At 36.1% G+C, this 288,358-nt stretch overlaps 8 protein-coding genes and 1 long non-coding RNA gene across 29 annotated transcripts; 2 read left to right on the top strand and 7 right to left on the bottom strand.

The window, feature by feature from the left end:
- Positions 1 to 7,031: 7,031 nt before the first annotated feature.
- LOC138318620 (cell division control protein 42 homolog) lies at positions 7,032 to 8,968 on the bottom strand. Its single transcript, XM_069261150.1, has 3 exons — positions 8,672 to 8,968; positions 7,884 to 8,520; positions 7,032 to 7,596 (listed from the first exon to the last, which is right to left on the bottom strand). Exons 1-2 carry the CDS (start codon positions 8,870 to 8,872, stop codon positions 8,152 to 8,154), a joined length of 570 nt encoding a protein of 189 aa, XP_069117251.1. The 5' UTR covers positions 8,873 to 8,968; the 3' UTR covers positions 7,032 to 7,596; positions 7,884 to 8,151.
- A 26,817-nt stretch (positions 8,969 to 35,785) lies between these two features.
- On the bottom strand, positions 35,786 to 38,065 carry LOC138318619 (ras-like GTP-binding protein RhoL). The gene is made up of 3 exons (XM_069261149.1): positions 37,830 to 38,065; positions 37,501 to 37,705; positions 35,786 to 36,763 (listed from the first exon to the last, which is right to left on the bottom strand). The coding sequence occupies exons 2-3, from the start codon at positions 37,699 to 37,701 to the stop codon at positions 36,401 to 36,403; spliced, it is 564 nt and encodes a 187-aa protein (XP_069117250.1). The 5' UTR covers positions 37,702 to 37,705; positions 37,830 to 38,065; the 3' UTR covers positions 35,786 to 36,400.
- A 9,109-nt stretch (positions 38,066 to 47,174) lies between these two features.
- On the top strand, positions 47,175 to 169,688 carry LOC138318617 (alpha-mannosidase 2x-like). 11 transcript variants are annotated; one of them, XM_069261138.1, is made up of 5 exons: positions 47,199 to 47,239; positions 89,940 to 89,999; positions 115,281 to 115,365; positions 140,820 to 140,867; positions 163,493 to 169,688. In XM_069261138.1, exon 5 carries the CDS (start codon positions 163,549 to 163,551, stop codon positions 166,783 to 166,785), a length of 3,237 nt encoding a protein of 1,078 aa, XP_069117239.1. In that variant the 5' UTR covers positions 47,199 to 47,239; positions 89,940 to 89,999; positions 115,281 to 115,365; positions 140,820 to 140,867; positions 163,493 to 163,548; the 3' UTR covers positions 166,786 to 169,688. The 11 variants fall into 11 exon arrangements, with proteins under 11 accessions (XP_069117240.1, XP_069117239.1, XP_069117242.1 ...); XM_069261139.1 differs by lacking the exon at positions 89,940 to 89,999 and having other exon boundaries at positions 47,175 to 47,239; XM_069261141.1 differs by lacking the exon at positions 140,820 to 140,867.
- On the bottom strand, positions 99,314 to 100,099 carry LOC138319672 (uncharacterized). The gene has a single exon (XM_069262819.1). The coding sequence runs from the start codon at positions 100,097 to 100,099 to the stop codon at positions 99,314 to 99,316; it is 786 nt and encodes a 261-aa protein (XP_069118920.1).
- LOC138318618 (uncharacterized) lies at positions 169,689 to 171,285 on the bottom strand. Its single transcript, XR_011207892.1, has 2 exons — positions 171,186 to 171,285; positions 169,689 to 171,081 (listed from the first exon to the last, which is right to left on the bottom strand). It is a non-coding gene; the product is annotated as an uncharacterized lncRNA (long non-coding RNA).
- Positions 171,286 to 173,101: 1,816 nt separating this feature from the next.
- Positions 173,102 to 202,572, bottom strand: LOC138318616 (serine/threonine-protein kinase ULK4-like). The gene is given in 32 exon segments (XM_069261135.1): positions 173,102 to 174,423; positions 175,226 to 175,314; positions 175,711 to 175,785; positions 176,084 to 176,191; positions 176,968 to 177,075; positions 177,483 to 177,652; positions 178,095 to 178,200; positions 179,766 to 179,907; positions 180,138 to 180,273; positions 180,658 to 180,804; positions 183,056 to 183,164; positions 187,342 to 187,426; positions 188,488 to 188,618; positions 191,417 to 191,501; positions 191,697 to 191,818; positions 192,113 to 192,295; positions 192,640 to 192,726; positions 192,972 to 193,046; positions 193,493 to 193,576; positions 193,864 to 193,971; positions 194,244 to 194,322; positions 195,612 to 195,837; positions 196,226 to 196,286; positions 196,584 to 196,785; positions 197,009 to 197,084; positions 197,697 to 197,932; positions 198,293 to 198,371; positions 198,648 to 198,833; positions 199,146 to 199,311; positions 199,842 to 200,081; positions 200,474 to 200,646; positions 202,418 to 202,572. Coding segments are annotated over 31 exon segments (3,909 nt in total). The 5' UTR covers positions 200,612 to 200,646; positions 202,418 to 202,572; the 3' UTR covers positions 173,102 to 174,353.
- Positions 202,573 to 206,874: 4,302 nt separating this feature from the next.
- LOC138318615 (galactose mutarotase-like) lies at positions 206,875 to 216,175 on the top strand. Of its 2 annotated transcripts, none has more exons than XM_069261133.1 (9): positions 206,875 to 207,063; positions 209,010 to 209,082; positions 209,494 to 209,624; positions 210,110 to 210,264; positions 211,455 to 211,664; positions 211,978 to 212,059; positions 212,593 to 212,737; positions 214,541 to 214,709; positions 215,010 to 216,175. In XM_069261133.1, exons 1-9 carry the CDS (start codon positions 206,922 to 206,924, stop codon positions 215,088 to 215,090), a joined length of 1,188 nt encoding a protein of 395 aa, XP_069117234.1. In that variant the 5' UTR covers positions 206,875 to 206,921; the 3' UTR covers positions 215,091 to 216,175. The 2 variants fall into 2 exon arrangements, with proteins under 2 accessions (XP_069117234.1, XP_069117235.1); XM_069261134.1 differs by lacking the exon at positions 206,875 to 207,063 and adding an exon at positions 208,510 to 208,618.
- Positions 216,176 to 216,617: 442 nt separating this feature from the next.
- LOC138318614 (uncharacterized) lies at positions 216,618 to 230,167 on the bottom strand. 10 transcript variants are annotated; one of them, XM_069261127.1, is made up of 9 exons: positions 229,954 to 230,164; positions 226,691 to 226,803; positions 224,655 to 224,701; positions 223,999 to 224,064; positions 222,850 to 222,903; positions 220,942 to 221,022; positions 219,505 to 219,554; positions 218,652 to 218,757; positions 216,619 to 217,506 (listed from the first exon to the last, which is right to left on the bottom strand). In XM_069261127.1, exons 7-9 carry the CDS (start codon positions 219,511 to 219,513, stop codon positions 217,214 to 217,216), a joined length of 408 nt encoding a protein of 135 aa, XP_069117228.1. In that variant the 5' UTR covers positions 219,514 to 219,554; positions 220,942 to 221,022; positions 222,850 to 222,903; positions 223,999 to 224,064; positions 224,655 to 224,701; positions 226,691 to 226,803; positions 229,954 to 230,164; the 3' UTR covers positions 216,619 to 217,213. The 10 variants fall into 10 exon arrangements, with proteins under 10 accessions (XP_069117223.1, XP_069117226.1, XP_069117225.1 ...); XM_069261122.1 differs by lacking the exon at positions 219,505 to 219,554 and having other exon boundaries at positions 216,618 to 217,506; positions 229,954 to 230,167; XM_069261129.1 differs by lacking the exon at positions 220,942 to 221,022.
- A 38,133-nt stretch (positions 230,168 to 268,300) lies between these two features.
- On the bottom strand, positions 268,301 to 286,528 carry LOC138318613 (rho-related GTP-binding protein RhoU-like). Its single transcript, XM_069261121.1, has 3 exons — positions 285,985 to 286,528; positions 283,307 to 283,365; positions 268,301 to 273,005 (listed from the first exon to the last, which is right to left on the bottom strand). The coding sequence occupies exons 1-3, from the start codon at positions 286,169 to 286,171 to the stop codon at positions 272,514 to 272,516; spliced, it is 738 nt and encodes a 245-aa protein (XP_069117222.1). The 5' UTR covers positions 286,172 to 286,528; the 3' UTR covers positions 268,301 to 272,513.
- Between the last annotated feature and the right edge of the window lie 1,830 nt (positions 286,529 to 288,358).

Here is a 288,358-nt window from a genome sequence, read left to right as displayed (position 1 = left end):
AAAAAAATCAATTGATAATTTTTTACTAATCAAGAAGCTATCGTGGCTAAAATGCCAAGAAAAAATGCGTTTATAAGTACAAGGTAAAGCAGTACAGTGCTATGATATATTAAGTTTCCTCCCTGCCAGATTTTGGCAGTATGAATATCATTTCGTGTCAGTCAAACCCATTTAAATATACTGAATCTCTTGTTATACCACAAAAAACTTCTATCTATTTATTGGAGTGAACTTTTATAACACCATGAAGCATCCGCATTAAAATCATTAATAAAATAAATGCAGTTTTTACCTGTTGATTGACAGCATAAAACGCTGCCTGTCAGAGTACACGGATGTCAGATTTATATCAGGAATATAAGATAGTCCTTAACAATAGCGTGAGACAATCAGATATCATCAATAAAGACAAGAACCAGTGTCAATATACCCATTGTACTGTATAGAATATAATGTTATTTAGTGTAGAATCATTTGTCTTTATAATGTACAGTTGTACGCGATTGAACTAACAGTTTTAATGCAATATAAATTACTGCTCAAATTATGTATCATTTAACATACCTGTAAGGCTATATTACTACCGTAAAACATCATTCAAATGTTTCTTTCATGCCATAGGCACCCAATTCCTTACTTGTCAGTATTACACTGCACTGGTGATAAAGGGTTGGCTATGTACTTTAATTAATGCATGGGTAACTGTTCGTTACTATCTGATATCATTAACGATTATATCAGGTTGTTTTATTGTTGTTTGTTTGACTCTACACTATTCAACATTCCATTATAAGATCGGTTTCATGTTGACGAGATCCACCCAAGATTACGATTTGACTGTTTAAAGTACAGGTGTTACCCAGAACAGGTAGTGTATACTTTACAATTCATAAAAAAATAATTACAAAACAGGACTTGTTCTGAATTAAATTCATGATTGATTCACTATGATTCATCGATATTTACTAGCAAGTCAGCAAAGTCAAAGTCTATATATTTTGTCTGATAAACTTTCTTTTATTCCGTTCTTACACCTGCATGCGATTACTGAATGTTAAAATTGACTTGAACAATTAATAAAAAGATATTTAATATTAAAATTTGCATTTTATGTTCCAATTTATGAAATCAATTACATGTTTAATTAAAAATAGTAATTAATTAGATATAGATTCAAAATTTAACGACTATTTAAAACCTGGACCGTTACTTATGAATGAAAATGTCACGATGCCTTGGCATTTTCCATATGCAAACTGAATAAACACATATTAATATGCCACTTTACTTTTTATTACTTCCGCACTTTGATAATAATGAATGTGAAATGAAATACATAGATGTGTTAAATTGAAATTAATAAAAGAATAAACATTTCGTGAATAAACAAAACCTATACACTTAAAATGTGCACGTAATGGGCGTGCACCGTTATGGTTGATATGTACACGTCAATGGTGGTAATATGACCATTGTTTAATTTATGTTCGTGTTTGTACGAAATCTGACGAAAATGTCCGTAACACATAATCTATTTACATTGCACACCCTTTGTAAACCATGATGATTTAAGTGTTGTACCACACAAATATATACCACAACCGAAGATGAGATATGACCATTTAGGTGAATATAACTGTCGGGAGTTGTCATATAAAATTGATAAATGTACAACTGTAAACAAGCCGGACCTTCTCCATGTTAATTAGCAGAGATCGCTTATACTGAATCATACGTTTGATGTTGTTCTACAAAAATTTATGCAAGACGATAATTATGCAATAAGTTGAAGGTGTTTCCCATGAATAATTCTGACGTAATTTTACCATGTATTATACAAGTGGAGGCAAGTTAACGTTGATGGCATCGTAAACGACATGCCATGTTTGTAATATATTGGTTGAGTCTTCATCGTCATCATGTGCTGGTTTTATAATTCATTGTGTGTTTTAGAAATAATAAGTTGTTGGTGAGTTTATGGCGTGAACGATAACATTTAGATAATTTGTAATGAAACCGCAAAGACCAAACAGTTAAGGTATTCAAAACTAGATACGTGGGAAAAGCATGATTTTCACGTTTGTTTACGAAGAACAAAGCTTAATTTTCATCTGACTATTGCAATATGCATACGCATTGACTAACATGTCGTACATTGTAACTTAATAAAAACAACTCTATAAAAACCAATCTTGTCATAAAGTTACAAGACTCCATTGGCAAAGATTATTATATGCTTAGAGGACAGAACTCCTTGACTACAATAATATCTGGGATGATACTAGTAATTAAATATCAATGACAACATGTACATGTACGTTTGCTTTTTTCTTCCATTTTGTTTTCAAATCTCAAATTTCAAATATTAAGAAATGTCAAATTTCAGCATAAGTCGCTTCTAGCTTTTTATTCTTTATTACCGTGACAGGTCGAAGCGAGAAGTATCACCTATGTGGCATTATTAAATTTTTAAATATGATTTATGTAATGATTTATTGATTATTAACCTACAAATCTTCTATTTAAAACAATTTAAAGTAAACTTTAAAAGGTACATATATCTAAAAGTCATTAATGTAGGATTTCATAAATTGCTTCTTTGGCTCATGCGGTATGATACATTATGGCTATGACTAAAGTGATCTGTATATCTTACATTTTGGATAATTAGACCATTGTATATAAAAATGTTTGTTAAGTCATGACACATTATTGCCACAAATTCCATTGTTCTTGCAGGTAGGATGGAACAACACAATTAACGAAGTGCTAAAATCTATCATTAAGATTAAACTTAGTGGCAGGAAGCCCTATATGGAATTTGGTACTGACTGTACTGACAATAAAAGCAAAACAAACTAATTTATTGGCATGTATGTGTTAATTTAGATACAAAATTAAACATAAATACTTGTCCCAATGATAATTATTGTTTATGCTCTATTTGCAGTGGAGCATCTCTAAGTACATGACCAAGGCACTCAGTCAAACATCATTTAGTATAGATACATATAATCAAGTTATTGGTGTCCCTAAAATGCTTGTGAACGACAGCCAGAAGACTGAACTTTGACTTGTTTACAACCGATTGCCCATGTAACAGTGTGATGACAATTAAATCAAATGGCCGTATATTTGATAACTTCATCCAAACGAAATTTCTGCTCGAAAAACCCAACATAAAGTGTTTTAATCCTATGATTTATAGTAAATATACACATAGTTTAATTCATATTTTAACGCAATTAGGATTGCGTCCAGAAATGAATATTAAGAATATCGATTTGAGAATAACTGAACATTCTTCAGTGTTCATGGTAAGTTAACTATTTCGATCAATCAGTCTTTAGATTCCGGACAAAGCAACAAGAAACAGGTCGGTGATTTGCCGGCCTGATAACTATGTTTTAAGTTGGTGTTTAGATTGATATCACTTTTTGAATGTCATTTTAACACCCGATCAATTGATATCTGTCACGTGTTAATCCGAAAACAAACCTCACCACAAAGTCCGTCAACTGTTTCACACTGAACTGGACTAAAGTACACGGCTACGCCTTTTGATAAACACTTTTGTATTGGAAACAGTTTAAAAGAGCATTTTACCAATGTGTATAATGTAGCGTTATTTATCAGTACTGTTACAATGTGTGGGGTATTGACAGTATGTAACATTTATCTTTTGATAGAAATTTGTCGGCTATGGTAGGCCAGTTAATGATGAATTTCAAATTAAAAAGGATATCTTTCAAGTTATCAGCTATCTTTTTTAGAAATATATTTTAAAATGATTAATTCACAAAACAGGATAAATTTAATACTTTTTCTATTACGAAATGTATTTCATTTCAAAGTTTCTACCTAGTCCGAGCTATACTGTAGTTTTTTCGCCTTTTTATAGACCTTCAGCCAATCAGATCAAGAACTATACAAAAAGAAGACATAAGGTCGGAATAGTTCGGACCAATTGCCTGTAAAATATACAAAAGTGTCTTAGCTGAATTACCGTCTCTTTAAAAATGTTATATTGAATATGTTGCTAAAACTTAGAAACCTGCTTCGACATTGAGTGGAATCATGTCCGTTTGCGAACACGAGGCATGGTACATACTGCCAGCTGATGATCGGTTAATTGTATAGAACTACCGAAACATTGACACCGGATTCAACCAATAAGTTAATTGGGTTTTTTACTAAAATATGCCAGTATTAACTATGTTTTTTGTTAATTCTTTATCGTAAAAAACAATTTCGATATCTTGATCAACCATATGGTGACAATAGAGCTTTTTGAACCTGCTATTAATTAAGTAAACACACACGTCGATATAGATAATTGGTTGCTATGATCACAGACAGGTATCTGTGTGTTCTCTCACACCTGTAATTCAGCTGATACACGAGATTTTATCTCTCTCTAAAATCACCTAAACATGTCAGGTTTACCATGTGGTCGGACAGGACATGGAGTTCACGAAACTTAACAAACATGTTATTGTGTTTGTCTAAATCTTACCTCTTTTGATCCCTGTCTACAATTTCATATTAATGAGGCCAGAGTAAGATTAGAGGCTTATTTTATCTTCTATTTACGTTTTCATCCTTTGCAAAAGTTTTTTTTTCTACGCGGATGGTGTCACTGAATCCAAATTTGATGTTATATTCACTGGAATTAATTGATTGGAAATCATTTATTCAATGGAACTAATTTATACTTAAATTGTTTTTTAGTCTTATCCATAAATTAATATTATAATGAACATGTCGCGGTTGAAAATCTTTCCGACAATCATACTACCAGTATATTCAGCATAGGATCACAAGGTACTCGTGTTTGTCGGTGTTTTTCCGGTGAACTTCAGCTTTTCATCACTACTAAATAATCCATGCTTGTCCTGAAATGAGCTTTATTGGAAAATATGACGTGAAGTAAATCAAAACTAACTGAATATTATAAAACACATACACTGTATTTAGCAATAACTATTGATCATATTAACCTATATAGTTACATGGGGACAGGTAAAGATAATGAATATTTAAGAATTCATGTTTTTCTTATAAAAAAATAATTTACAAAGCTGTCACATAACTCTTTCAAGTGTCGACCATCATTGTGATTAATACTACCATAAATTGTATCAGAGCTAACTAAAAAAGTAATAATGTTTTCTGAGGTAACGCTAACCTGCAGACAGTCTCCAGTCTCCATGCTGATGATTCCCTAAATCATCCTAACTATCTACCTGTCCCGTGGGTGATGTAGCGTACCTACCAGGAATGATGGATCCTCAATGATGATTGAATGGTGACACCTTTTATAAGTCGAGATTCCACATAATGGGTCAAATGCTAAGTAGGCTGTACTCATAACCTATCTTTGTAGGTCATATAGGTCGATAGCTATACTAAAATTCTATACATTCTTTGCTGTGTTCCCCCAATCATTGAAAATTGAATCTAGATTGTAATTTTTATAAAAGGCACCTGCATCTTTTTTTTTAAAGTTTGGATCACTTTCTTTCAGCAGTTTTGATTCTTGTGAATTTGTAGCAAATTGTAAATTACTTATAATAATTCATACTGTGATAAGTTCATAATTCATAACTTATAAATACATGAAAAATACGCAGGAGCTCATCACAAAGGGTTGTATCGATATATATATCGCGAAGGAATACTGATTTGTGAAGTATCATTTACTTAGCCTTATGGTAATCGGAATTTTAATTATTAATTAATGAGTTTCATATGAAAATATTTCTTTTCGATATTCTTTCTATTACAATTACAGCGTTTGCTGTTATAAAATCAGGATTAGTTCATCGAGATGTGTTTAGATTGGGATCAGTTAAATGCGTGACCCTAAGATTTATATAACCGTAACCTGTCACATGTCATTACGGTGTAACATGTCTGACAAAAACATGCAAGAAAAACAGAAGGTTCCAATTACTCAATAGATATCTGTGTCTTAGTGTGACATGCTCGGCCTTGGAACTGGATTCGACAGGTACCGTCACATTGCAGTCTCGTCAAAACAAATCTAAACTATCACGCTCATTGTTTAAATAGTCCAAAAGAATTAGTTGTGTAATTGTCACATTTAAATGTCCATGTTTATGACCTCAGAATTGGAATATTGTATATAGGAACAAATAACATAATCAATGTTTAAATATAATCAACTGAGCTATCTAATATCTATTTGATAAACTAACAAGGTTGTACACTTCTGGTAATGAGACATGTCAGATCAATTGTGTGGACTGCAGTTAAAGTGCCAGCAAACCCTTCACTTGGACTTTTGAAACAAGATTTTTTCGTCGTGCCTTGTAGACTTGTACTATGACGGAAGGGCGCTCATCCTCTTTCTTAACGAGCACTACATAGACTGCGTCCTATTATTTCCTGTTACTGCTTCTGCTGGTTTTCTCTTTTCTTTCTTTTTTAACTTCCTCTATAACCATATCTTCACATATTCTCAAATGACCACACGGGTGGAGAAGATATAAAACGCCATAAAAACTAACTAAATATCGTCACATTAGCTATGAGGTAGCTTGTACTTTTAGCCCCTATACTCAGATACCACTTGATATTATATTATACTACTGAGAGTGGTGAACCTCCTGAAGTCACGACATCCACAAAAACAGCTTTAACCCTTATAATGGAGTACCTACGTCCCAGTCTTTAGGTTTTCTAGTGTATTGTATACTACACTTAATAGTTATTGTTGATTTCTAAACTAGTTGTAATATGATGACTGTTTTGCATTTACGGTGTTTACGTAACATAAACATGTAATGGAACCTCTCCAGGTAAACATTCTCACAAAGGGTGAACTATCTGTATTGTTGTGTGCTAACCTTACAACACAAACGACACCTACCATGTAACATGAAAAGTTACATTAGTGTCGCAATGGTGTTTACATACATCATAGTGAAGATGCTTGACAGTGTAAATAAAAACTGATTCAGCAAAACAGCAACCTTACAACGTAACGCCAAGAACAAACAAAAATGTACAATGTATATGGTTTGATATTTATTTAATATATCATACTTGTCAAGTAACGCGATAAGAAATCGCTGAGATGAAATGAAATTGTTTGTAATAATGTACAGACATATCGCGATTATGATTGTCATTAAATGAACATCCACAGAATACTATAGTAGCTGCTCACTGATAGCAGTGTCCATCATATTGTTCATAAATAAAAGTATATTATATGTAATATACTTTTATGTATACACACGGTATTGTTGTGTTCTTCACAGATTGAACAAATGTTTGTATTGATGTTGTCATCGAAGTGGACGCTATGGACAATGTTACCAATGTATGTTGGTGGTGACACTGGGGAGGCTACTGCTGTTGTAATAACCACAAAAGCAAGGTTATCAGTTTCAATAGACAGGGTCTCTGGTGTAAAACAAAGATATAGTGTTCATTTCCTCACTAGCTTCTCAATCGTCACTATCTGTCTCCATGGAATGTCAAATTAGTAGATAGAAGCCGTGTATATTCGAAAGTCACCGTTGGTATCCGTCCTGCCGGGTAATAGATGTACTTGAGGGATATCATCTGGAAAATACAAGAGAAGTATGGTAAGTTTCGAGTTTAAGGAGAAAAGACGAGCTGGAAACCCATTACTGTTATATATCATATATGTTAAAGTATACCATATCTATTAATGTATAATCCTAATTATACTGTAATAAATCAGAAATGAAAACGAAAGAAATTTTGTGACTTGATATTGAAATATGTGTATAATAAGAATTGAAATCTTTTAAATGAATTTTTTTTTTTACTTTTTATAGGGCTTATAATGATATATAATTATATATATGATAAAAATGAGTATTTACCTGTAGGCACTCGGGCAGCTGTTCACCAACATATATCTCTTAGAGATGAATCTCAGTCTTCTGGAAAGTTGTGTGACATTCTCTCCTGACAAGACAAGTGTCTTCTCATGTAGGCTTTCATATGGAGTGTCTCTATGTCCATGAGGTCGGACCCAGACATGTCTAACACTGTGTGTGTTAAGACACAATTACTACTAAGTGTAACAGCCCATTGTATCTTTGACCACAGGGGATCAGTAATAATGGCTCAACGAATTGTAATGTCAGTTCAGATACTACTTAGAACACGCTTAATGATGTTAGACTTCTTCTTGCTGTGTTTTAAAGAGGTTTGCACCACGCTTTTGAAGATAGGTACCACACCCTCCTTGGCGAAGGCAGAACTCTCCAGAAAATGGTCTGAAGACATACGTTTAGCCAGAGATTCCCCCTCCGTCGTTGTCACATGTTGCTTGTTCCATTCCTGTCGCAGATCAGTCTGTGTCGCTACAAGGAGGACTGGACGTTTCCTGGCGATTTTGCGGATCTCAGGCGCCCAGAAGTCCCGGACACTTTCAAATGATTCTCTATCGACAACGCTGTAGCAGATGATGAAGACATCTGTAGAGGTGTAATCACTGTTTGTAATGACATCGTGCTGAAAATACAAAAAATATAGGCATTAGTTAATTGTGATATACGGTAACTGGCAATTATGTCTGACTTTTGTCATTTGATATTTATGATTGTTGAAATGGTCTTATTAATGAAAATATGAATAAGAGTACTAAATATAATATTGAACTTACCTCTCCGGCCATATCGGTCAGTGTAATCCCATATTTATTTCCGTCCACATACGTGGTACCACTGTATTTGTCCATCACGGTAGCCACATAATTGACCGGAAATGTCCGGTCAGCAAATGAGCGTGCAAGGCACGTTTTCCCGACCATCCCGTCCCCAACTAGGGTACATTGGACTCCGGATTTGTAGACAGACATCACCATCTTTGCGTTTTGTGTGTAATATTATGTTATACAGGTATTCCGATACAGGTGTGTAGTGTAAGACACGAGTATTTTATAGCAAAGCTAGTTCCGTGTCGGACTTTTATACACCTGGGGCGCGTCACAAGCAGCCAATCAGAAGCAGACGTCCCGTCATGGGAATGTACCGGTTTTCTCACATGTGTATTGGAACAGTAGCACGTGGACCAAACCATCAGACCGATAAGTTTAATCTGATGCAAGTATATTTGACAAGCGATTAGTTGATTAGGACTTTGAACCTTATCGATAAGTCTGGATTCTTAGTATTAGTAGGGAGCGAACATACCTGGGGATAACCGAGCGTTCTGGATTTCATTTTCGCTACTCAATGCATAGGGGTGAAGGGGTTCCTAGTGAGATAAGTGTATCGGAAGTAGATTTATAGATAAGCTGATAATCACAAATTGTAGGGAGATCAATTACTGGATAACGCAGTTAATTTTATATTCACATATATACGGGGATTAATATGATTAAAACCGTATAAGGAATGTATGGTATGTACTAGCATGTGTTGTATTTACCGTTACTAAAAAGTATTAGAACATTTCATTCATGATTATGGATAAAATATGCGTTGTCACTTTGCTAAAAACCGAATTATTTTTCCCTTAATAAATTGCGACACTATCGATAATATTTTAAAACTATGAATCAATACATTATTATATTTATAATATCATTTCGTATCTTCAACAATTGATTTTTCCTCATTAGCTGAGTCGTGTTGATAAGTAAATGGTACAGTGTATAAAAGTGTATACAAATTAAATGTTTAATTGATAATGTAACAGATCATAAACCTCATCGTGGTTAGACATGTTTGCCCTGCTGTCAGTCAAATAAAAGGTCACAACACCTCACATTGATGGGATATTCTACTTATTAAATAATTACTTCCGCCATAGGGCTATCTGAACATGCTGGTATGTACATTTACACGTTGATGAATGTATCATGTATGCAAAAATATTTTTCAGATAAAGGTTACATTTTCTAAACATTTGAAATTCTTTGAAATAATTTCAAATGGGTTATTCCAATGCAAGTTACGAGGACCTTTTCATTTTCAATCCATATTTTGACCTTTCTTCTGCTTTCATTTCAAGGGGACCACAGTCTTAAGCTACCTTCCCTCTTCATACTCTTATCCCCCTTTACCTCCTTCCCCCCTTTCTCTTTCCTTTCTTACCCCCGCCTCCTTTTCATTATCAATAATGAAAAACAAAGTAATTTCTAGTGTATGAGAGGAAAATGCCAGAATGGAAGATAAGTGGAGTAATGTACAAATATATGTGGCAAATGTAGTTTTTTTTTGATACATTGTTTAGAAAATAAAATATTAAAAAATGTTTACACTGATGATGTCTAGACGACCATATTAGCGTTCATAGATTCACTGATTCGCTGTTGATATGAAAACAACGAAATTCATTCATATGCACCCATGCTATTATTACTACAAAAAATATCTACCGGTGGATTTAAAGTTCTTACCACAAAAAACACTCTCAAATGTTTGATATTATTTCATGTATATCATTATCAACACAGTTTGTCATAAGCATCTCTGACGATCCAATAGGAATGTCAAACATATTAAAGGTGAAGATATGTGTTTCTTTAGGGTGTGCAACCCTTTAAATGTGCTCTATCTCAGTCTGAGGCCCAGGTAAAACCCACTATATGATCCAGATTTTGACCTTTTCCATTTAATGTCTTCATCATCGTGGCCCATAGTACCATTAAGCAAGTCCGACATTAATGAAAGCGCTGTATGTTAAAGGTAGAGTGACTAGATAGTATTAAGTGATATTGTTTTATACCTTTAATATTCCATTAGATTGCGATATCATTATGGTTGAGAAGGCAGATTTCACTAAAGCTGACATGATGTTTTTCAGCTTCTGGGGTAAGGTATCCGAGTACAAACTGGAGAGACAGTGTCTTCTACATCCCTAACACTGTATGGCCAAGCATAGGAGTGAGGAAATGGTCAACATGTCAAAATAATATAAATATTGTGTTAACAAACATCTTAACATATTGTTTACAGTAGAGATAGGGGTATCTCAGTACAAAATGAACAGACAGATACACTGTGCCAACGCTACTTCACATTTAAGCATAAAAATGTTAGTGTATTTAATTTAACATATATTATTGCTACACATGCCATAACTTAGTATGTTTGTATTTAAATAAAAGAGAACGGCGATTTACTACAGTATGACCATCTTACTTGGTACAATTTCATTATACAGTTTTCCCCTATATCAACATCACACACTGACATAGCGAGTGGGATGAGTTTATAGTCTACACGTATCTCGTCTAAATAACATAAATGTTGTTTTAATACATACCGTAAAGAAATGTTTATACTACGAACAACCATAAGTTGCGGTTTTGACGTCAAGGTAAAAAAGTGATTGGACTAATGATTTAAAGTTGTATCTTTTTTTAAATAACATAAACAACATCCAAACATATCGTACCATATTGTCTACAACTGAGTCTATACGCCATTCTGTGGTTGGGCGCCTAAGTACAAAGTGATTAGGCAATTTTAAACTACCACATCATTTTTCTGACCAATAAAGCCATGCCTGATCATTTATCAGAGAATTTCATCTCAGTGACACAAAATTGTGTTTTAGCATTAACTAAGTAGTCTATTCAACAAACAGATAAAGGCGATTAACTGCTATTAAGGCCTCTCGGTACAACAGTGGTCGGTCAGTTGTATTATGACAAGGGCACCAACTGACCACAAGCATTAGAAGGTCAACAATCAACAGATGCCATCTTAATACCCTTAACCACCCTATTGTTGTGGTCATTATCTGGCTATATAATGTATATATTTTAGAGTCAGATATGTTTTATAGCTGCCCGGGTGGCTTAGTACACAGTGACCAGGCAATTCTGATATATCCAAGGCACTCACTGACCACAAATGGTCAGTATCATGGTAAAGGTATTAAAAGGTCAAATATCTTTGCGGATCATATCTCAATGACCCTTAATATTGCCGTCAGTTAAATACCTATTTTACTTGTGACGATTAAGAGATTTGGAATTACCCGGTGTAAACATGAAATGACCAGCTGTAAGTTACCTAGGTCCATAGGTACAAAATAAATCGTACGCCTGCTTAGCAGGACAATGTCATGTATAGTGTCCCTAGTATTAAAGGTGAAGCGCCTGCAGAAATGTTATGCTTATCCTCATAACAATGCTAATGATGCCGATAAAGTGTCGGCAAAAAAACTACAATGTACTTCTCTATGATTAACGGTCATTTAGTACTTACTTCCTCTGCCAATGCGTTACGACATATATTTTTTCTCTCTCTGTCATATCACTGAATTCCAGATAGACATGCAGCTGTCGGCTTATAAAAAGAATTACCATAAAAATATGATTGTATACATAAAATAAGGTATTATGAGGTGGGTCAAGCAAGTGAAAAGCGACGTTTGTGTTAACATAGGTATGGTAATAAATGTAGATTATCACTTATTTATGTAAATGTTTAAAGGTAATAATTTGTCTGTTTTTCCAAATCTTAACTCTAACGATAAAAATATTTCCTTGACATCAAGAAATTCTCCAAAATGATTTTAAAGACATAATTGTGATCAGCAAAGATATCATAATATTATTCCTTTTCTTAAAAGGTGTAAGTGGCGAAATAGGAATAGCTAGGGACACTGGCGTGAATATAAACTGAACTGCATCATATGACCTTGTTGATCAACGGATCAAGTGATGTTAATGAGAAAATCTGAATTTGGAGATGGGGAAGGCACAACGATGTCAGGTCTCCTAATGGCAAACGTTAATATAAATTAATAAAACATAAAGTTTCAGATATTTGATATGGTGTCTGAGACCTCCTCTGGTTATATCAGTTACGGAATAGTATCCAAGACAATGCAAAAAGGAAAGATTGTGCCATTTTTATATAATATAACGTGACAGACATTTACTATATCCTATATAGCCTACATAAGTATTAAAGGGGCAATTCAGTGAGGCTAACTCTGTTACATAACCACGAAGCAAAATATGTTAGGATTGTATTGTTATACATTCCTTATGAAACATTTGATAAGAAATATTGACAAATTTCACAACATTGTTAAGTATTTTGATTTATGCTGTTGAAATTACAAATCGTTGATCAATACGATTAAGCAGTTACAACATGTACGCTGTACCCATACCCGAACCAAAGTCATGCGTGTTAAACAAATGCAATACATAACCACTGAGGAGTTGAAGGAATTATTTTAGACAAGAGAATGCGTTTAATAAGGTAAACACACTACCGTAAGAGCGATATGAGTAGTTCTAGACAAAAAATTCTTTACTATACTGGCAAGGGCCAGAGTTCGGCATACAAGACGTCCGACCACGATGTGTAATGGCGGACAGTGAGCGAATTTGAACATTTCACATACATTTTACTACAGTCAGCTTTTCTGGCACATCACAGTAAAGCAAACAAATCTAATTTCTATTAGAACTGGCTTGTTTCCGATATATGTGCAAATTTTAATGTACTCTTAGACTGATTTGTCCCTTTGATTATTAAGGTCATAGAGTGTGATTGAAGGTAATCAAATCATCTGCCATATCTATTTTCCCAGTTTTTCATGGCAAAATACAGTTAGTCCAATGGTGTTTTTGCGTATTGTTATTGATAGCAATGTAGAATGCGCGAAATATAAATTTACATGGAAACGATTTGGCTTAAAGTAAAAATTTACAAACGAAACTTGTGGCATTTTTTTAATGTTTAGCCTTATGGTTCCCCAATTCAGCATGCAAAAAGCATAAATAAGAATGTTTGAAGACGACCAAATTAGAATTATAATCAAACAATGTTAATGACATAGCCGTACTGTCGGGCATGATGATAATAGAATTAGAAACCAGAAGAAAATATAGGATTAAAAAGTGTTTTATGTTTATTTCATACATTTTATTCATTACATATTCTTACCCCAGCTACGATAGCTATTTAAGATTTCATACAGGAAAAATGTCTAACTTATACCTTACATAAATCCTTTAATATTTTTTTTTCCAATAGATAGTTGGTCTGCAATGAACTAAACAAATTAAAGGGTATTTTTACCTTTACGATGATAAATCGCGTGGAATCTTTGATAAAACAAAGTCTCCAGATCAATTCAAAAGTTTTGTGTAATCAAATTATATGATTAGATTTGGAACGCTTAAACCCGACAGCATATAAGCTTATCATTTGGAATATGCTATTACACTTATTCAATTATGTATATTATTAAAAGTATTCCTCAATTGCACTAGTTAGATTTGACAGGTGTATTAACACGTCGAGATATTTACATCATCAAACTTCTTTAAAAGATTTTCATGTCATTTTTTATTTTATTTTTACCTATAAATGTTTGCACTCTATGAAATATAGATGATCGGGCAATCAAATATCAATAAGCAATTTAATTCAAGAAATCGTATAATACATATACTTTATCAATTTTCTGTTTTTGTGGCTGCCTTTTTACACATTTGTTCTGTTACAAGAAATGGCATGTTGTATTAATTGGCTTCCCAGCAGGGAGCCACTGACCGCGTGTGGTAAACTTGTGGATAATGTCGCTCAAGTAAGAGAAGTCTTTATATAAAGTCAATGCCTTCACCGCTGGGGAGTTTTACTGACGGACTGACCTGTTGACATTCAAGATAAGAAATATTGGGCGCTGGTGATATAAGTATACAATCGCAATAATTACCTTTATAAACTAAACATGAAAAATAACGTATTATCGCTAATCTTCGAGATTGTCACACTCCGGGAGTAATACAAATTTAAAGATAAATTGCATATTTATGACGATAACTATTAAGTTTGGTAAATAAAGCTTTTTATTATTTAGAAATACTTGGAAAATCGCAACTTAAAAGTCCACGATTTTTTTATTCTATGCTAGAAACACTGGGAAAAGTCCCTGCCATGTTCTGCTAACTTCAAATTGACGTATAGCTCAGTCTTACGAACCCCTGTTTTTAGTATCACTTAATCCTATTTTGATAGATTTGAATGGATATGAATTAATGACACAGGCATTAAGTGTAGACTCTGAGTTTAATTGACAGCTTCTAATTAAACGTTGCATTTACTAAATTTGTCCCAACATTAGTATTAGGTTACTGTACCTGCTTACTTTTCCTTGCCACAACTTTCATCAAAATTGTTACTTTTTCGATTGATTTGAAAAATCGAGACTTAAATGTACGTTATTGGCCGGCTTTACGTAAGCAGACGCTTAACTTATTAACATAAATGTATAATCACAAATGCTATTGAATAATTAGCCTCCTTTTACATCAAAAAAGCATTCACGGATTTCCCAAGGATTAGACTTCTTATAACGTCATAACGTTCGAGGAAGAAGTGTTTCTTGTAACATCAGGAACCTATTACAATGAATTTTATACCAGCAGGTAATTACGCGCACAGGTGTAGCAAAAATGAAAAAAAAACCCGTGGAATGTCTTTTGCTTCTTGAACCACTTTTGCACCACTTCTATTTTGAGGGGGATATCTGGTGTTATCGTAATTAGCATTGTAGCTTTCCTCCTACCAATCAATCCTGGACATGGAGTGTTTGTACCTGGCAGCCCCGGACTAGTACAGTGATTAGAGTTTATGATGTACTTAGTATCCTACCAAGTCTAATATACCGAGTGTGACCCTAGCTACACCTACTTAAATCCTTTATGTTAATCGGCAGGACAGGAAACCTCTCCGCTGTGAATAAATTGGGGTGAAAGTTTAGAGCGTACCTGTTCACCGATACTAGATCAGGATTTACAGCCTGTGTAAAACACCCACTTCAAAACATTATATAACAAAAGAAAGTGACATGAGTGTTGCAAAGAGGGATTTAAAGTTGTTCTCAACAGTGTGAAATGGTGTTTCTTAAGTGAGTAATGACGCAGGCTTTTATGTAGGGTATTGATAAGTCTAAGATCTTAGGATAATAAATAGTGTGTGGTGGGAGAGAGGGAGCTAAAACAAATGTAATGATGACGGAAATAAAGTAGCGAAAAAATTACAGCTGTTAGGTGGAAGTAAGGGGGGTTTCGGAAATAAAGATTTCACTGAATGGTATTTTTTTCTGCTTAGATTGCCTTATCGACCAGAAGACTTTTGAAATGCCTTCATCAATCTCTCGTACCAACGTTTGATATGTTAATATTTCATACTTAAATTTCATTCAATCATTGACTAAAAAAAATAAAAATATGTTTTTGTCTTTTTTGTTTGACCTCCATGTTCTAAGTTTATTAATGATTTTTGAAGTAAGAAAAACGTACTATAACAAATTCAAAATAAGATAGGGATTATTAGTGCACATAAATCATGCTTCGTGTTCATTTTTATTTTGATACCTAAACAATGGTTAATATTTGATTTAAACATATGTATAATATTAAACATGAAGTCAACTTACAGATAGAGCGGATAAAAAGGAGCATTTACATAAACGTCAATTGTTCAACTATCAATTAAGTCATATGGACACCTTTGCACCGGACGCATGACGTTAAACGTATCTTTATTTATAGTGATGCACTCAGCCCGTTTTAAACCCGTCGTGACAGGTAGACATAAATACAATGGATATATATGCTTCCTTAATAATGTTAAGAAGTTGTCAGTTACGGCTCCTTGATGCACCATGCGCGTGTATTAGACAATGATAGTGAATATCACAGACACGGAGGAAGTGGCGCCGGGTTTGATTTAAATGTATATTAAATTCAATGGTTCATTCAAAATTACTGTTGAGGTCATTATGAGGGTCAGAATTGTACAGTCCTACTTCCGTGTGTGAAACAAAACAGGTCAGATTAAGGTCGGCGATTTGAAAAGTCATTCATTCAAACATGTGCCTGATTACGGATACAAATATTTCTTTCTGTCTTTGGTTGCTTTGTTCTTTAATTCTTTTTCTCTCTTAATGAAGAGATGAAAGGAAAAAGATTTCATCAAAGCGAAGAAATTATATTTTTATCATGTTATTAAATTGTTCGATATCAGCGAGAGAATTGTTAAATTGGTTTACTAGAGGCTGAATGGCATGTCATTTATATACTTGATTAATTAATATATGACATATAACCTGTACCCATTTAATATGTCACGTAATGAAATAAAATACCATTATACTCTATTATCAACATTTATTTCTTATTAAATATAGAGATTACTCAGTTAAATATCCGGTGATATCAAGTGAATTGCTGAGGCTTAAGTTTATCTCCCACAATGGGAGTGCATTTGTACCGAGATTAAAGATTGGTCAGTCTTGTGACGTCATGAAAGAATGCGAAACGCTCCTTGCTGTTGATATACGTGATAATGAGAAACTGACCACTGATATCAGAGGTCATTTTGTAGGTACATTGTTGCAACAGCGCAGACATCACATCATGACTGATGACGTAGACTGTGCTTTTTAGTAAACCAAGATATATATATATATATAAAGGGTTTTCGTGCTTCTATTTGCCATTCCGTATAGGCGGTAATTTCCGCGGGGATGATATTTTCGTGATTTATCAAGACATTGCTATAATTGTGAAAATTTGATCAAAGAAATTATGATAAATGGTTGAAATTTACTCTCAAAGTCAGATCGCGAAAATGTAAAACTGCTAAAACTTTATTTTCTCGTTTTAAATCAAATTGCTAAAATTTTGACTTGCGAAAATAACCGGCTTTATGGTAATCTATTAAATATTGAATCGTCAATTTATTGAAAACCCCAAATAGAACAGTAAATGTTGAGTAAAGGAGATTTTTTCTTCTCTATAATACTAATGATAAAACTTCATTAGGTAACATATGTTTAAGTATCAAATCTAAAAAGGAATGGTGGCCAAAATGAAAATAAGATCGAAACAAGTAAAATTTCAATTTTCGCATTGTGAAATCAAGGAGAAGGGACGATTCTACGCAGCACAACATTATTTGTTCTTTGGATAGTAACCTTGTGCCATTGGAACTGCGACTACACTTATTTAAATTGAATCGTCAATCGTTATCAATCGTTGACTTTCCAGAACTGATGAGTAATACTTCTATCTAAACGCGTCGTTGATGAGGTACAACCAAATCGGACACTTTTGGTGTCAATTTTTCTTGTATGCTTTATACGAGTTTTTTTCAGTTTGACTAGAAACAATAAAAACTGACTATGGGGTGTAAAATCTTTTCGCATTGGTGTTAACACGGAAAGGTATGTGGCCGAGGCTGTCCGTGTGGTCTGTGTGACATTGTAAATCAGGTATGAGACAATGTAAATATTTGACCACACTTAATCTATATCATTGTATTATCCAGATTTCGTGTTATCCCAACCCTAAGTTATGCTGGCCTGTGGCCGTTAACATGGACTGACGGTCTCGCTCTGCGGACAAGTTCAAGGTCATAACGGTTAGTGAAAGGACAAAACAAGATATCATGTAATCTAAATTGAATTGAGAGCTAGAATATGAGTTATCACTACATATCGTTTTACTAGTATTTGCCTATGCTCCGTCATTTATCATCATTTATTACCGTTGCGAAATTTTAGGTTCGCGATTCTCTTGTCATATTCTATCAAGCTAGGATGGCTTTATTTTTAGTGTGTATAAATTTGGCGTTTTCGTGTGCTCTTTGTCAAAATTTGGTTTAGTCTTATCCAAGTCCTTATCGTACAGATCAACAGTTCACTTGTCCGTTTCGTTTGGTACGTAATCAATTCTGAAATCATGCCACATTGTATTTTGATATATTTATGTATAGCTTTTCATCTATCATTACAGCAGTTGTAGTAGAATAAAACTTTTTGTCTCGGCATAAGTCTCGTCAGTGATAAGGTCGAAAAAATTACGATATTTGAAGATACAAAAAATTAAAACTAGAAAACACCAGAAAGCACAACATCAATTTGTTATGTAATAAATCCAAGGCAAAAGCTGTCAAGGCTAAATAAGATCACAAATATATCGATTGGTCAGACTGGTCAAGGTTCGGGTCATTTTGGAGGCTACTGATGGTTTATTGACGTCACCCTGATAGCATTCACATAGAAGGTATTGGGGAATCAGCAAGCCTGGAACAAACAAGGGGGTCAATACACATGTCCAAGGCTATCAAAGGTCATGACCTGTAAATGTTTTACACGTGATCTATTAGTGGAATCAAATGTTTGTAATAAATTGTTTCATCAAAGTTCGGATTTCTGAAATATTGGACTATATGTAACATATAATAATAGATAAGCAGATCAGGGGAAATTAATTTGTAATATTCTTTCTTTTTATCTTACCGATTCTTACTAAATTCTCGGGTTGATTATTCGAGGTAAACACAAATGTTTGACCTCAGACTGAAGTTGACAATCAATAATTCAGGTCCCTAGCTATGTAAGCCTTCCTCGCTTACCTCTTTGCTTTATTATAATGAGCCCGATAGGGGCTATTTACACCTTATTTGAAATGCCAGTTAATAATTTCCACTTTCAATAGTTAACTTTCCATTTTTTGTTAGGAATAGTCCGGTTCCCTGCATCTATAAGGTTTGTTACTATTGACACAATGATTAGTGATCATGCCGACAGCTGAAAAATTATCTGACAGTTTAATAGAATCAATGTAATGAGGATCATTAGACTTCGGACACCATGTTAGAAACGTTATTTTAATCGATGTTAAGTAAGAGATATTCGATGATCTTGTGGGTCAGAAGACATGATTTGCTATTTCGGTAACAACGTTTGCATTAAGAGCATCATCCTCGATATTGCAGGTGTTATTATCACTTTCATTATATCCACCCCTGTACTAGGCAATGACAAAAACTAAAAGCTCATTATATGCGGCAACCTGTATATAATGAGACAGAGTAGACTGGTCCTTTGATGTGCATCAAAAGAAATTGATTGATTGAATAACAGTCCACTATATTGACTTTTTAAAAGTTAGGCGTCATTCATCTGTAATCATCAAAAGTATTTCTTCGCTGTGATAGGCTAACTTTCCCTTTTAATTATGACGTAGTCCAGGAACCTGCATCACACAGCTATATCAGTACTGGTCAGTGACGTTAGTGTCTCAGCTTTGTGGATAGTGGTTTGCTGTATGTTTCTGTTAATTACAATTTATCTCGGAGTTTGGCGGACATAGCTAGGAAGGAACTAGTGTGAAGTTAAATGTAGCATTTAACCCCTACCCACTTGGTGGTCCAGACGACATTATCAATACCTATGTATGAGACACTTTAAATATCTGACCATATAATCTACAGTATATCATGGCTACATTCCGAGGTCATGTTTTACCGAAGTTATGAAAACCTCTGTCCGTTAACAAGGTCTGATGCATGAATGTGACAAAGGTACGACCTTTGAACCTGTAACTATCTTCAAGTATCATTCCAATAACGATAAGATTTCAGAAATATCAAAATTAATTTCAGTATCAGCTGCGGAAAGAAAAAATAATCCTTATTTCTTAATTGAAAAAGAGTTCTCGACCATGTTATCGAAAGTTCATTCTTTTGAGATGCTTTCTGCTTTATCCATAACCCTGACATTAGTTACTATGTAACAAGTTAAAGACAGCAACTGTCAAGGCTAAACAATTCCAAAATACTTTCGAGTGATCATACAGGCTAAGGTCCATGTGATTTGGAGACTATTGATGATTTATTGACGTCAAACTGATAACATTCACATAGATGGTATTGGGGAATCAGCAAGCCTGGAACAAACAAGGGGGTCAATACACATGTCCAAGGCTATCAAAGGTCAAGACCTATAAATGTTTTACACGTGATTCATAAATGGAAACTACCTTTTGTTTTTTTTCACGTTTCATAGCACTTAGATGCTGCTTGCATCACTGGATACAATATATCACATATATATTGAATGTTTTAAGTAGTCACAGCCTCATTGGAGAACCATTTTATGCATACCGGTATCATATCAATACTCGGATAGTTTAATGTAAATATGTTGTAATACTATTTGTTATCTTACCTGTTATTGCCAACTCCCTAGGTCAGTTTGCAAACAAACATGGATGCGTGACCTCGGTCAAAAGTTAACTATCAAGATCCATATCGCATGTCTGCTGACAGCATGCTTCTTAGTATCATGCTCTCATAGAAAAACAACATCGACCTTTTTATCATTGAAAATGCCAATGAATGATACACAAAGTTATACAACGTGTAAAGCAGAATTGATATCTTAGTACGACATATAACAGTTTACTTCTATAGGAAACGTCAGAGATGTAAATGGTCAAATCTTTCACCATCATAAGATTCAAATGAATGAAATAATTACATGTCTATTTATCTTGATGTTCGATTCTGGTAGCTTAAAATTTCTGTTTAATTGGGAGAAAACAAATGATCAAGTTCTATTATGATACTTTAGTCCATTAAGTTATGAAGTAAAATAGTAACAATAATTCTTTTTACGTGAATAGTATGTGGACAAAGCGAATGACAAGGGATTTCTACAGAAAAAAAATCGAACAAACTCAGTGAGGAAGCACAATGTCATTGTGTGAGGATTTCTGCTTCCTTTTCATGAAAGACATCAAGACCTGACGACCTAACTAAACGTTGGAGAAAGTGATACATGAAAGGTTCGTCGATGAAGTTGCAGTTCCATGGGGAATATTATGATAAATTCAATTCATGCTCACTGTTTCAGTATTGGTAGCTAGGAGAAATTCCTAGAAAAACAATCGAATAATAAACCACATGTTAATGACGATAGAAAGGAAAATATTCCACGTTAAAATGAGAGACGAGTGTTTTATGTTCGTCATTGGAGGACAAGCGGGTAGTGGTCATGATTTAAGGACCTTTACAAGCCCTGTCTATTTCAATGAGTTTTTTTTTTTATTTAAAGTACACTTGATATTGACTAAAAAGTATTCCTTGACACAGTTTCTATTTTGAGATTGAATTATTTTTGGAAAGTATTCTGGGGATTCAATACGTCCTACTACAACACAAGGTTGATATATATATCTATCTGTAATTTTGCTGAGTTTGAACAGTATTGGAAAACAAGTTACATAAATGTGATTTTCACATGTAAATTGAGAACGATGAACATTTTAAAATTAGCCTACTTGTCCACGGTTGCCTGTAGAAGGACCTTGATGAACATTTGGAAATTAGCCCACCTGTCCGCAGTTACCTGTAAATCGACCTTGAGATTGTATTTAAAAAAAGTCGAAGGGCTATTTACTCAAAGTCTCGTGGAGAGTCAGGTGCACGTGGACAATGGTCAGTTTGGCTGGTCAAAACAGTTTGACCTTGAATGCCATTCGACCATTGCTAAACCCCCAGCTGAGAATCCATATGTCACCGATCTTATGTTCACCTGATCAACATCATTTTACTTCCATTATACATGTACAATATATACATGTACCAATTGGTCCATGTTAAACTCAAATACCTACCCTTAGTATATTAAAATAATTTTGTATTTCAATAGTAACTCATACACAGTATGCGTATATTCAATTTTACAACTATAGTAATGCACGAATCATTTAATATTTAATGGTCAAAGCGTTGACGAAAGAATAAAAGAATAACTTACTTATTATATTGTAATGGTGGCATCATTAGAAAACAATCTAGACATTATATTTAAAATATCATATCAATTTTTCACCTCTCTTCTGCTGTAATCGAATCACATGGATACCAAGCTATATTAGTACATATATTACTTATACAATATTGACTGTTACCTTTATTGATATAGCAATGTGTAGTGTATCTAAATCACCTTTTAAAGGAACATTGCTTTGTTTCTACAACAGGATAGTATTAAAAGTCTCTAAGATATAAGAAGAAAACTAGACATATGTTTATGTGCTAAAATGGTATCAATGATATTACCGAATGGTATGGGAAATTATTATATATATAGCATCAACAGTTTAAAAGTTTATCTCTTTTACTGTACAAAAACATGCATGTTTCTCATTTCTATTCGGTACACAAATATCGCTTCGAAGCGAATGAATGACCCTTTACACAAATATCTACTTACAAATCAAACTAAAAGCAGAAATAGATGACCTTCTGCAACAAAATCTGGCCTACGTCACTTTGAAGTATATAAAGGGTTGTGTTATCAATAGTAGACTAGTATATAAATATGAAGTTTGTTACAATGAACCATTTTAGTTACGTTTTGTCGTTAACTCTATTTCTGGATTACGTTACAATATATAATAGACAGTAAACCATTGTATCACCATGTGTTGGCCATTGGTACACTGAAAATAGAAAGGAAACGCCTAAAACGAAGGGAAATACATCAATTACTAGACGCATTCAAGAAATGCAACAGTAAGAATGGGATAATGTGTTTACCATTCCACCACCTAACCCTCTATCTCTGGGTCACAGTGGATGGTAACTGAATCTGACGGTCTATTGTTTGCCCATTCCACCACCTAACCCTCTATGTCTGGGTCACAGTGGATGGTAACTGAATCTGACACTCTGTTGTAAGCCCACCACCTCAAAAGGATCACAAACACAATAAATATGCATCGCAGTCGCACAGTACTTCCTGTAGTTGATTTTTACTCTTATGAAACTCTTTCTTGCCTAAATCTTAAAAGAAGGAGACTCGAAGAAATGCATTGATAAAATGTACATACTAGTATAGTATTAGAAAACAAATATGATTTTATATTGATTCGTGATATCCAATTTAATACAGGGTTACGGTATAATTAGAAGATAATTACATATATGAAGGAAAAAATAGATAAATAAATAAATATGTTTCAAAGTTTTAATACCAAAATCCATGACTTTCTTCCTAGAATAAATAACATGTCATTAATATTTTTCTGTATTTTTATTAGGTACTTATTTTAGCTTAGTCCAATATCATATCATACTGTGCATGTCATATATCTAGTAACTATGACGACCACACAAGCAGCGAGTTAAGCTTGAATAAAGAAACAATCTAACTTGTGTCCTCAAATAATAAAAAATACCATCGAAGATTAAAAAAGGGAGAGAATTATTTGGCTAGTGATCACTGTGAATAGCCATTGTCATAAGACTGATAGCATTTTACCCCTGACTGGACACCGAGCTGTACGTACTTCCCTTTCCCTGTCTAATCCGTCGTAACAATAATTATAAAAAAACGCACTCACTTCACACCAAGGTAATTCATTACTAATTTATGTAAACACGAGTTGTACTGACCACAAACCCTAGCTTACTTGTCGGAGGTGACAACATATTGACAAACATAAGGAAAAACTCCCCCTGTGGGATTTCCCCTGTAATAAATGATAATTTATTTGTATAATAGTGCATTGAGTATACTTAGTAGTCGAACCAGGTAAACATTTGTACACTAACAGGTTCCATATATTTCCAGTGTAAATAGATAAATCATTACGTGCTCTATTCAGTTTTGTATTTGCGTATTTGTATAGCGAGTCCATGGACTCTTTTATCCAATACCACCCTCTTTATCAGGCAATAACATCGCAGAAGATGTAATTGATATTAGACGGATTTTTTATTTATAATTTCCTTTTTATAATTGCTTTTGAATTTCCCCCTTTGTGCACAATATCCCAACTTGTCAAAACAACCTTTGAACTACTGACGAAAACATGTTTATATTTTCGATATTTACTTTTCTCTCCTTGCTGAATAGGAAAGATGTTTTATAAGAGATATCTTTATAAAGCATTAATGTTTATCTTTGTGTAAACAAATTTAATTGTAATTGCTGAAAAATCATAATAACAAAGCCACAGAGAAACTTCTATGACATTAAAATTATCACATGAATAATAATTTAGAATATCAATTACATAAATAAGTACTTTAATTTAAAAATAGTTATTTATAATGAAAAGTAATTACTCAATAAATCAATTAAAAATGACGACCTCATGGTACTGATGTGTTTACGTTGTTCATTTACCTATCAACACGAGGCCGTTTCCTTGGCTCAACAACATCGGGTCATAGAGGTCATGCTTCTATAAATACAGGGAAAAGAATTATACAAATTATCCATAAGCTGGTAAGTTGTGCCAAAAGCGTTAATCTTTGGGTCACTTTGATATTGTAACAAAAATAGTTTATCTGGGTTTTAGTCTTCTCCATGGTTACCATGGAGGCCATCTTGAATTTTTCACCGGTAGATGGATGAAGTGACGATAGGTCAATATCTGAAATGTTTTACACTATCATTATTTACTTTCCGGCCACGTTTCATGTTTTTATCATAAAGTGCAGGATTTTTCTATTTGATCCTCTTCTAATGTGTGTTTATTGTAATTAAGTAAAAAAAAAAAAAAAAAAAAAAAAAAAAAAGCTCAGAACAAATATCAACAAAACGCAGACTAGATGGAAAATAAAACTTTACACAGAAAGACCCACTCAGAAAATATGTTCCAAACAACAAACAAACATATGAAAAAATGGTAAATTCACAGTGTATAAATATTGAGGTTCCTTAAAAGGAATAAATATAACCAGCTATTCTTGAAGAATATAATGTAAGCGACAGTTTCATCGACAACATCCACTAAACAGATTATATGAGATCTGGGATCTATGTCATAGTGGCTTACCACAGTCGGTTAACGCAGCCACGAGTTATGTTTATTAGTAACGAAAACGTAAATCTACCGAAGTCTTAATCAACCTGCTTATCTCTACCAGCCAACATTTCCATAACATTGCAATAGAAGGATATAGAAGACATAACAATCAAAGACAGCTTAACAAAGTATTATTCCTAATTTGGCGCTTCAACATCCACTCGAGATATTTCGAGCTTACTTTCTATTTCAAGTCTCTCATTGTTTGAAAAGTCAAACAAGTCATTTATTCTATGACAAATTTCAGTTTCCCTCTCGTCTGTTCCGCCTCCAAAGTAATCTACCCGGTTATAAAATATTTGTTTGGTATGATCGGAGTCAAAGAGCACGTCCAATAACATCACGTGACCATCGTATCGGGGCTACAAACACTTTTATAGGCATTCTGTAAATTTGCCTTCATCTTCAAATTTATGTTTTTTGTTTTTTAATGACATGTCATGATGTTCTGAAGAGGGCTGTTTACATCTTAAGGAGGATCCTCTATATTATATCCTGATAAAAATATATTATACTTGCACTTTAAAATTGTTGATTCGTGCCAGCAAAGTACCAATGCTAAATCATGAGTCAGCGCTATGTAAACATTATATATAGGGGTCCCTGGGTGTAAGGTCGACCGTTTTTCTACACTTTATAAAAAAGTAACCTTTTAATTTACATAGCGTAGTACCGAGAAAATATCTTTATAATCTGTGTTGACAAAGCTGTTAAATAGAGGTTTCTTAAAAGACTCGTGAAGACCACAACACAAGATCGTTTGTTTGAAATACAAATTAAAATATCTTCGTTTATATAAACCTGGTGTCAAATTATTCAATAGTGAAATTGCTTTCCGAAGTGTTATTGTCATCGCCACTCTTGCAAACTCCATAAACACCATTGTATATGGGGTTTTTTTCTCGAGAGATTTCGTAAAATAATTCCTTTACAATCATTTAGATTAGTAAAATAGTTTCCTTGTTACATAGAGCCGGTATAAGCAAATAAGATAAAAATGTCAAAGACTCACAACCTTGAACTTTGTGTAAAATAAATATTTATTTGTATGACGCGATGGCTAGATGAAGAAAAATGCTGAACTATCACATTTTATGTGTATTGTAACTTCTTTTGCGCAAATAAATTTATAATTCGCTCTTAAATTTAGGTTCAAGCAGTCCTGAAAAGGTGACCTCGTGACATTCAATATCCTATCTGCCAAATAAAAACTAGTATAGCATACGTAATAGTTTTTTGAATTAGCCATTAGTCCTGGATACCTGTGTAGATCATAGTGACATTCCATAGAGGCTGCTGACTCTTACTCTCAATATTACTACCCCCTTACCCAAGCTGCATATGTACATGTATTATTGTTTCAACAGATTCAGTATTTGTAATTTTTACTTTATTCCTATAATAATAGCATAAAAATTCCTTCGTTACATATATGTTGATAATTACCGCCTATATTTTTTAGGCAATTAAAGGATATTTTGAATAATTTGATAACGCATTTGCTGCGTAGTTTGAGATATTTCCCTTTGATAAGAAATTTTTTAATCAGGCTTATCACCTTTGTCGACTTACGCAATAGATTAATGCATGATACGTATGTGTGGATTTTAACCTCATAAGATCCTCTTGATCAATCATATGTTTTATGATCTTAACTGTAATTATTAAAACATTGTCATGAGTCTAGAAATTTTTGCTTCCTAAGTCTTAGAAATCTGACAACTTTGCCATCACATACGATATTGGTATCATTTTAAACAAGTTATAATTCTATACAGTGGACTTATGAAAAATATCAAACCGTTGCTTCCTCTTTCAAGAACTCGTCACTGACCACCGACATGGAGGCCTGATGCTGACCGATCAACCACCAACTGATCACAGATAATGGAAGGTGTAACAAGCATAATTGTTCAATATCTAATAATTATATTCTTATCATGGAAAATATTAATAGGCATTTATCGAATACTGCAAAAGATTCGCTTTTATAATTCACCATTGGATAAATGACAATGAAATGATTTTGTGGGGTCTTTAAGTATCATTACTTATTTATATTTACTTTTTTTATTTTTTTATTTTTTTTTAATTTTGTCTCGTCAAGATTTTGTGAATCCAGTATTCTAGTAGTTAAATATCTCTTAACTACAATGTGATGCCTATGGATTGTTAAACCTCTCCGTGGATAGGAAAGAGTGCTTTGAATTTGAGTTAACAGCATATCTTCTATCTTTAAAACGTTCGGTTTTCTTGCATATTGGTTGCTTTTTTGCAATATATGCTCTGAATTTCTTAATTTAACATTAGTTTATCTTTGTATCATCGGCCAAAGCCACCGAGGACACTACAAAGGGTGTGACATGGTACAAGAGTGCAGGCTCCATTGTGATCACCTCTTTGATCAGTGGCTAATCGGAAGCATTGTACCAGTATACGTATCGAATCAGGTGTGCACTGTTGCCCTTGGCCAGGTAAAGGTTAGAAGCACTGTTTACCTGTAACCATACCTGTCGATGTTTACAAGGTAAACTCTTTGATGTGGCTCATTTAGAATCATAGCCCTTGTCACCCGTGACACCGCGGAAACTTCTTAATATAAATCAACTTGTTTTTGTCGTAATACTCTGTGAAGATAATTATACAGTTTAAATGATCAAATTTTTAACTCAAAGGTGTTTTTTTCTAAGTTTGAATGGAATGATTACTGGTAAATATTCATTAACACGAGGTACAAAAGAAGAAAGAAATGAAAACTGTTATGTTTATGTATTTTAAATGATTAAAATGACCTTAAACTTTCAACAACTTACAGAGTAAGTTTTATAATCTCAACGTTGAATTCGTTTATTTGATAGAACATCGATTAAGTCGTGACTCGTGAGTGTTTCGTTCCTAGCAGTTAACCCAAGGACGGTAATAAAAAGTCCACACAAATAAGAAATAAAGAAACAATTCATATCTTTTCTTTTTCCTAAAGTTCCTGATTTTTATTTAACATACCAGCACATATTCAGAATATATCAACACGTTTTTGAAGACATTTCTAAATGTTAAATTAAAAGTATTGTGGAATTAAGTTTGAAATATCGAATTCGCATTCGTTATCCATACCACTGATACTCATGAAAATAGTATAGTAAAGACGCTGCACATAAACACATTTTGCGGGAAATACTCCCAGCACATTGGGACTCAAGTGCATCTTTATCAAGAAGAGCATGCAGGACAAAACCATTCTAGTGTGTTCACAGGAGAAGAAGGATCACAACACACGGATCAAACACAGAGCATCGCACGACAAACATCATCCTCTCACTCTCAAGCGTTATATCGCAAATTCTGCGTCTGTTGGTACCACGCATACAGCTTCTATATCACTGACACAGGCGTTCATCCCAGATAACACAAGATTAGGGAAAAAACAAGCGTCAAAGTTAATCAAAATTTATCTTTCTATGGTTTTTATTCGTCAAGAGAAATGCCTCTTGTAGCTATATGTAATGTACACATCTATATGGTCACAAGTTTAAGCTATTCCGTGCATACCACAGAAGGCAATGGTGCTGATTAAAGAGATCATTTCGCTCATGGTTTTGTTTCAAGGCCAACATCTGTTCTGTTCTTTGTTTGAACATAATGGAGAATATAAGACCGCCAACAATTTGTATGCTGCAATACTCCCTTTGGTACCGTTGTTTGCATTTAGTTGTTTGCTTAACGTAATGATATTGCAGCAAGCGTAATATGGAGGAAGCATTATTCTGCCACGGATTTCATAGGAGCTATAAAAGTGCAAAATTGTCAACATAGCGAAGGTTTCTTTCTTTTCGTTTTTCTTTTTGAGATATAGTCATCACTTTATCAATATGTTCATCTATCTGATCACCCATGTACATTTCCAATACGTGTGCACGTGTGTTTAGAGTTGTTGAAACATCTAGGGACAAGTTCATTATCTGTATAAAAGTCTTTTGAGCTACAAATATGCAGCTACCGATAGATACATAATTGTAATCACGGCTCCGAGCAGAGCGTAGATGGTTTGCAGCGGGCTGCAGACACGGGTACTGCTGCCTACCAAAGTGAACAAAATAGCAACTCGGTCAGTTCATACAACAAAGAAAAGGAGGATAACACACTAGTACTCAAAGGTGATTAAGGTAAAATGTAAAGCGAAAATCCATTAATCAATTTCGTTTATGTTAATGACATGAGTGTATGTTAAAAGTGTAGGCTGAGCTGTCGATAAGGCTGTCATCTACCTAAGTGTGCATAAACTTATCAAGGTGTCAGGAGATTTATATAGTAATATCAGACTCGTAAACTTCAACTGATGATCTGTAATAGACCGATATAATTTGAGAATTCATAAATATCGCAATCACGAAATCAGATACAGATTATAAACATATATATAGCAACTTAGCAAGTGTGACGCCGGTCGGGGTTAAATTTGAATGAATGACTAGTTTTATGTCGATGTCATTTAAGAATCAAATACAGACGCATATAGCTTTATGCCCTGTCGTCGCAATCCTAACATGATTTAGCTCTGAAATGTGCAAGGAAATGTTAGCTTGTAATGTATACAACTGTCTTGTCTTCTCGCCTTGTAAAACGCTGACCTAAGACAAGACAGTCCTGTCTCTATTTCCTGTCTACATTTTCTTCCTTCATCAGAAGCTTTGTTCCCCGTCAGTGAAGGTGTCCTGTCTTGTCTCCCATCCTGTCCGGTATTCTGTTCGGATAGTCAGCTATCATCCCCTGATTTGACACGCTACATGTTTAGTAATCAATTACAAATAATGTTTCGTGGCCAATTTCAGTGTCAATTGCAATTTTTGTATCGTTCTCACGGCTAAAGAATGCTTACTATTTCAGGATATGATCAAGAAATCTACATCTAGGTTGTCACCGTTAGGAACAGAGTGTTTTATTTCGTTTGCTTGGGCTACGATTTATTTTCCTTTTGCTTTGCGTTCCAGTAACAGATGAAATAGCCAGTCAGTGGAGAGAATCCAATCAAGTTTCGTTATTAAATAAAAAATAATATTCAAATTTTTGAGATTTCGTTATTCTGACTGTGTATATGATTATAACTCATTAATGACGATCAATTGGCCAATGTTTTGAAAATAAGCTTTTGAATTATATATTTTCGAATCGTCAAATATTATCGACAAGTTCACTATGCGTGTATCTACAATGTAAAACTAGAACATTTTCCATAACATTTATCTTGAAAGGTTAAGGTCGAAAACATCACAATTTTTCGTTATATTGCGAATGCAAGAGAATACAGTGGATAACGGTATGTCGATCGGGGCACTTGTTAAAGTTAGAAATTAACACAATAAAATACAATTATAAAAAAAATATAATTCGCTCTATGGATAGCAAAACCACTTGGCGTGGGACGAGTTATCAATTTTGTTGAATTTTTTCATATTGTGTTTTGTCAAAATGATGGATGTTTGTGTCTGAAGTGACACATCTTACCACTGTATACATTGATGTATAAACAATCTTGTATTGTCAACAGCAGAGACGGCGGAATATTCTATCTATACTAAACTATTTATACTGTCGTTAGCGCGGGGGAGGGGGCGGGGTACTCTTCTTGTCCCCATACTGTCAAATTTGAACAATCAACAAAGGTCATTATGTCAAAAATATATAATCGCTCATTGCTTTTTACTCCAAAACAAATCAAATATAAAAAATGAATCAGAACTTTTAACAAGTCGCCCACTCCTTGACATTTCCACTCATTAAATATTGCATTATCTTGTGGCACATAAAGTCCATTTAACGGAATATTTGAATTAATGCAATTAAAAGAATAACGATTGACATTTCAACATAAATGCAAATCACATGTATACTTGAAAAGGACAGTTTCTATATAAAAATGTTTTCTACAATTGTCTTACTTAGCTACATTGTAAATACCGTGATGTTTCTGTATTTGGATATCTTTCAAAATTGGGTTAGACAGGAGTTACTGTGTAATGTTCAAATGGCAAAGTGACTTCAGTATCCCGTAACATTACAAGTCATTTTTTAACAAATATGCTGCAAGTACATGGTATTTAAGAAAAATACAAATAAACTACAAATAAAAAAACATTTACAAAATGACCTGTTATGTACGCTAATGGCCAATGATGGACTTTTCATTGAAAGCCGGCGATCATCCGTACTGTTATACAGTTAATAACTAATGATGAGGTGGATATGATGATTGATCAACCTGCAGATGATTAGTATTAATATCGCATGAATATAACGGTCATTACTTGATGGTTTAATGATTGCATCTAATTGTTTTATCGGCGTAAAACTTTGCCGAGACTGTCTTCGGCCCCGATTGTTCTGTGAAGTGGCAGATTTTGTCTGACGGATTATGATCCACTCTCATATATATCTACATTACCATGTAACAGTACAGACGTCCGAATACAATACACACAAAATCTGCATAACAGTACAGTGGTCATCTACATTAGTATATATAGACAAGTATATTACCTGAGCGTTAAGTAGATATATATGTAGGTAATTACTTATGAGCACTCTTATATATAATCTACATACGCTTTACATGTAACAATTGCTTGTTTACATGCTTGTTAGTTTTGGCCTTTATTTTTTACGATATCTATATCATCATTATACGACTCTTTAGGTGATCGTTTGTTTGTTTACAGAAAATAAAGTAAATAATGGATGTAACTGGATTATATAATTGAACGAGCATGCTATGTTGGAAATAACAAACAGGCCCCTCTAGGGACGAAGTCTAATAGGTTGTAAATAGAAAATACACATTTTAAACAACAATAAGAAAAACTGTGTGTACACTAACTCTGGAATTACAGAATTTTCAAGTGATAGATTTTTTTTCATCTTCGGATTTTCACTTTGCATTTGGCTTACAAAAATAAGTTTAGCTGGTTCTATACACAATGTATCCACTTACGTGTATGTTCTAGTTTTATATTGTTCGTTATCAAACTGCATTTTTATTTTCTATATATATATATTGTATGGAATTGAAAACTCTTCCGGTAAGTTATTTTATTGTAAGCTTATCAATCCAACTATTTTTAAATAAGATTTCAATAACAATAGTGCAATATGACATTTAATTTTCTTTAAAAATTAATAAAATGTACCGAATTGCGTTGCGATACTAATGTTGTGCTCTTTCCTTGATCACCAGGAACTATTATACACTGTTCTGCGTATAAAAAATAGATGTTTTCCGGATACGTGTAATACGTAACACACGTTTTAGTTCCGCATGTACGTAAATATCTGTGATCGATGATCAAAAGACAAAGTGGATCAATTCGTGAACGAAATTAAATGATGTAGGAAAATACATGTGTAATACACATACAAGATATACCATTATTGTGATGGTTTCAGTAACGTATAGTCAAAGTATTCCCTAGACTGTAATGTTATTCATGTAATCCTGGTGTTAAATAATCATTTATGTTCATAATGAATGAATTAATTATAATCGAATCTATGCATCATAAAACAGCAAGAGCTCTCGACAATGTATTAAACATGTGTCATTACAGTGGCAATAATCGTCATTTTTACATGGAGACAAGTGGTATTTTATTTGAAATTAAGAATCTTATAATTAATTAGATTAGTAATTAAATTTACATAACACATACTATATATCTTTAATTTCAACGTTAGATATACATGTCAAGTTATGACTGCTAACATTAACTTCCTGATGATCAGAGATAAGTTAATTTCAACGATATACATGTCAAGACCGAGCGGGTTTACATGGGTACATTTGACAGTATGTTTCAGCGAGATAACACTTAAAAGTAGGCGAAAGTTTCGTTATCAGAAAAAAACGCATGAATCTATCGCACTCATCTAAGTTAAATAATATCAATGACCACGTGTGTGCTTGCCAATGAATGTTAAAATGTAATCAAAATCAGTCCAATGTATGATAAAAATTTCAACTTTTTCAATTAGTCCATAGTTGGATTAATATTTAAGTGAAATAAACTTTTTTTCGTGTAATGTTATCCCATTTAACCGCCGAGCATATACACGAAAACAGGAGCGTTTACATAGAAATAGCCGGATCATCATGACGTTGCTGATTTGTCTTTGATTTCAGACTTCGATTATCTTGTCTTAAACCTGCACACTTGGCTTTAACGATCCTAAGTATCCATGCTATCAGATTAGTGTTCCATTACCTTTAATTAAGAGATCATGATAATCCGACCCATCCTGTCACGACGAGCCATCAATAACCACTCGATCAGGGCTTCTAGGATTACCATGACTCAGGAGGAGGGGCGTTAAAGCCAGTCGTCTGGAACCTGTCGGGTATATACGCTACATTTAATGTGGGTGGTGTACTTTTAAATGTTTAATTAAATGAAATATTAATGTAAGTGTAAAAAAGTTAACTTTTAAAGTGCACCGCTACATTAATTTGTATAGGTATTACGATTATATTCTCACCGTATATAACTTGATAGATTTTATTAAATGATGTCTATCGTATCGTGGGAACCAGATGTAACACCGCAATCCTCATGATTTAAATCATATGATTTTTTTCTTCAGAATTACTTCAGTGCAAATCGAAACGATGTAAAGAGTGGTGCATATTTTATTGAACCAATCGTTATAGCGTAATAGATGTTTACGGAACTTCATGCCGCTTTTGTTAACTGGTTCATATTGTGGGGCAGTTATCATCTACAGACCGCTGTTCGGCGGGTTTTTTTTCGGGTACTCCGGCTTTCCTCCACCTGCTAAAGCTGACACGTCTTTTAATATTACTAGCTGTTGATATAAGTTGATCTAATCAAATAAAATCAAATTAATTGTAATTTCCAAACCTATCCCATGCTCGATATCCTAAAAGTTATTATCCCTGTCATAGTATTTCCTACAGTTAGATCCCGTAAAGGCAAAGTACAGGCAGTATTTGGCATAACTCGGTGACAACGTATAGCGCATATTTCAATTTTTCCATTTTTTCCGTATGGCTTACATTTTTGTTATTATATCGGTCAGTATTTGTTGTTTTATCAACCGACATCATTTAGGTAACTCCCAGGCGTTATTTTCATCTGTTGAGCTATGATAGCAAAACAGTAGCACACAGATAAAAACCAGGAAGTCGTACAGGATATAACAGACATCACAGTCTGGCTGTGTTTAGTTAGGATTACCCTGACGCCATCTCTGTATACATCTTAAAATATAATAATCCCTTTGTTTTGTTTGCAATCGTTACGATAAGTAATAAGCACAGAAATACAGTATACATTTCTTGTTTGCTTAAAGTCTGGTGTTCAGGACTTAATCACAGGGACCCGAGAATTGGTTATACAATGTGACATATACCGGTGTAACAAAAACCTATCAGCGACATAAGTATGTCTCAATTCAATGAAAATAACCCTTTCTTCAGTTTACATGCTTAAGACTGCTGAAATTATCAACAATCTATTTTTAACGTTAGATGTACATGTATATCTTCGAAGACATTAAAGAACGGATATCCTTTAATTCCAATCCCATACGCCAAAACTCTTCTATTAAACAAGTGTAGATGTTTATACCCAAATTGACACATGTATTTCCAACTCCCAGATTCCTCTATGGCCTTAGAAATTACCTAGCATCAACTTTGTAAAATCCTGTTACATTGAAATTGATAGGTCTATCAGTATCCGTGTAAATTTCCCCGAAGTAGGTACCTTTAAAGGATATCAGAGAGTACCAGAAATCTGATTTTCATGAAATCATCATGAAAATTATTTTTATATCTATGAAAATCTGTCAGTAAGATGTGATTTTAGAATACGTTTTTGTGAAGCATAGTGTAGATTTGAACAAAGGTTGACCTAGTCCGCTAAACCCGCCAATATTATTAGTTTTATTTATTTATTTTTTGCCTAATATACAGGCCTTTTTTTTTTTTTTGTGTTGTTGTTGAAAACCTGATAAGATAAGCAAGTTTAGCGGACGAAGGCTGACTTTGCAAGATTCTCTGTGATTCTGATACATATCAATATCAAAGGAAAATATAAATAAAGCATGATATCTTTATGTGATATTTTTAATTCGGGAACAGGTTAGCCACAAATGCACATAAACAGTGTAACCACAGCATGTTAAATGAGGCTTCTGATTTAAGTCCTCAGGCCATCACAGCATAAACTGAAGCCTGTAATTAAATCACCCAAAGTTCTTATCCATTTCACGCTTACTGATGCCCGCCATCTATATCGGAGGCAAGAATGGCATAATTAAGGCATATCACGAGTACTTTGTCACGTTCCCGACCCCCCGGGACATCTTGGTAAAGAATATTGGATTCTTTTGAGATTTCATACATCACAGCGCACTTTTTGTTCGAATGGTCCCCTGGAAAGCGACCGGAAATTAAGAGCAAAACTTTGAAAATTTCATTTATGAACTCGGGGGAAAAAGTCAGTGAACTCGGTAACTGAAAATTCTGTGTTCATAAGTGTTTGTCCCCAACTGGCAGTTGGTAAGTCCATGCGATGTCATGATGCTGAACCTGAGAATTCTCTTACGCGACCTTGCGCGACCCTGAAATCCAGAGTATAGACTTCGACTTTCCCTGACATATGTCATAAGTCGAATTAGGACATTGAGAGTAAAATCCTGGGATTGGATAATACAGATATGTCCTCAGCGACCGAGTACCCTTTTCAACAAGTTCGCTTTCCGTTTTCTGTTCCTGAGGCACATGCGCACGACATTCTCGAAAACATCCTTGACGTCATTTACGTTTTTCGATGAGCACTCAATGAATCCATTTGCCTTGATTAATTTTGACATGCCCCTTCCCTCCTCCTTGGTAACGTGTTTGGACGCTCGCTTATCTGTTTGTAACGCCACGACCAGGACTGGACATCGTTTGGCCAGACTCCCGACTTCTTTGGACCAGTGTGTCCGTAAGCTTGCGTACGACTCTCGGTCAAGGACACTGTAGCACAGCAATATGACGTCAGATTTACCATAGCTAACGCGCCTTACGTCGCTTCCTTCATGCTGAAATAGTCAAAAGACAACAAAATTAAATTAGATCGCACCATTATGTTTCAGTTATGCAGTAGAAAAGCAATTGCAACGGTATCCAAGACCTGGTGGTTTCTTGAAAATCAATTTCTTGACACCGTTGGGTGCAACTCCAACTAATTAAGGGACATAACAATTAAAAAACGCAGTTGTCACTTTTCAATGACATTGTAATAATATAAAACTGTTTCCATTGATCTTATTTCAAAAACATCTGTTTCAATTTGTACAAAATCGTACAGTGGCAAGCAATAAGATCTATAATTTTCTATAAGATATTTCCTTTTACGGCTTCCAGTGGAATTATCGTCTTACGATGCGAAATGAAAATGAAGACAGGTTATGAATATGATTCCAATATGATGCTGTTCTAGGATTTACTTTTAGGTGTGCGCTTTAATTAGTTCTATAGAACACCCCAAGGACATAAATGTAGAACGTATTCATATAATACACTTGATTAAAAGGATCGTTTATGAAAAGTTACAGTGAACTGATAATTTGGATTTGTTTAATTAGTGATTCCTATGGTCGTCGTTGAGATTTTGCTATTAGTCTCTGTTAATGAAGAGTCATTTCTATAAATATGGAAGGATACGAATAAATAAAAATGGACCATATTCTCAGATTAATATAGTTCAATTAATTGAGAGTCCAATTAAGATCAATACAAGAATATAGACATGCAAAATATAGCATGTGGTACTAACCTCTCCAGCGGAATCTGTGATAGAAATGTTGTACTGGTCACCACCAAACCATGCTTGACCACTGTAACTGTCCTGGACAGTAGCCACATATTGATCAGGAAATGTTTTATCCGAGAACACTTTGGCCAGACAAGTTTTCCCGACCATTCCATCTCCTATTAGAGTACAGCGGACGGTCCTTGCAGACATTGTCACAACCATGCTACTGAAATCAGGTAATAGATTAACTCCAAATCAAGATAAACAACAGATTGTAGTTAAATCAAATGAATATCCGACAATCCTGGTTCACCACTGTATGTCGATTTGAGCAGAAGATGAGAACCTACAGAGTTTTACTACTTTCGGTTTCGATGACATCCAATCAGAATGGGGCTTCGACAGAACCTCTTTACACCTGTCAAATGACCCGATATGTTTCCGCGTGTGCGTAATCATACCGCGAGCCCTAAATAGATTAGTGCGCTCCCGACAAAGAACAAACACCGCCCACCGCACGTAGGTAAGTGTGACAGAATCATCGGAGCGGAACGATCATAACATAACGGTTTTACCTGGCAAGCAAGGATCAAAGAGCGCAAATTGTAGATTACCTGTTTTACAGCTTCTAAGAGCTGTCCGATTATCGGATATGGGCTAAGGGTCATAGACCTTATGTATTTTGTAGGATGTATTATGTCTCCTCCGGTTATAAACCTAACGTTTCACCGTATTACGGTTTTCTACCTTTGATCATACGACGTATGTAGAACAGGTAATTGTGTGGGACAGATTTTCCTTTTTATCAAACAAATATATCTAAATTTTATCTATTATTTGATAACGCAAAACCGGATTAACAACTTATTTTGGAGGAAAGATAAGACGTTTCTGCTCAAGATTGAAGAAATGATAAAAAAATAAATATGAAACAATGAATTAATTACTAGTATGAACAGTATTGAACACGGTATTGTTTTCTCATTAAAAGATCTCGGAGGAATTGTTATCGAAGTTTTATTTCCAGCGAACCCTGTAACCTCCACGTGATGTTTGTATATTATATTGTTTTGTAGTATTAAGGAAAGGACTGAATGAGTTTATATAACAATGAAATATGTTTCAATTCAACCTCTCCTTTCTCTACTTCTGTTCCCGCAAATGGTATGACTTAAATAGGATGCTTTGAGTAAAACTGTATTAAACTTCCAAAATTATTACACTGTAGTTATTACCAGAGACACGGTTGAGAAAATTAACCCATCTGAATGTTGCTGTATCATCTTACTAAATTACGTATCATTATGATACAGTGTATCTCGGTATCCTCACTATTCTGTTTAGTGACCGTGATCCGGAACTAAAATATAACTACATAGGATATAATGAACGCGTGTATACGGGATGTATATGTAATTAAGTACAGAGAATATTTGGTGCAAGCTAGGTACACACAATTTTCTTCAAAATATTTTGATTAAAGGCATTCTTTATTATAAATAGGGATGTATTAAATATGTTTTTGCTATCTTACGCCAAGTATAGCGTTTTATCAGCTGGTGTATCTATTTTAAGCTAACATATTGCGATGGGAACAATGCTGGTGAACTATAGGATTTAGGATGTGACATTAAACAGGGGTTAGGGCGTGATTTACATAGAAGCCCTATTGATGTGATAATAATATGTGTTTGGCCTAAAAAGAAGGGTTATATTTGGCGAAAGTGAAACCGATAATATCTAAGGTATATTATGAATTTACAACTTATCAAAAAGATTATAAATAACCGGTCCAAATTACTGGCCAGATTCCTAGATGATGTAGCTGATTTTACTATGGGTATCTTTGACTTATTATCACCATCATGGTGAATTATTTTACACAAAATTACCACCTTCGTCCCATGCCTTTGAACAGAAGTATCTGAAATATTTTCATACCCTTTAATTTTACATCAACGTTTTTCAATTTAACGTTAAACAATTTCTTTCGTGGTTTAATGTTAAAAAACGTTGCCATGGCAACGAAATGGACAAGATACATGGTGTCAACCAAACTTTCTCTTTTTGAAAATGGTTTGAGATTTCTTATATCCTCGGATTTTCTCTTGGTATGACTTGGTCTACATTTGGCGCCCATGTAGAGATATTTAGTATCATAACCAAACGGAAATCAGGCCACTAGTCCTCCAACTCTTGGCAGCGAGCTCAAGACCCACATGTTGCAGTGTTGCTAGATACTTGTCGAAGGTTAGTTTTTCTCCAGAAACTCCGGTTTTCGTTCCCGAAGAAAGAGACCGTAAATAAAAGAACTACATAGAGATGACTGTCAAAAGAGAAACATGGAATCGCAAATATTTCATTATTTAATTCGGTGTACTGAGATACGATAATTATGTCTAAAACCGATTCCTTGTTATTGCCACCGCACTCTTCCTTTTAAAGAAGAAAGTATCACGCCAAACGTATATATATGCATCATGGATACGTTAATTGTAACTTGTTAGAAAATTCATATTTAATATGTCTTTGAATTAAAGGCGTTTTTTTGACAAAGGTGAAAATATCTTTATAGTGCCCTATACAATAGATAGTGCTTAATATGAGTAATTAGATTATTACTTTACAGCGCGCGTTAACTAATGTTGTACTTTAATGTGTTCTGACAAATTAATACCACTATTACTCAGACGTATTCGGGCTTTCTGTGGTCAGAAATATCCCAGATGGTCAGTTTAGCGTTGTTTACCTGTGATTTCACACCATAATGGTCAGCGCGGACGGCTACTGTCACGAAACAGTTGAAGATAGTGACATCATTTAATTAATGGTCTTGACCATTGGTCAATGTAACCCGGGGTCAATCTCATCATGGCAACTCTTTATCTCGCCGTAAACAAATTAATCTAGGTGTCGCTCCGATACTCTGGTTATGACACGTTATAGGAAAAGTGATTTGGGTCCTTGGCTACCGGATTCCGCTGACGTCATAACTTGGATGGACAAACGAAAAGGCGTTACGTACCGATATGCCTGAGTATATTTACACGGACATCTTATGTCATCTTCATACATTATTAAAAGCACATGTGTTATGAAAAATATCCGAAAGTATTATGCAAATAAAGCATTCACGTATACGGCTCCGGTTTATCATATAAGGGCAAAACACATATGGCGCAAGATGGACTCTGCATCCAAACAAACAGGTGTGCATTGATTGAAATCGATCTTGCTACAAATAACTGTAAGAAGTCGTAAACATGTTCACACCTTCTTCAAAGATGCAGAATGGCTAAATTGAGTTTTATTGCATTGCAATATAGGTGTTTAGTACAGCGTAGCTGTTTATTGTGTGTGTGGTTTTTTTTCTTTTTTTTTTCTTTTTTTTTTCAATTTACTTGACACACGAGAGATGTGAAAAACGAGGGTCTCGAAAATGAAATAATCCAAACAGCAATTTCCTACAAAACAGAGTCATTTTTTTTTAAATTTGAATTTTGATCACATCTGTATTTGTTAAAATTAGTCATTCAATCGTCAAAACATACTCTCAAATTAACGTTACGTAACCAAAAATACTGCTGTAGAATGAAAATGTCGGCTAATGTATGATGATTTGATAAGTTCATTGGTTTACGACCAAATGCGGTTGTGATATATCTGCGGTCGTGATAGGAATACTTTTCAAGTTGATTGAGAGTATCTAAATTTGGTATGTTTTGTACATAATCGCAATTTATCCATATATGTTTGACATGACTTACATTTTATTTTGCATATATTAATGCGTGTTTTTCAGTTTTAACTTTTATTATATAGATATGTTATAAACTTATCCCCGTTTTCATTTCGACCCTTCAGTGTCGACATACTGAAATACTGTGTCAAGGTTACAGATCACAATCTGGCAATGACATTTTTATTAATTATTTTCAAAATCTACCCGGAAATTATGTTTTATAATGCGTGTCAACACTAGAACATCGTTAATCATTTCACTGTCTTATCCCTCTGACCCGAACCACCCCCGGGTCTGGACAGTAGGGTGTAAACATTATTGTCGAACACAATTGATTCGTGACACTATCCAGTAAGCTCGAGATACAGAGAGATAAAGAGAACCCTAGAAGGTGTTTTGCTGGTACATTATTCGTTATAAGTGTGACTTAGGGACCCGGGGCAGTCGCGTGTTGCAATATGTATCAGAATTTACTTTATTTTTCATTATCAACTTTAATACTGTATATATGCTGTATTCATACTGTACTTTCCGTTCAAAGATAGTTTTGATCGAAAAAAAAAATCGTCCGTTCCTTGATAGTACATGTATGGCCTCCAGTTTTTAGGAAATCATGGGCTGAAAGGACAGCCGCCTTACGAACGTTTCAAGGGAAATAATTCCTACCACATCAGCTAGAGCACCGGTGAATGTTAACTACTGATCCAGTGGAAGGATTTTTTTATATTTTGTTTTAAAACTCGTCTGTTGAATTTCACAAAAACAAGTAAAAATGCGAATTTATTGTCAATTTGCTATATAAAAGGCGGCTAATGTTGAATGTTTTCCGAAATGGCAAGTTAGTGTACAGCGCAGGGGCGTTGGAAGCGGGAGGCAGCAAACATGTCTTTAATTAATTCATTATTATTTTGAGTTACACAACAATGTGCCGAAGGTGTGAATCCGGTATGTTCAGATCGAGCTTGGTTTCATAATGGTAAGACGACACTCACAATTATCATTTCTAAATGCAGGTAACTTTAAATTGAAAAATTACCGTGTTAAGAACGCTTAAAAATCATCAAAATACAAAATCGTAATATTTTTTTCTCGGGAGGGAGACCCTCGGACCCCCGGAACACCAAAATTTCGCGCCTGCGTCGCTCGCAAATTTAACAAAATGCATCGTAAAACTCATCTCAGCCATTTTAAATCGTCAAACTGATAAAAACTTTGAGTCTTACTCTCGATATCATGTATGATCTTAATAGGGATTATAGTTTTTCCTTTGAGACATAAGTTTATAATCATCATCATCATCATCATCATCATCATCATCATCATCATCATCATCATTTCTTTTATTCTTCAAAACTGAGATACAAAGATTAAATACAAGGTAAATATATGCATTTGAAACTATAGTAATTAATACATGTTCAAATGTATATCCATATTATGATGATTCTAGTATTAAATATCAGGTTTTATCAAGATAATATTATTAATTACTAGTAATTTATATATATACTTTCTTGATGTATGGTATCAAGCTGACTACAATAGCATAGAGACTCAATCATGTTGTTGATTCATAACACAAGAATAAATTTTACATAATCATCAATAGAAAGACAGTATAGTTAATATATAACTCGAATCCTTCAAGATATTGAATATGACATTAGTTAAAGTACAGTATTGTATAGGCCATAAAAAGATCGAATATTCAAGAGTCAGGAAAATGTCTATGAAATCAAACTGAATAGGTTCTATATAATTATATAGTAATATAAACTTCTAAATATTAATTATTAAACTCCCTAGTCATGAGTAACACTATTTAGATAGGCATATTGCGGTGATATAAAATATCAAAGTCAGTTTTCAGTGGGATATAATGGCACAGAAAGCGCATTCCCAGCACCCGGAGTTCATGTACTCGTTCCTCCGGAATACCCAGGCGCCCATAAAATCCGAGGCGTCCCACCCAGCAATATATGCAACATCTGTTCCTCATTCAAGCCTGAGAGGCATGAAGCGAGTTCGTGACAAGTGTCCTGCAAAACACCAAAGTAGGCATCTCTGAATAGCTGAGTGGCCGAACATAGTGTCAATAGATGAAGCACATCATCCCAATATAATTCGCCACACGATACACATACTCTTATCACATCTGTATTCGCCACACGATTGGAACACACACCAGTATTTTCATAACATGTCTCACGAAATTCAAGTGTTCGGCTGTTCTGATTGTATTTAGCAGAACATAATGTTTTTTGTATGTGTTGTGTACACATTTAAACCTTACAAAGTCTTTATCCCTGCTTAATCGAAGTTGAAGCTCTGTGTTCTCGTAGGTTGAGACAATGTCTTTAACAATGGAGTTCCACTTTGTTTTGTTCGGGAAATATCCATAGTTTATGTTGCATAATGGTAAGACGACACTCACAATTATCATTTCTAAATGCAGGTAAATTTAAATTGAAAAATTACCGTGTTAAGAACGCTTAAAAATCATCAAAATACAAAATCGTAATATTTATTTCTCGGGAGGGAGACCCTCGGACCCCCGAAACACCAAAATTTCGCGCCTTCGTCGCTCGCAAATTTAACAAAATGCATCGTAAAACTCATCTCAGCCATTTTAAATCGTCAATTTTTTTCCCGGGGGGGGGGGGCCCCCGGACTCCCGCACAGACTGATAAAAACTTTGAGTCTTACTCTCGATATCAGTATGATTATCATTATCATGTATGAAATTATAGTTTTTGAGATCTTTATAATCAACCCGACTTGAACGCTTCATTAACTCCCGCAATATAAGGTGGAAGGCTATGAAATACACATTTGATTTCAGAAAAAAGGGTCCTCCTGCACATTTTCGTGAACTAGACTTAAAATGTCAATCAGGGGATTCTACGTACTATTTTAAAAAAATGTCTCTTAAAAGATTCATCTGTTTATATGACTTAGCAAAACAATTAATTCATAATTATTTTGTGTTAAACAACAATGTACCGATGGTGTGAAGCCGGTATGTTCAGATCGAGTTGCATAGATATGACGGCATTCACAATTACCAATTCTTAAAGGGCCACTACCTTTCCGAAACAGCTTTTAATTTTTAAAATAAGAATGTAAAACGAGATCAATAATTTTGTAGAGTCGCAGAAGTTATTAACTATACGTTTACTAGCAAACTTATCATCGCCTTCAGAACTATTTAATTAGAATAAATAAAATGTTAATTTTCATAACGCGGGTCTTTTTATGTTTCCCGTCGTCGTCCTAAATGCCGCGCGGTAGTTGAATATCACTGCGCCAGACGACAAAACAGCGAAATGAATCTTCACTGTTATCGTACATTAGACAGGAAATCTTGCATATTTTTGGTGTTGTAACCTCATCTTAAGCCATCGATATATATTTTCTTTTGTTATTAATGTTTTTAAGAAACCTTTAAATTTTGCTCTGGAAAGGTAGTGGGCCTTTAAAGCAGGTAACTTTAAATAAAAAAAAAGTGTTATGTTAAGAACGCTTTAAAATCATTAGAATATATCGTAAAACTCATCACAGCCATTCTAAATCTAATATTTTTACCCGGGGGAGACCCTCGGACCTCCTCAAACACCCAAATCTCGCGCCTTCCGACGCTCCCACATTCATCAAAATGCATCGTAAAATTCTAAATCGTAATGTATTTCCCGGGGAGACCCCCGGACCCCTCAAACACCAAATTCTCGCGTCTTCGGCGCTCGTAAATTCATCAAAATGCATCATTAAACTCATCTTAGCCATTCTAAATCGTAATATTTTTTTCTCGTAGGAGATTGTCGCCCCCCCCCCCCCCCAACACCAAAATATCGCACCTTTGGCGCTAGCATGGCAATTTGGCCCCCCCCCCCCCCTATTACGTTTCTTTCTACGCCACTGAGATACGCTGTAAATGTATCGGCTATTACGCTTAATCAGGCCAATGTAACCGATAAAATATAAGTTGCCTCTTAGTGGTGTTATTACATCTATATCCATTAGCCGGATGAGATTTTCAGCGACCTCGATTCCGAACTCGAAGATGCACTCGGTTCTTTCCGTTGTAAACATTCAATGCCGACAGATACAATTTCTTGTTGTGTTTGGCGATATTTTAACGTTGATAAACATTGCCAATAGTTCAAATTAAATGTTGTAATTTTGAAAACTTTCTAATTTCAGGTATAAGAACGTTTGTAGGAAGTCAAAAACCCTAAGAAATCTATGTAAATCTAATGATTTAGTAACTTTAATAGGGATTATAGTTTTTCCTTTGAGATATTAAGTTTATAATCAATCCGACTTGAACGCTTCAGGGGAAGTAACTCCCGCAATATAAGGTGGAAGGCTATTACTAATTTCCACAGGATTTCCGTAAATTAATTAATCCCGATTAATCATAAGTTTTCCTATCAAAACTCGCATTGCATTTTAAAACCTTGTCTAGAAACAATTTCGACACAAATTATGAAGTTTAGATGAGTGTACAACAATTGTTTGTTACAGACAGGGAATAACATTCCTTCGCACCAAAACGCCGCCCCTCCAAAAATAGAAATAAATAGAAATCCGCATCTACATTTATTCACGTGACATTGATCTTTCTTCCAACTTTGATATTTTATTGCCATGGGAAGTTATCGATATTTGTTTATTCCATGGCGGCTGAAAGATCACATCTAATTGGTCGTACGTAGGCGTAGAAGTATTTTAGCGCATTCAAATTTTCCTTATTCATTCTAAAGACACTGTCGTCACAAATTAAGTGTATTTTTTTAAAATAAACGTGGTTATTGGGCGACACTAAAATCCCTGCAAGTACAGACAATTTTTGTAATTATCCAGATAGGTAAATAGAGGCTGAAAGGACTAACACATAATATAGATAGATATATATCATCTTTTAGTAATTTGTCAAAAAATGACACATATCAGGAAAAATGCATATTTGTTTTTAGTATAAAGGCTTTAAGCTGTTTGTTTTCAGAGTTATTGACCTGTTAAATACAACATACAACTTTATATAGCTTAATTATTAGGTAAGTACAATGAGACAAACAATAGCTGATAGAAGAATTGTATAATCAAGTTTTTAAACGATGTTATTTTTTCGAGCTGTATCTCGTGATTTGTTGTACATGTATATTGTGTAGATGTTTGCTAGGACAATAGTCGAAATGACGTTAGGTGGTTAGCGATGTTATGCGGAATCAAAAATTGTCTGCTTTCTTCTTTTTTCTTTTTGTTTTGTTTTACTGGTATGGGTCCTGTTTCATGAACATTTCTTAACTTTAAGAAATTCCTTATCTTAAATTCTCCTTATGAAGATATTACATATAACCAATGGAATGATTATGACGGCCTATAAAACAGATAGTAAATATCCCGATTTTTAAAATAATTATTCAAACCTCATATTTTCTGAAAAAATCACATGACTGTCATATATACTCATCAGTCCATCAACCAAATACATGACATGACAACATCCATTTTCATTGAGTTGGCCCCCTGTGTCGTACAACCTGATAACATATCAATAACACCACTGATCAGAAAAATATTTAGAGATAAAATCAGAAAAGACAGATGTGTTTTATTTGTGCTGTCGACCATACATTGGTATTTTCATTCTGAGAGACTGTGGTTTCTACACAGAATACAATACAGTATATGGGAGTATATGTATCGGGATAGAGAAAATACTCTGCTGGACTATAGCAAGTCTACAGGAAAAATAACCGCGACATTGTAATTTTTTCACCGGTTACAGGTAAGCAAATAAAACTAGTTTGGACTTTATTCAAGCAGTTTATAGAATTATTGTATCAGACGAAGCGATACACTTGTATGATAGGCCTATAGGCTAACACATACAGATGCAACAGTGTTCAACCCATCACGTGACAGCGATAACCCTGGTCGGGTCCGGTCAAATTATTCCTGATTTTACGCTACACCGGAAATAAAGCAGAAGACCTGCAGGTGAAAAACACACAGGTAAGATGTCTGAGATATTTACTGTTTGCGAAGTATATTGACGCATCAGTTTATAAAATCTTCTTTTAACATGACATTTGTTTATGCTATTATTAATATTTTATGGGATGTTATGAATGGAATAACTAGTTCGGGCGCAATGATGTGATGCACTTCCGAGTAGTCCTAGCTCATAACTGCATAATTGATAAACAATGCACTGATTGAAAGACACTTTGTTTTGAAGAAATTTCGATGTTCGTTGATTCAAACTATGAATACGTAACTTAATTGAAGTTACACATTCGTTAACAGTTATTCAGTTTAATAGAACAGTCTTGAAAACAGTCCGATTTCGTTTTTAAAATATCACATCAGTGGTGTAAGGGAGATAACTCGCTTATTGATATCATTGAAATCATGGGAGGTTACTCTTATGACCATAAGGATCAAACTTGAAATTGTACCAGTTGTACATATCATTATAAACTTTTGAGATTCGCTGCATATTTGTTTTAAAGGGACAATTCAGTGAGGCTAATTCTGTTACCTAACCATGAAGCAAACTTTGAAATAAATGTATTGTTCTGCATTGCTTATGAAACATATAACAAGAAATATTGACAAATTCCACGACATTGTTAAGTATTTTGATTGATCAATAGGATTAAGCAGATATAATATGTATGCTGTACCCATACCCAAGCCAAAGTCATGTACGTTAAAGATGCTCCACCGCCGACAGAGCATAAAGGACATTCATCATTTGAACAATAACTGGTGTTCAATCGTATATATATATGTTTAATGAACACAAAATCTATAATAAGATAACTTATTTTGCCTTTGATGCATGAGCAATCAGTATTTCATTCTATATAGAGTATAGTGACACAGAATTTTTTCGGGATGCAATTAATTATTGCTTTATATTTTTAACTTAAAGTAAAATTAGAAGCTCAAACTTTTCAATGGTGGTAATGGTGTAAAGTAGGTAACTTTTGTAACCGAAGAAAAATACTAAATTGTTTGCTCATGTTTTTGATAGTGAAAAAATACCATTTGTCAGCGGTGGAGCATCTTTAAGCATTGAAGTCACTATTTTTTAATTTCATCTTTTGTTTGCAAACTTTAGTGAGAATCTGCTACACGGATTCACACTAAAGTTTGCAAACAAAAATTTATTTCATAATGCAATGAAATTAAAAAATAGTGACTTCAATGCTTATAATTAACAAATGCAATTCATAACCACTGAGGAGTTGATGAAATGATATTTAGACGAAAACATTCACCTAATAATGTTAACACACTACTGTAAGAGCGATTTGAGTAGTTCTAGACAAAAAATTCTTTACAACACTGGTAAGGGCCAGGGTTCGGGGTACAAGACATCTGACCACAATGTGTAATGGCGGACAGCAAGCGAGTTTGAACATTTCACATACATTTCTCTAGAATGGGCTTTTTTGGCATATCACAGTAAAATCAACTGATCTAATTTCCATTAGAACTGGTTTGTTTCCGATATATATGCAAAATTTAATGTACTCTGCGACTGAAGTGTCCCTAAATCTAAACCATTGCAAGTGTGTACACTGCAGTAATGGTTGATTTCTTAAAGATGCTCCATTGTCGACAGAGCATAAACAATTCATCATTTGAACAATACATTGTAATTGGTGTTTACTCATATAAATTTGTGTCTAATTAACACAAAAATGATATAAAATAACTTGTTTTACTTTTGGTGAATGTGCAAATAGTACTTCATCCCATAGAGGGCATAGTGCCATGGAATTTTTTCATGACACAATTAATATTAATATTTTCATCTTTAAGTGAAATAAGAAGCTCAAATTTACCAGTGGTGGTAATGGTGTAAATCAAATAGATTTTGTAACTTAAGAAAAGTATTAATTAGTCTGCTACTGTTTTTTTTTATAGAAAACAGAATACCATTCATCAGTGGTGTAGCATCTTTAAGAAGACCATAAAACTCTGATAGACAGATTTCTAATCGTAGATAAGAGATGGCTAATCTGATATCTGTTTTTTAATTCAGTAAGCTGCGATAGCATGGGTCTTAATTTCCACAAAAAACAGACCACCCAGACCAAATAAATTTAATGTTTACAATTGAAGTCTTAAAAGTATAAATTGTAATTAGTTGTTTTTGTACTAGGGAAAATAAAAAAAAATATAATGAAATTCATGCCATTAGTTTCTTTGAAAGTAAGTTAAAGAAACAATTCATACATATATGTATACATATTATTTATCTCCAATCAGTATTTTGAAAGCAGGTTTCAGGTCAATTTCCTCCTTGTACATGTACATAAACATTAAAACACATTTATAAGGAACACGCTTATAACAAATTCATAATTATAAAGAACACACTTATAACAAATTCATGATTATAATGTAGAGTACTTTTCGTTCCCCACCAATGATCCACCATCCCTCAGTAGTAAGGGTTACAATACAAATGGGATGCCCTTGATATATTAACTATTGTAGGGGACTAATGTGTTAGATTCTTAATACAAATACCACAAATGTTGTCATACACGAATTTATATCACAGAACATGGATGACCTTGACCACCCATTGGCCTACATGAATACATGTACATATAATATATAAAAGTTAAACTAGAAACCATATCTAGTTTAAATTTTATCTTCATGGAAAATCAATTTTTGTTCTTTTTCTACGAAAGCACAATGATGTAGTTTGAATAACATTTTGTCAGTCATTGCTAAACTGCATGGTCTCCAATACTCCTAGGGTTTGTTGAAATTCTAGTGAAGGTCATGAAATGCATTGTTAACCTTTTCATATACATGTATGTAACACCAACGTAAATACGTAAACCATTTTTTATCACATCAAAACTTAGTTAGAGCTGTTTTAATTTGGTTACACTTTGTGATAATACAAACATTTTATTTACAGCTTAGGGAGCACACAAAGATAACAAATTCTGTTCTTATTCAACTGGGGAATGTTTTACTACAAAGAGAACCAAAATAACACAGTTTGACCTGGTGTTAATGTTAATAGGCCTTGACCTAAACATACAGTCCTGTAGTAAAACTTGTATTCTTGCTTCCTGATAATCTTATGCTTATTATGCTGTCTCATCTGAACCATTAAAAGAGTGGTTAAGGTGTCTTACATTCTAACACTTACCCTTCAATCTCTAAGTCTCAGTGGCTGTGTGGTTAAGGTGTCTGACATTCTAACACTGATCCTTCAATCTCTAGGTCTCACTGGCAGAGTGGTTAAGGTGTCTTACATTCTAACACTGACCCTTCAATCTCTGTGTTTCAGTGGCAGAGTGGTTAGGGTGTCTTACATTCTAACACTGCCCCTTCAATCTCTAGATCTCAGTGGCTGTGTGTTTAAGGTGTCTGGCATTCTAACACTGACCCTTCAATCACTTTGTCTCAGTGGCAGAATGGTTAAGGTGTCTGACATTCTAACACTGTCCCTACTATCTTTGTCACAGTGGCAGAGTGGTTAAGGTGTCTGGCATTCTAACACTGACCCTTCAATTCCTTTGTCTCAGTGGCAGAGTGGTTAAGGTGTCTGACATTCTAACACTGACCCTTCAATTACTATGTCTCAGTGGCAGTGTGGTTAGGGTGTCTGACATTCTAACACTGACATTTCAATCTCTAGGTCTCAGTGGCAGTGGTTAAGGTGTCTTACATTCTAACAGTGACCCTTCAATCACTGTGTCTCAGTGGCAGAGTGGTTAAGGTGTCTGACATTCCAACACTGACCCTACTATCTTTGTCACAGTGGCAGAGTGGTTAAGGTGTCTGGCATTCTAACACTGACCCTTCAATTCCTTTGTCTCAGTGGCAGAGTGGTTAAGGTGTCTGACATTCTAACACTGACCCTTCAATTACTATGTCTCAGTGGCAGTGTGGTTAGGGTGTCTGACATTCTAACACTGACATTTCAATCTCTAGGTCTCAGTGGCAGTGGTTAAGGTGTCTTACATTCTAACAGTGACCCTTCAATCACTGTGTCTTAGTGGCAGAGTGGTTAAGGTGTCTGACATTCCAACACTGACCCTTCAATCTCAATGTCTCAGTGGCTGTGTGGTTAAGGTGTCTGACATTCTAACACTGACACTTCAATCACTATGTCTTAGTTCAATTCACTATGTCTTAGTGGCAGTGTGGTTAGTGTGTCTGACATTATAACACTGACCCTTCAATTCCTTTGTCTCAGTGGCAGAGTGGTTAAGATGTCTGACATTCTAACACTGGTCCTTTAATCACTATGTCTTAGTGGCAGGGTGGTTAAGATGTCTGGCATTCTAACACTGACCCTTCAATCTCTATATCTCAGTAGCAGAGTGGTTAAGGTGTCTGACATTCTAATACTGATCCTTCAATCTCTTTATCTCAGGGGCTGTGTGGTTAAGGTGTCAGACATTCTAACACTGGTCCTTCAATCTCTATGTCTTAGTGGCAGGGTGGTTAAGGTGTCTGACATTCTAACACTGGTCCTTCAATCACTATGTCTTAGTGGCAGGGTGGTTAGGTGTCTGGCATTCTAACACTGACCCTTCAATCTTTGTCTCAGTGGCAGAGTGGTTAAGGTGTCTGACATTCTAACACTGACCCTTCAATATTTGTCTCAGTGGCAGAGTGGTTAAGGTGTCTGACATTCTAACACTGACCCTTCAATCTCTAGGTCTCAGTTGCAGAGTGGTTAAGGTGTCTGACATTCTAACACTGACCCTTCAATCTCTAGATCTCAGTGGCAGAGTGGTCTCTAGATCTCAGTGGCAGAGTGGTTAAGGTGTCTGGCATTCTAACACTGGTCCTTCAATCTCTAGGTCTCAGTGGCAGAGTGGTTACGGTGTCCTTCATAACGACAGAGTTGTTAGGGTGTTTGAAACAATATCATATGTGTGGAAATAATGTTAAAGAACCTGACCAGCACTTGATCTTGAAGTCTTAAACTTGATCCAGATAAAAGTTCCACAATAGTCACCCTGGTTATTTCAGTTCTTCTTCCTTTCTTATCTGAGTTTGTATCAACCAAGTTCCACTGTACATATGGTTTTGTATAATTATGTTTTGAATATGATATTGTTAGCTGTGGTTATTTATCAGAAAACACTGATTTCAGAGATTTTGATTGTTAAGAAAATTCAGGAGTTCTTGAAGGAAAACCATCAATGCACCCATACACAAGTCCTATACTGTCATACTGCATGTAGATTTTACCTGGCAACTTCCTTGTATGCAAAAGTAAAAATGTATGAAAAATTTGGAAAAGTCACAAACTTTGAAAAGTTTGTGTGGCTATTTTCAATTGGGAATGCATAAAATGCTCTACATTGGCCCAAAAAATGCACTATATAATAGGCATTGGTTGATAAATCAACTTCATCTTGTCAAACTGCCTCTTTTGTAGTGTTATGTAAAGGCATTTGAAAAATTTATTTCCTATTTTGAAAACATGTTTTGTTCCTGCCATGGGAATTGATTACTTTGAATGTTTAAAGAGGCTTCTTTGATAAGCTTGATCAATGAATCTGAACTAATCAACCTTTGTTTATTTTCCTCATGTGAAAAATTCATAAAACAATCAATGTAAAGAACTCTGTTAATTGTAATGAAAACAGGTTTTTTGTTTTCCTAAGTACTGTTTGGGGATCAGAATTCCTATATTTGGCATTTCACGGAATTGTTCTTCTTACTAATCTTGCTTGCATGCATTAAAGATAATCAGTTGAACCCATATTCGTAACATTCACAGCTATTTCGGAAATGTTTGTCATTTTCCTACAATAATCTCGGTTAACATGAAAGTTTTTATTGAAAGAAGTTTTTAGCCTTACAGTTGAAGAAAATTCAAATTTACATCAAAATTATGTTCATCTTTATTAAAAGATAAAATCATAGGGCATGGGAATGATTTAGAAACCTGCATTGTTATTTATTAAAAAAAAATCTTGATATTGCAGCTGTCAAAGAATGAGAAACAGAACATGCCTTACCTGAATAGTACTCAATGGTACTGTTTCTAAGTGAAAAAGTCTAGTTCACAGATGTCGTCATGAAAACATGTTTATAGATAAACCCGAACGTTGTGAATCACAAACCTGATTTAATTGTTGCTTCAGACAAACCGACCCCTATGTGGAAATTTCTTCGCCAAAGACGCTGGTTGCGATTGTCATCAGAGGTCCCTTTTGATCTTCTCAGCTAAGAAATTCTCTGACATTTAGATTTTATTACATTTCTTTTATTGTTGCATCGTGTTCTGAAGTTGTGGCCTTATTTAGATCTTAGATGCTCAGTTTTATGTAAACTAGGCATGTATACAGCTTTAACAAGTGATAACATCATTTTCCTGTGTGGCCCTGTTGTCGTGTAACCATGGAAACAAGGGAGCCTCACTTCCTGTTCTCATGCATGTCAGGTTTGGATGTACTGCTACACATTACATGATTGATTGGGCAATAAATTTTCAAAGAGCTCTCAATCAATGTGATTGGATGAAAATATGTTTACTTGTTCTTTCTGTCTGTCAAGGAATGTGATTGGTCAGTTATGTATTCACATATGGTATCTGTCTGGGACTTTGATTGGACTGTAAATTACAGTTTTCAAGAAATTTTGATTAAATTATAATAAGCTCTATTTGCAAATCTGTCAGTGATTATGAATGAAGATTTGGTGCCTCCAACTTATTGTGTGAAAACATCATATACACAAATTGATGATGTCATCAAATGCATAAATGATTAGAATCAAACCTTATATACTTACAGTGTTATATCTATGAACCAGAATACAGACGATCATACATAAGGATGATCAATTATATGTAAAATTTGTATGATAAAAACTACAAAGCTTTCTCTCAGATCTTAATAAGTTAGCCTGCATCATGTTATTTAAATGTATTCTCTTTGGAGTACATGCTGATATGAAAACCATGGCTTTTGTCTTTTAGAGATAAAAAAAAAGAATACAAATCTTTCCACGTGTATGTTTTATTTAGTATCTACAGCATATAGATTATCATATACAGCATATGTACTCCAGTACAAAAGGTCAACAGATATGTTTGTTGGATTTTGTGATTCTGGTGAGGTCGTTCTGGGGTCACTGTGACCTACTTTTTTCAAGCCTTTGAGATTGATTATATAGTAAACAGCGCTCTATAGGATTGTCTGTAAAACCTAATTTGATTTGTCTGATACAAAAGGAACAGCTCCATTGATTTCTTGATGTTAGCTGTGAAAACTTCAATTTTAAATCATGTTTAAGTATGTAATATTGGATGAGAATTCTTGTCAATTTGAATTTTATTATCTGAGAGCGGGGTCAGAAAGCATCGTTTATCCAAGGTCGTGTTGGCCGCAAGCAGCGGAAATGGTAATAGAGGGTTGATGTGTCTTCGGGACGGTGAGGGATGGTGAAGAGTCGGTAGAGGTGATTTGATTTGTAATGGCGGCCATTACTATACTGGCTGATTGCATTCACTAATGTGTAGACCAATAGAGCTGTATGTATTATTATATAACTCACCAAGTTGATTTCCGTGTACAGCACCAACATTACAACAGAATTTGATGGGCATTCAAGTATCATCCTTTGGCTTGAGATAATAACAAAGAAATTTGTAGACGATAAAAGATTTGAGTCATATTGATAAAGGAAACCTTTAGGTTTCCTTCAATGTAATTAACCTATACATGAATCTGTCTATAAAGACCTGTGTAACAATTACCTGTATAAATATAGCAAAATGTGTCTAAAAATAATACCTACCTATACATGTCTCTTGATAAAGATCATCCATACATATAACAAAAACCTGTCTATAAAGATCAATGATATATATTGTCTTTTAAGAACACCTCCATATAAGTCACCTGTTTATATAAAAAAATGTCTTACCAAAACCTGTCAAAGACTCCTTCTGTATAAAATAGTTGCCTGTCTATAAAGAACATCTATATATAACAAAAACAATGTTAGCAAACACCTGTCTATACAGACAATCATATGCATGTTTATCCAAATTATGTCTATAAAGAACCTGTATGCAACTAAAACCTATATATATATATATAAAGTCAACCTGTTTAAATGAGAAAGCATGCGTTTAAAGATATGTTTGATGGTGACCGGGTGTAGCTAAAACCTGTCTATAAAGGTCATTTTACAAACCATATTCTGTCTACTATGAGTCACCATAAAACAGCGAAGTTTGCTAACAAAAGTCACCTATATATCAAACCACTATGTACAATAACCACATAATAAAATAAAATATATACCTGGTAATTATATAGCAAAAAACTCTCTTTAAAAGTCATACACAAGTACTAATGTATGAATTATTTTGTTATAATGCAAAATTTTGTTTAGTTAGGACACCTGTATACAAAATTTAGGTTCTAAGATAAAAAAAAAAATGACGAATTAAGATTTTTCAGAGTAGATAAAAAAAAGTCCTTACTTGTAAAAATGACATTATAGTATTATGATGTAATTTTAAAAACAGTTTTTGGTTTGTCTTTTGAACTAAACGGGTGTAGTAAGTAGTGAAACATTTCCTTCTGTTTTCTAGGTTTAAATGTTAAACACTGGATCCAGAACTTTGAAGTGTAAAATCATGTGGATTTCGAACATTAATACAGTCTCGTGAGAGATTCCGATATAAATTCGCTTTTACTGTTCAAACATCACAAATTTTTTAGGTCAACAAAGCAACATTAATTACTCTAAGCGGGAATATGTAAATACTAACTGTTTCTTTTATGTTTGGTTTCATTTTTTTTCTGGGATAATTAAATGAAATTAGCAAAGTAGTATTCTATACAGCTGGACTGCAGAATAATGTGTGTTACGTCCGGGGAAATGCTTTAACGGAGTCGGAGCTGGATTATTATGACAAGGGAATGGCATGTATATTGATCAATTAAAGGATTACATTTGCTGGATGTGTAGAGACAGGCTGCAACTCCTTTATAGGAGCTAATGTTAATTACGTTTGTTTGTCGCTTCAAATGCATCATTGTAGCATCAATTCCCGCATTAAGCCATGTGTGAAGTATGTTTGCTGATTACGCGGGACTCAGGTTCCGTGTGAACTACTGCCTCCTGATTCAGCTTGGACATGCCCGTTTTCTGTCGATATATTTCTTGACATCGTAAAACTCAGAATCTAGATTTTATTTTAACATTGTGGTATTGTCACGTGAGGACAAAATCATGTGACCTCTATTTGTCAGTGCATTGCTTTATTAAGTACTGCAGCAATAACTTTTGTACTCCAATCTGTGGATGTATTCATTAGTTATCTTAACAACTTCCAGTTTATGTATCGTACAGTTGTCTCATCTACATCAAAGTGATGTCATTGTCATGACAACCCATTTCATAAAATGTACCGGTATATTTCAGTTTATAAAAATCCATGTCAGGTACAATGCCTTGTTGTAATATTTTAATACTTTTATCAGTATACCTAACCTGAAACTCATCAAGATAAATTGATCCAGATGCACCAGCAAGTTGCTTTGTATGTTGTCATTTAATTAAACAATTTTGAAAAAAAAAAAGTAAATTGAAATGAATTAAGATGGGAGTTGATTTAAATCTCAGACAAAGATAATCGAATATTACAATGAATACCTGATGGAACAGTGTCTGCTTTGGAAATACGCATGACACCATAGTAATGGCTATTGAGTCATGACTTTGAAATCTGCACGTAGGGCAGTTGAATATTACAAGATACTAATTGCCATATTTAGGTTAGTTCTTTTCCTCTGGATACTCTGGCTTTCCTTCAGTTGAATTGCTGGGTACTGTTTGCCATATTTAGGTTAGTTCTTTTCCTCCGGATACGCTGGCTTTCCTTCAGTTGCATTGCCAGGTACTATTTGCCATATTTAGGTTAGTTCTTTTCCTCTGGATACTCTGGCTTTCCTTCAGTTGAATTGCTGTTTACTTATTGCCATGTCTAGGTTATTTCTTTTCCTTCAATAACTCTTTCTTTCTTCCTTCAGATTATGACACATATCTTAAACTGATTCTGGTTGTTGATTGTAGTATAATTCCTACAGAACTGGGTACTGTAATGATGATGTTATTTTAGTATTTCTCACACTAACTACAACACTCAGTTATGATAATGTAATCATGGTTGGTTAGACTATGTCATATTAACAGCCAGGGGCATATAACGACAGCCTCCCCTATATGCAGTGTGTTGTGTGTGTGAATGCCTGTATGTTTTGGGAGGCTGCGTAAGAGTCACTATAAATAGGAAGCTCTTGTGTAGTTTATAGTGCTATCTCACTGAAGCATACTGCCAGAGACGTTGGGCAGCACACCTCAGTGTTGGTCACAGGACATATCACTATTGAATTGATAAGTGAAATGGAAAGTTGAATATGGTTTGTACTCCTTTAGGCACACCAAAATGAGACCTGAATTTATAAAAGTTAGGTAATATATGATGAATGTAAATTTGTGTACTGGATTTAGAATGTTTATAGTATGAACTATGACCTTTGAGGAGAGATTAATGATTTCAAATTGATCACATATCAATTACAAATAAAAAAAGAATAAAAATGTTACATTTTTGATAACTGGGGTGACATCAATGTCTTTTAAAGCATTCTGCATATAGACCATCTGCTTTAATAAGACCACTTTTCTATGGTCCCAGATGACCAATTTCAGCAGAGTTCAACCAGTGTATAAGACTATGGCTATAAAGACCATTTCTTTCTGTCCTCTGGGTGGTCTTTATAGACAGACTTGTTCATGTCATGTCATCAAATCAGCAAACTAGAAATCAATCTTTATCAAACATTTTTTTAAATAATGATCAGCATCAGAGGTGCAACCGTGTATTCAATTTCGCCCAATCCTGCAAGACATCATTTCAAAACCTATATCTTCTACCTGAAATATACCTTGATGCAATAAATGTATTGGAAATTTAATTAATTTCATTTAATCTTATAAAACTTTCTTTTTTTAGTTCATTTACCTGTGTTTTTTACTAATGACTTTACCTTAACTTCAACAACTATTAAACCATACCTTGTAAGTAAATAGTCATTTTGTACTTGATAAAAAACTCTGTTACAATTTCAATGATAGGCAAAAAATTTTATGTACTGTTTAAAGTACAACTCTAAGCATAGACTATTACATAGCTCATCAACACACAGTTTGATGGGACGTGATGAGAAAGAAGCAAAGATGGTGAGCTGTGTGAGAGAGAGAATACTTGGAGTGACAACTTATTTTCGATGCAGCAAATCGTAATTGAAATGAGTAGAGAAAACCTGTTTGGTTTGTGTTTTTAATGCCGTAATGAGATTTCGAGCTTGCTTTGGGTGATAGTTACATGTTCACGGAGCGTGATTGTCTTTACCCACTAATGGTGCATTTTACCCCGATGTTGACGTGTGACTGTCTGCTCCTACTAATGGGTCCGCCCATTCTACCTTCTTACATGTATAGCTCAGGCCATAGTTTTTTTTAGGAAAGCTGGACACGTCTAGTCATTAGAGACCAATTAACATGCCAAACACCTCGTTGTTCTTAGTGTAATCATGCAGCGCCTAGCTCCAGCTCTGTGATGGCCCTCTGTGATGGCGCTCTGTGATGGGACTCTGTGATGGCGACTAAGGTAGTAGGAATCACCAAACATAATCAAGACAAACATTTCAACACAAAAATAAACAATCTCTCTGATGCTGATGGAAGAAAAACATTTGGGGAGTCTGACAGCTGTACGGTCTCAAGTGCTTTTCTGGTCCTGTTCTGTCTCCCAAAACACATGTACCCCAGCCGACAGCAATGATAGAAAACAATTTGGAGGGAACTTACAAGGGCTCTTCAGCAATGACCAGACGATGTCATTTCACTGTATTCTTCTCCAATCTTCTGTTTGATTCCCAGACCATTGATTGTACAGGTACAATAAACATTCTCACACAGCATTATTAACCTTGTCTGATTTATCAACATTTTTCCAAGTCCTTGTGAACCTCTATTAAAGCTAGCCTTTTACCCATCTAACAACCTTGCTAATAGTAATTTTGCAGTCATTGTAATTTTCTTAATCCTTCTTTACTCAAATTGGTACCAAACCTCTACACAGTACTTGCCAACAAAACTTAATTTCTAATTACCACTGTCCCCCTTCCCCTATTAAAATTAGTGTCCTTATCTATACCCTTCTAAGTTCTTGCCAACATTTTCAAATCCTAAACAGCAATCATAGATCATTATTCCTTTCCAAGTCCTAAAAGTGCAAGTCAATCTTTGCATAAGTGTACCTTAACACAAGAGCATGTCAACCTTCTCAAGCTAAGTCAACACTCTCAAGCTAAGTCAACACTCTCAAGCTAAGTCAACACTCTCAAGCTAAGTCAACACTCTCAAGCTAAGTCAACACTCTCAAGCTAAGTCAACAACTCTCAAGCTAAGTCAACACTCTCAAGCTAAGTCAACCCTCTCAAGCTAAGCACCTCAGCTAAGTCAACCTCTAACTAAGTCACACTCTCAAGCTAAGTCAACACTCTCAAGCTAAGTCAACCCTCTCAAGCTAAGTCAACACTCTCAAGCTAAGTCAACCCTCTCAAGCTAAGTCAACACTCTCAAGCTAAGTCAACCCTCTCAAGCTAAGTCAACCTTCTCAAGCTAAGTCAACACTCTCAAGCTAAGTCAACACTCTCAAGCTAAGTCAACCCTCTCAAGCTAAGTCAACCCTCTCAAGCTAAGTCAACACTCTCAAGCTAAGTCAACCCTCTCAAGCTAAGTCAACACTCTCAAGCTAAGTCAACCCTCTCAAGCTAAGTCAACACTCTCAAGCTAAGTCAACCCTCTCAGAAGTACAAGTCCTTGTCAACCCTTCAAAGTCGACATCATCCCTACAAAGTCCACATCATCCTTCAAATTCATTGCTAATCTTTCAAAGTTGAAGTAAACACTCTCAGTCCTCTCAGTCCTTGCCTACCCTCCAAAGTCTTTTCCCACACTTCAAAGTCCTTTAAAACCCTCCAAAGTCCTTTCTCATCCTTCAAAGTCCTTTCAACCCCCAAATTCATTTTCCACCCTCCAAAGTCATTTTCATGCCTCCAAAGTCCTTTCCCACCTTTCAAAGTCCTTGCCTACCACCCAAAGTTTTCACTACATTTTAAACTCCTCAGCAATCCTGCCTAGTCCTTGAACACTCTTACATACCATTTGCAGTCATTTTCAAACCCCTTTAAAATATTTTCCGTTTGAAATGAATTTACTTAACCCTTCATGATCTGATCTTTGTTATTTCCAGCTCTCCTTATACGGTAGTCCTTCCTGAAATTAAAACAGTCGGCTAGTTTTTACCAGTTCTCAATAATGCTGGCTTCTGTACAGCTGATCATTTGGTCTGCGAATGTAATAAACATTCAGAAGTTATAATGAAATAAACTTGTTTTTGAAGTAGTCTTCAATAAAATCATTGTGCGTGGTAATTGACTGAGAAGAAGCTTTCTGATTCCGGACGACATGCAATGTTTGCCTATTACACTCAATAGCTCACATCAAGCCATCCCTGTCAGGATCAAATCGTGTTGTATACAACATTACGCTTTTGTTCTGTATTACTGAAAATATCAAATATTATTTCAAAGGAAAGGACTGGTTATTAGGACCCCCAGGGGTCTCCTGGATGTATATATAGTATTTAGCCCCGGGGGTACCCTGAATCTTTGTACAATGTATCACTATGTATCACTATATATAACACTGAGGCCTAGCAGTACCTATAAATGTGAAATGGTGAGCTCTACCGCTCCCAGGGGCAGCGTACTCCCTGCCTCTCCCAGGGGATGTCAGTCCCTGGGTCAACATCTGGAAAAAAACAGCACACATAACATCCAATCTTACTAATGGAAATAGGGCTGGCTTTGTCCATCAAAGGTATCAGGCCTGCAGTGATAAAATGGCTGCTGTATAAGGTGATTTAATGGCAAGTTGATTAGAGGGGATGTGATGACACTGTTTTATCACTGCACTGACAAAGTAATTACACACTGACGCTGATCTATATACTCCATGTGTTGTTATACTGTACAGAATACCGACTTATCCTCATAATTAGTCACCAAAACACTGTAATCTACCTTATAGAAATAGTCCTGTCACCAAAACACTGTAATCTACCTTATAGAAATAGTTATGTCATCAGAATACTGTAATCTACCTTATAGAAATAGTCCTGTCACCAAACATTGTAATCTACCTTATAGAAATAGTCATGTCACCAAAATACTGTAATCTACCTTATAGAAATAGTCCTGTCACAAAAAAACCCACTGTAATCTACCTTATAGAAATAGTCATGTCATCAAAACACTGTAATCTAGCTACCTTATAGAAATAGTCATGTCACCAAAATACTGTAATCTACCTTATAGAAATAGTCCTGTCACCAAAACACTGTAATCTACCTTATAGAAATAGTCCTGTCACCAAAACACTGTAATCTACCTTATAGAAATAGTCCTGTCACCAAAACACTGTAATCTACCTTATAGAAATAGTCCTGTCACCAAAACACTGTAATCTACCTTATAGAAATAGTCCTGTCACCAAAACACTGTAATCTACCTTATAGAAATAGTCCTGTCACCAAAACACTGTAATCTACCTTATAGAAATAGTCCTGTCACCAAAACACTGTAATCTACCTTATAGAAATAGTCATGTCATCAGAATACTGTAATCTACCTTATAGAAATAGTCCTGTCACCAAAATACTGTAATCTACCTTATAGAAATAGTCCCGTCACCAAACATCTGTAATCTACCTTATAGAAATAGTCCTGTCACCAAAACACTGTAATCTACCTTATAGAAATAGTCCTGTCACCAAAACACTGTAATCTACCTTATAGAAATAGTCATGTCACCAAAATACTGTAATCTACCTTATAGAAATAGTCCTGTCACCAAAACACTGTAATCTACCTTTAAATAGAAATAGTAACTACATTATAGAAATCCTGTCACCAAAACACTGTAAATCTACCTTATAGAAATAGTCCTGTCACCAAAACACTGTAATCTACCTTATAGAAATAGTCCTGTCAAAACACTGTAATCTACCTTATAGAAATAGTCCTGTCACCAAACATTGTAATCTACCTTATAGAAATAGTCCTGTCACCAAACACTGTAATCTACCTTATAGAAATAGTCCTGTCACCAAAAAACTGTAATCTACCTTATAGAAATAGTCCTGTCACAAAAACACTGTAATCTACCTTATAGAAATAGTCATGTCACCAAAACACTGTAATCTAGCTACCTTATAGAAATAGTCCTGTCACCAAAACACTGTGTAATCTACCTTATAGAAATAGTCCTGTCACCAAACACTGTAATCTACCTTATAGAAATAGTCCTGTCACCAAAACACTGTAATCTACCTTATAGAAATAGTCATGTCACCAAAATACTGTAATCTACCTTATAGAAATAGTCCTGTCACCAAAACACTGTAATCTACCTTATAGAAATAGTCCTGTCACCAAAACACTGTAATCTACCTTATAGAAATAGTCCTGTCACCAAAACACTGTAATCTACCTTATAGAAATAGTCCTGTCACCAAAACACTGTAATCTACCTTATAGAAATAGTCCTGTCACCAAAACACTGTAATCTACCTTATAGAAATAGTCCTGTCACCAAAACACTGTAATCTACCTTATAGAAATAGTCCTGTCACCAAAACACTGTAATCAACCTTATAGAAATAGTCCTGTCACCAAAACACTGTAATCAACCTTATAGAAATAGTCCTGTCACCAAAACACTGTAATCTACCTTATAGAAATAGTCCTGTCACCAAAACACTGTAATCTACCTTATAGAAATAGTCATGTCACCAAAACACTGTAATCTACCTTATAGAAATAGTCCTGTCACCAAAACACTGTAATCTACCTTATAGAAATAGTCCTGTCATCAAAATCTGTAATCTACCTTATAGAAATAGTCCTGTCACCAAAAACTGTAATCTACCTGTAAAATCTCTCACCTGTAATCTACCTTAAAATAGTCCTGTCACCAAAACACTGTAATCTACCTTATAGAAATAGTCATGTCACCAAAATACTGTAATCTACCTTATAGAAATAGTCCTGTCACCAAAACACTGTAATCTACCTTATAGAAATAGTCCTGTCACCAAAACACTGTAATCTACCTTATAGAAATAGTCATGTCACCAAAATACTGTAATCTACCTTATAGAAATAGTCCTGTCACCAAAACACTGTAATCTACCTTATAGAAATAGTCCTGTCACCAAAACACTGTAATCTACCTTATAGAAATAGTCCTGTCACCAAAACACTGTAATCTACCTTATAGAAATAGTCCTGTCACCAAAACACTGTAATCTACCTTATAGAAATAGTCCTGTCACCAAAACACTGTAATCTACCTTATAGAAATAGTCCTGTCACCAAAACTACCTTACTGTAATCTACCTTATAGAAATAGTCCTGTCACCAAAACACTGTAATCTACCTTATAGAAATAGTCCTGTCACAAAACACTGTAATCTACCTTATAGAAATAGTCCTGTCACCAAAACACTGTAATCTACCTTATAGAAATAGTCCTGTCACCAAAACACTGTAATCTAACCTTATAGAAATAGTCATGTCACCAAAACACTGTAATCTACCCCTGTCACCAAAATTGTAATCACCTAGAGAAATAGTCCTGTCACCAAAACACTGTAATCTACCTTATAGAAATAGTCCTGTCACCAAAACACTGTAATCTACCTTATAGAAATAGTCCCGTCACCAAAACACTGTAATCTACCTTATAGAAATAGTCCTGTCACCAAAACACTGTAATCAACCTTATAGAAATAGTCCTGTCACCAAAACACTGTAATCTACCTTAATCAACCTTATAGAAATAGTCCTGTCACCAAAACACGTAATGTAAGAAATGTCACCAATGATAGAAATACTCACCAAAACACTGTAATCTACCTTATAGAAATAGTCCTGTCACCAAAACACTGTAATCTACCTTATAGAAATAGTCCTGTCACCAAAACACTGTAATCTACCTTATAGAAATAGTCCTGTCACCAAAACACACTGTAATCTCTACCTTATAGAAATAGTCATGTCACCAAAACACTGTAATCTACCTTATAGAAATAGTCCTGTCACCAAAACACTGTAATCTACCTTATAGAAATAGTCCTGTCACCAAAACACTGTAATCTACCTTATAGAAATAGTCCTGTCACCAAAATACTGTAATCTACCTTATAGAAATAGTCCTGTCACCAAAACACTGTAATCTAGCTACCTTATAGAAATAGTCCTGTCACCAAAACACTGTAATCTACCTTATAGAAATAGTCCTGTCACCAAAACACTGTAATCTACCTTATAGAAATAGTCCTGTCACAAAAAAACCACTGTAATCTACCTTATAGAAATAGTCCTGTCACCAAAACACTGTAATCTACCTTATAGAAATAGTCCTGTCACCAAAACACTGTAATCTACCTTATAGAAATAGTCCTGTCACCAAAACACTGTAATCTACCTTATAGAAATAGTCATGTCACCAAAACACTGTAATCTACCTTATAGAAATAGTCCTGTCACCAAAACACTGTAATCTACCTTATAGAAATAGTCCTGTCACCAAAACACTGTAATCTACCTTATAGAAATAACTACCTTATAGAAATAGTCTGTAATCTACCTTAATCTAGAAATAGTCTGTCACCAAAACACTGTAATCTACCACCAAAACACTTAATCTATAGAAATAGTCCTGTCACCAAAACACTGTAATCTACCTTATAGAAATAGTCCCTGTCCCCAAACACGGTACTCTCCTGTCTGTACCTACCTATAGAAAATATCAGAACTGTAAAATCAGCTACCAAAATAGTCTCAGTCACCAAAACACTGTAATCTACCTTATAGAAATAGTCCTGTCACCAAAACACTGTAATCTACCTTATAGAAATAGTCATGTCATCAAAACACTGTAATCTAGCTACCTTATAGAAATAGTCATGTCACCAAAACACTGTAATCTACCTTATAGAAATAGTCCTGTCACCAAAACACTGTAATCTACCTTATAGAAATAGTCCTGTCACCAAAACACTGTAATCTACCTTATAGAAATAGTCCTGTCACCAAAATACTGTAATCTACCTTATAGAAATAGTCCTGTCACCAAAACACTGTAATCTAGCTACCTTATAGAAATAGTCCTGTCACCAAAAACACTGTAATCTACCTTATAGAAATAGTCCTGTCACTCAAAACACTGTAATCTACCTTATAGAAATAGTCATGTCACCAAAAACACCATAATCTAGCCTTTTACTCAAAATAAGTCCTTCACAAAACAATGCTGTAATCTAGCTTATTGAATATTAGAATTGTCCAAGATTTTACACTGTAAACTACCTTCATATAGAGAATAGTCTGTCACCATCTTAGAGAATAGTCTGGTAATCTACCTATCATAAAGTCTAAGTCAAAACTTAGATAATTTTACCACTAATTATAGTCCAGCACCAAAACACTGTGCACCAGAAATCCCATGTGAAAAAAGAATTTTAACCCTATCGAAACAAACTTTTCATAAAACACTGCCATCTATTGCCCAATTTTATATAAATAGTATTTGGATTGTTGCTGTGAAACACTGCTGGTCTACAGGTATAGCAATAGTCCTGTCACTATAACACTGTTAATCTACAGAACTAGTCATTAGTTCACCAAAACACTGTTTGTCAACCAACGTAATCTAGTATATAGAAATAGTTGTCACTACCTGTAATAGTAGAAAATTGTCCTGTCACTACCTGTCAAGTACCTCCTGTATATCTACAGTAGTTGTTTCACTACCTGTCAGTACCTCCTGTATATCTACAGTAGTTGTTTCACTACCTGTCAGTACCTTTGTATTACTACAGTAGTTGTTTCAGTACTACCTGTCAGTACCTCCTGTATATACTACAGTAGTTGTTTCACTACCTGTCAGTACCTCCTGTATATCTACAGTAGTTGTTTCACTACCTGTAAGTACCTCCTGTATATCTACAGTAGTTGTTTCACTACCTGTCAGTACCTCCTGTATATCTACAGTAGTTGTTTCACTACCTGTCAGTACCTCCTGTATTACTACAGTAGTTGTTTCACTACCTGTCAGTACCTCCTGTATATCTACAGTAGTTGTTTCACTACCTGTCAGTACCTCCTGTATATCTACAGTAGTTGTTTTCACTACCTGTCAGTACCTCCTGTATATCTACAGTAGTTGTTTCACTACCTGTCAGTACCTCCTGTATATCTACAGTATTGTTTCACTACCTGTAGTACCTGTATATTACAGTAGTTGTTTCACTACCTGTCAGTACCTCCTGTATATCTACAGTAGTTGTTTCACTACCTGTCAGTACCTCCTGTATATACTACAGTAGTTGTTTCACTACCTGTCAGTACCTCCTGTATATCTACAGTAGTTGTTTCACTACCTGTCAGTACCTCCTGTATATCTACAGTAGTTGTTTCACTACCTGTCAGTACCTCCTGTATATCTACAGTAGTTGTTTCACTACCTGTCAGTACCTCCTGTATATCTACAGTAGTTGTTTCACTACCTGTCAGTACCTCCTGTATATCTACAGTAGTTGTTTCAGTACCTGTCAGTACCTCCTGTATTACTACAGTAGTTGTTTCACTACCTGTCAGTACCTCCTGTATTACTACAGTAGTTGTTTCACTACCTGTCAGTACCTCCTGTATATCTACAGTAGTTGTTTCACTACCTGTCAGTACCTCCTGTATATCTACAGTAGTTGTTTCACTACCTACCTGTCAGTACCTCCTGTATTACTACAGTAGTTGTTTCAACTACCTGTCAGTACCTCCTGTATTATCTACAGTAGTTGTTTCACTACCTGTCAGTACCTCCTGTATTACTACAGTAGTTGTTTCACTACCTGTCAGTACCTCCTGTATATCTACAGTAGTTGTTTCACTACCTGTCAGTACCTCCTGTATATCTACAGTAGTTGTTTCACTACCTGTCAGTACCTCCTGTATTACTACAGTAGTTGTTTCACTACCTGTCAGTACCTCCTGTATATCTACAGTAGTTGTTTTACTACCTGTCAGTACCTCCTGTATTACTACAGTAGTTGTTTCAGTACCTGTCAGTACCTCCTGTATATCTACAGTACTTGTTTCACTACCTGTCAGTACCTCCTGTATATCTACAGTAGTTGTTTCACTACCTGTCAGTACCTCCTGTATATCTACAGTACTTGTTTCACTACCTGTCAGTACCTCCTGTATATCTACAGTAGTTGTTTCACTACCTGTCAGTACCTCCTGTATATCTACAGTAGTTGTTTCACTACCTGTCAGTACCTCCTGTATATCTACAGTAGTTGTTTCACTACCTGTCAGTACCTCCTGTATATCTACAGTAGTTGTTTCACTACCTGTCAGTACCTCCTGTATATCTACAGTAGTTGTTTCACTACCTGTCAGTACCTCCTGTATTACTACAGTAGTTGTTTCACTACCTGTCAGTACCTCCTGTATATCTACAGTAGTTGTTTCACTACCTGTCAGTACCTCCTGTATTACTACAGTAGTTGTTTCACTACCTGTCAGTACCTCCTGTATATCTACAGTAGTTGTTTCACTACCTGTCAGTACCTCCTGTATATCTACAGTAGTTGTTTCACTACCTGTCAGTACCTCCTGTATATCTACAGTAGTTGTTTCACTACCTGTCAGTACCTCCTGTATATCTACAGTAGTTGTTTCACTACCTGTCAGTACCTCCTGTATATCTACAGTAGTTGTTTCACTACCTGTCAGTACCTCCTGTATTACTACAGTAGTTGTTTCACTACCTGTCAGTACCTCCTGTATTACTACAGTAGTTGTTTCACTACCTGTCAGTACCTCCTGTATATCTACAGTAGTTGTTTCACTACCTGTCAGTACCTCCTGTATATCTACAGTAGTTGTTTCACTACCTGTCAGTACCTCCTGTATATCTACAGTAGTTGTTTCACTACCTGTCAGTACCTCCTGTATATCTACAGTAGTTGTTTCACTACCTGTCAGTACCTCCTGTATATCTACAGTAGTTGTTTCACTACCTGTCAGTACCTCCTGTATTACTACAGTAGTTGTTTCACTACCTGTCAGTACCTCCTGTATATCTACAGTAGTTGTTTCACTACCTGTCAGTACCTCCTGTATATCTACAGTATGTTGTTTCACTACCTGTCAGTACCTCCTGTATATACTACAGTAGTTGTTTCACTACCTGTCAGTACCTCCTGTATATCTACAGTAGTTGTTTCAGTACCTGTCAGTACCTCCTGTATATCTACAGTAGTTGTTTCAGTACCTGTCAGTACCTCCTGTATATCTACAGTAGTTGTTTCACTACCTGTCAGTACCTCCTGTATTATCTACAGTAGTTGTTTCAGTACCTGTCAGTACCTCCTGTATATTCTACAGTAGTTGTTTCAGTACCTGTCAGTACCTCCTGTATTACTACAGTAGTTGTTTCACTACCTGTCAGTACCTCCTGTATATCTACAGTAGTTGTTTCAGTACCTGTCAGTACCTCCTGTATATCTACAGTAGTTGTTTCAGTACCTGTCAGTACCTCCTGTATTATCTACTAGTAGTGTTTCACTAGTTGTTTCAGTACCTGTCAGTACCTCCTGTATTACTTTAGTGTGTTTCAACTAGTTGTTTTCGATACCTGTCAGTACCTCCTGTATTACTACAGTGTTTCAGTACCCTGTATTCTACAGTAGTTGTTTCACTGACCTCAGTACTGTATTACTACAGTAGTTGTTTCACTACCTGTCAGTACCTCCTGTATATTATCTGGATGCAGTAGTTTGTTTGTCACTACCTGTCAGTACCTCCTCTCTGTATTAATTAGTACAGTAGGTGTGGTCAAGTACCTGTCATTCGACTACCTATTCCTAGTACCTGCTGTATATCTACAAGTTGTTGTTTCAGTAGGCACCTGTCAGTACCTCTCGTGTATATCTACTAGTATAAGGGTGATTAAGTACCTAGGTAAGAAGGGGGTTTGAGTTATGTTGTGGGTTCATACTAAAATTAAGTACCAGTCCGTTAGATCTACAGTAGTTGATTCATGAGAGCGCTGGTCAGTTACCGCCTGTATATCTACAGTCTATTGGTTTTTCACTAACCTCTGCATAACCTCCAGTATATCTTACAGTATATGTTTCTATTCCGGTCATTATAACGTTACTGTATATCTACAGTAGTACTGTTATCAGTACCTGTCAGTACCTCCTGTATATCTAAAGTATATGTGTTTCGTACCTGTCATTTCCTCTCACTGTATATCTACAGTAGTTGATTTCAGTACCTGTCAGTAACCTCCTGTTTATATCCTACAGTAGTTTGTTTTCACTACCGGTCAGTACCTCCTGTATATCGACAGTATATTGTTTCAGTACATGTCAGTACCTCCTGTATATCTACAGTAGTTTGTTTCAGTTACCTGTCAGTACCTACCTGTAATGAATCTACAAGTACTTGTTTCAGTACCTGTCAGTACCATCCTGTATATCTACAGTAGTTGTTTCACTATCCTGTCAGTACCTCAGTATACACTACAGTAGTTGTCCCTGTCAAGTACCTCCTGTATATCTACAGTAGTTTTCAGTACCTGTCAGTACCTCCTGTATATCTACAGTAAGGTTGTTTCACTACCTGTCAGTACCTCTCCTACTACAAGTGTTACTACCTCAGTACCTCTGTATGAAACTACAGTAGTACCCTTTCAATGTACAGTCCTGTCCTACCTGTATTAACACAGTAGTCCTGTTTCCAATAACACTACCTACCTCCAATACCTCCTGTACTACTACAGTAGTTCAGTTTCTTTCTACAGTACCTGTCCTGTACCTGTCCAATGTAACCTATCTACAGTAGTTGTTTCACTACCTGTCAGTACCTCCTGTATATCCTACAGTACATAACTACCTGTCAGTACCTCCTGTATACTACAGTAGTACACAGTACCTGTCAGTACCTCCAGTATAAGTAGTATCATTTACTCCAATGTACACCTTCCTACCCTCCAATGAACACTACTGTCTATACCTACCCTCCAATACAGTTGTTTCACCCTGTCCTACCTCCTGTAATGACACAGTAGTTGTCAGTACCTGTCAGTACATAACAGTTACACAGTACCTCCTGTACCCTCTCAATAACACCTGTCTCTACCTCTGTATCTACAGTACCTGTTTCACAATGTCAGTACCTCCTGTATACTCTACAGTATTGTTTCACTACCTGTCAGTACCCTCCAATGACAGTACCCTCCTATACATAGGGGTTTCACTACCTGTCAGTACCTCCTGTATATCTACAGTACCCTGTTGTACTACCTCACTACCCTCAGTACCTTGTATATACAGTTGTTTCATACCCTCTTCTCCAATACCTGTCAGTACCTCCTGTATATCTACAGTAGGGGTTCCTTCACTACCTGTCAGTACCTCCTGTATACTACAGTAGTTGTTTCACTACCTGTCACCTGTACAGTCCTACCTGATATATCTACAGTAGGGGTCAGTTTCACTACCTGTCAGTACCTAAATCTACAGTAGTTGTTACTCCTCACTACCTGTCAGTACCTCCAGTATACACTACCTACAGTACTCCTGTTATACAGTAGTACACACTACCAGTCTCCTGTACCTCCAATGTACACACACAGTAACTCCAATCACAGTACCTTTCAGCTACCTGTCACACTACCATCTACTGTCAGTACCTCCTGTATAACTACAGTAGTTGTTTCACCCTGTCCTACCCTCTACACTACTCCTACACCTTTGTCAGTACCTCCTGTATACTCTACAGTAGTTGTTTCACCTGTCAGTACCTCCTCCAGTATGAATTTCACTACCCTGTCATACCCTTCATACACTCTAATGACAGTACAGCTACTCAGTACCTCCTGTATAGACTACAACAGTTTCAACCTGTCAGTACACCTGTTACCCTACAGTACCCTCACTACCTGTCAATAACACCTACTACAGTAGTTGTTTCAGTACCTGTCAGTACCTCCTGTATATTACAGTAGTTGTCAGTACCTGTCACCAATATACTACAGTACACATCCTAGTACCTCCTGTATATCTACAGTACTACCCTTCTACCTCCAATGAACCCTCCTATTATACAGTAGTTGTTTCACTACCTGTCAGTACCTCCTGTAACACCCTATCTACAGTAGTTGTTTTGTTTACCTGTCAGTACCTCCTGTACCCTCCAGTAGTTGTCACCACCTGTCAGTACCTCCTGTATTACTACAGTAGTTGTTTCACTACCTGTCAATGTACCCCCTGTACCTCAGTAGTTGTTTCACTACTCCTCATACCATACCTCCTGTAATACACAGTAGTGTTACCTGTCAGTCCCTCAAACATCAGACACCTAGTTGTTTCACCCTCCAGTACCTCCTGTACCTACATAACATAACTGTTTCTACCAGTATCTGTAGGGGTACCCAGTATCACCCTGTCAGTACCTCCTGTACCTCCAGTGTTTCACTACCTGTCAGTACCCTCCAAGTACATCCTGTATACATTGTCATTCACCTGTATTACCTGTCAATGTTGTACCCTACCCTGTATTACACAGTCCTACCCTCCAAGGGTTCACTACCTGTCAGTACCTCCTGTATCCTACCTGTCAGTACCTCCTGTACCTACAGTAACACCTCCTACTACCTGTCAGTACCTCCTGTATATCTACAGTACTTGTTTCAAATGTACCCTCCATACCCAGTAGTTGTTTCACTACCTGTCACCCTCCTGTACATAACTTCCATACCTCCAATGTACAGTACCTCCTCCTTCCAGTCAAACAATACTACATAGTTGTTTCCTCCTGTCAGTACCTCCAATGAACACCCTCCTACACTCCAATACTTACACTCCTACCCTCACAATACTACAGTAGTTGTTTCACTACCTTCAGTACCTCCTGTCAATACATACCCTCCTACCCTCCAATGAACAGTATTCAATGTCACAGTATCACTGTCATTTCACAGTAGTTGTTTCAATACACCCCTACCTACCTAATGATATACAGTAGTTCCTCACTCACCTGTCAAACACCTCTCCTACCCTCCAATTACACCACTCAGTCACTGTCTACCTACCTCCTGTATACTATACAGTACTCAATGTCACACAATACCTCCTACCCTCCAATGTACCTGTCACACTCCTGTCCAATGTAGTCCTTTAATAACTGTCAGTACCAGCCTACCCTCCAATACAATACCTCCTACCACATACTACCAATAACACCCTCCTACCCCCTCCTGTATAACAAGGTTTCACTACCTGTCACAAACACACCTGTATACTTACAGTCACAACCTGTCAGTACCTCATACCATATCTACAGTACATCAGTACCTCCTACAGTAGTTACACCAATACAGTAACCTCCTGTACCCTCAATGAACACCTGTCATACCTCCTGTACCCTACAGTAGTTGTTTCAATCACTCCTACCTCAAATTGACACCCATATAGTACCTCCAATGTATTATCTACAGTACTTGTTCACAACCTGTCAAACCTCCTGTATTACCTCCAATATTGTTTCAATACCCTCCTACCCTCCAATGGGTACACCTCCTACCCTCCAACCTGAACAGACTCCTTATACAGTAGGGGTCAGCTCCTCCAATATACACCTTCCTATACCCTCCAATCAGATAACCTCCTACCCTCAAATACATACCTCCTGTCCCTCCAGTATACAACTACTGTACAGTACCTCTACAAATACACCTTCACAACCTATACTTACACAGTAGTACTCCTCCTCCATGTATTACACAGTACCTACCTACCTCCAATGAACACTACCTCCTACCCTCAGTATGAACACCCTGTCTACCAAAACCTACACTACATTGTTTCATACCTGTCAATTTCCTACCCTATATGTTAACTCCAATAACTATACATCAGTACCCTGTCCCTCCTAATAACACCCTTCCTACCCTGTATATAACACCAACATCCTACCCTCAATGTTTCACTACTGTCCTACCTCCATATACACCCTATATCCCTCACCAATACATACATACCTCAACTACCTCATACCTCCAACATACAGTAGTGGTCAACACACCACCTACCCCTCCAATGTACTACCTGTCAACCTCATATTACTAGTAGTATGTTTCACACCTCACCCTCCTACCCTCCAATACTACACCTCCTACAGTACCAATGAACACACCACCTCCAGGACCCTCCAATCCTACATCACTACCTGTCATACCAATATCTACCCTATACCCTATACAAGTATACACACCCTCCTACCCTCCAATAACACACCTTACACTACCCTCAAATGAACACCTCCTACCCTCCAATAACATATCCTACCCTAATAACACCAACTCCTACCCTCCAATCATACTCCTCCTGTCACCATACACATCTACAGACATACCACCATACATATACCAGCCAATGTATACCACCTTCAGACATATACCTCCAATGAACACCAACCTATATACTCCAAATAACACCCTAACCTACCCTCCAATGATACCAAACATATTTACTCACCTCCAAAAATACCACACCCTCAATAAGTAGTTGTTTCACCCCTACCCTCATATCCAATGAACATATCCTACCCTCCAAATGATACACCCCCTACCCTCCAATATGATATACCCTCCTCCTACCCACCAATACATACCCTCCTAAATGTCCAATGAACACTATCCTACCCTCCAATGACACATATCCTACCCTCCATAACATACCCAACATTCTCACCAACTATACAATATAATATACCCTCCTACCCTCCAAATGAACACCATATATATCCTACCTCCAATAACTATACACCCTCTCAATGAACACCCTCCTACCCTCAACAGTAACACCCTCTACCTCCAATACAAATCCTCCACCAACACCTCCTACAATAACACCCTCCTTCCATCCAATATACCCACATCATATACCTCCAACACCAAACACCCTCCTACCCTCCAATGAACACCCTATATACCCTCCAATACATCCCTCCTACCCTACCCTCCAATGAACACCCTATCCTACCCTCCAATAACACCTCCTGTCCAAAATCCATATACCACCCTACCCCATAAACCCTGTCATCCAACCTCCAATCATAACACCACCTCCTATACACCCTCCAATATGACACAAACCCTAACATCCAATACATACCCTCAATACCCTCCAATGAATAACACCTCCTACCCTCCAATGAACACCAGCTCTGTATACCCTCAACAGACAATACACTACCCTCCTATACCCTCAATGAACACCCTCCTACAACTATACAGTACAACAGTACTCCTACCCTCCAATGATACACCCTTACCTACCCTCCACAGTATAATAACCTGTTTAACACCAACTACATCCTACCCAATACCCACCCTACATACCCCTCCCACAATATACATGAACCCTCCTACCCTCTGTCACCTCCAAATATACCCCTCCTACTACCACCAACAACATACCATCCTTCCATATCATAAGGGGTCAGCCCCACCAACATATATACCTCAATACCCCTCCACACCCTGTCTTATACCTCCACCCAACCTATACCTCCAATGTAAGACACCAACATACAGTACCACCCTGTCACCCTACCCTCCAATAGGGTCACCCTTCACCAAACAATGAACACCTATACCCTCCAACATAACATATACCCTCCAACCCTCCAATATAACCAACATAGTCCTATACCACCAACAATATATACAGTATGGGTCAGCTATAACCCCCAAACATACCATACATACCTACAACATCCTATCCCAACATATATACCACCAACAATATATCCTGTACCAAAACAACATACAACATATATCTCCAACCTCCAATGAACAAATCCTACCTTTCACCAAAATATACACCCTCACCCTCCAATATACCCTCCAACCACACCTATACCACCAACCTAATACCACCAACATATATACCTCCAATATATACACCACCTCTACCAAAACAAACCCAATACCACCCCAACCCTAAATACCCCTCCTACCCTCCAATGTACACATATAACCCTCCATACCATCAATAATACCCACTCCAACATCCATATACCCCTCCAACATATATACCCTCCTACCCTCCAATACACCAACCTATATACCACCCAAATACCTATCCTACCCTCCAATGAACACCCCCTACCTCCACCAATGAAGTGTATATCCACCAATAATATTATACCTCCAAATATATACCTCCTACCCTCCAATGAACACCCTATATACCCTCCAATGAACACCTACCTACCTCCAATGGACACACCCTTCTACCTCCATGAACACCCTCCACCCTCCAATACACCCTACATACCCTCCAATGATACCCTAACATACCCTCCAATGAAACACCATCCTTACCCTCCAATGATACCACCCTTCTAACCCCTCCAATACATACCCTCTTACCCTCCAATGAACACCCTCCTACCCTCCAATGAACACCCTTCTACCCTCCAATACACACCCTCTCTTACCCTCAAACACACATACTTTTTCACTCCATTGCACACTCCCCTATTCTCCAGTGCACACCAAAGCTTCACTTTCCCTGTCCTACACAACACTCATTAATTTTGTTGTTCAAGCCACCAGGTCACTACAAGCAAACCCTGCTTCAATATTGCCCTTTTAATGTAAGGAAAACAAAGTACAGTCTTCTAACCCCTTGGTGATAAATGTGTAACAGGAGAGGAGAAAATGTAGCGGCCAGACCTGTATTCGAACCCAGGACTCTCAGAACATTAGTCGAGTGCTCATCTGACTGAGCTACCTGGTCACAGATGATCGACCCAGTCTAATCCCGCTACACTCCTCCCTCCTTTCTTGAAGTCTTCACCCTCAATGACATACAAGACCCTTCCAAACACCTGCGTGGGTTATCTAGTTGGGCGCCAATTCTGTAACAGGAGAGGAGAAAATATAATGGCCAGACCGGCATTCAAACCCATGACTCTCAGAACACAAGCCTAGTGCTCTACTGACTGAGCTACCCTGTCACCGATGATCGACCTAGTCCAATCCCGCTACAAATGATTCTCATATAGCCTTCCATACTTTTCTACAACATAATTAATCCAAAACAAACCATAATAATTTGATTATGATATTGCTACTGTTCAGCATGATATTCTCCCTTCACGTCCAAGCCAACTGGACTGAATAACTTGTCCACTATTACCCCATCCTAATGGTGCAGTATTACTGGGGGGGGTGTCTCCAGGCCATGTATAGCACTGAGCCATGTATCAAGCTCACATAGCTTTATCAAAGGGAATCTGTATTCAATTTCCTATACATTGGTTCTTGTCTGAGGATTCCATATCGGTATAGAAGTGTATGTAGGATCTGTGTGTAATCTCCTTAGCACCACCAAGGGCGGATAGTTCTGTTATCTGTCCGGAGATGACCCCAGCTCACCTAGCTCACCGATTATGTCTCAATTCTACAGACTTGTATATGAGCCAGTGTTACTGGTATTAGTAGTGTCCAGTGTTAGTGCATTTGTATAGAGTGTAATGAGATATAGACAATAATCTACAAGGTGGACACATCTCATCCATCACTATATCTACTGGGGGTGTTTACATATATCATCCTAATGATATGTACCACCAACACCTTCTGGTACCATACTAGACCCATCCTAATGGATGTTAGGTAGGGGGTAGGGGGGTGTTTACCACCAACATATGTATAGACTAGATGTACCACCAACATATATATACCACCAACATATATACCCATATAGTTATATACCTCCAACCACAATATACCACCAACATATATACCACCAATATATACCAACATATATACCATCATATACCACCAACATATATATACCAGTGTTATATACCACCAACATATATACCACCATAGACTAGCTGTCCCAAATATATTCATCAACAATATATACCACCAACATATATACCACCAACATATATACTAACAACCCATACCATATATACCCATACAACATATATATGTTTCCATACATATATACCACCAACATATATACCTACCAATACCACCATACTATATGTTAACATATATACCACCAACATATATACCTTCCAACATTTGGGGGTATACCAATATACTATAATGTCCCAACATATATTCCACCATATATATATACCAGGGGGTATACCACCAACATATATACCTCCAAATATATACCACCAATGGGGTATGGTATACCACCAACATATATACCACCAAGTGTTAGGTAACATATACCCACCACCATACATATGTATAGACTACCCCCATCCTATATATGGGTAGTAACATATATACCACCAACATATATATAGTTTCTGGTAACATATATACCACCAACATATATACCAGGGGGTGTTTTTGGGGGTATATACCACCAACATATATAGACAACATGTCCATAACTATATACCCCAACTATATAATATACCAAAATGTATACCACCAACATATATACCCCAACAATATATAGGTGGGTAGGGGGTGTTTTGGGATAGTTACTGGTATGTATATATACCAACATATATACCCCATACTAATATATCACCACCAAGGGGTATATTTTGGGGTATATATACCACCATGGTATCAACCTAACTATGTCCCCATCCTAATATATGTTACCCAACATAGGGGGTAGGGGGTGTTTTGGGGGTATATACCATAGTATATGTATAGACCAATGTCCCCACCTCCTACAATGGAGTGTTAGGGGGTAGGGGGGGTATATATGGTTTTGGGGGGGGTAGTTCTGGTATATAGTTCTGTATAACAGACTAGATGTCCCCACCTAATACCAATGGGGGTAGGGGGTGTTTTGGGGGTATAGTTCAACATGTATAGACTATGTCCCATCCAAATATTACCAACCAATAGTTACCTGGTCATAACATATGACTATCCCCCCCATCCTAATATATGTTAAGGGGGGTGTTATACCACCAACATATATACCACCAACAATATTCATATACAGTTATGTATTATGTTAGTCCCCATCCAATAGTATACCACCAACATATATACCACCAACATATATACCACCAAACATATACCACCAACATATATATGGTAGGTAGTAGGGGGGTTGTTTTTGGGGGTATAGTTCTGGTATTAGTATAGGGGGTACTAAATGTCTATATGTCCCCATCCTAATGACAGTGTTTAGGATAGGGGTAGGGGGTGTTTTGGGGGTATAGTTTCTGGTATGTATAGACTTGATGTCCCCATCCTAATGGAAGTGTTAGGTAGGGGGTAGGGGGTGTTTTGGGGGTATAGTTCTGGTATGTATAGACTAGATGTCCCATCCTAATGGAGTGTTAGGTAGGGGGTAGGGGGTGTATTTTGGGGGTATAGTTCTGGTATGTATAGACTAAATGTCCTCATCCTAATGGAGTGTTAGGTAGGGGGTAGGGGGTGTTTTGGGGTATAGTTCTGGTATGTATAGTAGCTAAAGACTGTCCGCCATCATCCTAATGAAGTGTTAGATAGAGGGTTAGGGGTGTTTTGGGGGAGTAGTAGTTTGGTATGTATAGACTAAATGTCCCTCATCCTAATGGATAAAGTGTTAGGTAGGGGGTAGGGGGTGTGTTTTGGGGGGTATAGTTCTGGTATGGTATAGAGTACTAACTGTCCCTTCCTAATGAAGTGTTAGGTAGGGGGTAGGGGGTGTTTTGGGGGTATGTATAGTTCTGGTATGTATAGGGTATAGTTACTAAATAACTAGATGTCCTCCTCCTAATGGAGAGTGTTTATAGTAGGGGGTGTAGTTCTGGTATGTATAGACTAAGGTCCCATCCTAAGTGAGTAGATAGAGGGGTAGGGGTGTTTTTGGGGGTATAGTTCTGGTATGTATAGACTAAATGTCCTATCCTAATGGAGTGTTTAGGTAGGGGGTAGGGGGTGTTTTGAGGGGGTATAGTTCTGGTATGTATAGACTAGCTGTCCCCATCCTAATGAGAGTGTTAGATATGGGGTAGGGGTGTTTTTGGGGTAGTTCTGGTATGTATAGACTAAGATGTCCCCATCCTAATGATAGTGTTAGGTAGGGGGTAGGGGGTGTTTTGGGGGTATAGTTCTGGTATGTATAGACTAGATGTCCCCATCCTAATGAAGTGTTAGGTAGGGGGTAGGGGGTGTTTTGGGGGTATAGTTCTGGTATGTATAGACTAAGATGTCCCATCCTAATGAAGTGTTAGGTAGGGGGTAGGGGGGTGTTTTGGGGGTATAGTTCTGGTATGTATAGACTAGATGTCCCCATCCTAATGAAGTGTTAGGTAGGGGGTAGGGGGTGTTTTGGGGGTATAGTTTCTGGTATGTATAGACTAATGTCCCCATCCTAATGGAGTGTTAGGTAGGGGGTAGGGGGTGTTTTGGGGGTATAGTTCTGGTATGTATAGACTAGATGTCCCCATCCTAATGAAGTGTTAGGTAGGGGGTAGGGGGTGTTTTGGGGGTATAGTTCTGGTATGTATAGACTAGATGTCCCCATCCTAATGAAGTGTTAGGTAGGGGGTAGGGGGTGTTTTTTGGGGGTATAGTTTGGTATGTATAGACTAGATGTCCCCATCCTAATGAAGTGTTAGGTAGGGGGTAGGGGGTGTTTTGGGGGTATAGTTCTGGTATGTATAGACTAGATGTCCCATCCTAATGGAAGTGTTAGGTAGGGGGTAGGGGGTGTTTTTGGGGTATAGTTCTGGTATGTATAGACTAATGTCCCCATCCTAATGAAGTGTTAGGTAGGGGGTAGGGGGTGTTTTGGGGGTATAGTTCTGGTATGTATAGACTAGATGTCCCCATCCTAATGAAGTGTTAGGTAGGGGGTAGGGGGGTGTTTTGGGGGTATAGTTCTGGTATGTATAGACTAAATGTCCCCATCCTAATGAAGTGTTAGGTAGGGGGTAGGGGGTGTTTTGGGGGTATAGTTCTGGTATGTATAGACTAGATGTCCCCATCCTAATGAAGTGTTAGGTAGGGGGTAGGGGGTGTTTTGGGGGTATAGTTCTGGTATGTATAGACTAGATGTCCCCATCCTAATGAAGTGTTAGGTAGGGGGTAGGGGGTGTTTTGGGGGTATAGTTCTGGTATGTATAGACTAGATGTCCCCATCCTAATGGAGTGTTAGGTAGGGGGTAGGGGGTGTTTTGGGGGTATAGTTCTGGTATGTATAGACTAGATGTCCCCATCCTAATGGAGTGTTAGGTAGGGGGTAGGGGGTGTTTTGGGGGTATAGTTCTGGTATGTATAGACTAGCTGTCCCCATCCTAATGGAGTGTTAGGTAGGGGGTAGGGGGTGTTTTGGGGGTATAGTTCTGGTATGTATAGACTAGCTGTCCCCATCCTAATGGAGTGTTAGGTAGGGGGTAGGGGGTGTTTTGGGGTATAGTTCTGGTATGTATAGACTAGCTGTCCCCATCCTAATGGAGTGTTAGGGGGGGGTAGGGGTGTTTTGGGGGTATAGTTCTGGTATGTATAGACTAGATGTCCCCATCCTAATGAAGTGTTAGGTAGGGGGTAGGGGGTGTTTTTTCGGGGGTATAGTTCTGGTATGTATAGACTAGATGTCCCCATCCTAATGGAGTGTTAGGTAGGGGTAGGGGGTGTTTTGGGGTATAGTTCTGGTATGTATAGACTAGCTGTCCCCATCCTAATGCATGGAGTGTTAGGTAGGGGGTAGGGGGTGTTTTGGGGGGTATAGTTCTGGTATGTATAGACTAGATGTCCCCATCCTAATGGAGTGTTAGGTAGGGGGTAGGGGGTGTTTTGGGGGTATAGTTCTGGTATGTATAGACTAGCTGTCCCCATCCTAATGGAGTGTTAGGTAGGGGGTAGGGGGTGTTTTGGGGGTATAGTTCTGGTATGTATAGACTAGCTGTCCCCATCCTAATGGAGTGTTAGGTAGGGGGTAGGGGGTGTTTTGGGGGTATAGTTCTGGTATGTATAGACTAGATGTCCCCATCCTAATGAAGTGTTAGGTAGGGGGTAGGGGGTGTTTTGGGGGTGTAGTTCTGGTATGTATAGACTAGATGTCCCCATCCTAATGAAGTGTTAGGTAGGGGGTAGGGGGTGTTTTGGGGGTGTAGTTCTGGTATGTATAGACTAGATGTCCCCATCCTAATGAAGTGTTAGGTAGGGGGTAGGGGGTGTTTTTGGGGTTAGTTCTGGTATGTATAGACTAGATGTCCCCATCCTAATGAAGTGTTAGGTAGGGGGTAGGGGGTGTTTTGGGGGTATAGTTCTGGTATGTATAGACTAGATGTCCCCATCCTAATGAAGTGTTAGGTAGGGGGTAGGGGGTGTTTTGGGGGTATAGTTCTGGTATGTATAGACTAGATGTCCCCATCCTAATGAAGTGTTAGGTAGGGGGTAGGGGGTGTTTTGGGGGTATAGTTCTGGTATGTATAGACTAATGTCCCCATCCTAATGAAGTGTTAGGTAGGGGGTAGGGGGTGTTTTGGGGTATAGTTCTGGTATGTATAGACTAGATGTCCCCATCCTAATGAAGTGTTAGGTAGGGGGTAGGGGGTGTTTTTGGGGGTATAGTTCTGGTATGTATAGACTAGATGTCCCCATCCTAATGAAGTGTTAGGTAGGGGGTAGGGGGTGTTTTGGGGGTATAGTTCTGGTATGTATAGACTAGCTGTCCCATCCTAATGGAGTGTTAGATAGGGGGTAGAGGGTGTTTTGGGGGTATAGTTCTGGTATGTATAGACTAGATGTCCCCATCCTAATGAAGTGTTAGGTAGGGGGTAGGGGGTGTTTTGGGGGTGTATAGTTCTGGTATGTATAGGACTAGATGTCATCATCCTAATGGAGTGTTAGGTAGGGGGTAGGGGGTGTTTTGGGGGTGTAGTTCTGGTATGTATAGACTAGATGTCATCATCCTAATGGAGTGTTAGGTAGGGGGTAGGGGGTGTTTTGGGGGTATAGTTCTGGTATGTATAGACTAGATGTCCCCATCCTAATGGAGTGTTAGGTAGGGGGTAGGGGGTGTTTTGGGGGTATAGTTCTGGTATGTATAGACTAGCTGTCCCCATCCTAATGCATGGAGTGTTAGGTAGGGGGTAGAGGGTGTTTTGGGGGTATAGTTCTGGTATGTATAGACTAGATGTCCCCATCCTAATGGAGTGTTAGGTAGGGGGTAGGGGGTGTTTTGGGGGTATAGTTCTGGTATGTATAGACTAGATGTCCCCATCCTAATGAAGTGTTAGGTAGGGGGTAGGGGGTGTTTTGGGGTATAGTTCTGGTATGTATAGACTAGATGTCCCCATCCTAATGAAGTGTTAGGTAGGGGGTAGGGGGTGTTTTTGGGGTATAGTTCTGGTATGTATAGACTAGATGTCCCCATCCTAATGGAGTGTTAGGTAGGGGGTAGGGGGTGTTTTGGGAGTGTAGTTCTGGTATGTATAGACTAGATGTCCCCATCCTAATGGAGTGTTAGGTAGGGGGTAGGGGGTGTTTTGGGGGTGTAGTTCTGGTATGTATAGACTAGATGTCCCCATCCTAATGGAGTGTTAGGTAGGGGGTAGGGGGTGTTTTGGGGGTGTAGTTCTGGTATGTATAGACTAGATGTCCCCATCCTAATGGAGTGTTAGGTAGGGGGTAGGGGGTGTTTTGGGGGTGTAGTTCTGGTATGTATAGACTAGATGTCCCCATCCTAATGGAGTGTTAGGTAGGGGGTAGGGGGTGTTTTGGGGGTATAGTTCTGGTATGTATAGACTAGATGTCCCCATCCTAATGAAGTGTTAGGTAGGGGGTAGGGGGTGTTTTGGGGGTATAGTTCTGGTATGTATAGACTAAATGTCCCCATCCTAATGAAGTGTTAGGTAGGGGGTAGGGGGTGTTTTGGGGGTATAGTTCTGGTATGTATAGACTAGATGTCCCCATCCTAATGAAGTGTTAGGTAGGGGGTAGGGGGTGTTTTGGGGGTATAGTTCTGGTATGTATAGACTAACTGTCCCTATCCTAATGAAGTGTTAGGTAGGGGGTAGGGGGTGTTTTGGGGGTATAGTTCTGGTATGTATAGACTAGCTGTCCCCATCCTAATGGAGTGTTAGGTAGGGGGTAGGGGGTGTTTTGGGGTATAGTTCTGGTATGTATAGACTAACTGTCCCCATCCTAATGAAGTGTTAGGTAGGGGGTAGGGGGTGTTTTGGGGGTATAGTTCTGGTATGTATAGACTAGATGTCCCCATCCTAATGGAGTGTTAGGTAGGGGGTGTTTTGGGGGTATAGTTCTGGTATGTATAGACTAGCTGTACCCATCCTAATGGAGTGTTCATCGATGAGATACAGGGGAGTTAGTGTTAATGGGATGTATGGACACATGACAATTACTGACCCTATACATGCTCTTAGGGAAGTCATTGGAAACATTTGTATCACTTAAATAGATACTGCTCAATTACCCTGCATATACAATGGCCTGAGAGCGGGGAGCTGTGAAGGTACAGCCAAGGTCTTTCTCCCTATCACTTATGTATAATTGACAATAAGTAGAATATATCAGGCCAGGTTTGCAGTTCTGTACACTTCTATAGCTTTATAACAAGTTTGGTAGCCTTCCTAGACCTAGAGCTGGATTTTATTTCATGAATTTTGTTTTAAAAAAATCCTAACCAATCTCAAATCTAAGTTGTATCTCACAAAAGAGTTGCAGGTTTTAAGAAGATGGAACACTAATATGGTATGTTCCATAGCAGTTTTTGTGTTTTAAATCAAGGTATAATTAAATGGAATCCTGTCCATTTTTCAGAATTTTGTTTTCCAAAGAGCTTCTGAATAGCTTATGTCCTGTTTATACAATTTCTCCAAAATGTGAGAGATTCTGATGAGATGTGATTGACTTCCATAAATGTTGCTACTTTATCATGCAGCATGATTAAGGATGACCCTAACTACTTTACATTTACAGATGTACCTATTCTTTTTATATAATTATTTATAATTGGTTTTGACCTTCATTTAAAGGATCATATAGTGTATGATTTTTTAATAACTAATTCTCATTACAAGTAAGCCACCTAGAGACTTGATATTGAGCTTGTAAATTATGCTTCAATAAAGGACAACCAAGTTTATGCAAATTAATGACCTTGGCCTTCCTTTATGGTCACAAAGGTCAAATAGGGTAAAATCTTTAAACAACCTGTAGTCAATAACTAATAGATAACTAATAGATCTGGAGACCTGATATTGGGATTGTAGCATTCTGGGATGAAAGGCTGTTACAAAAAATATATACTGTATGTGAAAATCTTCAAACAACTTCTCAATAAGCTTAATAAGGCCTCTAAAATTCTCTGATATTGGACCTGTATCATGATGGATGAAGAACTTCCCGGTCTGTTCTTCTGTCAAGGTCACAGAAACTAACAAAGAACTTCTACTGAAGAGTTCTTAGTACGAAATGTCTTAATTGTTGGTCGAAGAAAAGGTGTGCATTTTCAGCCCATTTGTTTTTAATTTCACTACTGTATACTTCTTCTATGTTGTACCAATAGGCGTGATGATCAGATGAACGGTATATAGCCCATGGGCTTCTTTTTTTTTTTTAAAATGATTTTGTAAAACAAGGTTATATATATTATGTTGGGGACCAACAAAATCACTTTGTTATAAAATAGTTTGTTATATACTTACAGACATCTTTTAGGAACATTGATGGGGAATGAAAATTGCTACGTAATAATCATGAATTTGTGGAATGTGTGTTCATTGTAAACATGTTTTACTGTAAGCAATACATAAAAAGTAATTCTGAGTGAACGGTGGAGAAAATGGTGTTTCTTTAGAGAACATCTTTAAATGATCGTGGTTGTTAAGTTACAGAATATTAAAACAATCAAACCAAATGTTTAAACAAAATAATGCGCTTGAGTGACCTTCCATGACATTCTTGGTCACTGAAATCAAACTTCCATGATGTCAGATTAATGGAAAACCTACCTGGTTCCTTTGCTAAACATTATATGGCTGTACAGAGGAAGTTGTGTCTGATGGTATAAAGAGTCAGAAATCCAATTCTGTGGCTATATTTGTTGATGTTAAGGAAGAGATACTTAGAGTTGTGTTTTCGTCGTGTCATCAGAGCTGTATGGTGATTATACCATTAAGGAGTCACGCCAGTCGATCACATCACCGTTCACATCACTGCCATTGTTGTAATGGACAGTTCACCTTATCCCTAATTACCACATTAACCGAGTCGCGCTTCAGGTATCCGCAGTCTGTGAAGCTCAACAACATGCTCATACAAGATTTTCAAAAAGCTGCCTGTGTTTTATCTTTTAAGTAATTCTTTCCGCCTATTTTTGTTTTCATTTCTGAACTGTCGATCGATTAAGTCTTAATGTACATGTTTCATTTATGATTTTATTTGAAAAAGGGATGGATATTTGTGCAACATGCGGCTTCATCATTCAACAATTATACATCAAACAATTTACCGTCCTGTACAATGTTATTGATGATGTTGATATTGATGATGAGGATTATGATGTTTTGTTTGTTCTGTTTAAAACTCCCAACATCAAGCAAAAGAAACGGAAACAAACACTTGAAAATATAAGAATTCTAATAAGATTTTATTTACTTGGTGATTGAAAATTAGTGAACAGTTAAATCAAATAATATATTTTGAATGGAAGGTATACTCAATATAAATCTCATAAATGTAATTAGAAATTTTCAATTGTCTCTGATGAAATTTATTTCAATCAGGTGTAAAGCTCTTCTATCCTGCTTCTGCTTCACGAATAGATTTCCCTTAAACTCTTTTAAAAGCTAAATTCTGTATTTTGATGATTTAAGAAATGTCATTAATGTAGGTATTACGTGTCTTAGCTAACAATGCTCTAAAGTCATTGTTCTTGGATTTGCCTTTCGTGATAGTGGCCACACAATTAACACGTTAGCCTTAATGGAATGAGGGCTGTTAGTGTCCGGCCAACACCAGACATGGTGTAGACCGTGTCAGGTCTGACCTCAGCTTCCTGTAAAATGGTCGTACATGCTGAGGTCGAGACATACAAATGTATTAATTGGTCGGTAACTATCTTGACCTTATATTGCCTCCTAGCACCTCGTCTCTTAAACCTAACACACCATCACGGAGGGAAATGGATGATCGCACAGTTCTTGTGGCTAAATGTGATGATATAATTCCCTTAAATGTATTTTGTACTTTGAGTCAGTTATTGGGATATTGGTAGTAGCAGTGCTAATCCATTTGATGTTGTATTGGCTTTATTGTGAAGGTGTGCGACATTCGGTGTTTTGGTGGATCTTGGTGGCTTCGTGGTTATACTTAGGATGTTTAGGGTTGTATCATCAGCTCTCTATTTGGGCCTAATACAACGAAGTGGCATGCTAATGAATATTGGTTGATAATTTTTCTCTGGGCACTATATCTTCATTTCCTCCAACTTTTCCTAACGTATCCTTATACATGGCCAAAGCTGGTGTGAATATATTGCAAAACACCTAATTATCTTATTAAACCAAATATTTTATATTTTGAAAAAATATCACTAAAATTTGGTATGATTTGTTTGTTTCAAACTAGGGGGAGATAATCTAGTGAAGAACTCTGGCGAGAAAGTCTTATCAAACTTATAGGGTCTGTTGGTCAGTCTTGTTTTGTGTATATATATGTCAACTTGATCAATTTCCCTACTCCTATACTTCTGACAAAGAAAAAATATTCTTATTTTTTTCAGCATTTTTTGTTTGTTTGTAAATTGTTGAGACATATCCAATTGTGTAACATCAATCACATTTAACTTTGAGGTTTTATAGATTACTCTAATATTTCAAGTGAATCTTTTCAATATCATGGAAATACTTCCATTCACCATTGATAATGCCTCGACCCGATCACTGATATACTATGATATCAGAAGGACTGTATGCCAGTCTGTATAATCTGTACGTCGTACATGTTGCAGCAATGTCTGACAGGATGGCTGACATTTTGAATGATACCTGGACGTCTAAGTCCCGTAATCTTTTATCCTTTGCTATCTCGTGGCATCCAACTTGGTGAAATGATTTTGTTTCTGAATCAATCTACTATATTAAAACTGGAGTTGGAGGTGAGAGTTTTGGAGGGTGATTGGCTCAGAGAACCTCTAGAGAGTCGACCAGCACAGACAGATAGTACATACAGTAATGGTTTCCAGTATGATACATACTCTAGCTTGTAAATCTATATCAATTTTACCATTAGATATTGGAAGGTTTTTGTCAAATCTGCAGAAAAGTGCACATTTCCAGACTATTGGTATGTTTGATGTATATATTCGATCCATGGCTCCTTCCGACTTTATCAAACAATGGCAAGATCTCAACCAGTCAAATTCCAACCTCTTCTCGGGAATACTACCAGAATGATGAATGGCTGTGTTTCCACATTGGATACATTCGTCTAAATAAATCAGCTCATGGTTTGAAAATGATTTTGTTTGGATGTATGAGATGATGAAGGGCGTGTGTGATGATGTATTGTTTTCACACCTCTTCTTCCATCTCTATGGGTTGTCATGTACATTGATCACATGATGGTTCTCTATACACCTGATATAACTACTGGTGAACAGGATTGTCACACACACTAAGGCCAATGACCACTAGTGTGAATGTTCAAATAGAAGTTAATTAATTTTATGATTTCAAGTTAACAAATTAACAGTTTTAGAACACCCCCAGAAAATGATTTATGAGATTTCTCTGGGATTCCAGTGGACTGCTTACTACTTCTGAGGGGTTCCAAACCTTAAAACATTCTATGTAAATTCTATAACTACGGTGGTAATATATAATACAAGTGCCCTTGTTATACTACTATATGACATACCAAGGGCAATAATAAAAAGACGGCTTTTTCCTGGTAAAGTACACTGCATCATGGTCAGGATCAAGATGTCTAAGATAAACTTTTAATTCTATAAAATCAATAGTGGCCATAATGTCAGATATACCGCAGGTGCTCCAAAGTACTTGTAAAGGCTGGTGTATATTTACACTTTCAGATAAAATAAATAGGCCCAGGAGTTTCTCTGGAGTAACTGTTTTCTGGTTCATTGACAAAAACTGGTCTAAAGGTCTGGAATTTCTTCACCTTCTACAGATAACATGTCCTTTAGGACTTTTCCTGTTAATGGGTGTAGAACAGAATAAAATAAAACTTTACATAATGTATGCTACCGTATTTTAATTTACTAGTACAGTTAGAATAAAACTGTTTATTCAATCATAGAAACCTTATGTAAAAATCCAGCAATAGATTATAGTTAAAATATAAAAGGTTTTTTTTCTTTTTCTTATTATCATTTTTTACTTGTTCTAATTTTAGGTCTTCTTGTGCTATTAAGCTTACAATGCGCTTAAATAAGTACAGCAAAAATAATGAGAATTAAGGTACAGATATCTCCTTGTGTAGTGTGATGTGTATTGCACATGTGTGATGGTAAAAGAGTGTTTATAAGGGTCTGTATGTTTCTCGATAACTTCATATAAACATTTAACTTTGTGGCGTTTGACAGATTCGGGATAGAAGGATGTTGGAGTAATATTTACACACGTCCCGTCACCCATATCTCAAGTATCAACAACATCTCATGCTAAATATATGTCATTTATACCATCTTATCAGTATAGCTCAGAATATGTTCACATAGATTTTTCTTGTTGGTTGATATTACTATTTTTCCTGATTTTTATGCATTGTCAGTATACAAAACACTACCTAAATGTTTTAATTCACTAGACATTCTCAACAACAATTTTGTTTTTCTTTGGTCTAGGTCTTTAACAAATTTTATTGATATTGAATTTAGATGTACAAGAAGTGTTAATGATGGTGAATAAATGTTAAATGACAGAAATCACTTGTGATCAGAAGCTGATGTTTCGACTGCTGTCTATAAGCCTCCTAGAGTTTATTGTAGGAAGGCCATATCTCCACAGCCATATGTTCTATGTCAGACTTAAATAGGGGGATACACTCACAACCCAGTAATTATAGATCCCTATAACACCTCCTTTGTCCGGAGATTTCTTGATGATCTGGGCCCCATTATCAAAAAACTGATTAAAAATTATGTCATAGCAATAACATCCTTTATGCCAAGCTGGAATGGTGAGATGAATTTGATCTCAAAGATAAATAAATTGACAGCGAAAGTTCTGAAGCTTCTCGTATGGCTAGAAAATGTTTGCCATTTGTGCAATTTGCTGTAAATTGTTTTTTGCCCTAGCAGACAGAAACATGCTTTGGCTGTCATGTCCAATACCACAGAACTGTGTTATGCAGAACTAAGAAAACCTGCTAAATTTCTTAAAACAAACAAAATTTCTAGGCTCTCAAATAAAAAATTCAATTGGTTTTTTGAAAGGGAACCGTCTGGACTGAGTGGTTTATTATTGAGCTGTTTCCTTTACAGCGTGGTGTGTCAAGGTGAACCTGGATGAATTTCAGTATGGAAAGAACCATCTGGTGTACAGTATGTATTTTATATTTTTCTAATACCAAAAAAATAATGTATCTTCAATTATTGATATCATGAAAAATGAAAACAGCTTCATATATTGACTGCATCATAAAAATCATAAATAAATACTAGATGAACTTAATTGCCTCCTGCCTGTTGAGATTTTCTGCTTTAGATTTTTATAGTTATGTCCCCCACAACAAAGTCAAAGGGTATACTGGAATTGGGTTATCTGTCTATCCATCCATCAATCTGTCCGTCTGTTTGTCTGTCTGTTACAAGACACAACTTTGTCCCACAAACTCCTCCTAAACTCCTCCTAAACTACTTGACAGATTTTAATTAATTCAGTAGCTCCAAGAAATCTGATTATGCTCCCAAGAAACCTAGTAGTGTACACAGCTAAAAGATGTACCATTTTTTCACTTTGAAGAATAAATTAACCAAACAAATTTTGAGGGCTTTAGGCTTTTATACATGGAGTAGAATAAACCTTGTTGAAGTTGAAGATGAAGAATTTACTGTTTTTTTTTCATTATTCATGGAAGATCATGGAATTTCAGTTAAGAAGTGGAGATTCTATTGTCAAAAATATGTGTATTTAATTGCTTTAGTTCACCACAAAATTCAAAGCAAGTCATATTGCATATCTATAGATCTGTTTCAAAGTGGTTTATGTATGAATCTATAATTCATGAAAAAAAGTTCAACTGGTTTTCAGGAAGACCTATTTCCAATACCATCACTTTTCATTTAAAACTCAATCCATCTATTGCAATAGATATAGTAAATTTTGTTTGGCTGGGTTTAGTACTTGGATGCAGACGGTCGGAGAATTGGCTCCGCTTCGGAAGTGGGGTATTGTTATTGATGTAAATATAGAGCTGTTCCAGTAAATGAGAGGCCAGTCAGAAGTCTGTCATAACTGGTGTCAAAGAGCCCCCTTCTCTTTAAGCTATTCCCTGCTGACATTAATGTAATAATCAGTTTAAGTATATTTTCTTTTAGGCTTTGCCTCTATATTCCAATATACAGGAGCTTAACCCAGGACAAAATTGGTCTAGGTAGCCAGGGACTTAATGAACAAATTTCCTCCAATTTGCACTGATAAAACTTTGTGTGGTGCCTGTCCAGGAACTCTAATTTTCCAATTCATCATCATTGGGTGTTTAGACACAGCTGCTAGTTAAAGATGACAGTATAAAAACCGCATTCTACTTCTAAAGTTTCCTCTGCAAGTTTCCGTGCGGGACAGTGTCCATGAATTATATATATTGGAGGTCTATCTTTAAGATATGACCCTGACACCTGGTAGCTTCTCCGGGGAAATAATGATCATATACATAAATGATGCATAGTCTGGTCAATGATGGATTTCCTTTGTTTTAATCCCCTTAGGAATCAAACATTGTATTGACTGTAGCATCTTCATCACTAAGAAGCTTGTCATGTATATAAGTAAACCTGAGGAGCTGCCCTGAGTTGGTCACATGGTATCAGTAATTAGATTTTTGTTCTATTTTTTATTGAGGCGCACACCAATTTGACATCGATCTATCATTATGGTAAGTATATTATTTCTGGTGTGTAGTCTTGATGCAGTGTATAGGTGCTATACTAAGTGTATGAGTCTTTAGATGTCGTCAATACTGCCCATGTCTGGTAATAAGCCCACCGATATAGGTATAATTATTTAGAGAATTTTACATGAGAATGTAAGTAAATTCCTGCCTTAAACCTCTGTTTGAGTCCATGTTTACTCTGCCTTTCCAAAGTTTGTCAAAATATTGAAGCAATATTACCACTTGCCATTAAATTTACCTGTCTATAAAAATCACCCAGGGGACAAAGACAACAGACTTTTAGCCAATGTGTCTTTGTGTTGAAAATGAAGAAAATGGTTCATAAAGCAAGACTTTATTATAAAATTGATTGCTGTTGCAGATTTTTCTGCACATGTGATTGACAAATTAATTGTGTTTCATATCCTGTGTATAATCAGCTACCATATAACCCACCAAGTTCCATGTGAAAAATGGCATAGATATAATCAGGAATCTACTTCTAGTAGACATTAAATTTGCTATATAGAACTAGTATACTAAATTAAGTGATTGATTGCCTACAAGTCATGTAACCAACCACTTGTGATTGGTTACATCACAGGTTAAGAGGTTGTCTAGTGGTAGAATTTTAATGTCAAAATCACCTTGGTCAGATGTATAGAATTACTATGCTGATAGTGAGTCAACCTCCCAGGAATAACCGTTGAATATTTCTACATATTACAACATACAATATAGTGATGCACCAATTCATTCGATTGTTTAATATCTCCATTGTTCTGTTCATTGCTGGTATTTGGTTGTACATAAAGACACACATTATATATGATAGCTGTGACTGCAGACATCATATAACGCTATCATTTCCATTTATATTCCCATCAAGAACAAGTTCTGTAATTTAGTATTCTCACTACAGTCTATTACTGAGAGTTATTACCCTTTTTATTTTAAGAATTTTAAATGTTCAGTGACCTTGCTTATAATGATTGATATATCTTATATGCAATATAAGAGAATCGTTTTCAAGAAACTGATTTTATATAAAAAAAGACCCAATGGTTCAGTGAGGTTTGTAAACCTGTAATGACTCATGTTACTGTTCTGCACTTATCGTAAGTGGTTGAAGTTTGATTCAGATAAAAAATTATGTAAAGTCACTTGTCCAACCCCCTCTATATTATGTCCTATACATATCTCCTATATAGAGTCACCTGTCCAACCCCCTCTATATTATGTCCTATACATATCTCCTATATAGAGTCACCTGTCCAACCACCTCTATATTATGTCATATACATATCTCCTATATAGAGTCACCTGTCCAACCCCCTCTATATTATGTCCTATACATATCTCCTATATTATGTCCTATACATATCTCCTATATAGAGTCATCTGTCCAACCACCTCAATATTATGTCATATACATATCTCCTATATAGAGTCACCTGTCCAACCACCTCTATATTATGTCCTATACATATCTCCTATATAAAGTCACCTGTCCAACCACCTCTATATTATGTCATATACATATCTCCTATATAGAGTCATCTGTCCAACCACATCTATATTATATGTCCTGGACATATCTCCTATATAGAGTCACCTGTCCAACCACCTCTATATTATGTCCTATACATATCTCCTATATAGAGTCATCTGTCCAACCACCTCTATATTATGTCATATACATATCTCCTATATAGAGTCACCTGTCCAACCACCTCTATATTATGTCCTATACATATCTCCTATATAAAGTCACCTGTCCAACCACCTCTATATTATGTCATATACATATCTCCTATATAGAGTCACCTGTCCAACCCCCTCTTATTATATTATATTATATGTCCTATACATATCTCCTATATAGGGTCACCTGTCCAACCACCTCTATATTATGTCCTATACATATCTCCTATATAGAGTCACCTGTCCAACCACATCTATATTATATGTCCTGGACATATCTCCTATATAGAGTCACCTGTCCAACCACCTCTATATTATGTCCTATACATATCTCCTATATAGAGTCACCTGTCCAACCACCTCTATATTATGTCATATACATATCTCCTATATAGAGTCACCTGTCCAACCACCTCTATATTATGTCCTATACATATCTCCTATATAGAGTCACTTGTCCAACCACCTCTATATTATGTCATATACATATCTCCTATATAGAGTCACCTGTCCAACCACCTCTATATTATGTCCTATACATATCTCCTATATAGAGTCACCTGTCCAACCACCTCTATATTATATGTCCTGGACATATCTCCTATATATAGAGTCACCTGTCCAACCACCTCTATATTATGTCCTATACATATCTCCTATATAGAGTCACCTGTCCAACCACCTCTATATTATGTCATATACATATCTCCTATATAGAGTCACCTGTCCAACCACCTCTATATTATGTCCTATACATATCTCCTATTTAGAGTCACTTGTCCAACCACATCTATATTATATGTCCTGGACATATCTCCTATATAGAGTCACCTGTCCAACCACCTCTATATTATGTCATATACATATCTCCTATATAGAGTCACCTGTCCAACCACCTCTATATTATGTCATATACATATCTCCTATATAGAGTCACCTGTCCAACCACATCTATATTATGTCATATACATATCTCCTATATAGAGTCACCTGTCCAACCACCTCTATATTATGTCCTATACATATCTCCTATATAGGGTCACCTGTCCAACCACCTCTATATTATGTCCTATACATATCTCCTATATAGAGTCATCTGTCCAACCACATCTATATTATATGTCCTGGACATATCTCCTATATAGAGTCACCTGTCCAACCACCTCTATATTATATGTCCTATACATATCTCCTATATAGAGTCACCTGTCCAACCACCTCTATATTATGTCCTATACATATCTCCTATATAGAGTCACCTGTCCAACCACCTCTATATTATGTCATATACATATCTCCTATATAGAGTCACCTGTCCAACCACCTCTATATTATGTCCTATACATATCTCCTATATAAAGTCACCTGTCCAACCACCTCTATATTATGTCCTATACATATCTCCTATATAGAGTCACCTGTCCAACCACCTCTATATTATGTCCTATACATATCTCCTATATAGAGTCACTTGTCCAACCACCTCTATATTATGTCATATACATATCTCCTATATAGAGTCATCTGTCCAACCACATCTATATTATATGTCCTGGACTTATCTCCTATATAGAGTCACCTGTCCAACCACCTCTATATTATGTCATATACATATCTCCTATATAGAGTCACCTGTCCAACCACATCTATATTATGTCATATACATATCTCCTATATAAAGTCACTTGTCCAACCACCTCTATATTATGTCCTATACATATCTCCTATATAAAGTCACTTGTCCAACCACCTCTATATTATGTCCTATACATATCTCCTATATAAAGTCACCTGTCCAACCACCTCTATATTATGTCCTATACATATCTCCTATATAGAGAGTCATCTGTCCAACCACATCTATATTATGTCATATACATATCTCCTATATAGAGTCATCTGTCCAACAACATATCTGTCCAACCACATCTATATTATGTCCTATACATATCTCCTATATAAAGTCACTTGTCCAACCACCTCTATATTATGTCCTATACATATCTTCTATAGAGAGTCATATAGGTGGTTAACAAGTAACTTATAAACTAAGTTTATTTCAACCAGTAGCTCAATTGAAAAAAGACTGTGAGCCAGTTCATAACCTTGGATAGAAATCTAATGTGCATGGCTTGAAACTTTCTTTCTATGGCAGTGAATCTCGTCAGAGATGCTGAAAAATGTACTGGTCTAAGCTGAGGTGGTTTTATCCTTGAGCGCTGTAACTTGCTGAGGTTGTGTCCTTGAGCACTTCACTTTTGTTTTGTTGGCAGGTTAGATGACTGCCCTTGTGTCTGATTTTTCAGAGAGAAATTACCAGCTAGCTACTGCAAGTTGATTCCATGTGAATTTGACCACAACTGTTTAAAGAATGGCAGTTGTGGTGGTGGCCAAGTGGTTACAATATGTCACAACATAAAACCACAAACCATGCACCATTGATTCGAAAAGTCGAATACCGTGTCGGCCAGTTGCCAGGTACAGACCAAATAAATGTTCCGGTGCCCTATAGAATTTTGATCCCCATAAAATACTTACCTGGATGAATATTTTATGAATAAAACATTGACCCGATCAATATTTAATGGGGATCAAAATTTTATATGACACAGGGTCAATATTTAGTGGGGATCAAAATTTTATATGACATTGGTGCTTTCCTCCACCTTTTAAACCCTGTGTCCTTAAATGACCTTAGCTGTTAAATAGGATGTTACAACCAAATCAAAGGACGCAAGTAAACTTAACAAATAAATAGTTAGAATAAAGAAGTCATTTTCTTAAACTCCCATGGGACTTGAATCAGTTTTTGTTTTATTTTAAGTGTTCCTATCCTAGTACATTAGCTTGCGATGACATGTGATTGATAAACACACTCTCACTGTATGTAAACACACTCATGCCAAGTTAATTAATGAACAAGATTAGAATTATCATCAATGAGATATACTTTAATTGTTTATCAGTCCTCTTCATAGGTTGTGTCATGCAGTTAAGACACAAACCTCACTTTTCCTAATCTGTGATAATGATTTCTTCTTTGTTTATTATCATTGCGGGATAGGCTAATTTTCAAGGTTCACCTCATGTAATTGTGCTGTGCTTTAATCTTTTCCCATAGAGTTAGTTAATTAAATCTTCACAGAAAAGTGAACTACTGAAGCCACAGATCTACAAGTCAATTATCAAACTAATTATGATAAACATGTGTTCTCTGAGCCCCACAACATTTATGACCGCTGTACTACTTCTATGACCTCTCAATGATCTACCCATGACCCCACTATGTTTTTTTCATGCAGCTGAATGTCTTATTTTCTTTACAATATAATTGTAAAACTCATTTGTAGAAAACCTGCCTCAGAATTGCCCATTGAACATGAAGATATTTGTAACTGACAGATAATTTGGTGTTTTATATACCATCCAGGTCCCGTTTTCTCGAAACAAACTTAAGTCTAAAACTGACTTAAGTCTAAAGTTTTCACATAAGTTATATGAATAAAATAACTTCAGTTTTGACTGAAGTCTGCACTTTTGTTTTGAGAAATTGTAGCCTGGTCTCATAGTTCCATGTATTTAAGGAATAGAAACATTATGGTAGCACACCCCATTTACTTGTGAAAGAACAGACGGAAATGTTTTAAAGATATTATTATCTCTTTAAACAAATAAGAAATGATAGCTGCAATATGCGTTAAACCTTGAAAACTTCATGCTATCATTTGCATTATAATATTGGTTTTACTCATTAACAGCTAGGGTCAATTAAGGATACGTCAGGTTCAGGACATGGGAGAAAGTCAAGAGTACACAGAGTAAAACCACCAACTGTTGCAGAATCAATTAAGGATATCTTGTTTGCATGCAGCTATATATATATATAATATTAGGAATAAAAATAGCCTATCATGACTAGAGTATCTTATATGGACAAGCATGATCACACTAGAATGGTCTATACCCAGTGGAACAAAATGGCTGCCTCCACTGGATTTTTACATGCAGTACATTTTGGTGTTGAAGTTTGCAAAAATAAAAACATCAGAGACTCATTCTCATATGAAATTAACACTAATTTAAGATCCTATATATCTTTATATGGAAGCATGTAGTTGCAGATATTAGTTATAGTGCAATCTTACTGAAGTATACTACAGATGATAGTGATATTACAGTTAAGAGCTGCAGTCAATCTGTGTAAGTACACTCTGATCAACCTGTAAGAACCATTTGTGATGTTCATTTTAACTGCAAATTTCATCAGTTACCTCCCCTCTCAATTTTCCAAGGTAATATTTTTATTAAGATATGAAAATAAATTCTTTTAGATTGTGTTGTGCTAGTTTGTAACTGTTTAACAGATTTAATGTGAAAATGTTTTAATTGCTATTAAGATCACATGCAAGTAAGGAACATGTACTTTAAGTCTTTATCAGATTGGCTTTAAAATCGAAAGTCTTTGAATGACACTCACTTTTAATTTACACACAATAGCCATCAAGTCTTGTAAGTGTCTGTTACTACGGTAATTTATTTATCAGATCCGTTCAAAAAAACTACCATTTACTCTCCGCTATTGAAGATGTTTTGAGTTCAAAGTATGCTACCTGAAGACTGTTAGTAGCCATGGTAACCAAGTCCTGTCACCAGGTAAGGAATTAGGTCACAGCCAGCTTGGAGCCTTACTATGGATGTGATGAGTATATTTACATCGACATGATTAATCTTAATTAATTTTAAAATCCTATTTCGCTTTCAAATTAAAATCTATCTACCACCTATCCCGATGATGCGAGAATCGAGAATCGGTATAGGGATAGGATCTTAGCTAGCCATGCAGAGTGAGGAAAGCCTGAGGTGATTATCCCTACCAAAGCTGATACTGATGAAAATATTGTGATAAATGGCTGCTTAAGCCCGACAAGATCTATGGTAATTTGGAGATGGTTTCTGGTTTGTTTTCCATCAATGTTAGAGAATTAGATAGAACTGCTAACAATAATGGTGTTCTGTTGCTCATATAGAAACTTCAGATTGACCAGAATCAGATAATTGATATTTTTCCGTTTTTCATCCTATTAATGCTTGTTCATATGTATTTAATCTTTCTCCTCGTAATTCTGTTAGTATGAAAACCAAATGTGACAGGAGTAGGAGCAATCGAAGATTTGATTATGTTTGCCACAGACAAATTTTCTTTTGTTACGAATGATTTGAAAACAGAAGAAATTGGTTAGATTGGATGTAAATTTATTTGTATGCTCTGCGAATTACCGGAGTGAGGTTGTGATTAATATTGCTCAGATAAAAAAACATTTGTTTGATGTGTTCTTCGCACTGCCCCGGCAATCACCTATGTCTATTTGTCAGTGCTAACAAATCATTTCATCCGCAGACTACTTTTCTCCCTTCTACCTTCCATTTATCTTCTACTTTCCTTCCTAATTTACCAGCTCACTGTGTCTTCTCAAACACTGGCAGCTCTTCTTTATTATCCTCAAAACATTATACATCTGTTATTGTGTTGTCTGTCCTTTGTTCTGTTACCTATTCCTTTGATAGAATTTGCACCCAACTCCACACCTATTCCTTTTTTTTAGACTTTTTCCTGCTTGTCTTGTTGTACCCCCTCTGTTTGTCCCATGTCTTCCTTTATTCAGTCAATTTCATTCTGTCCTGTTTTGTCCATCTTCCAACCATCCTGTCTTCTGACCCTTCCCTTCCTGTCCTGTTGTGTGATCAGCTCTCTTCTCCCCTTCTGACACTTCTCATTCTGTCCCTGTCCTGTTGTGTCTGTCCTCCTTCCCTCCTGACCCTTCCCTTCCTGTCCTGTTGTGTCTTTCCTCCCTCTCTCCTGACCCTTCCCTTCCTGTCTCTGTCCTGTTGTCTATGCCCTCCTTCCCTACTGACATTACCTTCCTGTCCTGTTGTGTGATCAGCTCTCTTCTCCCCTTCTGACACTTCTCATTCTGTCCCTGTCCTGTTGTGTCTGTCCTCCTTCCCTCCTGACCCTTCCCTTCCTGTCCCTGTCCTGTTGTGTCTGTCCTCCTTCCCTCCTCACCCTTCCCTTCCTGTCCTTGTATTGCTGTGTTTGTCCTCCTTCCCTCCTGGCCCTTCCCTTCCTGTCCCCGTCCTGTTGTGTCTGCATGTCCTCCCTCTCTCCTCACCCTTCTCATCCTGTCCCTGCCCCTGCTGTGTCTGCCCTCCTTCCCTACTGACATTACCTTCCTGTCCCTGTAGTATTGTGTCTGTCATCCTTCCCTCCTCACCCTTCCCTTCCTGTCTCTGTCCTGTTATGTCTGCCCTCCTTCCCTCCTCACCCTTCCCTTCCTGTCCCTGTCCTGTTGTGTCTGTCCTCCTTCCCTCCTCACCCTTCCCTTCCTGTCCTTGTATTGCTGTGTTTGTCCTCCTTCCCTCCTGGCCCTTCCCTTCCTGTCCCCGTCCTGTTGTGTCTGTCCTCCTTCCCTCCTCCCCCTTCCCTTCCTGTCCTTGTATTGCTGTGTTTGTCCTCCTTCCCTCCTGGCCCTTCCCTTCCTGTCCCCGTCCTGTTGTGTCTGTCCTCCTTCCCTCCTGACCCTTCTCTTCCATTCCTTGTTCAGTTGTGTCTGTCCTCCTTCCCTCCTGACCCTTCCCTTCCTGTCCTTGTTCAGTTGTGTCTGCCCTCCTTCCCTCCTGACCCTTCCCTTCCTGTCCTTGTTCAGTTGTGTCTGTCCTCCTTCCCTCCTGACCCTTCCCTTCCTGTCCTTGTTCAGTTGTGTCTGTCCTCCTTCCCTCCTGACCCTTCCCATCCTGTCCTTGTTCAGTTGTGTCTGTCCTCCTCCTCCCTCCTGACCGTTCTCCCATCCTATCCCCTTTCCTGTCCTGTTCGTTGTGTCTGTCCTCCTTCCCTCCTGACCCTTCCCTTCCTGTCCTTGTTCAGTTGTGTCTGTCCTCCTTCCCTCCTGACCCTTCCCATCCTATCCCTTTCCTGTTGTGTCTGTCCTCCTTCCCTCCTGACCCTTCCCATCCTGTCCTTGTTCAGTTGTGTCTGTCCTCCTTCCCTCCTGACCGTTCCCATCCTATCCCTTTCCTGTTGTGTCTGTCCTCCTTCCCTCCTGACCCTTCCCTTCCTGTCCTTGTTCAGTTGTGTCTGTCCTCCTTCCCTCCTGACCCTTCCCTTCCTGTCCTTGTTCAGTTGTGTCTGTCCTCCTTCCCTCCTGACCCTTCCCATCCTGTCCTTGTTCAGTTGTGTCTGTCCTCCTTCTCTCCTGACCGTTCCCATCCTATCCCTTTCCTGTTGTGTCTGTCCTCCTTCCCTCCTGACCCTTCCCTTCCTGTCCTTGTTCAGTTGTGTCTGTCCTCCTTCCCTCCTGACCCTTCCCATCCTATCCCTTTCCTGTTGTGTCTGTCCTCCTTCCCTCCTGACCCTTCCCTTCCTGTCCTTGTTCAGTTGTGTCTGTCCTCCTTCCCTCCTGACCCTTCCCTTCCTGTCCTTGTTCAGTTGTGTCTGTCCTCCTTCTCTCCTGACCCTTCCCTTCCTGTCCCTGTCCCGTTGTGTCTGTCCTCCTTCCCTCCTGACCCTTCCCATCCTGTCCTTGTTCAGTTGTGTCTGTCCTCCTTCCCTCCTGACCCTTCCCATCCTATCCCTTTCCTGTTGTGTCTGTCCTCCTTCCCTCCTGACCCTTCCCTTCCTGTCCTTGTTCAGTTGTGTCTGTCCTCCTTCCCTCCTGACCCTTCCCCTTCCCATCCTGTCCTTGTTCAGTTGTGTCTGTCCTCCTTCTCTCCTGACCCTTCCCATCCTATCCCTTTCCTGTTGTGTCTGTCCTCCTTCCCTTCTGACCCTTCCCTTCCTGTCCCTGTCCTGTTGTGTCTGCTTTCTCATTCTCAGTCAAAACTCATTTCAGTTTATAATTATAATTTTTATACACAATATACACTTGTTAATTATTCCCTCCTGGGATCCAGGTCGCATCAATGCTTGATATATATGCATTTAGTGATACTGCTCTAAGCCTTTAGGCAACATGGATGACTGATTTCTCCTTTGGCTATTTATAGTGTGTCCTTGCATCACACCATATCAATACACCAATGAAAATTATCAATATTGATGAACTATTACGCTTATGAATTGTCAATTCCATTTTAAGTTCAAGACTCGTTCATGAATATTTAATTTGGTAAATTGGTCCCTGAATAACATTTTCATAGTTTATAACATAGGATTGTTACATGTCCTGTCTGTTAGAAACCAAGATTCAGAGTTCAACCTACTCCTGTGTCAAAATAATTAATCAAATTTCATCTCATGTAAGCTTTTTCATTTAAGATGAAAGTACTGTTATCAAATATTTTTGTAGATAAGTACATTTTATTATGGACTTGCTGGTATTTTAATATTAGGTAGAATTGTTTTTAAATTCACAACTCAGAGCTGGAGGGCTTAGAGTTGAAATATTGAAATATTTATAGAAATATCTCCATAGAGTCATCTAATACAAAGGTACCAACAGATAGCTGGACACACTACAATAACATCCAAACATGGTTTATAGCTCTCTAATTACAGTGAATTATAAATATGTTTCTTCTAAATCATGATCATCCAAGGAATATATACAGGTACTGGAGAATATGATGACTGTTAAAATAGTATGTATCAAAATATTCTATAGTAAAATTTTCATAAAGTTTACATGTAAAACTTGTTGAAAATGGCAAAGATTTACTGAAAGATAAACTTGGTAATGACATTGAGAACATGGCATCTAGCAATTCTCTATATGGGTATAGGCTAACATCCTGTATGTATAATGTCACAGCCATAGATAATTGTGTCGATGGTATCTAGATCTGTCTGTACATTTTAAGATAATATTTTCTAGCAACCGACAACCTATATATACTTTTTGAATTTCATTTTGAAACTGAAATGCTCTTGCCCAATATAAGTGATATTGAACGTTTTTGGTTATGAAGCTGCCAGGAAGAATTTACGACTCGGAGCTGAAGAGTACACACTGTCGAGGATCTCAATTGTAAACTAATTGTTTTATATTGTCTGTTGTGTAGGTAGAGAACAGATCCTTGTCTGCTTAAATTTCGTAAAAACAGATTGAAAATTGAATATTGAGAGCAAGTTTTAACACGAGATTGTCATTAACATTATGGCTTTCTTCAGTCTCCATGGTTTTCGTTTTTAATCATTTTTTGTAAAAGCCTGATAGATGTGTTTCTTGAATGATGCATCACGCTATGTATACATATAGGTCTATAAAGACAAAAGGTTTAAAATCAATGACGGGTGTGAACTGATTGGACTTTTGGGTCGGTATGAATATGGAAAATTTGAAAATATTGGAAAGTACTTCATTCACCCCTGGAGACCCATTTTAACTCATGTTATATTATTAGGATTCAAGAGTTCATTGTGAATTTTTAGGATAAATGAGTTAAATGTGATGAAAATTTTGAGTTTGATGAAGAGTTTGAGAGTGGCCAGAAGGTTAATTCTATCACTTTCTAATCCTTATGTGGGACAGTAACTAAGTACTGACTGTAGGGCACTGGGTTTTCTCTGGATACTCCAAATTTATTATATCTTCAAAATGACTGCATGTCCTTCTCTGTATAATGTAAATAAAATCATAAGGAATTCATTAAAGGAAATATAAACCAGTTCATAGCTGATGAATTCTTATCTGGTTCATTTGAGGCATACCCATGGCCATTGCTTGGTTAGGATTCACAGGATGTTTGTATGAAAGAGGATAAAATTAAAGGCTCCATATAGCAATCAAATCAAACAAACAAAATTACAATTGTTCAATCAAAGCAAATATCATAATTATAAATTGACAAGAATTAATTTTCTTATGTTGATTTGGTCTACAGTATATAGTAATTTTCCAGCCTTAGCTATAAATCCAATTTATTTGCTATTTTGACCTAGACACAATCTCAGACATTTGTTAAATGTTAACAATTCTTTGACTTTCTTTGTGATATTTGTTTTCCTGTTCAGATCTATGTAGATAATTCAGTAAATGATCTCAATAGGATTGATGTATTTGCCAGAAAATTCTCAGGAACCCAATACAGACTTTGGCCACTAATATCAATTTCCTACTAGCCTAGAAACCAATTCTAACAAAACCCCAATGAATGTATTAACCATTCCTGAAGTGAGCTTTCACCATGTAGCTAACTGTGTTTATTTATTTTTTCATGCTACAAAATAAGCAGGCTTCATTATTTTCTTGACAGGGAGCAAGGAAATATTGTATTATTACTTGCCCGCGAAATTCATCATTTTTGAGTGTTCTTGAGGATGGTGTGGCGAGGCTGACTATAGGGAATGTTTTTGCAGATATAAATTGGTTTTGGCAGCATGCTATGTTATGCACATCTGCTGAAAAGATACGATGCAATGTCAACATTTATGTATAAGGACAACATCAACGGTTGACTGACAAAATAGTTTAGATCTGGTAAAAACATGCATAGTGTACGATACTGACACATGTTTCTATCGTAGATGAAAAACTTCCTGTTTTTACAGTAAATAGCAGGTTTATGTTATCATGTACGTAAATTAGAAGAATGAGCAAAAACAGAATACACTTCTGCCAAATTTTCTAAAACTATCCTTCATAGATGGAAAGTACAATTGCAATGGGTTGAGATTGAACAAAATAACAACACTGATTTTATTCATACAAAAACAGAATGTTAAAGGTGCTGGTCACTGATTCTTTTATTCTAAAATGTCAGTGTATGATGAAATTAACTATTGAAGTCAAAGAGTCAAAGACACATTTCCAATCTAATTCTAAGACTGATAAAAGTTGGTTGTGAAATTCCAAGGTGAATAATAGAATGAGACAGGTACACTAATGAATAGATGCAATTGTAATATTTGCTGTATAAAGCAAGAAAACTGAAATTAATAATAACAAAAAATCACTTAAGAATAAAACATACGTATCATAAGGAATAGTTTAGCATATATATTAACTTGTTGAGGTTCCCTTATATAGCTTCACAACTTCTGACAATTAATATCTGAACATGTAGTTTGATAATGTCAAAGATTTTGACAAGTACTTTTGCTGGGTACTTTAACAGAGCCTTGCTGTGATGACAAGCCCTCGCTGTTCTGTTGTAGTATCAGCGTTTCAGATGTACACTTCTCCCAGTATTCCCAATTGAAAGTCATTCAACTCGACTGTGAATCCACCAATTTAGAATAACCAGGAGGTGTTAACTCTGCCTTAATGATGGAATGCGACATTTGAAGGATGCTTTAAGCTGTAATGGTTTTAATTAATTACAGAGCACTCTGTTCAACATTAATTTTCAATTTATCAATGCCTTCATCTAAATACACTGCTAGGGGCATATCAGGTAAAAATGGGTGTAGATGTCGCATCAATGTAATTTTAATCACAATAAATTCTAGACCTATTTGTTTCTTCCCAGTTCATCACCATTTCAGTTATCTTTAGTGTGCTTTGGAAGCCCTATTTTCTAATGGCACTCCTTCTCTGATCACTGAGCTCTCATCCTACCTAAACTGTTTCCTGTAAATATCTGGTGATCGTGGATAGTCTTTAGACATGGTCTGGTCATAAATTCATTTCAGTCCATGTTAAGATTCAGACCTTTAACTACTGATCATGATCAACCTCTGGTTTTAGACATTTAATTTGACACGAGTCTTGATGCTAACTTTTGACCACTGATTCCTGATACTGACCCCTGATCTCTGGATCTTGACCTTTGATACCTCTTTCCTGACTTAATTTGACCTAGCTTTGACACTGATAACAGTTTTTTTATTACAATATTGACCTTTTACCAAGTTATGTCATAATCTGTAAAATTCATACATCTTCTTAGTATTGGATATCAAATATTCAAATGTTTGTATCACTGGATATTTGCCACTGTCCTCAAAGTGAACTTTAACCTTTTAACCTGATAATATTGACCTTTAGTACTATTTTTTATTACTAATGCATATTAATGACCTTTGTTACTGTCCTTAAAAATGACCTAGTTCTGCCTTCAAATATTATAGATCAGACCCTTAATGCTTATATATTTATCACTCATGCATATTCATGATCTTTGCCAAAGATCCTCATGGTGACCTTTAACCTCTTCATCTTATTGCTGCCATGGTTTGAATGACTGCACTATAGTCAAAGTAAGCTAATTTACCAAACAGTATGGGGATTACAGATAACTATGGGTTTTATAAAACAGGTTTATATGGACGACACATAATTTAGGGTTGAAGGTATCAACAAACTCGGTTAAGAACAACTTACGTACTTTCCTGTCAAACAACATGCGTTTCTATAGGGACAAATCCCACCAAACTGTGTATCATTATGTTCGCCAAATGCAGGGAATCTATTTATGTACCCATGCCACACTAACGGTTTTACAGGACTTAAATTACCGATGAATATTGATGTGAAACCAAAGGATTTCATTCTGGCAGGAGCCAAGTGAACATTCCTTGGCTTTGTTGGTTTACTGCTTGTTTCATTGTCAACACTGCTAAGTTGTAAATTCACCAATAAAATGATTTAATTGGCGATCATCACCAGAAATAGTGTATTGATCCAGGCTTACTATACTCATACCAGTGCTTATAATGTCCCAAGGAGAAAATTCCATGAGATTTCACTTCCATCTATAACTCATTTCTACATTCATATTTTATCTTCAACTATAAAATCATAAGCCAGCATCAGAGTAGTAAAAAGCAGGATATTGAAACAAAATTGATGCCAATAAAGTGTCCTATTGGTGATACAGGTATATTCTACTAGGGCGGTTAGGGGTGCTGTTTACAGCTGTATGAAGGACACCTGCATCTGTATTCAAGACATATTTCCACATCAATATTGATGCTGTTGCTACTTAATTTCCCCCTTGTCCATTGCAGTAACCTAGAGATGAAATCAATTTCAGATTGACACTGATGTAACACACCAACATCAGGCCTCTTGTTTTCTTGGCTGATCATACGCCTTACTACACAATATAAGGGCAGTCTGGACAACACTGGCTGCAAATGATGCCAAGATTGACCAGAAAGCAAAGTGACCAGAACATGTTTCCATGGCACAAACGCACTAATGAAAAGTTACAAGAAGATATTTCTGTGCTTGTTAGAAATCTAGTTGCAAAGTAAAAATAAGAAAAACATTCTTTAAAACCAGAGGCCATTCACCTTGTTACATAAGTGAGCATATTGTAGTGGGAATATCCGTAGTAACAATACCTGAGGGTACGACCTTAGTTACAGAGCCTGAGTGTATGACCTTAGTAAAAGAGCCTGAGGGTATGATCTAAGTTACAGAGCCTGAGGGCATGACCTTAGTTAAAGAGCCTGAGGGTATGACCTTAGTTACAGAGACTGAGTGTATGACCTTAGTTAAAAAGCCTGAGTGTATGACATTAGTAAAAGAGCCTGAGGGTATGACCTTAGTTAAAGAGCCTGATGGTATGACCTTAGTTAAAGAGCCTGATGGTATGACCTTAGTTACAGAGACTGAGTGTAAGACCTTAGTTACAGAGCCTGAGTGTATGACTTTAGTTACAAAGCCTGAGGGTATGACCTTAGTAACAGAGCCTTATGGTATGACCTTAGTTACAAAGCCTTAGGATATTACCTTAATTACAAAGCCTGAGGGTATGACTTTAATTACAAAGCCTGAGGGTATGACCTTAGTTACAGAGCCTAAGGGTATGACCTTAGTTACAAAGCCTGAGGGTATGATCTTAGTTACAAAGCCTGAGGGCATGATCTTAGTTACAAAGCCTGAGTGCATGACCTTAGTTACAGAGCCTAATGGCATGACCTTTGTTACAAGGCCTGATTGTATGACCTCAGTTACAGAGTCTAAGTGTATGACCTTAGTTACAGAGCCTAAAGGTATGAACTAAGTTACAGAGCCTGAGGGTATGACCTAAGTTACAGACCCTGAGGGTATGATTTTAGTTACAGAGTCTGAGGGTATTACCTTATTAACATAGCCTTATGATATGGCCTTAGTAACAAAGCCTTAGGATATGACCTTAGTTACAAAGCCTGAGGGTATAACTTAAGTTACAAAGCCTGAGGGTATGACCTTAGTTACAAAGCCTAAGGGTATGACCTTAGTTACAAAGCCTGAGGATATGATCTTAGTTACAAAGCCTGAGTGCATGACCTTAGTTACAGAGCCTAATGGCATGACCTTTATTACAAAGCCTGAGTGTATAACCTTAGTTACAGAGTCTGAGTGTATGACCTTAGTTACAGAGCCTAAAGGTATGAACTAAGTTACAGAGCCTGAGGGTATGATTTTAGTTGCAGAGTCTGAGGGTATGACCTTAGTAACAGAGCCATATGGAATTATCTTAGTTACAAAGCCTTAGGGCATGACCTTAGTTACAAAGCCTGAGGGTATGATTTTAGTTACAGAGCCTGAGGGTATGACCTTAGTAAAAGAGCCTGAGGGTATGACCTTAATTAAAGAGCCTGAGTAAAAGAGCCTGAGGGTATGACCTTAATTAAAGAGCCTGATGGTATGACCTTAGTTAAAGAGCCTGATGGTATGACCTTAGTTACAGAGACTGAGTGTAAGACCTTAGTTACAGAGCCTGAGTGAATGACTTTAGTTACAAAGCCTGAGGGTATGACCTAAATAACAGATCCTAAGGTTATGACCTTAGTTACAAAGCCTTAGGATATTACCTTAATTACAAAGCCTGAGGGTATGACTTTAATTACAAAGCCTGAGGGTATGACCTTAGTTACAAAGCCTGAGGGTATGACCTTAGTTACAAAGCCTGAGGGTATGACTAAAGTTACAAAGCCTGAGGATATGACCTTAGTTACAAAGCCTGAGGGTATGATCTTAGTTACAAAGCCTGAGTGCATGACCTTAGTTACAGAGCCTAATGGCATGACCTTTGTTACAAGGCCTGAGTGTATGACCTTAGTTACAGAGTCTGAGTGTATGGCCTTAGTTACAGAGCCTAAAGGTATGAACTAAGTTACAGAGCCTGAGGGTATGACCTTAGTTACAGACCCTGAGGGTATGATTTTAGTTACAGAGTCTGAGGGTATGACCTGAGTAACAGAGCCATATGGAATTATCTTAGTTACAAAGCCTTAGGATATGACCTTAGTTACAAAGCCTTATGGTATGACTATAGTTAAAGAGCCTGATGGTATGACCTTAGTACCTGAGTGTATGACTTTAGTTACAGAGCCTAATGGTATGACCTTAGTTACAAGGCCTGAGTGTAAGACCTTAGTTACAGAGTCTGAGTGTATGACCTTAGTTACAGAGCCTAAAGATATGAACTAAGTTACAGAGCCTGAGGGTATGACCTAAGTTACAAAGCCTGAGGGTATGACCATAGTTAAAGAGCCTGATGGTATGACCTTTGTTACGAGGCCTGAGTGTATGACCTTAGTTACAGAGTCTGAGTGTATGACCTAAGTTACAGAGCCTAAGGGTATGACCTTAGTTACAGAGCCTGAGTGTATGACTTTAGTTACAAAGCCTGAGGTATGATTTTAGTTAGTACAGAGTCTGAGGGTATTACCTTAGTAACAGAGCCTTATGGTTTGGCCTTAGTTACAAAGCCTTAGGATATGACCTTAGTTACAAAGCCTAAGGGTATAACTTAAGTTACAAAGCCTTAGGGTATGACCTTAGTTACAAAGCCTGAGGATATGACCTTAGTTACAAGCCTGAGTGCATGACATTAGTTACAGAGCCTAATGGCATGACCTTTATTACAAGGCCTGAGTGTATAACCTTAGTTACAGAGTCTGAGTGTATGACCTTAGTTACAGAGCCTAAAGGTATGAACTAAGTTACAGAGCCTGAGGGTATGACCTAAGTTACAGACCCTGAGTGTATGATTTTAGTTACAGAGTCTGAGGGTATGACCTGAGTAACAGAGCCATATGGAATTATCTTAGTTACAAAGCCTTAGGATATGACCTTAGTTACAAAGCCTTATGGTATGACTATAGTTAAAGAGCCTGATGGTATGACCTTAGTACCTGAGTGTATGACTTTAGTTACAGAGCCTAATGGTATGACCTTAGTTACAAGGCCTGAGTGTAAGACCTTAGTTACAGAGTCTGAGTGTATGACCTTAGTTACAGAGCCTAAGGGTATGACCTTAGTTACAGAGCCTGAGGGTATGACCTTAGTTACAGACCCTGAGTGCCTCAGCCTGAGTGTAAGACCTTAGTTACAGAGTCTGAGTGTATGACCTTAGTTACAGAGCCTAAAGGTATGAACTAAGTTACAGAGCCTGAGGGTATGACCTTAGTTACAGACCCTGAGTGTATGATTTTAGTTACAGAGTCTGAGGGTATGACCTTAGTAACAGAGCCATATGGTATGACCTTAGATATTACCTGAGTAAGACAGAGCCTAATGGCATGACCTTTGTTTCATGGCCTGAGTGTGTATGACCTTAGTTACAGAGTCTGAGTGTATGGCCTTAGTTACAGAGCCTAAAGGTATGAACTAAGTTACAGAGCCTGAGGGTATGGCCTTAGTTACAGACCCTGAGGGTATGACCTTAGTTACAGACCCTGAGGGTATGATTTTAGTTACAGAGTCTGAGGGTATGACCTGAGTAACAGAGCCATATGGAATTATCTTAGTTACAAAGCCTTAGGATATGACCTTAGTTACAAAGCCTTATGGTATGACTATAGTTAAAGAGCCTGATGGTATGACCTTAGTACCTGAGTGTTTGACTTTAGTAACAGAGCCTAATGGTATGACCTTAGTTACAAGGCCTGAGTGTAAGACCTTAGTTACAGAGTCTGAGTGTATGACCTAAGTTACAGAGCCTAAGGGTATGACCTTAGTTACAGAGCCTGAGGGTATGACCTTAGTTACAGACCCTGAGGGTATGATTTTAGTTACAGAGTCTGAGGGTATGACCTTAGTTACAGATCCTAAGGGTATGACCTTAGTTGAAGAGTTTGAGTGCATGACCTTAGTTACATATCCTAATGGTATGACCTTAGTTACAGAGCCTGAGAGTATGACTTAAGTTACAGGGCCTGAGGGCATGACCTTAGTTAAAGAGCCTGAGGGTATGACCTTAGTTACAGATCCTAAGGGTATGACCTTAGTTGAAGAGTTTGAGTGCATGACCTTAGTTACAGATCCTAATGGTATGACCTTAGTTACAGAGCCTGAGAGTATGACTTAAGTTACAGGGCCTGAGGGCATGACCTTAGTTAAAGAGCCTGAGGGTATGACCTTAGCTACAGAGCCTAAAGGTATGAACTAAGTTACAGAGCCTGAGGGTATGACCTTAGTTACAGACCCTGAGTGTATGACCTTAGTTACAGAGTCTGAGGGTATGACCTTAGTAACAGAGCCATATGGTATGACCTTAGTAACAGAGCCATATTTTATATGCTTAGTTACAGAGGACCAACCCCTAGTTACTGATTGTATATCCTTAATTACAGAAGACTTACCCTTAGTTACTAAGGGTAAATGCTTAGTTACAGAGGACTTACCCCTAGTTACTGAGGGTATATCCATTATTACAGAGGACCTACACCCTACTTACTAAGAGGGTATATCTTTATTAACAGAGTACCAACCCCTAGTTACTGAGGGTATATCATTATTAACAGAGGACCAACCCCTAGTTACTGAGGGTATATCATTAGTTACCATGGACAATATTAGTTTTAGAAGCTACTTGCCAGTTGTTTGTAGAAGTGTGTGTGTAATGATATCACAGTGACAAAATATGGTACCATTGAGACTATCAATGTTACAGCTTTATTGACTACAGGAGCAAGGTAAATACCACAAGGGGACCAATATAAACTGACTGTTACTGTGAGAACCAGCTGTGTCATCAGAGATAACAAACATGGCATACAAAACTTGTCCAAAATCCTTATAGCAGCAATAGTCATCTAGACCTGAAGAATTTCACAGCCAAAGTTGATAAAATTTCTAAAATTGCTCATATAGACTTCTGATATGGCCGTAGAGAAAGGGAAAAATAATTGAGGAATTCCCAGTGAAACTTAAGGAATACAGTATACTAATAGTAATTTAAAGACTAAATAACTTACTAGGCTAACTTGAGCTCACAGATACATAATGAAAATCTGTAGTAAATTTGGGATCTGGATTGCTTAGAAAATACAAGTTATATTGATAGTAGGACATAGAGTTACATGTTGTGATAGCAAAGCAGCAGGACTTGGGAAGTGTAGTAAATTATGGACATGAAGACTTAGGGTATGCCGGAAGTGATTAAAGAACTTGGGACACATCATACCTATACCAAGCTCAAATGTGTCTTCATGCAGGAAAAACATCCCTAGATTACCTGTAAATACATTAGAACATGCAGAAGTAAGGATCTACTTCTAATGATTTTAGGACATGAGGGTGTAAGGATCTACCTGTAGTGACTTTAGGACATGAAGGTGTAAGGATCTACCTGTAGTGATTTTAGGACATGAGGGTGTAAGGATCTACCTGTAGTGATTTTAGGGCATGAGGGTGTAAGGATCTACCTGTAGTGACTTTAGGGCATGAGGGTGTAAGGATCTACCTGTAGTGACTTTAGGACATGAGGGTGTAAGGATCTACCTGTAGTGACTTTAGGACATGAGGGTGTAAGGATCTACCTGTAGTGACTTTAGGACATGAAGGTGTAAGGATCTACCTGTAGTGACTTTAGGGCATGAAGGTGTAAGGATCTACCTGTAGTGATTTTAGGACATGAGGGTGTAAGGATCTACCTGTAGTGATTTTAGGACATGAAGGTGTAAGGATCTACCTGTAGTGACTTTAGGACATGAGGGTGTAAGGATCTACCTGTAGTGACTTTAGGACATGAGGGTGTAAGGATCTACCTGTAGTGACTTTAGGACATGAGGGTGTAAGGATCTACCTGTAGTGATTTTAGGACATGAAGGTGTAAGGATCTACCTGTAGTGACTTTAGGACATGAGGGTGTAAGGAACTATCTGTAGTAACTTTAGGACATGAGGGTGTAAGGATCTACCTGTAGTGACTTTAGGACATGAGGGTGTAAGGATCTACCTGTAGTGACTTTAGGACATGAAGGTGTAAGGATCTACCTGTAGTGATTTTAGGACATGAGGGTGTAAGGATCTACCTGTAGTGATTTTAGGACATGAAGGTGTAAGGATCTACCTGTAGTGACTTTAGGACATGAGGGTGTAAGGAACTATCTGTAGTAACTTTAGGACATGAAGGTGCTAGGATCTACCTGTAGTGACTTTAGGACATGAAGGTGTAAGAATCTACCTGTAGTGATTTTAGGACATGAGGGTGTAAGGATCTACCTGTAGTGATTTTAGGACATGAAGGTGTAAGGATCTACCTGTAGTGACTTTAGGGCATGAGGGTGTAAGGATCTACCTGTAGTGACTTTAGGGCATGAGGGTATAAGGATCTACCTGTAGTGACTTTAGGACATGAGGGTGTAAGGATCTACCTGTAGTGACTTAAGGGCATGAGGGTGTTGGGATCTACCTGTAGTGACTTTAGGGCATGAGGGTGTAAGGATCTACCTATAGTGATTTTAGGGCATGAGGGTGTAAGGATCTACCTGTAGTGATTTTAGGACATGAAGGTGTAAGGATCTACCTGTAGTGACTTTAGGGCATGAAGGTGTAAGGATCTACCTGTTGTGATTTTAGGACATGAAGGTGTAAGGATCTACCTGTAGTGATTTTAGGTCATGAGGGTGTAAGGATCTACCTGTAGTGACTTTAGGGCATGAAGGTGTTAGGATCTACCTGTAGTGACTTTAGGACATGAAGGTGCTAGGATCTACCTGTAGTGACTTTAGGACATGAGGGTGTAAGGATCTACCTGTAGTGACTTTAGGACATGAGGGTGTAAGGATCTACCTGTAGTGACTTTAGGACATGAGGGTGTAAGGATCTACCTGTAGTGACTTTAGGACATGAGGGTGTAAGGATCTACCTGTAGTGACTTCAGGACATGAGGGTGTAAGGATCTACCTGTAGTGACTTCAGGACATGAGGGTGTAAGGATCTACTTGTAGTGACTTTAGGACATTAGGGTGTAAGGATCTACCTGTAGTGACTTTAGGACATTAGGGTGTAAGGATCTACCTGTAGTGAGAAAGGGAAAAATAATTGAGGAATTGCCAGTGAAACTTAAGGAATACAGTATACTAATAGTAATTTAAAGACTAAATAATTAACTAGGCTAACTTGAGCTCACAGATACATAATGAAAATCTGTAGTAAATTTGGGATCTGGATTGCTTAGAAAATACAAGTTATATTGATAGTAGGACATAGAGTTACATGTTGTGATAGCAAAGCAGCAGGACTTGGGAAGTGAAGTAAATTATGGACATGAAGACTTAGGGTATGCCGGAAGTGATTAAAGAACTTGGGACACATCATACCTATACCAAGCTCAAATGTGTCTTCATGCAGGAAAAACATCCCTAGATTACCTGTAAATACATTAGAACATGCAAAAGTAAGGATCTACTTCTAATGATTTTAGGACATGGAGACTTAAGATTTACCTGTAGTGATTTTAGGACATGAGGGTGTAAGGATCTACCTGTAGTGACTTTAGGACATGAAGGTGTAAGGATCTACCTGTAGTGATTTTAGGTCATGAGGGTGTAAGGATCTACCTGTAGTGACTTTAGGGCATGAAGGTATAAGGATCTACCTGTAGTGACTTCAGGACATGAGGGTGTAAGGATCTACCTGTAGTGACTTTAGGGCATGAAGGTATAAGGATCTACCTGTAGTTTAGGATCTACCTGTAGTGGACTTCAGGACATGAAGGTGTAAGGATCTACCTGTAGTGACTTCAGGACATGAGGGTGTAAGGATCTACCTGTAGTGACTTCAGGACATGAAGGTGTAAGGATCTACCTGTAGTGACTTTAGGACATTAGGGTGTAAGGATCTACCTGTAGTGACTTTAGGACATGAAGGTGAAAGGAGTTAGGATTTAGCTGTAGTGACTTTAGGACATGAAGGCTGTAAGGATTTACCTGTATGATTTCAGGATATGAGGAGATGCAATAATTTTTTCTGTAGTGATTATACATGGAGACTTAGAAATTATCTGTAGTGATTTTAGGACAAGGAGACTAAGGATTTACCTGTAGTGATTTTAGGACAAGGAGACTAAGGATTTACCTGTAGTGACTTTAGGACAAGGAGACTAAGGATTTACCTGTAGTGACTTTAGGACAAGGAGACTAAGGATTTACCTGTAGTGACTTTAGGACAAGGAGACTAAGGATTTACCTGTAGTGACTTTAGGACAAGGAGACTAAGGATTTACCTGTAGTGACTTTAGGACAAGGAGACTAAGGATTTACCTGTAGTGACTTTAGGACAAGGAGACTAAGGATTTACCTGTAGTGATTTTAGGACAAGGAGACTAAGGATTTACCTGTAGTGACTTTAGGACAAGGAGACTAAGGATTTACCTGTAGTGACTTTAGGACAAGGAGACTAAGGATTTACCTGTAGTGACTTTAGGACAAGGAGACTAAGGATTTACCTGTAGTGACTTTAGGACAAGGAGACTAAGGATTTACCTGTAGTGATTTTAGGACAAGGAGACTAAGGATTTACCTGTAGTGACTTTAGGACATTGGGACCTGAAGTTCCATCAGGAACTTAAACAGGGGAATTACCTGTTGTGTGGTTAAGCCACAAAGACTGCCCACAGAGAGACCAGTAGCTGTGTATAGCTGTCCCCCCAGTAACAGTGCATCTCCGCTGTGATACAGCAGCAGGACACCGGGTATTACAGAGGTAGTGTGTATTGTATTGCAGTAGTCCATGTCACAGGCACTGTGTAGGCTAGTCTCTAACAGAAGCCGACTGTATAGGATTCTATACTTTCTGGAGACTCAATCAACTCATTAAAACATTAAGGAAGCAATTTTATGATAACAATTTTTTTTCTTGACTTGACAGACATTGCTGGAGATGTGTAATAATACCTGGGATGTGATTGGCTGACACAGATCGTTTTCCACATGTTGAAACAGATTTCTAACAGGTAAGTTAGTGTGTGTTGTGTAAAGGCTTTATATGTGTATTGATAAATAGTTTTTGCGGAAGGAAAGCGATGGATGTTTTTTCTATAGACATCCTGTATTGTTGTAGTCCAGTGAATAGGTATTTGGTTTCCATGACGAACTCTAACAGAGATAGCGTACAGAACTCTTTACTAATTCATGGTCTTTTAAAAGCTTTCTCTGCCCAGCTGATGAGACAATTGTTTGAGCTGCATCTTCCCTCTTCATTGCTGGACAATAACATTGTTTTGCTAGTATGTTGTAATTTCTATTCTTTAAAAGAAGGTATTCATTATTAGCAATGGTCTTCAGTAGACAGAATTCTGGTATTGTGTTTCAATTGTTTTCCTTTTAAGGAAAATGATTCCTTAATGTTGGCAGTCTTGTATGATAAGCAGGTTTTTGATATTAAGTTGTTCTTTTTAGGCAGTTGGCTGTCATAGAGAGGTTTTTGTCACAGGCAGGTGCATATTAAAAAACCTAACTATATCTACTAAGACAAGAATGATTTAATATGCAGCTTAATTGGGTAGATTTTTGTTTGGTATGAGAAATGCTTGCAGTGACCTTGTGATACTAGTGACTTGTGGTGTTCTTTGATGGACATTGATGGATTGATAGGCTGAACATCCTTGTTCCATTAATCAATTGGTCAGTCAGTATTAATACATGTCTTGCTTCAAGTGTTTCTCATACAAAACCAAAATGAATGCTAAGAATAGCAGCATATGAAATAGTTTTATTAGCAGCTATGGTCATTTTAAATCATATTGTGTTTTAATTTAATGGTGGAAGAAATATGGGTTCCAAAAGAAAAATTGACATGGAGGACAAGTGCCTCAGACTGTCATACATATATACCTGACCTCCTCACCCACTATGTTTTGAAGTTATATAATTATATTTGTACAATTGTATAATAACAAACAACCATTATCAAAATGATGATGATAATAGGATCAAGTTTATAAATTAAGTGATTGGACCATCAATTAAAGGAATGAGTATGGATGCAGAGTAATACATTTCCAGAATACTTTCCAGAGTTTTGCGCAACAATTGTAGTCTTGAATTAACTTTTTAACACGTAACATTTATGGCAAAACTCTTTGTTATTGTATATTAATTATTTAAAAGAATAAATAAGAAAATTAAGATTAATTTGTTCCTGGAAATTGAATTGACAATGCTTGTGTTTTGTCGGCTTGTAAATCATTATACCGCAGAAAATTACATCCTTGTCATTGTTTTTGTACCAGAATTTTTTTTTTAACTTTCAAATTAAATTATAAGGATGGAACTCAATAAATAGACAATTATGCTCATTACACCGATCAGTTAGTAAAACAAAATCTTTACACCGCCCACTGGCTGTTATATGTGAGTATGTAGTTTTCAGACCAGCTTTATAAAGGTACATCGATAGTCATATTTATTATCTCATTAATAAAACATGGTATATCACCCTTGATTAATCAGTGAAAATGACCTGGATATATCAAACCTAATGGCATAGAAAACAGGAGAGGAATGCCCTTATAGTCATTATCTGGCAGGTCATCCCATGATAACAGCTATCAATGGTTTTTGGTTAAATCACACTACCATATCGAATGCCTCTCTAGATAGTCATAGTTTGGATACAAACAGGTTTGGTTTCAATTCTATTGTTCATACAAGGCAGCGATGGATACAAATATATAAGGCACCAGTCAACCACTGTCATTAGGTTACTGTAAACCAACTTATTTTGTGTTCTATTGAATTTCGTTTTTATTCAGGCAAGTAGCAATAAACTTAATTAATTGCTGCTTAAGGTAGGTCCATACTTTTGAAAATCGCGCCAATTCATATGACGCTATACCGGAAGTTGCGGAGGTTGTTTTGAATTCCAGAATGGTTTCCGATACGCCACGACATTATACTTGGATATTTTTTCAATAGGTGAAAATTGTCTACATATAACGGTAATACTGAATGTTTAAAATCATTAAATAAATCAAATAAAAGCAGTGAAGTGAAAATTATATGCTATCTCTGAGGTTTTTGCAGTCCCTGTCGTAAATGGGAATGGATTTTTAAACACCGGAAGTGCCGTTCGTCGCTATAAATCATAAGACGGGACCCGGCCGGACCGAAATTCCGGAATTCTAAAAAAATCGCATACGGATTTCCTTTAAACACACAATTTGGAGAAAATCATAAAAACAAACAGACATAAACCAGATATAATATAACAAAAACGTATGAACTGATGTAGAATGTTTTTTGCGGCATGATTTTCAAAAAATAGTCAAATATAACCCATCTTAGCACTGGATGAAATGGGGGTAGGGTTGCGAGTTACAAACTTCAAGCTTACAAAATTGTGAAATTTTGATCGAGGACCCCTAGTTTTTATATGATATTTGAAAAACATATTTCCTTGGGCATATCATATACAAATATTGTGAAATTGACATGGGTTTTCATTTCCTTTTTGGCCTATTCATTGATTTTTTACGGGCGAAAATATGGCAAAACATGGTAATTACGTATAGAAACGGTCCTGGGAAATAACAAAAATTAGTTAGCATTTGTAGAAATAAAGTAGTTTTGTATATTGTTCTATCGTAAGAAATATAGGACAAAAAATCAACAGGATCGAGACTACATTCACCCTAATATTACAGAAAACATAATTTTATGAATTTTTCTATTTTCGGTCAGCAAATTTGCATGGATGGTATATTTCAAGCTCAAATATCTCAAAAAGTAGTTCGAGAACACCCATTTATATTTACAGATTTGAAATCTACATGAAAAATGCAAGAAAATAAGACCTGTTAGAAAAAAATGACATGGGTTTTTCCAAAAGTATGGAGCTACCTTAAAAGTGTCAAGTATAAGTGCAAAAGAACGTTTTTACTCTAAATTGCAAAATTCAATCACTGTAAAAGATTTGTGAAATTAAGACCTCACATAAACGATTCAAGTTGGTTTACAATACCAGTTCTATTATGCACATGAGAAAGTTGCAAGGTGATAATTGTAGGTTGGTGGCTTTTTCCTAATTCATATAGTACATGCATTGATGACTGATTCTCGCAAGATTTGAAATCATTTTATAGAAATGTTGAAGGGTTTATTAGTTTAACTTGGAATGTGTTATGAAATCAATTATTGGTATTTATTGGTAATTATTGGTAATTATTGTTATCAATTATTGTCCTATTAACAGCCAGGGTCATTTAAGGACGTGCCAGGTTTGTTGGTGGAGGAAAGCTGGAGTACCCGGAGAAAAACCACCAACCAGTGGTTAGTACCTAGCAACTGCCCCACTTGGTATTCGAACTCGCAACCCCAAGATGGAGGCCTTGTGGTAATATGTCGAGAGATCTTAACCACTCGGCCACCGAGGCCCCCTAAATGTTTAAGATGTACAGTTGTGAAGTGTTTTAAGTTTTAAGTATACACTCAGATTTTTGTGTTATATCTCCATAACATAAACAATTTATTCAAGTTAATCCTTATAATTCAATTTACAAAGATAATCTCTTCAATATATACTCAAAATTCATTTTGGGACTCTTTTGTCTATGAAATCATTATGCCGTCATCTCAGCCAATCAGAAGCAATGTCACAAACGGCAACGCCATTTTTTTCCTTTATTGGCTGATAAAGTAAATTTTTAAGCCAATGAAAAGGCTCGTAACAAGCAAAACTGAATTATATCATACATGTTTACATATTAATACACAGGACGTTAACCATACTTGTGTGCAAACACAATGTATACATGGGAAATGTAGAATCAGTATCAGAAATACTATTGACAGAAGTAAAATTAATACCAAATTATCATTTTGTTACTTATCCTGGTCTGTTTTTATTTGTTCGTTGTGACAGTACACTTATAGATTTGTAATTGGTGTGCGGCCCCAGTAGACACCAGGTACAGCCTGCGGACATGTACTGTTGGTTACTTAGCTCCAAGTCATCTCTCCATCAGCCTAATGGACTCATGTATATTTCAAAGAACACTTATAATAAAGCCAGCCTCTCACAAACTGATATAACACTATAATGTTGGAAATATCTTCATCTATAGGACAGAAATTGTACAAATAATAATAACAGCTTAGTAAATACATACATGTAGTATAGATCTAGGTGCCATTTCAAATTATCTTTTACCTTAACAAGATTTTGTAATGATTCCTTGTTTTGAATTTGTCTCTGAGCTGATAAGCAAGACCTGTTAATTGATATTTTAGTGCTATACTTACCAATCTTTTTTCTGAAGCCTCATGAGCTGTACGTCACAAATCAGCCAGACTAATGTACATGTTGGATCAGACTCTTTAGCATGTTTTGCAGGAATGATGAGTTACATCATATAAAAAGACTATGGTAATTACAAATAGATTTTGCCATGTGACCATGATGATTTTTATACACTTTGGTAAATGAGCATTAATTAGCTACAAGTAATGCTACTAAATAGAACATTGGGAAAGTTTAGACCTGCAGACGAGAAAGAATTCACTATGCAGCTATCTGCAGATTTCTGTGTTGGTTGTTTGACAGTAGTTTTCCAATAATATAGACCTGTTGATAAGGTAGTCATGAAATTACCGGGGATGAAATTAAAGTTTGGGCAAAGAGGAGCAAATTAATGTAAAAGATAGGTTGCAATTAGAGAGATAAGATGAGAAAACACCTGCCATGTGAAGTAGAGCTGTGGACAGCCTAGCTAGAGTCTATATAATGGTGATGGCAGGCATGGCAAGTCTGGACCACCACCAAACACACCATACACCTGGCCTTAAAACAACATAGTTGTCATAGTCATTACCACCAGTTTTAAAATAAAAATCTCACAAAACTGCAAATTTGTATCACAAAATTTCTTGAAGTCAAGACAAATTACTAAAATAGCCATTATGTAATACTAGATTTATCTTAAAAACAAGATAAAATAGTGATCGTAAATTGCAAGATTTATCCTAGAATTGACGTAAAATCATGATAATTAACAATAAAAGAATGAAGGGGACTTTTTTTAGGAAAGACAAGTTAACACTTTTGGCCATGTATGACACCATTTAGATACCTATGACCTTCCCTAACTTCCTTGAAAACACAAAATAATAACTAATACAGTATATAGATCTGTGAACTTTTTGGAGGATTAATTTTCTACTAATTCTTTCACAAATTAATATGCTTTCTTTGATGCTTTCTTCATAACAACACCTGAATAAGACCAGGATTTGATCTTTTGTATTGTGTGTATCAACAGTGAAGAGACTTGCTATACTGACTCTCTGCTTACTCTTCTGGAACACCTGATTCAATTTCCTTGTACATTATACTAAGCTTGGTTTGATTGGGTTAATGTCCTATCAACAGCCAGTGTCATTTATGGATGTACCAGGATTAAGGAGGTGGAAGAAAGCTGGAGTACCTGGAGGAAAACCTCGGACCTGTGGTCAGTACTTTGTAGCTGCATCATATAAAATTCTAACTCATAACCTAGAGGTGAAGGGCTTTTGGTAATTTGTCGGGACTGTCGCAACAGCCACTATAATCATAATGTTAAGATACTCAGTGGAAACATATATTTCTTGACTTTAATAACAGTTGAAAAATACTGTTATTTTATCTATTAACTGTTTCCATACTACATTCAGCCTAAATGTTCTGTGTAAAAAGCTGTCACAAACATCGTTTCTGTCATATTAGTTTGTCATCAGCCATACACTGTTCTTGTCGCATGCAGATTCCATCGCACACCTTTCTCCCACAAATCAGGTGGCCAGGGCCGAATCCATATTGACAGAAATACAGAATCGAGAGCAGCATAAATCTTGCATTTTAAGGCAGGCCGAAGCAGCCATGAAACTTTGATAAGTTTTGGAAGCAGGAAGCTGAGTGTCATATATAATTAATCAATGGCCGGGAAAGGAGCTGGTTCTTGAGTTTTGCTGATGAAGTTGTGGGATTGAAATCATCTCCTGCCGAACAATCGACTAATAATATCCAGGAATATATGTAATACCTGAAGGAATACACCTCCCAAAATCAATAGCCAGCGCTCTGTCCGTTTATTAATTACGTTTGTCAATATCTCTATTCTTCTTCTGGTCTTAGCGAGAAGGGCTGAGGAACTCTGTAATTATTTTTATACCCCCCAAACACAACATCCTGATGAACATCGTATATACTCAATAGATGGATATACTAGACAGAGCCTCTGATTGGTTCAGACATGTGACTCATAACTCTTTAGATATTGAGGTTGCTGTCTGATTCTCCAGGCAACTCCTCGCTGGGGGAGCCTTGGCCAACACCCCAAGGTATAAACTGAATCAATGCTCACTAATTAACTTCTCATTTACAGATGTTTTAGAATTATGTTCGATTTCTAAAAAAGATGTTTTCTTTTATCAAAACAGTCTAAAAAAATGTTTAAAAGTCTTTTAAGCCATTGTTATTTTCCATAATGAATAATTATTGTGTAACATGAAATGTTGTGGTTGCGTACATTGAAAGCACAAATATTAATCATCACAATCAAATCACCATTGTACAATACCGAAATCATTGTTTTATAGATCACTAAAATGCTGGGAAGGGGGACATGTGACAAAATTTTGTTTACCAAACCTATGCTTTTCTTCTATAAATGTATATTGACAGCGCATACACAGCATACATCATTCTAATCCCAGGGCTATATATGTAATGTAGGGTAGCACACAACTTTTACTATCAAATTAATATTATGTCAAGTAAATGTATGATAAATATTAATATAAATATATAACAATTAAGTTATGATGACAAATACAGATTTTTCTTTTCAATTTTTAATCCATTCATTAGATAAGAAGTAAATATATCAGGTAGGCTATGAGTGAAGCCTTTTGTCAAACCATCCCTCCTGATATATCGTATCTGACACACAGTCATACGTATTCCAGCCTATCACACGCTAGGGACCTCATCACCCATTGCATTAGACTTGTCATTGTTTTACGAGCACAACAGCTCATTCACATTGAAATTCTTCAGAGGAGAAAAGAACATCCACTAAATCTAACATGATCATTTGTTTGATACTTTAGGTTTTAGCTCACCAAGGACCATGTAAGCTTGTAATAGTGCATTTTCACCTTTTTCTTGAATTGCATTCTCTTCTCAATAGATTGGTTTGTATGTGGCTTTATGTCTCCTGTCAACAGCCAGTGACATTTAAGGACATGCCAGCTAGGGTAAGAGCTGGTGGAAATTCAGAACACCCAGAGAAAAGCCACCAACCTTGAGTCAGTACATGGCAACTGCCCCACTCGCTGGGCAAACTTAAGGGGTGGAGGGTTAGAGGTAAACTATCTTTAATATCTTTTCTACAGACACTAACTCAGTAGCAAAAGAAATGCTATTGATGTTTTTCATGAAACATGATGTACCAGCTTTGTTCAATGAATGACCTTGACCTTTATTCAATGTTAACAGTGTGTTGTACTTTTTATCAATAACAAAGAGGCCAGAGCTTGTTAGCTTCCTTTGCTGAAGGTTAGCTAAAGCATTATCATGTGAATTACTTAATTTGATATGTTTATGAATGACCTTGACTCATCAAATATCGTAAGATTCAATATTCTTATATTTCTAAGTGAAGCTAATTCTTACAAATACTAGCACATTATTACCTAACAAACTAATTCATTGCAGTAATTGGTAGCTTTAGAGAATTTGTTTCAAAATTGAAATAACTTTTGTTTACTACCTTTGTATTTGGCAATAAAAAAGATACGAGTATTTATTAAATCAAAGAGAAGATTCCTTAGTGTACAATATTTGAGATGAGGTGCTATATCCCAATCAGAGAAATGAAATTCAAAATGAACCTGGTTTTGGTACCTTTTTATGTAATTTTAAAGATCTCGAGCAACCATGTTGGTTCATGAGAATGACCTTGGCCTATTTTTTCAATGTCAAACTTTCTAATATACATGTGCTAAGATTTAGTTTAATTGTTAACTTTTAAAATGTGCTGTTATACACAATACTTTTGTTACCAGCAATTATAATCTTGATCAACTAGAAAATGCCTCAAAACAGATGTCATATATGCCTTTGAGCCACTTGTTATGCTGAAACATCTGGTCCATGGCAGTAAAGGCAGTTTTACACTAGTAGAATACATTATATAGCACACACCAGTAGACCTCTGGCCCCATACCCAGCTTTAAGGAAACCATCACTGACAGAAGAAATTGTCAAGGAAAATCTCTAGCAAACTCTATAAATATTTCAGTATGAAGTCTGTGTTCATTGAGACTTTATAGTAGAGCGGAAATCCAGGGTGTGTATGAGACTGCTCCAAGGTTTTACACAGACAGGAAGTGTGAAAAACGCTACTTGTACACTACAGAAAATCATTGAGCTCTTCGGCTTGTCAACACCTAGATATTAAACAGTGATGTACGTGTTTATATGTAAACCTAAACAGATACTTGTTTATAACAAGTAGCAATACATAGTGAAACTTCCACACCAGCTTCTAGTGTTTTTTTATATATATAGTGCCTTTTGAAGTTTTCTATAGGATTGACAAAACTGTCCTCCTCCCATGATACATGCATAAAACAGTGTTTGTCAGTTCCTATTACATGTGATTGTAGGTTGGAATGGGAACACAGTGGTGGTAACTTGTCTTCTGTTTATTCTGTCAGGTATCAATTAAATTCACTCTCGTGTTGAAATCATGTGTGAATTTATTTCACTGCAGAATTTTACTTTATCGTAAAATGCTGGTTTTGTTCTACCACAAAGGGATACAAGATACCAAAGACTTCAGTCAATGAAAACTGTTTCATTTTAATTTTTTTTTTTTTTTTTTTTGGTAATTACACATGTCCTAATTACTATTGTGCATGTGTAAGTGTGTAAACACACTCTTTGTCCCCACACAATTATTATAAGAGCCACATTTTGAACTTACCATTTCTGTTTCAATAGAATTACACTTCCTGCCTATGTGATGTCAATAGCTCTTTACTTTACTTATTTGGTCTTGTCTAAGGTAAAGTTCGATATTGTAAAGTTTCTCTTATAACACAATATGCAAAATGTGACTGTACATTTTAGATTCCACTCTTTCTTTTGTTTTGACTTTGGTTATACAGTAAAACCCCGTTATATTGCCACCCGTTTTACCGCCAAACTCGCTTATCGCCATGAATTTATTCAGAACGGATTTCCCTCCATACAAATACACCCGTTATATCGCCAAACCCGTCTACCGTCATCCGCCATCACATTTGCGGAACCAATGATTAAAATAACACTATTAATGACCTCGTTAATATCGCCAAATTCTGTTGATAGGGACACATGTTTTCGTAAGGTGCTCAACTGCCGACTGACAGGTAATCAGCTACACACACTATGGCCGCGTGTATGACCGTGTGTACACAATGAAACCAATTAATAATATGGGTTCAATTCAATTCTTTTATTCCTTGAACCTTATGGGTACACCTTTGTTATTGTTTTACAGGTAGGTATCGCAAGTTGTGGTGAATAAAACTCACTTCTGTACATGTGTTTTACGTACTATCGTAACGTTAGTTATTTATTGACAAAAAGGAACCCACAAGTCTATTTCTCTATATCACCATTCGTTTATAGACCATAAAATGCAACTAGCAATTTCAAGAGCGATAGAAATATAACGTACGTGCAGAAGAATCCGCCGTTTATTAGTAAGATCAAATCGTCGTCTGAGTGCCGTTTATGCAGACATGTGCGCGGAAGTGAGGTCAAGACCGCACTGCGCTTGTTCAGAACTTGTATTCTTTGTTTCCGGGCGGGATTTCCCTAATAAAAATATCATGTAACCGAGAAAATCCCAACTAGCAGGCAACTACGGCACGATACGTGGTAGCACAAACGTGTTCGGTTTTCGTATTTTACACACATAAAGCTGACATATTTATTGAAAGACTACTATCGAAATTACTTTAATTTTGGAACTGTTCATATTACAAAATACGAAGTGGCCGTACACTACACAGACTGACTAGAAAGTTTGTTTCAGTACGGCACCGGGGGACTACCTATATTTCGGCCTAATTAAAATTTCAACGACAAATCCGATATACCGCCAAACTCGATATATCGCCAAAATCTAGGAAAACAGAAGGTGGCGATATAAAGGGGTTTTACTGTATGTTGTATAATACTGTTGCCTTCTGCCTAATAAATATCAGTATCTGTGTTGTAAAATACTGTTGCCTTCTGCCTAAGGAATATCAGTATCTGTGTTGTATAAAACTGTTGCCTTCTGTCTAAGGAATATCAGTATCTGTGTTGTATAATACTGTTGCCTTCTGCCTAAGGAATATCAGTATCTGTGTTGTATAATACTGTTGCCTTCTGTCTAAGGAATATCAGTATCTGTGTTGTATAATACTGTTGCCTTCTGCCTAAGGAATATCAGTACCTGTGTTGTATAATACTGTTGCCTTCTGTCTAAGGAATATCAGTATCTGTGTTGTATAATACTGTTGCCTTCTGCCGACTTATCAGTACCTGTGTTGTATAATACTGTTGCCTTCTGTCTAAGGAATATCAGTATCTGTGTTGAATTGACACACTTCACTTATATATACATGAGCCCTGGCATACAGTGTTTCCCATATTTGATGAAGACTTAAAAATTTGATTAGCCAATCAGAGTCTGACATTAAAATGTCCGTCACAGAAGACGTTTTAGTAAGAGATGTTGATTTTGATTGGCTGAGCTGAATCTTATAACCTTATTGAATATTGTTATTATGTCACGATCCTGAATCCTGATCTCTAGCCGATTGACTATCATTTTTTACATCTGACCTATGATTTCCACTGTATACCAATGACCTTTGACCTCAATTGTTGCATTACCAAGAGACTAGCACGTTACCTGATTGTGTACCCGTTACACCTGGCTATTGTCTACCTCTGATCACTCTTTTACATCCAATATTGATTGACACGAGGTAAGATGTTGAGGCGTGTGCGTGACAGAGGGGATAGATAGGTAAGTATTGTTTGAACGCAGTTTGTCTGCTCCGGGCGAGTCGGCCTAACATTGCCAACATCACATCAAAGCTTTACTTGCCGCTCATTTAGATTCCAACACTCATTTTACTCCATCAAAGACGTTATAACGGCAGCCAGATTAAGTTTTTCTTTCCGTTAATTGTCACGACACCTGCTTTTTATACACTTCTTGGGGACTGTGAGTACATCTAAGTTCTTCATACGGTATGGGACACTTGTTACAAAGTACATTAAAATCTATAGTAGTCCCAAAGTGCTGAGTTCTCTTTTGAATGAAAGATGTAAAAAAAATGTAAATTAACAAGAAAGAAATTTAATTAAGTTTTGATGAGATGAATAAAAGTGTCAGCCATTCTGAAAAAAAGAGTAGAGAATCGATTTTGTATTGATATTTCTCTTGCTACAGTAACCATTGCCTGTAAGGTAAACAGTGCAGGTCCTACAATAGACCATCAGGTAGATAGAATATTTGGTTGGCTTGGATTATATCTCCCTATGAAAAAATATATTTTAACATTTTCACTGATGTTGAAATTGTGATGTAGTGTAGTGCCAGTTATCATGGTGACAAAATAGTTAAAGTGTCTGACAATTTTTCTACCACAATTACTACTAAAACCTCTAATTCAGGGGCTACAGTGGCCGGGTGGTTAAGATGTCCCATATTTAATCACAAGCCTTTACCTCTTAGTCATGAGTTTGAATCCCAAGTGGGGCAGTTGCTAGGTACTGACCACTGGTCAATGGTTTCCTCCAGGTATTCCACTTCCCTCCTCATTCTTAATTGTCCCTTGCTGTTCATTGGATGGCTAAGTGGTTGAGGTGTCTGACATTCTATGACTAGCTAATTACTTCTGAAATTCAGTGATTAGTGGTATAGACGTGTAAAAGGAGCAGGTCAGTGTGGTTTGTACATAGTGTTAAATTCGGTCTCTGTCACTCAGCTGACGGAGCGGGTCAGTGTGGTTTGTACATAATGTTAAATACGGTCTCTGTCACTCAGCTGACGGAGCGGGTCAGTGTGGTTTGTACATAGTGTTAAATACGGTCTCTGTCACTCAGCTGACGGAGCGGGTCAGTGTGGTTTGTACATAGTGTTAAATACGGTCTCTGTCACTCAGCTGACGGAGCGGGTCGGTGTGGTTTGTACATAATGTTAAATACGGTCTCTGTCACTCAGCTGATGGAGCGGGTCAGTGTGGTTTGTACATAGTGTTAAATACGGTCTCTGTCACTCAGCTGACGGAGCGGGTCGGTGTGGTTTTTGTACATAGTGTTAAATTCGGTCTCTGTCACTCAGCTGACGGAGCGGGTCGGTGTGGTTTGTACATAGTGTTAAATTCGGTCTCTGTCACTCAGCTGACGGAGCGGGTCGGTGTGGTTTGTACATAGTGTTAAATACGGTCTCTGTCACTCAGCTGATGGAGCGGGTCAGTGTGGTTTGTACATAGTGTTAAATACGGTCTCTGTCACTCAGCTGACGGAGCGGGTCAGTGTGGTTTGTACATAGTGTTAAATACGGTCTCTGTCACTCAGCTGATGGAGCGGGTCGGTGTGGTTTGTACATAATGTTAAATACGGTCTCTGTCACTCAGCTGATGGAGCGGGTCAGTGTGGTTTGTACATAGTGTTAAATACGGTCTCTGTCACTCAGCTGACGGAGCGGGTCGGTTTGGTTTGTACATAGTGTTAAATTCGGTCTCTGTCACTCAGCTGATGGAGCGGGTCGGTGTGGTTTGTACATAGTGTTAAATACGGTCTCTGTCACTCAGCTGACGGAGCGGGTCAGTGTGGTTTGTACATAGTGTTAAATACGGTCTCTGTCACTCAGCTGACGGAGTGGGTCGGTGTGGTTTGTACATAGTGTTAAATACGGTCTCTGTCACTCAGCTGACGGAGCGGGTCAGTGTGGTTTGTACATAGTGTTAAATACGGTCTCTGTCACTCAGCTGACGGAGTGGGTCGGTGTGGTTTGTACATAGTGTTAAATTCAGTCTCTGTCACTCAGCTGATGGAGCGGGTCGGTGTGGTTTGTACATAGTGTTAAATACGGTCTCTGTCACTCAGCTGACGGAGCGGGTCGGTGTGGTTTGTACATAGTGTTAAATACGGTCTCTGTCACTCAGCTGACGGAGCATGCTTGTTTGGCTCAGTCGGTAGAGTCGTAGATTTCCACGCAGGAGACCCGGGTTCGATTCCTGGTCGGGGCACTCGACAGGAATGTGTACTTTCCCTGTTCTTCTACAGACCTGTGTGAAGCAGTTTCAAATGCTTTATATAAAGATAGCTATATCAGTTGATGGTTTTTTTTGTGGTAACTCTAACTTTCACCCACAACTAATTCTTATCGCATTTAACACTTTAGAATGGATTATATTTTGGAAAAGGCATTTTTGAGTTGAGATAATTTGTACTCAATCCCTTTGTTACTTAGTTTTTATTACAAAATACAGAGATTTTGTCTGTGTAATATTTTTGCATATGACATTAGTGTACTATAACATGAAGTGATTTCCATGGGCTTTGCCCAGCTGGAAATGTATTGTGAGTCATGACACAAACATTGAAGTAAACATCAGAAAACAAAGATTTGACGTCAGGATTTGAGGACAGCTAGCAGGACAAAATTACTGTCCTCGCTGGATTTATACGACACATATTGATGTGAAGATTCTGTGAATTTACGATCTTGTCGTTATGTAATAAAAAGTATCTTAAATTTGTGTTCATTTCATGTAAGATTTTATAAAACTCATCTCAAAGTTGTTTTAATTTTTGCTTGCCGAGGCTTGCATAAATAAAAACTTCCTAGACTTGCTTCATAAAAATTCATGAAATGAACATTCATTTCAGATCCTACATACTTGTATATGTATCGGACATTAAAATATTATTAAATCAAATGTTGAGATTCCATGGTAATATCCAAAACAGTGATACATGTATAAGAATAAATTCAATGTCTTCACATTATTTGAATTAGGATATCTTAGGCACAATATACATTTTACATAGGTTTGTATCTATCTATATTATTGTTCCTATTAAAGTAAGCCACGAGGGAGTAACAAATAGTGTTTTGAAATGTGTTCTGATTGGATAAAGTCCCTAGGGATTTGTCTTTTTATTGTTCATCTCATTGATCATAAATAATTCAGATATAGATAAGGCAAACTGAAATATTTTCTCAACCTGTTCATTTCAATAGTCATAGCATGAATATTTTAATATATATTGGGCCTCTGATTGAATTTCTGGTAATTTTATTTGTTTATTATCATGAAGTAGAAAATTTACAGCTTTTATTGTCATTGTTAAGATACCCCCATGTATTTAAAACTACATGTCTCATCCCAAGTGTTTTAATTCATACAAAATTGATTTAAATTTTTACCTGTAAACAGACCTACAGGGAAATTTGTCAGACTGATAATTGATGTTATTGTCAACAGAGATTACTGTGAATCTTGTATTGGACTTCCTGTTGTTGGTCATTGTTTCTGATTGTTTTTGAAATTCTGTATTGATATTGATATCGTGGAATGTATTGGGACAGTACAATATACAGTGGTATGTACAAATTTTTTTTCTTATACCATATACTTGAGGTTTTTAAATGAGAAAAGAGATTATAATAATGTTATAGTAAAATTTAAGAATGCATGGATATTGGGACAGTCCAAAGCAGTATGATACATTCATATTATCAGAGTTCAGTGTATTGAAAGATTATCTGATGTTTTCAATTTAAAAAAATGGTATATGTCTGAAATCATCTTGAATGTTACATCCTGGGGACATTTAGTCTACCAGTAGCCCTCCACTTGAATGTCACATGTTTGATTCCATGCAGGCATTAATTGAAGGCAAGACAGACAATGACTGTGTAGGTCACTCAGATCTATCTCTGGGTAATGTACCACACATAAGACCCCCCCCCCCCCCCCGACCACCACCACCTATTTTAACAAAATTTCCAGAAGTTAAGGACATGTCTGAAAAGCCACGCCCTCCCACCTTTTTTTCCCATTTACCGAGGATGGATGAAAAAATGGTTCAAACTATCCAACACTTCTTTCAAACAGTCATGCAGTTAATAGAAGGTCATAATACACTTACAATGTAATTTATTATCAATCACTTGGTCAAATATGAATTTGTATATCTGGTTATTACACATATCAGTAAAGAATCACACTGACATTGTTGTTACTGATTATGTGATGCTAAACATTGTACCCAAGTAAATTTTATACAGATACATACCGCAGTACACATTTATAGGATTGTAACGACAGGTTCCATTATTAAATATGGATGTAACCAATTTCTATTCATACAGGTATGAATGTTTAAAAATGCCTTCAATACATATATTTACATCTTAAATTGTTTTAATGTATTTTTTAGCAATCTTTGTACTTTTAAATTGACACATTTAAAAAATAACTTTTTCTATCTAAGCAGATTAGCATAACAAATTGATGGCCTCGATAAAAAGTCTATTAAATGAGACTTCATTTGTATGCTCATGAGCCTAAAAAAAAGGGCGAAATTTGAGATCTATTTTGCATACTGTAGATAAAAATTGTATTCGGTTTGTAGTATCAGATACAGCTTCTCTGCTTGCATGACATCTCTTTGCATCACTTAACCTTAGTTATTAAATACAACAACAAACACAAAATGAAGGTATTGGCCACAGTGTTTATTTTCAAAGGGGCGTCAATAACTGCCCATACCAAGCCAGAGGGTGTCAATAACTGCCCATACCAAGCAAGAGGGCATCAATAACTGCCCCATACAAGACAAGAGGGCGTAAAAAAACCTCCAGAAAAAAAGTGAAATTGTGACAAAACAATGTAAAATTCAATTGTAATATTAGGCACAAATACTGAATAGAATGTAATGCTTTATGCGTTATTTGCCCTTGTTAGGGGCTATTGATAGCTTATAACTGTTTGTTTGTGACTTACACCGTAACTTAGCTAAAAATCATGAACAATTTTCTCTTTTTATATCAATTCCTGCTCACAACAGCAGGTACCGCGCTGTTTAAAAAAAACAACTCAATACCAATATCATTTATGTAAGGACATGAATTTGAGATTATTTTGATCTGTCATAAATAGTTTATAATTGCCCTGTCTGTCTGTTAGTTTTTGCAAATGTTCAAAGAATTCTCCAGACACCAAGTTGAACAAAAACAGTAGCACTTATCACTTGAATCTCATTTTATCCGTTTGCTTCATCATATGGAATGGAAGATGATGATGGAATATATGACTCTTCCTTTTGTAGTGAATTACTGCTGGTCTCCGTGGCGCTGGCTAAAGTAGATTCCCTTGTTCCACCACATGTTTAAAAGCCTATATAGGTCATCACACGGTTAACACACAGGTAAAGGATAAAGTACAGAGGCTGTTTGGGGCGTGAACAATCATTTCTCTAACGAGATGAAAGGAGTCATATTATTGGTGATTACTCTGTTGTGATCAGCCAATGAGCTGGGTAGTGAATTTTCAGCGGAATAAAACATGGTTTGTTCATCCATTGTGGTTTTACATGGTAAATTTGAGTATGGGTCATTTATTGTAATAGTGCTCTCACGATATTGTCAGACAGATCGTTATTGGTGACTGTAACCTCCGTCTATTCTAAGGTCACCATGAGATAAATTGGTCTATTGCAATAGTCTTTTATTTGGCATCATCATTTAGAAGTTGTTTGAATAATTTACATTGTCAACTTTTTCCTTATGAACAAGAGGGCCATTCTGAAATGGCGTTTTCAGCATGCTTACATAAATACTTAAAGATGCTCCACCGCCGACAGAGCATAAATGATATTCATCATTTGAACAATAATTGGTGTTTAATCGTGTATATATATGTCTAATTAACACAAAAATAAAGTAAAATTATTTATATTGCCTTTGGTGCATGCGCAAGTAGTAATTCATTCCATATAGGATATAGTGACACGGATTTTTTTCGGGATGCAATTAATTATTTTTCATATTTTTAACTTGAAGTAAAATTAGAAGCTCAAATTTTTCAATGGTGGTAATGGTGTAAAGTAAGTAACTTTTGTAACTGAAGAAAAATACTAAATCGTCTTCTACTGTTTTTGATGGTGAAAAAATACCATTTGTCAGCGGTGGAGCATCTTTAATTTGTTTTGACTTTTATTCATGGTCACTGCGGGGGTCATATATGAATTAAAATATTTAAGCATATATGATCCCTGTAACCTTGAATAAAAGGTTTTAGCCAATGTCTGATGTTTGTCTCCTTATAAGTGCCCAAAATTTCAACGAGGCTTTGACATTTGTCACAATTGCTTTATAGTATTTTCTTTATCAGAAGTACATGCAGAAGTATTTCTCTTATACTTAAGTACTTTCAATGACTATAATTATAATTGGTAAAAAATATACTAGTTATGACATTTTTTCCCCGAGTGATAAATAAATTACATATATTTGATCACAAATAAAAAACCAGTTTGTTATACAATATTAATATTTTATGCTTTGTTTTGATATTGAGACTAATTTTGGATGGGCCCTATGGTTGCAGAGTGGTTAAGGTGTTTTAGCATACTACCATCAGCCTTCCAACTCTTTACTTGATATCACAGAATTATGATCCAATAATGGACTTAAATAAAAAAAAAAAACAGATAATTGTTAAGTTAGAGTTATCTTTGTTGATTATAACCAATGTAACAATGATGTTACAAGGTAGACCAAGGGCAGATAACCCTTGATTTCACATTGATCAAAGTAAGATAGTAGCACTGGCAGATTAGGATTTATGTACAGAACAGCGATGTTGTGATGATATACATTCCACAGGTTTTGATATCGACACCAGCAATGAAATTCCTTTATTTATCATCAGGTTTTATCATCTTCTTTAATCCGATATTTCACAATTGATAAAGTTTTTGTTTAAATACTTTGAGATTTTAAACAGTAGTTATGAGAGTTTTGGTAGCTTGTTTGGCAACAACTCTATATAGAAAACTGCTTAATTCTCCATTTATTCTGCGAGGATGCTTTGTGTCCTATGGTTTCCCTTTTGGCAGCCAATTCCTATATATGATGAGTCTGGCGTCAGCCATTTGCCAGAATTGCTGAACTAAAATGCATTGTCAGCTTGAAACCAATTTATATCAATTAAGAAAATCAAACATTTTGAAATTATTCCTAAATGAATTTAAACATGGTTTTTATTGGAGATCTCATGAATTAATTATAACATTTTGATATACAACAATAATTTGATTTTAATATTTTGAAATTAAACAATATGAAAATAGTTTTGATGTAATTATTTTGTTAAGTTGATAAAGCTATGAAGCATCTGTAGAGGATTACCAGGAGATACTTTAGTATGTGATCCTAGAGGCTGGTAAGGTGTCTTTGATGGCTTTTCTGTCCCAAAACACAATTTTACAGGGATTACCACCAGATTTACACTTGTCAAAACCACATAGAGTTCCAAGCCCTGAAGCCCATGTTTAACTTTGATTCTCCTACAGAAGAGCGCCATGCTGTTTCCACAGAGCTGACTTATCTCCCTATAATGAAGTCTCGCTTGGCATTCGGCATTTTGTTGGTGTACCTTTGGCCTTCTGTTTGAGTCCTTCATCATCTATAAGCTTAAAGCTTTGTGGCCATACTATATCAGAATGAATTACGTTTCCTATGTTATATACAATAACAGGAAATGTCATGTAAAGTCCCTTGGGATCCAAATCTAGCGATACCTCAAAACTAGCGCGGTTCCAAGATGTCCCAAACCATTTGTGGGTTACCAGGTTCATCCAGACAATCTTTGTAACTGCTGAATTAACATAGGTGCCCTTTGTTTTCAGTCCTTCTTCATCAGTTTATTAAAATGCTGCAAACAATCAAATATCTAGGGAAATCCCAGAGGGTGATTTTGCTGGAATAAATAAAATATATAAATAGAAACTATATTTATTTTATATCGATAGTGAAACAAGTTATACAACTTATACAATTCACTTTCGATATCCTTGATGAAAGCGCACGAGGGGTCTTAGAGTGGGAGGAAACCGGAGTGCCCAGAGAAAACCCACGTGATTGGGCAGGTGACCCCTGACCTTTTCATGTCTGTACCAAGGATCAAACCTGGCAGGCTAGATAAAAGGCCAGTTGTCTCGGATATCGGATAAAGATGGATTTTAATAATTGTAGATAGGTAATGAACTTTATCAATTTTAGATGGGGTCAAGAAGTGAGAGATCTTGAAATTTTCCTTTAGCTTTTAAGGGGTCTGGACCTGTGAAGCTGTAGAATATGTTCTGGACTTCAAAGGGAAGATTTCTGGGGCAAATTATATCAGGGGCTAGGAGAGGTTCTGAACCCTAAAAAGCCAAGGAGTTTTGTTTGTTTTTGCTGCCCTTTGATTAATATTCAGTCATTTAAGGATGTGCCAGATTTCGAAGGTGAAGGAAAGCTGGAGGATACAGGGAAAAACCACTGACCTATTGTCAGTACCTAGCAACTGCTTGGTACAGTCTAGGAGGAGTGTTAGGGCTTAAATGATGTCATAGGTCAGGTTCTGGACCTGAGAAAGTTTAGAAGGAGGTTTGAGATTAACAAGGTTAAGGAGCTATAGGGATCTAGGAGTTATAGACCTGGAAGGGAGTTCTTAGACTATTGAGGTTAGGAAGCTGGAGGGGTCTAGGGACTGAGTTATAGACCTGGAAGGGAGTTCTTAGACTATTGAGGTTAGGAAGCTGGAGGGGTTTAGGGACTGAGTTATAGACCTGGAAGGGAGTTCTTAGACTATTGAGGTTAGGAAGCTGGAGGGGTCTAGGGACTGAGTTATAGACCTGGAAGGAAGTTCTGAGACTATTGAGGTTAGGAAGCTCGAGGGGTTTAGGACTGAGTTATAGACCTGGAAGGAAGTTCTTAGACTATTGAGGTTAGGAAGCTGGAGGGTCTAGGGACTGGGTTATAGACCTGGAAGGGAGTTCTTAGACTATTGAGGTTAGGAAGCTGGAGGGGTCTAGGGACTGAGTTATAGACCTGGAAGGGAGTTCTTAGACTATTGAGGTTAGGAAGCTGGAGGGGTCTAGGGACTGAGTTATAGACCTGGAAGGGAGTTCTTAGACTATTGAGGTTAGGAAGCTGGAGGGGTCTAGGGACTGAGTTATAGACCTGGAAGGGAGTTCTTAGACTATTGAGGTTAGGAAGCTGGAGGGGTCTAGGGACTGAGTTATAGACCTGGAAGGGAGTTCTTAGACTATTGAGGTTAGGAAGCTGGAGGGGTCTAGGGACTGAGTTATAGACCTGGAAGGGAGTTCTTAGACTATTGAGGTTAGGAAGCTGGAGGGGTCTAGGGACTGAGTTATAGACCTGGAAGGGAGTTCTTAGACTATTGAGGTTAGGAAGCTGGAGGGGTCTAGGGACTGGGTTATAGACTGGAAGGAGTTCTTAGACTATTGAGGTTAGGAAGCTGGAGGGAGGGGGTTTAGACTGAGGGAGTTCTTAGACTATTGAGAGGTTAGGATTATAGACCTGGAAGGGAGTTCTTAGACTATTGAGGTTAGGAAGCTGGAGGGTCTAGGGACTGAGTTATAGACCTGGAAGGGAGTTCTTAGACTATTGAGGTTAGGAAGCTGGAGGGGTCTAGGGACTGAGTTATAGACCTGGAAGGGAGTTCTTAGACTATTGAGGTTAGGAAGCTGGAGGGGTCTAGGGACTGAGTTATAGACCTGGAAGGGAGTTCTTAGACTATTGAGGTTAGGAAGCTGGAGGGGTCTAGGGACTGAGTTATAGACCTGGAAGGGAGTTCTTAGACTATTGAGGTTAGGAAGCTGGAGGGGTCTAGGGACTGAGTTATAGACCTGGAAGGGAGTTCTTAGACTATTTAGTTGAGGTTAGGAAGCTGGAGGGGTCTAGGGACTGAGTTATAGACCTGGAAGGGAGTTCTTAGACTATTGAGGTTAGGAAGCTGGAGGGGTCTAGGGACTGAGTTATAGACCTGGAAGGGAGTTCTTAGACTATTGAGGTTAGGAAGCTGGAGGGGTCTAGGGACTGAGTTATAGACCTGGAAGGGAGTTCTTTAGGAGAGATTAGAGCTATTGAGGTTAGGAAGCTGGAGGGGTCTAGGGACTGAGTTATAGACCTGGAAGGGAGTTCTTAGACTATTGAGGTTAGGAAGCTGGAGGGGTCTAGGGACTGAGTTATAGACCTGGAAGGGAGTTCTTGGACTATTGAGGTTAGGAAGCTGGAGGGGTCTAGGGACTGAGTTATAGACTTGGAAGGGAGTTCTTATGACTATTGAGGTTAGGAAGCTGGAGGGGTGTAGGGACTGAGTTATAGACCTGGAAGGGAGTTCTTAGACTATTGAGGTTAGGAAGCTGGAGGGGTCTAGGGACTGAGTTATAGACCTGGAAGGGAGTTCTTAGACTATTGAGGTTAGGAAGCTGGAGGGGTCTAGGGACTGAGTTATAGACCTGGAAGGGAGTTCTTAGACTATTGAGGTTAGGAAGGTGGAGGGGTCTAGGGACTGAGTTATAGACCTGGAAGGGAGTTCTTAGACTATGAGGTTAGGAAGGGAGGGGTCTGGGACGAGTTATAGACCTGGAAGGGAGTTCTTAGACTATTGAGGTTAGGAAGGTGGAGGGGTCTAGGGACTGAGTTATGACCTGGAAGGGAGTTCTTAGACTATTGAGGTTAGGAAGCTGGAGGGGTCTAGGGACTGAGTTATAGACCTGGAAGGGAGTTCTTAGGACTATTGAGGTTGGAAGCTGGAGGGGTCTAGGGACTGAGTTATAGACCTGGAAGGGAGTTTTTGGACTATTGAGGTTAGGAAGCTGGAGGGGTCTAGGGACTGAGTTATAGACTGGAAGGGAGTTCTTAGGCTATTGAGGTTAGGAAGCTGGAGGGTCTAGCTGAGTATGAGGGGTGTAGGAACTATGAAGGGTTTTTATGACAGTAATTGAAGGTTTAGGAACACAAATCACAAATCAAAAGGGGTCAATAAACTGAAGGTACAAAAACCTTTAAAAAGGGGGGAAAAGGGGTGGGGTAGGGGGGTTGGGGCGGGGGATCAGAAACATTATAAAAGTTTCTGGAACTAAAGAGGTGCTTGGAGAGAATTGAGAAAGATGCAATGAATTATTATTATTCTTTCGTCAGGTCTAGTCTATGTAATTACGTATCAGTTTGTAGTCATAACAAAGTCAACTTTTCACATTGCTTTCCAGGTACAAGTGTTTCTTTGTTAGTGATTGCTCAAAGATGAATAGTATCTATACAAATGTTAAGACCAAGTTATCCCTGTCAATCTTCTGCTCGCAAAGTCGTGAAATCCTGCCATGATGTCAGTGGATTGGGACCATTCTCTGATAACAAAATATCTCTACTGTAGAATCAGTGCCAAATTGGATATTACAGGAAAATCACCTGATCTTTTCTCCACTATCATTAGGCCCTAGAAACAGCCTTAAAGTTTTATCTTTGTAAAAATATTTCCCACTAATTTACCATTCTTAATTTGACTCTGCAATGTAAACTGGAGACTTATGAATGCGAAAGATATCACCATAAAATTCAAAATATTCTAATAAATGTTTTTAATTTGACTACATCACAATGAATCTTCCAAATGGGAAAGATATCTCTGGAAAAAATAACCAGTTTGAGTGATTTTCATTTATTGTTGGTGTCTGAAATTTGGCAGGGATAAAATGAAATACCTCTCCTGATAGTTGACTGAGCACTTGTTTTAAAAGTCGAAGTTCTTAACTTAGTATAAACAGATCATAAGTTCCCAGCTCCTATCGTGTACTTTAAATGGTCTTTCCCTAGCAGGTAACTCATCTATGTAAAGCCCTGAGAATTACAGGTTTTTGACATGTGTTACACAAGTAGAATTCTCATTAAGCGGTTGTAACAGAGCGAGGGCTGTGGTGTTTAGGCTATGGAGATTTTCTCAATTCGCTCCCATCACTAACTCAAGTCGCTCACAAGTCGTGGCTTCATCGGAATATTGGCAGAAACGACATTGGGTGATTTTCTGTCTGCTCATTCTATTTCGTTTCTAATTTTAGATTTAATTAAAGGTTACTCTGGAGAGGGAGATGTTCAGTTTCCAATCTCTAGTGTATCGTTCAAGGTATTTCTAATGATTTAATTTTACAGACAATCTTTGGGCTATTTTTTTAAAGGATATTGTACGTTTAGATAAAAACTAGCAATTTTTCTTCTTCAGGAACCTTATTAACACCTAATCAGAATTTTACGCTAGATTAGATATAAGATTCTTGAAGTTTTTACATTTCTAAGACAACAAACATTACATGATAGGATCAAATACAGTAAGATACCACACATGAGAATTACAGGAATAAGGATCCTTTAAAAAAAGGCGGTCTCTTAAATAAGTAGTTATTTGTATATAAAAAAGTCTAAAGAGTGTTTTATGTTTAAATTTAATTATTTGTATTCAAATCATCAGTATTTAACATTTAGGGATTACTGACAGGTGGCTGGTCTATTAAGGTAGTTGGTACAGAGAGGTTGTAGTTATAGACAGGTGGTTGGTTTAACAGGTGGTCAGTATAGTCAGGTGCTTGGTATGTAAAGGTTGTAGTTATGGAGGTGATCTGTATAGTCAGGTGATTGGCATAGAAAGCTTGTTGTTTTAGACAGGTGTTCGGTTTAACAGGTGGTCAGTATAGTCAGATAGTGGTAAAGAAAGGTTATTGCGATATAGATAGGTGGTCAGTATAGCCAGGTGCTTGGTATGTAAAGGTTGTAGTTATGCAGGTGATCTGTATAGTCAGGTGATTGGCATAGAAAGCTTGTTGTTATAGACAGGTGGTCAGATTAATCAGGTGGTTAGTAGCCTGGTAGTTGATATAGAGAGTTTGAAGTTATAGACAGATGGTCTGTATAACCAGGTGGTCAGTATAGCCAGGTAGTTGGTATAGAGAGTATGGAGTTATAGATAGATGGTCTGTATAACCAGGTAGTTGGCATAGAAAGCTGGTTGTTATAGACAGGTGGTCAGTTTAATCAGGTGATCAGTATAGCCAGTTAGTTGGTATAGAGAGTTTGGAGTAATAAACAGATGGTCTGTATAGCCAGATACATTTTTGTAGTTGGTATAGAGAGTTAGGAGTTATAGACAGATGGTCTGTATAACCAGGTGGTCAGTATAGCCAGGTAGTTGGTATAGAGAGTATGGAGTTATAGATAGATGGTCTGTATAACCAGGTAGTTGGCATAGAAAGCTGGTTGTTATAGACAGGTGGTCAGTTTAATCAGGTGATCAGTATAGCCAGTTAGTTGGTATAGAGAGTTTGGAGTAATAAACAGATGGTCTGTATAGCCAGATACATTTTTGTAGTTGGTATAGAGAGTTAGGAGTTATAGACAGATGATCAGTGGAGTCTGGTAGTTGTATAGAAAGGTAACTTTAGAAGGTGATAGGTATAGACAGATGATCAATATAAACAGGCTGTCTGTTTAGACAGGTTATATAATTTTTCCTGCAACTGACAGACATACTGACCAATAAATCCCTCGATACCAAATGCTTTATCTGTCAATATAATTCACGTGAATTTGTTCCACAACTGACAGAAATTTTTCTAAATTGACCCTGAGCTTTAACTTTTTCTGTGATAATAGCGTCATTCGATCCCGCCAAAATGTGATGTCACATTCATAGGAATTACATCGTTTTTTACGATATTGTACCCTCTGTATTGCAGTATTGTCTTTTTCTTGTCTCATGATAAAGCTATGTCAGGTAGATAATTCTTTGTTGGAGAATGATTGTTTTCTGAGCATGTCTGTTTCAGGGATATTTCTGAATGTTAAAAACAGGATTACTGGAATTGTTTACAAAGACGCTTATATATTTCCCTCGGTATTAAAAAGGAGTACACTCCTATTATGGTTTAGTAAATGATTTTTGTCCCTGTGTAACAGAAAAGTGTTTCGTTTCAAGCCAAAACAAGTAAATAACAGGCAATTTGCTTTCATTTTGAATGTCATTTTTTAAGCCAATTGTTGCATGATAAATAAAATACACGGTTAGTATCTTACAATACAAGTTTTTTTTTGGTGCACGACACCTAAGTCTCACACCAAAATAATTACAAACCTTGGATTGTATAACATTATAACCATGTATTCTCTATATTCATTGTTTAATAGACAAATTTTGATAAAAGCAAAAAAAAAAATGTAAACCTGAGGAATGTTATTTTGTATTGCAGCAGTTTTATTGTATTTTCCCGTTTTCATTTTCACTCTAATATTGAATAACTGTTTTTCAGAAATGACCAATACAGAACTACAGACAAGATGATGCTAGAAAATATCAGGTAATTATAATTCCTAATTCAGATTGAAAACTTCTCTGATGTTTGTGCTGTAAACATGGATACTCCACGATAATTGGCTTAATTTACGATTTCTATGCATAAAACTTTTGCGGTTTTTTTTTTGGTTTTTTTTGCAATAGATACACTTTCAGACTTTTAACAACAAAGTTCATTCATATGCAAATTATTCCACACGGGAGAAATTTTCACGATATCAAGTGACCTTCGGATGATTAGCATAGATTCACAGTATTCTCCTTTTGGTATTAACACTCAATGAATATTGTGCAAGTGCTGGTTCCTATGGTTCTGATATACCGTATAAGTTTTGCCCTGGCAATAACTTTTAACTGTGAAATGTATATCTGGATGTCACCTTGAGCTATGTGCAGAGCAATATAGAGCAAAAGGTCAGTGGTCAAAAAGATTTAAATTTTCAAACATTCAAATGTGTTTGTCGAAGTGCTGTCATAGGGCCATCACTTTAAACCCATTAAAGAAGAATTATTAGTTTATATAACTTTTTGTTCACAAAATCAAATCTCAATTATTTGTTTACAAGATAGTAAATATGTAAATCTTATTAGTCTTGATTTAGAAAACTGATATTATTTAAATGAAGGTATAAACAAATTCAGAGAGTGTGGAGGTGGGAGTTTACAGATTGCTTAATCAAATGTCCGAAGTTCTTAAGGTTTCATTGATTGCCAGTGAGACGGGTGTTGCCTTATTAAGCATGTAGAACCCGTGTGTCTCCTTTAAACAGAATTATCATGCTGGATACAAAAATAGCACTGACATACACAGAAATACTCAACATTCAACTGTCTTTCCAAAATTACTGATGTCATGCGATTCCCTAGAACTTTCAGTTAAAATTACTTTCTAGTTGTGTTTTTTTTCATGGATTAACAGAAATTACATTTGATCAGTTATCTTGCTTGTAGATTATAGATTTACCTAATGTGTCCGTGGCAGTGTTGTATATAGCATTTAACATGAGGATTTCGACATACATGTACATCACGTTCCTATAAATAGAATTCTTAAATAAACAGACAGCTTCGGCCCTAATTTCCAAGCAGCAGACATAATGAATTCTGTCATTAGTAACCCTCCAAAGCTAAAGGGCTGGCTGGTGTGGAGATAGAGAAGTGTACTGTTAAATAGATTTACCTCATTAACTACCTAATTAATCTGGTATTAATTGCTTGTATAATTAGTCTAGTTTAATTGTTATGCCTGCAGTAATTCATTAAGTCCTCCCCATGTTAGTACTACAGGAGGGAGCATATGGCGGCAGTCGGCGATTATACAGCAATGAACTACAGCTCTTACCAATATACACCCCCATCAATTGTCTAAGTCTTTTTAAAGACCTGTAGGTCTCACTTTACATTTTATAGCTGATCAAATTTGCAGAGTCTACACAAGAAAATGTAATTGTCTTCCATCATAATAAAAATATCATGGTATACATACTGACATTTTAAGTATTCTCCGTTGAGTGTCAAATTAAGTTCAAATGTAGTCTTTCCAGCAGCAGCGTATTACATGCTTGGTGTTAGTGATAGAGTTTTAACTGGACCAAACAAAAACTGATTAATAGCCAAATGCTTAAGTTTGTTGAGTTTATTCAAATTATGATGTTTTGACAGAAATTTACACTAGAGACTGTACGATTGCTACACTTTATTAGAAAGGCCACACATTTTTGATGTGAGAGTCAAACATAAAAGACTGATATATATGCATGTGTCTATCTATTCATCAGGCTGTGTGTCCATCTCTCAACAATATGCTGTTTGTCCATCGATCAACAATTTGTTTTTGGATGTTTCTCAAAAAAATTTAAAGCTGACTGGTTTTTAATTTTGTTCAGAAATCCAAAATGGCTGCCAGGCCTCACTATAATGTTTTAGAGAACTGCATGGTCAAGAAAAACACCCTTTTAGGTAATTCAAGGTTCTGGCGTATACCTCTGAGGCAGTATGCCCTATTTACTGGTAATTAGAGTCATCTTGGTGGGGACAGGACAGGGATCTTATTTAGGATATACTGGAAGTTGTTTCTTTTCTACTTATCAAGTCCTCTATTTTATGCCAGTGCTTATATTGCTAATCAAAAACCATTCGGTTCATTGTTCTGGGTTTGCAGACTATTTAACATTGCAACATCACTCTGGTAGTGGTTTTTTTTTGTAAGCATGTATTCTCTTATTCCAAAAACCACCTGTTTCGTTTTTATCCCTTGCATGTTTACACTCTTAAACTGGATATCTCTGTGTTACTGGCCTATGTGTACATTGCCTGTAATCAGAAATCAGCAGAATCATAGTCTACTACTCTTTGTCATTTCCCTGGCAGACACTTCACAGAAATATTTCTAAAATCATCAAATTTTCCTCCAGCTTTTAGTGGTCCTATAGGAATCTCTGGTATTGAAAAGCTCGCTTTTGATGAAAAATCAATTGTAATACCATGAAGTATGGAGGTATAGGTATTTACAGGAAACAGTAGTGTAAGGTTTGAAGGTCTCCTCCACAGTATGATCGCCCATGACACAATATCAGATTCTTGATCAATATACCCACTTTTATCACAGTACATTCCCTACACCATCAAACCCCCTCCCTCTACTCCCGCTAAATACTCTACAACATATTCGGCAATAACTGTGGAATCTGCCCTTGTTAAATTTCTATATTCATATATTCTCTGTTTGTCTGATCTTGATCAGTTCTGTTTAGATTCCATATTCCTGTTTAATTGTAGGAAGTACCTTACGTTTGTCTCGGTTTGTCTAGGATGCTGTTCTGCTTCACCAACAAATTTGATTTAAGTGGAACCCTGGATTCGCCTTGTCTGTACTATTGTTTGTAGACAGTCTGGACAAGATATGTCCGTATTTCCATTTCCTCTATCTTGACAGACTTAACCATGATCTTATACTTCCGACAAGTCAATCGTTTTTATTGACAAGAGTTGTTGCCCTTTGTTCCAATTAAAATATTGAATTATTTTCCAGACAATGAAAGTCCCTTGTACTTTATACATTAGAAAATTAAACAAAAGTGATCATCTGTTGAATTTATTCATAAGCATAAGTGTACTTTTTACATAAGCATAAGTGTACTTTTTACATAAGCATAAGTGTACTTTTACATTGAAGTATGTAAACATTCAAACTGACCTTGTTTGTGTTATTTATGAATTACAGTCAATCTGCTTTAACAACCGCCTTTGTATAATGACCACCTGCTTATTAAGACCACTTTCTTAGGGTCCTGAATGGCCATTTAAAACATAATTTGACCTGTGTATAAAGACCACTTGCCTATAGAGACCATTTTTCCATTGTCCCTTGGGTAGTCTTTATAGACTGGTTTGACTGTATATGCAATATGAGAAATAATGCTGTCTGTCTTTCTTTTGTTATATGTTATGTATTAAAGCACTTAAACCTAATTACTTCAAAAGTTACATACAAGGAAACCTCCCTAAATGACCTGGAATTCTCATAGATATATAGCCCTGATTTAACTTGTTTATTCCTCAGCGATATTGTTCACATCTTCACTATGCCAGCTAGTTGTCAAATAATCAACATGAAATTGTTACTTAGCAGATCCAAAATACAATATAAAAAATTGAGACAGAGAGTAAGTACAACACCAGAACTACTTTCCTGCAATTAATGTCACAGGTTTCCATAGTTACAAGGGTGAAGCACACATTTTCACATCTAACCAGGAGTACATCAGCTGAACTCCCTTCTTTATATTCAATCTTATGATTTCTCCCACCGAGGAAAAGTTCATTATGATTCTTAATCTGGGTCCTTGTTGGGTTTGAAATATAATTTAGTACTTATAGATAGTACTGTAAAATCGTCCTCGGATTAAACATTAATGGATGCATTAGACTAAGGTATCGACTAAGGCGAAGTACAGTCTGTGATTGGGGTTGTATTAAACAGTGGAGCTTTCATCTACCAGAGACCGGATGTCTTAAGGCTTTCAAATAGCTTCTAATTAAAAAAAAAAAACAAGGAAAATGAAGCTCGGCTCTAGCCGAGATGTATGCAATTTCAAAATAAGAAAAACAGACCTAAGCGAGCCACTTTTTTTTTATCGGTAATCAAAATTGAAAAATTACTGGAGTGGATCAAAATGGCAAAATGATATAATAATAGAGTATGGTACCTGAGAGCCGATACAAAGGTTCAGTATATATTGGAACACATATATTGAAGAATGGAACGTTTGAATAGACAGAGAACTTTAATTAGGAATCTACTGTCAATTAACCCTACTTGTTTTACGGAAAAACTTTTAATTTTAATCTTATTCGAACCAAATTTAAAAGTTTTTGCTACTTCAGTTTCTATGAGAAATAAATGGAAATGCTCTAGAATTGGAGATACTTTTAAATGCTCTAGAATTGGAGATACTTTTATTTTTTTTACGTTATCTGATGATATTTTGATATTCAGAGATAACAAGTGGGATAGAATCAAATGTCTGCTGTTGTTTTATTAGCTGATGAAGGTATCCGTTGATGGTATTGATACAGCATGTTGATGTTAATATGTAGTGTTCATATTGTGATAGGCTGTAATGAATCCTAGTAATAAACAAGCCTTGTCTATGAGGCACAATTAAGTCTTAGGTTTCAATCAACCTTGCCTTATCTGAGTTATAACAGCAGAGCAAGGATATATTGCTAGTTTTGTATCTTGTTTTATATACTGAGAAAAGAAGACCCTTGATATTTATGACTGGGGGTTTGGTCTTATGTAATGTGTTGCCTGAAGATTCATGGAAATGTGCCCCATTTGTTTAGCAAGTTATTGCAAAAGGACAAAGTAGCCAGTGTGCTTTCACATTGTTTGTTTATAGCATCTTTAAAATGCTCAGCATCCATACTATTTTAGAATTAAAGGATCCTCCAAAGCCTTGGACTGCTTCAAGGGTCCTGCAAATGTTGAACTGAGTGTCCTTAAAACTCTTGTCTGAGTATCTTAAAAAACTTAACAGTATCCTTTAAATACATATGGTTCAGAATTGAGTTTTCTGAAATGGTAAAAAAATCCTTGAAATTTTGACATAAAAGGTGGGAAATAAAGGTCCTTATAGTCTGAGACTTGAGGCCATGTCTAAATGGTATACTGAATATTGGATTTTTCATGTATAGAAAATAAAGTCCTTAAGATGTTAAAGTTATGGGTCAATCTTTCATGTTGTCATTAAAATGTGTTCAATCTGGTTCTATTCATACAGAACACTTCTATTGAACAATACTAAAAATTTAGACTGAGGGACCTATAAAAAGATCCAATTCTGAATAATGAGCTCCTGGCATTAAAGCCCAGGATTAAGGATGTTTTCACTGATATTTTTGACTGAGATTCCTTAAACTATTGTAAGTGCTGCCACTGATCCTTATGGATCCTTAACCCTGTAAATTCCCTCCTGACATCATCCCTGCTGCTCCTTATCAGTAACCACCAGTAGCTGTTTAAAGGGCCCATCAGGCTATCACAGGGAGCACCCCTCAGCTTGCATGTCTACTGATCAATAGACTTTACATCCTATCATTCCGACTTCCCAAGGAGCCGGCAAGCTTTAGTGCTATGATGGAAAATGATTGCTTATGGCTACGTTTTCAATAAAGGAAAAGCAGCAGGACTCAGGAGGTTAACTTGGTCCAAATTAAAACCTATTGATATCTCATTTGTTTGTGTCTTCCATGAGGTTCTACTTCATTGTCGGCATGTCATGTTACTGATAATAGTACTGCCATAGCCCATCTTTGTGAGGAATATAGCCATCTTTGGAGGGGATGTATGGGCTTTACTTATTGTAGACAATAGAGGGCTGTAATGGGAGTTTTCTGATAGTGCTCCATGGGGACGGTATGATGCCTCTATGGAGACTATTTAAGGACTTTATACCTATATGTTTATTGTCTAAGTGAGAATAGTCTTCCCAGAGACAATATGGCCTGGATTAACCTTGATCAGGAAGGGCTCTGTAGTAAGGACTATTTGGCTGGAAGGGGAGGGTAATGATTAGAAGACTTTCTAGGGACTATTTGGCCCGGGTGAGAACAGACTTTTCTTGGAACTGTTTTTCTTGGAAAGATGGTAACAGACTAATTATAAGCTCTGAAGACTATTTGGCCTTGATGCAGAGAATAGACTTCTGCAGGGCAATAGGATGTTCTTCCCTAGAGAATAGACTTCTGTAGGGCAATAGGATGTTCTTCCCTATAGAATGTTTGCCTGGTAATAAAGCATTGCTCTTTTTTTTAAAATAATATTGGATTGTGGAAAGCCCTTTTGAGAATAGTCTTACTCCTCGGCTCTTTGGTTTACTATTTAGGTTTGGTCAGCCTACTTAAAAATAAGTTTTGATGTTTGTTGGTTTTAATAAGCTCTTGTTTTCATGGGGGTATTCTGTGCTCGGTGTTTTGAGATTTTTAGACTTTGATGGAAGATTATAGACTTTGGTGTTTGTAAGTCTTTTAAGCTCTTGCATTTATTTGTAAAAAAAAGTCTAGGCTCTAGTAGATGTGGATATTCTAGGCTCTCACATTATTTGTGGGAAATTGTAGTAGCGGGGGTTAAGGACATCCCGACTCATGAATTTGCACTTAAATGCTCTGGACTGTTTTTTAAGAACTTTTTGACTGTGATGTTTGTGGCAGCTTTGACAGTCAGGAAGACCTTCTATGCAGATTTCAGAGCTGTGGTGACCTAGTGGTTAAGATGTCCTGACATATTAATACAAGCCCTCCTCCTTTGGGTCACAAGTTCAATCAAGTTATGTGGGGAAGTTGCCAGGTACTGACTGCTGGTCCGTGGTTTTTCTCTGGGTACTCTGGTTTTCCTCTAACATCAATCCAGGCTTACAGGTTTCAGTGTTTCTTGTGTAAGTGAAGCCAAGAGGACATTTAAAGGTACCTTGGTTGTGTAATGGGATGATGTCCCATGTCCTACAATATGCATGTGTGTGAGGGCTTGTAAACGCCCGATCAATATTGATAGTTGTAATGTTGAACAAAGAAACGAAACTATCAAAGTGCTAATTGATATCAAGGTTCTACAGTGCATGATGATGGAAAAGAAAACTGCTTTGATTATAAACATTCCTTTTACTCTGATGATTTACTTGCATGTCAGAGATTTGATGTATGGGTCACTGAGTCTATAAGGTTAAATTATGTAACAAGTGAAATGTATTGTTTTGGTATTTATTTACTACAGTGGAACTTGGTTGATACGAACTTGGATAATTCGAAAACAAGGCTTAATACAAAGTACTTTGCCGGTCCTGGCTTCCCTCTTTGTCTTTGTTTAAAGAACTCGGATAATTTGAATTCGGAAAACTCGGAGAACTCCAATAATAATAAGAAATTTTGGGTCCGAATGACAAAAATCATACATAAAATGTTCTAATAACTCGAAATGAGATTTTTTTGGACAACAAGATCGCCGAAAATACCGTTTTCTTTTTCATAAATTTGCCGTGCATATATATAATATATATATACCTATAAGTTTAGTTTTGACCAGACCCAGGGTCTGCCATAATCCCATTCATACATAATGGATAAGTCTGCGCGTGTTGTTGCCTTAATTAAAGGTAAGTTGTCACTCCCAACACATCATCACACAACTCACGCCAGCCTCTGCAGCCACAGGTATCTTACTTTCTACTTACACAAATGGCATTTTGAATACGGATTATGCCTCTGTGTATAAGCACATGTCTCATTACTTAGCTAATGAGTTTGCTTGACCCTACTTTCATCAACGGAGTGCAACTTCTCAATATTTTAAAGATTTTTTATGTGCTATTGTTGCATAATTTGTGTGGCTGAATACAAGCCTGGTTTTAGTGAATAGAAGAGGATTACACGATAATGTATGTATATTGATTAAGTAATATTGATAATGTCGTTTAATGCATTTGAAGTTAGATAAGTTTTATTCCTCGACAATAAAAATCATTAATTTAATACATTGTTAATAAAATCGTTATTATAATTCATTCTGATGGAACTCCTGCTCTATGGTTGCCAATAGTAAGAGTACATTTTTCATATACCACCGATAAAATCACAGGGCAGGCACATGTTTGAAATTGCTTTTGTAATTTATCATCACAAACATTTTCATACTCACTGTCAATTAAATCATTTTTTCATCATTATAGAAATTTATGTGATAAACTTTCCAGACCATGGGTTCCCTATAGGGAGGTATCCTTCAGATCCGATTATATACCAGTGTTCACAGACAATGTATAGTCGTACAAGTAATGTATATTATCCTGATAAAACTACAGGAAAAATCAACCCAATGGTCTACTACTGGTCCAGCTTCTCACAGTGAATATTTTTCATAGTAAACAATATTTGACTTTTTTATGTGATGGTTTCCCAAAATATTAATCAGTATGTATACAAGTGTGAAGGCACAGGTACACAGTAATTATACCCGAGATGGTGGTGTAATTATTTAATCATGTCTATTGTTTAGATATTTAACGAAGGTCTACCACGTGCACACGGTTTGTTTACTGTAGGAAGTCAAGTAGAGCTAGTATTAAAGAGAACGTTTCGTATTCAAATCACACTGGTTTTTTTATTTACATATATGTAGTTGTCGGATAACGTAAATTATCTGTATGAAGAAGCCAAAGCCATGTATTGTTTTAGAAAATGACTATGTCATATAATGACCGGCACCGACTGATCATCGTGTAATTAGACCATATAATTTGATTCTTGACGTAACCGGAAGCGATCGGCCGTATATATGTAGGTCTGTGCAGACGAGAACATCCCCAAGAACATTCATGCAACTAACTAACTAAACTAGGTTTATAAGCGGTAACAAAGTCAAGTTTGCTGTAATCCATTCCTTTTAAACGTATGATTCTCTCTTTTGTGATAACATTCACATTAACAATCAATATTGGTCAGTTTTGACGAACACTAGGCATACATGCATAGTGTAAAAAACGACTTCCGATCGATTAAATCCGGATCGTAATGATCGGTATTCAGTTCACTTCTCTAAACCGAACCCTCTCTAAACCGGCTAAAATCATATGCACCGACCATGATCGGTTTCGGGAGGTTCCACTGTACATCTAACAGGATATCTCCCCATTTTTAGAGTTAAGTTCCTATGTTACAAAATGGGAGATGGGGAGGGTTTTGAAGGAAGGAGGAGGTTGATAAGTTTGCCTCCTTGATGACAATTCTAATTTGTTCAGTTCTACTAACTTGAAAACAGCTTTATTCTGCATATCATTTTTTTTTTTAAATAACCTTTCCTGTAGCCTGATCATTACAGCTACTTGTGATGTTTGAGTATATACCTATAAGTTTAGTGGTGACCAGACCCAGGGTCTGCCATAATCCCATTCATACATAATGGATAAGTCTGCGCGTGTTGTGCCTTAATTAAAGGTAAGTTGTCACTCCCAACACATCATCACACAACTCACGCCAGCCTCTGCAGCCACAGGTATCTTACTTTCTACTTACACAAATGGCATTTTGAATACGGATTATGCCTCTGTGTATAAGCACATGTCTCATTACTTAGCTAATGAGTTTGCTTGACCCTACTTTCATCAACGGAGTGCAACTTCTCAATATTTTAAAGATTTTTTATGTGCTATTGTTGCATAATTTGTGTGGCTGAATACAAGCCTGGTTTTAGTGAATAGAAGAGGATTACACGATAATGTATGTATATTGATTAAGTAATATTGATAATGTCGTTTAATGCATTTGAAGTTAGATAAGATTTTATTCCTCGACAATAAAAATCATTAATTTAATACATTGTTAATAAAATCGTTATTATAATTCATTCTGATGGAACTCCTGCTCTATGGTTGCCAATAGTAAGAGTACATTTTTCATATACCACCGATAAAATCACAGGGCAGGCACATGTTTGAAATTGCTTTTGTAATTTATCATCACAAACATTTTCATACTCACTGTCAATTAAATCATTTTTTCATCATTATAGAAATTTATGTGATAAACTTTCCAGACCATGGGTTCCCTATAGGGAGGTATCCTTCAGATCCGATTATATACCAGTGTTCACAGACAATGTATAGTCGTACAAGTAATGTATATTATCCTGATAAAACTACAGGAAAAATCAACCCAATGGTCTACTACTGGTCCAGCTTCTCACAGTGAATATTTTTCATAGTAAACAATATTTGACTTTTTTATGTGATGGTTTCCCAAAATATTAATCAGTAAATTAGAAGAAGGGGTTATTGTAAAGGCAGGGGAGGCACCCTTGATCTTATCTAAATACGATGTGGATATTTTCTAAATTCAGTAGTTTATTGATTTTTTTTCTTCATTTTGCATTTTTATTTTGCCAGAGTTTGATTCCCACCATAATTGGACTTTAGCAGTTACGAACTAGTTCAATTACCAATAACCTGGAATCTGAATAGTTAGAGCAACTGACTTAAAGCGTTTTGAGACCCCAGTCTTCAGGCTTGAACTCACTTGCTCTAATAAAATCTACCATGGTACCCTGTAGGTTTTCTCTGGATTCTTTGTCTCATCTCACAATATGGCCACTCTGCATTGCTATTTGAAAAGATTTATGTGTACAACCAGTGTTTGAACACCCTCGGTCCTGAAGAATTGGAGTGTAGCAGCTTAAGTTGGTGGTTTCTGACCACCATACCTGGATTACTACACCAACAACATACTCCACATCAGTGCAGACTGGTACATTTTTCTGTATCAGTTTGCCAGAAAAAGTACAAATCATACAGGAAGGGGTTGCATCTTGAAAATTACATGACCAAGCACTGAAACAAACTAGGCATTCACAGCCAAATATCAAATACAATTTGTTAAAGCACATGTTTCTCAAATATTCTTATTATGAATATTGTATTTTGCCATAGTCATCATATACAGTGTTGAGTTGAATATCATACAACAAACATAAACAGCTGCTGATCTTTTATACAAAATGTTCCAGTCAGGATATAAAAACAGAACATTTTAAAGCTGTTGTTGTATATCTAACTAGTATCACAATCTCAAATGTCACAAAGCCTCCCACTTATATAGACCTTAGTATGATCTGTATGGCAAGCATGTCTAGCATGAATATTTAACACATGTTTGTAACGTGTTTGATATTTATAAAGAACAGTATTAGTGGACTTGGTCAATGCAGTAAATGCATGTCAAAGTTTTTGTGGTGTCTAGTAAGATATTGTCAGTGGTGGTTCAGTGTGCATCTGAATGGATATACAGGTATATATATATATATGTAAAATGATGTACATATCTGTAGATAACTTATTATTTTACTGGTAGAAAACAAACACTTTATCTCAATTATTTCTGACGTTGCATATACCTCCGATAATATCATATTCAAATTTTCTGATACATTGCATTGCAATAAATATCTATTTGGAAAGGTTTTTTTTGAAGCAATATATTTATAGATAAAATAATGATTATATTATTTCACTTGCATTATAATGAGGAAATGTCCTTGAATTTACTGTGTGGTACATGGTTACATAGAAAACAATCTATTTTACATCCATGTTAGCATTTAAGATTTTTTACACGGATATGATGTATGCATGTTTCTTTTCATCAGAAATGATATCTGTTACCGTTAAGGCCTATTTTTTTTTTTTTATAAAGTTGAAGACTGAATTATATCATTTTTCACAAAATCAATTTTAAAATCTGAACAATTCAGAGTTCTTTGCATGACCTTATAGTTTTTTGATAAAATTCAATTATTACTTTTTTGATCAGGAAAAAGAAATACCAGTGGTAATGAGTTTTGATATAAAATATTTGTTTTGATGTAAATCAAATTTTGTGGAAAAGGAAAAAAGGCAAATATGATTATTTTGTTAAATGTGTTTTTTGGTATGGACAAATGAAAAATGCCGCTCATGTGGAGAAATGTATGGTATATCACAGTTCCTTGTTATAGATCATTCAAAGGATATAAAACAAAAAAAAATCCCCTTGAAAGTATGAAATTTTGAAAAAAAAAACATTTACCTATGTGATTTGCTTTGGATATTGGCATTTCAGTAAGGCAATGTTGGTGTTGTTTGTATCTCTCAGATCCCCAGATGATCAATTTACATTTGGAACATCCTTCCATATTATTCTCATAGAGTAAAAACTGCATGTTTCCATAAATAAATGAAATGTATGAAGATCTGGTGTAGGCATTGTCTCTTTAGCTAAATAAGATAATATCACAACCAGTTATGTGATGCTATTGTGTTACATGTGTGTACATGGATATAACATTTAGGAAAAGTGTCATCCAAATTAGAATTAAAAGCAAAGAAAGAAAGAAATGTTAGATGATATTACTTTGACATTTTCTTTTCTTTTCTTTCACAAAAAGAAGAATTCACATCTTAATTTTCTTTTACTTCAAAAACAGACAACTGATTAGTGAAATAGAGACGACAAGAGAAAATTTCAATAATGTACTGAGCCAATATGTAGTCTGAATTATTCTGGCATTCTGTCATCTTTTTGAGCCTATGGCTTATTAGGCAGAATAGTTTGAACTGTTAAGCACATGCTGACCTACCAAATACATTAATACATTGAACAAAATAAATTTAAGAATGTTAAATGGCTGTTAAGGCCCATTGGGCCTCTTGTTTGTCAATGGTTAAAGATACATTGATTGTTATGGTGGAGATTGGTTTATATTCTTCAATATTTCCTGGAATCCATCAGACTATCAAGATTTCACCAACAAATATATTCCGCCTTCCATGTTGAATCTACAATGACTTCTTTATCAATTTCCTGTTTAGGACCCCGGAATGTCGACTAAACCACAATTTGTGTTATTGAGTATTCCGTGGGCGTAGATGACTTGCCATGAGGTTGCAGTATCAGTAACTAAAATGAAGACGTTTACATGTATTAAATTTCATTGATTCTTCATTTAGTCTCTCTCAGCGACTGCAATATCAAAAAAAGGGGTTTCATGTAATTGCTCAATTCATTAATATGATTGAGTATTTTACCAGTAAAAGAAATTGTTCCAATGTTTCTGAAATGAGATGTTCTTTGCCAGTCTTTTCAGTAATTGTCCTTAAAAAACATCTTTCTGCGGGTTTCATTTAATCATTGCCGCTAAAATAGTACATTTTAGCATTCACTTTTATCAGTTCTTTCTCAAATGAATTTTAACTGGTACTGGTAGATGTCTCAACATTTTAAATGTCATGAAGTAGTATCACTATCATACCTTAATGAAGATTTCCTCAAATTCGATCAAAATTAGATAATTGTTTTATGTAGAAAAATCCTGAATAGTGATTACAACTAGGAGAACACTACCAAAAGATATATTTTAAGAGTATACACTCTAGTCATTGGAAATGTTAAATCAAGCAAGAAATTATTAGTGCATATATATATACCTCAAAGAAATGTATTAGTGATTATGAAACTAATTGGCTTTTAAAAAAAATTGCATACAAATGGAGATTAAATTTTCTTTTGTTATTCACGTTGGGAGTAAATTGATTCACAAATGTTGTGATAATTATGAAGAATTTGGAAGTTGACCCTGACCTTGTCTGACAAGGTGCTAGACTATGGATTGTTTAATTATATGGTGTTGTCTGGACAGCCTTCTCACCTTCCCTATATACCCTGATCATACATCTTGTATATTTAACCTCTAGTCTCTCTGCATCAAGTTTTTAAGACCTTGGCATTTTTCCTTTAGATGCACATGTTTAAACTTCATGGTTTTTGCAATATCTGTAAAATGATAAATTTTATTTATGTAATTTTTCAACTTTCTCATCCTTGGCTTTCTAAATGGTATTTGGAATGTGAAGCTTCGTTTTCATCATAAAATGTACTTTTTTACTTGTTTGCTTAAAATATCTGTCAACTCCTCTGCATATCTACGTTCTGCATCTGCATAGGCCATGTGACTTTTCTCATATCACACCCAAAAATTTGTCTGACAAATCTGCGAGGTGAAACAAGATAGGCTATAACATACATAATGCTAGTTTACTCAATCGACTTGTCTACCATGATGATATTAATCATCTTTAGGACCTTCAGCTTAGGACAATATAATTGTTATCAATTCATGACCTTGACCTTCCCATCAAGTTCCTCGTTGCCTAGATTATACAAACTGACCTAAATGATTACTGTGAGATTACTATATACACATAAATTGTATATATGGAATATTACCTTAGAGATTTAATATCATGTTGTACCTTCAATTTCGGGATTACATGACCATCATGACCATCATTTTATGACCTTCACCTTTGTGTGGAATTGATTATTGGAGCCAATTTTAGACAATAATTATTTGCAATTTTGATTTGAAATATTTTATCTGTGATTTGTGGTTGATGAAGACGTTGGTCAGTCATTTACATTAACATGGTCATAGTAAATGTAATGGAATAAAAAAAACCTGCAAAATTACTAGGTACTTAAAGAGAATGGAATACAGTATGAAGGGTGAAGGGAAATGGTTGGTGTTTGAAGAAAATGGAAGGGCTTAGACAAAACAGGGATGGTGTTTGAAGAAAAAGGGAGGGCTTAGACAAAATAGGGGTAGTGTTTGAAGAAAAAGGGAGGGCTTAGACAAAACAGGGGTAGTGTTTGAAGAAAATGAAAGAGCTTAGGAAAATATTAGGATGGGGGGATGTAGTGGGGGGAGATGTTGTCAGTGAGTGGTTTATAAGAAGTAGGAATTGATAGGAATCAGGCCTCCAGCTTCACAACACTATCTTACCCCATACTACAAATGTAAACAGCATGGGATACTACTGTATAAATTATAGTGTTGAAAAATCAAGTCAGCCTAATGGAGAATGATTGTCAAAGTTGACAGACAGCCTCCAGTCATACACACAGGGGTAACACAATCTAGTGGGGAGGTACAGCAGAGCTGGTAATCAGAGCTTACCCAAATAAACTGTATATGTCGACCCTGATAGGCTCGGAGGGACCCTGATAGGCTCGGAGGAGAACCGGAGTACTCTGATACCAGGGGACAGTCGTACACCAACTTTGATGTCAGAAGTGGGATAGAGCCAGGATTATACAGCCAAAAAATATGTACTGGATTCTTCTAACTTCAAACATTTCCAGTTAGTTCAGTAAATTAGTGTTTAATGCCGACCCAGTGGTAGCTAGGACTCCAGACTTAATTTTAGGGCTGAGAATATACCCTCGGTCACAGATTTTTCCCCACGCCAAGGGATTTGTTGTATAGCCATCGTCCTGGGGTGTCGTTCCTTCCCCCGGGGCTTCAGTGTATCCAAATCAGAGAGTATTACTCATTTGTGTAGTGTATCTTGGGATTGTAACAGCTAATGATGAAGAGTGGAAAAAACAAGAAAACAGGTAAACATCGTTCCTATATAACATGCTTGCCTTTGACAGTATGACCTCAAATCTATTTCTGTCTGTTCTATGTTTTATTGCTAATTCCTATGCAACTTGTGGGTAAAAAATATTGTCAGTTAACAAAAAAACATTATCATTGTCTTCCAATATAGAACATTGTTATAGTTTAACTGAGTGCACCAAGACATCTGAATAAATTAAACTTATGTGTATGCTTTAAAAGAACTTTAATTAGTATAACTTTTTTTCATGTTAATTTTTCCAAAAAAAATTCCAACATGAAACCAAGTGATGCTAATTGATATTTATTTTTTGTTTTGTTTATATTTTGACAAGATGATTTTATTTCCGAACTTTCAAGTACTTTTTATCCACTATTGAAAACTATTTTCAGCCGTAAAGTTATTATTTTTAACAACCAATGGCAAAAACAATGGTTTCAAAACATGATATTTTCAAAACAGTTGTGTGTATGAACTAGATACTAGATTCTTATTCATACAATGATTTCAGCAATTTTTCAGGTAAGATCATAGAATGAATATACGTACCCGGCCTACTATACCTTTCGGTCGGGTACGAATTGGTCCCTATGTGTCGTAGTGGAGCACTGCCTCCGAAAATCACTCGGGCATAGTTTTCTATACTTTTTTGTAGGTTTCCAATTATTTTATACGTATACATGCATTTACATAATATTTTTGTCCAAAACAAACACAACCACCATTCTTAATATCTACTGTACCGCTCACAAGACGCCAAATTCACAATTTGTGGACTTGCCGTGTAAATTCCCTTCATAAAGACCTTTATATGTCTTATGTAAAAAAATAATGCCTCAATGAGAATTTGATATTTTATCTGGTTCAGTTTTATTGCCTAGTAGGTAGGCGATATCATACAAGTACGATAAAAATGCAAACAGACGTTTTATAATGGTTCGCATACTCATTTATTTGCTCCATTAGCAGTAATAGGCACCAATTGTAGCTCTAAAGACGACACCATTTTCTGTCAAATAGTCTTTTGAGCTACAATATTGCAGCTAGTAAGATCACACCAACTTAATTTTTGGAAAAAAAAACACGTCAAAGATAGCAAGAAAACCAAATGTCGTTTATTTTTTTCTATGAAGTTTAATTTTATAGTAAAATTGTGTTTCATTTTATAACCTTTTTATGAATTATATCATTAGTGATCTCTAATTATATATCATGTGACTGTCATGTGGTGTCCATGCAGGAGTAGGAATCCCATGATACCAGGATTTTATTTGCTGACAATTAATGCATTAAGTTAATTTCAAAGAGATGCTTGGTTCTTTACTTTGAATTGAAAGATACAAAAATAGACATTTCATCTTTTTTTATTTTTTTTTTTTTTAAAGTTCAGTAATCATGGAGAAAACTGCCTTTTACTGATTCAAGCAGATAAATTAAGTTAATAAAGTGAAACAATGTTTATTTATTGGGAAATAGAGAAACACATAAGCATTTAGATCAATGTTTAAGAATAGAAAAATCTGATTTAGGATCAGTCTGACATAAACGTGGTGTCGGATCAGACTGACCCATTCTCAAAAATAAAACAGCTTCCATTTACAACATTTAGACCACTCGACCCCTGCTTGCTGTTTTAATTGAAATATACAAGCTTTAGGTATAAGGCCAAAGCAAACTACCGATTGTACATTTAACTCTGGTTCAAAGCAAAGTGAAACATTTGTTGTATGTTATATATACAGAAAAGTATGGTTAAATAGAAATGAAAGACCACATTTTACCGAAGTTTAAGTGTATAATTGATAAAAGTTATCAAATAACAACTGATAAGGAAAAATGTAGTAGTCACGGTGATAAAAGGTTATAGAAGAAACAAAACTAGCAGCTCCTGAAGCCTTGCCATATACTCCAGCTTGTATATTGTACAAACTATCTGTCACTTTTGGAGGCAAGCACCTCTGAAATATAGGAAACGGAAAGACTTATCTGCCCAGTCTCATACATAGATCTCTGTTAACACATACACTTGGAATGTTAAAGGCACCATTTCCAATCCCTATGTGTTTTGTGATCATAAATGTTCTAACTTTCCATCAGCATATAGATCAAGGTCTGACAAGGGAGATATGGGAGGCTAGGAGCTTCAACAAGGAGGGGGTGGAGGAGTGATCCCCTCCCCCTACACCATAAAATACCCTCCACCCAAAACCATTTGGTTTGGTGAAGGGTATCTGGAGTATGTGGTCCCCCTCCCTACACTCATACCCCTTTTTCAAACACACTCCCCCTCCCAAAAACTTAATGGATCTATTGCATGGGATAGAGTGATCCCCACCCCTAAGAGGTTTATAACACTAGGAGTGACCACTTCCAGTCCTATAGAGTGATCCCCACCCCTAAGAGGTTTATAACACTAGGAGTGACCACCATTCAATATCTCCTCTGCCTCACCAACCCTTTCAACCACAAGACAATATCACTTTCTGTAAATGTTGTAGACTAGAGGCTTACCAACACTCTACTTCTTCCTTAGACTGGCCATTACTTCCGACATTGGGAGGTAGACCCCTTTTCCCTCTCAACTGCTTTCTACTCCCTTTCACCCCTTCCTTAAAGTCATTCAACCCCACCTTCTGTAAATATTAAAGGTTAGTTAGGGATCTGTTTCAAGGTGGAAAAATATAGTGAGGAAAACTGGCCACCAGATCCGACTTTTTTTTTTGTCATAGTTTCTCATCTATTGAGTACCTATGTCCAATATACGGAATTTGAAAATTAGGAATTGGACATACATGTATAATCATATATAGTGACCTCAGTTTTATTGATAAATTCAGCAGATTGGAAGGAATTGTCAAGTCTACCTTCAAGACATGTTGGGTTTAATTCATTATGTCCTGATCCAAACTTAACTATATTGGGTCACCTGACCAACAAAATGGATTTTCAACAGTCAGTTTTCCTCACACATTTTACAAAACATCTTATGCTTCTGCAAACAGCACAAATAAAGTTTACTTTAGTTATTGTATCATTTGTTTTACCACCGATGTAAATGTATTGCATTTATAGCTAAATCAAAAGAAATGCAAAGATCTATTCAAGCGAAAATGAAGAGAGAAAGAATTAATAAATTACTGAGATATGTATATGTGGATATGTGACAGGTATTTGGAAATAGTTGTGATGATTTCATTTGAGTTTCTCAGAGGGTGGGAACTGGCAGGGGTTCAAAGATAAAGGTCAGGTGGGATGGTAAGGAGTTTTTGGTTACCATGGGAACAGTTTTCAATATTGTGACATGTCTGTCAACATGATGAAAGAAATAGTGGTTTGGAGGCTTGCTTATCAATCAAGACATCTCATAAATGAATATAAATGTTAAATCAGAATAAATCAAAGTTGAAAAGCCTGAAGTTCAGATACTAAACCCAATATGTTGGTTGGCAGTCTATCACTAGAAATATGGTTGCAGTTTGATATCACTTTCATTTTTATTGCCTTTGCTTTAAAGGGAATACCATTAAGTTTGTGGACCCTTAGGACTCTTAAAGGGGCAGGTGTGGATTTGTAACACATATACATTAAGTTGTACCAGGTTATTCCCAGCTGGGAAGGTGTAGCTGCATCACCAGGACCAATCAAGTTCTAGCAGGGGCCAGCATGGTGTCCTGGAATGGAGGACATATTTTGGCAGGGATGGATGACTAATTCTTGTTAGAATTTCAATAGTTTTGGGAAACACAGTTTAAAGGAAGACTTTTCCTATTTGAGGGGGCAATGAGGCATTTCAGCACTTTTGACTAAAGCTAACTTTGTAAGAAATCATCTGTTTTTACATCTGCTTATATTTATTCTGTATCTATATGTGTGATGGCTGATATTTCTCTATGAACTGTCAAGCTGTGTCCTGTTTATCTAGACAAGTTGGCACTACAGCCAGATTAGGGTGGCTGGCTCCCTCGGGAGTCTATATTTGTCCTATATTTGTCCGGTAACTGTGATTACTGAAACATCCCTGTATCAACTAATCCTTTTTGTAAATCCCAAGTAATCACAAATTATGATGGAGCCGACATCAGTGTTTATCTATGAATTATTGCTGAATTAACTGAGTACATGTTTTGTCTGATATCAGCCCAGCAGCAGCTGGAAGCCATCTTTTGTCATAATTCTAAAAGCATCTGTGTCTGCAAATTCTCTGTTTATTTAGAATTTTCTGTAGAAAATATTGTTGATATACCTCTGCATAGTAAATATAGAAAAAGTATTTAGTCTCCAGAGAAAAGGCTTAAAATAATATTGATACAAATGTTCAGTTTTAGTTCCCCCAGACAGTTCAGTGTAAGTAATCAGTAGCTAATTTCTCGTTCTAAATCATTATTACCCCTATTTGATTTCTCAAATTACATAATTAACAAAGGAATAAATTTCACACTTACTCTACGAACCAGTATTATTTGGGATGCAAACGGATACAATAATTATATTTCTGGTACATTATTACATTAGAATAAATGTCTTTTTAATATGGGTAGTGATTTTACACATACATGCACATTAAGTATATACAGGGGCAAGTTCTTCTTCGTAGACTTAATGGCAACAAAAATAATTTCTTGACAATGTATTTGTAAATAATTAATTCTCCCTTATATTTTGAAACTGCATATCAATTCAAACTCTGTTCAATGTATTCTGTACTCTGAAGTCATCAAATTTAATCATATGCTAAACATTTGATATTTGGAAGTCAGATTACTGTCCTTGACATGATTTTAGTGACACATGAAGGTCAGACCAAATCACTGGGGTATGCCAATGAGAGATTAATGAGTGTCCCAATGAGCCTCTCCCTATCCCTATAAGCACCCTATCATTTTTTGAGGCCTGAAATTCACTTATTATGAATGTTAATCGTTATTAAATTGCACACTGAAAATATGAATAGCATATGCTTTCTTTGTTTTGCTTTTTTTTTAAATTATCATTTTACTTTCTGGAATTTTCAAGTGCCCTGGGTGCTTATTGAATCAAATACAATAGTAGTGCATATTGTAGTAATAAATCACAATAAGAAAAAATAATTACATGTCATTCAAAATGGCTAATTATTTTTAGGTAATTTTAAAGTCACACTATATGTAACTATCAACAAAAATTAAAGTTAGATTCAACCCCGATATTGTTAGTATTTGTAGATGTAGTTGAAATTAAGTTATATCAAAGAATGATGACAATGATTTCCTAATCATTTTGGTACAGCAGTTGTTGAAAGTCGATACATGCCTTCATTTTAAACTGGACGCTATAGAAGTTACGATTATTGCCAAACTTAAGTCGGAAAGTTCATGACCCGTACTGGGAAGAGTTCGGAAAGACATTACGTAGTTACAGTAGTCACATGACGTTCTCAGCAACGACGTTACAATATTGGTTAACTTCGGCTTGTTTGACTAAATGGGACCTACCTAGATATGTTCAATATTTATTTGATTTTTTTAGCAAAAATTTCCGAATCATTTTCGCTCATCTTGACTTCCATTTAGTCCTGTCTCTGCATGATTTACAACAGGATTTTTTCAAAATTCTTCTAAATCATGCAAAAATAAGACAGATATGGATATTGGGATTTTAAGATTTTTGAAGAATTTAAATTCTTTTAGTTTCTTAACATTTTCTTTTTGTGTTTATGACCAGTTGGTGTGTTACATTTCAAATGAATTAAATTATCAGAATATCAAGTAATGACTTATCAATAGTTACTTAATGGGTGATTTTTTACAGTGTATCAGAACATCAAGTAATGACTTATCAATTTTTACTTAATGGGTGATTTTTTACACAGTGTAGAATTTTTTTGCCAGGTCTGTAATTCGTTTCATGTTTTTGTGATCGCCACTGAATGACGTTTGTTATGACAGTCTGTAGGCTTGTGTGGTTTTTCAGTAGATATAAATGATTGCTACTGGTCTTACTCAGGTGTGACTCATATTTAATCTTAAGGAGGCACCAGGGCCTGGAAATATAGCTTGTGTATAACCTGTACAGACCAGAACCCTCACAATCTGTCAATTCAAACCAACATTTCGTTGTGTCTGTCAAAATATAAATAGCCATGTACTTTTCTTTTTATACAGAAGCTGAATAAGAAATCTAAAAAGAAAACTTGATAATAAATCATTCTGTTTTTTACATTTTATATTAAGTGTTCTGTACTCTAAACATTCAAAGGGTTTTTATATTTAACGGTTATTTTCTTACAGTGGCAACTGAAAAAGGTTTAAAATATTGTTTTTCTATGTACTTTTCAACTTTTATTGTTCTACTCGGGGAAAAACATAGAATAAGAAGGCAGTGTAATATATGTGCCTACTTTAAGTTGTATAGCTAGCATTGTTTCCACTATTCAGAGTTTATTACACACTAGAGACTTGTGGCTGCAAGCTACATACATGTACCACTGCAATGATCAGAAAAAAACAGTACAACATCAATGTGTTTATAAAAATAATTTGTAACACCGAAAAGAAAAAGGATTTTTGTAAAAACTTAAAGACGGAGTTTTAAAGCGTTCATATATGAAGAGCTGCCCTGACATTGAGCTCTGCCAAATTGTTAGTAAGGATGTAAAATCTAACAAAAAAAAACCTTAATGTATTAAGCTTGATGCTACATGTATTTTATGTACATATATGTCTGTTAACATATTTATTGTTACATCTATCAAAATGTATATTAACGAAACTGAAGAAATCTGCAGCTTTCTATTACCACTTTATTTTTTTAGATTTTTGCCACTTTTATAAATGTCATGGTTATGTATCAAGTGTCATTGAACATTAAGGATATTTCTTTGGCAGAGTCCTTCATTAAATGTTAAGTTATTTTGAGAGTCTCTAAATGTAGCAGATGGTGGCTCCTCCATACAAACACATACCAAGGTTGGAGGGCTGTTGTATATTGCTACCCATACACATTTGTATCCAGTGATGCACAGGGCTTCAGAGTGATGTACACCTTAATCAAAAAAATATCATATACTTTGTATAAATAGGTTATGTAATCAGGAAAGTTTACAGCATGAAAATTATGTTTCATCAAATATACTGATGCACAAAACTGAATTTCTTTTTGTCTTTTTCAGGCTTGACCTCCTCTTTGGTGCCCGACTGTTGGTTGATATGGAAACATGAGTGCGGGATGAAGTTCCAACAGCGGTTGTTGATCGTGGCTGGCCTTGGCCTTGTTGCCCTGGTCGGCCTGGTTGCCCTTGGCAACACACAACTAATGGCTATCCTTGATAACCTTGGTCAGAGCAATCGTCCCCTCTACCAGGAGTCACCATACCATGGCCGCATGCTACGATCAGTGTCCCATAACATCTGCCAGGGCATGGGGACAGTAAAACCAACCACTACCATCACAACACAGGCACTAAAGAACCAGACAACCTACGCCATGAAAAGTAATGGCCAGTATATTATACCAACAACTGCGACAACGTCCGACAATAAAGAGCCACTGACAGTCATAGTAGTGCCACATAGCCACAATGACCCAGGGTGGCAACGCACTGTGGAGGAGTACTATGTTGTCTCAACCAAAAACATTCTCAACAATATGGTGTCAAAACTGAGAATATACCCAAACATGACATTTGTCTGGGCAGAGACTGTGTTTCTGAGTATGTGGTGGAATGAGCTGGACGACGATGTGAAGGCTCAGGTTCGCCGCCTCGTCAGACGTGGCCAGCTGGAAATAGTCCTTGGTGGCTGGGTGATGCCAGACGAGGCAAGCACACATTATTATTCAGTCATTGACCAGCTCATGGAAGGCCACCAATGGCTTGGGGAAAACCTTAGCACCAAGCCACTCAACAGTTGGTCTATTGATCCTTTTGGACATTCTGGTACCATGCCTTATCTGTGGAAAAGTGCAGGTCTAGAAAACATGGTGATTCAGCGAATCCACCAATCCACAAAGGCAGCACTTGTACGAAGTAAAAGTCTGGAGTTTAACTGGCGTCAGGCCTGGGATTCACAGGGACACACAGACATACTGTGCCACACCATGCCCTACATGTTGTATGGTATCAAACATACATGTGGTCCCAATCCAGATGTCTGCTTAATGTTTGACTTCTGGCAGACAGACAACTTCAACCGGAGAACATTCTCAAAACCGATCACTGTATCAAATGTAGAGGTTCTTGCAACAGCCTTATACAAACAGTACAAATCTAAAGCAAATTTATACCGGTACAATACCATTCTCGTTCCCCTCGGTGACGATTTCCGATACGACAGAGAATCCGAGTGGGACCATCAGTTCCAAAATTATGATATGCTCATGCAGTACATGAACTCAAGGAAGGAATGGAATATTGATATCAAATTCGGAACATTGTCTGATTACTTTAAAGCTGTGAGGAAATCAGAGGAAGCTTTGAAAAAGAATACTCTACAAGAAGGATTTCCCTCTCTAAGTGGTGACTTCTTTCCATATTCTGATAAAAACAATGCTTATTGGTCAGGATATTACACAACCCGACCTTTCGATAAAAAGTTCTCTAGAGATGTTCAGGCAAATCTGAGAGCAGCTGAAATATTATACACACTTACAATAGCATATATGAAAAAGTGGGATCGTGAATTTGAATTTTATCATGAGACTGCTACACATTTACAACAAGCTCGGCGAAATCTGGGTGTTTTTCTTCATCACGATGCTATTACTGGTACATCTAAGTCGTATGTTGTCGAGGACTTTGAGCGTCTACTGAATGCAGCTTACAACAGTACTCAAAAAGTTTTAGCGATCACAACACAAGCACTTCTGACAGAGGGGCGAATAATGACGCCTCTGATCCTAAGTCCAACTCTTGTATACTCTGATCATCGGACACTTCCTCGCAGACAAGTTGTTGCAGTCGTCGAGTTCGGAACAAAGGTGATGTTATATAACCCTTCCATGCACGAGCGATCAGAGATGTGGACGTTACTGGTGAATACTGATCATCTCGTTGTTCATGACACCGACAACCAAGTGATTCCTCATCAGGTGAATCCGGTCTGGGATACTAATGTTGCTGTACATGAACGTGTGTTCGAGGTTGTGTTTTTCAAAAAGTTATCTTCATTGTCAATAGAAACTATTATGCTTTATAAAGTAGACAAAGTAACCAAGGACCATTCCTTCCCTGCAGAGATCACAATATACAATACAAAACAACTCTCTATACCACCATATAGTAGATTCTACCAGAACAGGCCTCGAGATTCTAAACACTTCCGTGGACCGATTATTCTAGAAAATGATTTCCTGCGAGCCCAGTTTAGTCCCAAGGATGGGATGCTTAAAGTTATAGAGAATAAAGCAACTGGAAACAAGACAGATGTGAACCTCGAGTTTCTCCAATATACATCTCAAGGTAGCGGGGCATATCTCTTCTACCCAACATTAGAAGGCGCCCAACCAACCCTGAAGGGTACACCTATTATCAGGGTAACAAGAGGGCAACTCATGTCACAAGTGGAAGTCATATACCGCCACATCCGGCACCTCGTACAAATCTACCATCACCCAGGGCCACAGGGACGTGGTCTTCATATAGAGAACTTGATCAACATGTATGCACAGGAACTGCATGATCGGGAGATCATTATGAGATTCAACACCAACATTAAAAATCCAGATTTGTCATACTATACAGATGAGAATGGCTTCCAGTTGATTGGTCGTTCTACAGATACGAAACTTCGTACGGAGGCAAATTATTATCCGATGACAAGTATGGCTATACTGGAGGACCAGGTGAATCGTCTGACTTTACACTCCGCTCAGCCACATGGCGTAGCCGGACTTAAACAAGGTCAGCTAGAAATAATGTTGGAAAGACAGTTAATGTATGATGATGAGCGAGGCCTCGGAGAGGGCGTGGAAGACAATAAACTCACGCTCAGTAGATTTGTGTTACAAATCGAACAATTTACTGAGCACCAACCAGCAAATCCAGGGCTGACCACTTTCCCCTCCCTACTGGGGCTATCCATAGGGGAGGCCCTACAACAGCCAATTGTGACTCTGTACACTCAAGTTAACACTGACATTTTGGCCCGAGTGTTCTCCCCCTCTCAGGGCCCCCTTCCTTGTGATATAACACTAGTTAGTCTCCGAAATCTTGTTAACGAGGTTTTGGACTACCAAGACACAAGTCTCTTGCTGCATCGTCGTGGATTCATTTGTTCTCTTCCTGCTGATGGCACAGAGTGTTCCTTAGCTTCTAATTTGACAATAAGTTCAATGTTAAAAGATTTATCTGCAGACAATGTAAGGGAGACAACCCTTACTCATATGTATGAGAAGAAAAAATGGAGCCCACATTCCCAACTATCTATTCCTTCGATGGAGATATCTTCCTATAAATTAACCTTGTGACCTTAATTTGGTACAGAAGTGATCAAACCATTCCAGTTCATCAGACAATAGATTTTTATCAATATATCATCCCAGATATAATTTCATTATAAGAAATATTATATAGCTGTATAATGGAGCTTTATTAGCCTACAGGGTAATGTGAGCTGATGGCACTTCGTCTGTCGGGTCCATACATCAAAGACACCCATCCTCAAGTAAGACTTTAATCCTAAATATGACCTCCATTGTGTGGCCCATGAAATACAATTATATGCTCATACAATTCTTGATGTGGGGATGGCAGATAGAACGATGAAATTCATTTTCTTTTGCACATGTTAAATTTATGTAAGGGCCCAAGTGAATTCTAACTACAGTAGTAGTCCACAACTACACAAGAAGCAAAAACATGATTTTGTGATCTATTGATATTAAGTAACTTTTAAACTTACTTGGTGTATTACAAGTTATCAACAGAAATATCAGTAACTAAAGAGTTATAAAGAAGCACTATAAGGCCAGTCCATTGGTTTATAGACTAACTAGTAGTCACTGAGACTCTCCTCTAAATGCCAAAATAAAACACTGCAAACTGTTAGGAAAAGTATTTGCATAACACATTTCATGTTTCCTCATATGCAGTTGAGTTTGCATGCTAAATATCATTGTCCATAGAATCACAGAACATAAGTAATGGTAGCCCAGGGAGTATGGAGGACAGCTTGTCATCTTCTAATGGCCCTAACATTTATTCTGTTTTTGCATATTACCCTTGTAGGTAGGTATATCCATTGTGAAGTCATCTTTTTATGAGCAAAACTTGTGTCGTTTTCAGTGAAAACTATGATGTTTGGCTCGCAAACATATATCATCACAATCAATACACTTACCTGCAAGGGCAGATAACTATAATATTCAAATACAGAATTACTACAAATACAAAGGCCATGCTTCATTGATTGGATGATAATGAGCAATACTTCATAAATTAATGTTGTAGGTTTTAATAACTTTCCACTTACCTGGACACTAGACTTTAAGCATTCTGATGTCAATATTTATATTTCTGTTCAGAAATCAGACTTCAATCTTGGTGTCTAGTGTCATAGACAAAGGAATTAATGGTAGTTTTACAAGAAAAATGTAAGGAAATTTTGTTTAGATTCAAATTGTGCCATAAAAGTTTTGTTGAGGAACTATTCCTGTTATGACACAATCTGTATATATATATGGTCGGTTTTATAAGCTTTGTTATCTTGTTTAAAGCTTCATCGATGTACAGCATCTCCATTCATGGATGTGATTATCTTGTTAATGTTTTAAGATGTTGATGTTAAGAATTGACCACCTGTACAGCTGTTCCAATTTATCAAGTTTGATCACAGATGATCACTGTTGTCCTTTGATTTGACACTGAGGTCAATTCAGACCTCAAATTCATGAAGCCATGATAAAGTATGCATTCAAATTAATGATAATATGTTAATTTATTGAGCCATCAAAATTCCAAGGTATTTTGTCTAAATGGAATATCGAATATGTTTGTATTGATTTTGAACCTTGTTGGATTAACATTTACATGTTATACAGGTAAAAACTAATCCATCTAGGAGACTATTTTTGTAAGTGATTGTAATTAATGTCAAAGCTGTTTTAATTAAAGCTTAAATTGTGTGAAATAAAACTTATCTTTGACAAATCTATTTTGACAATAGAAAATATGCTTCATTCTCATCAGAGATTTCCTAATAGTAGTTATCTCCCTTACCATAAACATTGTAGCTACTAAATTACATTTGATCAAGGACAATTTCATTTCTACTTATATCAAAGGTATTTCTTTGTGTATTCCTAATAGTTAGAGCTTTCAGACTACAAGAAGGTGGGAGTAGTAGATTGCTTGTACGAACAATCAAACCCGTATCAATATATATACGTAATTACCCAGTTACTAATTACAACCTGTAACATATACATGTAAGTTGATGATACAATGAAATTTCGCTTTCCAAATAATCTGATTAACTTTTATGAAATATTTGAGATGTTTTGTATTGTCAAAAAGAGACAGTGACAAAGATATAGATGGACAGTTTAATGCTTAGCTTTGATAGTATTGTACCAAGTGGACCTGCAGCTTATACTTGTAATATCTGTCCATAGCTAATGTAGTGCAAGTGTTGTGTGGGTCTTAAACAACCTTCATGTGTACCAGTGGAGAGAGCGAGATTTGACATAGAATGTAGTATACAATATAGATTTAAATAGAAGCTAGTTTGAATTGATAGAACTAATATAATAAACAGTACTGCTGGATTCACTCTTTTTAAAAACTAATTAAATTTCATGCTTTGAATTTCCTAAATCATGTATGGTAAACATATTATGAAAGCTCTTTTTATTAAAAAAAGGATTTTTACATTGCCTCAATAAAGTATTTGCTGTGTTAATTTATCCAGTTTGAGGTTTTGTGAATCAATTTAACATACTTTAAATTATTTCTTTTTGGTAATCTGAAATTTTACTTTTGACAGATGAGGGCAATAATGATGCATCAAGATTAATTCAAGTAGTCAGTGAAAATAATAATGTGTCAGTTATGTTCTGATACAAGGCTTCCGAGTTTAACCAAGATACATAAAGTAATGGATTTATATACAGGAAATTATACAGTATAATCTACGGTATACTTAATGAAGTTAGCAGTAATTCCTATACAGAAATAAGTTTTGTACAGCTGTTTTGACAAGCGTTAGTTACTTTAAAAATGCTAGTTGATGGAGAATGAAAGAGAAAGCTTTGTGTGTTTTCTACTTTGTAATGCGTAAGCTTGTCAACTTGAGGCTGAAAGTGAGTGACAGAGAAAGAGTTTGCTGTACATTGTAATATATGGTTTTGGGATAATAAAAACGTGAAAATAATTCAAGTTTTTACATTTTTACTAAATGACAGTGTGTGAAAGACAAAAACTTTTCTCCGGTATAAAATCAAAATTTCAACTTCCATACACATATATTATAAATATACAAACACTCATTTAATTCAGATCATAGAATATTTTTTGTTGGTTAAAATTAAGTAATAATCCTGATCCAAGAATGGCAACTTCGCTAGCCAAGGGTATTTAGTCTGATTCTCTTCCTACAACCCTTGGCAGTTATCACTTCAAACCCGATGTTTTTGCTTTCAAATTCTGACTGGATGCGGCTAGGTTCAGGCGACCAATGAAAATGCAGCTTTGATAAGTCAACAAAGCAGAAATGAATCAATAGAATAGTGACCTACATTTATATATGGGGCCTGTCAACATCAACTCCTAGCAAAGTCATATTACTGACTATTTAATCAGTTTTTAAATGTTTTAGAACTGCTAAATGAACATCTTATATACGTTGCTATCCAAACAGATAGGCAAGTAAATACATGCTTAGTTTCTGTTTCACAAAGTTAAACAATTCAAAGATACACTGTGATCTCGTGACAAAATTGGACACTGCAGAACTTTAGCATAAACAAACAAATGACTCACAAATATGTTTATCTTTGGTATTTTGAATCTGTCACAAACAGCATTCATGTTTCATAGAGTGCTGCCATTTTTTCAACCATGCGAAAATGACAATAATGATACAAGCTTTTTAATTGGTTGCTTATTACGTAAATGGAAGGGGGGCAACTGTGAGGATCCAGTAGATGGCACAGTGCAGGAGCATCTGTTTGGAAGTGATATATGCCAAGGTTTGTAGGAAGAGAATCGGATTAAATATCTTTGGCTAGCAAAGTTGTAAGAATGGATGAAAAATTCAATGGACACATACATTCATTAAGGCATTCATTAAGCACAAATCATATACTCAAGAAAAAATCATTTTGAACACCATAAAAACTTATGAAAACAGACAGAAAATGTACCATTTGGACGGATGTGAAGTACAGTGTATATATCCAAATACCTTCAAATAGATGTAAAATTAAGATTCTCTGCTAAACAGTTGCAAAAAATGAAACCACAAGCTTCAGGTATCATCATTTGTAACTCTTACTTAATTCTGCCGCATATTGAAGAGAATAATATTTTAGTTATATCATGATCTTCCAATGGTCTAGTGGCATTCCAACCCAGATCACCCTAAGCTTACTGCTGGCATTCCAACCCAGATCACCCTAAGCTTACTGCTGGCATTCCAACCCAGATCACCCTAAGCTTACTGCTGGCATTCCAACCCAGATCACCCTAAGCTTACTGCTGGCATTCCAACCCAGAACACCCTAAGCTTACTGCTGGCATTCCAACCCAGAACACCCTAAGCTTACCTTTGGGCATTCCAACCCAGATCACCCTAAGCTTACTGCTGGCATTCCAACCCAGAACCCTAAGCTTACTGCTGGCATTCCAACCCAGAACACCCTAAGCTTACTGCTGGCATTCCAACCCAGATCACCCTAAGCTTACTGCTGGCATTCCAACCCAGATCACCCTAAGCTTACTGCTGGCATTCCAACCCAGATCACCCTAAGCTTACTCTGGCATTCCAACCCAGATCACCCTAAGCTTACTGCTGGCATTCCAACCCAGATCACCCTAAGCTTACTGCTGGCATTCCAACCCAGATCACCCTAAGCTTACTGCTGGCATTCCAACCCAGATCACCTAAGCTTACTGCTGGCATTCCAACCCAGATCACCCTAAGCTTACTGCTGGCATTCCAACCCAGATCACCCTAAGCTTACTGCTGGCATTCCAACCCAATCACCTAAGCTTACTGCTGGCATTCCAACCCAGATCACCCTAAGCTTACTGCTGGCATTCCAACCCAGATCACCCTAAGCTTACTGCTGGCATTCCAACCCAGATCACCCTAAGCTTACTGCTGGCATTCCAACCCAGATCACCCTAAGCTTACTGCTGGCATTCCAACCCAACGAACACCCTAAGCTTACTGCTGGCATTCCAACCCAGATCACCCTAAGCTTACTGCTGGCATTCCAACCCAGATCACCCTAAGCTTACTGCTGGCATTCCAACCCAGATCACCCTAAGCTTACTGCTGGCATTCCAACCCAGAACACCCTAAGCTTACTGCTGGCATTCCAACCCAGATCACCCTAAGCTTACTGCTGGCATTCCAACCCAGATCACCCTAAGCTTACTGCTGGCATTCCAACCCAGATCACCCTAAGCTTACTGCTGGCATTCCAACCCAGATCACCCTAAGCTTACTGCTGGCATTCCAACCCAGATCACCCTAAGCTTACTGCTGGCATTCCAACCCAGAATACCCTAAGCTTACTGCTGGCATTCCAACCCAGAACACCCTAAGCTTACTGCTGGCATTCCAACCCAGATCACCCTAAGCTTACTGCTGGCATTCCAACCCAGATCACCCTAAGCTTACTGCTGGCATTCCAACCCAGATCACCCTAAGCTTACTGCTGGCATTCCAACCCAGATCACCCTAAGCTTACTGCTGGCATTCCAACCCAGATCACCCTAAGCTTACTGCTGGCATTCCAACCCAGATCACCCTAAGCTTACTGCTGGCATTCCAACCCAGAATCACCCTAAGCTTACTGCTGGCATTCCAACCCAGAACACCCTAAGCTTACTGCTGGCATTCCAACCCAGATCACCGTAAGCTTACTGCTGGCATTCCAACCCAGAACACCCTAAGCTTACTGCTGGCATTCCAACCCAGATCACCCTAAGCTTACTGCTGGCATTCCAACCCAGTATCGCATCCAGAGCTTACTGCTGGCATTCCAACCCAGATCACCCTAAGCTTACTGCTGGCATTCCAACCCAGATCACCCTAAGCTTACTGCTGGCATTCCAACCCAGATCACCCTAAGCTTACTGCTGGCATTCCAACCCAGATCACCCTAAGCTTACTGCTGGCATTCCAACCCAGATCACCCTAAGCTTACTGCTGGCATTCCAACCCAGACACCCTAAGCTTACTGCTGGCATTCCAACCCAGAACACCCTAAGCTTACTGCTGGCATTCCAACCCAGATCACCCTAAGCTTACTGCTGGCATTCCAACCCAGATCACCCTAAGCTTACTGCTGGCATTCCAACCCAGATCACCCTAAGCTTACTGCTGGCATTCCAACCCAGATCACCCTAAGCTTACTGCTGGCATTCCAACCCAGATCACCCTAAGCTTACTGCTGGCATTCCAACCCAGATCACCCTAAGCTTACTGCTGGCATTCCAACCCAGATCACCCTAAGCTTACTGCTGGCATTCCAACCCAGAACACCCTAAGCTTACTGCTGGCATTCCAACCCAGATCACCCTAAGCTTACTGCTGGCATTCCAACCCAGAATCACCCTAAGCTTACTGCTGGCATTCCAACCCAGATCACCCTAAGCTTACTGCTGGCATTCCAACCCAGATCACCCTAAGCTTACTGCTGGCATTCCAACCCAGAACACCCTAAGCTTACTGCTGGCATTCCAACCCAGAATACCCTAAGCTTACTGCTGGCATTCCAACCCAGAATACCCTAAGCTTACTGCTGGCATTCCAACCCAGAACACCCTAAGCTTACTGCTGGCATTCCAACCCAGATCACCCTAAGCTTACTGCTGGCATTCCAACCCAGATCACCCTAATTGCTTACTGCTGGCATTCCAACCCAGAATACCCTAAGCTTACTGCTGGCATTCCAACCCAGATCACCCTAAGCTTACTGCTGGCATTCCAACCCAGATCACCCTAAGCTTACTGCTGGCATTCCAACCCAGATCACCCTAAGCTTACTGCTGGCATTCCAACCCAGAATACCCTAAGCTTACTGCTGGCATTCCAACCCAGATCACCCTAAGCTTACTGCTGGCATTCCAACCCAGAACACCCTAAGCTTACTGCTGGCATTCCAACCCAGATCACCCTAAGCTTACTGCTGGCATTCCAACCCAGAATACCCTAAGCTTACTGCTGGCATTCCAACCCAGAATACCCTAAGCTTACTGCTGGCATTCCAACCCAGATCACCCTAAGCTTACTGCTGGCATTCCAACCCAGAATACCCTAAGCTTACTGCTGGCATTCCAACCCAGATCACCCTAAGCTTACTGCTGGCATTCCAACCCAGAACACCCTAAGCTTACTGCTGGCATTCCAACCCAGAACAATACATCAAAACAATTATCTAACGTAAATTTGTTTAAATTAACCAGGTAGTATTTTACTTGACATTTTCTTAATAAATTAACAATACACAAAACCGTACAATTCTATCAGATAATTAATATATTGGATAATCTATATCCACAGGGATATGCTGTTACTTGTGTCTATCATAGTCCCTGTAACAGCACAGTTACTTGTTACCCTGTAATGATACACCCTTAATAGAGGACACCAGCACTTACTGTCCTTAATACAATAAAGTCAGTGACCACACATTTCTACATCATCAGCATAGCAGTAGCGTACAATCAAATCACCGGTCCAAAGTTAGCACAGATTTGTTCAGTCCAAAGTTTGGTCACTGCTATTCGTGTTGAAGTATTAAAATGGAATGTTAAGTTCCAATCACAGCCATATTGCATTTTACACAATTCCTTTGCTTTCTCGTCATTGATGGAAGCCAGTCAGTTTTAAAATATCTGCCGCAAGTGAAGTCAAAGCTACATCAGCGTGAGAACTGAAATAAAACAAGCATTTGTCAATAAGTAAACAAAAAAAACACTTTTTGTTGATATTACAGAAATATACTCAGGATTCCCCCATTGACTTATTTCAATCTGATTCTCCTACACCCAATTTTACCCATTATGCAAACTGATTGGTTAAGGTCTTGTGATATTTTACCACTAGGGTAAGATTAAAGAGATGTGGGTCAGTGGCCAGGTAATGACCGTCAGTCAGTGGTCAGGTAATGACCGTCAGTCAGTGGCCAGGTAATGACCGTCAGTCAGTGATTTCTCCAGGGTTCATTTGTTCAAAGGGTGATTAGCTTAATCACAGTTTAACAACAAATTTCAAATGATTTCTTGTAATAATAATTTTAAAAAATTATCAAAATCCTTAAGGGCTGTACTCTTTACCTTCTTTCTTGTTGTAGTGAAGATTTAGTTACAGGTTTTGCAGGAAATGATAAATAAAAATCTCACTCATCAAGTAATGAAAAAGTAATCACTCTTTGAACAACTGGACCCAGGTCCTTAAGCTTTCTTTATCTACTACTGAAAACCAATTTTTTTCATGTGCGATTTACACAGTAAATTAGGGATATTTCTTTGTATTTAATTTTTTTTTTATTTCGCAAAATTTAATCTACGTGAACTTTTTTCCAAATTGAAATCGTGAAATTTAGTAGCCATGAAAGAAAGTTGGTTTACAGTAAACCTAGTCAGACATAATATAATTATCCTGCAAGTATTGATATGATTTTAAACATATTAATCTTACCAACTCATAACCTAGTTACTGGAAAACAATCTTACTTTCCTGTCTGCACGAGATTCCGTATCGTCATGGCCAAGTCCTCTCCATGCTGCTTCATCAGATCTACATGTGCCTTTTCAGTACTCAACTACAACAAATTTCATTCTACTGTTAACACATCATAGCATATCAAAGTACTGGATAAAGTTTGAAACTGACTTTATCATGACAACAAATCTTCAGGCCTGAAGAAATATGCTAATAAAATAAATGACAATTACTCTGTAATGATGAAGGTGCCTTATTATTACTTTGACCAAATAAGAAGCCATGCTTCTAAACTATGACTGAGAATCTATATCCTACATCAAAGTGACATATAGAAATTATCATGTTGGTAGTACTGTGTGAACCTAAGGAGCATACATATAGAGACTGAAGGTGAAAGCTCACATTCAGAAGTGACTGCTGAAGATAAAGTGTACCACAATTTGCAAAACAGATTTTTGAAAAGGTCAGGTATAACCAAATTAAAATGTCTCACCAAGCGTTTGATGATCCGGAGAAGGACTTTCTGTCTTTTAGCATCAGATTTCTGCAAGGCCCTACTGTAACAATCCTGTGAGAAAACAAAGATCAATGTAAAATTCATAAAAATCCTCAAATATGTCCACTCATTTTAGACAGTAGCTGCTGATAGGATGTCTATAAATTCTGTAGAGTTTGACTAACATTTTCTTATAGGACTTTATAGAAATGCCTTCTAAACCTATTTTCTAGCAAACGTATCGTTCAAATTTCTGATAATATTTTTATCAACTGACTTCATTAAATTTAAGCAGACTCATGTTTCTATTAAAGACTAACTTTAATAAAATGACAAACCATTTCTTCTGGCATAGTTCAATGTTACTTACCATATTTTCTAGTGACATAGCATCTTTGTTCTCTCCACCAAACAACTGAACAAGTAGTGACAAACATTTTGTGGCCAGGTCCTGGACATCTGAGTCGTCACAACACAGCTGGGGATAGGTAATACAAACACAGGTCATTGGCAATTTAGACTGATTAATACATAGTATAAAGAAAACTGATATGTAGAATACCTGACAAAAGCCTTAATTCATCGACACTTGAAGAAAAAAACGGAAAGCAAATTATTAAGTAATCATTTTAAAGATTTTTATAAATGTTGACTTAAAGTTTTAAAACAAATAATATATAACCAAAATATGCAAGGGTAACAAATTAAGTTTTTATTAGAGTTAAAATTAAGTTTTTACTGTTGGGGAAAGCCTTTAAAAAGATTTTGTATTTACTTACTACAGAGTTATCTACCCTGCAGATAGGTGTTGGTTGTAACGTCATGTGTATATGAGTACAATAAGGTGGTATTTTTCAGTGAAAATGATGCAAGTTTTGCTCACAAAATAATGAGGTCACAATCGACCTATAGACACAAAGGCAGATAACTCTAACAAGCAAAGAGAGAATATCTCCTAACACATTCTTTTACGACAGTATGCCACTATAACAACTAACATTATAACATTAATCTGAATGGTTTTCAAAAAACAAAAAACAATAAAATATTTGTCCCATGGTTTTTAGTTTGAATTCTTAATCATAGCTTCAATGATTGAACCCTGAAGACCTTCTGCACAAAATAACATCATCCTTGCAGCATTAGCTAGTAAAACGGAATACAGGGGTCAAAGTTATGAAATAAGTTCCCCATCTCTTCAAGAGGCCAGCTGAAAATTGACAAACTCTCAGATTTAAATAAATTTAAACTCACCAGCTGAGTTAAAACATTGGTGACATCAGTCAGGGATTTATTTATCAGAAGTAACTGTTCTGCATCTTCTGCATCCCGTGTTCCTCCATCCATCCCAGCTTTCTTCGTCTGTAACATACAAAATAGACAGGACTGAAATTATCAGGATTCACACTGTAACACCACAAAATAATCTTATTCAAATTAATATGACTTCATTCATAGTTAAATATTCACAATGTATTTGATGTATAGTAAAAGGAATGTTCAATATGTAATTTATGGAACAAAGATCAATGATGAAACATTGTACAATTTACTCTGTTATCTTTCATACAATATGATTATAGCCATATTCTATTTGATCAACTTACATTTGACTAGCAACTTACACTGATAATGCTGTATGATTCTCAGTGTAATTTCCTTGTGCTTTCTCAGACATTATTTGAGCATGCTATTGAGACTGTAAATTGTATAATACTTACTTGTAGGGCCTTCCTCACGATTTCTGAGACAAATTCTATAATACTTACTTGCAGGGCTTTCCTCACGATTTCTGAGACGTATTTGAGCATACTATTGAGGGTGTCGAGGAGCACCTGTAGCATTGTAAAGGTAGCTTTACTATCACCTCCCCTCTCGTCTCCCTCAAAACAGGCTGCCGACACCTCGAAGAACAACGTGGAGAAATAGTCAATTAGGCCTATAAAAGGAAAAAAACATGGAGGCATTTAACATATGTACCACAATTCTGTCACTTTATAATCAACAGAATGGAAACTAGAAAATGATTGTAAAATAATCATCTCCACATGTCTGCAACACACAATATGGTATAAACAGAAAGGTGCACAACTAGACATCATGCTGATCATACTTAGTTTGATGGAAACTGCATTAGTAGTTTCTGAGATAAGCTAGTTGTATTGTATCAACAAGGGGCAGGACAAGAAGATACGAGATGCAATATTAATGATGATAATACGGTGTGCTCCCCTCGACATCTTTGATGGCACAGACAGAAAATTTTACAACAGTTACAGGTTTGCTGTATCCAAGCTACCCGAGTGTATACACGCCATTTATTTTTATTATTCTTTCCCTTCATTATTCTTATCTTTGATAGCATGTTTTATAATACTGACCCTGGTCATACAGGTCCCTCATGTTGGTTTCCCTATGACTGACAAGACAGTTCAATATACCAGCTATACTCTGTACGGCACTGCTGAGGGGACTGCTCTGGTGGTCCTACAAAATATTAAACTATCAGTATATATATATTCTGTACAGCACTGCTGAGGGGGCTGCTCTGGCCCCGATTTCTCGAAAAAATGACTTAAATCAAAAGCATTCATATAAGTTATATAAGGTAAAAAACTTAAGTTTTGACTTAAGTCTGAACTTTTGTTTCGAGAAATCGGAGCCTGGTGGTCCTACAAAATGTAAAATCTGGTACAACTCTTAAGAACTCCCAACAGCTGTATTAACATTGCAGGTTTATACTTGATATAATATCTTTTAGAAGCAGTTGTACCGCATATATAAAACTGACCCTGAAAAGACCTTGGTTACAACATAGTAAGTTAATCGCACCAGAAGAACCTGAGTTATACCCAAGTAAGTCAATCACACCAGATGAACCTGGGTTATACTCAGTAAGTCAATCTAATAAGAAGAACCTGAGTTACACTCAAGTAAGTTAATCTCTTCAGAAGATCCTGAATTATACCCAAGAAAGTTAAACTCACCAGAAGAACCTGGATTATACCCAAGTAAGTCAAACTCAACAGAAGAACCTGGATTATACCCAAGTAAGTCAAACTCACCAGAAGAACCTGGATTATACCAAAGTAAGTCAAACTCACCAGAAGAACCTGGATTATACCCAAGAAAGTTAAACTCACCAGAAGAACCTGGATTATACCCAAGAAAGTCAAACTCACTAGAAGAACCTTGATTATACCCAAGAAAGTCAAACTCACCAGAAGAAACTGGGTTATACCCAAGTAAGTCAAACTCAACAGAAGAACCTGGATTATACCAAAGTAAGTCAAACTCACCAGAAGAACCTGGATTATACCAAAGTAAGCCAAACTCACCAGAAGAACCTGGATTATACCCAAGAAAGTTAAACTCAACAGAAGAACCTGGATTATACCCAAGAAAGTTAAACTCACCAGAAGAACCTGGATTATACCTAAGAAAGTCAAACTCACCAGAAGAACCTGGATTATACCCAAGTAAGTCAAACTCACCAGAAGAACCTGGATTATACCCAAGAAAGTTAAACTCAACAGAAGAACCTGGATTATACCAAAGTAAGTTAAACTCACCAGAAGAACCTGGATTATACCCAAGAAAGTTAAACTCACCAGAAGAACCTGGATTATACCCAAGAAAGTTAAACTCACCAGAATAACCTGGATTATACCCAAGAAATCACACTCATCAGAAGAACCTGGATTATACCCAAGAAAGTCAAACAGTCAAACTCAACAGAAGAACCTGGATTATACCCAAGAAAGTTAAACTCACCAGAAGAACCTGGATTATACCCAAGAAATCACACTCATCAGAAGAACCTGGATTATACCCAAGAAAGTCAAACACACTAGAAGAACCTTGATTATACCCAAGAAAGTCAAACTCACCAGAAGAAACTGGGTTATACCCAAGTTAGTCAAACTCAACAGAAGAACCTGGATTATACCCAAGAAAGTCAAACTCACCAGAAGAAACTGGGTTATACCCAAGTAAGTAAATCTTGCCAGAAGAACCTGGATTATACTTATTAAAAAGTAAGTAAAACTCACCAGAAGAACCTGGAATATGACTGAGACCAGGCCTAGCTGTTCCACCTGTTTGATGAAGGTTCCACTGTGTTCTAGTAGGGCCAATAGTAGCTTCATACCGTAACTAGGTAATGGCTCCTGGTCCAATAAAATGTACTCAAACCTGTAAAACATAGGATGAAAAGTTAACTACACAAGTTCAGACTCTATAGCTATCATCAAACTAATCTTTGTCTTTGGTACATCTTCATAATTCCCTATTTTCACCTTCAAACAAAACAACACAATTACATATTCAAAGGATACATCTTTAAATCTTTGATGTATTCAGACATATATTGACACAGTACATTCTATCTAACTCCACTCTTAACTAAATATCAAGTAACATACTTGGGAAGGAGAATCTCGCTGACAGTTTTGTGGAGATGGGAGATATTAATTTTGGCATCACTTTCAAACTGGTCCTGACTGAGATAGACTGTGGCCATGTCAGAGATTAGACGCAGCGACAACGCTCTGGTATCACCTGTAGGAAATACAAAACAAGATTTATTGAATGTAAATAAATCAGGGTAACAATATACACATACCATTTAAATTTGTTTGACTATACAATTTATATTATTGTGGCAATCAATTACTCCAATATTCTCAGACAACCTAGTTTTGGTATCCGGGAGGGATGTTACTCCAAAAATGATTCATACAGAAAATTTGCAAATGCTAACAGATAGATTATATCAATCAATGAAGAAGTATTGAAATTGAATGATGTAAATTTTGTATATGGTATAAACATTTAACAAGTGCTCATTCAAACAAAATTCAATAAATACCGCCAATGTTGCAACAAATATCAGAGTTGATTTGTAATTTCATTGAGACAAAAGTAACACAGTGGTCAACTGACCATTCTGACTCTCGACCAGTGTGGCTAGGATGGGCAGTATGGTCTCCATGATGACCCGATCATGTTCCGTCAGTATAGCGGGATGTTGTGAGATTCCTTCTAGTACAGACATGGCTGTGTTGACAAACTCGCCGGGAGCGATGGAGCCTAACAAAAGAAATATATTTCAGATTAAACACATACTTAAAAGTGTGTAACTGTTACAAAATATAAATTTGTCAAATGAATCAGTTTATAGATCATGCATTTCTTCACTAATACTGTGTAAAACAAATTTTTGAGGAAATTTTCTGTCAATCTGCTACACGGCACAGAGAAGTAAATTAGATGTCATACATATGCTGCATTCATTGAGACAAAATCATCTTATTGGATTTCACAATGTCCGATATACGAAGTGTTTTAAGGTCTGAGTGACTTCTTGAAAACCAGAGTTTCCTGTATGACAACAATGGTGTTGAGAAATTAACATAGTATATTATCAGTTTAGCAAATGTAGTACATTTGTAATTAGACAAAATAAATATAATACACAAAATACATGGATTTCTGATCAAACATATCAATAGAATTACTATAAATTAGTTTACTGTTTTTATTAACGTTGAATGAAACACAGGGATACAATTACCTAGGAATCATACAATAATTACAGGACATAAGTGTTGCACTTTAGAAAATATTATCGGAAGACACACGGATAAAATGAATTTGAGCTACAGGAATATATTTTTAAAACCCAACAAGTCTATATGATTAGCCAAACTTGTATTTAACCTCAATGCTAGTCTCTCAGGTTCCATCATGATTTTCTAGGAGTTAATTTTATCAATTATTCTTTTAATTCTGAGATAGTACCATATCAAAAATTAATTTCAAACATTGATGGAAACTGGAGCCTGACATTATATAACATCATACAGTATCAAAAATCTGTTTAATTTGTTTAAGCGCAAAAGGGATAAGCTTGTGTGGTATGCAATTATCAGTGATGATTCAAACTAAGAAAGGCATTGAAATAGGTCAAAGTAACAAATGGCGGGGAAGTTTGAGTATGAAATGAATGGCTATCTTAGAGGCTGACGATAAACTTTATAATTTTTATCATTATGAGATTTCAGCAAAGACTCTACAAATTTCATCTTCTTAGTCATTAACAGATTTATGCAAATATATACATTAAAAAAATGTTATCTAATCATTCAGATTTTAAAGCAAATATTCCTTTTATAAGTTCAAAATTTAACAAGAACATGTGTACACAATAAATATCTTGTATCAAGTGTGTTCATTCATCTGTGAATACAGACTAGGATCAACAAACAGGATTCCAACTTATCAGGTACTATAGACTGAAGAAAGATATCATTAAAAAAGATAAACCTCAAAACTAAATAAAAACAAAATAGGTAGAGAGAGACTCAATCTCTTTTACATGCAACATTCTTTTCAACCATGGATAAGATATCCAATATCATCTAATTGTATCTTAAGGAACAAGAACTTATAAAAAGGATGGGATGAGATATTTTGTGACACAAATACATTAAACAAGCAATTATTAATTATAAATTATCATCAGAGATTTACAGGAAAAATAGTAATACTGTAGTAATAATGAAAAGGAACAAATATATGGATAATACAAAAATCAAGTTACAATACAACTTCCTATTTTACTGTTCAACGTCACAGAAATTATAACTAAAACATGAACTGAGGATGATGATGGGATTATAAATAATCCATGATGTTAGAGCTATCTAGCTAGATAGGACAGAGATAAGCAAGGTTACAAGTAGTCTAGCTCCTATACAAAAGCAAAACATCTAGCTCTGTAATGTCAATACCTTTCAGTTTATCTGTTCCCAAACAGAAAACAATCTTAGTAAAATACATGTCAACATATTTTGCTGGATAAAGTCCTTTCCCAACCCCAGATTTACTTGGTCCAGTAGTATATATTAGCTGATTGTGATGCCTTCATTTGTGCAAATAGTGCCACATTTCTTATTTAATCAACATGTACATTTAAAATTCAAAATCTATAAATTATCAAACATTTTCAAAAAGATAAGACTTATAGACCTTTGCCATTTCCTATCAATGATAGATTTTGGTATTCCCTTTGATGAACTTGATCTTTTTTATTTGGTTGCTTCCTAACAATATGGGTCATTAATATCACAAACAATAGGACAAAACAACTGTACGATGCAGTCTGGTTTTTTTTAAATCCTTATATTTCATGAGCATTTAACACAATTCAATGCAAAACAATTTCTCAAATCATCAATATCCTACATGCAGGAATACTGTATACTCTGTAGACCTGCCAAATACATTCAGTAATTCAGTAGAATATTTAACTCCTTTGTTTGACAGACTGTACACTTACCACTGGCAGACTCAATGTTAGTGTCGCCCATCTCTATACTACGGACATGGGACAGAAGTGTCGACAGGTTTCTGATGAACGCTTCATTGACTATACGAGGTCGGAACACCTGGAATTAATAAAGATCATTATTAATCATTTTCATTTCATAGATAAGAATTATGATCAGTCTATAGGACTATGGGGAAACTTTTGACTTGCTGTAAACAAATTAATTCTCATGTGTGACTCAATTTGTGTATTTCACAGGCGATCAGAAATTGTGAAAACAGATCACTGCAAAAATGTGTCAAAGACAGGTAAACTACAACCAAAGCAGTCTCAATCGTGTAAAGCTCATGAAAACACGAAATTAAGTCGCCATGAAAGTAGGTTGATTTATAGTATCTTGATATTCCAGTTAAGTTTTAATATTTCAAGTTAAGTATGGACAAAACAAAGTCTTGAAAGTTTGATTTAGTGAGGTTCAACATATTCAAAATATTTAAGAACTGCCAAGAAATCAAAGATCACACCAAAAACTAAACTTTGATAATGATAATTAAAAATAATATTTGATATAAACTTTATACAAATGAGAGTTACCTGGCTGGTGACTAGATGTAGGAAGATATGTATGTAAGGTAGACTGGTCTTCAGCTGTTTGGCCTGGACCGTGTTGGGATATAAACTTTATACAAATGAGAGTTACCTGGCTGGTGACTGATATGTATGTAAAGTAGGCTGGTCTTCAGCTGTTTGGCCTGGACCGTGTTGGGATATAAACTTTATACAAATGAGAGTTACCTGGCTGGTGACTGATATGTATGTAAGGTAGACTGGTCTTCAGCTGTTTGGCCTGGACTGTGTTGGGATATAAACTTTATACAAATGAGAGTTACCTGGCTGGTGACTAGATGTAGGAAGATATGTATGTAAGGTAGACTAGTCTTCAGCTGTTTGGCCTGGACTGTGTTGGGATATAAACTTTATACAAATGAGAGTTACCTGGCTGGTGACTAGATGTAGGAAGATATGTATATATAAGGTAGACTAGTATTCAGCTGTTTGGCCTGGACTGTGTTGGGATATAAACTTTATACAAATGAGAGTTACCTGGCTGGTGACTAGATGTAGGAAGATATGTATGTAAAGTAGACTGGTCTTCAGCTGTTTGGCCTGGACTGTGTTGGGATATAAACTTTATACAAATGAGAGTTACCTGGCTGGTGACTAGATGTAGGAAGATATGTATGTAAGGTAGACTGGTCTTCAGCTGTTTGGCCTGGACCGTGTTGGGATATAAACTTTATACAAATGAGAGTTACCTGGCTGGTGACTAGATGTAGGAAGATATGTATATATAAGGTAGACTAGTATTCAGCTGTTTGGCCTGGACTGTGTTGGGATAAAACCTTTATACAAATGAGAGTTTATGGCTGGTGACTGATAATGAGAGGGCTGGTCTTCACCTGTTTGGCATGGTGTTGGGATATTAACTTTATACAAATGAGAGTTACCTGGCTGGTGACTGATATTTATGTAAAGTAGACTGGTCTTCAGCTGTTTGGCCTGGACCGTGTTGGGATATAAACTTTATACAAATGAGAGTTACCTGGCTGGTGACTAGATGTAGGAAGATATGTATGTAAGGTAGACTGGTCTTCAGCTGTTTGGCCTGGACCGTGTTGGGATATAAACTTTATACAAATGAGAGTTACCTGGCTGGTGACTAGATGTAGGAAGATATGTATGTAAGGTAGACTGGTCTTCAGCTGTTTGGCCTGGACTGTGTTGGGATATAAACTTTATACAAATGAGAGTTACCTGGCTGGTGACTAGATGTAGGAAGATATGTATATATAAGGTAGACTAGTATTCAGCTGTTTGGCCTGGACTGTGTTGGGATATAAACTTTATACAAATGAGAGTTACCTGGCTGGTGACTAGATGTAAGAAGATATGTATGTAAAGGTAGACTGGTCTTCAGCTGTTTGGCCTGGACCGTGTTGGGATATAAACTTTATACAAATGAGAGTTACCTGGCTGGTGACTGATATGTATGTAAAGTAGGCTGGTCTTCAGCTGTTTGGCCTGGACTGTGTTGGGATATAAACTTTATACAAATGAGAGTTACCTGGCTGGTGACTAGATGTAGGAAGATATGTATGTAAGGTAGACTGGTCTTCAGCTGTTTGGCCTGGACCGTGTTGGGATATAAACTTTATACAAATGAGAGTTACCTGGCTGGTGACTAGATGTAGGAAGATATGTATGTAAAGTAGACTGGTCTTCAGCTGTTTGGCCTGGACTGTGTTGGGATATAAACTTTATACAAATGAGAGTTACCTGGCTGGTGACTAGATGTAGGAAGATATGTATATATAAGGTAGACTAGTATTCAGCTGTTTGGCCTGGACTGTGTTGGGATATAAACTTTATACAAATGAGAGTTACCTGGCTGGTGACTAGATGTAGGAAGATATGTATGTATAAGGTAGACTAGTCTTCAGCTGTTTGGCCTGGACTGTGTTGGGATATAAACTTTATACAAATGAGAGTTACCTGGCTGGTGACTAGATGTAGGAAGATATGTATATATAAGGTAGACTAGTATTCAGCTGTTTGGCCTGGACTGTGTTGGGATATAAACTTTATACAAATGAGAGTTACCTGGCTGGTGACTAGATGTAGGAAGATATGTATGTAAGGTAGACTGGTCTTCAGCTGTTTGGCCTGGACCGTGTTGGGATATAAACTTTATACAAATGAGAGTTACCTGGCTGGTGACTGATATTTATGTAAAGTAGGCTGGTCTTCAGCTGTTTGGCCTGGACCGTGTGTGGGATATAAACTTTATACAAATGAGAGTTACCTGGCTGGTGACTAGATGTAGGAAGATATGTATGTAAAGGTAGACTGGTCTTCAGCTGTTTGGCCTGGACCGTGTTGGGATATAAACTTTATACAAATGAGAGTTACCTGGCTGGTGACTAGATGTAGGAAGATATGTATATATAAGGTAGACTGGTCTTCAGCTGTTTGGCCTGGACTGTGTTGGATATAAACTTTATACAAATGAGAGTTACCTGGCTGGTGACTAGATGTAGAAGATATGTATGTAAGGTAGACTGGTCTTCAGCTGTTTGGCCTGGACTGTGTTGGGATATAAACTTTATACAAATGAGAGTTACCTGGCTGGTGACTAGATGTAGAGATATGTATGTAAAGGTAGACTGGTCTTCAGCTGTTTGGCCTGGACTGTGTTGGGATATAAACTTTATACAAATGAGAGTTACCTGGCTGGTGACTAGATGTAGGAAGATATGTATGTAAGGTAGACTGGTCTTCAGCTGTTTGGCCTGGACCGTGTTGGGATATAAACTTTATACAAATGAGAGTTACCTGGCTGGTGACTGAGATATGTATGTAAGGTAGACTGGTCTTCAGCTGTTTGGCCTGGACTGTGTTGGGATATAAACTTTATACAAAAGAGAGTTACCTGGCTGGTGACTAGATGTAGGAAGATATGTATGTAAGGTAGACTGGTCTTCAGCTGTTTGGCCTGGACCGTGTTGGGATATAAACTTTATACAAATGAGAGTTACCTGGCTGGTGACTGATAGAATATGTAAAGGTAGACTGGTCTTCAGCTGTTTGGCCTGGACTGTGTTGGGATATAAACTTTATACAAATGAGAGTTACCTGGCTGGTGAAGATATGTATTATAAGGTAGACTAGTCTTCAGCTGTTTGGCCTGGACCTGTTGGGATAAACTTTATACAAAGAGAGTTACCTGGCTGGTGACTGATATGTATGTAAAGTAGCTGGTCTTCAGCTGTTTGGCCTGGACTGTGTTGGGATATAAACTTTATACAAATGAGAGTTACCTGGCTGGTGACTAGATGTAGGAAGATATTATTAAGGTAGACTTTTCAGCTGTTTGGCCTGGACTGTGTTGGGATATAAACTTTATACAAATGAGAGTTACCTGGCTGGTGACTAGATGTAGGAAGATATGTATGTAAGGTAGACTGGTCTTCAGCTGTTTGGCCTGGACCGTGTTGGGATATAAACTTTATACAAATGAGAGTTACCTGGCTGGTGACTAGATGTATATGATATGTATGTAAGGTAGACTGGTCTTCAGCTGTTTGGCCTGGACTGTGTTGGGATATAAACTTTATACAAATGAGAGTTACCTGGCTGGTGACTGATGTATGAAGATATGTAAGGTAGGTAGACTGGTCTTCAGCTGTTTGGCCTGGACTGTGTTGGGATATAAACTTTATACAAATGAGAGTTACCTGGCTGGTGACTAGATGTAGGAAGATATGTATGTAAGGTAGACTGGTCTTCAGCTGTTTGGCCTGGACTGTGTTGGGATATAAACTTTATACAAATGAGAGTTACCTGGCTGGTGACTAGATGTAGGAAGATATGTATGTAAGGTAGACTGGTCTTCAGCTGTTTGGCCTGGACCGTGTGGTAAGGTATGGCTGGTGATAACTTACTAAACAGTTTAGGTACACCGTCCACAATGTGTGTTATGAGTAGATCTAGACACTTGGTAAGGTAATATAACTTACTAAACAGTTTAGGTACACCGTCCACAATGTGTGTTATGAGTAGATCTAGACACTTGGTAAGGTAATATAACTTACTAAACAGTTTAGGTACAATGTGGTGTTATGAGTAGACCGTCCACAATGTGTGTTATGAGTAGATCTAGACACTTGGTAAGGTAATATAAACTTACTAAACAGTTTAGGTACACCGTCCACAATGTGTGTTATGAGTAGATCTAGACACATTGGTAAGGTAATCTAACTTACTAAACAGTTTAGGTACACCGTCCACAATGTGTGTTATGAGTAGATCTAGACACTTGGTAAGGTAATCTAACTTACTAAACAGTTTAGGTACACCGTCCACAATGTGTGTTATGAGTAGATCTAGACACTTGGTAAGGTAATCTAACTTACTAAACAGTTTAGGTACACCGTCCACAATGTGTGTTATGAGTAGATCTAGACACTTGGTAAGGTAATCTAACTTACTAAACAGTTTAGGTACACCGTCCACAATGTGTGTTATGAGTAGATCTAGACACTTGGTAAGGTAATCTAACTTACTAAACAGTTTAGGTACACCGTCCACAATGTGTGTTATGAGTAGATCTAGACACTTGGTAAGGTAATCTAACTTACTAAACAGTTTAGGTACACCGTCCACAATGTGTGTTATGAGTAGATCTAGACACTTGGTAAGGTAATCTAACTTACTAAACAGTTTAGGTACACCGTCCACAATGTGTGTTATGAGTAGATCTAGACACTTGGTAAGGTAATCTAACTTACTAAACAGTTTAGGTACACCGTCCACAATGTGTGTTATGAGTAGATCTAGACACTTGGTAAGGTAATATAACTTACTAAACAGTTTAGGTACACCGTCCACAATGTGTGTTATATGAGTAGATCTAGACACTTGGTAAGGTATCTAACTTACTAAACAGTTTAGGTACACCGTCCACAATGTGTGTTATGAGTAGATCTAGACACTTGGTAAGGTAATTAACTTACTAAACAGTTTAGGTACACCGTCCACAATGTGTGTTATTGAGTAGATCTAGACACTTGGTAAGGTATTAACTTACTAAACAGTTTAGGTACACCGTCCACAATGTGTGTTATGAGTAGATCTAGACACTTGGTAAGGTAATCTAACTTACTAAACAGTTTAGGTACACCGTCCACAATGTGTGTTATGAGTAGATCTAGACACTTGGTAAGGTAATCTAACTTACTAAACAGTTTAGGTACACCGTCCACAATGTGTGTTATGAGTAGATCTAGACACTTGGTAAGGTAATCTAACTTACTAAACAGTTTAGGTACACCGTCCACAATGTGTGTTATGAGTAGATCTAGACACTTGGTAAGGTAATCTAACTTACTAAACAGTTTAGGTACACCGTCCACAATGTGTGTTATGAGTAGATCTAGACACTTGGTAAGGTAATCTAACTTACTAAACAGTTTAGGTACACCGTCCACAATGTGTGTTATGAGTAGATCTAGACACTTGGTAAGGTAATCTAACTTACTAAACAGTTTAGGTACACCGTCCACAATGTTGTGTTATGAGTAGATCTAGACACTTGGTAAGGTAATCTAACTTACTAAACAGTTTAGGTACACCGTCCACAATGTGTGTTATGAGTAGATCTAGACACTTGGTAAGGTAATCTAACTTACTAAACAGTTTAGGTACACCGTCCACAATGTGTGTTATGAGTAGATCTAGACACTTGGTAAGGTAATCTAACTTACTAAACAGTTTAGGTACACCGTCCACAATGTGTGTTGATGAGTAGATCTAGACACTTGGTAAGGTAATATAACTTACTAAACAGTTTAGGTACACCGTCCACAATGTGTGTTATGAGTAGATCTAGACACTTGGTAAGGTAATATAACTTACTAAACAGTTTAGGTACACCGTCCACAATGTGTGTTATGAGTAGATCTAGACACTTGGTAAGGTAATCTAACTTACTAAACAGTTTAGGTACACCGTCCACAATGTGTGTTATGAGTAGATCTAGACACTTGGTAAGGTAATCTAACTTACTAAACAGTTTAGGTACACCGTCCACAATGTGTGTTATGAGTAGATCTAGACACTTGGTAAGGTAATCTAACTTACTAAACAGTTTAGGTACACCGTCCACACAATGTGTGTTATGAGTAGATCTAGACACTTGGTAAGGTAATATAACTTACTAAACAGTTTAGGTACACCGTCCACAATGTGTGTTATGAGTAGATCTAGACACTTGGTAAGGTAATCTAACTTACTAAACAGTTTAGGTACACCGTCCACAATGTGTGTTATGAGTAGATCTAGACACTTGGTAAGGTAATCTAACTTACTAAACAGTTTAGGTACACCGTCCACAATGTGTGTTATGAGTAGATCTAGACACTTGGTAAGGTAATCTAACTTACTAAACAGTTTAGGTACACCGTCCACAATGTGTGTTATGAGTAGATCTAGACACTTGGTAAGGTAATCTAACTTACTAAACAGTTTAGGTACACCGTCCACAATGTGTGTTATGAGTAGATCTAGACACTTGGTAAGGTAATTAACTTACTAAACAGTTTAGGTACACCGTCCACAATGTGTGTTATGAGTAGATCTAGACCTACTATACAAAAGTTTAGGTACACCGTCCACAATGTGTGTATGAGTAGATCTAGACACTTGGTAAGGTAATCTAACTTACTAAACAGTTTAGGTACACCGTCCACAATGTGTGTTATGAGTAGATCTAGACACTTGGTAAGGTAATCTAACTTACTAAACAGTTTAGGTACACCGTCCACAATGTGTGTTATGAGTAGATCTAGACACTTGGTAAGGTAATCTAACTTACTAAACAGTTTAGGTACACCGTCCACAATGTGTGTTATGAGTAGATCTAGACACTTGGTAAGGTAATCTAACTTACTAAACAGTTTAGGTACACCGTCCACAATGTGTGTTATGAGTAGATCTAGACACTTGGTAAGGTAATCTAACTTACTAAACAGTTTAGGTACACCGTCCACAATGTGTGTTATGAGTAGATCTAGACACTTGGTAAGGTACTCTAACTTTACTAAACAGTTTAGGTACACTGTCCACAATGTGTGTTATGAGTAGATCTAGACACTTGGTAAGGTAATCTAACTTACTAAACAGTTTAGGTACACCGTCCACAATGTGTGTTATGAGTAGATCTAGACACTTGGTAAGGTAATCTAACTTACTAAACAGTTTAGGTACACCGTCCACAATGTGTGTTATGAGTAGATCTAGACACTTGGTAAGGTACTCTAACTTACTAAACAGTTTAGGTACACCGTCCACAATGTGTGTTATGAGTAGATCTAGACACTTGGTAAGGTAATCTAACTTACTAAACAGTTTAGGTACACCGTCCACAATGTGTGTTATGAGTAGATCTAGACACTTGGTAAGGTAATCTAACTTACTAAACAGTTTAGGTACACCGTCCACAATGTGTGTTATATGTAGATCTAGACACTTGGTAAGGTAATCTAACTTACTAAACAGTTTAGGTACACCGTCCACAATGTGTGTTATGTAATCGAATTGTAGATCTAGACACTTGGTAAGGTAACTCCAAATATAGACTTAAGGTTAAACTAAACAGTTTAGGTACACCGTCCACAATGTGTGTTATGAGTAGATCTAGACACTTGGTAAGGTTGATTAACTTATAAACAGTTTGTACCGGTTGAGTTGACAGATGTAAATCAACACTCAACAGGGAAGTACAATGTTCTGATTGGTGTCATGGTAAGGTACTCGCCAAACACAGCCCTCTGGTTTACCATCCCTGGGTGTCTGTCGCCGACTGTCACGCACGTCAATGTACACTCCTTCACAAGTCCTGTTACATCAGATGAGATAATTTCAACACTCAACAGACAGGAAGAAATATCCAATGATCCATCTTTTATAGCAGACCATTACTGTTTCAACAAAGTTTAATTTTAGCTTTCTATTTTAATATTTTCCGATTTTATTGCTTTTTGTTTAATTTCTCTAAGTTTTATTTTCCTTTCAATGATAAACAAACCTTAACTGACAGCTCTGTAACAACATCTCGTGGCTACTCTTAACCACCTCGTGTAGTACCACAAACGCTTTGGCTCGGATCACTGTAGATGGACTGTCCAGTAGTCGTATCAACCGCTGTAGGAAATCCTGTTTGGAAACACAATGTTACACATGTACATTCCTAAAGGATTCCTTGATAGGAAAATGATCATCAAACACTAGGAGTATTACCATAACCTCGGGGATGGCAGTGATATAACACTGGAAAGATAGAAAACATTTCTCCACAGGAGTTAACATAGAAATCTGGATCAAGGAAGATACGGAAAATGATCATATTAAATTTGATTAATTATGCTTGTTAGCCAAGATTAAATTTAAATCATGTGTTTATCATAGTTATCAGAAGAACAATACTATTAGAGAGAGTCTTCAGCATACCTTGTCCTGTATCAGTCTGTTAAGGTGAGTTCCTGAGGATATTAATGCCCCAAACATTGTCACAATAGCCTGCTGTATACGGGTCACTCCAAAGGACAGGGCAGACATAATCGTGGTCAGTCCTACAGTGTCAATCACACTCTGAAACACCTGTTGGTTCCGCCTGGTCAGCCGACACAGTGCCTGGAAACACATCATAAGGTTCTAATGCCTCAGTGATTCTATAGTGCTGTCTTACCGAAGTATACTGCAGATGACATCCAGTCACTTTGTACTGACAGGTGAATCAGATCTCACAAATCACAAAAGAGAGTCACCTTAACAAGATAATAGATCTGGTAAAAGTCATATAAGGAACATCAGGTCTTTGTATTCCGGAATAAAATTCTGATGAAAAATGATGTGTCATGAAGTTTGGGCAAATTTTAGACGCCTATCCTCTTCAGTATTGTTTAAACAAAATATCCACTAGGTAACCAAAAAATTTAATTTACAAGTTGTCATAACAAGGCTGATACAACACATACCGACAGGGCTGTGATCCTTAGGGAATCCACTGTAGAATGCTTGAAGATATACCATAGAGATTGAGCCATCTCATTGTTTACAAATTTCTGCAATACAAATCAAAATAGAGATGCGTATGACCATACCAAAGGCGAAATACACTTACACTGTTCCTGTGTAACACTCTTCTTTCAAATTCTCAATCCCTTAGTGAATCATCAGAAAACTTTCTTACCTAATATCAAACACAGAGGACCAAAATACTTTGAGTATGGGCCAAGATTAATTATTAGTTTTGTATTGTTATATCCCTTTTTTACATCTTTTCCCCTCACACAACGTCCTGTTTTACCTGTGTGTGTTGTCCCCGTGTCGTCACTACATTCTCCACAATTTTAGCAGCCACATGGTTAACTACCACATCTTCCTGTCAATGAGAAAAGATTTCCATAAAAATGTTGTTAAATGACAAATGCTTTTTGAACAGTATCAATCTAAATATCTATTTCTTTCTTCTTTTTTTTCCAATTTTATCTAAATATGCATTATCTTCAAAATCAAACAAATTAAAGCCTGGTGTGAAAGAAACTAAGAATGTTCCAAGAAGCAAAGATAAAGATATCGTACAAGTCAGAGTGACCTTTGATACATGACATGCCTCATTACTAGGACGAGTCCTCCATAACCCAAGTTAACATTTCCAGTGGCAAGAAGTACACGAGAAAGAGTCTTGATTTAAGGAAAGTAAAAAAGTCTAAAACTTTCTATTCGTATTAAGGTACATTGATAAATGGACAGAGTTTGAGCCCTAACACAAACTCCCAAAAAGAAGTTCATATCACTTGAAATGATGACGTCTATTATAACACTTACCCCTTCTCTACAGCAGCGTGCAATGACTGTGAATGTCATAGAGGGCACGGTCCATGCCTCCACCGGCTGGACACGGCTCTGTTCCTGTAAAATCATAATCAGATGTCTGTAGACGTCAGGAAGGTATTACCAATCTGAACTTACACCAAATTTAACCAAATCGTCCCCAAAATTTTGTTTTTTCTTGGAATTTATTGTATTTTGTCCTAATACTTGATCATTACAATTTCTTCTGACTTATTTATACTGTGCGGTTTGAAATCAAATGGACTCAGAAATAATGTCATCAGCATAATCCAACTCCTTAAAATGTTTCTACATGTACACATAGTTTCACTTTCCTGGCAAGTGTTTGACTAATGTTGCCTTACCTGGACAGCTACCATATACAGCACCTCTCCCACAGCCGGCAGTACACCTTGCTTCAGTTTACCATTTTTTACATTTTCCCTTATAACTTCTGTGAGGATTGTCAAAGTCTAGAAAAAAAAAATCAAATGTATGTCCTCAAAACATGATTTCAAAGCATATTGTCTCAGAATATAAAATCTCAGCAACAAGTGACTGAGGTAAAATTAACATAATCTGTATTTAGGTTTTTATTTTTAAGAATTAGTATCTAGATTATGTCTGAATTAATGAACACATTGTGTAATACATGTAACTAACTAGCTGTAAAGCCAAAAATAATAAAGAATTTGAATTTTGTATTAACCATTGTCAAAAAAAGCCATATTCTCTAGCCACTTACCTCAGATACATTGGTGGTCTCATCCAGTGCTGCTGTGTTCACAGCCAACAGTCCAATCACACGGGCTGCCTTAGTTTTACTGTAATGTAATACATGTATATATTATGTAATAACAAATGAATTTTTAAAACATTTTAATTTAAAAAAAAAAAAACATATGTAGTTGAGCGGTAAACAAAATGCCGCTGAAGTAGCGTACGCAAAATCTGTCCTACGATTTCAGATTTTTAAGAGGTAACGCGAGCTGACTATGTATTAGGCAAAAAAAAATTAACTAAAAAAGACTAATAATATAGGCAGGTTTAGCGGACTATCCCAACATGAGCCCTAACAGAAGTAAACACTGCCTTACTTAAACAATTATTTTCATGTCTACAAAATGACAAAACCCACAGTCCTCCTTTAATGTTAGCTTAGGGCAAAAGTAAGACTACTTAATAAGAGACATTAGGAAAAACATTCTATAATATGTAATACCCCAATCTGCTTTTATGATGATAAGATGAGAGCAGTAATTATAATTCATATTCATATGTCCTACCTGAGGCAGAGCAGTAACATAATTCATATGTCCTACCTGAGGCAGAGCAGTAACTATAATTCATATGTCCTACCTGAGGCAGAGCAGTAATTATAATTCATATGTCCTACCTGAGGCAGAGCAGTAACTATAATTCATATGTCCTACCTGAGGCAGAGCAGTAATTATAATTCATATGTCCTACCTGAGGCAGAGCAGTAATTATAATTCATATGTCCTACCTGAGGCAGAGCAGTAACTATAATTCATATGTCCTACCTGAGGCAGAGCAGTAATTATAATTCATATGTCCTACCTGAGGCAGAGCAGTAATGCAGTAACTGTAATTCATATGTCCTACCTGAGGCAGAGCAGTAATTATAATTCATATGTCCTACCTGAGGCAGAGCAGTAACTATAATTCATATGTCCTACCTGAGGCAGAGCAGTAATTATAATTCATATGTCCTACCTGAGGCAGAGCAGTAATTATAATTCATATGTCCTACCTGAGGCAGAGCAGTAATTATAATTCATATGTCCTACCTGAGGCAGAGCAGTAACTATAATTCATATGTCCTACCTGAGGCAGAGCAGTAATTATAATTCATATGTCCTACCTGAGGCAGAGCAGTAATTATAATTCATATGTCCTACCTGAGGCAGAGCAGTAATTATAATTCATATGTCCTACCTGAGGCAGAGCAGTAATTATAATTCATATGTCCTACCTGAGGCAGAGCAGTAACTATAATTCATATGTCCTACCTGAGGCAGAGCAGTAACTATAATTCATATGTCATACCTGTAGGGTAGTAGGCATGTCTAACAATCAATAATCAACTCACACTTCCAAATGCTGTGTCTCCTTGACAACTTTGGCCAGAACGGTCAATGCATTCTGCTTGACCATCAGTGTGGAGACAGAAGCACAGCTGACCACACTGACGAGGTAATGAAGGAGGTGGATTCGTTTCTGAGAAGGTGGTCCCTTCTCTGTGTTACATAGGTTATCCATGATACTCTTCACATGTTTGTGAAGTTCCTTCTCTGACATACCATTTATCTTCTCCACTGATAATACAAACAAAAACAAATAAATCACAGAAAACCAACACATCCTTTACAATATATCAATGATAAAAATAGGGTAGATTTAAAGTATGTTGAAATGAAAGCTGCACAGTTACACTTTTAAAATGTTAATTTGCTTTTAAGATTTTTATTATTAGTCTAACATTCTATTAACAGCCAGGGTCATGTAAGGACGTGCCAGGTTTAATGGTGGAGGAAAACCGGAGTACCCGGAGAAAACCCACCGACCAGCAATCAGTACCTGACAACTGCCCCATATGGGATTCGAACTCGCAACCCAGAGGTGGAGGGCTTGTGGCAATATGTCAAGCATCTTAACCACTCGGCCACCGCAGCCCCAATTTGCTTTTTATAAATTATGGCATACCTGAGTACGGAGGAACAGGAAGGATTTTAGGATCAAATTTTGAAGATGGTGGCTTCTGAATCTGGAAAAAAATTTCATATTGACAGACAAAATGTAATTTAAGAGTAATAAAAAGTCTCAGTTTGATGGTATGTGAAGTAATGGTCATAACATATCATATGTGGAAATTTCAGCAAAATCTGAACAGACATTGAGACAGAATCATATGCAGGAAATATATTTTGAAAATGTTAAATGAAGTATGAAAGCTGATTAAATAGAGTGTACATGCAGTGAAACATTCAAAATGGTCTCAATGAACCATTCATATCAAATTCACAGACGTCTAGAAGCACAACTTTGATTTAGTTTGGCCTACCTTTGAATTGTCCATGATTGGTGTGACTTGGAAGTCACTAGGGTGGAACACCAGTTCTAACACTTCATTCCTGGTCTCCTCCTCCTGACTCTGATCGCCTGTGACGATCGCCCCAATAACTTCTCTCGTCGACAGTGGAGACTGAGTGGCTTTGTGAGGGGAGCCTACTCTGTCGTCTGGTGTGGCGGTGAGTGGACGTGTACTGAAATATGGTTTATCTAATGGGTAACAATATAACTGATGTTTTTAATGTACGATAGCTAAATATACTAAATATGGAATTCATGTTAGCATTATAAGCTATTCAATAAGATATTGAACCAGCTGGTCAAGCTCATAAATCCTGCTTATTTTGGCCAAATTTCTCATTCAATATTCCAACTCACTAAACTAAATACTAGAAGAATCAATATGGTCTGTTTTACCTCAGTGTAAATAGAGTAGCCCCTCCATCACTGCCAGGGGCAGTTTTAGGTCGCATGTAATCTCCTAATGTGGATCCTGAAACAATCAATTTTATATCTCTTACAAATATCAAAACAAGAATTCCACTGAAGTGGATGTGTCGCCTGCACAGTATCACAATAAATAGTTATTTACAGTTGAAAATATTGTTAATAATTAGGTGAAATAACCAAGTCCTGTAACTCTTGCAAATATTGCTGGATTTTGACCAGTATCAAACCACTAGGAGATCTGTTTAATGTAAAGCAATAAACCAAATTTGGTTGAAATCGGACAATAAATACTAAAGTTATGGCAGGGAAACCATTTCAGGACGCCAACGCCGACGACGTCAACATAGTAATATGTAAGTGTCGCCCTTGCGTTGCAAGCAACACAATTATGTTAATGTGTTGTATCAAAACTTTCTCACAAGTTTGTGTTTCTTAACTTTTCTTTTTCCAAAATCACAAATAAACAAATACATGTTTATATTGTGAGAAGTACAATTACCATTTCATACATATATCATCAAAAGATTTTTCTTTACTGATCTTATCTATGTTATTTTATTTATCTACTGATCAAATTCTAGAATCCAGGAAATCATTTATCTGTTATTGCCTTACAAGTATAGATTTACAATTCCTAATGAGTGATCTAACCCACCTGGTCTGAGCATAGTGTCAGGGACATCCAGAGTACACATTGGTCGGTCAGTACTCTTTCCCATATCTATTGTCTTTATCTTGCCTAGGGCCGAGGCAGTGCCGTCTACGAAGACACTGCTACGTGACGTTGAGGCGATACTACTGTGGACGTCCTGAGACAACACCAGGTCCTTAGCTAGATGGCCTAGCTGATCCTGCCAGAACGGATGGTTCACCAAACCGGGCCATCCTAGTCTGTAGTATAGAGATGTATGTCTAAATATCATACATATCAAAGACTTATATTCATAAGACTGCAAAATCCTCTTTAAAAGTTTTACAAAATATCAAATGAATTGATAATCCCAGCCTGTACAAATTATGTGTGAAAAATCAATTACTCAAAAATTTCAAATCCTGTTCATTGCATTATATAAATGACCCAGCCTTTCTCCATTCAACAAATACATGTACCAAGTTTATATCTCAAAATTGTTGGAAAATCTTGACCTCAGATATTTCCTAAATGATAAGTACAGAAAAATCATCTTCACAGTTAAACTTTAATAAGACTTATAATCACTTTTGAGGTCATAGTGTTAATAGGGTCTTTACCTTTGTTCTGGGTCCTTATGAAGTAGACCTTCCAGTAAACTTAGAAAATCAGGAGATGGCATTGACGAAAACCTTGTTCCTACAATAGAATAAAACTTTAAATAATGACATTTTTCAAAGATTGCTTCATGACTTTCACAATCAAAAGTTTTCATTAAGTACATTTTAGGGTCAATGCCTAACTTTTAACTTTCAGAATAGCTTTTGACCTTTAGTAGGATCAATATCTTACCTTTAACCTTTTGTTGGGGTCAATATCTTACCTTTAACCTTTTGGTGGGGTTGACATATTACCTTTAACCTTTTGGTGGGGTCAATATCTTACCTTAAACATTTTGTAGGGTCAATAGCTTACCTTTAACCTTTGGTGGGGTCAATGCTTTATGGATAATTTTCTCCTTTAGCTGTTGTATGGATTCAGCCAGAAATGGAGGATGTCCAGTAAATATTTCATATAGAACACAACCTAATGACCATAGGTCACTAAGAATGGTCACTTCTCCACCTTGCAAAACCTCAGGTGAACTGTATGTAGTTGAACCTGAAATGGGATGCATGGTTAACAAATTTTAATCAAAGCAGTTAACCACTAAAAAGAATTTAAGTAATAAACCACTTTTTTCTTCATCTTATTTGAACAGCTCATTTATTCTTCACTCCCAAAAATCGTCAGACCACATTTTTTCTCAGCAACATTCTGTGAACATGAATGTCATCATTTTTTCTCTTTATAACATATATTTTTCCCATGGTCTCTATTATCTGGGTATGAGCAAACCAGAGAGAAAACGTTATACACATATGCTTTAACAACTTAACAAAAACAGCTACCCAATAAATATATATAATATACCTGAAGTTTTATATTTCTTCATTGACCCTATGTCATCCCCTAGGTCAGCATTCCATTGTTCTCCAGCTTCAGAGAATTTCTGAAATAACTCATCAAGATTTTCTCCTTCGACTTTAGAGAGACCAAAATCTGCATACTTGAGTGTTCCTTTCCCATCAAGAAGAATCTGAGAATGACACATAACAGGAATGTATCCAACAATTTGGAATAAAACCAAGAAACCAGGAAAAACATGAAAAGCTTCAAATTGAAATGTACTTTTAAGCTGTAATTCTGATAATGATGATATAGAGTAACGAGGAATTCCATTTCTAAAACTGCAATATTGAAATTAAAACAAATTTATTCAATAGACATATATTATATATATTATGAAATGTTAACCATTTATTTATTTTTACAATCATCAATCCCTTTTATTATAAAAAAAAAAGGCTACTATAAACAGAGCGGTACCTCAACATTCATAGATCGTCAGCTAATCAGAATGAACAGATTTTTTCCCTGCAAAATTTTAAACCTCTTCTATCAATGTAACTTGCACACCTACAAGTTCAAAATTTATTTTTGCACTTACACAAGTTTTTCATCATCACAATTAATGGAAATGCCTTTAAAATCTTGTAAAAACATTAGGTAACAGGGCTGAGACAATTACACCGGAAATTCTTGAAGATGATTGAAGCATAGAGATACCTTTGATGGCCGAAGATCACAAAATAAGATGCCGAGGGAATGTATATAATGGAGACCTGTTACAAGATCAATGCCAAAGGTCCGAACGGAGCTCTCTGGAAGGTTCTTATCCTGGTTGATAAGGACTTCCAGACTTCCCCCTGTACATAGCTCCACAACAAGCCACAGGTGATTACTCGTCTCATACCATTCATGAAACTTCACCACATTTGGATTCTGGATGTCATGAGTCATCCGCACCTTAAATCAACATATTAAAACACAGCACTAAATATATACGAAGATTATCGACTTACTCATCATAGGAAAGAAAGTACACAATATTGCTTTCAACAAAATTTTATAAAATTAAATTATATTGCTTTAAAAGAAATGGTATTCACAATCATTACAATTTGAAACTCTGTTAAAAAAGAAAACAAAATACTGTAACTTATATGACAGATTTTACAGGTTTAATATGCTAAATATTGTTTACACTTTTCTTTCATTGTTAAATCATATTTATACATTTTAACGCTGTGGTATAAAAGAATTAAACTATAAAAAGAAATCCTAACCGTCCAGTTGTCACGCTTTATAAATGACCTGATCATCTAAAACTGTCATTCATGGCAATTTTTTTTACTTACAGTATTTGTTACTTCTGGTCTTTTGCATTTTTCTATACAATGGATGGCCACAAAATTGATGGTTCCTTTGCGTCTACCTTTATATATAATGGAGTGGTCTCCCCTGCCAAGCTCTTCATAGAGAACAAAATTTTCCATGTTGTGTCTTTATTGGAGTTTCATTATTTCTAAACCTACAAATATGATCAAGTTTTTATAACAAGTTTTAGAACAACATTAAAGGCCCTATATCCATATCTTTCTTATTTTTTATGATTTAAAAGAATGTTGAAAAAAAATCGAAGTCAAGATGAGCGATTAATGATTCGGAATATTTCAATAAAAATCAAATAAATATTACACATCGCTAGGTGAGTCCCACTTGTCGAACAAGCCGGAGTAAGCTGACATTGTAACGTCGTTGCCGAGAACGTCATGTGACAACTGTAACTACGTAATGTCTGTCAGAACTCTTCTGAAAACGGGTCATGAACTTTCCGATTTCCGTTCGGCAATAATCGTAACTTCTATGACAACCAGTTTAAAATTAAGGCATGTTTACATGTATCGACTTTCAACAACTGCTGTACCAAAGTTATTAAAAATACATTATAAATATTCTTTAATATATCTTAATTTTAACTACATCTACAAATACTAATAATATCAGAGTAGAATTTAACTTGAATTTTTGTTGATAGTTACGTATAGTGTGGCTTTAAGTGTATTCATTTCAAAAGTGGCATACGCAGAGTCTCTTGGTGTCTTTAAGACCGTGCTAAAAGAACACAGCCAGTTAAACCTGGCACTCTCTCACCGTCGTGAAAAAGACGGTCATCGGGATCTACGACAAAATATGTACAATTACCGACAGAAATCCTGCATTTGGGTAACTAAATGATTACTCAAGTGGGTATCTATTACTCAAACGCGGGACTATTACCCATACAGTATGCAGGGTTGTGCCTACTCCAACAATGTTAGAGGTATAGCACGACGAGACACTTTTGGAACATTACGTCGTGTCTAAACTCTAACTTCCGATAGGCCATTTATCCGATGCTGAGGGTAACATTTTCAAAGTTTGGATTGTGACAATAGAAAACGTTTAAATCATATTTAAATCGTCTTTAATGTCAAATACCTACCTCTTTTTCATAAATCAATATTTTTTTTGACAAAATCAGCCGTAAAATCCATCTAAAACAAATATTTACATCTCCTAACGTAAACTTTCATGACCCAGACAAAACTTCATGATGAAAGCGATCCGCCCGGTAAATAGAAAAAACGAATTGCAAAGTCCCCAAAACGCTTTATCTGCCTTAACTTTTACTTGCATTCTGCCCGCTTGAATTCACATTCCGTTTTTTGTAGTAACCAGCCGCCATATTTAAAACTAGGTCAAAATGTTACGGAAGGGATTCATCATATCTAATCCGCTAAAATACTATTTTATGAGGCCACAAAATATGGGTTTCCTAGATAAATGGGATAATTAATACCTAAACTGTAAGTACACATCAATGTTATCACTGTTAGAGCAAGAAATATTGATATTATTGCACTTTTCCTTCCGCCTTCATCTGACGTCGGAAGCTGCATCAAAGAAATAGGCCTTCGGAAATGAGAGTCGACAATCAGCAAAATAAGGTCCGATAAAAAAACGGCTGACCAGTCGACTCTCATGTTATGGGAGTAGGTTGTGCCAAATTTGTTTTTGTGTGGGTGCGCTGGAGTGGAGGGATGGATGGGGCACCCACACAATTTATTACTTAATCATCGATTTTCCAGCTTATCAAATATAAAAACATTTAAGTGAATACTGATGTACATTTGTAATCAAATCAGATGTTACAAACATGCGAAACCTTGGCTTAGGCTAGGCCTACTGTTTAATATTATTCAGTACGAGGCGAATTCTCAGCTATCTTGCGTATTCTCGCGGTGTTGAATCATTCAAACCTTTTATGGAACCATCGTATGTCAAGAGATCTCCTTTGTTATTATTCCCAGAGGAAGGGTGTGTTAAAACACAGCAAATACGGTCTTGTCAGTTCTTGATTCAGCTATTTGTTTGAAAATGGCCGCTGTAGTCGTTCCATACCTTTGTTATTAGAGTTAATTTGATTGGATGTAATGGTAAATATCGACCAATCAGAACTTCGGTTACAAAAATAGCAAAACTAAAATTTAACTCAATTTTCCAAATCGGTCCGGTTTCCATAATGTAAAGCAACAAATAACAAAGGATATTTGAGTTACTAAATAAATATCTGAATTGAAAAATGAAAATATAATATTTTTACAAGCAATCTGATTAAAATTCAGGCCCATTTAATTATTATCACTATGTTTGATAAGTTTACAACTAATTAATTTATTGCTTATTGATACACAGGGATCATAAGAGCACCCTTGATATCAATATTCTAGGGGTTACTATCATCAACGTTCTATCCCCCCGAAATATGTCAAAGTTCAATAACTCCGTGATTACAGTCGAAACAAGCTGATTTTCGAACTCATACTTCGCTGATACTTCGCTGATGGGGCCTCGTTCAATGTAAAGAGCATGATGTATTATTGAGGTGTACCCTATTTGTGTATACATACAGTTATAGATTAGATTTAAAGTATCACTTTAACATAAAATTATAAATTCAGATCTGATCATATAGGGTAGAATTGATACAATGATATTTAGTTTTAAATGGGGAACACTGATACAAGTGGCGGGGCAATCCCCAAACAACTTGTACTACTTAATGGTAAATGAGTATATAAACCTGAGTAGACTGGCGATCAGAATTGGTCTATAGGCTGCATATATGTGTTTAATAGAGTCTCTTTTGCAGTTTCCTTAGACCAAATCTATTTTAAAGTTACACTACCGGCCTCACTAAGGATGATCACTTAGGACAAACTTGTTGTTGGTCTTCCAATATTTGTTTAGCTGAGTCTTAAAGCTGTTGATTGACTTGGCGTTTACTACCTCGTTTGGTAATGCATTCCAGTGGTTGACGACTCTATTGGAGAAGGCATTTTTTGTTGTATTCAGCCTGACCTGTCTCTTGAACAGTTTGTGGGTATTTCCTCGGGTTGACTGGTATGGTCGACTACTAAACATTGTGTCTGAGACTATTTTATCATGCTTATTAATAATCTTGTATAGTTGAATCAAATCACAACGTTTTCGTCTATACTCCAGTGTAGGGAGACCCAATGTTCTAAGTCTGTCTTCGTAGGACAAGTCTTTGATATTTTTAATCCTCTTTGTAGCTCTCCGTTGGACATTATCGATTTTGATGATATCTTTTTGTAGGAATGGTGACCAGATGGTAGTGGCATATTCTAAGTGCGGTCGTACCAGGGATTTGTAAAGAGTTCTGAATATATGTTGGTCCATGTATGTAAATGACTTAAAAATTACTCCCATGATACGATTTCCTTTTTGTGCTGCTATGTTAGCTTGTTCCGAGAAGTTCAGCTTCTCATCTATGATCACACCTAGATCCTTTTCTGTTGAGACTTTCTGGATAGTTATGTTTGAGGATTCGTTCCGGATGTTGTATTGGGATGTTTTCTCGTTGTTACCAATCTCCATATGTTTACATTTGGTAAGATTGAGAGTCATCAGCCAGTTCTCTGCCCACTTTACCATTTTATCTATGCTATTTTGTAGTTCTTGTCTGCTACCCGGAGTAGATATTTGTTTGTAAAGTTTGGTGTCGTCAGCAAACATTTTAACGAGGCATGGCACAACTTCTGGAATATCATTTACATAGATCAGAAACAGTACAGGTCCCAGAACACTTCCTTGGGGAACTCCACTTGTTACAGGTAGACTATGGGAACATGTTCCGTTAACAATTACTCGTTGTTCCATGTCCGTGAGAAAATTTCTTATCCATTGGAGTACTCTCCCTTTAATACCATATTGTTCCAGTTTGTGTAGCAGTAAGCTGTGACATACCTTGTCAAACGCCTTGCTGAAGTCCAGGTATATCACATCGGTATTGTGCCCTTCATCCATTGATATTGTCCAGTCTTCCAGGCATTCCAGTAATTGAGTGGTGCATGAACGTCCCTGTCTGAAACCGTGTTGCTCTTTTGTGAATAGGTTGTTGGTATCCATATGTTTGACAATTTCGTCTCTCACTATTCTTTGTAAAATCTTGCTAGGTACTGAGGTCAGGCTGATTGGTCTGTAGTTACTTGGGTCTTTCCTTGAACCTTTTTTGAATATTGGGCAGACGTTGGCTTTTTTCCATGGGTCTGGGAGTGTCCCTTCTTGGATTGATTTGTTGAGTATAATAGTTAGTACACTTTTTATTTCATTAACTGTTTTTGCCAGCAGCATTGGATGGATATTATCTGGACCTGGTGATTTGTTAGGGTTGATTTTATTGATGGCTTTTTCAACTTGTGTGACAGTCACAGTAATCGTCTCAAGGGGTTCAGCATAATTTCTGGTTGAAAGGTGTGGTCTTTCTCTGATTCTTTCCTCTGCAGTAAACACACTGGCGAAGTATTTATTCATAGTGTTGGCTATTTCTTCGGAGGTGGATGTTAGCTCTCCTGATGGCATTGTAACATTTCCAATCGTTGTAGCTGTGTTAGTTTTAGTTCGAACATATTTCCAGAAAAGCTTCGGATTAGTTTTTATTTTTGAGATCTTTCCAATGTTGATCTACATACAAAGTTTGCTTTCATTAAACTCGTTTCATATTTACTAATTTATCACGTTCACAGGGTACACTAATAAATATTAGTGCAACGGACAATAACTCCGTAAATTAATTACTGTCGAATCAAGGTGATTTTCTAATTCACCCGAGATTTTTCCAATATTAGTCTACATGCAAAGTTTCATATTTACTCAACAAGGAAATGTTACCGGACGTCGCACGACGGACGACGCACGGCGACGGAAAAAAGACTATCTCAAGAGTTGGATGTATATTCCTAACAAGCAGCAATCAACATACCAGAAAAACTTATGTAGTCTTTGTTCAACATTCAATATACAAGAAGGTATTTATCATTATATGGAAAATAGTTCTGATGTGGCGATTTTAAATAGTACCAAAGAATTCGATACCGTATTGCACGACGGTCTACTAGTTAAATTATACGATATTGGTCTTACAGGGAAGGTATGGCATATCTTATAAGGCTTATATTACATCTGAACCAGTCAAGATGGAGAGAGGTATTTTACAAGGAGGGGCCCTCTCCGCAAAAATATATCTTGTTTTTATTAATAACCTATTGTACTTCTGAATCACTCATAGGTTGGACCTCTATTGAAGCTTATATAGATATTAAAAAACTATTGTTTATAGGCAGCCGAGTTTGTAGAATGAAAAGAACAAATTTGATTTTTAGAATTTTCCTACTCACACAATGTTAGAGGTATAGCACGTCGAGACACTTTTGGAACATTACGTCGTGTCTAAACTCTAACTTCCGATAGGCCATTTATCCGATGCTGAGGGTAACATTTTCAAAGTTTGGATTGTGACAATAGATAACGTTTAAATCATATTTAAATCGTCATTAATGTCAAATACCTACCTCTTTTTCATGAAAATGTAAAATATATTATGAAAATGATTGTGTCTGTACGTTTAGAAAATTCTGTAATATTATGTCACTATTGTGGACACTTTTACACTGATATTGTTAGTCATATTGTTTTAAATCAATAGTATCAATCACAAATATACATTTTATTTCATATTTAAACTCCCTCTCAGATTTTTGAGTTAATATGTGTATTATTAGGATGTCCCTTGGGCTATACGTTGGAAAGGTATGATATGGAACATTTCAGATTGATATGAATGTATACTTTTAAAAAGATGTTCAATTTGTATATGTAGCTGATTCACAATCACTGCAAACTTACTCGTGTATGTATTGAAATACTTTTGATATAGAAACACCCGAGAGAATTGTGCCATCTTCTCTTTTTCTCTCATTTATGATAATTATGTTGTATATTTTCCCCCTATTCTCTCTCTCTCTCTCTAATTTTGTGCATATTTTAATTCATGTTGTTACCATATGTATATATAATCATATATTATAGCATTATGTACTCTTCATTTTGGAGGAAAATAAAGATAATAATAATGGTCAGGTGACCTAAAAATGTAATTAGTTATCTTACTCTTTTTTGTTGTTGCTTAATTTCGCACTTTCAGAAAACATGCGTTATAATGTATATACTTTAGAAGTTACGAGTTAGCTGTCTTCACAGCTCAAGACTTACAATGCTTTGGTGAACTGTACGTCGTTAAGTATAGTAGCTCAAAGTTTGCCGCTATTTTATTAGTATAAAACGCTCTGCTGAATATCTTTTGTGATCTGTATTACCTGGACTGAATACCTGGGAATTAAATAGGGCAAGGTAAAGCCGAGGTGTAAACATTGTGTGTGTGTGTGTGTGTGTGTGTGGATCATGTCTCCCAAACGCCATTACAAGGAGAGTACACGAAAACTTCTATGTGGAGGAATTATTGCTGGGGTTATCATCGTCACTTTCCTCATCGTCATCATCGTCCTGGCCACGAGGGACCCAGACTGTAGTACTGGTGGGAAAGGCAAGATCTTATAATTGTATCTCTCAAATATAAAGTGTAAAATTCGAAATTGACCTACATGTATTAAAAGTACTTTAATTTCTCCACGGCTTTATGTTTCAGTGTAATCTTATGATAAACGACCTGTATACATATAATACAGTATCTACATACAATTTAAGATGTTGTAATATATACACGACACCTCGACTATTAACTACATGTACATGTACCACCAAGTTGTACCTAGCTTCTAGTCAGATTGACTGATATGGAGACAACAGCATATTGTTTGACTGATCATTGTAATTACAACTTCCTATTAAGTCAATGACGTGCGTATATATATAGGGAGGTGACAAGTATTTTAAATTGTATTGTGATTAATGGCATTTGACTGCAAACGTATGGTTTTGCATCCTTTCGAACAGTCTTCAATATTGACGTTTTGACAGTATATAGATAAAAAAAAAACGCTAAAATTTGCATTATTAGTACTACATGTACGGGTATAGTACTATTATGACCATGTAGAATACAAATTTTACCTATTTCTATGAACCGTGCATTACACACTGGTGTTAAAAATATACAATGTATGACCTACATAAATGTAAAATGTAGAAGGGCATGTCTCTGACAGGGTTCTTCCGTGAAATATCATATTGATGGCACAAACCCCTCTACAATGAGGCAGCACAACATATAAAGGTGTCATTTAATTCACATCTAATTAGTTACCAGAGAATTAGAGTGCCATAAGACCATTTTTAGACTTTTTAGAGGTCTAGATAAAAAACGATAAAAATCATACCCTACATGGCACTATATACGACCCTTCTCGTATTTTTTCCTTTTTTATGGGCTGATAAAGTAAATTTTTAATGGAATTATTACGACCGTCATCTCAGCCAATCAGCTGAATGGTAAATTTTTAAGCCAATGCTCGTAACAAGCAACATTGAATTATATATATATATATATATAGTACAATGTATAGTATGATTTTTATATAAAAAATAAATAAATATCTAGACCTCTGAAACGTCTAAAAAGTAAATGGTCTAATGGCACTCTAGTGGGCCCATGATTATATAATCTGTAACTAATTCTCAGATCCCTGTGATTTAATTAACCAATAACATGTAAGATATCGTACAATTAATATCAGAAACATATCAAGGTGCCATTCATGTATATATGTTTCTGTTACATACAGTAATCGATAAGACGGAAGGAAATGGAGTATTTTTCATAACAAGTGATTCAATAAGCAAGCTCTAGAAATGTAAATTTAATCAATAAATTCTGCTGTGTTGTAGTTTATTTTCTAGAATAAAACTTTTGGATTTTTCATTATGTTATGATACTTATCAATATAGTATATTACATTCTATTTGAAATCCGGAAATTCAGAACGCCAGTCGTCTCTGTATTTTACACACGATCATTAATTTCCTGTTTTCTTTGCTGTCAGGTATTATACACGTGCACTGTACACATAAACAAAAGGTGTTTCTCAAAGATCTAAATATCATGACAGCTGTTGTCGAGTGTACCAGCCTATATTCGAACAGTAATTATCAGGAAAACTCACATAAATAGATCAAGTTTTTGAATCAACATAAACTAACGTTAAATATGAGAGTAGTCTTGTAACTTCCATTTCGCTAATCCCTATTGAGATTCCTCCTCTAGACTCTTTTATATTCGGACGTCTGATAGATGTCTCTCGTCGGAGACATCTATCAGACGTCCGAATATAAAAGAGTCTAGAGGAGGAATCTCAATAGGGATTACTGCTTGATTTGTTTTTAGATACATTTTTTTTTAAATCAAGTTTTACAGGGTCTTCAAATTATATTAATTGAGAACTAAAACACTTAGCTGTATATTACAGTATACAAAGTATAAGCATGTGTTTGACAATGGGCCAATATTACATTGTAATGATTTTATTAATTCAGGCCCGAGTGTTGACACCATGCCTATCACAGTGGAAGATTCTTATGGAGAGATTGATGGACAGCAAATCAAAAGGTATAACCTAAGTCCCTTTAAGCACATCATGTGTAAAAAAAAATGTTCATTCCTTCTATAACAAAGTGAAAGTGAAGAGTCTATAACATAATAGGAAAGAGAAAAGGATAAATTTCCAACCTCAGCATGAATATGGATTTCATAGTAATAAGATAAGGTATGCCTTTCTGTAGTTTTGTCTACATAATAAGTAGAACCATCTCACATGAAGGCGAGTGAAAGCACAATGAACCAAAAGTAGGTCAGTATGACACACTTTTTGAATTTTAATCTCATTCAGAAAAGACAATACATTTCCAGTCTCCTACACTACATACTTTATATGCTGATGAGTCAAAGGAGAAAAATGTGCCCTTACTATTCAATTAAATGTTGAGAATTTATCACCATTCCATTCTATAACTCCAACAGGTATACATTGACTAACAACAATAATGTGAGAGTGCGGATCATTAGCTATGGAGGTATCATTACAGAGGTTCTGGTTCCAGACAACCAGGGGGAGCTTGGTGATATTGTGCTGGGCTTCGACAGCATGGAAGGTACTTCATTCAGAATCATATAATATGGAATACAGATAGCCTGTCAAGGTGTTGGTTTATAAATTATTGACATATATTAGTGGCATATCTCTAATAAGATTTTAAAATTTTGTTTTGTGTTATTATAGTATATATAATTGATGATTGAAATCAAATATTTATTCTTCTTCTTCTTCCATGTATAGAGTTTGACTCTTCAAAGAGCGTTATACTCTGTTATTACTCTATTATTACTCTATTATTACTTGTCAATTAACAATCATTTGTGTTTTCAGGAAATTCAATTTTAAGTATTTATTGATCAATTTCTTTAAAACTTTGAAAAATAATCAATATTTGCTATAAAATAAGCTAATTTCAAATATTACCTGTTTGCCCTGTGAGAGTAGTATAGACCATTAAATGGCATTTTTGAAAAAATAATAAAATCTAACGTATTAGGTTTAGTGAAAACTGAAATATTGAATCTCTTTATGATTACACAGGTTATAAAACTAACCCTCCCTACCTTGGGGCACTGATTGGTCGATATGCTAACCGTATAGCAAATGGAACATTTAGTATTGATGGCGTCACATACACTCTTCCCATAAATAATGGACCCAACGCTCTTCATGGGGGAATCAAAGGTTTTGACAAGGTAACAATCTATAGGGAATTAGAAATATAACAGTTTAAGGGTTTTTCAAAACTCATTTGTAAATATGTTTTCTTTCTCATCCTTGTATTCAGCTAATGCCAAGTAGGTATATATGTAGTCCGAGATACTCTGGCCCTGACACCAGACTTAGACATTGTGACAGATAGATGTCTGGTTTAGGGCCAGAGCGCAGTAGTACTCGAAAACCTGGAATAAGCCGATACCGTTTGGTATCGGGCCAGGTACTCTCCGATTCAGACTACTTACAAAATATTACCACCGAGAATGGCCACTTACCTTGGTCTTTTCAACAAATGAATAATTTATCTACTCACAGCCATCCATTTCATCACGCATGCACGTTCTATTGTGTCAACACAGTAGTTTCTTTTCCTCAACTTTAAATTTCCCTCGTCGTCGTCGCCATTTTCTCGTGGTATGCAAATCATCTTTAATATCGACGGATTGCTATATTTTGGTAGATATGATATTCATTTGTTGAATAGACTAAGGTTAGTGGTGCTTCTCGGTGGTCAGTCTGAATTGGAGAGTACCTGGCCCGATACCAAACGGTGTCGGCTTATTCCAGGTTTTCGAGTACTACTGCGCTCTGGCCCTTAACCAGACATCTATCTGTCATAATGTCTAAGTCTGGTGTCAGGGCCAGAGTATCTCGGGCTAGTATATATGCAGATTGAATTAAACCAATTTTTTCTTGGAATTCCATTGTCAACACCATTATATAATCAGTAGGATGAATGTCATGGTAAAAATGGCAACATTTAAATGATATCATAGATGATATATCACAAAAGCCATTTAAAACTAGATACATTTATTTAGTATTTGAACTGGGTTCTTCGACAGCAGATACTGTACGTATTCCAAAGCTTATTAACATATCTTATTTGTGTCCTTGATCAATTTACACATATCAAAATCTATCATTATCAAATTTTATTCAAATCAAGATTATTGCCCTTGGTGAAAATTGAATTAAAGAAAACATTTTTACAAACCAGTTTAAACTGATTTTATGGTTGGTTTAATTTTTCCTTTTGATTTATATACACCACAATATTCTGTTGTTACATTGTGATATACGACTTTAATTATCTAAGAACTTTCAGAACTTTTCACTTCTTTCATCATTGGTTTCCATGCTTAACTTATGGATTTTCTCTTGTTAGCGTGTTTGGGCATCTAGCATATCTGATGGGAAGTTGACTCTGAGCTATGCGAGTGCCGATTTGGAGGAAGGTTATCCAGGGGAGGTAACTGTCACCGTCACCTATCAACTTACGGATTCTAATGAATTGATCATCGACTACAGCGCCACCACAACGAAGTCTACCATCATCAACCTTACCAACCACGCCTACTTCAACCTCAAAGGAGAGGTAGGTCTGACATTATTGAACAACTCATCTTGCAAACAACATTGAAGCTGTGGTAATTCTCAATGGAAAATCTATTTGCTGAGAGAGAACGAGTAATATAATGATATTTTTATTCATATCACAATCTACTTATCTTAACAGAACGGTTCTTCATTAACAAGAATTTGGTGATTTTTAGGTTTAATAATAAAAGTGTGCATATTTATTTCTCCAGCAAAAGTGAAATCTACTGATCAACACTTTAAATAGAAATAAAAAGTAATACAATGTTCTATGGAAAATCAATAATATTGATTAATACAATGAATTCTAGGGTTCAGGCGATGTGTTGGAGCATGTTGCTCAGGTAAATGCTGGCGCATATACACCTGTGGACGACTCCCTAATCCCGACAGGTGAGCTCTCTTCATCCTCCCATCTTTCTTTACTGTGTCATTAAACTCTTGAAGGGCATGGTGTATTGTGTGGAAACATTTAATGCTATAATTTAACTAACAGATGTGTGTGGATGAGCTAACTTTTAACCCTGAATACACACTTGGATTCTACTAATTCCGAAGCTGGAATAAGTTCATTCCAAAATTATAAGTGACCAATTATCATTCCTCAATAATTGTTAAAATAAAATAAAGTGGATCTATATATTTTTCTACTGTCCCTATCTCATATAATCAAATAAAAGAAAATGAGTGGTTGTAAGGAATGAAATAAATTCCACTAAATGGGCAACACATTTATGATAACTGACATGTGTTTTTACTTTTAGAAAAATATGCATATGCTACTAATATACCGAGCTCAAGATTTTGTTTGATGGTATTTAATTAACGACCCATCAACCGACAGGATTATATAGGGCCAAACGAACATCAGTATTGGTACAGATTTAAGAACCCAAGATAATGAGATGGAATCTGTATATTTACAGGTGTAATCGCTCCTGTGAAAGGAACGGTAATGGATTTGAGGACGAAACGTAGACTGTCCACAGTAATTGATCAGGTGCCTGGTGGTAACGGGTACGACCACAACTACTGCTTTGGCAAGACTGGCTGGGTGAAGAATATGGCAAGGTAACTTTCTCATTATTTGTTTGGTGTATATGTATAAACAAAAAACATATTGCCGTGTAGAATGTTAAAGCTATAAATAGCCTAGGATAAACTAATAGTTATTTATACAATGATTAAACAATTATTTGTAATAGTTGTGGTGTGGACACTGATGTCACATGACCTTGACTGTTATGTGGACAAGATGTCACATGACCTTGATTGTTGTGTGGACATGATATCATATGATCTTGATCATTGTGTGGACATGAAAGTCATGTGACCTTGGCTGTTGTGTGTACATGCTGCCACATGACCTTGACTGTTTTGCGTACATGATGTCATATAACCTTGATCATTATGTGGATATGAAAGTCATATGACCTTGACTGCTGTGTGGACATAATGTCACATGACCTTGGCTGTTGTTTGGTCATTATGTCATGTGACCTTGGCTGTTGTGTAGACATTATGTCATATGACCTTGGCTGTTGTGTGAACATTACTTCACATGACCTTGACTGTTGTGTGGACATGAAGTCGCATGACCTTGACTGTTGTGTGGACATGATGTCATATGACCTTGACTGTTGTGTGGACATGATGTCATATAACCTTAGCTGTTGTGTGGTCATTATTTCACATGACCTTGGCTGTTGTGTGGCCATGATGTCACATGACCTTGGTTGTTGTGTGGCCATGATGTCACATGACCTTGGCTGTTGTGTGGCCATGATCTCATATGAGCTTGACTGTTGTGTGGACATGATGTCATATGAGCTTGGTTGTTGTGTGGACATGATTTCATATGAGCTTGGTTGTTGTGTGGACATGATTTCATATGAGCTTGACTGTTGTGTGGACATGATGTCATATGAGCTTGGTTGTTGTGTGGACATGATTTCATATGAGCTTGGTTGTTGTGTGGACATGATGTCATATGAGCTTGGTTGTTGTGTGGACATGATGTCATATGAGCTTGGTTGTTGTGTGGACATGATGTCATATGAGCTTGGTTGTTGTGTGGACATGATTTCATATGAGCTTGACTGTTGTGTGGACATGATGTCATATGAGCTTGGTTGTTGTGTGGACATGATTTCATATGAGCTTGACTGTTGTGTGGACATGATGTCACATGACCTTGGCTGTTGTGTGGCCATGATCTCATATGAGCTTGACTGTTGTGTGGACATGATGTCATATGAGCTTGGTTGTTGTGTGGACATGATGTCATATGAGCTTGACTGTTGTGTGGACATGATGTCATATGAGCTTAGTTGTTGTGTGGACATGATTTCATATGAGCTTTACTATTGTGTGGATATGATGTCACATGACCTTGGCTGTTCTGTGGGCATTATTTCACATGACCGTGGCTGTTGTGTGGCCATGATGTCACATGACATTGACTGTTGTGTGGAAATTATGTCGCATGACCTTGACTGTTTTGTGGACATGATGTCACATGACCTTGACTGTTTTATAGACTTGATGTCACATACATTGTATGTGTCTCCATATTTTAACTCTTTCTGTATTCAAATTAACTACATGCATTACAGTTAATTATGCATATGCCTTTTTCCTTTGAGACGCATTATAATCATGAATTAAAGCATGATTCAAATCTGAAAGACTCTAAAGTTAATGTAATATAGGGTACAATGACATTGTTATAAGCATCACACAGTTGTAATCTATAGGAGTGGGGAGGGCTTTTATGTATTCCTTCTCATTGAGAGGGGAGGGGGCACTAATTATGGTGAATATGGTATGTATAAAAGTATAAAGTAAAAAGTAACCAACAGAGATTTTCCCCAGGATTGAAGAGCCATCCAGTGGTCGCTATGTGGAGGTCTACAGTACTGAGCCTGGTATGCAGTTCTACACTGCCTTTTGGAATGATGTCACTGGCAAGGGAGGTAAATACTACGGGAAATACAGCGGTTTCTGCCTTGAGACACAACACTATCCAGACAGCCCTAACAAGGTCAGTATCGATAGAGAACTCTAAGTAATATATGGGGCAGTTTTAAGTTGAAATGGAATATAAACTGATTAACTCTTGTTAGTAAACATGTATGTGTAAATAGTTAACCAAAGTTGTTATTGTTTCATTCCCTGATAGCATTAGGAACATGAAATATTAAAAGTATCAGTTTATGTATTATTTTAAACATTTTATCCAGATGAATTGTTAAATAATATTTACTTTAAAATCAAGTTTGTTTTAAGTTTGTTAAATGTCTGGTATCTGTTTAACTTAAATAAAATGTACCCTCAATTTCAGCCTGAATTCCCCACAGTTTTACTGGCTCCAGGAGAAACCTACAGACAGACAACTACATACAAGTTTGGTGTTATCAGTTAGTGTGATCCGTTATCTTAATATTACAACTTAAAAACAACAAATAACATTATACCATGGAGCGGGACTCTACCATCAATACAACCAAAACTTTAAATGTCTTGATATATTTACAATGACATCATCCAGGACCTTTTGGCGACCTATATAACTATGTATTGTTGACTTTCAAGAACTGAGGCTGGAAAGATTTGATTTTTTGGTACATCAATTATCCTAATTTAAAAGATCAAACTTTATCACCATAACAACATCCTCAGATATGAAGGAAGAGTAAGGATGATTTTGTGGATCTAGACTCCTTTTTTCAATGCTAAAACCATGATATGATGCATGAATGTGTTTAAATACATCATTGTATTTTATTTTTTTGTTTCATATTATGTACAATGTACTTTCGAAAACGAAGGGATAAAAGCCATCAACTGAAACAATTGGTATTTAAAATACCTGACCATCATCAAAAACATTAAAAACCTGGCCACTTTTCCAGTCATGGTTTACAGTCATGACCAAGAGTTATCTTAATAAGCAAGTGTGTGTATTGTTATTGTTGTAGCTTGCTCATGATTCAGTTGTTTTCCATGCATGTTTTTCAATGTTATTTTAAATGAACAACTTTGCATACTACATTCAAGATTTCAATTCATAATGAAAGTGCATTTCATATGTATATAGTGTATTATTGTTTTATTTAATCCTTGAACTTATTTTTACAAAGCTGTGGTGTCTAGTTCAGGTGGTTGTAGCCCTAATACACTCCAGGTTGGATAATCTGTATATGTACTTTGTACATGTATACATAAAAATCCCTCCACAAAGAGATGATATATTTTACATTTAGTTGCATTTTCTACAGTGCAAGATTAAGAGTATTATATGCATGAACATAGTTGACGATTTGAGTAACGATAATTTTTTTTAAGATTTGTTCTATGAACATAGTTGACGATATGAGTAATGATCATTTTTTGTAAGATTTGTTCTATATATGTTTGCCATTATTGTTTTGAATAAGTTTAAACCTATCAACAAAATGTTTTATTGACATACTTAAAATGAAAATAAAATTAAAAGAAATGAATATTTTTACTTAGTTGTCTTTTATTTTGTATGTTAATGCTTTTATAACATGGCAGGTTTAATTTGTGAAGATTCAATTGACAAGTTGTTAGTGAAATTTAAGACTTTAACATTGTTCTAACTATGAAAAGGACACTGATCATCTTGAACTTCTATATGGATTATCTCCCTTTACAATACTATTGACTTTCTCTGATCTATAAAGAAAACAACACATACCATTTCAATCATGAATTAGTTTTAAATTAACTTTCTCTCAACTTTGTAAGAACAAACAGTTCAATTGTATCTTCACTTTTAACTGCAACACAATACATATATATTGGCAACCTGACCCTAAGTTGCTGATAAGACTTTCTCAGCAGAGTTTTTTTACTAGATTATCTCCCCCTTGTTTAAAACTTGGGAATCATGTATGTAGTAGAGACAAAAATAATCAAGCCAAATTTTAGTGATTTTTTTTTTTTAATATTCTAGAGACTGGTGATCAGTCTACAATACATAATACATGCATGATATTACAATACATGTAATACATATATATCTAATAGCACAACCTTCGAAACAAAATTCATGACAACTCATTCCTGGCGAATGGTCAATGTACAATCTGAGAATTAGAGATTTTACTAGAACAACTTTTACATAAACAGGCTATTTAGCATTTAACACAAGCTTTCACATGTAGCATTTTATTTGCAATGGCCGCCAAAACCAGAGTCCTGCATATGATATGGATAGTTGTAGAAATATACGTAGATATCTCCTACATTCACCTCTTGATCCACCAAGATTTATTACTATTTCTATGAGGTGCCATAATTGATGTTACAAATCTGGATCAAATCAACAGGACACTGACAAACATTTGTAGAAATGAGATGCCAGGGTACCTGTAGGCCACGGGTAGTAATGATAATCCAGATCTAAACCTACATCATAACGGAATGTTAATATTGCACTTTAGTGACTTAGTTTTTCTTGACTGGAAATTAGCCCCTCAAGTCACATTTGTTATAAATATTCAAGGAGATTCCCTTTCATCATGTTTTTGTGGAGTTTTTTCCTGCTGCATGCTCCGATACTACTTCCTGTGATTCATGAGATTTCGCCAAACAGTCTTGGTACACTAGCGCCACTACTTCCTCCAGCTGAGAAGAGTTATGGTTCTTGTTTAACACTGACCCCTGGTATTGGTCAAGGTTGTCCCCACTGACCCTTGTTTCGGACATCATCTGGACCATCTGGTCATCTCGTACTTTACTTAGGGAATTTATTATGTCTTTGGAACTTGCCTCTTTGTCTTTTTTTCCTTGGACTTTGTTAAGTTTACGTTCTGAAATTGAGGATATGTTGAAAATTTTACCAAAATAATCATAAAAAAATAAACAATTGGTTCTAAATTAAGATATATCTGTACTTGCATAAACAATAATAACTAATTGAAGTCCTAAAGTTACATCAAATCAGATTATCAGTTTCTAAGTGGTTAACAAATAATTATTTATTATTGTTCTACAACTTAATGCAACTATCCAAAGAATGACTATAACAAATCCTTGCGTACATGTAGCTTCCACCTGGAGCTGCCATTTAGGCACTAATGTAAGATAATTAGCGGACCTCAACTGGGTTGACTTTAGCCAACCAGGTATATCGTACCTCATGATCAAAAACCTGGCTAGTTCATAAGGTCCAAACTTTCAACTCCAGTGTCATTTACAAAAAACAAGCCAGGTACCTGTGCTCATGCGAAACATTTCACGAACTGCTCTTGACTTATATATACATGTATGTGTAATAAATATCAAAGAAACACAATTTAACAAAGCATAACACGTGCCCTATACGGGCCTCGAACTCACGATCTACGAGACACCAAATCGCCTAGCCAAACATACCTGCGCCTTCTACCACTGCGCCACATCCACATCCCCAAAAAAGGATGTTTCTATGACGAAGTTATAGTCGGTTCGATATGCTGACATGATCACTGTGGAAATTGTCAAATTAAATCTTTGGATCAACAACACATTGTGTTTAGTAAATATTAAATATCAAAGAAACACAATTTAACAAAGCATGACAATTTATTGACTCGTGCCCTATCCGGGCCTCGAACTCACGATCTACGGCACCCAATCGCCCAGCCAAACATACCTGCGCCTTCTATGTGTAATACATACAGTATACAGGTGTATTTCTTGTGCTGATATATTTGTATTTGAATAATTACACATTTGTTTTGCTCTAATTATCAATGAATCAATCAGAACAAATGGAGCAATTGATTTGGTAACTGTCAACCTACTGACGATAAAAACATTTACGTTACTGAGTATAGCCTACAGTACACTAGTTACAGTACACAGATTAGTTACATGTGAGTGTAGTAATGTACTGTTACAGTAGGGACCATGTAGTTGTGATGTATGCCGAGTACATATTATATTACAATCATATGTGATGCTATATTCCTACCGAGAGACTGTAGGTATCGCTCTGGACTGATGAAGTCCCGAGTGGGATCCATTGTCGGCCTAGATAGGACAGGTATAGTTGGTGCTGCCTCCCCCATGTTTACAATCTACAACCGGAAGTATTTTTTTAATCACATTGATAGTATGGGAGTTATTTCCCTTAGGCCGCTTATCAGTATTTAAAGTCACATGGGTCCGACTATACAAACCAGTAATTAATTAAGCATATTTTCAATTTGTATCTATACCATAGTGTGCAGATTCATATCTTCTACGTAAAATCTGTATAAATGAAGTAGGGATCTAAATTTAAAATTGGGTCTAGATAAAAAAAAATCGATAAAAACCATAATGATAATCTACATTGTTCTTTAACGTTACACGTAATAATGATTGAATTAATGTTAAAGATGCTCCACCGCCGACAAAGCATAAATGATATTCATCAGTTGAACAAAAATTGGTGTTTGATCATGTATATATATGTCTAATTAACACAAAAAATAATATAAAATAATTTATTTCGCCTTTGGTGCGTGCGCAATCAGTACTTCCTTCCATATAGGATATAGTGACACGGAATTTTTTCGGGATGCAATTAATTATTTTTCATATTTTTAACTTGAAGTAAAAAAAGAAGCTCAAACTTTTCAGTGTTGGTAATGGTGTAAAGTAAGTAACTTTTGTAACTGAAGAAAGATACGAAATCGTCTGCTCCTGTTTTTGAAAGTGAAAAAATACCATTTGTCAGCGGTGGAGCATCTTTAAATATTATTTTGTTCGTTAATTTCTTTACAGTGACAGAAAATTCATTTTCACCATTTACAGTATAAGGTCATTCAAAGATGGCTTACCGATCTCATGTTGACTGTTACAAAGTCGAAATTGCACAGCTATGAGATATCTAAAAAAATTCCATTGACAAATTATAGATGCTAATGTAGGTTACATTTTAGTTAACATATCTACTAGTAATGATTTATGTCTATGAAAAGCTCTTTTAGCGACAGTTAGAATAAGCTTCAAAAATTTTGATGTTCAAAAGTACCATCATAATATTTTAAGGACTTTTTGATTGATGGGTTTTGCAATTCTATTTAGCGCGCTTCATGGAATTTGCCTCTGTCCAGTTTGCATTCATTTTGGCTATGAATGCCAAATGAAAGACGTTCAATGCTTAAATATTTACAGTTTCACTGCAGTTCCACTATATAACCTTAGCAAACACAATTGGCAGTCATATAGACTATGAACTTCAATCGCTCATCATGACGACATTATCATTGTGACATCACAATTTGTCGTGTCAGCGACCATGGAAAACGGCTGTTCAAATGGCTGTTCCATCTTTGACGATAACGAATGACTAATTCCTTATAGATGCAAAATCCCATGGTATTTCAACATAGAATTGTTACCAAATGTAAATGTATGCATAGAACGTCTTTCAGGGTAACCTGGGACCTCCCAAATATCAAAATCTCACGCCTTCGGTGCTTACAAATTCATCAAGATACATCGTAAAACTCATCTCAGCCATTCTAAATCGTATTTTTTTCCCGGGGGACCCTCGGACCCCCAAAAAAACAAAATCTCGCGCCTTCGTCGCTCGCAAATTCAACAAAATGCATCGTAAAACTCATCTCTGCCATTCTAAATTGTAATTGATAACCAATACCACCAAAAACATACAGCATTTAAGATGTTCATTGACCAGTTGATCATACAATGTACTTTAATTATAAATCATTGTTTACATACAACAGTTTGGTTTTACCATAGAGACAACATGTGTTACGTAGTCTATATCTGCTCACCCTTGGTGGTAAGGGGTTATTACCATTAATTGGGAAACTCGGGAGCAGTTATATTTTTCCTTTTTTTATAAAAAAAAGGCATCGTAAAAAGAATCACCAGGGTGTTTCTTTATCTTAAACAAGACCTGGTGTACATAATGTAATGACTTGTATAGACTGATATCGTTAGTCACCAGCCCTTCACACAGACTTGTCAGTGATGTCCCACACAAAAATAAATATCGATAAAAAACTAAATTAAAAAAGACGTTTTCACTAAATTAGCGATTTATAGGATATTTAACCGTTTATTAACTATTTGGAGAAAGTTAAAACACTTTTCTTTCTTGATCGGCAGCTGGATAAATTAGTGTCTTTGTGTCGCTGAATAAAAGATAAGCGGAACAGTGCGTTGTATTGTTTTTTAATGAGGATAAGCATTTAAATAATCAACTTTAAAAACTGCGAAGTTAACAATTGAACGAAGCAACCTACCTCAGATAACGTTGTTCTCATTGCGTTGTCAGAGTTATCACGCCTTCCATAGAAGAAGTGTGGAAGCTTTATATGTACCATCTACACAAAATAAACAAGCCCAATTTTATCTTCTTAGTGAGAAAATGATGTATTTTGTAATCTGTCTCTGTACAACTGTTATATATGTGGCAAAAGCAAATAAAATTGTTTCAAATGAAAAAAAATTAAATCTTCCGGGGCATCTTAAACCAGCAAATATATCGTGAAGACACAAAAATGTAACGAAACCGTTTAGTATTTGGTGTTCCATTTGTGTTATAGTATTTATTATTTTCCTCATGGCATCACTCATAATCTATTTGTGAACGTTTGCATTTTTCATCAAAAGGAATCCGGCTAGTAAAACATAAACAGAGAAGGGTGATATTTTTCGTACAATGAAAGACTAATTGTGGGGACTTGTTTGTTTTACATGAACGATAGAAGCTGAATTTTGGATTTCATTAAGATTACCCAGTAACGCGATTCATTACAAACAATGATTCACCAAGAGGCAACCCCCTCCTGATCTTCTCACATGGATTATTGATTCCAGGTAAATACCAGTCGAAAATGTAAAATGTTGTGGAGGAATTTCATCACGCAGGGAAAAGATTAAAATATTTTTCTTGGGTGGGATATGAGGGCCAGAGGAAATATTATTGACAAGAAGATATAAAAATTAATTGCATATATACACAATATCTATTATATTGGGTTTGGGAGAGTAATATTGATCAAAGATTAATTTGCTAATAAACATAGTTTGTATATTAAATAATTTACAATTTGTGTAACGACATGCGTTTAAATCAACACATACTTATTATTCCATTTTTTTTTTTCAAAATAACACATAACAATATGAATTACAGTTCTATATCAAAATGTAAAATTATTTCGATGTAACTATTTTAATTTTATCGTATTTCAATATACTTCGTCATATCACACACCATCATCCAATTGTATGTATGTATAATAATGCCCCCATCTTTACATATATCAGTATATAAAAAGTATAAACAGTAATGTCAGACAAATGTATACATTTACTTTGCCACCAAGTTCATTATCAAAGGACTCTATAGAGCTGTATAGTGTTCGTGGGAGGACGGCAAGCTTATGTACTGGAGTTGTGATTGACAAGTTATGCCAAGACGTTGCCCCTCAATTTACTTTATTTAGACTGTCCTCCTTTTGAAACTTACAGACTGATATAGTGACTAAAACCAGATGTACATTTTATATAAGCAGTTAGATCTTTTGACAGGTGCCCTTTATGTACGTGACTCGGGGCTTTAGGCCTAACATCATTAGCTCAACACAATTCACATTGAAACTGAGACATATTTAGACACATTAGAAGACAAACGGTCGTTTTTGGCTGTCTTTGAAATATTCATGACATTAGTTTATGATTCATACCATTTACAATATCAAGTCAGATAAAAAGTATCCTGACAGGTGTTGATGTTATAGGGCTTTAGTGTACTGCTCGGCTCAGGTTCCTAATATAGCAACTATTTTTAATGTGTTGAATTTTATTAATAATTTGATGGACATGTGAGCCCTGTGGGTCAAAGCCTCTGCTTGCCTCTACTCTCCTCGTCTGGAAACCGACACAGGTTTGCATATTGAAATGTGCATAGCTGGCATTTAGCTGGTCACGCCATAGACAAAACTTGGCCATAACACGTATAAATCATGTAAATGAAATTATATTTGTCTATATATAAGTGATCCTGAATACCACAATCTTACTGAGAATAAATCAGATTGGTTTTATTTTGGTAAATTACAAGTTACATGTCATTTATCTTCATATTCAAGATATATTAAATCATCACCATAAGAAGTGTCTTTGAAGTTTACCGATTCACTTACCTACGTAGAAGATCCCAAACATGAGTTACATCCGCATGTAGATTCAAATGTATGCTGAATTTGAAAAAAAGAACATGTCTAAAAGTACCATTGATATAGTGTTATTTACCTGTCTCGTCTGTCTAGGACTCGTCAGAGATGAGAGTTGTCTAAGCTTGAAGCAAGGGAGAGATAAAACAAAAGTTGTTTGAATCAAGGCAAACGATATTAATGGTTTCAATATTCTAGAAATTCTAGAAACAGGCAAAAATATCATGATATAAAACATTCTTACGTTCTTACATTCGATCTTACACAAACAGGTTATCACGCTAAATAGGTTGTAAAACAGTTGCGATAGTGTATGACGACAGGCGTTTGGCCCAAGAGACTTTTTTTCTCTCTATATATATATCAGTATTACAGATATAAAGAGAGAGAAATGTCAAACGCCTGTGGTATGACCACGCGAATAACTCTATATTTCACAGCTGTTTCGTGTGGCTACTCATTGATGATAAAAACACGAAAAAATGAGGACATGATTGGATTTACAATTGTCTAGGCGCGAAATTTTCAGGACACTAAAAACGTTACTGAATTGTATACACAAATCAGAAAATTAACATGCTATGGCTCTGGGATTGTTGACGGGTCGAAATATGAATCCAAAGTAGTAAAAAAAAAACCAACCGGATATACTAACATGGTTCTATTCGCAATCATCCTCGATATTCTAGGGGTTACTATCACAGCCGTTATACACAAACGAAAACATATTATCCATTCAGATGTATAAGGTACTCATAAATAACTGACTACGGTATTTTCATGAACACGGCTCTATTACCATATCAAAATGTCTAAAATACACACAGCAATAAAATTAATATGATAGCAATGATAGTTTAGACAATTATAACATTGACATTAAACATATCTATAATTACATAACCATGATTTTCACATTATTGTGAAATGCCATATTAAGATTTTGACCTATGACATCCGATATCATTAAATAATTCGTTTGGCGATAAAATAACGTTTTAATTGGTATGAACTTTGACCCCGGGACGAGGAAGTTAGCGCTAACGAGCTTGTGATATTGATAGCAATGGTAATAGTGACGGTCCTAACTGTTGCTACAGCCATTACCGGAATACTCACTGTAGTTACAAGTTTCGGCCTCCCTACCATAAAATGCTGTGTTGTCCTTAGCATCCCCGACAAATCCTACAAGGACAAAACATCAATATGGTGCAGTTTAGGTTTCAAAAGTACGTTTTTAATCTGGTGCCTTGTGTACAATAAATACATGATCGTCATAATAAAACCACAATTTAAACAGAAAAAAATCAAACGAATGTTTGTCTTTGATTGGAATTATACTGCCCCAAACACTTGATCATTGAACTTTTAATTCGTCAAAATCAACAAAAACACGTGTCAAGTTTAACTCTAATGTAGTTGTCATACTAATAATAATATTTAACAAAAGACATGCTATACTAAAACGTAAGAACATTTCAGAGATGTCTCTTAAAATCAATACCTTTACTGTTGTAATGAAAAACATAAAGTTTTCACTTTCCATCACAATAGTATTTTATATACTACATCAGTCGACAGTAACTGCAATAGGAAAACGCAGAAGTGTTTTACTGGTCTTTGTTTATAATACTACAACATATTACATTCCAGAACTGTTGCACGGTCAGTTGTTGGAGGAAACTCTATCACCAAATCGGTGTGTACTATCTGTTATCTCAAAGACACATCAGTTTAACCTTTTCTCACTTTTTAAATTTGTCTTACAGGACTACCTTGTAGTCGATGACGCTTGATCACTGGAGTTGTGTAAATATGAAACCTGAAACATCAAAGTTCTTCTTTCGGTTATTGAAATGATGGTTGAATTTGCCAACACAACTAACTATATATACGAACAAATAAAGTGAAAAGATTGCACTGAAAAGTCAACCATTCTGATATTCTAAACAAAATGAGCCACTGTGATGTCTTCTTCATCCTAATTACAGGGTATGATATTGGGTATTAGGTCTTATCACGATATATAGGTATTACCGTGAAAGACGATATTATTATTTCTGTTTCATTTTCATTGCTATTTTTTAGTTTTGATTTGTCTCTTTCCCCACTTCCTATGTTTATTTTCCACCTTTTTGAGGGTATTTCAGTATGGTATATATTTTTTTTCATTTTTTTATCATCTTTCAAAACTGTGATTTATTGCTTAATTATCACCCTGTATTTGAAATTGTGAATCGATCGAGATTTTATCTCGATCTTAAATGAGATAGATAGTGCTTACTCTTACTCTTTAGGAACGTCAGGGTCTACTCATTTAAAACATTTTAATGACTGACATTTCCCATAGACAATATATTACTGGCTATTTTCCCCATCCTTATTAATGTATTTTAAGGTATTTGTGATATGCAATTTATTGATAATGTGACATTCCAATATTTTTTTTATTTTCCTATTTTTTTAATCACAAGAAAGCTTACAAGATCATCATTTTTGCTTTTAAAAGTCGATTGAGTTTTGAAAAAAAAGTATTAGTAGAGCGCATATTCCATGCACGAGTTTGAGATACGGGGTCCTTGTATTTTTCGCGAGTTTCAAGTTTGCAATACTGGGGTCTATACTTAGATTCAGTATTCCGCTGTTTGATCGATTTTAGTGTTTTGATTTTTGAGTTATAGTTTCATTATTGCGTCGGTGCCCTTTGTCGTTTTAGGATATCGATTTACATTAGCTGAAAAGTGAGGCGATTAAAATACACACATGTTTGACGGTATATTGAAATAGAATACAGAAGATATCAAAAATAGAAATAATGATTGGATTATTACAAATTTCCATCCAGAATTTGATCTAATATTCATTCCCTTCCTCGACCTCTATTGTAATAAGATTATCAACCACTTCACTGGTAAGTCCAACATGATGTGTATTGCATTAAAATTTTCTTCTATAATGTGGCTAATATTCATTTATGACTTTTCAGGTTTGACAAATTTCATTCATAAGAATAAAAAAAATAATAATTCTCTCAATCAGAAAAAATATTACTAATGTACATGTAAATCACTTCAAATATTTAAGCTCCGAGTCGATACAATTAGAAAAAAACCACAAGCCAATCACATTGCCAGTTATAAATAGTTTATTGCATAAAACAATATCACATTTCAACCTAAATATATCATTCAACCTAAATTTAAACAAAATTTCCTTATATTTTTTTTCGACCTGAACTTAAATACAATTTTATTTTAACCATTACTGGTAGTTTTACGATTATTTTAAAAGCTACAGATAAGTCAGTATGTGTTAAAGTTTAATGACAGTGTATTTACAATTTAACGTATTTTCATTCTTGCTTGAACTTTCGTACGTCCATTTGATTTATCAATATAAAAATTAAATAAATATAACTGACTTTCTGAATCATACGGTAGAAAAAAGGGCATTTACGTGTGATCAAAGTGTTGATAAGTTTGGAGAACTTTGTGGTTAAATAGTGTGGTTTCTGATAGCTTCATTTTATGGACTGTTAGCTTGTACCATTTACCGTCATTATTTTCAATATGTGCGTCACCAGTGGCTTTGTGTCGACGTGATACAATCTTAGAATTGGTCCTTGTAAGAAAGACATTAATTGAAATACATTTGACATTCCCAGGTAACAACGTCATAGATTACCCCTAAATTGTAAAATTCTATTTCATATCTTACCAGGTGTGTATTTGGAACCCCTCGGGTCTAGTAGAATGTTTTGCGGTTGCGGTTGATTAGAGATGCGTATTGACAAGCACGTGTACTAACTTACCCTGTTACGGTCTTTGATTCGTGCTATGACTCCAATGGTCCATGACAGTTTCACTTAAAAGCTTTCTATCTGGCGATGGAACCAGAGGTCACTGGTTTGATTTAACATCACACCTATAATTGTTGACGATAATTGACGAGAGAAATTTTCGACAGTTTACTAGATTTTAATGTTTTGTATCGTTTAAAATATCACGTTTTTCATTTCTGCTGACATGTTTACCACCTTTTGAAAGGAAAATATTGCCTAATTAACTTGTCAAACATGCTGTTTGGATTTAAAAGATATAACACTGATTAATAATTTAGATTTATCGAAAAGTTGTTTACGTCCAGTTTGAAGAAAAAATGTCATTACTGAAAGTGTTTAATAAACACCTTGTCCAATTTTATTTTGTCGGGAAAATATTCCATACTTTATAGCTGACCAATCCGATTTCAATTTATTACCTCCTGTGTGCTAGATTAAAAGCAAAGGTAAAACTCTCAATTTTATATGCTCGGTAACTAAGACCGATTAAAAAAATGTTATGAATATGGAACACAGATAAGTTAATCACAATCCAAACTATTGCTTAAAAGTATAAGGGCAGCAGAACCAGACACCCCTGAAGATTAAGTGTATATGGACATATATAGAACAAATCTAGATAAAGTAACAATATTAAACTTATGTGTCAGGTCTTACATTGTATCCTAAAGGGCATCATAACTTTACACGCTTTCTTCAACCTGCATCTTTCAAAACTGTGTAGAATTTTTCATTGTCAGTTAGTCTACATCTTTAAGGATAGTCATGATTATCTAAATAAACCATAGAACACCATACCAACTTATACAGGACAGGAGGGATGCTACAATCCAGAGGTTGGAAATTAACAAATGGAAAGAAGTCGTCCCTATTAGCTTCGATGTTATTATTATCGCTAGGTTGGTCATACTGGAGTCTATTGTGTTTATATGTACATCATGCTGACGTGACCGATAGCAGACATAACGTGTTTGTTATTTTATAAAATCGTCAATGAATTGAAGTAAAATCAGTAAAATCAATCAGTATATTGAAAAAGAATGACAAGATACCTATCGCGTAATCCTTCCTTTTTACCTGTTTCATTATCTCACAGATCAATGACAGTAATTGTGTTGGTTGTTTTGAAAACAAAATTTTGTACCAATGACGTACATCCAATTGTCTAACCACACTTCACACTTTGTAAAATAATCTGAAAACGCAATAGTGACGTCACATGTAAAATGTACAATTACATAGGTTATTAAGGAAGTGCGGGCAGGTGTGATTGTCATTGTCTGTAGGTGTTAGGTTTAATTTGTACATCTGGGACACGCTCATATGTAAATTGTCATATTTAATATATATGTATCGTGTTAATAGGCTTGCATTGTCATGTTTTTTGTGTTTAATTTCACATTATGTATTTGTGACAGGTAAGTGGCATTGGCATAAAGTTAACAATACTGTATCACAATGAAGGGGTTTCCAAGGTTTGGAAAACAAACATCGGATCTTTATTATCAGAAAGAAAGAATTGTGTAATTGTTTTGTTTTCAAAGAAAATTATCACTATACTTTCAAATACTATCGAAATTCGCTCAGGATATCAAATGTAAAATTCATTCAGATTTTCTAATACACTTATGCAAAATAAACCGATTTTTTTAAGTAGGAAAATAAAATGATATGAAATATAGATTCAAAACTTACAACGTATTTGTGTTTCATACTTGTTAGATTGATTCAAATCTTACAGATTTCTTTTATTGAATATATATTCAGTGATATATTTACAGACGAAACTTACATTTATTGAGATTTGATAGTATATTACGTACACATATAAGAAATAAGGACAACTATGTCTTAAGATTGTAAGAAACAATGGATCAATATGCACAAGATACGCGGCTAAGATGATGAGGCTTAGGCCATCTTAAGATGACCCCAATACGACAGGTAGTGATGCCGTTCCTTTGAAGCTGAGCGGATGAATGAATGAATTGATGACTCGATTCATTATCTCATATTATCATGTTGACAAAGCCACGCTGTATCTGGAGATCTATACCACTACTTTCCATATTATTTATGAATACATTTCTATGAAGAAAAAGCATTGTCAGTTTTAATTTGGTTATTTGTTTAATGTTAGGCAATTTATGTGTAAAAATAATTTCAGGCTAAATTTGGTAAGGTTTGTGTCTTGTATACGGAAGGAGATTCCTTGAGAAAATTGGTTGAAATATTTAAACAGAAGTCATTCATAATAGAAGTTTTAATGCCCGTCCTTGGGTGTACATAGGTAGATAGATGGTTGATAATCCTCTGCAGACATACGATATGTCTGATCTATTGTGAAGAGAAGGTTGAGGGGTTGGTTCCCATTCATAGCGAATGTTGCGATACTATCAAAAATATATGTATACATCGTGAAAAGGATGAACTCTGTCTACGTCAAAAAGTTAGAATTTCAGTAATGGCATTTAACGATATCCGGAGTCTACCGATGTAAACAACTGTCTTCCTTCCCACGCAAACATATTACAAAACATTAATGGCCAAGAACGCCGGTGGTCACTTGTCAAACTTGACCAGTACAGTTGACCTATATTGTAAAAATTTCACAGGGTATTCCTAAAATGCTGTACTCAGTTCCCTTCGGCATAAAAACAGACAGATTTTTGTTCAAAACAACAATGATTATATATGAAATATTAATAGGGTGTTTTCAAAAGATCACGGCATTTAAATGAAATACATCAAAATATTATTATCGGATGTCTAAGGAAGTGTGAAATATTGCATACTGGGGTAAAGGTTGGTTATCTTAGCCGACAAATGCCAGTTGTGTTATCTCTGTAGAAATATTTTACGAATGAAGATAGTTTATAGCTTATGCATGTAGAAGAATGACTAAATATATTAAGTAGATGATATTCAAACATAAAACGCAAGGGAAGAAGAATATGTAAATATATTTACGTTGTTCGTGAAGCTAACACGACTTTAGTCCTAAGTTTACTAGTTAACATCCATTCCCAGCGAGATAATCTAGAGTTTTGCAATACACGACATGTACACCATTCATATTTGCTGTCAAGATCTGAACAACAATAGCGGACATGAAATAGATACAGGCGTTGTTTTGTTGTCTTGTTTGTTGTTTACGATTGCAAAAAGTGACGTCATTGCAAAGATCACGTCAGGTAAATATAACCTAGATTAATATATAGGGAGATATTTACCTCCATCAAGGTGTGCCGACAGGTATTGTAGTCGTTCTCAGCTTATCCTTATATATTTAGTTGAATACAAGGGTCGTGCGTTTTGGATATTTTGTTTAAGTGCTATATAAGTATTCTATATATCTCTCCTCACTCTAAATATAATAAAAGCTCTTATGTAACAAATGTAATGTGTGACTTTCCCTACTCAAATTCACACGGTGCACGAAAATGCCTCATACTTTGGCCTAGGATAGTGAATTGCACTGAAGTTTATTCTTCTTTGCATGTAATATATTAAACAGACGTAGGTGTGGAACAACATATTGTAAATTCCCTGGGAGATGAAAGAATCGTGCATATGAATGATTTAGCGATCAAACTCTGATGTAATACCCGTGAAAATATATGCATGTCCATATCTTACACGAGAGCGCATCAATTGTCGACGGTGGTGTAATCATTTGAATCGATCAGAATATAGAATGGTTAAATGTTTCGAGTTGCAATATAGTTCATTTAAAACGCAGATATCCTTTTATTGCATGTCATATCGCTCAATATGGGTACACACATATTCAAATCGAAACTACATTTATTATTACAAACGTAAAAAACAGTGTATTAGTCCTATGGAACTACTGCAGTTGTTGAGTAAGCTTTAAAATCACATAAAACAATTCTCGCGCAGCACATGAATGACCTTTGACATTATTAATTTACAGATAGATAACAACTTTTTACAAGTTGATGAAGACTATATTGGTGTTTTGCAATCGAAATCATGATGATGACTTAATTTCAAATTTTCTGGCAAATATAGTAAATCCAAGGATCTCACTTATTAATCCTTGGTGAATCGATTGCATAATAAGGAAATTGAATGTTGATCATGTCATATCATAAAGGGATAAATTTGACACATGGCTCGGCTTTGGAAAGTCACACGCGACCTCGTGATAAAACACCATGGTACGTTTTAATCTCGAACACACGAGGTCAAAAGGCTATCTCTCATGTGACGTCACTGTGAAGCTCTCCCCTTTGACCGACGTGATAACGACATCTACTCCGGGTCGTATCGTTAATGGAGAACATAATAGGATTCACATTTCAGTCCATATCTGATTATTTATTCAGCCTCCCGCGACACTTCACAGGATTCTTGAGATAAACTTGGTCCCTCCTTCAGGACAATCGCGATCCAACAACTAAGTCGAGATGTAAGCATATATCTGATATAAGACTGTCCTTGAACGCCAGTCGATTTAAAAATATTGATAAATGCGTGTCATATAGTTGACAATTTTTTTCAAAAACACAATTTGTAGTTGTGCGTTGATTGACATGTCTCCAAATTTTAACTTTAAAAACATAAACAACATAGTTTATAAAGCAAGTTTGTGGTATATATTCTGATAAATCGATCTTACTTGTAACAAACATTTCCATTGGCTTAAACAATGATGTTATCATCTTAAAATATATCTTATCTTCGTTAGTAGCGTCGTTTCTGAATGGCTGATGCAACGACAATCACAAACCAATAGAATCAAGTAGATTCTAGCTGGGTTCGATTCGAATGTGCCAATCGAATTGCAATTTCATTTTATTTTGTAAAGCAGTCTATTATTTCTAATAAAACGGAAATATGACATGTCTTATCATTTACTTGTAAAACACTCACTTGAATGAAATAACTTGTGTGAGACATTATATAACTTTGTATTTATGGGCTCATTGTGTATCCTATGTTCATGAATTGCCAACATGAGAAGATAAGAAATATCAATGGATAATGATCGCGTTACTGAACCCTAGACAGTATTAAAAACAATTTGATCTTGGAAAGCAGCAAACGAGCTGAGAACAGTCTGTCGTTGTAAATATCAGAAAAATTGTCATGAAATACCACAATTAGTATCTGTAATATTAACAAAATGATTTATTTTCATTTTGAATAAAACTATTGAGAGGAGCAGAGGTTACTGACCGATGTTTACACGCATTTAAGTAGGACAGAACGACAATAAACAAACCATGAGAGGATCCGTAGAATATCTTTTTATGATGAGACGGAGATTCGTCCCGCTCGACGTTACGAAAAGGCCAGTATGTGACTATTACAACGGTACTTAAGCGTGAATCATGATCGTTTTATCGGCCTATATTCCTCTTGATCAGCTCTAATACTCATTGATTATGACGAACCCGGGTCCACTATCTGTCGCTGTGGACCCCTAACACGTGGAAATCCCCTCAAGGGATTAGGCTGTAATACTAAAGAACACCCCGGTAATCCTCACAATAAGGTAGAAATGTGTGAGAGGTGAGAAGAATAAACCCAATACGTTTATCTCATTACATCGTACAGTTTACTCAATACATACCTCCGAAACCCTAACGTTTCCCAGGCAATTACAGTCTCACAACTTTGCTGTGAAGAATGGACAACAAAATGTGTCAATTATTGAAAGGATAATTGGGAACATGTCAAATTTTAATGCCACATTTTACTGCGAGATGTTATTTGGCATCAGTAAATATAGGATTGTGTCACCTCTATTGAATGAAAACCCACAAGAAGACCCGAAAGGTCTTATCAGCAACATCTATTTACCTGCATTATGGTTCGAAGATTTTCAGATTTAAAGAGTAAATATACAACATTATAGTCCATTCATAAAAAGGGTTTGATACATGCACCATAGACTAGCAGTAAAACAAAAAAATGTCACTTTATGAAATACGTCTCCTTATTTTATTTAGGACAAAGAAGTCCGTCCAACAGTGAGATTTATCAAGTTTCCATAGCAGTCCACTGGTTTTTTTTATCTTGACACATAAACTAGGTCTATAGTTTAAAATGATATACCATATAACGCATACAATAAAACAAGTAAAAGAAAAAAAATTAAAGTTAGCAGTAACCCAAAGGTACCGCTAATGAAATTGTCTTTACGTTTTTAAGTAAGATCCCTACGTAGTTGTTTTTTTTTTCATTTCAAATAAATACAGATACTTTTTAATATTTATTTTCTTTTAATGTCATCCCAGAATGAAACATTCTAATTTGGATACATTAATGTAAACTGACCGCTTTGATGACTCATTCTTTTACTGAATATAGACTTAATACATTATCTAACATGTAAGTCTATGGTCTTACCGGGCAGTATAGATTAAAGGCGAGACAAGAGGTATGGTGATAGCTTTGATACACCAACACACGGCTTTAAAGGGACCTGTGGGGTCCACTACAATTATAACACAACATACCTGTATATTCATATTTGTATTAAAGTAAACACAATTCATCTTAATTCATCATCTATAAAACTAACACACACATAGAGCCAATACACAAGAAACAAAAAAATGATGATGAAAAATTCCAAACAATGTAATTTATCAAATTCAGTCATCCGTATATTGGCTATGCCTGTGGTACATACCTTCACCTGGTAAGTATGTACAGGTATACAAATATCGTCCGTTAAATATTGATATGACTAATATACAGGTGTTCTTGTGTCAATTTTACCAGCTATTAATTGTCACAGTTAAGATTGAGCCGTTTACATGTCGTAATTGAGTTGTACATTGTAGATTTGACAGTTTAAAAGGAAGTTTATATTTTTACTTTTAGAAAAATCTTGCCTTAGGGGGAATGTGATAAAAGAGTGAGAAAAAGATCACATTCCAGTGGTCAAATATCCATCGGACATTTTCTATCTGTGTTGACATGTAATTTATATATTACTGATATGTCCTGATAACCATTTTAACGTGACCCCAACAAAAGTGGTCAGCTCACCTAATTTTTGTCACGGTGCATGAGACAAAGTCGTGGCTAAATTTTTACTTTCGCGATCAGATTTATATTCACAAGAGAAACAATCTGCTTTATAACGTTTATTGACCATCATATCTAGTGACAAGACTATGCGATCGAACGATCGAACCCAAATAGAGGATGCAATATCTTCCATGATTCGATAAAGATGCTTTGAACTTTTGAAGCCACGTCAGTAATGTTAGGAACACCATTCAATCGTTATGCTCAAAAATAACATTGTAGATTTAATCAAAACCGAAACCTGCAAAGATTATAAAATGAGGAAAATAAGGATTACAATCTAATGCAAGAAACACGTTCCGGTACATAAGTGCTGTAATATAAATCTAATTATGGCTAAAATACAATTAACAAATGCAAATACATATATACATGAACATACATGGATGAATAAAAAAATGTTGTAGCTAGGAATTCACATCAGCAAACATATGTAAACAAAGGGTATATCCTGAAATTCACAAATTAAGAACAATGAAATATATATATACCCATAGGTTCCGGGAGAGTAAACGTTCATTTGTAATGTCAAGCTATATTAAATTACAGTTTGTGCATTATCTCAAATACAAGTCAGCAAGGAATCACAAGTATTTCATAAAGCATGGCACTAATCTTGCTTCTTAATGCATGGAAAAATAACGTAACAAGGTAATAAATATCCCTGGGGGAGATTAAGGTGTCAATTAGAAAAACATTCCCCGTAGGTTTCATTAACCTTAATTCAAACCTTCAAAGTAGAACATGATATTAGAGTGTAGTGTAACTGTTTTGTCCTTGCGGGACTCATGGGTGATTGACGGGAACTAAATCGTTCCCTTGCATCAAATAAAGTCTAATCCAGGTTCAAATGTGAAAACCTAATCCTAGAAGGTCAATGCTGCAGAAGATTCCACAAATTTCACATAAGTGAGTCAACATCTAATGTCACAAATATAAATACACAAGATAGTACTAGTTTAGTGAATACGTTTACTAGTGCAATGCATAGTTAGATATGTCTTATTACACAAAAGACAACCCGTTTTGTAGAATATATCATTTCTCCATCTTGCTAAGGGAACGGCTGTTAAAAATAAATAAATTCTCACGAAATCATATTTTTCCATCTAAAGTGAAAAAACCGATCGACGTAGAAAAAGTGTAAACAGAATATAGTTTGTTAAGGAACTTATAAATAGTATAATAATGTTAGAACCATGTGATAAAAATGAGTGAGCGAAAACCAGAGTGATAACAACATTTATACACCAGATAATAATGTATAATTCGACAAATGAATTTGAATCAATGGCAATAATGAAAATGTTCATTTAGCGTGAATGTACCAGACTTAGCAAGCATAATCACAAGAAAAAATATATTTCGCTTAATAAGAAATAAAGAACCAGAGACTCATAATTTTACGCATAGATGCTAATACTACTATACGGAAGACAATTTTAATTATTTAAGTATTCCTATAGCACAAACAGAAAGAATTATAAAAACTAGCAAAAACAGATGACAGGGGTGTCATTTTTTCCGCAAAAGTATGATTTGATAATCATTTAACAACTTGTGCAATACATCCACGTCATAAATATCTTCTTATCAAAACGTATTTTTCAACAGACTTTGTCAGTAATCAGGATGTTGTCATTATACTTAATATATTTTTGTGAGCCAGAGTTTTACCTACAAACTTTGATTTTGACATCAATGGTAAGTCTCAGAAAGACGAAATGTGCATTATACAGACTAGTTTCAAATAGCTGGTGAGTTCTTAGTCCCACTGGTTTTGTTACGCATGATAAGAATAAGACGTATTTGACCAGTAATTTATGGAACTTATTTAGACTGATAGTGCATTATATGTCACAGGTAGATGATGCCACACATTAACCTGATTAATGCCCTATATTTTATCTCCGCAGGAACGCTTACAACCCAGAGAGTATATCATATTGACAGTTCTGTCGTCGGAAAATCTTGGAGCACAAACCACATCAACCTTCCCTGGTGAATCAGCAGGATTATCTAAGTATGGTAGTCTTGGGTCGGTATTGTGTTGTGGTTCAGTCAATATAATGTTGACCATTATTACACGTGATCGTGTCTGTCAATCATAAAGGCGTGACCTTTGTTTGCGGGAAACCATTTTAAAATACTACACACAGCAAAATTTCAATATAATTCATTTGTGGTTATTATTGGCGGAAATAATACTAGATCGATCTAAAATAACTGAGTTAAGTTTATTTATTTTAGATCAAACAGTTCGTCAAAATAAAAATGAGAAAAGCGAAAACAAATATCATTTTATAAATTGACCTTTTATATTTAGTAAACATATAACAAGCCTTAAAGCGTATTCGGTATGTTATTACACCATTCCAGTGTCACATGTACTGTAGTATGGTGGCAGACAAAAGCTTATAACTGTAATTTAACTACCGGACAAATTACTTTCACACCGGCCCAGACGGTTCGGTTCAGACAATGTCCCGAGGCTTCCCGAATGTCGAGTTTCCGATCGATAAAGATCAGCGGCCATCTTTGATCTATGATTTTGGCCGTTGGATTACTTATATAACCCGGATTCTATCCGAGTCCTATCCATCGTTATATCTCGATTTCTCTATTGTGTCGGATTTATTTGTCTCATTAAACAATCGTATCGGAAACCTAACTGTCTGTGATTAAAGTGTAATATCAGACCTGACGATTTGTCTTCCTTGGTTAAATGATACAGATATAGCTGATAGTGAAATCTCTTTTGAGATTACGGTTTGTGTTCAAGGGTGTTTTGCTTTATGTCTTTCTTAATGGAAATATTGACATAAAATATTTATCGATAAATTTAGTTCTGAGGTCACAAAAGCATGTCGTTTGTTTATCATCCGTTGTCTGTGTTATCGTAATCGAACAGCCCCCAGTTAAAGATAGTACATCAGGTAGACCAATGTAATTGTCAAATTTTGATGGTTCCCGTGAGTGTAACGCGTCCAGTATCAAATTAACAAATCAAAATCGGTACAGTATAGGCCTGCTTATGTTGCGGATGGTATTGATTATATCTGACAATGAAAATTAAGCAACATCCAAAATTATAGCGTTCATTTATCCATTTAGCCAAATATATGTAATTGAAATAAAGTTTTGGATGCCACTCCGCAAGTTTGCTAAAGATTTTTTATCTTGTGTTATTATTTATATATAGGCTTCATTGACACGTTGAATAGTCTGAAGTTTATGGTAAAATTTAAACTGGTTCCAAGTGCAATATTCTTGTGCAACCCGGACATTGTAAGTCACTTCGTTCGCCATTATTGCTAGATCGCGTGATGGGCCACTACAAAGAAGTACGCGCAGACGACACCACCTTATGACAAGAATTTAGATACCAGTGTCACGCTAACCTGAAAACGATTTGATATCAAAGTAATGATTCTACGGACGGGATGAGGAACTTTTGTAAGCAGAAAGACGCCAACATGACGCTGGAGTGAGGTGCATAGAGCGGAGTGTACGAATGTGCCCAATGACCCTGCTTGACCTGAAACAGACGCAAAACTGGGCTTGTTGAAACATACACCTTGCTATTTCCTTTGCGTTTGTTAAAGGTTGTTCACACCCCTAATGAACCAACGTGGCGTCACTAACATGCTTTTTCAGAACTCTATAAATAGAATCTAACAGGATCATCCGCCCGAAACTTTTTTTTTTGTGAAATTTTAAGTACAATTCTTTGTTCCGCCTAGTTGTGGTTTTATAATTGACGACAAATTTTAACGTAAGCAGGATACAAAAACCGCTTCCTTGATTTCTGTGAAATATGCATTGCTAATTTAGACCTAATACGTCAATGTCATCTCATGTTACAAACAAAATAATTAGAAATTATTTAACAATAAGTCACATTTTTATTCAATCATTTCCTAATCAATGTGTGTATATATATATATATATATATATATACACAATGTATATATGTTATTATTTTACTGCATTCATTATCTCATAATTTGTTAACACCCTTTTGCTGCCATATTGTTTTATCAAGCTTCAATCTTGAATAAGCCTATTTTAGTGGGTTGATAGGTGAGCTGCTTCCGTCATTTCAGTTAAAATTGTTAGTGTGCAGTTGAAGGACGCCTTTTCATTGTATAAAGATGAGCCCCGGTGATGTGTATGACTTGTGTTTGACCAGGACCTGTCTGAAGTAACTCCCAAACAAAACAATTCACAGTTCAACGTCATCAACATAGGTGTACTTCCGGAAGGTGTCGTGAGCAGACGACATTGGACATAGCATTCGGCGCCACTGTCACCGACACCGCGACCAACTCGGGTAGAACGTCTGACGGGGTTATATCGGACAACGGCGGAATCAAGTTTACATACAGGTCATCACTTTCATCTTTAGCATCGTCAATCAACCCCACGGGCGAAACGTACACCCCGAATATCTCTTACCTAGGCAGGGCGGGTGGACTCTGGACCTGGGTTCACCAAATCTCGGTTAATTTCCAGATCGGTGTAATTACATGATTCCCGACTTACTTTCGAATTATCTATGCACACTGACTTTGAACCTTATAATAACTTAAGCATACATCAACCTAGTTTTAATACATGATTTAAAGTTTTAACATCAATTGTGTCCGCATTGTCGTACTGCGAGCGTTTGATGATGTTTTCATCTTACACCAAAGACTGGTTGACGATGAAGAGTAACAAATTATTTAAGGTCCGCATTGTAATACCTGTCCTTACTCTTATGCTTATGATTCCTCCAACAGAGATCACCTCGTCATTCCATATAACCCTTACTGTTGATGTGATAATGACATCAGATACATCCTACAATGTAACATCCGCATGCAAACAACAGTCTAAAAAGTACATTTCAACTTAACGTAAAGGAAGCAATTCCTGCAAAGTCATAGTTGTAACGTTAAGGTATACTTTAATTCAAATAATAATTAGTACCATTCATGAAAACATGATAGAGTTTCTATCATAAGTACTTATCTCCACGAAATGCAACAAAATAGACACCATAACCGTACACTGTCATTAAGTATAATAACCAACGATCACGGAGCAGAATGTAGACTTTGACATATGACCGACAAATACATTTCTTATTCATGGAAAATTAGGTTAGTTAACAATATGGATACAATAGTACAAAATCATTATTTATCTTTTAGAAATTCTGGCGTAACTGGTGACAGCGCTGTGATTGATAATCTTATATTACAAGCAGATACTTATATCTTTTCTTCTCTCGGAATAGATATGTACTTTAAAAACACAAACAAATCGCTATTAATATCTTTTAAAGATCGACTTCAAATAAGATTACATTATAAACATGAATGAATATGTAATTCACATCACGGAAAAGTCTAATCAAGAAAACATGAATACATCTATTGAAGTTGACATTAAACAATACATGAAGCAGATAACATAGGCATCGGGCGTCGTTTGAGTGACAGAGATGATAACTATTAGTAGTCTCGCGACAAGCTCGCCAAGCAATCACCAATCATTAATTATCTAACAACCCTGTAATTAAGACAATACACTACTATTGTGACTGTGAGAAGATTACGTCCCTGTTAATAATAGATTGCGACGACCTTTCCGATGGTCACATGCCCCCTCTGCCAATCCGCAATGCGCCAATGGTTGTGTTGACATGGCAATCATGTTGCGTGCACTGGTGCGCACGGCCCTCAAACGACGGGCAGACGACATCTCTCTACCGATCTTGTTTGATATCATGACGTGATGAAATGACAAGAGTGTACATTGAAGTGAGGTCCTTTTTGTGACATATGAGTTGATGAAACCTCAGGTTTTGTTGTATATCCGACCCGCCTTGTTTCGGAAACGATACATTTGTTGTTCTTTGTGGTTTTATGATCGGCGCGAACACATCCTCTCGATAAGACAAATAGCTTATCAAACCGGATTATTGCATGTTCTCTATGACGTTGCATTTAGTCAGCACTTTTTTCCATGTACGGAGCAATTTCCATTAGCACAGCGTTATTTGTCCTATTAAACATGTCTGAACATAGTTACATCTATGGATTTATTTTTATCTAAATTTAACTATATTCTAACACGGGCAATTTGTGATTTGACAGTGTTCGATTTTTACTTATTTAAACGAATAAATTACATGTACATGTAGTGATGATTTCTATAACATTGTGGTTATTTTAAGTTCATGTAATCTACAGAATAAGGAAACTATTTCCATATTTTAGAATTTTATTCATAATAACTTCCGTCAGCTGTTCAAGATGACCTAATTTAAGTCAAAACTACAATGCGTAATTACGCGTAGAACTTATTTTTAAAGCAGAGCATGTATAGAACATGTGTTGGCAAGACACGAAAATTAACAAAACAATGAGGACTCTGACGTAATAGACAGACAAATGATCCAAATCATATACATTGTACTATCAACAAAACCAACAAGACAAGAAGAGTATTAGTATTCTTTATTTTTCCTATATAATTTATTAATTTTAATTTTTTCTTCGATTTTTCTCTACTTAATTGTTAAATTTAATCAAAATGGGTTAATAGATGAAAGAAGACTTAAATTTCACAATAATAGTATTAGTTATTTCAGGGCTTTCAATCGTCTGAATTTTGTAAGAACAAAACCACAAAGGGCAGTAGGAAATATTATGTGCGTAAACACTTGAGTTTTCTGTTTATTCTTATACCAAACAAAACCTGCATACTGCAGTCCAAAAGGATTCGTAATTTCTTGCTTTAAAACTAAGAGTCTGTTTCTTCAATACGTTATCTTCTGAAAAAATCTTACACTCAGATAAAGATCTATCTCTAAACACTCATCTGCAATGTTAAAATAGATGAGATATAAAACAAAATAATGACAGTAACGAATAATTGATGGCTGAATGAGAAATGAGCATGGAGTTATTAATAAGTAAAACAGAAGATTGAGTATAAAGAAATATACATGTAAGGTAATTTCGAATAATGCTTCTCACTTACCTACTGTTCCACTATTATATGGAGGCAAAACGCAATCATAAACAGTATCCTTAAGTACACACGTACTTAGCTATTAGTACCTTATGATCATTTCTAACTCATCTGGATAGAATAACTACAAAAAAATGTAACAAGCTAAGAATATACAGAAATGATAGTGGTCGAAATTATAATTCTAAACTGATAAGAAAAAATATTAAAAACAGAAAATAATAAAAAAATAATCAAGTAGCCAAATCATTAAAACCTTCATTTCAAAAATTTCGCCCGCGAATCTATATTTTACATAGGGAGAAAAATTGTATGCGGTCATTTTAGCAAAAGAACATTACCTATTCTTTTTGTGATTCGCCAGGACTATTGCTGCGTTGCATATTGATCTATGTTGAACACTTGGGATGTTGATGAAACCTTAACAATTTGTTAGTCTCTGTTGGGGTGGATTATACCCTAACCCTTCATCACAAGAATGATAAATCAACAAAAGGCCAAAATGTACCCACTCCAAATGTTTGGAAATGTTGAGAAACGCACGTAATCGTTTAAAGCCGTTTTGAGTATAATTCTTTGTTTCAACGTCCTTCTTGTAGACCACATTCTTACTGTCAGACCAAATTATAAATTGCAAGAAAATACTGTATTTCGTCTTAATTACCTTTCATCATTCAGATCTTATTTTCAGAACGTGTTTGTTTGGATTGTCTTGATCTGATGAGGATTGACTTGATCTGATGAGGATTGACTTGATCTGATGAGGATCATCCATATTCTTTTTGAATACACGGTTAAATTCCTAATATGCTCTTCTGTTTCTTTCACTCTTTACATGTTGGCTTGCAATTGTTGTTGGTAACAAAACGTCGTATCAAAGAAATGTTTTTCAGCTCTAAAAATAAATCTGACAGCATTTGGAGTTGTGACGTAACAGAAGAGGTGGACCACCGTGTTGTTAATAGCGGTGTATAAGATGTGCTTAGATTTAATCAAGAAACGATTTACAGAACGATCTTATTTTTGTTATGTTTACAAACATAGGTCTCTTGGGCTCAACGCATTCAAGTACCTGGGCGTCCGAAAAACAGGACCGGTGGAGTGTCAGCTCTGTTAGGTTGATAAATAGATGGTCAACAATTTAAAGTCATTTATTTGTGTACAGCAAATTTGAAATATCTTAAAACGTATTAAATTGGAATTGTTTTATTTCTTAGACAGTTGTTGTTCATTTCAACAATATTTTATGATACAGTAATATTGATATTTCTATGTTATTTTAAGTTCTATGAGAAGAACTGCTGGAGATCAAAACATGAATTTGTTACAGGGAATTCCCATTAAGCCTCGCTTCATTTGAAATGCGATGTATATATGGAACCGAGATTTCGTTTGGCCACTTTTCTGGCAGTCGACTGTGGCTTGTCAGAATCACATAAGCCATTGTAAGCTGAGATGAAAATAATGACTTTCCCCAGCAGGAATGTCAAATGAAATACAGACAGAACCGAAAGAAATTCTTTGAAGAATTAATGCCCTATTCTTTGTAAAAGAGTTCAACAGTCCGACAGTTTTGTAAACATTTCTTATAACTAACGACTTTCTCTTCCACGCGAAACTTTCTCAGCGTCACGTATTCGTATTTGGCGATACATTGTTATCAAATTGTATTTGATACCTCGCCAAAGGAAGTATATATTCTTGCACACAAAAATCAGGTACACTTACATATCTAAAGATTCGTTACCGAACTATACTTCATCTTAAGCTCCGTATTACATTGAGCAAAACTCGATCAATCATTCTAACATGTAAAGTAGACCAACGAAAATAATTAGCCGACACGCGCGAGCGAGTATAAGCACGCGATGCATGAGACACTAAGAAAATTGTCAGCTGTCTATAGACAAAGTCTTGAAAATGTTTGTCGGCAACAGAGTTCGTGTAGTTTTCGGTCAAAAACAGACAAGCTTTAGGAAGATATGGATTCCGTTCTGTGAAGTAGGCCTATATTTTGAAGAAGTCTTTTGTGTTCAGCACAAGTGGAGAACGTATTTGTTTAGCCTGGCTCTAGATATTTTTTATCATCAACTTGCTAACATTATGTCAACATATTTTCACTCAAAGTATTTGAAATCATATTCGAATAGTCAGCTTCCTTTTTTATACATACTAATAACAAGGACAAATATATCAGATTTTATTTTTCGACAACCTGACTACTTCACCATTGGCATTGATGTATCTATCGTCATGATTCGTCAATAATTTAAGGCGTCGACGTGATGCGCTAGTGAACTATTTTATATCCATTTGATAACCTACCTGATTATTTCTCTGCCTTCTCGGTTAAACAAACATAATCATATATCAAACATCGAGTTGTAGACTGAATGGATGGCAGCAAGGTGATTTGTCAAATTAGCGTATAAAGATTAATTAATAATTCCCAACAGACAGCACGCGATGATACTTAACAAACGTCAATCAAATCGAGGCTTGTTTGTGGTGATTCATCTGGCTTAAACACTCTGTTTATTTTATCTCTAATGCAAATTTAGATGTTTGTGAATTACGTAACCAGTCGAGATGGCCTACTAGACATCCCTACCAGAAGGTAAACTACGTCAAGCTTTGCTCTCCCGCCTTAGAAAAAATATAGATATAAATAATATAATCTGCCAATGTGAGAGCGTCTTCGTAAATATCTGATAACAACATATTCCTGATAAGGTTATAAGATATCGAGGTGCCGGTCACACCTTCCTCGTGGAAAAATCATGTATACATACTGATATATAGGACCCAAACATTATCCACCTATAGTAAATAATCAGGAAAAAATCAAGATAGTTTAAGAGTGCTTTCACTGTCAATCAAAACTTTCCCTTTTTAAACTTTCGGTAAGCACAGAGTAAATAGAGAGAATAACACCATAGCGTATATCGGTGCTCGTCGCATATTGCTGCAGCTTCTTCTGAAAGCTTAAATAAAAAATTAATTTTGATTTCGTCGAAATGGAAATACAATATCGAACGATACCAATAACTCAACAGTTATTACCGCAAGTCAAAATCAATCCCGATACTTCTGCAAAAGGACAAAATAAACAACTCAAACATTCATCAATGGAGATTATGGAGATGAACTATCATGCATTTTTTAACTTGCTTGCTTAAAATTACATTTTATTTTGAGTTAGAGAACAAATTCATATCTTGTTGACTATTGTCTAATTGCATCATGGCAGTCCCATGGGTGATTACACTATGTTACGTTGCACTTATCACTCGATTTGTTTTGTCAGTTGAGAGTTAAAAGAATCAGTAAGGCGCTGGATGAAGTGAGAGTACGACATTTTAAGAAAAAGAAATTTAACGATATCACAACCATTAGTTCTGACAAATAACAATACTAATAATTATTGTCCGTATCATGATCTATGTAGGAGTTAACAGTGACTTTAATTGTTTAACAAATAAGTAGGACACTAATGTTCCACCTTGCTAAGAGCCAGCTAGATTAACTTAATGTCAGTAATAAATCCTGTGATCGATTACTATTGTATTTTCATATTGCATCCAGTCGTAATTAGAAATAGTAAACCACTCACAGTTGAATTAATCAAGTCTCTAGCCAATTAGAAATATGTGTTTTATTGAACTAGATTACTTGTGTGTGTGTGTCGAGCGTTAATGGACAATTGATTGACAGGTGATACTTACACCAGATACACATACAAATAAATGTCTATCAAAGTTGGATCTGTAACACTTTGATGAAGAAGAACAAACGTATTCGATCGCGTGGGTGAGTGTAGTTCATGCATGTATGATATCAACATATCACGCCAGCTATAGATTTAACCCCTCCCCTCAAAATAGATTCTTCCTCGATTAAACGCAGGACATTTGCCTTGTTTGCAAGTTGTAAAGATACATATATGCATGAATCGTGGGTTGGAAAGAAGTAACGATGTATTAAATTGGTGGCAGCGGTGGGATGACAGAATTGTATTAGTCAAGATCGGATGACAAACAATCAGTTTAAATCTCGATAAATCTATAATCTTTAACATCACAGTTGCGTGATACGTCCTTTAAATATACACGGCTGAAGGCATGGCGCCCTAATCCGCCATAGTATAAGTCGTATTAGCATCCGTAATGGCTATTTTTGGGAGCAGAAACGGAAAAAACATGCTATGACGAACCTCATTAAAATATATAAATGTAACTCTACCCAGAGACCTTGGATTTATCGATTAAGAAACTAAGTTGCTAACCTGAGCACAAAAGGTTGACCAGGGGTCAAAGCGGACGGTAAAGTTAGACAGGGTGATACCCAAGCTCTGTATATGTGACTGATGTTACTCAGAGGAAACATTGTTTCTGTGTATAAGGTGGCCGTTTAAAGATTATATCGAAATGAAATGTATTACTAGGATTCGAATTTCTTAATATGTATTATATTACCAATGAGAGGGGTGTAAGCGCAAGACCTCCACTGAAGGTGAACAGGTGGTACTACCAGGGGTACATCTCAGCATTGCTTATCTTTGGTATACACAACTCTTCCCGACATGTATTCATGTAGATAGACGTCATCCCTCCCCACCTATCTACCTTCATATACCTTAGCATTGCTTATCTTTGGGAGGACACTCTTTCAAGAAGGTATACGAGAAGCTAGTCTAGATTGCCTAACCCTCGCCAATAGAGCCAAAGAGGGCTGCTTTACCATACGATACGTCAATTACTATAGCGTATTCCCAAATATTAACTGCCACACATATATAAGAATGTTTGCTTATTATAATATCTATGCTTCAGTACTTTAAAGCCTTTGTGTACTTCTACAGGTACGCGACAGTGTCTACATGAGAGCAATGGAATACAACTTAGTATGTCTGAATTATGGATGTTATAAAATAAGTAAAATGTACCTTTTCTGTTTATTGTAATCCTGAGACTTAATGCTCACATTATAGGTTTTGTTTCCACACAAATGATATCTGTATACAAGTATGTAAATTTGATGATCACATATCCATTTGTCTACACTTTAATAGTCTTTAGTATGAAAATCTGGTCTAAGGTCAATTTGGATAACGAACATTTGAACAGGACTAATCTGAAACTGCCGATCTTTATCCTTTCAGTACTCTTACATTAATCTCCATCCGGCTACCGAAAAATTGCTCTGTTTTGTCACAAATTGGATTATATCTACATCGCCATGGGAACAGATACGTTGATACCTGGGAGATCAAAGGGACCGCGGTATTGTGTTCCCTTCATCGCCAACAAGGGGACAATTTGTGTCCCGGCGTATTGACCAAGAGGATAAAAGCAATGGTCGGACAGATGGCCATTCACGCCCTCCTTCTCGGTGTCCGGTGGTACATAAACCTCTCGTCACCCCCATACCGTGTCATTAATTGTAACCGAACCTCGATTTCTATTATTGTATACAATCTATAAGGCCAATATAGGATGTTTAGCACTTGTAAACATGTATAAATACCAGGTAGGTAGGACCGGAGGCTGAAGTAAAGTCATGGTTCACATACAGGGCACTTGTAATGGCTTCGTTACATACACCAACAGCTACCGACATTTAATTGTCCTCGCTAAACCTCCCTCATCAGGTCAACTTAAAAGTAAACATCAAATAAACAAATCTCGAGCTGAAACCGTTCCCTGATGATTTAACATTCTTTTGTCATAAAGGACAGTCCTCCAAAGTCCCGTGTTGTTGATTTAAAGGTTACATACCTTTATATTCCAATAGCAATTCGTTGGTCTTGAATCTTTCTTTTTACTTGTACTGTTCCAACTGTCTAGGATTTTTTCCGTCTTCAGGTTTGTCCACATCCTTGTTTGATCGTGGTTTCGTACGATTGACATGAAACCCCTAAAACAAGCCCACTAACATATATCATCGAAGTACATGCATTATAATAGGCCTTCTCATTTAACATTTATATCAATTATAACCTAGCTGCGGCAAGGCTGCTCCGATAATGGAGGGATCATTTCTGACAAAGAAGAAACAGAAACTATTTCGTACTCATGCAAGAGTACTGCGTCCACACGCATCAATGCAGAGTTGGCAAGATTTTTTTTTCTTAAATTAATAACTCAGTTAGCATCGAACAAAATCGACTATTGAGGTAACAAAAATTACCATAGATGAATCCAATCATATATACTTACTATCCTAATACTATTGTGTTTGTCCACTATGTCGACACATATGGAGACGACCAGGTCCTATCACTAGCTCCGGCTTCTGCTTCCCCTCACATAGAACTTCAAGTGGACATCTATCCATGTCTGTGTACAGTTCTCCTCCAAGTATACATCTATCCATGCCAGTGTACAGTTCTCCTCCAAGTGGACATCTATCCATGCCTGTGTACAGTTCTCCTCCAAGTGGACATCTATCCATGCCTGTGTACAGTTCTCCTCCAAGTATACATCTATCCATGCCTGTGTACAGTTCTCCTCCAAGTGGACATCTATCCATGCCTGTGTACAGTTCTCCTCCAAGTGGACATCCATCCATGCCTGTTTACAGTTCTCCTCCAAGTATACATCTATCCATGTCTGTGTACAGTTCTCCTCCAGTTTTCCTCCATGTATACATCTATCCATGCATACATCCATCCTGTACAGTTCTCTCCAAGTGCCCTTTGGTCATCAACCTCTTTCCTTTTCCTGGTACTGCTGTTTTCCCAGTTTTACAAACCTTCCTATGTTACCTTCCTCCATTCCAGATATCAACCTCTGTTTTCTCTTTGTTGATACTTTCTATGGCACATCTCACCTCTTCATAATAATTCGTTTTAATCATCTTCCTTAAACCTCTCAGTCTGTTCTTTATTTTCCTGTTGGTCTTTTCTCTTTCTAGCATTGCAGCTTACTCTTGTGTTTTCTCCTCTACTTCTCCGTTCATGTTCCTCAACTGGTATTTCCCCCAACAATGCCCCAAGGTAACGAAATGTCGCTACGTCTTCTAGACATGCCAACTTGGTTAATATTGATGTTCTAAAAAAATTGACCTTTATTTTCTTTATATATATATATATATATATATATTATACCTATCTTTCCGACATCTTTTTGTTTATTTTCAGACTAATCTTTCCATTCATTTTTCTATAACTTGTAAGTGTATACTCGATATCGACTGATCTCCAGATATAGTCAAAGCATCCGATTGGAAATAAAAGCCTAATATAAGGTCACAGTAAATTAGTGGAACCTTTCATCACTTAAACGATACGACTTATCATTATTTACACCCATAGACATACACAAAGGGATATGACAGCTGTTTTGTTGGTGTATTATGGATAAAAAAAGCCTCATACCTCGAGTATCCATGGATTATATACATAAGCGTTTGTATTGGTAAATTATATTATGCCGTTAAGAGTGTGTTCTATTTTTTTTCTTTTCTTTCATTTCTATGTATGACATCAGTAAGTTATCTTTTCCACGTATGAGAGAGTTGTGGGGTCTGTTTTATACTATTTTTTCACAACTGACTCGCTTACGAAAATAACAATAGCGCGAATTTCGACGGGTGTGCGTGACGAGGTGGTGAAGATTATCAGATCGAACTAGGTCATAATTTGTACAATTATAAAACCTCGACTTTTCCATGTCAGAAAGCAGTTGAATCACACATTACCTGCTTTTGTTACGGACGTACTTCGGTCTGAAACCTGGCATTAAATGCCATGAAAGGATTCATTTCACTGGAATAAAATTGGTTAATAAATGTGACATAATCACGCGAAAGGCAGCATCAGCGCACAGGGACTTGTAAATCATTAATGATATTGTTTATTATATTTTCTGAATTGGCATACATGTATAAAGAAATCAAAACGATCGACAAACATGTTGATCAGGTTATTATTATTATATTTTTTTTTTCAATTTCAGTTGTATTCCTTTAGTTATCAAACTTATTGGATGCAATAATTACAAATATTTCAATTAACATTAAAAAAATAACATTCGAAAAAACACATGCAGGATCCTCACAATTCTTCCAGTTAATAGATAGCATTATTGACCATATTAAATTTCGATACTACTGACACTCTCGTTATACCGACAAAATATCATTGGACGTCAATGTGGTGGTATATCGATAGGCGTTTACTATAGTATCGTCATTTGTTACGTAGGGTAAGCTCTTCTTTTTATCGGTATCTCCTGACCAACTGCTCGCGGATAAAAATTCCATGTACATTAACAAGTGCAGTATGATTGCTTAAAATCATGATTCCCATGCGCCTGTGTATGGTACTTTACTGAAATATCTCTCGGTATTAAGTATTACGCAACTAGCACAATAGATAACCTTGATATTATTATGACACCAATCTTTCAACACATAATTGAAAATTAAAGTAATGCTCTAAGCTTGAATTCTTTGAGCCCGAATCTTTCTAAGTGTTCACTCAAGGCCTTACGATCCAATCTCACGACAGAATTGCTGACCCATATTTTTGCGTCTTTTGTGTAAAATTAATTTGTTTTCTTTAATTTGTTGGTGGGATATTTGTAGAACGAAATTCCTCAAGGGGTCACAATTAGTAAGATTTATATATGTACATTTATTGCCTACGGTACAAAATAGTCTTGCTGACATCAATTTAAACAAATACAATGGTCCTCTACAATTTACTAGCGATAACAAAAGTCTATATAATAAAGGTGTGAACAGACCGAACAATTTTATAACAAATTCCGGAGTGCGAAGATGACTATGCACAGTAAAACAAAATTGATGAGACCGAAAACGCCAAAGGTAGCATTTTTTCACGTCCCAAACAAAACATGTTGGCTCTCAAAGCGGTTTTCAATAATCCTTCCTAATCTCTTTGAGTTGTTCCATCATCGTGTGCGGTCAGAACAGACCCAATTATCATTGTTCATGTAATAAACCACACGGGAAAGTCCTGCTCTAAACGTCATAAAAAGAGTTAATCAAACTTATTGATATAGAGTTGGTGTATAAAGTTTGGAATTAGTCGTATTTCTCACATTCTTCGGTAAATTAGGGGGTGGGGAAGGATTAAATTCGGGTTCAACCTCCTTATAGTGTTTTCAAAACAAACATTGTAAACCTCATTGTGTGGTAAGAACACATTCTTTTAAAGACAAAATCCAAAATGGCCGTTAAAGATCATTATCTACGTAGACAAACAAGAGTCTTAGTTTGTAAAAGTGTGAATTCTTTGTGGTATTGTTTTTTAAAGTCTCAATGGGATGTAATTAAGTAGAATAATCACGTGGAGATTATACGAATTCTACGCCAAGGAATGCTCAAAATACTACAAAAACACACTGCTTAGTTAATGAAGGTGTGAGACACTTAAAATTGTTACCTGGACTAAGCCGTATACAAGAAAATAAACATGGCGGGGAAACAGCTCTATGGCAAATATTTCCCAAAACAGGTGTGAAAATGTTCGTAACTACAAGCGAAATGTAAATGATTACTTAGCATTACGCTTGTTGCTTTAAATAGCAGATGTGATCTCCTAAAATCACAAAAACCTGTTTTAATCCTTATAGGCCAGTGTAATCTGTAAAGAAGTAGTGTTGTTTTTTCAAATAATAAAAGCAAAAGCTTCACATGTATGTAGGCCTACAACTGTATAAGTGTTGAACTATGCAGATAATGTAATCTCCATTTGAATAATTGTTTGTGTGGATAAGGAAATAAATCTAAATGAGATAAAACTGTGTTTACGACATGTGGGGTTGGCAGATGAAGGTATCCTGCCCTGATAGCAACTAACTGATCAATTGTTGTAGCACAAATATTATGAGCATGCCATAATCACGAACCTGTAACTATTTCGGGAGTAGTTATCAAAAACACTCTAATTTTGTCTGCCTTTGTCGGGACTAACAGCAATTATTCTACATACTGCACTGACTGTGAGAATGAAACAATGACCATTGTCAAATCACGATTAATGTACTAAAACAATACATTTTACGACGTTGAAAAAGAGAAACTGCATACTACACTTTGTCTATGTTTCTGTGTAACACTTTTCAATTCAACATTTGCATTCATTCATAATATGCGGTAAATCATTTTATGGGTAAATTAAAATATCAAAATACAATATCAAGAACAAAATGCGCCGGAAATTCAATGGTAATAGAGGTCATTTTGTTTTGTGGGTTAAAATGGGAATGCATAAATCTAATTTCACCTCAAAGACTCGCCCAATAGAAGCCTTCTAGTCATTTCATTAGTGTTGAAGAAACTTGATATCAACCACGATGCATTCGGCCGAAAACTACAAACATATGTTCCACTTAAGTTTTTTTATTTTGTTCACAACTGGCTAAGTTGTGCAGGTGCACATTTTAAATTCATTTCGCACGGCGTACGACACAAGTAAATATCGGTTTATCCTGTATAGACGTAGGGAACGAGGTATGCTATCATTACTTAGTTAGAATTATAATAGATATAATATTTCTGACGAAAAACAACATAACATAAAAAATGTCTGTAAAATCTATTTATTTGGCGTGTTATCGTGTGTTTATCCCTATACAATTACCAGCCCTTATAAGTTTATTACGTGCGTAGATACATGAACGCCCTGATCCGGTCCGGGATCGTTTCTCACTTTTACGTATCGCCCGTCTGGACTATTGTTTCCACTTCTTTGATGTCGGTGAAGCGGGTAATGTTATTCAACTTTTCATCGTGAATTCATAAGATGAAGAATTCTCTCGCTTCTGATATAGCTTCTTATATGAGGTTATAATATTTTTTTTTACTTTCTCAACCAGGTTTAGATATCTTTTCTACTTGATATCCATGTTGAATTTCCTCCTCTTCTACCAACACATCATTGTCAGCAACAACAGCATCATCGTCAACGTCATTGTCGTCATCATCGTCATCTCATTTGAAGATTTAAACATTAATTAATTATACAAATGTTTGGCATTAGGTGATTGATTTGACTTTTTCTGAATATCCACCAATTGGCTCTATTATATTTGTGTCCCAAAAGACAAAAATATCTCTGTCCTTTGCACAGCGTTCAAGTTCGGTACGAAGGCACTTTCCTCGTTGTTACTATCATGATCAATACCTACAGGTATATAATTATATATATAAGAGACACGAGAATGGCATTCTTGAGGCCACCGTTAAGGATTTTAACTACTTGATACATTCAATATTTATGCTTGTGATTTCAATTGTTATCTTCAATGTAAGTATTGGTTCGATAAAGTTTTCTCTTTGCTGACCTAGCTTGGGAATTCAAAAAATGTTTATTGCGTTCGTTGGCAAACTACTAACAACGGTAGTAAAATTAAGAGTTGATTTTGTAAGTTATTTCGGTTGCTTTTCTGTTACCCATAATATGTGACAGTATCATATTAATTATGTTGACACACCAATTGATGGTCCGTGATTTCTACTTCCATTTGAAAATACTTTCCTCTCTCGTTCAACAGATTTATTCTGGTATGCATTCGAATTTGATTTATCTTTCAGAAGAAAAAAGAAAATGGCACATGGAAGAAATATGATCATCCCACGTGTTTCCTATTAATATTCCATATATTGATTAATTTGTAAGCAGTCCTGTTGTTGTATGATGAAGAACTTTTTTAAACACATATTTATGGCACCAAAGAAGGAGTCATTGACAAAGACAACGAAAATCTCACAAAATCATGCCAGGACTACAAATTTCCTCCGACTTTCATCCGTTGGTGACTAAAGTCTGGTGGTTTGACAGCAAAGAAAATTATGTGTCTTGTCGTAAAACCACCAGATTTTCCCTATACATGTATATGTTTACAATGAGTAATCGTTGTGGTTCGAGGCTATTTATTTTGCCTTGACCGTTGTACAAAAATGATGATGTGTCTATTAACGCCGCACAAGATAACATACCTTTTAGTTAGAGATTACTATACTATTTCCGTTTACTCATTGTTAGTCATAGCGAATTGCTTGAGATAATTATGTGATACTTTTTTGTGGTTTCCCGGAAGTGATGGTATCTTACACCCCCCTGAATATGAATTGAAACATTTATTGTTGAATGACAAAAGGATCAAATAATGGTAATAGTTTTCCGCCTAACACCATCTGGCCATGACTACTGCTGATTTCTGATTTCACTACTTCGCTGGACTCTACCACCGGAACATTTTATCACCAAACTCCGCACAACCAACATCACATCGACACATCAAGAAATCATATTGAAAAGCTAATTTTATTATCTTTATTTCCTCCAAAATTTAAGATTACATAAAGAATGACATTTAGCATGAAAACAATAACCAAAAAATCAAATAGATATTTACAAAATATGTACAAGACCAAGTCTAATAATTAAATTAATTAGTAATTAATTGAGATTTAATCATAGCAATAAAGATCGCATGCTTTCAGGAGTCTATACGAAAAATACACAGGAATTAAAATAGCGCTGAAAATTATCAAACGTTTGAGTAATTTGTTTTCATGCATGGAAACACTACAGTAAACAAAGTAGAAATAATTTATCTATACGGGTATGTGTAACTCTCCACTTTTTGGTTTCCTGTTGTGTATTATGTGTATCATACTTGAATCACACGGTGGTTGACCGAGTTTGTGGTTTGTAGTGAAATATTACGGGTAGACCACAAATCTACCCTTAGTATTTATATATACATACATACAGTAGTTTAGCTTAGTATGAGTTTATTCTCCACTGAACAAAAAGAAAGTGTGACATAGTTTCAATGGAATTCAAATTTTCAAACTGAAACTTCTGTTGTAATGAAATGAAAACTGTTTTTGATGAATATCCAGTCAAAACCCCACAGAACTTTTAAAACATAATTTCACGTAGAGTGTTTTCCAATCTTTTATGTCAACATATAAAAATTGTTTTTGTTCAGATTTCTAGCAGAAATTTAAAAAAAACAGTTAAATATAATATTAAGTTCACGTACAAATTGTAAAATATGACATACATTTATAATCAGAAGAAATATTATAAAAACGTGAGAAAACGTTACGTATTTTGAAAAGCTATAAATTCATATCGCTCTTTACATATCCATTAAACATATGATACCTAATTTTGGATGTGTGATGTAAATGTTCGTCTAGTCATTTTGACTTGTTGGTAATTAAATGCCATTTATGAACTGTGGTGATTGACAGACCCCTAATCCTGGTAACCGACATCGTCATGTGATCGTGGTACCGCCATTGATACGTACTCCCACACCAGGCAAGTGCCCCTCCCCAGACTTATCAATGAGATAACCAGTCAGTTCACCATAAGACTTATGTTGCGACATGTATGATCACCTGATACCCCCTAACATTCCCTCCCCCACCCAGACTGAAATGTGATTATTCAAACACCCCTGATGCATTATATTATCTCATCCCCTTTCCTTTCGCCGACTAACTACCTCATGATGAACAGTTTTACCATAAAACTTCGCGAATTCCCATTCATACATGTTATCAATATCTCATTATTCGTTTCATAATTTAAAACTTCACTCTTCATCCCCATCATTAAAGTCCACGGGACACAAGAATCCATCCCATATTTTAACCAATCGAAGTGTCTAAAGTGAACATTTACAGAATTTTTGGGGATCTAGTTTAACTTCGGAAAATCGGAATAACTCCGAAGGAAATCAAAGAAGCAAATGACGCAATTCATCAACTTCATTTTGGATTTCAGAAAGAAGCAAACATTCAAGTGACTTATACAATGCGTCCCTGAGAATAACACAATAGTTGATTTACTCAAAGAAAACACGTATGTATAACGATGTTTTATTTCTCAAAAACATCTTATAACAAGGAAGATAAAACGGTGATCACGAAAGGTAAATATTTTATTAATTACTACAATTCCTTCCTCCGTAAAAACACAGCTCACACAATGTATAGTTAACACATAAAATGATGTTACTTAGAAACGATACGACATTTTGAAGCGTGAAAACTCATAAACAGACCAAAGCAATGCACATATCTCCAATCGGACCAAAGTTCCCGCCGATATACTGAACTGTCGCCCTGTCGTCTGCGCCAAGAGTTATATATTTAGGAAGTCGTATTTTATTTGACAATGGAGGTATTAACTGGACAATGGCGGTTTATATATCAGTGCCCCCCGCACTAGTACTTGTAGCCTGTAATAAAACATTTGGAAGCCAAAATGTTTCAAGAATCGTCAGCTTTTCCAGAGGAATATGTCTAGCTGTCCATACAGGGTTCTGAGAATTAGCTACAGATTATATAATCATGGACCCACCAGAGTGCCCTAAGACCATTTTTAGACGTTTTAGAGGTCTTGATAAAAAACGGTAAAAATCATACTCTACATGGTACTATATACGATATCCTGTGGCTGTCCATGCCTACTTTAATAAAGATTTGATTTCTTTTGTGATTTATAATCTTAAACAATATTACCAATACTCGGTGACAATTTTACACTAGCTGTTGTAGATACATGGCTGTCGATTTTTCCACACCATCTGTATCAAGCAGGCTTGTCCTCGCCTGTGGGATTACTGTCATACTGATTATCAATCAGAAATGTCTACGATATCAAAGTATCTTACCTTGGTTTCAATTCATGTTTTTTTTCTAAATTGCGTCTATTTTTCGTTGTAAATGTACATGGAAAGCTATGGATTAAAAATTTCTTTTACCTAATCCACAACATACTAGGCCTACTGATTTCTAACGATTACACAATAATGACAGGTAAGGAATAATTTCTTTAAATTCACGATTTCTCAGTTATCTTACAGGTCTGTCTAATCGTTTCTAAGCTAACTAAGCACATTCACTTAACATCAACACCTGCGATATTACCCCTCGCGGAGACATCGTATTTCTCCTGGGCTTAAAACAGTGCACTTGATGCTTCTTTATTGAAACTACGAACAGTGTATCTTAAAACAACGTAAATGAGCCTATTGTTATGCATAGCGTGCTCCTTAAATACAGCCAAGGTGTATATACGTTTAGAAATAAACGCAAAACCTGACAGGAGTCTTAACAATCGCTCTCGTTTTAGGTTTGAAAAAAAAATCAATTATCGAACTCGTAAAAAGACAAATGTACGAAAAACATATAAAAAAGAAAACGTGGTTCCATTAGATTGAAAAGAATAAGAAAAAAAAACATATGAATTTTGAGAGTAAAATATCGCACGTGTTAAAAAATACATGTAAACTTGCATCAGATGAAATTAGCACTATCGTTAATTGTCGACAAATAGCTAAATAGCTAATATGATGTTTGTCGAAGATTCTTTTGATATGAAACTAGACATGGCTAGATATTCTGAAAGACATTTATCTTCTGGTTATAGGGGAAAATCGGGCACCATCAGAGATGTCTGATCTTTCAAAATGTCTTGGTATGGTGTCAGGGTCAGAGGAAACTCTGACTATTACGATGTCAAAGTAAAATTAGTATGAATTCCACAGAAAACTATAAATGTCTCCGCCTACCTGGGTAACACTAGATATTCTCATTATAAATGTATCCGCCCACCTGGGTAACACTAGATATCCTCATTATAAATGTCTCCGCCTACCTGGGTAACACTAGATATCCTCATTATAAATGTCTCCGCCTACCTGGGTAACACTAGATATCCTCATTATAAATGTCTCCGCCTACCTGGGTAACACTAGATATCCTCATTATAAATGTCTCCGCCTACCTGGGTAACACTAGATATGCTCATTATAAATGTCTCCGCCTACCTGGGTAACACTAGATATCCTCATTATAAATGTCTCCGCCTACCTGGGTAACACTAGATATGCTCATTATAAATGTCTCCGCCTACCTGGGTAACACTAGATATCCTCATTATAAATGTCTCCGCCTACCTGGGTAACACTAGATATCCTCATTATAAATGTCTCCGCCTACCTGGGTAACACTAGATATCCTCATTATAAATGTCTCCGCCTACCTGGGTAACACTAGATATCCTCATTATAAATGTCTCCGCCTACCTGGGTAACACTAGATATCCTCATTCCTCTTTCACAGAAGGGACACAGCTATCATTAACAACAATTCCCCATTTCCTGATTAATTTCCAAGAAATTCATCCAAAATAGACCAGCGGGACTTCCACAACATTATGAAGGATGATATCAAAAACTATCGCTGAAATGTAGTTTTCATATCCGGTTTGGACGACTCGCTAAATAAAACTGACGGACTTGTAAATTTCCAAAACAGCAACAACTTATCTGACATTTTAATTATGGGATAACCAAAACCCCCGGATATGATATAAATGTCGATTAGCAAGGTAATCGGATTCATAAGGTTACGACATTTTGTCACGAGAAATGAAGTCAACAAATAGATAGCACAAGTGATCCAACTATTTGCTTAAACCACATTGTACGAATAAGAAATTAGCTAATTAGTTATATTTGAAACAATATCATCAGAAACAACAAGCCATTAATAAACCGAGCTGTTACCAGCTAAGCAAGAATACTGCTTGATTGAAATTACGCAACACACTGATAAAAACTAAATGAAATATAAATATGTTGTATGACTTACATAAATCTATGTAAATTATAATTTTACGTAATTATGATACATCACTACATAGATAAGTTTAGAGAAGCATAATTATTATAATTAAACTCAAATTTTACTAAGAGAATGACATGTGTCATTTCACGGCTAGCACGGAATAGCTTTCGCTGGCATTTTGTTTTACGACGAAAACAAGTTGCATATATATGTATTTCTGAATTTTAGTCTCGCAGATCATGCGAGCTTATAAATAGACACAGCCTCTTTAGGGAAAGCGGTGCCCAACTTTTGACCTTTAATTACAATCTACACTTGCTGATTGCAGTCAGCGACAATACTATCTAGATTAAGTTAAACAAAATCGGTTAGCTAATTCTGATTGCAGTCAGCGACAATATTATGTAGATTAAGTTAAACAAAATCGGTTAGCTAATTCTGATTGCAGTCAGCGACAATACTCTGTAGATTAAGTTAAACAAAATCGGTTAGCTAATTCTGATTGCAGTCAGCGACAATACTCTGTAGATTAAGTTAAACAAAATCGGTTAGCTAATTCTGATTGCAGTCAGCGACAATATTATGTAGATTAAGTTAAACAAAATCGGTTAGCTAATTCTGATTGCAGTCAGCGACAATACTCTGTAGATTAAGTTAAACAAAATCGGTTAGCTAATTCTGATTGCAGTCAGCGACAATACTATCTAGATTAAGTTAAACAATTCGGTTAGCTAATTCGGTCACGGATATCCATCTTCCCGAGTGACAGTGCGAGTCATGGCCAATAAGTTGCACTTTCCAATTTTTCTTGTTTACGGAAAGTGTTCTGGATGCAGTGCAATGTCAACAACTACAGTACTATTATAGTGTGAGCAGACAGCATGACGGCAGCGCGTGTGAGCAGACAGCATGACGGCAGCACGAATCTTGACAAATCCGACATCATTGCACAGCCTGAAAAAGCGGAGTGACGAAATTAATGTACGCTACGAGTAAAGACCACTTCGCCAATACCACATTTCTTATCGCGTTTGTCGTAATATTGTCGTTTTGTCGCCCGGTTATATTATTTAACGGCATCTTTCACTCTTCGCTTGGTTGTGGGATTAATGCAACGGTGCGATATGACCGAAATCAAGCAATCACGTCATATAGTTCAAACAGCGTATAGGTTATAATTAATGTATGCATGAATGCCATGTGGTCAGATTGAGTCACCGTATAAAATCATATACAACATCCCCGGTGGCCAAATCGTCTTCGTTTGTTTCATAAAAAGTAAATAAATGTCAAAATATAGGACATAAAAAGTAGCAGCAATTGATATATTTAGTACGAAATAACTGTGACGTACGAGGCGAGTCTAACATCAATGATCGACTTGGGACGTTACAATCGGCGATTGTTAAGTTTAATTACTCTGGTCCACGAGCATGCCGGTATAAACAGATGCCCATCACACGGTACCAACCTACTGTGGCCACGAGATAATAGCAAGTCTCGCGAGACCAATTTACCCATCATACAATACACATCACTAATGACTTTTGATAATTGGTCGATGCATTGTCAACTTAGAAATTGAAAACTTTAAATGAATTATTAACTGTCCCTGGACTAAATGCGTTATAGAGATTAGTTTCTTGTAGAAATGGATTAATTTGTATTTACAAGAGTTGATTAATTTTGGTAGAAAAGGGTATATTAATTAGCTTACTAGCTTATAACTATATTTGTAAGCTATCAAGTCTAACCAATTTATGGTCGACAAATACTATCGGTATTCGGTTAGTTCATGAATATATCATGTACCCATTGGAGATAACCTCTCGTGCTATTTAAGATCGCCAATTTACCATAGTTTGAAGTTCTCTATCCAGCTTCTGTTATCTCCAATACCATTTACGGCCACAGTGGAGCTGCCGTTATTGGTAAAAGTGGAATGAAATAAATCGAGCGATTTGTTTCATTGTACGATAACTGTTGCTATAAAAGAGGCTCGCAACCAGAACCGCAAGACAACTTCTGCAGGCGATGTACACTGCAATTAGTACAGGTATCGAGATTGTATATTGTATCTAACAGTTTAAACAAAATACTAACTGGAACAAACGTTTATATAACAGGTAAATTACTGAAAACACACACATTTTTGCGTTCACATATTTCTAGAGCTTTGCCAAAGACCAAAGAAGTCAGCAATGCTTCGCTGGCGCAATCATAACGTTGTATACATAGAATGCATTCGATTGATACACACAAACCGTTCAGAGCGAAAAGCGTTAAAATGATATTCTCGAAAAATATATACATCTATATGTATTTGTGTATATTTCTCCGGGTAATACTCGCTAAAATTGACAACTGCAACAACTGCAAGGCTCCACGTGCAGGTGATTGACACGTGCGCAGCTACTACTTAAAATTCTTGAATACGGTTTTGCGGTCACTGTCTATAAGACACACATTAAATATTACTTTGTAAGCTTGATAAGTAGCTTGGACAATATATCAAATTTATGAATAGGCAATAAATAACTTGACCTCAAATAAGCTAGTGTGCTATAGGTTTTGGCCTACGGATGGACACGGTTTAGGGACTGACCGCTTTACTGAAGTCAAAACACTCTCCGTCTTCCCTCTTCGTTCTATAAGAGGGTCTTGAACTTGAACTTGAAGAACTCCATGGCTACTTCTTTTATCATATGTAGTTCTATACCACATTCATTTAAAAAAAAAATGTGTTTTATATATCAAAAACTATTTAAGTTTGTGTCAAATATTTGCACCGTTTCTCCTTTTGTTTAGCTCAAACTATTTTGTTTTAAAAACATCGTAATCTGACAGGTGTTAGCTTTCTCATAGGCGCATGACAATACTCGAAACAAACTTAAGTTAAAAACTGACTTAAGTCTAAAGTATTCATATAAGTTACATAAGGAGAAAAACTTAAGTTCTGACTTAAGTCTGCACTGATGCTTCGAGAAATCGGGGCCAAGTGGTTGGGGGATTTACGTTAGAATTACATGATTGTAAAAGGCGACTAAATTTAGGATGTTTTCTTTTCTTTCTTCCTAACTTTACTTTCTTCTTCCTAACGTCTCCCTTGACACCGCTTTACTTTTGGTCTTCAGTTCGCTAAAAATTGACAACTGCAACAACTGCAAGGCTCCACGTGCAGGTGATTGACACGTGCGCAGCTACTACTTAAAATTCTTGAATACGGTTTTGCGGTCACTGTCTATAAGACACACATTAAATATTACTTTGTAAGCTTGATAAGTAGCTTGGACAATATATCAAATTTATGAATAGGCAATAAATAACTTGACCTCAAATAAGCTAGTGTGCTATAGGTTTTGGCCTACGGATGGACACGGTTTAGGGACTGACCGCTTTACTGAAGTCAAAACACTCTCCGTCTTCCCTCTTCGTTCTATAAGAGGGTCTTGAACTTGAACTTGAACTTGAAGAACTCCATGGCTACTTCTTTTATCATATGTAGTTCTATACCACATTCATTTAAAAAAAATGTGTTTTATATATCAAAAACTATTTAAGTTTGTGTCAAATATTTGCACCGTTTCTCCTTTTGTTTAGCTCAAACTATTTTGTTTTAAAAACATCGTAATCTGACAGGTGTTAGCTTTCTCATAGGCGCATGACAATACTCGAAACAAACTTAAGTTAAAAACTGACTTAAGTCTAAAGTATTCATATAAGTTACATAAGGAGAAAAACTTAAGTTCTGACTTAAGTCTGCACTGATGCTTCGAGAAATCGGGGCCAAGTGGTTGGGGGATTTGGAATTCAACGACTAGCCTCTTTACTCGGGGCGTTAGAATTACATGATTGTAAAAGGCGACTAAATTTAGGATGTTTTCTTTTCTTTCTTCCTAACTTTACTTTCTTCTTCCTAACTTTACTTTCTTCTTCCTAACGTCTCCCTTGACACCGCTTTACTTTTGGTCTTCAGTTCAGCGTTCACCCCTGTGAGGAAGGCTCCGGGTTCTGTACCCTGGCCGAGACACACCATAGTCTATAAAGTGGTAGTTTCTGCTTCTCCTTAGCGCTCAGCATACAGGGAGTGGGACGACTGGTTGGCCCTTGTCAGTATAATGTGACCGGGTGGCCCGGGGTGGGGTGTGTTGTTTGGTGTCTTCGGCAGCATGCTTCAGTGATATAGCACTATAAAAGGGGCAACAGTTCCACTATACAAGAAGACACAACATGAACATACCGCAGTCTCCTAAAACACACACCTCGCAATGCATACACGCTACACACCGCATACATTGGAAGTCGTCCAAATGACCATGACTGTTAATAGGACGTTGACTAATCAAACAAACAAACGTAAAAATTATACCCATGGATTGTGAATTCGAGGCTTGCAGGAATACTCAGGTTTCCATATACAGACAAAATTGTGAACTGGTTTAACTTTGAGCATAAAATACTTTCTGCAGCGATTTTCTTTGAAGATTACATAGAGAGGGACGCCCAACTTCAAAGCAAGAGTCAACCACAGTGTCCCGTTATTTGATTCTTTTGATGTTCATCAAAGGAAATCTCTGCAGGCCTGTGATTGGTCAGTTCTTTTCTCCTGGACTGGCTTCAGTTTTAGTTCAGGGTTGGGTATAACGACAGTGAAAGTATTCACTGGAGTATCGAGGATGAGTGTGACTGAAAGAAAACATTTTTAAAATGATGCTGTTTGGATGAGTTTGCTTAAAATTTTATATTTTGGCAATCTCGGATTGGAAATAAATAACATTGTATTTATTTTTGCTTGACATTTGACCTTTTGAGTTGAATAATGAAGAAGAGCTAAGTTTGTTTTCATTCTCATGTTTCAAAGCCACCTCCGGCAGGAACAAGCTTGTCAAACATATGCATGTACTTCAAACAACAAATTCACACAAGGTGACTTCTTGGTCCTCTCTGCAGGCTGTATCTCCGAGAAGTCATAACGGTCATTAAATTTAAAGGTTTATACTGTGTTTGTTTACATTGCTTATCACTTGTTGATATTGTGTTTTTGTAAAACATATCGAAATTCCTTCTCCCTTATACATGTATATCACAATAGCCACATGCTGTGGAACCGGAAGTGAAACTTGGAAACCGTCATGTGACCTGTAATACCAGAGGGGCTAGGTAGATAAAGCAGCTGCACGTGGATCTCGGTCGCTAAATCCGGAATGTGCACCAAACTTTATAAAGTGCATTCATTTCCCTGTCGAGAAATCCTGGTATACATTTAGGGCTAATGCATCCAAACATATCCCATTTGTGTTTCAATATTTTCTTTAAATAACACAGGTGTGGTGTTAAAACTCTGTCATTTGTCCTTGAAAGAATTGACATGCACATTCCCATATTCAGATTACATTTGGATTCATATCCAGTAATACCACCAAACTTTGATTTTGTGCGTTTTATTTCTGGTCTAAACCACCGGGAACTGACATTCTACGAGTACATGTCAAAATCGGTAAAACCAATACTAAACATGCTTAAGCCTTTTACAAAACATGTATAAATTATGATTTGCCGATTCAGTTTGATCACTATATAAGTCATAAAATATTGAAAAGAAAAATGTAAAAAAAAAAAACAACAACAAACAACAACAACAAACAAACCAAAAACAGAGTCACGGTTCAGAAAACAGAATCAACCCCTGGCAATAATCAAAATTGACCCTAATACATTATGTCTGATAGTGACAGTGTTGTGAGAAAATAGATACATTAATACTGTGTGAAAATGCATTTGAACACTCTGCTAAAACAGGCGACAAAAACACCACATAGCAATGAGCCCTCATTAGAAAACTATCGGAATTTCCCGATGATATCAATAAATAATATCGAACTCCAGACAAAAGTTTAGGTGTGCATTGTAGACAACAATACATAGAGGGACAGCAATTAATGAACAGATCATTGGAGTCGTCCCTACAAATAAAACTGTTAGGGATATCAGATTTATTCATTTAGTTATACACATGTCTACACACATGTAAAATAATAATTCATAATAACCAGATCACCTGTCAAATTTACTAATTAAACACTCGTGTTTCACGACTTCGCAACAGTCGACATTAAGACGTTGTAAACTTGACAAATTGTGCGAGCTGGGAACATATATCTTAGATACGACGCTGCATGAGGAACAGGTTATAAAACTCTTCGAAATGTTTTTTTTTTCTTCTTTTAAAAGTCATAGTATTGTCATACAGGTACAAATCATTGTTTTACCTGCTCTCTGTTTCCTTTCTGTCGTATTTTCACTTGACCGTTTTGTCCTTAAACTGACCACATTATGCTGTCAAGCGGTCAGGATGAGGGTCAGTTTTTATTGTTTTACCTGGAATGTTTATTTCATACCTGTACTATATGAGTTTATATTGCGACACGGAATGTGTATTGGCTTTAGGAACAGTTAATCTGTCCGAAAACGAGGTCACTTATGGTCATAAACTATCAAGCCACTTGAAGTTTTGGTGTCAAGCATTATAAATTTGGTGATATATACCTTTGCGTTGTTTTGAAAGACATAATATGGAGGAGGAATGAGGTTTATACGGAATACCGTATTTTACAATACATAAATCATCCTGGACAGGACATCTGTATACATGTATACACTAAAGTCCAATCTAATGTCTAGACTGGTCATCAAGTCTTCAAAAATGCAATTTACTTCTCTACATCAAATAGAGAATTGTTCGTTCGTCATATTTTCTAACAATTCTACACATAAAATAGAAGGATATGAGATTTAGAAAGGTTCTCAACCAAAAACTAGATATGGGCTTTAGAAAGGTTCCCAGCCAAAAATAAGATATGGGATACAGAAAGGTTCCCAACCAAATTTAGATATGGGATTTAGAAAGGTTCCCAACATAAATTTAGATGTGGGATTTAGAAAGGTTCCCAACCAAAATTTAGATATGGGATACAGAAAGGTTCCCAACCAAATTTAGATATGGGATTTAGAAAGGTTCCCAACCAAAATTTAGATGTGGGATTTAGAAAGGTTCCCAACCAAAATTTAGATATGGGATACAGAAAGGTTCCCAACCAAATTTAGATATGGGATACAGAAAGGTTCCCAACCAAAATTTAGATGTGGGATTTAGAAAGGTTCCCAACCAAAATTTAGATATTGGGATTTAGAAAGGTTCCCAACCAAAATTTAGATATGGGATATAGAAAGGTTCCCAACCAAATTTAGATATGGGATTTAGAAAGGTTCCCAACCAAAATTTAGATGTGGGATTTAGAAAGGTTCCCAACCAAAATTTAGATATGGGATACAGAAAGGTTCCCAACCAAATTTAGATATGGGATTTAGAAAGGTTCCCAACCAAAATTTAGATATGGGATTTAGAAAGGTTCCCAACCAAAATTTAGATGTGGGATTTAGAAAGGTTCCCAACCAAAATTTAGATATGGGATTTAGAAAGGTTCCCAACCAAAATTTAGATATGGGATTTAGAAAGGTTCCCAACCAAAATTTAGATATTTGATACAGAAAGGTTCCCAACTAAATTTAGATATGGGATACAGAAAGGTTCCCAACCAAAATTTAGATGTGGGATTTAGAAAGGTTCCCAACCAAAATTTAGATATGGGATACAGAAAGGTTCCCAACCAAAATTTATATATGTGATTTAGAAAGGTTCCCAACCAAAATTTATATATGTGATTTAGAAAGGTTCCCAACCAAAATTTATATATGTGATTTAGAAAGGTTCCCAACCAAAATTTATTTATGTGATTTAGAAAGGTTCCCAACTAAAATTTAGATATGGGATACAGAAAGGTTCCCAACCAAAATTTATATATGTGATTTAGAAAGGTTCCCAACCAAAAATTAGTATTTTAATCCTTTTCACTCACTTCATAAGTTTTTGTTCTTCGTTAAAGTCTTAAAACTAACAATTAATCATTTGGAACCTTTCTCATCTGTTTTTTTTTATAATTGAGTCGAATAACACTAACTTCTACATTCCGAAGCCTGTTTAATCTGAACATAATAACCCCAAATGCCTTCTTGAAAGACTGGGCTACCCTAAAATAACCTAACCAAGCTTGACCAAAGATGACCACTGTCCATCGGTACATCGAGGCCAGTAACTGACACTTTTAAACACGTTATATTGGCCTGACTATAAAACATGTCATTTTCTCTGACAGACTATGGCGTTTTAATGTGATCCATTCCAGGGACCCGAGCCAATTCGTGTAGTATATGCATGCAAGACGGCTTAATACCAATGATGGTACGCACGCATTCTCGCGTTACAGAAATCTACACTGGTATATAATCGGATTTCTATGGGCTTTGATCCACCTCGAGTGCAATTACTTGTGCAATGTAAATTTTATAATTTAATACGAGCTGACTAACTTCATAAGATTTTTTACTCAAAAAACGATCCAATATCACGCGGTCAATGCAATCAAGTCTGATGTAATTTGTTAGAATTTCTTTCTGGTTTAGACAAATTCTTCAATCACGCAACGCGTAAATGAATATTCCCATACAGCATGTACAATCTTAAAGTGATTCGATATCGCTTATTTGTAAAATTTGTAAATTAACTTTGAACTTGTCGTCTCAACGCATTTTATTAGGAGCCAGATTTCATTCATGACATAAAACAAAATCTTGGGGAATTATCAGTGGTATTGTGAGAAAAAGCCAGCGCAAAACTATTAACTTCGGAATTTTGTTAAGTGTGAAACAATTTTAAATGACAACTTGTTAAGTTAATAACAATTCCCGTCGAAACTGCAATCATATATATTGGCGATTGGCTAGCATTTCTTTATATAATGACTAGTTCCGTTTGTTACAGTATAGTGTATGGACGAAGAAAGGTCTCCCGCACTCTCTCCAGAAAACAACATGGTTAGTAGTTATACATCAGAAGGAATTCTTGTCATGTTTTAAACAATAGATATACTGGTAATGATTTATGATATGGAAGAATTCTCTATAACCATCATATTACATATTCTCACATAGCTAGCCATGTAAGATAGAGTTGTCCCATGAAAGACAGCTATGTAAGATAAATCTAGCTTACATAGCTGTGACGTCACAATATTGTAAAAACAATAAGATGACGTCATGTCAGCCAAAGTTGACGTCATGTCAGCCAAAGTTGACGTCATTTTCTTCTATTTCGATTGATTTGTCGGATTTATTTACCATTTCATTTGTTTAATTTGCATTTCAAACCGTTTTACCTAAGATTTCTTGTTTATATTTTGAATATAAACCAAACTTTGATGAGCTCTTTCGAATGGCGTTCTTATTTTTAAAATCGATCGATTATTTAAGAAGTTAAGATTTTGTCACAAAATGGCTGCCTCACCTTTCGTGCAAGTAATTCGACAAGCAATGTGAGAAAATAACTCTTTCATGTGTAAATTATGTTGGATAGAACTATTCCACCCTCGGGTACAGAATTTTGGGTCAGAAACCTCGGCAAGCCTCGGTTCTGACCCAAAATTCTGTACCCTCGGGTGAAATAGTTCTATCCTACATATGTACATATGAAAGAGTCATATATTCTTATTGGGAAAATCTTTAATAGCCTATGAATAGTGCATTAGTAGGGAAGTCCCTTTAAAGCGATATACCAAAGTAATCTCGGATAGTCTAAGACCTCCAGTCCCTTTAACAGAGGCCAATAACATAAGCGTCCAATCTAGGTCGACTCCAGTCCATAATGATATATACATTGGATTATGTTTACATCTCTAATGTAGATATTATATGTACATATATACATAAGCTGGCAGCAGCCATATGCTTTGTCCCGCTAGCATACCAACACCGTATAATCAAAAGAGTTCAGTGGCATCTCTTTTGGACTCATTTTCATGCGTCATATGGTTTCCATAACAACACTAGTGCCAGCAGCTTTGACAGTCCCCGTCCCGTGGGAATGTTGAACTCAACATTCCTCCAGACTCTCTGTGTTGAACATTACGTCTTGGTTGCTTGTCGTAATGTGGCACCGAGGACTTTTAGAACAGAATGGTTCCTCATTAAGAAATTGCGCTCTTGCATCAGAAGAAACAAAGGAAAAGAGCACACGCACGTGCTAAACAAAAGATGGATGTTTCCAATTTGTTGAATAATTCACGCATAACTTAGCATTAATGAGGCTGGAATTTTAATTTACGCACTTGTAATTCAAGAGTTCGAGATCAAGCTAGGCTCATTGGAATACACATTCATGATATTCCATGGAGGAATCAAATGACATACAGAATACCAATATGAAATATAGGTATTCTATAAATAGTATATTCCGTATGTTGGTTTAGGACTACATTAAGATTAGATCTATGTGATAAATACAACCTCCGTGGCGAATTTCACATCATCGTTCATGTTGGCGTAGAGTTTGAAGCTACAGGAGTGCTCTGGTTTCTTCATCATCGTCTGACGGAGCATGTCCGCAAGCAACAAGAAACGTAATAGTTTCTCTAGTCTAGCTAACAGAGAATATGGTCCAACACATCTTAAAATGGAGCAACGCTCTGGGTGGTTTCTTATCAATGTAACTTATGAACGCAGGACGGGAATTCATTTTTCTTATTTCTCCTCGTATTAATATTTAAATCGGATCTATAATGTTAGTTTTCGTAACGTTTGTCAGATTTAACGAATATCACCATGTTGTTTTCTTGCAACGGTTTGAGCATCTTTGATAAGTAAATCAGTCAAACTTGAAATTGATTATTTCAGTCTTTGAAATCGATTACTTTAAATTTGTGTTATTTATGAGTGAAAGTCATAAACAATAAAACAAAAAAGTTCAGTTTTGTTTCTTTCAGAAATCTTTATTTAACAGGCAATAAATCAATGATATAAAAACTGAGACGTTCGGCAAACCTGTCGCGCCTCTGACGTAAACATGACGTAAGTTGGTGGTGAACATTCGCTGTTTGATGACAGCAGTCTAAACACAATGACGTCACACACACGTTAAAATGTCCAGAAGTCTAAATACATTAAAAGTCTGTGATTGAAATTCTAATGTCAGATACCAACACAAGATTTTCTAGTTTATGGGCATTGATCGCGTAATACTAGATGGCAGACGACACAGAACGTAAACCCGCGCACATTAACGGGAAGAATTTGGCAGAGAACACAAACATTACCAGAATGTTTTCTTGGCCTAATCTGATCAACGTTTTAACGCCTCCATTTTCTACTGCATTCTTTTCCGTGCTATAAACACACCAGTCAACAATAGCGATCGTATGACACACGTGCCTGGTAACAATAGGAAGACACATTACAGTAACAGATACCTACTTTATACCCAACTCAACACTGAACACGACCCGATAAAATACGCTAATTCCCAAACTTCATTGTCTTGTAGCCGATTTGACATAGTCAGTCACTGTGGAGAACCGATGAAGGAACAATGCAATTTTGACACCTTGACACCTTTTTTTCAAAACGGCCACAATCACGTTTCTATTTTTGTAAACATTTGCCAGTGAATTCAAAATGTTTACAAACATATTTCAGTGGGAAAAATTTCCAATTATTGCCCAACCTAAATTCTTTCACAGACTATATAATGTATACTAGACTTCTGTCATACAGAGTAATGGCAACGTTGAGTTAGCCAACACTTCTACTCATTAAAAGGCACTTTTCTTGTACAAAATATATAAATATACACATCATCAATTAATTTATGATAAAAATCTCATTTTGTAAGTTTTAAAATGTGTAGATTTTTACTTTGAATTTCCCAACAAGCTTTTTAGTACAGAACAACTTATCTACAAAGTAATTGCTTCTTGTAAAATTGATGTAAGAGCTCTTGCTAATTGGCTTCAAATCAATCAAATTAAAATTTCATGTTTCCTATGACTCTTGTTCAATTTAGACAATAATGAAACCATTTTTCTATTTACAAAACCATTGAAAGAAAATTTAAGCCCTAGTTTAATTTTAATTGAAATAAAAGAAGATTATTTACAAAGAATAAGAATTTAGAAATGTTCCTATTACTGAGCTCAAGCAAAAACAAGATGGCCTTGGCCTTTTAAAGCAAACCATTTGGCCTTGACCTTCACAATGCAAGCAATTCGATGGGACTAGTTCCAGATTCGCCTGCAGGACATTCAATCTACATTACAAACATGAATGAAAGACATGAGAGCATAATAACAGGGGGACATCACACCTGCAACAGGTGAGCATCTCATTTATACATATAACACATATAGGACTGCCCGATCTGCTTATCATCAAATCTACCTGTGTCTACCTGTACAGGTGTGTCAAACAGGTACTACAAATTTCCTCTGGCCCTGACACCAGATATTTTGACTATCTGCCAGAATATTCAAGTTTGGTGCAAGGGTCAGAGGAAACTCAGGTTAAAAACAGGTTCAACTTAAAGTATTCTACAGTGACAAAAGTAGTTTGAACATGCAATAGTAGAATCAGAAAACAACATGCACTCCATATAGTATAAAGGATGTACATCGAAAGTTCATAAGCAAGAGCTTATTAAATCCAAAACAATTTTGAGGAACAACATAAAAATTAAATGTATCCTCAAAAGTACTTCTATGCAACAAAGTTGAAGAGTAAAGATTGATGTTCTGATTTGCTTTGGTACATATTTGAGATAAGCAGATTTTCAGTCTGATAAAATTGTTCATTATGCTAATTTTAAGTACAAACTTGCTGAAATATCTTGTTCCCTTACACAACAGTGAAATGTTTGTGACAGTACATGTAAGCTACTAAGTTCTACTGAGAACCTTTGTCATCATTGTGGTTCAAATAAAATATCTATAAAAAAGGAAAATTCATTAGTATTGTTAAATGTAATCAGCACCATTTTCTTCAATTAATAAAACTAGAGTTAAATAAATCATCTAATTCCAGAGAAAGGAAAGGAGTCGAGAATTGGAATCACTTCAGTGGTGATGGGACAGATGACTAGGAACAGAAAGGGTGTATGGAGGGGCACAGGGGTAGGGAGGGGTATGTGGGAAGGGCATCAGGGTAGGGAAGGGGTATCTGGGAGGGCATAGGGGTAGGGAGGGGCACGGGGGTAGGGAGAGGTATATGGGAGGGGCATCGGGTAGGGGGTAGTTGAGTGAATGTAAGTATAAGGGGAGGCATTCATGTCATAAACAAATTTTTGGAGGGACAAAAACTTCCATAGTAAAGTAGAAGATCGAAAAATCCAGACTTTACATTTTGCTATAACAACAAATATGCCTTAAAATTTCTTTGATTTATACGATTTTTTGACTCTTCAAAACTTGGAGAAGTTTTGTTCTAGAAACATTTTTTACAGGTTTAATCAAAAGTAAGTTACTAGATCTTTCATAAGGATTATTTCATTTTTGACTAATTTATTAATTTAATTCAAATTGATAATTAAATCAATTTAATCATGATTGGCAGGAATAAATTGGATGTACATTTGATAAGTCTGGCAGATATTATGCAAAAGATTTGATGAGCCAGACGTGATGAAATCCTGATTTATTGCAGTTGGAGATGTTACAAAGGAATGATATAGTAAAACATTGGAGGACCATATAAAAAATTCTAGACCATGCAAATTAAGTCGATATCGGGAAGAACTTGTCATAATATTAATAAGTACGATATCTTGTGGTATAGTGTTGAAAAGAATGATAACCTTTAGGTAAATGTGCTTTGTAAAGTTTTCGACACCTCGATTGAAAAATTCACAGCCTGTTGAACTTGTCACATGAACTAGTTCATCAACTGGACCAAGGATTGGGCATGGTACCAACAGTAGTGGGTACAAAGCCAGGCAATGACAGAATCAGGAATCAGGAAATGTGGCCGTGATAATGGTGGCCATATCTACAGACCTGATAAGGCTCTCGTGTGTATGAATACGGGTAGGTGACAAAGTCAGAGATCCATATCACTACGCCAGATAGCCTAAATAGTTAAAAAGGATACCCAAATTCTGATAGGTGTGCGATAAAAACACTGCCACAAGTTATAAAAGAGTACCTTGATCTGATAGTGGAGTATGGGTAGGCAGGAAACAAAAGACTCTTTAGATTATTCACAGGTAAAAGGCATTCAATACCCTATATACAGACTACCGATACATATTATGACGACTGTTATAAAGAAACTACATACCACATATTTTCCCATGCCAGTTGATCCCTAAGGTTCATCAACCATCAACAATTACATTTGTCTTTTCAATTTTTCATTTTGAAATTTTGAATAGATTTCCTTCTGCGCCATTAATAAATCTCCCCAAACAAGAAGGAAACGAGGCAATAAAACTTTGTAATGATTTTCAATTGTTTTCATTTCAAAAGCACAGCATAATTGTTTTTGCTATGAGGCTGGCATTTTCTGAAATCAACATGGAAACAGTTAAGGATGCATATCTCACAAACCAGGCATCATTTTATCACTTAAATACAAAACTCAACCTATCACTTGAGCCTCAATACATTAGCACACTTCAACACGCAACAGCCTATACATGTAATAACAAAGTCTCGTCTCTCTCGCACACCAACCTTGCCGTTTGCACTCTATTGCTGTCGCAAGCATCATCTGTCACATGACTCACACACTCTGCATTAAAACATTTGTACGAACATGTGCTCATTCTCTTATTGATAAATTAATTTATAATACACAATCAACCTGCCTAAAAAGCGATGTCATCCGTCTTAGTTTTGTGACTCAACGACAGTTGACAGTTTGTCAGTGCAATTCCCGTTGTACATTTTGGCCCGACAGACGCATCAAATACTCGTTAGGTGTGTATACGTACAGGTAAATGACCAATACACACAGGGGTGCGAGTCTAGCCCATCCATCACATGTCACACAATTTGATTAGCACATGTCTGTATTGCTATATTGCAGAATTGAACATCAAGTGTCTGTTGCAAGTCTGTAGACATTTATTTTTTTAACAAACCTTCCAAACGACAGTTGAATTTGCTTCTTTAATGCAGTCTAATAAAGCTCACATAAAACAACAAAATCGTTTCCATCCAGTTTTCTTGGCACAAGGCTTGCCCGACACCATTGGCGGTGGCGATTGTTCGTGTTGCTTTTTGCCCTTTTTTGATCTCCGAGAGCTCTTTGTCCTTTTTAAGGGTCCTGTAAGTTTAAGGGCTGACAGTAATGCTGTATCAAAAACCTCCTTGAGGTTTCTCTGTGTAAGCGATGAACACTCGATGTAACTTGCCCCGATTCGCTCAGCAAGTGCCTGTGCTTCCGATTCAGGGATTGGTTGCTCTTTGTAATGGGCGAGTTCGATAAGCACTTTGACATCATTACGAAGGTCACACTGTGTGCCAACCAGAATAATTGGAGCTTTTGGGCAATGTTTTCTCACCTCCGGTACCCACTTTTCAGATATATTGTGAAATGACGTTGGTGTTACAACACTAAAACACAGGAGGAAAGCGTCGGTGTTGGGGTAGCAGAGCGGCCGCAGCGAGTCAAAGTCATCCTACAACAGACAAAACATAAACACAACATTAATTATGGCAGTTAAACAGTTTGAACAAAATTTGATTATTTGCACAAGTTAAAAACTGAACAATAAATTATCCATTAAGGCTACCTAATTTCCCAATAAAAGATTAAATGTGCTGTGTTATCAAATATTTAACTCATCAAAATGCTGAATTGAAAATGTTTGATAGTACAAAGAGATGATATGAGTAAGTTTTAAAACTCTAAATCTGAGATTTCAAGGTTGATTTCGATTTGGCTGCTAGTTTCCCCATTGCTGAATGTCAGGTCAAAGGTATAAAAACTTTCACCATAAAACTTTTGAACTTGAAATTAACCAAAATCAGGTCTAGTTTAGTGTCGACAGTGCTCTACATGCTTGGTATCTGTGTTTCACATGAATTTGGCAGCTGATTCTAAAATGGTTTTAATTGGGTATTATACAATATAAGAAAAACAAAGTGCCTAAAAGTTTCCGAAATTCTGACAGCCTCTTTAAAGCTATCATCTGGTTTTGATAAGTTAATCGGTATGTCACATGGTAATTTTCAGTCGGATAATCTGACACCTTTAGGTAATAATCCATCCTATTTAGATAGTCTCGCAGAATAAAATCCTTAAAACCGTGCCAACTTATAATCACCAGTATTGAGGGCACCCTACAAAATTTTCCCTGTGGAGATTGCGGGATTTTTTTTGAGCCAGTGAGGTGGTTTTTGTGTTCTGAACCAAAGATATATCTGTGGTTTTATATAATGCGTTTTTAGTTTGTACTGATTATCAGATGAATGCTTATCTCCCCTGGCAACTAGGCTGCCAGCTGCCTCAGCCAAATGACCAAGGTTAACCATTAAAGATTCTTGTAACAACATTAGAGGATTCAGGTTTTGATATTCCAAATTCTGCCAGCTCTGCATATCGACTACAGTGTGAACTTGTACTGTAGTATAAACATATTGGGCCTAATACACAACTATCTTTACCAGCTAGCTCCTCTGAGCCTGTAAATTTATCAACACGCACCATCGCTTAACAGATGGGTACTATATTTATAAACGCTACAAAAAGCTAAACTTTAGGGAGATGATGACTCATAGCTAGGGTTTGCAATCTTACACTTATCGAACCCAATAATCATTAAATCTGACAAAATTTATTTTACCACTCACTCGTAACTATTTATTTGATAAATTATAGGAGTATAAATGTGGTATATCAAGATGAGTTCCATGTAAGTGGTGGCAGGAAAGTTATCTGCCCTCTTTGAATGAAATATTGTTACTGTCCACACAAACACACTATTGTGCTCATACTAAATATCATTTATATTTTTCCTTATCTGCAGTTGGTGTGCCATTTTCTTTTTAACCATCCATTATAATATTAAAGTCAACACTCAATCATTTTTAAGCTATACTAAAACTTTTACCAAAAAGATGAATATACTGTGGTATTCAGTAAAGAATGGAATGAAAAAACAAGTTTTCTAGCGAATGTTTTTTGTCTAAGCTGACGTTTCAACACAAAAAACTGACGTTTCAACACAAAAAAAAAAGTCCAGATTATTACTTTCGAGGAGGAAATTCCCTGCATGACTAACTCAACATCTTTGCTGTGGATCAGCTGTCATGAGCCAAACTTGACTGTACCACAGAGAGTAGAGCTATGTTGGAAGATTGGTGAGGGGGGGGAGGGGGGGAGATGGGGAGTCGGGGAGGGCAAGGTTTGCACAACAACAAAACATCTTGGCTGCAATAATACAACACATTCCCTTATTCCCTTGTCTCTCTACCACCAGGAACTCAGTATTATTGGGCCAGGTTCTAGACGGACTGTGATATTGTTGATAACACTGAGTTCTTTGACTCCAGACCGTGGTAGGAGGTAATGGTGATGGCGGGTCAGGTTTGGATAAAAAGGAAAAAATGATAAGTTAACCATTTCACACAAAAAAACGCTTTCATCAACTGTCAGAAAGAAAGTATTTCTGAAGTGTCTTGACATCATCAACATGAAGTTTAAGACTACAGGATTTGTTTAACAAAGAAGTATTCCATACAGAGAATATAAAGTACTGTACAGCAATCATATTCAAAATCTTAATTTTTTTCTAAGGTTAAAACTAATTTGAAAAACAAATATTTACGTATCTCCATCTATTATATTTTTATTGGTTTTAAAGCAATTTGATTCAGCAAAGTTCCCAACTTTTTTCCACAGAGACTGAGAGTTAGGAGCAAGCATTGTTGTTTCATTTATGCAGGCATCAGGTAATGGACAGCTTATTTAGAGTAAACAAACTTATTGTAAATTGATTCTAGCAAATAAGCACTCTGACAGAGTCAGCATTTGCAATGACTACTTTAATATTAGCAATCATAAAAAAGCATGAATTTCTAGAATAAAGTCTAGATCTGCTAGGTCAGGATATGTCTGTTTATGGTTTTCTATAAAGCTTTATAAAGAAGTAATACGAGTGTTGATTCATACAGTTTTATCCACCAAGGGTCACACAATTACAGAGAGCTGACCCATTTAACGTTACAGAAGTTTGCACCGTGTAACATTTCCTATGGTTTGTGTATGTTTAAATTCCCTTTGGGAAATTGACCCGTATACAATGGCGGTGTTGGGTGCTCGGGTGTGTGGTCCATTGCACCGTCACAATACCCTATATCGCCAAAAACGGATATATCCGAATCTTTTGGATGCTTGAATGGCTCAATACATGCTATATATCCATTCATCTGAAACACTGAACCAATTTACCCAATTTAAATACTGTTTCATCGGGGTGTTTACCCTCAGGTACAAGTCAAATGGGAACTTTTTAAAGTATACAAATAATTTTTTAATAAGCATAATAGCTTTTTATAAACCTAAATGAAATTCCTGAGAAACAATATCTGCCATCTGCGAGTCCATAAAAGACATTTTTCAGTAATGTGTTCATGAATAGATCTCTAGAATGTCTTTTTTATCATCTACTGTCAAAGTATAGATATATATAAATATGTATTACGTGTGCTTGTAATGAATGTCCATGGTTCGACGATTGCCGCTAGCTTTGGCATGGTGACTCACATCACGACAATAGCTTAAAATCACCGCCAATTTCCATATAAACCACATAAATACAGAAGAAGTGCTGGCAGTAGAGGTAATCACCAAGCAGCCGATGTATTGATTAATCAGTACATTACACACATCTGATAATGGCTTCTCAGTGTCGTAAAGATATCAACCGCAAATTGAATTGTCATAAAGAGCACTCAGTATGGAGGAATGTATGGAGACAATAAATCTTAAGTACTGTTTTGGAAATTGAATCTTGACATTGTCATTTTTTTCCTTCGTCAAAATTAAGATAAGTAACGGCTCAATGACAGACACTAATAAGTTTTATTGAAAAGGCCATTTAAAAGGTTCTGTTACGAAACATTTCTGATGGATCATGGAGGTACAGTTCAATAATGAATAAATTATTTTTTCATTCCAATACATTATAAAGATTTTTCGGAATTAAAAATCATAATAGAGAAACAAAAACATAAAAATAAATAAATCTTTAAAGCAGAAATTGAAAAATAAAGCACCAAGTACCAAGCCTTGCCATACTAATTAGTACAATAGGCAGGTGCTTTACGAAGGTGTCCCTTGACCCGTGCCTGACAGCAAATGTGGCCTGCAGGCCCAAATACAGATCTATGTGACCTTATGTGACCTTTTGATGAATCAGCTGGCGCCCTTAGGATAGTTGTCTGATGGTATAGTCATTATAACTGGACATCGCGATTTGATGGACAGATAGCATAATTATACAAGCCTACTTCAATTGTACTGAAAACAATTGTGAGGAGCTGTCTTGATCTCTTTTTCCACTAAGCTAACTAATCATTTAAGCTTTGAATTTCTGAGAACATAAAACATGATCTCTGTTTCATCAGAGTTCCTTCCTATGTTACTAAGTATAATATATAAAACTGTTTTATGTTTAAAGACGAGTGCCCTGGAGTATGAATCACATAAGGAGATGGTACCGATAAATACATCCGTAGACACAGGTAATGCCTCAGCATCTTCAGTCAGATTTATATCAGATTGTATCCCAAACATTTCAAAACTTACATAAGACGAAAAAAACTAGGGCACATATTGATAAACCCAAAAGATAAAACACATTCTTCAAATCCAGAGGAGAACTTATTATATAGAACCCCTGTATCTTTAAAATCTGAAATATTGGCAAGATTACTAGAGGCAGTATTGAGTTTATTCCTTAATTTCCATGAAACTATGCAAAGAAAATTAAATTTCAACATAACTTCAGAAAATGAATCTTGGTCAAGCATTAAGCCATTCAACCCTGAAGACACAATTAGACTCTTCTCAATCAAGGATTAGAACAGTCCATTATGAAATTCCAGGGCTGAATGTGTTATATTGATAATGGTTAACGAGATATACAAAATAGTTACCTTAAAGACTGGATTATCATTAATGAAATATATTCAGATTGTTTTGATATTTTTAGAGCTAAGCTCTGGTAAATCTCAAAAATAACATTTACCAAATCTTGTAGAAGTTATCAATTTTTAGAAAAACATTCGGCAGACCAAAAGATGTATCATATGTAATACTCAATTAGGGCTTTTGAAATATGATGGCTTGAGGGAATTCAATGTCATATCAAAAGCGGAACAAAATAATAAAATATATCCGTTTTAAACACAGTTACGCAAGGATGAAAACAAATTATAAGCTTCCAGCTAATGGGATAATTCCATTCATTTTCTAAATGAAAAATTCAAAAGCAGAATTTTGTGTTCGTAACACAAAATTAGGCTTTGTATAGCTGGTTTATTTTGAATGGGTGATCGTTCAGGGTGCTCAAAGGCTTTAACAGGTGTATATTCAGAGGTTAATCCGGTGTAAGCGCCTAAGAAAACAAAAGTAACCTTCCAAGGGTTTGTCCCCTGGTACCAGTTCTAACTTTGTACCACTCCGAGTGAATTTTATACTTATGACACTCAAGTTGTTTTAATGTACTGTCGATATCGGGGATAAAAATAAAACGGACACAAGTGACCTGGTCAACCCTGTACTTGACCAAGCCTTTAACATCAATAGGGACGTAAGCAGGTAATAGTCCTGTCCTGGTGAACCTGGTGAACTCACGTGACTGAATAATACCAGCCTTATGTAGGGCCAAAAGTTTTCTGGCTCTGGCAGCTGCCAGGTTCAACATTGTGAATAATTCATCCAGAGTATTAACCAAATTTAATCACCTAAGAATTGTGCGATGTCAATTTCTTTTGTTTGCATTTCTATGATGGCCAAAGAATTATACCTGGTCATGATAGTAAGAAGAGACAAATTTTGAGAATGAATTTAAACTGAAAACCTTATTTCCATTCATATTGGGTAGACAACCAACCAAATCCATATCTTTTGAGTTTTAATCCGTCAGCTCTGTAATTGTCTGTTAATGTAATGAAGTTTCCAGACATAGAGAAACAAAAACCCTAAAAGATTTGATAACCCACTCACCCGCTTCTCCCCATTTTACACATATGTGGTAGTAACATTTGATCATAATAAACTGCAAGACGGTAATTGGGGAAGGTCATTCACTGCTCAGAAGACATTTTATACAATATGAATGTCAGGATTGCCAGCAGGTCCTGGCTAACTAAATACAACCTCAAGGATTCTGCATTTCATTTCCAGACGGTTCCAATTTACATTTTACATGTATTTAGCGGTCGAGTAATGCTTCCTTGGGTTTCCCAGACAGCTAATTTGGGACAGGAATTGCATATTCTAATGCTACAAGGATATTCATGATAAGAAAAGTCTGAGTCAGATCAACAAATAGATGTAGCGAGCATCTGAGATATTGATATACCTTCTAGGACAGCATTGCAGATTGATGGAAGGTTGATGTAAAACTCCAGGAGTCAGGTTAATATTTGAACACTAATTCATGTAGAAGAAAAGCACTTCATTTCAAAAACGCAGACTCAGCAGATCGAGCTGACAATCAATGGTATGAGACTACCAATTCTCATTAGAGTGAATGATCATGGTGTCCTGGAAGCTTTGCAGTAGTTTTTCATCGATTCTAGAGGGATTATCAGGACTGCTCCAGCTTGAAACATGTTTATTTATACTTGGGCTGACATTTAATCAATATGAAATACAATAAAGATGCTCTACTAAACAAGTTTTAGTAGACATCACTTCAAATACAAGTGTACTTTTTTTATCATAGCCCAAGTATCTTGTTGGGAGTCTGACATCAAGTCAAAGTCATTCAAAGACATAGTTGCTGGGTTTGGTAGTGGAGTAAAACCAGAGTTCCCTGAGATAAACCACTGACTTTGTGAACAGTACTCAGGTGGGTCTTGTGAGACAGAGTTAGACGCTACAGTACTAAGATAGACTAGTGGCACTGAAAAGCTGGAGTGTCAGTTGGCTGATTGGACAATAAATGCTCACAAAATGAATTTATTTGATATAACCATCGGCGAAGTTATGGTTATGTGTTTGTGATAAAGCTACACCATGTTTGTACCTATGATTGTTAACCTATGAATCAAAATATGTTGTGAACAGATTGGTCATTAAGATTTCTGACCAGGCCCGAGGTTTGACCTTACGTAGTCAGTAGAGGTGAGAAACTGACCACTGAAGTTTCTAAGGTGAAGTGACACAGTCCACTAACCTATAGTGGTCAATTACTGACCCATGGCTAGAGGTACCTGTCCAACACCTGTCGTACCAGGTAAACACAAGGACAGGGCCTAATTAGTCATCGGTCAAGCTGTCCAACATTTCGGCCATCACCTGGTTTAAGTGGTATCCTGTGTTCATACCAATTTTATTTTGAGACATCACTTTCAATATTCTCCTTAATACACTAACTGGCCACTCCATATACAACTACACACAGGTCTATGGACTACACTACAATTACTGTATAACAGTAATTTCAATGTTTCATTACATGTTTCTCTTGTCAAGAGCTTTAATTTGAAACAGCTCTTACTGGTGAAGTACTGGATCAGACGCAAATAATTTGATCATCCTGAATCGTTTGTCAACTAACATGCAAAGAAATCTGGAATATTGTAACTTCAGTTCAATCCAACTTTTAATTAGTTGTATCAACTCTATTGAAATTAAGCATAACTTATCTGTATATTTGAAGTTCAAGAAATCAATTTGTGTGTACAAATCATAAAACACTGCTTTCGATACAGCTTGAGAAAATACAACCCAGAAAATAAATATGTACACCTTTTATATAAATTTCTCAATTGTTAATGAAAACATTTAAAAAGTTCAAAAGTTTACGCCGGAAAAAATATGTTGTCACTTTCAATTTTCACGCTTGTTAAGTATATGTGGCTTGTCAAGTGTCTGTAATTGCTTAAATAGCAAACACAAAAGCCGAAGGCTACATTCATATAATCGCTGACCGATAAAGTTCGGTATTTAAAGGTCAAGTCCAGGTACTGGACATTAGGGTGACCAGTCAGTGCCAGGCTAAGGACAGTACTGATGGAAAATAGAAACTTGATGGTAAACATCTCCGAGTGTTTATTGGGAGTTGAATTAGATGGACATTATCCTTGTATCAATCTTACTATCCCGTACCAACCACAGTCTCCCTTCACTTTAAATTATCAAAATAAAATGTTGTCAGTTTTTAACATATCTAACCTAAAATGTTAATAGGATATACATCAATGAAAACATTCAGCATTTAAATCTAGTTAAAATCATCCCTTCACAACATAGTATATTAAACTTTTTTTTATTTATATCTAGGAGATATTCCATAAAGCATTCAATATAGGAGCTACATGAAGAGGGTCCTAGGTAGAAATTCTAAATACACTTTTTAAACTTTATTTACCTTATGATAAAAAAATAAATATCGTTTTTTGTAAAAGCAGATTTTTAGTTTGATAATGTTTCAACATATTTGGGAACCTTTAATGGTTCACTTCTAGATCTTGACCTACATACATAGGAATTTCTTGGCAGACTTGCCTAATAACCGACCGATTTATTAAATCCTTTATTTGATGAAAAAACTTTCAAATCAGTAGAAACCTATTTACAGGTCAAGGTATTAAATGAGAAAACAGCTCTTATTCTTAAAAGCAAACTCTAATATTCAGTTACAATCTTGCCTAAATATACCTGTGTTTATTCAAATTACTACCTATATATGTAAGACAGGTTTTTGCCCGTGGACAAACTTAAGGTGTATGAGAGAGTATTCTCTACACACCTGTCGAGGTATACCTGAATTACAGGTAACGAGGTATTGGTAAGATGATTTTTAAGTAAGACCTTCCGAGGCTGGTTTATGGGTGGATACATATGTTTGGTCACCGAGAAAGTTTACCGATATAACAAAGTCACATTATCTCGATCACCCATAACTCTGAGCTAATGAATTTATTGGCCCGTACCCAAACTAACAGGCTCGTATTTAAACCTTCTTTCTCAAACCTGTTCCTATAAATACACCTCAATCGCTTGGATTTTGAACAATTTCATTGCATGACAACTATTTTACTAGCTAAAATTTTATTTTTTTAAATTTTTAAAGTCCCAAATCTTCATCAAGATTTAAGTTATGAAGTTACTAGTAAGTATGATCCGAAAAACAGCATTCAATTTAAAGTACAGATTTCTCCCTCTGAATTTTCTACTTCACTCTTTCACTTCTTTTATCTGACCTACGTTAACGTAAAATTGGGTTGTCAAAACAGACAATAAGATGATTATTACCGATTTTGTTTTGTGTGCGTGTTTAAATTTTTTTTAGACAAAAACAACTGGCTACACACACGCCATCATTAGATCGGACAATTTGGCATTAACGTGAAAATCACAATGAGCAAAGAGACGAGTAATAATGCTTAATTACAGGGCTCCCTATATCTAAAGATACACAGGAATTTTTTTTAGAGTAAACTGGACTAGTTCTTCGTGAGAAACTTGCTTCCTGACACACCACAGCCACAGTTTGTTTGTATCATGTTGGCATGCAAAATTACCACTTGTGGATTTTCATTCATAAAAATATAACTTATGTGATCTGTGTAAATTCCTCTGTGCTTCAATATTTCTTGCTTTAAGTGTACATTGCATCTTTCGCAGATTCCTTATACAACTAGCTAATATCATATCTTAAAAGACCCAGTGACATTTTCGTATGTTAATTTAATTAAATATACTCCATTATCAAATGCCATGAGCTAATGGATCAATTTGAATTTGATATCAAAAGCATACTGAACAAATGATCAGTTATGTTGGGAATGTGTTTTTATCTGCGAATCACATTAACACTACAATAGGTTTATATGTTACCAACAAAAGATTCCCCCAAACTTATTCCTTCTCGGTGAACTCAAATGTGCAACGCTTGAAAAAATTCTTATAGAACATTTTTTCCTCATCAGTGAATCATCAAGTAGAGACGATTCCCGACAAGTCAATTTTCAAATTCATCGAGGTTTTGTCATGACTTTTATCGAAGTCATGGAAACAAGCATTTGTCAAGCTCTCGTACATAATTAGGGGGCTACCTGGTTGAATCGAGTCGTTTGGAAGGTAAACACTCGGTCACCAATGAGAGTGAGTCATCTCCATTAACAGCTACCGATTTACACCTGTACAATAACTGATGACAATTTGGAACGTTTCAAATTTTCAAATTTTCCCCAAGAAATTGAATTTCATAAACAATGGCAATTTTTTTGTTATTAATCTTTTAGGAAGCAATTGATTAATAGTTGTGGCAATTAATTCCATTAGAAAAACACACTTAATTCACTTTTTTTTTTAATTCAAACAAAAAATGATTGCATCGTTGAAATTTAAGCCATCAAAGAAAATCAATATTCACTGAATCAGGATTGAATTCTCTGTAATTATGGGACTTCTTCAACTCGTTACCTCCATTATCAACTGATATTTACTGTTAATCCATGATTACACAATGGCAGCAGATGGACAGTGTACAGTCATTGAGTGACCTGTAAAATCTATAAATATTTTCCAACAGCTTATTATACCTATGACATAAACTTTGAGTAGTTTGCGTCTATATATAGCCGTCATAAAACGACATAGACAATAGTGTCTTACGAGGCGTGATTGCCAATGTTGTTTGCTAATTTGGGTTTAGGGGCAGGGCACCTGTTGTGTACAGGTAAGTGTGAATCATGTGATTACACAACGTCAGCTGATTGTGTGCTATCAACTCACCTGGCCGGCCGTATCACAAAGCTGCAGTCGAACTGGTGACCCATCCACCGTCACGACAACTGTCAAAGTAACAAAAGAAAAATTCAAATGAATATAATTTGTCAGCTGTTGAGTAAAAATTCAAATTAATAATTTATCAGCTTTTGAGTATAGCCAGAGATATACCAGTAATTATCTACACTTATATATGGTTCATATCAAAATTATTAAGAACAGTAAATTTCTGTGTCTATACTGAGAAATCTTAAAAAACTTTCTGTTGGGGAAAACAATTTTTTGTTGTGTTTACTTTGTCACCTGATTTTTTATATTTAAGAGACCATGATGTCATCAGTTGCTACATATAAAATGGAGACATGTTTACTAATACCCGAGGTAAGTTAGAAATCAATGTCGGTCATTATCAGTCTGTTTACACTATCTCAGTAGAGGTAAATTATGTTGATCTACCGTTTATAATCACATAGATATTTATAAACCTGATGTCAAGTGCTACACAATATGATAAGTCTACTAAAAACAGTGGTCAGTTTGTCCAGCGTCTCGAGATCTTTATGACTGACCGTAGAATTGACAACACTGACGCCTGTTATCCACTACCTTGTATTTAGCTACTCTTTACCAAATTTGTCCTTAACAAATATACCTACACCTATAAAACCACCCTAAATCTTTATCTGTGGGATATACATAATAAAATCTCGATTCATAAAACCAAGATGATTTGATGATTTGTCCCATGTTCGTTTTTCGAGGGGAGTTCATTTGAAGTGTTTGTAGACATCATAGGCAGATTTTTAAATGGCAGCTTTATATCAATGAATCGTGTACAGTGTAAACACAGACTGAACGGGGTCCTCTGTGAAGAGAAATCATTCATATATAAAGCGGTTACGATATATTAAAGTTGGGATCCTGTTTGCTTACCTATGAGGGCTATGTATGAAAAAATGACCTAGATTCATGATATTTATTCAGGAGTTTTCTGAATGAATTAAAGTTTGAATGCACTAGTGGAAAATTTTATCGTCTACACAAGTCACACTCAGCATCCATTTACAAACCAAAATACACAACTATAAAATATTTTTATGTGACAAGTTCAACTTTTGACAAGGTGAATAATTTCAAAATATGATAATTTAAAAGGAAAATAAACCTGAACCTATTTGAATTCCTTTAAAAGTATAGACAGGTTTGTCTAATATATCACCTGTCTAAAAAACAATAATTTAGGTCAGTTGAACAGGTCACGACTTTTTTTACCTGACAGGTATATAATGAAAAACTTTCTACTTGGCCAGGTAATTATTCTGATGAGCTACACAGGTAAACAAAGAGTTTCCTTTTAGTGTATTAGGGTTCCAGGTGTTTCTGATAAGTAGTCTAATTAGTGCCCCACCCCCACTCACACACGTTTACAAGATGGATGGTGAGAAACTGTGGGTGTCAGCCATACAAATTGATGATCCATTAACTATATGGTATACCATTATCTACACAGTATCTATCAATTAGTCGTCTATCTAATAGAGACATAAACCATAGCTCACCAAACAAATATGTTTTATCCATATCAACAAACAGTACTTCTGCTAGTAATAAAGTATCCTTGTCAAATTCTATTCTCATTTTTTAGATTATATATGAAACAAAATTAATCCTAAAAACCAATGGATCAAATACTTGTTTAAAAACCAATTGATACATACAAGAAATTTACCAATAACTTGTGTATATTTAAAACAGGTTTTCAGTTCATACAAAATTTGTTTCAGCAAAGTTACAAAGGTAGAATTTTGAGAAAAAATGATACAATGGTAATGTGCAATCAACTGAAAACTGTTTGCAGGCAAAATCTTATCTTCCCAAACAGGAAATAAAGCCTGGTATTTCAATTACAACAAGATAAGAACATAAATATTTATATTTCCAAGTTCAATTAAGGTTCATTTCACAAGCTTCTCTATAAGTCTTGTGGGATATCACACATTACTGCTACCAGCCCTGGATACAAGCCTCTCTAGTCTTTATTTATTTATGAAAATGTTATATTAATAGAACTACATCCCCAGCCACTGTATAGCTTGGCTGCCTAAGCCAGGAGTGACACCCAATACATAACTGGAGCCCTTTCTCCGACAACAGTGTCTTAGTTCTCCTGGGCCTAGACCCAATCTTATCTAACCTGGAACCACTTCTAAACAAATGGGACCCCCACAAAATACCATCTGTAGATAATTAGCATCTTCCAAAATTTAACTGGCTCAAAAGATAGCCGATTCGTGTGAAATGTATTTATAAACAGCTGCCTTTCGCATTAATCTTTTTCTTCTATTGTAAGTTTTAGGTAAGTTTTTTTAATTCTTGTTCACATGGAATACACTTTCCCTAGACTATTATATAAAGTGTAAGCAATCACAGAATATTTTCGTATCCGGATAGCTACATTGTATAATTCTCTTTTGTATTTTGTTTTGTCATTCGATATAGAATATTGTATAATTATTTCTTACTTTTACTTACTGTGTTAAACTATGTTCTTTATATAGAAGTACTAAGTTCACCAATGTCATACACCTGTAGTTTAATTGTTATATACAATTATATACGTGTATATATAACACAGGTCTGGTTTATATGTTACCAACATTGTACATCACCTGTAAAATTCTTACCTGCATAATTATCGAAGGCTGTCGGTGTGTATTCGGTGGGATATCCATTTGTCGTATAACTGACTACAAGACTCGTTTTCCCTACAGCTCCATCTCCAACTAAAACACATTTTATTTTTGCTTGACCACAATCGTCAGGCTCAGGTAATAGATTCGTATTATGGTCCATCATGGATTGGGGCGGCATGGTCAAACAAGGGGTAAAAGTGAAACTAGTGTTTTAGTCTAACTACTTCAAAAGGAGTCCAAACTGATGTCGCCACTCAGAATTCGTGTATCCGCGTGCCTAAAGGTAGATGCGACAGTCTATGTTAAGGTATCCCAGCTGTCAAACATCCACGCGTGTTAAATCATACTGGTTTAGTTAAAATCCCTGCACACACAACCTGTCTCGTATAGGACTCAGCGTCGAATGGTCGTGTTCAGCGAGAAACGTCAATCTATGAATCACTGTGTCGACGCCTCTGATTGGCTGTTGGCTATGACTAACATTGTCGTTCATTCAAACCGTATATTTTATATCTATATATACCTGTGCTTTGCCGATCTAAGAGAAGTCTTATACAATACAAGTACTTTCGAGCACAGTCCCGGTCTTAAGAACGGATGACCGATTTCTTTTAAAACGTTTTCTCATGATCAGCACGTGCTTACGACACTGGTCTGATCGACCATTCAAGTTTTCGATATTTACATAGTGTATATCTCTATTACCTGGACTGACGCAGATAACACACGTAAGAAGCTAGACAGCCAGACATTGAGCTATAGTAATTAATTCATTTGTTATGCAGGTTTAGTTTGACTTAAAAAAATAGCTCGATGATCGGCACACCATTCGCCTTCGTGATAACAGTAAAACACCGGCTTGTAAATGTTGATAAACTCCTGTCCGATAACGTGGAGAAGTTTTGCTCTTGTACAAGCTAAGAATTATCAAATATCGTATATTTTTAAGCTTATGTTTATTTCTCCCTTGAATAAACTGCAATTTTCTTCTGTAAAATATGCCAAATATTTCTGAAAAATGTCACCTGTTTGTACAATAACAATGAACAATGAAACAATTTCTCCATGAACAAATTAATTTATGTGACTTATAATTTGTTAGCGCAATTCAAATACGAATTAATATTTCTCCATGTGTAACTTCTTATTTGGTTTTCTTCTCATGTGAAACTTAAAATGGAAACTATTTGATATATCAGTCTCTTATGAAAATGACCAAAGAATGGCATTTCAGTTACCATAAAAAGGGTTGATTTGTTACTTTAGAAATAACGATGTCATGATCAGTATTTCGTTCTTATAAGTAAAAGTACTATTCGTTGACATGTGATATATATGAAGAACACTTTTCAAATCACAGGAACTGAGAACAATTAGATGCTAGAACATTACCAATGATGAAGCCATGTCCCTTATCTGAAGGATTCTGATGCTGATTCAATATCAGAAACACTACGATATGTATTTTGTGCTTCTGTGCTTTAAAGCAAATGTGGCTCCATATATAACATTTGAATATTTTAGAGTTCTAGTTAAGAAGATGCTTTCCTATATCGAGGGATGGACAAATAGACGCTATGTTCCGTTATGTGCAGATCACAGTTCACAGATGCATGTGATAGCCCGGGAATGATAGGGAGAGAATCGCCTTGGGAATTAGCAAAATTGGTTTCCGACGAACAAAAAATATCCTTTTGTGGGAAGCAGGTGTGCAAAGTAATAAAAGCTGTGAGAATTTTACCAAACCTGTGGGCGAAAACAGTAAATGGGAACGTCATTTTATCAAAAATAATGATAAACTTGACCAGCCGATAACTTTGCATGATTCGTCGGCATGCGGAAATCGAAACGTTTGGCTGAAACAAAACTCGTATCAATTTCAATGTGTGAATATCTAATTTCAAGAGTATTCTATATAAACTTTATTGAAAATAGCTGAAATCGATCCGCATACTCTTCCGTGAAACACCATGTTATCGACACAGGCGATAAGTGGGAGTTCTAAAAACGAACGAATGTTGTGAAAAGTTAGACTTTGGTATCTTGGTTCAAGTCCATTGAAGGTATTCTGTTTAAAAGTGCGTGGGATTAGCTCAAAGTATTTGGAGGTGTTGCGTGTTATCAGAAACGTTGAGAATGTTTTTATAGTGCGAACATTACCCTGAAAATAAAGAATACTATCTAGCATGAACCTGCGGGAAGGGGACGAAGTAAAGTATCTATTTTACGAACACAAAACGTAAAGATCGGAATGTACTATTGTCACAACTTTATCTGTTTGGCCCGTATTGTCAGTGCAGTATTTTCCGACCCACATTTGGTTCTATGAGATAGTTCCTCGCCAACGCTCGTTTGTAAAAGAAAT

The sequence above is a fragment of the Argopecten irradians genome, chromosome 3, assembly GCF_041381155.1.
Source record: "Argopecten irradians isolate NY chromosome 3, Ai_NY, whole genome shotgun sequence".
Taxonomy (NCBI): domain Eukaryota; kingdom Metazoa; phylum Mollusca; class Bivalvia; order Pectinida; family Pectinidae; genus Argopecten; species Argopecten irradians.
The sequence above is the reverse complement of the archived record's forward strand: the minus strand, read 5'-3'. Positions and strand labels throughout refer to the sequence as shown.

Excerpts from the sequence above, each read along its gene's own strand:
- LOC138318613 (XM_069261121.1), bottom strand. The coding sequence starts at position 286,171 with ATGCCGCCCCAATCCATGATGGACCATAATACGAATCTATTACCTGAG. Across the intron at positions 283,366-285,984 it reads AGCCTTCGATAATTATGCAG|TTGTCGTGACGGTGGATGGG; the intron begins GTAAGAATTTTA and ends TTACTTTGACAG. Across the intron at positions 273,006-283,306 it reads TTTGTGATACGGCCGGCCAG|GATGACTTTGACTCGCTGCG; the intron begins GTGAGTTGATAG and ends TGTCTGTTGTAG.
- LOC138318615 (XM_069261133.1), top strand. The coding sequence starts at position 206,922 with ATGTCTCCCAAACGCCATTACAAGGAGAGTACACGAAAACTTCTATGT. Across the intron at positions 209,083-209,493 it reads GATGGACAGCAAATCAAAAG|GTATACATTGACTAACAACA; the intron begins GTATAACCTAAG and ends TAACTCCAACAG. Across the intron at positions 212,060-212,592 it reads CGACTCCCTAATCCCGACAG|GTGTAATCGCTCCTGTGAAA; the intron begins GTGAGCTCTCTT and ends GTATATTTACAG.
- LOC138318614 (XM_069261122.1), bottom strand. The coding sequence starts at position 221,022 with ATGGTACATATAAAGCTTCCACACTTCTTCTATGGAAGGCGTGATAAC. Across the intron at positions 218,758-220,941 it reads TGAGAACAACGTTATCTGAG|ATTGTAAACATGGGGGAGGC; the intron begins GTAGGTTGCTTC and ends TTCCGGTTGTAG. Across the intron at positions 217,507-218,651 it reads GCGATACCTACAGTCTCTCG|AACGTAAACTTAACAAAGTC; the intron begins GTAGGAATATAG and ends CCTCAATTTCAG.
- LOC138319672 (XM_069262819.1), bottom strand. The coding sequence starts at position 100,099 with ATGGGAGAACGGTCAGGAGGGAGGAGGAGGACAGACACAACTGAACAA.
- LOC138318619 (XM_069261149.1), bottom strand. The coding sequence starts at position 37,701 with ATGGTTGTGACAATGTCTGCAAGGACCGTCCGCTGTACTCTAATAGGA. Across the intron at positions 36,764-37,500 it reads TCACAGATTCCGCTGGAGAG|CATGAAGGAAGCGACGTAAG; the intron begins GTTAGTACCACA and ends TGACTATTTCAG.
- LOC138318620 (XM_069261150.1), bottom strand. The coding sequence starts at position 8,872 with ATGGTGATGTCTGTCTACAAATCCGGAGTCCAATGTACCCTAGTTGGG. Across the intron at positions 8,521-8,671 it reads TGACCGATATGGCCGGAGAG|CACGATGTCATTACAAACAG; the intron begins GTAAGTTCAATA and ends TTGTATTTTCAG.
- LOC138318617 (XM_069261136.1), top strand. The coding sequence starts at position 156,310 with ATGATGAAGAGTGGAAAAAACAAGAAAACAG. Across the intron at positions 156,341-163,492 it reads TGGAAAAAACAAGAAAACAG|GCTTGACCTCCTCTTTGGTG; the intron begins GTAAACATCGTT and ends TGTCTTTTTCAG.